Source organism: Cheilinus undulatus, linkage group 20 (assembly GCF_018320785.1).
Source record: "Cheilinus undulatus linkage group 20, ASM1832078v1, whole genome shotgun sequence".
NCBI classification, from domain to species: domain Eukaryota; kingdom Metazoa; phylum Chordata; class Actinopteri; order Labriformes; family Labridae; genus Cheilinus; species Cheilinus undulatus.
The window spans coordinates 12595380-12877543 of NC_054884.1; the positions used below are offsets into that span (position 1 = coordinate 12595380).

Consider the following 282164-nt stretch of genomic DNA (forward strand, 5'->3'; position numbering starts at 1 on the left):
ACAGTAGACCATGAAGCATGTGATCGACTGTACCGTACTTTTTAGTTTCTATTTGACAAGAAGAATTTGTCTGTTTTCATAACTTAATAAAGATAATGGGGTATTTGGAAATCATTTTCACAGTCAAAGTATTTACACCTCAATTTATAAGACCCTGATGAATAAAAGCAAAAGGATTACAGCAGCCAGTAACAGTGTTCCTTTGCTTCTCTGTCTGCTTTGGCTTAAGGTCTGCTTTACCAAGCACATCATGCTAATCTTCAAGCACTTACACTACACTAGAGTTTGGCAGCTTTCCTCTTGAATGTGGAGATGTGATGTCAGCGTCTCCCCTCCATGCAGCATGGAGCATCATTTTCATCTTTAGGAGAGGCAGATCCAGTAGTAATCAGGGCTCACCAGGACCCTTCTGACACCTGATCAGCTGGCCCAAAATCTTTGACAATGGTTAGTTATGTCTTTTGTCAGCCATTGGCATGGCTATTATTTTTCTTGATGCAAATTCAGTTACTAAGCACATCTTAAACTACCGCTACATATGTTTTGTTTTACGGATTTTAACACACAAATGGTGAGGCAAGTCAAAGTGGCCCAGTCATCCGTTTATATTTCTGAATATGACCCCTAAAGTGCATCTCAAGTTGCTCCACAGTGCGAGGTTTCTGTTGTCATAATCTGCATTTATTTTCATACTTCTTTGGGGCTTTTTATGCTTTTATTTAGAGAGGAGGATAGTGGATGGATTCCTGGATTGGGATGAGAGAGTGGGGGTGAGACTTGAACCAGGCCATCTGCGTTCATGGGGTGCAACCCAACCGCTAGGCTATCTGCGCACCCATATTTTGCATTTCACAACAGGCCATACATTCAAGTGGACAAAGGTCTGGCCTCCATTCAGGCCAGCGTAGTGCCTACACTCCTCTTCCGTGAAGCCATGCTGTTGTAACTCACACAGAATGTGACTTGGCATTTGCTTTGCTGAAACAAGCAGGGATGACTCTTTAAAAGACAAAGTCTAGATGACTGGTAGTTGGGACCCAAAAGTGGGTCACAAAGTTCTTTCTAGTAACAAAACTCTATCTACAAAAGCCCTAAGTGGAAGTACAGTAATTTCATACATATAATTTTTTTTAAGGTTTTCCTATGATTACGAGTAAAATTCAGTATTTTTCAGAATATTTTTTTTCCTCTTTATCTCCCTTTTGTTGGGAAATAAAGCTGGTTTACCCAAGATAAGGAAATTCTTTGAGAAATTACCAAACTTCCATGCTGTCTCAGGAAAATGGGAGTATGTGGAAATGATGTCCTTTATAGCATGTTTGTTTTGTGCCTCTGTTTGTTCACTACATGTTTCTATTTAGAGTCCAAACATCAACATTTTTAGTGTTCTTGTGTCTTCATGGTGTAATGGTTGCCAAGAATACTGATTTACGACATTAATGGAATAAATGAAGAATTTTCTTTTAACTTGGGTTGTGATTTCTCTTAGGAGGGAGATGATTGGTCCTGATGCCTGACTAGATGAGAACCACTGGTCTAGATGGAAGCATATGCATATGCATAATCTATGTGTACCGCTTTCCTTCACAGATGTGCATGCCCATGCAATGGACACTAATACACCCCTACAAGATCACAGATGCTGGTTATTGAACATTAAATTGAGAAGGCTTGATGACAATTAATTAAAAAAAAAACCAAAAACCAAAAAAAATTGTAATGTGGAAAGCAGCATACTTTTCCACTTTAGATCAGTCCATCTTAGATGAACTCAGAGAAGTTGGCAGATCCTCTGGATGCTGTTGATACATGGCTTTAATTTTGCATGGTAGAGTCTTTACATACGTAGATTTGCAGATAAAGCAGTGTACTGTGCTGAAGTGTTTCTGAGCTGACATTGTAATATCCATCACAGAATGATGACAGTTTTCAAAGCAGTGCTGCCTGAAGGTTGAAGGGTTCGGTTTTGGTTTCATGCCTTGACCCTTACAAGCAGGAGTTTCTCCAGATTCTCTGAATCTTTTGTTATTATGGACTGTAGATGGTGAAATCTCGAGATTTCTTGCAATTACATGTAAGGAATTTTGTTCAAAAGCCATTGAGCTACAGTATTTGCCTACACAGTCTTATACAAAAGTGGAGAACCTTATTTCATCGTTGATTGTAGACAACTGAGCCTTTCAGGAGTGCTCCTCATGGTACTGTCACCTGGTACTAGTTAACCTGTGGAATGTTCCAGGTATATTTTTGAGCACTCCACAACTTTCCAAGGCTTTTCTTGCCCCTGTCCTTTAAATTGGGAATGTATGTTTATCACAAAAAACATAAAAATAATCAGTTTGAACATCAAATATTTTTGTGTTGTGTTGTATTCAATCACTTGTAGGCTACAAAGGCTTTAGAAATCACAGTATTCTGTTTGTATTTGCATTTTACACATTGTCCCAACCTTTTTGTAATTGGGGTTTTTACATGTCTTTAATAACAGGAGGAGTATAGTTTAGCATCAGACAATAAAGAAATGGTGTAGGAAATTCCCATTGGACAAAGATGGAACAACACAAACACACTCAATTTCATTCACACATATTTCTCAGTTAAGAGGTCAAGCATGGACGCCAAAGATGGTTCATTTTGTGGAGAATAATCTTGGCTGATTAGGCATCAGTTTGTCTCTTTAGTTGCAACCTTTTGCAAGATAAAGGACAGTAAGTTGCTCCAAGATAACTTGGAGATGCTAATCCATGATCGTTGCTTGATGAAGTTCTGTCTCACGTATGGACTTCTATCAGGCTGCTTTAATACTCCCACAGGGCCGAGCTGTTCAGGGTGAGTCCGTCTCCTTTCAGTGTTCCTCCCTGGTCTCCCCGCAGATATTTGCCACTCTTGGCCCTGATGGCGAGGCGACCACGCTCCAGCAGCTCCAGGGAAAAATCTTCAGGGACTTCACCGTCTGAACACACCAGACCAGAACTGTTCACGTACCAGAAGCGACCATCCACACCTGCAGAGGTGTAAACACAACAATTAAGACAGTTTCTTATTTTGTACTTCATGTTTCTGACATTTTTGTCTCATCTGGGAGAAATCTGAGCCAAAAGCACTGTATCAGAGTCTAAATCAAGCTGACCTTTGATATGGTAGGCCCCGTTACTGAACGTCAGGCCGAAAATGTCATAGACTGATCTGCTGGCATCCAGTGTGTTTGAGTTTTTGTGATGGCAGATGAACCCATTCTCTCCTCTCAGGATCAGCATGGGTCTGTTGATCAGTTTCAGAGTGAGCTGTTCATCCTCACCTGATGAGAAGTGATGGATGAATAATGAAAACACATGAGAGGAGATGGAGTCTGATTCACAGAGGAGGGACTCTAGAAAGAAGTAAATGTCTCTCACCTATTGAGTCACTGACAGCGAGCAGCTGGCCATTCTTCTTGGTGCAGATGTATTTTCCATTGTTGGCTTTTATTGCCACCTTGTGGTTGAGCCACTCCACTGCAAACATGGTGCTTGCTGACCTACAGTTGGACAACACAAGAGAGAAAATGAAACTTTTCCTGCTTTAAAGTGCACAGAGAATGATTGTAATTATCTGCAAGACTTTAAAATGTTAAATAGGTAAAGTGACTGGTATAGAAGCCCTGAGAGTATATGCGGCTGTAGATTTTAATTTACTTTGATAGTGTCTAAAATTGCTCCACAAAGTGAATGTGCTATTTTGTAGGCTGCCACCTATTGGACCAACTCTGATTTGTTTTCATGGTGAAATATAAGAGAAAATGTTGGCACTGTGGGAGTGTTAAACCAGCATAAGGGATGAAAAACATCTGTGTCAGCAACGACTGCATTTGCAATTTAAAACATCATTAAAACATCTCTCTTTGAGGAGCAAAAGTTCAACTGGATCATGCATGTATGTTCATTTTAAAAGCACTGAATTCACTCACACTTCTGTGGCCGTACTCTGGATTCCTCCATGAGCCACCAGATCCCAGTAGTTCCCCTGGCTCGTGCGAAACGTGCACTTCTTGGTTTCTTTATCGATCTCCATCTGAAACGTCTCCATGTCTGTCTCATCGTCCTGATTGGCTGCAAGGCTCACTCCTGGGAGAGGTAAAGAAAACATGTCCTATCATCAAAATCACTGCAGGAAAACTTGGAACCTCTCTTCCTTTAGTTTAACATTTGCATTGCAGTCAGTTTGCCTATATGGCACAATGCCTGATCACTATACCACAAAGGGTGAGACTCAAACATGGATCCATGCACAGGGGAGGTTATGGAGTTGGCCGGTATGCCAGCATTGAAATGCAACATCTGAGCGCACAATCATACTGATTGTAATCATGCTGTGTAGTTTCGCTGAGCTTGGCCCAGGATGAAAGAGTAAATAATCACAGCTGATCCTGGCATCTTGTTTTACTTTGAAACTAATCTGTCATGACAAGCTTTAACTGCCCTGAGGGGTAATTGGTCAAAGTAAATAGAAAACAAACTTTGAAATAAAAATCTTACAAAGACACGCTTTAGATTTGACTTACAGCAACATAGTTTATCAACTTTTAGGAGCCTCTCAAATCACAAAGATCTTGTCACTGGCACAAAAATGAAAAAAACAAAAACAAAAACAAAAAAAACTTGCCCCTTTGCAGAAACGTCTTGAGCCAATGTTTAAACACAGCAGGAAAAATCCATTAGGACCAACTGAATGGGGGTAATATTGTTCCTGCAATCTCTGCACAACTTGCATTCTTCATGCACATTTTAAGGCTGTTTTAAATTCTTTTGCTTGTCAGTATTTTTATTTATAAAGTGAAAACATTCATTTGCATGTATCATTAATGCAAAAGCAGAAACTGTCATCCCACAGGTCCATCTAAAAAAATTTCATGAAAAGTAAATTTTTTACTTTCAAGAAGTGAAACTTCCATTTATTTTAGATTCATCTCATAAAAAGTGAAATATTTCAAGGCTTTTTTTATTTAAATGTTGATGATTATTGCTTATAGCTCACTATCTCAAAATAAAATAAAATCATAAAACATTTGTCCAAAAAATAATTTATAATTCAGAAATGTTGAACCTCTGGAAAATTCTGCTCATTCATGCACCCAATAATTGGTTGAAACTCCTTTTGCACAAATTACTACATCAATGAGTAGCATGGAGGCAATCAGTCTGTGGCACTGCAGGGGTGTTATGAAGCCTAGGTTGCTCTGATAGCAGCCTTCAGCTCGTCTGTATTGTTGAGTCTGGTGTCTCTCATCTTCATCTTGTCAGTTCCCCAGAGATTCTCTATGGGGTTCAGGTCAGACCAGTTGATTGGGCAATCAGTCACAGTAATACCACAGTCAGCAAACCAGTTTCTGGTAGTTTTGGCTTCATCGTGGGCAGACGCCAAGTCCAGCTGGAAAAGGAAATCATGCATGGAGGGCTTGAAAATCTACTGAAAGATGGCTGGCAGCATTGGATCTAAACTTGATAAAGCACAGTGAACAACCACCAGCAGATGACATGGTACCTCCATCCTACACTGACTGTGGAAGCTGAAAACACTGGACTTCAACCATCTTGGATTCTGTGTCTTTCTGATCTTCATCAAGACTCTTGGGTCTTGATTTCCAATTGAAATGTAAAATTCATGCTCATGAATTTTAGCCCAGGTGAGACACTTCTGATATTGTCTGTGGTCCAGGAGTGGCTTGACACTTGCAATGCAACATTTGTTGCCCATTTCCTGGACTTGTCTGTGTCTGCTGAGTCTTGAATCCAGCCTCAGTTAACTCTTTATGAAGCTCTCCTAAGTTCTTGAATCTGTTTTATTAGACAATCCTGAGACGGCTGAGCACATCTCGGTTGCTTGTGCACCTTTTTTTTTTTTTTAAACACACTTTTCCATGAATATGCTTTGATACAGTACTCTGAGAACAGCCTGCCCTTTCAGCAGTGGCTTTTGTGGCTTACCCTCTTTGTGGAGGATGGCAATGATCATCCTCTCGACAATAGTCAAGGCAGCAGTCTTCCCCATGATTGCAGTTGTGTGTGCCGAACCAGAGTGAGAGAATGAAGGCTCAGGAAACCTTTGCAAATTGGACTTTACTCCAACATACTCATATTTTTAGATAGAGGATTTCTGTGAGCTGTAATCCGTAACCTGAGATAAAAAGTCAAACTTATGAGTTTAAAAGTAAAAAAACTTGTCAATTAAAGTCAAAATAATGTTTTTAAAAGGCAAAATATGAGATAGAATATTGAAATCATGATTTTTAAAAGTCCAAAACTGAGATATATTTCAAAACCATCATTTTTAACAGTCAAAGTATGAGGTAAACGCTGAAATCATGAGTTTCAAATGTCAAAAAACTGAGATATAATTAAAAAATTCCTGCATTTTTAAGGTAAAAAAAAATAAGATAAAAGTTAAAGTTAAGAGTTGAAAAAGATCAATACGCGACGTAAAATGACTCATGACTTTAAGGGTCTAAAATTATTACTCTTAAAAGTAAAAATATGAGATAAAAAGTCAAAGTTATGTGATGTAAAGGTTAAAATATTAAATAAAAAGTCAAAGCCATAACTTTTGGTCATAACTGTGAGATGCAAAACTGAATATAAACAGAAAACACTATTTCTTCTCCACGTTCCTGACTTTTTATCAAATTATTTTTTACTGTTTACTGTTCTAATTTTTATGACTCAACAAGTATATTATAAATCATCAAGGTTAAGTTTACATTTTTATACTGGAGGAAATCTGCAGACCTCATACTGGTGGGCCAGTTATATTTAAAATATCTTGATCTGGTGGGCCGGGTATAACTTCACCACGGACCGGATTTGACCCCCGGGCCTTGAGTTTGACACCCGTGCACTATCCACTGTCCTATCCTTTCCAAAAAAGGGGAAAAAAGTTAAATTGCAGCCATTTGTGGCTATGCATGCATTTATGAATTTTGTTCGCCGATGACAATGGGAAATAAACCTTAAAAATGTTCTAAACTTTAAAAATACTGGCTTAAGTGTCAGCACGTGTAATAATACTGGTGCTGAAGAACACAACTGCCATCATAACCAAGAGACAGATTGCTGATCGCTTAATCTCAAATCACATCCTTCCCAGAATATCCCTGATACATTTTCTTAATCCGTTAACAAGCCAAACCTATGCACCTCACCCCCTCCTCTCCTCTCCATCCCCCCCACCCCCCCGACCCCCTCCACCCACCCCACCTCTGGCCCTGCCGATCTGCCCTCACAGCAGGCTCTGATATAATCAGCTTTCAAGTGCTGCCCATCCAATCCCTCAATCCTCTCAATAAAAGAATAAAGGCGAAACAGGAAGAGAGCCGAGGATTTTACGGTGCACTCTTAGCAGGATGTTCAGATAATTACCCGCCACACTCAGGCCGCAAGCTAACAAAGCTATAAATGATCAAACATATGGAAAACATGCTGGAAATGTAAATGCATAAACTCTCCATGTAATCTAATGCATCTTAAATGACTCAAGGTACAAAACAAAGTAAACCGTAATAATAATAATAATATAATAACATCAACTTTATTTGTATAGCACCTTTAAAAACAAGGGTTTTCAAAGTGCTTTTACGTGCAGAAAAATAAAGCAACAGAACCCAAACAAGAGCTAAAGACAGCAAAACATCAAGAGAACACTCAAGGTAAGGAGCCTAAACAATATCAAACCCAGCCTACATTAAAAAACACACACAACATTATCACCCAGACAACATGAGACACTATTTGAACTTAAACATCCCCAAGACAACATAAGAGCTCAGATATCCCCTGACATCACCAGAACTGAGACATTGTTAGAACCCATGAGTACCCCGCCAATACAGGAACCAAGCTACAAAACCTGAGACCAAGGAGACCAAAGTTTTAGAGAGCAATTTAAAGGGAAGCAGCAAGAACTAAAAACAAGAAAGAGGTAAAATTATAATGAAAAATAAATTATAAGAATAGGTAAGCGGAAGGAAAAAGCAAGTATCATTAGGGTAAAAGCAAAAACCGATAAGATCAGCCTAAATAAAAACCAAGATCATGGTTAATAGGAAATCAAAAACCGAATAGGTAGGGTACAAGGCATTTAAACAAGCTAAAACTCAGTGGTAGCAATAATAATAATAATAACAATAATAAAAAATAATAATAGCAATAACAGTAATGGTTATGATAAAAATGGAGATACAACGGTAGAAAGATTATTAAAGAAATAGGAAGGAGTAAGAAGATGACATCACATAAAAGCAAGTCTATAAAAATTAGATTTAAGAAGTGATTTAAAAGAAGTCACTGATTCTGTACACCTTATCTTCTCAGGCAGGTCGTTCCAAAGTCCAGAGGCCCTGATGGAGAAAGCCCTGTCCTCTTTAGTTTTAAGTCTCGACTTTGGAACGACCAGAAGGCCCCCACTTGAGGATCTCAGGGTGCAGGCTGGCTCATATGGGGTTAAAAGCTCTGTTACATAGATTGGTGCTAGACCCTTCAGCGCTTTAAAAGTGATGAGTAAAATCTTAAAATTAATTCTAAAACAAACAGGAAGCTGATGTAAAGATGCTAAAATTGGGGTGACGGATGTCGTCTGCTAAAACCTGTTCAAAGCCTAGCTGCTGCATTCTGGACCAGTTGGAGGCGGGAAAGAGCTTTTTGGGTAACACCAGAAAGAAGTGAGTTGCAATAATCAAGACGAGAGAAAATGAGGGTGTGGATGACTTTTTCCATGTCTGTGGAGTCACAGTGATGATACTGGTGTGATTGTCTGTCTACGATTGTCAGGGCTTGTTTGTGGAATAAGATTGTCCTCAAGGATTTTACTATATTTTGCAGCCTTTTTTTTACCCTCTACTTTTACAACCCTAGAAGCATCCCCACAGCATGATGCTGCCACCACTGTGCTTCACAGTGTGGATGGTATGTTTGTGGGAATGTGCAGTGTTTGGTGTCTGCCAAACATAACATCTTGCCTGATGGCCATAAAGCACCATTTTGGTTTCATCAGACCAAAGAACTTTCTCCCACTTGACCATGGAGTCTCCCACAGGCCTTTTGGCAAACAATAGTTAAGAGCTAATATGAGTTTTCTTCAACAAAGGCTGTCTCTTTGCCACTCTCCTACAAAGCTTTGACTGATGATGAACCCAAGCAACAGTTGTATGCAGAGTCTCCACTACCTCAGCTGCTGAAGCTTGTAACTCCTTCAGAGTAATCAAATGTGTCTTTGTGGGCTCTCTCCAGAATTTGTTTGAATTCCCTGACATATACTTTTCAATAACCTTTTCTCTGAGTTGTTTGGAGTGTTCTTTTGTCTTCATGGTGTAATGGTAGCCAGGAATACTGATAAAACAGTGACTGGACCTTCCAGACACAGGTGTCTTTATACTACAATCACTTGGGACACTTTCACTGAGGGGTTTTATGTAAAATATTTTTTGTCAAAAAAGCCAAATTATATTGACCATTACTGATTTATAAGATCAATGAAAGGGTAAAACATCCACGGTGGTGAATACTTTTTATACGCACTGTATTTTCCCTTTCAACACACTTTGGTTAAGCCACTGCAGTGCCTCCCTGCAGCCACAGCGATGTAAATGAGCCCACCACTGCTTTTTAATGTCTCATTTCACATTCAAAACCTCACAGAGAGCTCAGTGGACAGGTCACAAGTTATTTGCATCTTACGTTATCAAACATGTACCTTTTACTGCCTCATTTCCTTCTCAATCCATATCAAGTTCCTTTTTTGTGGTTCTGTTCCTTTTAAAATCTTAAATCTTATAAAAGCAGGTCTTTATTCAAACGAGAAGTCACTTTGTCCAATCCATGGAACAGAAAGGGTTAGAATGGCAAATGGTGGAATTTTAAAATGTGATTAAAAAAAAAATAGATGTAATTAATTGCAAATGACAGGAATTCAGAAATAAAAATTCAATTTCTATTTTAAATTATTTGACAGCCATACTTATATGATGCTTTTGCTAGTTTCTATTGTTTCAATGTTTTGAGTCAACACATCCTGCTTTACTGTACATTTAGGAAATGAGATTGTACTTAGTCTATCACTTCTTTATTTCTCTTTATAAGAAATCTTGTTTATTTTTCATTTCTTTTATGATTATATATGTTATATTTATTGTTGCAATATGACCTTTTGAGAGAACCAATTGGAGTCGAGGGGCGTAGCTAGAGATTTAGGGCCCCCAGAGAGAATATTACATGGGGCTCCCCCAAATGTTGCATCTTTTTTTACAACTATCTATGCATTTCAATGTATTTTCGAACCATAATTTCCCAGTTTATGAGCAATATTTTTTACTATGGTTAAATTGACTTAACTTACATTATTTTGCAGTGCTGGAAATTTTAAGGGAGGAGCAGGGCCCCCCCAGTATTTCACTTTATTCTATTTGCAAAAAGCGTCAGTATATTGACCAATTCATTTAGTCACTTTTGATTCAATAATGACAGTAATCAATAAGAAAAAAATAAGTAAAAAGACCCTTTAATTGCAGGCTTCTCAAGGGCCCCTCCTGACTGTGGGCTCAAGTAATCAGTATCCTTTTTCATAGCTTAAAGTTGTGCTTTGAATGTCTGCAAGAGTGACCTGCATGATACAGCTTTAACTTGCATTTGTTGATAGCATGGTGAACTGTGCTGACAGACATTGCTTTCTTGAAGTGTTCCTGAGACCATGCAGTGATTTCCAATACAGAATCATGCCTGTTTCTGATGCAGTGCTGCCTGAGGCCCTGAAGATCACAAGTGTCTAATATTGACCTTTGGCCTTGTCCCCTGTGCAAAGAGATTTCTCCAGACTCTCTGAATCTTTTGGTGATATTATGGACTGTAGATGGTGGGATATTCAAAGCCTTGCAATTTTATGTTGAGGAACATTTTTCTGAAATTGTTAGATACAGTTTTAGGCAGATTAGTGAAGTGCAAAATGCTCCTCCAGCTGTCTTTCCCAGCCTTTTGTTGCCCTGTCCCTACTTTTTCGAGATGTGTTGCTGCCATCAAGTTCAAAATGAGCTAAGAGTTCTCATTTAATGATAAAATATCTCAGTTTCAACGTCTGATATGCTGATGTTGTTCTATAGTGAATAAAATATGGATTTTTGAGATTTGCAAATCACTGCATTCAGTTTTTATTTACATTTACACAGCACCCCAACTTTTTTGAAATTGGGGTTGTACATTCTAACTTGAGGGGATGCTTCCCTGTTCTGTTGTTTTGCATGTAGCTGCTAATGTCGCTTTAGGCAAGATACTGTCTATGAGTCTTAAACCACTACGATACAGTGAATAAAGTGGTTTCAGGCTAGTGTAATGGTTTTGTACGAGTTTTCAAGATGTACCTCAGAACACATTAAGAATTGAAATCCACATGTTGAAGACTCCCTTCATGCATTTTGCTTTAATATGATATCTCTCCATAGATTAGGACTGGAGGACGGAGAAAGGGGTTGACACATGACAAAGATGTCATGGTTCCTGAGCTGCTGCGACACTTTAATCACATCTTATTCACACCTGATAAACTAGCTACTGTGAAGTCTTACTACTGGTTAAATTATCATTGATCTCGAATGTATTTCAAGCATAAATTTCTGCCCTTCTACTCTGCGACTCCGCCTGGGGGCCCATCACTCTCATTCCCTCTCATCCCGACTCAATGTCATGCTTTGTCTACCTATTCCATGTGTCCATTTCACACTAATTCAACCCAGAAATGATCCAGCGGCAGGGCTCAGCTGGGACCTCGCAGCCGCTAACTGATAGATGAGAGGAGAGGAGGCGGAGGAAGGAAGGATGGAAGGAAACACAGAGGAGGGAGAGAAAGAGAAGCTGAAATCCAAACCAGAAATCTGAGGATATCCATAGCTGCACTGATGACTATCTTTGACACTGCCGTTGATCAAGCATACAAAACAAGATGATGTCATCTGCATGGAAACACAGGCTTAGAAACACTGGTGGCGTTATCAGTGCCCAGTTTGGATCTCCAGATCCAGCTCCACTTTCTGTTGTCCTACCTGCAGCCTGCAAGTGGAGCAGGCCTGACCAATCCATCAGCAATAGATGGCGCTGACATCTATTATTAATGGTAAGCTGATGCCCCAATCCCCCTGTTCCTTATTTTCCCTTTTCTACTGATCCTTTATCCTTCATCACTGCAGTTTTATAGCAGTGCAATCACTTTTATTTCTTAAATTCTTATTTGTTCCTTCGCTGTTGGTGTGTCCCTGCCTCAATGCACGTGTAAGCCTGCATCTGTATGCATGTGTTCATATCACTGTTCATGGAAAGTTTGTGTTTTCATCCTGTCAGCACTCTTTCACTCTCAGAGTTGAGTGGACCACTTAGACCTGAGGAAAACAAGGAGGTGATGAGAGACACGAGGATGGATACATGACATGTGAGGACACACACTTAATGCACACTCACGAACACTGCAACAACTGAGTACAGACATACATGGCTGTCCACCAAACCTCTCTTAAACTCTTTGTTTTTTATCCACGTTCATGCTCTACCTCCTAAGAGCTGACCCTCTTTTAATGCTAACCCATTTACTGCATCTGGACTCACTTTTAAAGATAGCAAACATGACCTCTTTTCACTAAATATAGCATGGATAAAGGTGCAAATCTACATGAGAAGACGGATGACTATAGGAAGGATGAAGAACCCACCTGACTCCAAACCTTCACTTTTATAGTCCTAAAGCAGGGGTGTCCAAACTGTGGCCCAGGGGCCAAATGCAGCCTGCGGTCCAATTTTGAATGGCCTGCAGCAAATTCTAGAAACAAAATGAAATATGGCCCAAATTTGAATATTGACAATCAAAATAACAATATCTTGTTTTTTTTAATTCCCTGATAAGTTTCAGCAACAAATAGCATTGCCAAAAATTTTCCAGGGACTGAGCCAGTGGCAGCTAGGGGCAAATAGTGCCCCCTGAAATCTGCAAGCCTTCATCAGCTGATGGCGAGCTGATTTACTCTAAGCACACTATTGACCAATGGCTTTCATGCTGCTTTATTTAATCTTCTCTTGCCTGGCCACATTCTTGCTGCTCTTGCAACCCTCCTCCACCCCAGCTCCTCCCTTATTCTGCCTCTGACTTAATCAATGTCATATACCTCATCTTGCGGATACTGAAGTGGCCCCAACAACCTTATATATTTCTGTATGTGACCCTCAGTGGAAAAAGTTTGGACACTCCTGTCCTAAAGCTATCTGAGGGTGTACCCTTCCAACATGACTTCCACTTGTAATTCAACTTAAATCATTGTTTCAACCGATGCTAGTAACTAACAGTGTTTACACACCAAACAGGGGCTATGGCTGGTGATATATTTGCTGTTAACTATGTGGACACAGACCCATCATAGCTGCCACACATTTAGTTTTTTTAAGTGTAGTTTTCATCAAACTCATATCTGATGAGGATATTTTGATATAATAACAAAAAACAAACGAACACTCTCATCATATTTTTGACCATTTTATTGCAAACTGGATATGCTCAGTTTTACTTGGCAGAGAAGGCTTTGCTCAAAAGATCCTCTTTGGGTCAGTCAAGCAGCATGCTTTGACTATTCCAGGGAGCTCATGGCTAGAAACCCCTACATTTATGACAATGTGTATTGAATACAATGAAATTAGTTCTAAAACATTTCGTCCATAGTAGCATGAATCTGAAAATGAGGGCGCAACAAGCTTTATGCTATGAAGGAGGAGGCTGGGGTGGAGGAGGTTAAGCTTTGCCAGCAGCTGCAGCATGGTGCACAGGCATTAATGCAAGCAGGAATTAGTGAGAAGTACATCATATTTAAATACACCGCTGTGTCAAGAGAAAGAGCTGTGATTGGCTGTGGGATAATTAGGATCCGCTGGCCATCAGCTGACCATGGCTGGGCATATCACTCATCTAGGCCTGTCCCAGTTCCATGCCCCATCTCTCCATGGATCCTCCTAGCTGCCTCCTTCATGGCGCACACAGACAATCCCCAAGGTCTGGTCCAACCCATCAGGTCATGGGCACCCAGTGTGCTTTGAGCTGGATCAGTCCCAGGATAGCATGCCAGGTGTCCGTAGAAGTGCAGCTGCCGCTCCTGTATCCAGCAGCTGACCCTTCCCATCCTCGCTCTCCTTGAGCATGTCAGCATTGGGCACACAGTGTTGTCAACAATACCCAAAAAAGCGTCAGGATGTCATCACAAAGGAGTCCAGCTGGAGCCACTAGCTATTAGTCAGCATCCAGGCCTCAAAAAATTATAATAAGACCCAAAGGACCAAAAATCGAAAGACTCTAATACCAGGAGTGTCACATCACCTTGCTCAGCAAACCCATCGCCCCAATGCATGACGCAAAGTCTGTGGTCGATCTCAGCCCCCACAAGGACATCTACAGTCTCACAGCCTTCTCAGAAGAGTCCAGATCAGTGATCTGAACATTACCAAATGGCACTGAACAGTTTACTTCCCCTGTACCCCGCCCTGTTATACAATTCCATACAGGTACTGAAGAGCAAAGGGGCTAAAACACATTTGGCTAAAAGTCACCAGTTAACATGGTCCCAATTATACCAATAGACTGTTAGCATTACAAGGAAAACATTGGAGAAATGGAGAGCAGATGGTGGGGATCTGGTCTCTTGACATCAGTCCAATCTGATGTTACTCACAGACCTCTTTACTGTGGGTACACCTGTTGAACGACTTAATAAATCATAGTCAAGATGATGTGTCGAAGTTCAAATCAAGTATCAGTACTGGGATTTTCACTCTCAACCATCTCTAGGGTTTTCAGAGGATTGGTCAAAAAAGGAAAAATATCCATAGAGTAGCAGACCTGTCAGCCAAAATGTCTTGTTGATGGCAAAGGTCAGAGGAGAATGACCAGAAAGACAACAATAACTCATATAACCAGGTTACAACAGAGGTATGCCTCAAGAGTATCTCTGAATGCACAACACGTCAAATCTTGAAGTAGATGGGCTATAGCAGCAGACCCCATTTCTGTCAAATTAGAACAGGAAACTATGGCAACAGCTCACACAGCTTCACCTTAATTGGACGACAGAAGATTGGAGAAGCGTTGCCTGGTCTGATTAGTGTGATTTCTGCAGAGCAGATATGCTGTGAGTGCATGAGATTTACATACCTCTTGTCCTGCAAATAAGTCATGAGTTTCAAAGTCTTGCAAGTTACTTGATGATCTTTGAGGTGCTGCACCTGTTTGCTCATCAGCAGGTCTAGTTCACCCAACTTTAGCCTGATTTAGTATTTACTCTGAGTGTGCTGAATTTTGGCAAGTGTGTGTGGCTTACAGCTCATACAGCAGTAAAATAGCTGTCAAGTTGGGAAAATCAGGTCAGCCTTGCATAGCTACACTATGTAGACAAAAATGTTTGTCTGCCTGATTATTACGCCAAAAGGAACTGTAATGACATTGTATTCTAATACATGTACTTTAATATGGAGTTGGTCCCCTTTTGCAGTTATAGCAGCCTCCACTTTTCTTGAAAGTCTTTCCACAAAATTTTGGAGTGTTTTTGAGGGAATATGTGCCCATTCATTTTGTAGAGCATTTATGAAGTCAATGATGTTGGATTAGAAGGTCTGGCTCGCAGTCTCCCTTCCAGTTCATCCCATAGGTGCCTGATGGGGTTAAGGTCAGGGCTCTGGCCAGTCAAGTTATTCCACACCAAACTCGTCAACCATGTCTTTATAGTCCTTGCTTTAGAAAAGGGCCTTCCCCAAACTGTTGCCACATAGTTGGAAACATAGCATTGCCCATAATGTCTTGTTATGCTGAAACAAGCCCATCTGACCACCAAACAGAGAAGGCTGATTTGTCACTTCACAGAACATGTTTCCACTGTCCACGGTAGAGCAGTGTGCTTTACACCACTCAATCAGATGCTTGGCATTGGACTAGGTGATGTGAGGCTTGCATACAGCTTCTTGCCCATAGAAACCCATTCCATGAAACTCCTGAGGCACAGTTTTTGTGCTTACATTGATGCTAGAAGAAGTTCAGAACTCTTCAGCTGTGGAATCAGTTACACAAAGCGTTATACACCATGCCCCTTAGTAGTCCTTGACTCTGCTCTGTGATTTTACATGGCCTTCTGCTTTGTGGCTGAGTTGCTGTTGTTCCTAAACGTTTCCACTTTCTAAAAATATCACTTACAGTTGCCTGTGGAATATCCAGCAGGGATGAAATTTCGCCAAATGTCTTATTGCAAAGGTGGCATCCATCACAGTACCACGCTTGAAGTCACTAGACTCTTCAGAACGGCCCACTGAATTACAAATGTGTGAAAATAGAGACTGCATGGCTAGATGCTTTGGTTTTGTACACTTGTGGCAACAGGTCTGATTGAAACACCTGATTTCAATTAATAGATTTGGGCAAATACTTTTGTACATATAGTGTATTTATGTAAAAGCCAGTGGTAGGCCATCAAGGCCCAGACACTGTATGATACAAAAATGTATATTTTAAAACTTTATACATTTCTCATCAGTACTGTATATTATGTGAGTTTATTCATAGCCATTATCTGTCAGTTGCGCTGCTTTCAGTGCTTCTCATTTTAATTAAAATTTAAGACAATTGGATTTCCTCCCTGGTTGAACCGTGGAAAAAAAAAAAAAAAACATTTCTAAGCAGTCTTTGGTGTAGATGTAAGCTTACATTTTTGCAAATTTTGAAACATCAGAGTAGCAAAAAAGGAAAAAAAGAAAGTTTTCGTCTTGCGCCGTAAGCCGACCATTCTGCAGAGTCACATTCAGCTACAACGCTGACTGATGTCAGGGTTAGCAGGTTAGATTAGCGAGTCAGAACGAGACTCAGAGGGGCAGAAGCTTTGGCCCCAGGTGAGATCCAGCTTGGGTTTCTGAAAGCAGACTCCCCCCCCCCTTGCCTTCCAGGAACAGGGGCCAACTTCATCAATAATTCAAAACACCACCACCACTCGCCGCAGCAGGACGGTGTGGTTTTGTGTGTGGGCGAGTGTGGCGGAGAAAGATAAGCTTTTGTTGGTGCAGAACAAGAGTAGAAAGAGATAGGAGGAAAAAAAGATGGACACAAAGAGAGAAAATGTGGCATGCTTAGAGTATTTCTGCCCGTGCATCTGTATATAAAGCTCCTCCATCTTCTACCAATCATTTTAAAGTTGTTTTATTCTGCCCAAAGCTCCCTCTGCTAACCAGGAACAATGAGCAGGGAGGGATTCAGTTACAGCACCCAGTGCTGGAGTAACTCAACCCTGCAGACAAGAATCTGCAGGCTGCAGATGGATGTCATGACCAAGTATGCTGACAAGCACTGTTGGTGTGTGCTAATCCATCACAAATCCAGTTTCAAATCAGACCTGCAAACATTTACAACCACCAGCAACCCAACACCTAACAAGCCCTTCTACATGTACAGCACTTTTTAGTTAGATGAAACATATCCGATAGTTTGAATTTCCTTGTTTTTACACTTATCAAAGAAATCTAACAAAGAAAAGTTTGGATCTAATATGGATCAGGTGCAAATCATCAACATTGCAACCTGGATTTATGGTTGCAACACACTCCAGCTTTCCTGTCAAAAGGCTTAAGAGCAAAGACATGATACAGTAATAACACACCACTACTGTATGGCATGTACATATAGCTTACCAGCAGCTGTTACACCAAGCTTTATTTCCTAACAGTGCCTGGAAAAACATTTAGCTTGGACAATTTGGTAATGTTTTGTCTAACTGACCTGTATTTCAGGCGAGAGTATTTGCCATTTCAGCAATACAACACTTAAAGAGTTGATTTTTAACAACACACTACAACTCCTGCATTGCTCATTTTTGTTATGAAATCTATAAATACAGCATTTCCAATGAAAATGTTGGTTCAACCAAAGCTCTTGTTAATACAAGACTTAATACCAAGAGTGGACTGGCCTAAATTAATCAATCGCTGGCCTAAATAGAATGACGTACTCGTCTCAGTTCTCCCAGATGAGCCTGATAGTCTCCAGTATCAGCCTCATCTATCCTGTTTTCCTGGAAAGATTCAACTCTCCCATGTGATATTGATGCATGTTGATGAGCAGACTACATTACCCATAATTACCATGCATCCTTTATCAGTTGTCAATCACTAGATAGCTGCCTATTACCTTGGCTTTGCGTACTCAGCATTTCCCATAGTTAGTGTACCTCCTGTGAATTGTAAGCTCAGTTTCCTGCAGGTGTATCAGTGCACAGTGTGTACTGTATATGGGTTAGTAGTAGTAACTGTAGTGGTGGTAGTATTTATTATGTATGTGTGTAGGTCAGTGTGTGTCAGCTAAAGGCTCATGTGACCACCTTTGGTGGCACGTAAGGTCAACCTCTCTACATTTAATCAGACATTTAGGATTCTGCGGTGGACTTTCGTTTTACAGATGTTGCTAAAATAAATCTGTCTCTGGAGTGCTGGACATTCAGAAAGGCAGTATTTTAGTTTGCTTTTGCAGCCCATTTGCACTGACATAAATACTGGCTAACATTTTGACAATGATTTAAAAAGCTATCTATATGGAAGCGCAGATTCAAACATTTGAGCTTGAGTGACAAATCTGCTTGATGCCAATCAGCGCTGAACTACCTGGAATGCATCAGAAATGATCGATCCATCTGTCCGTCCAAAATCAATTCATATTGAGCTGTTAAAAAAAGTTTTTCTCCTCTTTAGAATACTTTAGGAAACACTGAAGCCTCCATGTAACTTATCAGCTACTGTTAAACCGAGACTCACAGATGAACAGGAGCTTAGGGAAATTTTATCAACCAAGTATGACCAGGTAAACACCACACAGAAAGTGGACTCTTGGCTGAGAGTCTTGGTGAATCTTGACTACAGTAACCTTGCAAAGCAGATGGATTTGCCTGATTCCATGTCTGTCACCTGGCAGATCCATCTTGCAAAGCTACAATCTGGTATGATTGTGCCAGGCCTGACTGGACTAATCAGCGTTTATTAAGGAGAACGAGGCGGTAGCTACAGGCGTGGTTTAGTTGTGCTGAAATCAGGGAGCAATGGCTGCCCCAAGTGTAGCTGTTAGCTTGGAAGTGACTTTAGCAAAGGTTATATCCGAACTGGACCGTATTTCTTTATTTGAAAAAAACCCCACTGAAATCTTAACATGATGGAAAAGTTGTTTTCGCTTGTCTCCCAACCTCCTTTGGCAATAGTTTGCATTAGTTACAGGTGGGGTTTAGTTGCACTGTAAACCAGTATATACAGTGGCTGCTGATAGGGCATTTAGCTTTGGTGTAGCCACAGTGGCAGTATTATCAGAGCTGGGGCACATTTCTTTATAAAAACAAGAGTAAAGAAGTCCACAAAATTGCAGAGAAGGTTTTCATGATAGACAAGATGTTTCGCTTGTCTCCTGCCTTGCTTTGGCATGAGTTTGTGATAGTTTCTGGCAGGGTTTAGTTGTATTGCAAGCCAGTAGCAATGGCTGCCGCTGGTGAAGCTATTAGCTTAGTAGCTAAAGTCACTGTTTTTAATCAGAACTGGACAGCTTTTTCTTTATTAAAAGAGGAACAAAGAACCACAATGAAGAGGGGAAAATGTTTTTGCACTTTTACTGACCAGCCTTAACATGAGTTTTATCCACCAACAAGCTCCACTGTGGGTAGACTATGACAGCCTTTCCCTGCTGAACTCACTTACCAAAGCTGCGTAGGCCTACTACCTCATTTTGTTTTCAGTTGTCCTGCAATGAATGTGTGATTTCAATGTGTGCATGAATGCAATGGCAGACTCACTACTTGAGAAAGTGTCATAGTTTCCCTACCTGTTCTTATGGAGACATATCGACCATTGGCTGCCATCAGAACCACCTGTGGATGACTCTCCTCCAAGTCAAACAGTTCATCTTTCCCTGGCTTGGAGCATCGTCCCGACCTCAGGGTACCTGTAGGCCCCATAGGAGACAAATACTTCCCCTCACAGTCTTTGAAGGCGAGCTTCCCACACTTCAGCTCCAGCGTGTATGCTGTTGCCCTCCCACTCTGCATCAACAGCTTCCCATCATTACTGAGGAAGCGGCTGTCGCAGGTCTTAAGACAGTACTTTCCGTCCTGGTAGACGAGAGTCAAGAGCGCTGCCACGCCCCAGGGAATGTTCACATCCACTGCAATCTCCCCATCCTCCTCTGAAAGGTGGGCATAGCGCCTACGGGCCACAGACAGCAAGTTGGCCTGCGGATGTAACGCCAGATGCATAGCCCACAGCTCTTCATTTGTGATTACCTGGGCAAAGCAGGACAGGTAGTCCCGAGAGCCTCCAAAGAAGCGGAGATGCTGGTCGGACTGCAGCGCCCAGCGTCCATCAGATTGGGCAACGATGAGGAAGCGACAGTCAGAGTTGCGATCATCAGCCTCGCAGGTGACTTTGCCATCCTTGTCAGAGGCGAGGTAGCGTCCCAGGTGGCTTCGCAAGTAGACCACCTGGGTGTCCTGAGAGTCCTGCTCTAGAGTCCATCTTTGCTTCTTCTTCAGACTGGGGGCTGATGCATTTACCTGGAAGAAAAAGAAATGTAGTAACCAAAAACACAAAAGCTTTATCTTTCCAGTCTTTTCTTTAATTAAGAACAACAAAACATGCCAATTTGAGTCTGTAGCAAGAGTGCAATTCTGTCCTGAGTATTCTAATTACTTGTGGACCTCCTTATAAGTACAATATGCAACTTTCATAGATGCCTTGTAGAAATCACACTTTATCCCCAGTCTCTTTGACCAAAACAAAACCTCTCCAAATTACCCACCACATTTTCCAAGCATACCCTTGCATACCATTGTGCTGTTGGCCTAAAAGTCAGAAGAAACTGTGTTTGAATGTGTTCTGATGTTGCCTGTTATGCAGTAATCACTGCTAAGATTCTTTTGCACATGTTCCTTGTATTATGTCACTTTTGTGGTTAGACACTTCTGCACCATGAGTAAAGTTAATCACTCAGTTAGTGACCCTCTGTCTGTGGAATTGGGTGTGACTCACATGACAGGTGTGCCAGACTTAATTGAGTAGCCTTTACTAGTTTGGAGTTAACATGTCTGTCTCTGTCTCAATCCTTACATTCTCAGGCCAGCCACAATACCCTTGGTGGGCCTCATCTGATTGGAAAAAGCATACAAAACTTTATGTATAGGAAACTAGTAAAAAATGCATCAGGTTGAGATTTCCCTTACGCACAAGAAAGAGTAAATAGTTTTCATTTCTGTTATGTAATAAGTTGTAAAATATGATTTGAAATTTTCAGAAAAATGGTATCCAGTTAATTTAAATATACTAGTATATAGTGTACCTGATAAATGTAGGTCCTGCTCAAAATATTTTGTTAAAAAAAAGTAAACCAAGTGCCTGTTGTTACCTCAGTTTTATTTAGTAGATTCTACAGGTTGTTTTATGGTATATATTTTTGTTTAATAAACCAAAGAAAGGCTTTTTTTTGTTTAGGAGTCTTTTGCTTCTTATTACGTTGGTTTCCATTGGGCCACCACCAGCAGGTCCCCTGCTCCACAATGTATAAATTGTATTTGCTGAATTATTGTAAAGTAAGTTACATGCTACACCTAGAAGCTAAGGTGGAAACCCACCCAAGTGAAAGGTGATCAATCTGACCACAATCAGTCATGATCTGGGATGCAAATGTGGATTACTTTGAAGGCTTGCCTCCCCCTCTCAGGGCAGATTTAATGTTGAATGTTGTCCAAATGAATACTTCTTTACACATTCCACAAAAAATTCAGAACCATGCACTTTATTGATCAATCTAAAAGCATTTTATCTTTTAAAATGTAAGAAGGTGAGGTGACAGCTAGACATGGTAGATTGACTGCAGATAAAGACGCTAGCCTGTAGTTTAGCTTAATGATGAACAACAGAACTGTTTAGGAACATGAGAGTTTAAAGAAAATGTGAGATCATGTCAACACTTCCATATCTTTGCTGTTCTGCAATGGAGCTCTTTTAGTTTCTATCTTTGAGTCTCCTCTTTTCTCTCTGCTACAAGTTAGAATCAATGTTGGTTATGAACAGTCACATATGGTGCATTAGAGACTCATGAAAATGCCTGGTATGAGTGGTCATAGTTACAGTACCTAACAAAAGTATTGATCAATATAATTTGACTTTTATTTACCAAAACAAATCTCTTTAATGTAAAAGAGAAAACAGATTTCTACAAATTAATGCCAGTTAAATAAAAATATGGGATGTAACATAAGTGATTGCATAAATATTCACCCCTTTTAAAGTGGCTGACCTAATTTAACAGAGATCCAGCTAATTGGTGCTAACAATTAGTGAAATGGGGATCACCTGAGTACAGTGAATGTGTCTCAAGTGGCTTTAGTTTAAAGAAACATGTGTCTGCAAGGTCCATTAACTGGTAAACCAGTATTCCTGGCTACCATTACATCATGAAGACAAAAGAACACTAAAAGCAGCTCAGAGATAAGATGATTGAAAAGTATAAGTTAAGGGATGGATACAAAAAAATTCCAAGGCACTGAACATCCCCTGGAGTTCACTTAAATCCATCATCAAAGAATGGAAGGAATTTGGTGAGGGTGGAAATCTGCCTAGATCAGGTCGTCCAAACTGAGTGACTGTGCATGAAGGAGACCAGTGAGATCAGCCACAAAGACACCTATGACTACTCTAAAGGAGCTACATGCTTCAGCAGCTGAGATGGGAGAGACGCCGCATACAACAAGTGTTGCCTGGGTTCTTCACCAGTCAAAGCTTTATGGGAGAGTGGCAAAGAGAAGGCCACTGTTGAAAAAATCTCATATTAAATCTTGACTAGAGTTCACCAATAGGCATGTGAGAGACTCCACGGTCAAGTGGGTGAAAGTTCTTTGGTCTGATGAGACCAAAATGGTGCTTTCTGGCCATCAAACAAGACGCTTTGTTTCCACAAACACACCATCACCACTGTGAAGCACTGTGGTGGCAGCATCATGTAGTGGGGATGCTTCTCGCCAGCTGTCCCTGGAGGGCTTATAAAGGTAGAGGGCAAAATGAATAAGGCAACATATAGGAAAATCCTGGAGGATGATCTTATTCAGTGTGAAAAGGGACTACAGCTTGACCCAAAACAGCGACAGCTACACAGAAATGGTTTCAAGACAACAAGGTGAATGTTCTGGAGTGGCAGAGCCAAAGCCAAGACCTTATCCCCATGCAACCTGACAGAAGTTGAGCAGTTTTGCAAGGAAGAATGGAGTAAAATTGCCGTGTCCAGATGGGCAAGCCTGATTGAAACTAGTCGACACAGACTTAGTGCTGTGATTGCAGTCAAATGTGCATCTACAAAATACTGACTTGGGGGGGTATTTATGCAGTCACTTATTTTACATTACATATTTTTGAATTGACAGTACTTTGTAGAAATCTGTCTTTACTTTGACAGTAAAGAGGGTTTCTTAACGTTCTTTTTTGTCAAAAAGGTCAAATTATATTGACCATATATTCATAGGTACCGTATAGGTCTCCACTCATGACTGGTATAAAAAGAGAGTCTTAATCCATGAATCATGAGTCTACCCAGCTCCACTCTGTACTGGATGGCATGTTCTCACCTTGAAGCTGAAGTTCTCAGCGGTCAGGTAGCGTCCCTCATGGTTGATGAGACCAAACTGTAACTTCAAGGGTCGGTTCCCGTTAGCCGGCATCTTCTCCTGTGGATTCATGACAGAGATCAGAAGGGGAACACAAGAAAAAGTCAGGAGTTTGGGAAAAGAAAGGAAAAGAAAAAGCGAAAAGGCGGAAATTATTTTTTTAAGAGGTGAGACATAATGAAGGATATGAAGTCATGGAGAATGATGAAATGAGAAAGTCTCACAGACAGGAAATCAATTCATTAAGGTACAGTATATAAAGCACTCCCAAAAACCACAAATTCTTTCCCCCGCCCATGGCTTCATTATACGTTTTTCCAGCTACAGGCTCCTAATTTACTTACTGTGGTTTTGTGGCTTCCCCTCTGCAGTTTCTGTGGCTCTAATTCCAGCTCCAAGATTTAAGAGGCTTCTTTCACTGAGCGTCCTCTTGTAATTCTTTCTGTCTTCTTCTTCTCTCGCTGGCTCTGTTGATCGGGGTCTCCCTGACTCCCCTCCACCTCCAGCTCCAGCTTCTCTTCACCCTAATCAGGTTAGAGGCAGCAAAGACTTGTGTCAGCCTTGATCTCTCTGTAGTCCGTGCCCTTTCTCTGCTGACTAATTTTGCTCTGCCTTTTTCTGCTCTTTCCTGGTTTTGCTTGACTTTTTATTCACCCTGAAGGCTCAATCACCTGGTCCCCCTTGACTAAACCTCCCTGGGGTTTTGGTCTGTACCCCTCCTTTGGATCATATCCACTTCTCTGACCTCTCCTCTCCCCTCTCCTTGAAGTCCAGGTTCCTCGTTTGTCAGACTAAAGTTTGATCAGTGAAGAAGAACATCCTCCATGGTCCTGCAAATTTTATGGTAGCGCACTGACGGACTCCTTCACTCTTTCCCTAAACATAAGCCGTCCATCACAACCGAACTCGCCAACAAAGAGAGCTGCTCGCCTCTGTAATCTTAAGCCTCTCCCTGTCGCTTTTGCCTCCCATCCTCTCCTTCTCTCTCTCTGCCTTTCTCTAACCTGCCATGTGTATAATCCTGCCTTTCTCTGCCTTGGCGCTTTATTCTGAGCCCTGCACTTCTGTGACACATAAAGACAGGTAAGTAGAAACAATGTGCACACATACACAGCGCCGGGTAACCAGAGCACCCCCCGTGCCTTTGGGGTAGTTGCCTGAGTGCAGCTCCACTTACTTGCCTTTGCCGGGGGTTTAGTTACACACCTTCTCTGATTGCAAGCTCTCTGGGTCAGTCTTAATGGGAAACGGGTCCGAGAGGCCAAGGAAGGTGGACTATACGTCTGAATTTTAGGAGATGAGCAAAGGAAAAGGAGATGACAGGTTACGTAAAGGCAACTATAATAAGCTTATCAACATATGGGGTTTGTGAATGGATGTGTGTGAGCCTGCACGTGTGTTTGTGTGAGTAATCAAGCCATCCAATCAGCCTATTATAAGTCTTCTTTGCAGAGTAAACAGACGTGTCTCTTCCTGAATCCATCTAATCCGCAACCCAATCATCCCAACCTGGATAATCTATCAGCTCTACTCCTCCCCGTTCAATCCCCCAACGCACACACATAAACACACCTAAACACTCGCTCCCCCTTCTACTTGTCAATGACTATAAACATATATATAGACCCACTGACCCACAGCGCGGTACAAATCATCACCACACACACACACAGGGGTCACACAAGGGTCTCAGGGTTCATAGTAAATACCACCCACCCAAAGATTTACTCCCCCTGACCCAGACTTGAACTGCTGCGCTTTTACAAAAAATGTGATAAACAACGTGTCACACACAAGCACGACCTTTTAAAGACACATCACTATTATGATGTCATTTACAACAGCAGACCACACAAGGGCCTCTGCTGACATTAAAGGGATAGTTTGATATTTTTAAAATTGTGTTATACACACACACACACACACAAAAACTAGAAGTTTCTACATTTACAAAATTACGGAAGCGGATTAGGGCTATTTTGGGCAAGTCAAGAATAATGTTGAAATTTCGAGAATAAAGTCGAAATTTCGAGAATAAAGTTGAAACACAATTTTGAGATTAAAGTGGAAATGATAAGAAAAAAAGTTGAAATTTTGAGAATAATGTTGAAACTAACCGTCAGATGGATTCGTTTCACACATCCATCTGGGAAAGCTTCAAAAGGAAACGTTTGAGAAAAGGCAGAGGATTTGAAAAAACTTGGAGTGTGACTGGTTGAAAGTTTTGTCTGTCACATCTCTATGGGCCAATCAGAGCAACAAAACACGTGACATAGCCGCTATCGAGCTGTGCGTGCGCAGCTACTGAGGAATGACGCGAAACATGGTGACTATAGACATGTAAGTACTCGACTTTTGTCGCTTTTGAAAAGAAGACAACTCACTGCTGTTCTTTGTTCTTCTTTTGATGAAGAAATGTTGTCAACTTCTGACAAAACTGGCGCTTTAGCAGCATCCACGCTAATCTCTTCCTCCATAACTGCACCAGCTCTTGCTACTGCTTGTTTACATCATGACTCTGCTGCGCCTGAAAGTACTGCCCCTCGTTGCTGATTGGTCCTGTCACTTTCTAACCGGGCCCAAACGGTTTAGATGGGAGCCTCGCAAGATGGATTCGCTAGTGGAAAAACAAGGAAACGGGCGTATCCATCTGCTTTGCAAGGTTATGTTGAAACACAATTTGGAGATTAAAGCTGAATGACGAGAAAAAAGTCGAAACTTGTTTTTACATACATAGATCATGGACACTGTGTGTTTATGTGGCAAAGAGAGAATCTCTTTGCTGTTAAATCCAACAGTGAGGTATAATTTCACATATTCATTGATATGAAGCATAAGGAAAATAGTAGAGACAGACATGATTCCCTGTTAAGCTTGGAGTACTCGCTGTCAGAAACAGCAGGCTGAGTTGCTACATTAGCTAAATAGCTACATAATCTGTAGCTAAGTTAGCTTTAACAATGTGAGCTTTAGCAAACATAGCTAAAGCTAACTTAGCTATTTCGATAAGGTAGACTAGCTAAAATAGCTGCTTTGTGAGCTGAGCTTTAGCTCAGCTATCTATGTTATTATTAGCTAATGGAGCTACATAATCTATGTTTGTTGTGTTAGAATGTTTCCATGGAGATGAAGCTTTCTCCTGTTAGCATACTGTTTGCTCTGCTTTATTAAACGTTCTGTAATTAGGTTTGGTAGGTCAGGGTTTTTTTTTTTTTAACTTTTCTATTTTGGTTTTCTTACCCTAACCCTAAATGGCAGTTTAAATCAATTTCATCTTACCCCCCAACCCCAATTGGATTGATGCTCTCCATAATTTGATGTTGAGCCAACAAGTCATTTCTTGAGTGTATGCTGTACTTGCTGATAGCAGTGGCGTTAGCCTTCAGAGATTACAGTGTGCATGGCACCTTCAAACAGGACAGGCTAAGAGAAGCTAGGCTATACAGCGCTACAGACAAGTACAGTTGCTCTGTGGAATTTAGCGAATGTAAGGTAAATATGGGCCAACAATGCTGGCTCAATAGAGTGGTGCAGTCGTGACGTAATTTTGTAGACAAACCCAGAAGTTTGCGTAGCATGGGTTCCCTCGTCGTTGAACCTATGGGATTTTTCATGTGGTTTTTTTGATTATTGCTGAAAATAAGCTCTGTGTCCAATAAAAGTTTATGAAACGTACACGTTTTGTTGATAAAGATAATCGTCATAAACTGATAACATAAGCATCGTATCTGGTTTCGTTAATCTAACTGTCAAAAGTAAAAAGCTAACGTCATGCTATATTGAACTACAACACAGTCGACTGAATTTACGTCATCACACGCGGATACAACTGAACGGCTAAATTGCCGCGCTTTGGATGATGACGTATGTAATCCTTGTTAGCTATCTTTTAGCAACCGCCTTTATTAAGACATGAAAAGATACACAATTCAAAGGTGGGGCATGTTTCAGATGTATTGTGTCGTATTTATGTCGTAGGATAAAACGTTAAACTCTCCTGAACTTGTGTTCACCACAGACCTTATTTCAGGCATTTAACCGAAAATGCATTCAAAATTCCCATAGACTTTCAGACAAGGGAACCGGAAGTGCTAAAATGCTAACTTACTTCTGCTATATTGAAAAGCCTGAATGCCTCTGCAAGTTTCAGCTACCAGTCGCATACTCCTCTGCCTCAGAGTATCTGAACATCTTTGAAGTCTGCAGCTTCATCAGAGACAGCAACGAAAAACTAAGATAAAAACAAAACCAAAATGACTTGAGGTGGAAGAGCATGTAGCCGGTAGCAGAAGCTTGCATTGCATAATGCTTTTTTATAGCTCAGATATTTTACGTGGGGAGTATATGTCACTTCATGCCCCGTTTTGTGTGTATGCAACATTTATGCACTAGACCCCAGTCATTCTCCTCTGCCATCAACAAAACATTTTGGCCCATATTGACCTGCTGCACATTGGATATTTCCACTTTTTGAATTTATCTCTGTAAACACTAGGGGTGATTGTGTGGGAAAATCCCAGCAGTTTGTGAAATACTCAGACCAACCTGCCCAGCACCAACAACCGTGGCACGGTCAAAGTCAGTTAAAGCACCTTTCTTCTAGATTCTGATTTTTGAACTGGATTGGTTGCTCATGATTGATGGATAAGATATTTACAATTATTGTATCTTACTGGTACGTACCATAAATATATATATACCGTAGGTGTGCACTGCCCCAGGGAATAAACTCCATGACAGGAGCTCAACAGGCAGCCACTAGCCTTGTTCACTATCAGTAGAGCAGCAGGTAAATTACATGCTGAAGCTGGTCAGGATAAAACATAAACGTAATTTCCTCCAAGAAAAGCTCAATGTGGTTCTTTGCTCTTCGTTGAATAAAGGAATATTCCTAGCTGCATCAAATTTAGTATCTTTAGGGGCAAGCATTTTAGCGTGAAACCCTTCAAGACAGATCCCCCATCTGCTTCTTTAAAAGTATACACATAAATTAACCCCATTTAAAGTACAAACCCTATTTCAAAAACATACACAACTTATGGAAAAATTAAGCTCACTTTGAATTTGATGGCAGCAACACAGTATCTTAAAAAAGGGGGAACATGGCAATGTTTATTTTTGTGTAATATCCCTTCTTCTTTAACAACAGTCTGTAAATGTCTGGAAAGTGAGGGGACCAGTTGCTGGAGTTTTGGGGGAGGAATGTTGTCCCATTCTGGTCTGATGTAGGATTCTAGCTGCTTAACAGTCTAGGGTGTTCTTTGCAGGATTTTTTTGTTTCATGATGCACCATTTTTTTCTGTTGGTGAAAAGCAAGGTCAGCATCCAGACTCTTCTATTGTGAAGCCATGCTGTTGTGATGGGTGCAGTCTGTTGTTTAGCATTGTCTTGTTGAAACATGCAAAGCCTGCCCTGAAAGAGATGTTGTCTTGATGGGAGCATAAGTTCCTCTAAAACATTCAATCTACTTTTCTGCACTGATAACGACTTTCCAGATGTGTAAGCTGCCCCGGGCACCATAGGCACTAAAATGACCAGATACTATCAGAGATGCGGGCTTTTGAGCTGTACCAGGATAACAAGATGAGTGGTCCCTCTCCCCTTTAGTAAGCAGGACATGGTGTTGGCAAAAAGAATTTCAAATTTTTATTCATCTGACCACAGAACTGTTTTCCACAGTTTTGCCTCAGTCCATTTTAAACAGCCCAGAGAAGACGGTGGCATGTCTGGATCATGTTCACATATGGCTTCTTGTTTGCATGATAAAGCTTTAAAGGGGACGTATTATGCAAAAGTCACTTTTTCAGATTTTTTCTAAAAAAAATATTTGCCCCTGGCCTGTGCACAATCCCCCCCTCCACCTTTCAGGAAATGTGTGCTGAAACAAGTTGTTCTCAGACATCCCCTTATGATGTCATGTGGGGAGTTAGCCCCGCCCCCAGGATTGGTAGGCCCTCCCCACTTGAAAAAAGTTCTGCCCTCCTCTCCTGATCTTCCTGTCAGCACATCCATTAAGCATCCATCAAGCCACATCCATTTCCTGAGAGGGGCGGAGTCAGACAGCTCAGTAAGATTTAAAGCCACAGACACAGAAACAGCTCGTTCTGAGCAGGGCTGATCAGAGGCATTTTTAGACATACAAAAATCCAATTCTGGTGTGTTTTTTTTCAGCAACAGACTTCACAGGCATGTTTTGGGGACCTCTGAGATAATATAAACTTGTCTTAAAAGGGTAAAATATGTCCCCTTTAACTTGCATTTATGGATGGCATGGAGATCTTGAGTATATATTTTGAGTATATATATATTTTAGGCAGAATGATTGACCTCTTCCTATCCTTACTTCTGATTGACTCTGCTTATCTAAAATGCTTCTTTTAGCCTGTTGCCAATGAACCAAATTTCTTTTTCATTGGTACTTCTTTCTTTTCCAGCCTTTTGCATCCCTGTCCCTACTTTTTTGAGATGCCAGTTGCAACATCTGGTATCTTGTTAATGTTCTACTGTAAATAAAAGATAGGTTTATGAGATTTCACAGTGCACCAACTTTTTTTGGAATTGGGTTTGCAAAATCAGTGCCATTAGATAAGATGTATGCAAGCAATGTGTAGAAAGAAACAAAGCCTTAAAAGGCCTAATCAGGGTGTAAAAAGTGATGTAACAGATTAACATTCATATGACAAAGATGAATATAAAATCACTGGTGTTCACATTGACTTTAGGATGACTGGCAGGACAAGTACTTTAAATAAAGCCCTAGCCAGCCTCATAATTTTAATCACTTCACTATAAACACTATTCAAAGAATCCATCTGATCTCCTGTTTGTAAGAGGAGCTGCTGTGTTCATGTGTTCATTTTTTTCGTAGAACCTAACACCCCTTATCTGTAAAATAGCACAAATGAATTGGAATCAGATCCTCCTGTGTGCATGGCTGAAATACTCATGGAAACAATCACCCCTTTTCTTTACACTCACACATGCATGCATACTAACACACAGTGCAGATAGGAGAAAAAGGAGGCAGCAGGAGGAGGCAGACACACTGCTCACAAATCAAAAAAGTCATATTGTGTTATTGTTATCAGCTCTATTATTTTCATTACTATCACTATTATCACTATTACTGTACTTCCTCTCATATGTATCCTATCCCACGCATCATTAGCTCGCTCTCTGTGGCCCCCAGGGGCTTCGTCATCGTCTGCTGATGTGCCGCCGTCGGCACAGTGACGCCTGTCGATAGCCAACCAGATGTTTTTCTTTTTTTTTTCCATCTTTTTTTTTCCACCTCTTATTCTGGGACGGAGGCTGTGCCAGGTTCACCGTGGCAACCGTGGGATGGTGCTTTAGAAGCCATTACAGCGGTCCTCTGATGACACTCAAATAGCTATCATTACACCTCCTCCAAGGAGACACAGAGGAGGGAGGATGGGGAGGGAAATATGAGGCTGGGAAAGAGGAAGCAAGGACGGATAGAAGGAGAGGTAAAGAGGGAGGAGAGGAGGAAGTGAGAAGGCGGAAAAGTGGGGTTAGGGTGCAAGGAAAAGGGGGGAGAAATGGTAAATTACACACGCAGACAGGGATGGAGGAGCAAGTTAAAGAAATAGGAGGTGCATGAAGGAGGGATGAGAGGAGAGGGAGTGACGGAGGGAGAGAATGGGGAATTTTAAATGACCGTTTCTGAGTTAACCGCCTCCAGGCTTTTTCTACCCTATTAAGTTCTATTCTGCCATTACTCGGGACTACGGGGTGCTGCCTCATACCCCACAGTGTCCCCCCTCTTTTACACAGACACCCCCTCCCTTTACACACAACACACACTCCTTTTTCCTCCTACAGTCATCCTCTTCCCTCTTTTCCTCCCCCTCTCCCTCATCTTCAGTTCAATTCCAGAGGTTGTGAACTGAATGAGTGACATCAGCCGGATCAATCTTTGGTTGCCCTTGTTGCTGTTGTTGTTGCCAAAACACGCTAGAAAGGGTTTTGTTGCTGTCTTGGTTTTGTTCACTCTTTTGTCTGTTTCCTGCATCACTTCCATTAAACATTATAAATGTGTTTCACTGTTAAGGGACCCATGTTTGCTCTTCAAGTCCACATGTTAGTCAGTCAAAACACGAGGGGTTATCTTAAGACTTTTTCACACATTCCCTGAAAATTCCAAGGAAAATTGAGGAATAAAATCTGGCTTGGCTTAAACATCATAGTTGGGTTACTTGTAGGACAGGAGACAACATAGATGTGGCAAAATGATGGAAATTATGCTGCAATAAAAATGTTTACCTTTATGTCAACCCTGTTTGTAATTGCATGCATACACAGTAAAATAAAATAGTGAAGAACATCCAAGTAACTAGAAAAGAGGAAATATGAACCACTAGAAAAGGACTTTCTTGTTGCATGTATGAAGATCAATGGAATATACAGACTTGAATTTTTCAGGGAAATTTCTGGATAAACTACCCAGAAAATTTCCTGACTTGCTTGTTCATACTTGTCCCTCACATCAGCAAGATTTCCTGCAGTTTGCATGGGGATCAAAGTCAGGGTGAAAAACTCTGAAGTTTGCATTCATAAATGTAGCTCACCCAGGTAAATAAAGGAAATGCTCAGGACTTTCATGCAAGTTTTAAGCCCTTTTCACACGTTCTCCCAAAAATTTTAAGTCAAAAGGTCTGCTGTTTGAATTCACACATGCAGTTCACCTAGGTATGCATGCCTGAAATTTTTAATGAAAAAAAAAAGTTTTATTTTCAGAAAAAAAAAATTCCAAGAAATTTTCTGTGTAGCCTTCCCAGACAATTTCCTGTCTTGCTTGTTCAATTGTCCTTTGCAGCAGGAGATTTTCTTGTATTTGTCTGTTAGTCAGCAGAGGGGTGGAAGAGGGAAGGCAACACATTTTCAGAGTAAAAATAAACTGTATAGTTTTTGTTCACAAATGCAGCTCACCTTGGTAAATTTTCAGGATTTTATTGCAAAATTGAAGCGTTTTTCCCACATGTACACCCTAAAAACTATTAGGAAAATCTCAGGGGTAATGTCCCTGTGAAAAAAATTTGATGTTTGTATTCACACTTGCAGTTCAACCAGCTAAATCCAGGAAGCTGTTAAGTTTTTTTGTACACGTGTAAAGCGCTTTTCACGCCTGAAATGTTCTGGACAATTTCAGGGTTGCTTACTCTGAAAATATTCTGACTTATTTATTCACACATGTCCCTCACTACTGGACATCTTCCTGCAGTTTACCTGTGAGTCAATGAATGGTTGGAAGAAGCAAAACACAATGGGTGAAAGTAGTGAAATTTCAGGGTGAACATTTTTATAGTGCTTTTACACAAGCAGCTCAGTTAGGAAATTTTCAGGACTTTCAAGCAAGAGTTAAGTCCTTTTCACACATGTACTCAAAATTTTTCAGGAACAATGCCAGGAAATTTCAGGGATACGGTTGTAGAGAAAGAAAAAAACTGTTGCATACACACATACAGCTCACCCAGGTTAAATCAGGAACTTATTAGGACTTTTGCACAAGTGTTTAGCCATTTTTGCACATGCATGTCTGAAAATTCTTCGTAAATTTTCAGGAAATTCTTCAAGTAACCTACCCTGATAAATTCCTCTCTTGCTTCTCCACACTTGTCTCTTGCTGCATGAGTAGTTAGTCTGTTAGTCAATAGAGGGGTTGAGGAGGGAAAAACACAAAGGGGAAAACAAAAAAATTCAGGGTAAAGTCAGGGTGAATAACTCTACTGTTTGCATGCCCACATGCAGTTCACCCTCTTAAATTCAGGAACTTATTAGGACTTTGGTGTAAGGGTTAAGCCCTTTTTCCACCAGCATGGAAACTTTCAGAGCGTAACCTGAAAATTTCCTGTCTTGCTAGCAAGGCATTTTCCTGCAGTTTGTCTGTTAGTCAGTAGAGCAGTGAAGGAGGGAAAATCATTAAAGGGAAAGCACAAAGATTTTAGGGTTAAGTCAGGGTGAAAAACTCTTTGTTTACGTTCATGTAGCTCACCGAAGTAAATTCTAAAATTTTTAGGACTTTCATGCAAGATTTAAGGCATTTTCACACACGTACTACTCAAAATGTTTGGAAATTTTTCACAAATTTCAGGAGTAAAGTCACAATAAAAAAAAATCTGTGTTTCGTGTTTACATATGCAGCTCAGCCAGGTAAACTGGGAAACATATTAGGACTTTTGTGCAAGTGTTTAGGCCTTCTTGCACATAAATCTCTGGATAATTTTCAGGACAATGTCAGGGTAAAGCCTAGCTGGAAAATTTCCTGACTTACTCTTTCACACATGTCTCTGTTTCCACCCTGTCAGTCAATGAAGGGTTGCAACATGGAATACCTGGAAGAAAAACAGAGAAAGTTCAGGGTAAAGTCAGGAAGATAAAAATTCTGTAGTTTGCATTTAAACATTGAGCTCACCCAGGAAAATTGAGGAACTTTTCAGGACTCTCGTGCAAGAGGTAATCTCTTCTCACAAATGTACTACAAAAAAATTTAGGAACAATTTCAGAAAAAAATTCATTTGTAAAATTCGAGTGAAAAAATCTGCTGTATGCATTCACACATGCAGCTCTGTTACAGTCCGGAAATTTTTGTGAAAAGGGTTTTAATACAGCTTTTTGGTGCATTTTTACACTACTCCTATAGTTCTTACAATTTACATCTAGGAAGAATTCATCATTATTGCTTTTTTCCCTTTTCCTCTTTTCCAGAAATATCTGCAAAAAAATACACAAGTTTGCCTCAAAATCTGGAAACTGAAATAGAAAGACATGTTAGCTTTTTTCACTCATGCACTGTTGAAAATTTCTCAAAAAAACCAAACAAACTTTAAGACAGGCTGCCCTCTGCATCAACTGTTTTTGTTGCTGCATTCAAAACGACGAGACACCTGATAAACCGATCTAACTCGTCTCTTCGGTGGTAACCTTTCCAGGTCTTCAGCTAATGCTAATGCAAGGACAGGATTCCCTTACATTGTTTTAATGTTCTCTAGGTGATATATCCTTGAATAAAGGACAAATGATGAATACTGAGCAATTTAAAAACAATCTTCAGTTATGAGATCCATAGTCTACCTCAATAGCATTAACAAAAGACCTTTACCAAGAATTCAGTCTTATTTTTTTTAGGAATATCTTCACACACTACTCAAGAAAAGAAAAAACGTTGATATTCTGATGCCCACAAGGGCTGATGAACTAGGAGGAAAAGGATACCAAAGGGTAAAGGGTAGGTCTCATGTGATTAGAGCCCACACAGATAAAATGGCCGCTAATGGGGTAAAGACATAATTCATTAACCCCCAAGGGGAATCTCAGCTTTTACATTCTGTTGTTGAACAGGCATAAACATGATCCTATAGGCATTAATGAAGACATGTGAGTGAGGGGTTTCACATGAAGGCATGCTCATGCAGATTGGGGGCTAGCTTTACACCTTGTTGTCTTCAAACCATTTCTGTGTAGCTTTTGCTGTGTGCTTCGGCTCATTGTCTTGTTGGAAAATAAATCTTCTCCTAAGGTGTAGTTCTCTTGCAGACTGAATAAGATTGTCCTCCAGGAGCTTCCTGTATTTAGCCGCCTTCATTTGACCCTCTACCTTTACAAGCCTTCCAGGTAGATGCCGAGAAACATCCCCACAGCGTGATGCTGCCACAGCCATGCTTCACAGCGAGGATGGTGTGTTTGTGGTGATGTTCAGTGTTGGGTGTCTTGTCTGATGGCCAGAAAGCACCATTTTCATCTCACTATACCAAAGAACTTCCTTTTACATAACCATGGAGTCTCCCACGTGACTTTTGGCAAACTCTAATAGAGATATAATGAGTTTACTTCAACAGAGGCTTTCTCTTTGCCACTCTACCATAAAGCTTTGACTGGTGAAGAACCTTGGCAACAGTTGTGTGCAGAGACTCTCCCATCTCAGCTGCTGAAGCTTGTAACTCCTTCAGAGTAGTCATAGGTGCCTTGGTGGCCTCTCTCACTAGTCTCCTTCTTGCACACTCACTCAGTTTGTGATGATGTCCTGATCTTGGCAGATACACACATGTGCCATTTTCCCTTCATTTCTCGATGATGGATTTACCTGTACTCTGGGGGATGTTTAGAGCCTTGGAATTTTTTGCATCAATCCTGAGTGTTCTTTTGTCTTGGTGGTGTAATGCTAGCCAGGAATACTGTTCCAGGTGTCTTTATTCTATGATCACTTTAGACTCAAAAACTGCACTCAGGTGATCCACATTTCACTAATTGTGAGACTACTAGCCCCAATCAGCTGGACCTCTGTTGAATTAGGTCAGCCACTTTAAAGGGGTGAATTTTTCTGCAGTCACTTATTTTACATTTTATATTTTTATTCAGCTGACATTACTTTGCACAAATCTGTTTTCAAATTGACATTAAAGATTTTTTTTAAATTACTTTGGCCAAAAAAGCCACATTATACTGACCAAGGGGGTAAATACCTTTTACAGGTATTGTATGTGTGCTGGGTGTTGCTTTAGTAGCTATAGGGATTAAAAAACATCCTTAGTACCGCAAATACTTTTACCCTATAAATTTTCTGAATTTATTAATCTTCTGAGGGCCGGATGGAAAGCTGTAGGGGCCTGATGTGGCCCTCGGGCTGCCAGTTGATGATTACTGCTATAGACTTGCTCATGTATAAACAGCCCATGATTTGGTGCAACACTCCAGCATCCACAAGACCCTGAGGGGCCTTTTCCTCCAATTTCTATCTGGTTGGAGTTCAATAAATAATCTTACTAAGCAAAGAAATCAGTAGCTTCTGGAGGTTTTTACATGCAGAACTTTCCGTTTCTTCCCTCAGCCTCAAATTTTCATTGTCCCTCCCTATCCTATTCTCTTTTACCCACTGATTCTTCCTGTTGTACTCTATGTTCTTACAGCTTTGCACTCTTATAACGGAAAGACAGACTGCAGGAAAGATGCTGTCATCTTCTGAAAATACAAACAAACCTACCTTTTTTTCCTTTGAAATGAACTCAAACTCTTTGACGAAGTAAAGCAAGGGCAGCTATGACACATTTCAAGAGATGTAGGAGTTTTAAAAGGCGTAAATGAGCTGCAAAACATCGAAAAGAAACTTGTAACGCTCATTAAAAGCAATTCTGACATTCTTACGGTGCAGAAAGAACTACATGACGCCGGTATTCAAAGAAAGAATACACAGCCACAGAATTATTTCAGGAAATTCAAAACGTTTTAGAGTTCTTCTTTTAAAGTTTTCATGCCAATTCTATCACTCGTATTTCCATTATCCTCACGTATTCACAGCTTTTGTTCTCAAAGCCACCACTAAGGGGCGGTATAAGCCTTCTCCTCTGCCTTCTTCCTCAGCTCCTTGCCTATATATTTTTTGGTGGTTCAAAAAAAGCCAGAGAAGATTGATGCTTGGTTTGTCAGTGTTGGTGCCTGTGTGACTGCATAGCGTGGGAGGGAAGGACTTTAGTGCTATTTAAAATGGCTGCTTTTAATGTCTTTCTCTCTTTTGGGGGGGACTTCTCGGAGCTGGAAGGCGTCAACACGTGTAGCGTTATCAACTGTAAAACATCAGTGCAATTAAAACGAGAGGGATGTAGAGGGGGGGGGGGACGTGTCCCCTTGTTTCAATCACTCCCAGTCTTAGTACCTGAGTCTGTTTCTCCTCCATGTAAAGCAGGCTGAACATGGTACAACAGCAGCAGCTTTGACCTACAATTTTAGAGCCTAAAATGTGTGAATGTGGTTTCTACCTCAGTGCTAAGCATGCATTTCTCATGTGCTTTTAATCTCATTGGTTTTCTCGCATGCTGATTTGATTACGATCAGGGCAACACGCGCTTTAAAGGCTGCTGCGCTGCCCCACTCGCCCCATGTGCTTCCCTATAGTACTCTATATTACCCTCGCTTTTCTTTAAATGTGTCTGAAACGAGGCTTTGAAACAGTCGGGATTAACTGATGTATCGCGTTTCTAAAAACAAACCGCCTCTGAATCATTCATTAATTCACATTTGGCTATTACAGTGCGGGATTGTGTTTTATGGGCAGAGCGGCTCCTTCCTGTGTGGTAGGAAAGAGTTAATAACAACGGGCAGAACGTGATGAGTGAGGGGACTCTGTGGGAAACAGCGAGCCAATCAGCGTCAAGATTAACACCTCGCTTTGCCGCGATTGGCTCATATTCCAGCCGTTGTTGTTTGGAACTCAGAGCCCACGTGGGGGTGAAGACGTTCTTCTAAGCTGTCATTGGCCGAAGGACCAAACCCAAGACCCGCCTACAGAATGTCTCGGTACTTTATTGGTCAAGCAAGCGCGATAAACTCCTCCTCCTCTCTTCCCAGCCTGGCTTTTCCGTCCGAGAGGAAGGGAAATATCCCTCTCGCGAGCTCCATGGGCTCGCGCAGGCAGCCACAGCCGTTCGCTTCACATCTACCGGCAGGCGCGCGAACTCCGACCTGACATTTCTCACCGTTATTCTTAACGGCTCGAAAATAAGACAGAAACACGATTACTAGATATGATTTCTTTGACTCAGCGCCGACGTTTCAGCGCGAGGGGCTTCACGTTGTTTGGTTTTATCGCCAATTTCCCCGAGACGTTTGCACTGTGTCTCTGCTGCTTCATTTTCTTCTCATAGAGCAGCCCGCCGCTCCGCTATCCTCATTTACAGGGAGGTAGATACACAGTGTTGTTCATGTTTAAATGAGCATTTTTGCTATGACAGCCCCATTAAACTTTAATGAAATGATTATGTTACTAATGATTAACAGCAAAGGAGCTTAATCAAATTTAGTGAGTGAAAGTAGCCCCTGGCCCCTATCTATCTATCTATCTATCTATCTATCTATCTATCTATCTATCTATCTATCTAATAAGCTGGTGCCAGCTGTTTTCAGTGGGTCACAGATGTGTGCCTGGATAAAAACAGGCAAAAACTTGATGTATGAACATAAAGCGCTATTTATATTGGCTTTAATCCATTTTGCTGTAAAAGTCTGTTTTGGATGTTTTCTCAATGTTTTCTTATGGCACAACAAAGCTGGCTTTCCAATGATAATGTGTTGTTTAAAAAAAAATGGAAACAACCCATATTTATTCCAGGAATCTGGATGAAATAAATGTAGCAGCATGCTTGTCTACCACTCCTTTCACAAGGAATGTGCTTTCTGTATGTCTATTTGGGCCTGACCTTATGTTCAGCTGTGTGATTTGTCCATTTAAGGTCAACACTTGTCATGAAATAGATTATAGTAGTTACAATTTTTAGTAATCAGGTTGTGATTTCTCATGAAGGAGATGGTGCGGGCCCAATGACCGCTTTAGAACTTTGCACAATGAAAAACAAAGATTCAAAAATAAACATAATTTTTTTATGGTTATTCCTTGTTTTTTTTTTATTATAGCTATCCTTCAAAGAGACACAGGAAAAATGGGAAAAGAGAGAGAGGGCGGGGAAGATGAGCACCAAACAGCGCTGAGATTGGGAATTGATTCCCTGACCAATGCGATGATGACTATAGCCTCTGTATTTGTGCCTTTTTCTTCTTTAAAGTCTGATAAACCCATATTTTATTCACAATAGATGCACAACAGAATACATAACAGACATTGAAGCCGAGACATTTCGCCATTGAGAAATGAAATGGTAAAATATCAAAAAGTAGGGACAGGGTCATGTTTACCATTGTGTAGCATCCCTTACTCTTTTAACGCCAGTCTGTAGATGTCTGGGAAGTTTTGGGAGATTAATGTTGTCCCATTCTTGTCTGATGTAGGAGTCTAACTGCTCAACAGTCCTAGGTCTTCTTTGCCAGATTCTCATGATGTGCCAAATGTTTTATATGGTGAAAGGTCTTGACTGCAGCTATGCTGTTGTGATGGATGCAGTATGTGGTTTAGCATTGTCTTGCTGAAACATGCAAGGCCTTCCCAAAGAGAGATGTCTGGCTGGCAGCATATGCTGGGCTAGCTAGAACACCTTTGTAGTTTTCAGCATTGATAGCACCTCTCCAGATGTGTAAGCTGCCCATGTCATTGGCACTTAGGCGTCCTCACACCATCGAAGATGCAGGCTTTTGAACTGTGCGCCGATAAGAAACTGGATAGTCCCTTTTCCCCTTAGTCCACAGAACACGATGTCCGTGGTTTCTGAGTACACACGTTTATGCATTGATACCATTTGATTTAGCTTTATATTTTGCTTCGTTTAGTCATGCTAAATGTAAGCGCTATAAAGATGGAAATCAATTCTTCACTGCATACACGGGCTACTGTTTTTAGAGCAGCAAAGAAGAAGCAAAGAACCCACAGCAGCGGCAAAAAATGGTGGCTGTGTGACAGTTTTTCTCTGAATGTGAGCGACAGGAAGTGACACAGTTTATCAAAAGTTAAATAACTTTTAAGCCATTAGCCTAGCCGTTGCCTCTTACTTTTCTTCCTCTTGAAGCTAGCCATTGTGCCATGATATTGATGCCTTTGAATCCCTTGATGCAGCATTTTCAGCAAGCCTGGAATTCGTGTGACTTTTGTGGACTTTAATGGTTAAATCAACACCAGTAAGCCCAAAATTGAATGTCTTTTTATCCATTTTAATCGCATTACGATCATTTAATACCATGAGCTTGGATGCTAACTTTAACGCTAACCGCCATATTGTTGACCCTTTGGTTCTGTGAGATTTCCCATAACTGTCAATTTAGATTGTGCCTCCGGAAAGTCTTCATTTGATAGGCCACATTGCCCACGCACTTCACCCTACCCCTGACACCCTGCCTCTAGACACAAACACGCAAAACATGAGATAGATGGCTGGATCAAGGGGTGAGCTGGGATCTAATGAACATACACTGTAAGCATATAGATGTATCATATAAAGCCTATGTGTACCATATAATTGAATTTGAATTAAGTTAAATTCAGTAGGCTTTATTTGCATGACTGTAACAAAACAATACTGCAGAATTATTCAGAAAAGTGAAACAATAACTAGAGTAATAATGAAAGTTACGCTAAGGGAAATTAAGGATATGACGATGATACACACATGCATATATTTGCACTTATGTTAACAAGAAATTCAAGAACAGATGAGAAACAAAGTCACTGACACCCATCAGTCTGGAAAGGGTTACAGAGCCATTTCTAAGGCTTTAAGACTCCAGCGAACCATGGTGAGATCCACAAATGGAGAAAACTTGAAACAGTGGCGAACCTTCCCTGGAGTGGCCGGCCTACCAAATTTACTCCAGGAGTGCACCGATGACTCATCCAGGAAGTCACAGAAGAACCCAAAACAACATCTAAAGACCTGCAGGCCTCACTTGACTCAGTTAAGGACAGTGTTTATGATTCAATGATAAAAAAAAGAGACAGGGTAGAAATAAGAGAGTTTCAAGGCCAAAACCAAAAAGCACAAAGTCTCATCTCACATTTGCCAGAAAACATCTTGATGAACCCCAATTTTTTGGGAAATATTGTTTGGACTGATGAGACAAAAGTTGAAGATTTTGAGAGGTGTGCAGCCTGTTACATCTGGCATAAAACTAACAGCATTTCAAAAAGGATATCATAACAACAGTCAAACATGGTGGTGGTGGTAGTGTGATGGTCTGGGGCTGCTTTGTTGCTTCAGGACCTGGACGACTTTTTGTAATTGATGGAAATGTGATTTCTGATCTCTACCAGGAAATGCTGAAGGAGAATGAGTTTGTGACCTCAGGCTCAAGAGCATTTGGGTTATGCAGCAGGACAATGATCTAAAACACACCAGGAAGTCCACCTCTAAATGGCCCCCCAAAAAACAGACTTACGGTTTTGCAATGGCTGTGTTAAAGACTTCAATCTGATTGGGTAGCATGTGGCATGACGTTCAACAGGACATTTGTGCTCAAAAACCTTCCATTCATCAAAGCAATTCTGCAAAGAAGAGTGGGCGAAAATTCCTCCAACAGCCACCATGAATGGCACAACCAGTTATTAGGTTCAGGGGGTGTTTACTTTTTCACATAAGGCCAGAATGAAATCAATGAAATCATAAGTGTGAGAAATTTGCTAGGGAAAATACTTTTTCACTGCGCTGTCGCCGTGCATGTAAACATACTGGTACACTGATGGATCTTGCCAAATACCCTCTTACTCCTTCAGTCCATTATTTACTTCCTCCTTCAACAGATTGAACACAAGAGCCTGTCTCAAAGTTAAACATGTTCAATTAGGTGGATTTAAGGCTTATTTCTTTTAAGACATGTAAACCCAGTGAGTGTACAAAGAGTAAGGTACATAGTAAGGCCAAAAAAGCTCTGAAATCACTTAAAATTCATTGAATTACAAAATGGTGGTTATCAGTGCCAGAAACATGCAGCTTGTTCACTGCTAACAGTTTAAAAGCTTTGACATTGGCAAGCTGTCAAACCCTAATGTAGCTGTGTGTGGAGTTGTTGAATGCTTCAGTAAAGGTCTTCTAACTTTGTTCACCACTCTGGTTTTATTAAAAGTACAGTCTGCTTTGAGCTATTATGGAATCCTTTTGAATTCTATAATTCAAAATACATTTTTGGAAAGGCCTCAATAATCTTACTTTCTGTGAGGAAATGAAGCCTGCCAGGACTCAGGCAGGGCTTTTTGTCTTTATTGTCTTCTTCTTTTCCAGTCATTGATGATAGGAAACCCAAAACAGAATAAACAACAAAACATGTTCAATGTGTTTTAGCCGTATCTTTGAGTCTACTCTTTTCTAATTTGTACATCAGGAGGGTGAAAATTTGAATTTTGGCTGCATGTTCACAACATTATTTCTAGTTTAAGGTCACTGCTTTTCAGATAGATTCTGTAATTCACGCTGTTTGGTGTGACTGCCAGGAAGTGCACTGTAGGTTTGTCATCGTATTGCTAGAGGGTCTTCCACCAGGAAAAGGCGAGCGCAAACTTGGAGGAAGTATTTGGTCAGCAAAATGCTGAAATATGAAATAAGGGCTACATGGCTGGAAATAGATTTTCCATGTTTGTTTATTACAAATGATTCATCTAAAATGTCATTTCATTTACATTTAGGGCCATGCAAATTCTGAATACTCCGCCATCTACAGTGCGTATTATCATCAGAAGATTCACAGAATCTGGAGAAATCTTTGTGAGCCACAGACAAGGCAATATTGGCAGCTGGTAATTTTCGGGCCTTAGACAGCACCACGTTAAAAACCAGCATGATTTGTACTCAATGTCTTTTAACACAGCCGCCCAGCCATCCACAAATGCAAATTAAAGCTGTATCATGCAAAGAAGATACCATATGTAAGAGAGCTCATTTAGATTCCACATGGACGAAAACACATATTTCTGTTTCGTTTTGAAAAAGTTTTCTGTAAACACGGGATCATTTCAGGAAATGTCAGCATGAGCACAGAATCACTGAAAATGGCTGGTAGTATAAACTCCAAGCCTGTAAGTGGCGCTGTAAGGCTGCCACGGAAATGAACCAAAAGAAAGAAGATTACGGAAAACTGCCCAAAACTTTCTCCTGGTTACCCTTCTGGTTGTTCTCTGCAGTGGATTTAAGAACATCTGGTGTATGCTGCTCTCAGTGGTGGTAAAGGAGTATTAGATTTTGCTGTAAAAGCCATAATAAGCTCAGTAGCTTCTGCAGCACGAACACAACCCTGTAATCCGCCTTTGTTGTTTTGGTTAGACCCATGCATGCGGCTTCAGTCGGCTATTTTATGTGTGACGTAATCATTTCAAGAAAGATGCAATTGGCTTTCCACACAGAGATGAAACGTACACACTTACAGATTTGTTCACTTTGGAACAAAAAACTTTTGCATTTACTCCTGAATTCGTCTCCGTGTGGACAGGGCCTTAAAATGGACTGAGGTAAAATGGAAAACTGTTCTGAGGTCAAATGAATCAAAATCTGAAATTCTTTTTGGAAACCATGGATTGCCGTGTCCTGTGGACTAAAGGGGAGAAGGGGCACCCAGCTTGTTATCAGTGCACAGTTCAAAATGCATCTCTGATGGTATGGGGTTGCATTAGTGCCTATGGCGTGGGCAGCTTACACATCTGAAAAGGCACTGTCAATGCTGAAAAGTATATTGAGGTTTAAGAGCAACATATGCCCATATCTCTATCAGCAACAGACAAGAATGGGACAACATTCTTCTCCCAAAATTCCAGCAACTGGTCTCTTTACTTCCCAGACATTTACTGACTGTTGTTAAAACAGGAGGGGATGCTACACAATGGTAAACATGGCCCTGTCCCTTCTTTTTTGAGATGTGTTGCTTCCATCAAATTCAACATGAGTTAATATTTTTCAAGAAATGTTAACTGTCTCAGTTTCAACATCTGACATGTCGTTTATGTTGTTTTGTGAATAAAATATGGGTTTATGTGATTTTAAAAACATTGTTTTCTGCTTTTATGCAGCATCCTAGCTTTTTTGGGAATCATGGTTTACTAAAACTGCACTCTGTTTAAAATTGAAAAGCCATTCAAGCTGACGCTCCACAGGGAGAAGACGTGAATATGTAGTGTTCCTTATAAGTCCGTAGTTTTTTTAACCCATTTTCTAGAATGATGGCCAATATTTGACACAAGCAAACAGAGGCCCTACTCTTGTTAAAAGCACCATGTTTGTGATTTTTCTTCCATTAATAATTATGTAAAGATACAGAGATGCTGCACATGGTTCAGAGCTCAACATGGGTTTAAAAATGAAGAAAAAGTTGCAAAAAGGTCCACTTTACTGTGAAAAATGACCCCATTCCACTGGGCTGGCCACAGGCCCTAACTGCCTCATATGATTTGCTTTTGTCTGCAGTCTTTGGGCCTTTGTAAATCTTGTTTTTCCTGCAGACTTGCTTTTGGTCAACAAAAGTCAGCTGTTAAGTGTTTTCCTAAATCTGTGTCTTCCTTGCAGGGACACTTCCTGATCTTCACAGTCCGGCTAACGTGACTCTTTTGGGGATTTCTTCCTCCGGAGCATCCCTCGTCCTCCTCCTGCTCTTGAACGGTTGAATAATGCTGCTATAAACTCAGCTCAGATTCAATCTCCTGTCCATTCAGTTCACCTCAGAATCAGGATCAGTCAGCTTTTTCTCGCCTCATCCTCTGCCGGCGCCGTGCTGCGGATTTAGCTCGCTTCTGATCCAGCAGCAGCGGGCGCAGTGGCCCTCGCTGTGCGGCGGCTGCAGGAGGGGAGCTGGGCCAGCGGGGAAGGGGGATACCCCCTGTGTGTGCTGGGCAATTGTTGTCGTGGCAATGGTGGCTGTAGTGGTTGGTTGCCAAGGAGATGGTGGTTGCTTGTCTGACCCGTCCCCCTCGTGCTGTCACCGGCATTATTGATGCACGCCGCTGCTCGGCATTGTGGGAGTGCAGGAGGGAGGGCGGAGAGGACAACGGTTAATGAGTTCAGGAGGAACAGGGACTCTCCTTGCTCTCTCTCTCCCTCTCCTTCTCTTGCTGCTCTACCTCTCTCCTTTCTATCTCCCCCATCTCTTTCCCCATTTCTCTCTCTTTCCATCTTTGCTTTGTCTTTCTCCCTAACTCCTTTTCCCTATCTCACTCTCTCTCCCCTCATTTCCTCATCACCCCCCTCTCTCTGCTCCCTCTCTGTCTCCCCTTCATTTCTCATGGGTGTCTGTCTTGTGCGAGTGTGCATTAAGAATGTGGGTCTCTCATGATCCATCACGGGGAAATGCACTTTCTCTCCTTTACACACCCCTAAACGGCATACAGACGGTGCACTCTCAAAAACGTGTTCTCCCACACCTTTACTCGAACAACGTAACTGACTCATTCGCAGCCACTCCTCTCCTTCTCACTTACACACACACACACAGATGCTGCCCTGCTGCTACGCCCCGAAGCTAGGAGAGCTAGCAAGATTAATAATGACCCCTGACTCCCCATAGACAGACCCAAATATACACAGTTTGGAGAGAGAGAGCCAAAGAGCGAAAGGTAAAGAGAATGAAGGCAGAAAAAGGTGACTAAAAATACACAGTTTAGAGACAAAGAGAGGGAAAATGTATACAGTTTATAAAGTGATGGATATGGGAAAAGTGAGAGAGGACGGAGAAGAAGTGGGAGGCCAAACGTGCATAATTGGGTGAGAGATTTAGTGAGAGGGGACAAGAGAGAGGACGTCAACACTAAGTAGGCTATATTTATAGTTCTCCTCTTTAGCGTTGAAGAAGGGCTCACATTTTGGCTCAGTCTTCACATCTTAGATGAGAACAAGGCAACAGGTGATTTCCCTAACCGGACACGCCTGATAGACTGTTTTACATATCCACTGCATGGGATACGTCCCATATCCAGCTAGGGGAAAGCCCATTGTCTGTATTTGGGAAGGGCAGAACCTGAGTTAAACCTCAGAGGGTGAACTTGACACAGTAGCAATCATTGTCAATTTTTAGTAGAGCCAGTTGGTGAAACAAACAAATGCTGAGGAGCAAAAAGAAGAAGAGAACATCTTTCCCAACAGCTTCTGTTCTAGACTGGGCGTATGAGATGCGAGTCTTGGCTGCAACACAGCTTGATTTTCAGTTCCTTTGCATGTTATCAAATTACTGACAGCCATGTCTCAGCAAACCCTGCTTGATTTTTTTTGGCGTGCATGTTAACAAGTCAGGGCTTCCAGGCTTGTCTGAGTGCTAGGTCATGTGCCAAGATCTAGAGAATAGAAGGATCACCTGTTTTTTTCTGGGAGCCATGCATGTCTCATGACTTTTTAAAAAATTCTCGGATGGTGACTGGACAAACTGTCACAGGCCAATCAGAGTGACAGGACAAAATAAGCTTGTATGCATGCTCAGCTCCAGGAGCAGTGAAGCATGATATGGATAAAACTTATGCCAGGGCTGTTCTGGAGAGCAGAAAAAAACATCTTCTCTTGTATAGTTTAGTTCTTTGCTCTTGTTTTGATAAATAAATGTGTTGGAGGTCTGATTTAACTGCCACATTACTATAGCTACATGCAAGCCAGTTGCTAAAAGCTTTTCCTGTAACCGCAATTTCCACATACGATGACTGCTCCGTGCACCGAAATGCCTCAGGTTTGCTCCGACCAAAGGCGAGCGACCTTGCCCCCTGGAAGCATGTCACTGCTCTGCAGCGCTCACCCCTGATCATCGGGCAGAGATCATGGGAGAACTGTGAGTTAACGCAGGAGTAGTATGTCAACAGCGGACTATTTTACATTTTGGGGTTTATTTATCATCCTTTCCTCTTTAAGTCCACGATATTATTGCTTCTGCCATTGGGTGAGTACATTAGGAAGTTAAAAGGTTATTGTTTGCTTAAAAGATTTGTGGTTTTGTCTTGAATTCTTTGGCTAAATGTCCTCAAAAGTTCACTTTTCCTCATCAGCGGCACCGTTATAGCTCTGTGAGATGCAGCCAGTAACCAGCACGCACGTCTGGCATGAAAGCCATGACAGTGTGAGCCGGAGCTGACAGTGATGTGGCAGCTGCACGCAGCAAACATGCAACCAGTCTGACATAACCTACAATTTCCACATACTCCACCTACTCCACAATCTGATTGCGAAGCGCACTGCAGAGGAATTGTTCCTTTTTCTAGTCGATCTTTGCACCTAATGCACTCAGGTCTGTCTGCGGCATTTCCCAGGAGCACTAACTCAAGATATGTGCTGAGTCTACTTTCAATGTCGCCCGCTGTTAAACTGCATCAATCCACGTAGAGCATATTAATTCAAACAGACAGAAAAACATGCAAAGCATCCTGTAAACTACAAAATACAACACAATGGACAGACTCGTAGAAAATCACCACTATATCAACATTATGTCTCATCCTGTGACACAAGCAACAGGTCACTGGTTGGTCAGAGCTACAGCACACTGATGAATTAAAGTTAACTTTTGAGGTGGAAAACCAAAGAATCTGACATTAATCCACACATCCTTTGTAGTAAATATGAACCTTTTAACTACATAATGTACCCTACCCTTGGCAGAAGAAAAAAATCCGAGAATAATAACAAAATGAGTGACAAATCAAGTCCAGACATGCAAAATAATCTGACGATTACATATGCTTCCAGTGTGAAGTTGTAGTTCTCCTGTGATCTTGAGTCTCCAGCTGCACAGCGCTCCAGTATGCGAGGTTTCTCGCTGTTGGTTGGAGCAAAGCACTGCACACTCTGGAACAAAGCACTGCGTATGTGGATTTAGGGTAAGACTTAATCTAAATATCTGCCAAAATTAATACCATGTGCTATGAATCTCAGGTTATGTCGGATGAAGGAGGTACCAGATCCTTTGTTGGCCAGGGGAAGGAGGACACATTTGAAAATCATGTAGGTGTCCTTTCTGCTGGATTCTGCTTCTTTCCCAATCTTGGATAACTCCTATCCGCAAAGAAAATGATTACAGCACCATTTTAATGTCATGTCCTACCTTTGGAGTAAAAGTTATCTTTAAAAAACAAAGATTACAATATTCCTTGATAAGCTGGGCTGTATGGAGTGATAACATCCACCTTTCTAGTTATGTGGCTCTATAATGTAAAGTTGCCTTAACAACAATAAGATGTCAATCACAAACGAATAAACAAGCATGTAAAAATTATGCACAGTCATTCTAGTCTCACAGTCTTGGACTGCTGTTGTCATTTTTCTCATTGTATGTTGACTTTATCAGACCACGCCAGCATGATCAGAGCATTTATTAGGTTTCTGCTTTAGCAGCAATGTAGAGGGTCGCTTCCTCTGCACATGAACAGCGTCCGTCACATTAGCTTGATGCTAACATAGTCCAAAGACAGAGGACACCAGCAGCAGTGTGCAGGCAAAATGTGCAAACAAGCTTTCACACACACACAAAACAGAGAGTTACACACACACACAGAAGCAGCAGCAGTGTGGATTAATGTGTTTGGCTCTACTATTTCATTTATTATTGTCGGAGGCCTTTTGTGATGAGGGCATTTTTCAGGTAGCTAACCATTATTCCCTCTAGGCCTCAGGCTCATCAAGGACTGTGTGTGTGCATGTATATGTGTGTGTGTTAGGGCGTGAATGTGAGATTTACACAGCATTATGGTTATGGTTATGATCTAACCAGGCAGTCAGACTTTTCCTTTCATTCTTCAGGGGATTCACATTGCCATTTCTGACTGTACTTAATGCTCCCTCCCCATTTGTCAACACCAGCCTAAGCAGCTCCGAGCATGTTTGTTTTGCCGCGGAGGTTTTTTTTTCTTTTTTGCACCTCCATCATAACTTGAAATATTGCTGAGTGTGCTATATCCATCAACACTGAAAGTATCTGAGCGAGAGAGGAGAGAAAGTGAGAGCGGGGAAAAAGGAGCAAGTGTACGCGTCCACGTCACTCATCTCTGTCTTGATGTTCTATCCCCTTGTATATTAAAATGTGTTTACACTTTACTCAGATCACCTATAACATGAATTACACATACATAGAGACATAAAGTCAAACCAGATGGTGTTGCTCCCGCTCTGAATGATTGTCAGTGTTTGGTTCTTGGGCTTAACTCTTCAGTCACTTTAAGAATAAATTAATTAATTGGTTTATTCTCGCTTTGATTGTTTGCAGGGGAACATTTGTCTTCTGTCCAGTGGGCTAATGTGTGGCTGTAACATAATAATTAATTGAAATCTGACCAGGGGTAGAGTGTGAGAGAGGCAGGAAGCCATCATCATTAGAAACTCAAACCCTTTACATCAATCTGCTAAAAATGGCCTCAACTAAAATATGAAATCAGTTCACAGGTGCAAAAGCATTACAAGTGAAAATGAGCACAAAGTGCACTGAGGATGTGGTATGTGCCAATCTTTTGACACATAGCGCTGTTCAAAATGTTGAACTGCTGTCGTCCAAGGTTGTTTTTTCTTTCAGGGTGCTGAGTAATGAAAACGCTGGACTGCATTGGTTTTGAATTGAGCACTGCAAGCGCAGTTATTCTTCGCCGCATAGATTCGACGGTGGGCTGCAAACAGAGAAACAGGAAGCCTCAGTTTCCTATTCTTAGCTGACAGGAGGGGCACCCAGTGTGGTCTTCTGCTGTTGTTGCCCATCTGCTTCAGCATTTCATATGTTATGCAGTCAGTGGTTTGTGCTGTTGTTCACCTGAAGAGATTATCCCATTATAAATCAATCATGGTCAATGTAATATACCTTGTTTGACAAATGAAAAAATACAAAAACCTCTTTAATGTCAAAGGGGAAACTGATTTCTACAAAGTAATGTTCATTAAATAAAGATATATGTAATGTAAAATAAGTGACTGCATAAATATTCAACCCATTTAAAAGGTTCAGTCACTGTTTATTCAGTATCCCTGGCTACCATTACACCATGAAGACAAAAGAACACACAAAGCAACACAGAGAAAAGGTTGTTGAAAAGTATAAGTGGGTGCAAAAAATTCCAAGGCTGTAAACATCACCCAAAGTCCAGTTAAATCCATCATCAAGAAATGGAAGGAATATGGCACATGTGTAAATCTGCGTAGGTCAGGCCATCCTTGCAAACTGAGTGACCGTGCGAGAAGGAGACTAGTGAGAGAGGCCACCAAGACACCTATGACTACTCTGAGTTACAAGCTTCAGCAGCTGAGATTGGAGAGACTCTGTATACAATAACTGTTGTCCTGCTTCCTTCACCAGTCAAAGTTTTATGGTAGAGTGGCAAAGAGAAAGCCACTGTTGAAGAAATCTCAGATTAAATCTCAACTAGAGTTCACCAAAAGGTATGTTGGAGACTTCATGGTCAAGTGGAACAGAGTTGTTTGGTCTGATGTGGCCAAATGATCTTTTTTGCCCTCAGACAAGACGCCAAACACTGCACATCATCACCACAAACACACCAAGCAAAGTGGTGGCAGCATCATCATGCTGTGGGGATGCTTCTTAGCAGCTGGCCCTGGAAGGCTTGTAAAGGGGGTGGATAAAATGAATGCGGCAAAATATAGGAGGATCCTAGAGGATGATCTCATTAGGTCTGCAAGAGAACTACAGCTTGGTAGAAGATTTATTTTCCAGCTATTCAATTGTAGCTTACTCAGATATTTCAGCTACTTATTTGTGCAGATAAACGTTTTTACAAAGTGATAGATATTCAAATTATTTGAATCATAATTGACACTCAGCTTTCATTTTAAATTCCAGTTTTAATGTGTTTGTATTCAAGCATCTTTATCAAAACAAAATATGTATTTTTTTAATCAATATCTTTGTTTTGATTGAACTGAAAAAAATTTAATAAGTCTATGTATGTGTCCTTGAACAATAGTTATGTTGAGCAGCTATAATAAAATGATTTTGATGGTTTTTCTTTTCTTAAATGCTTTATAAATTTCAGTGGGTTAAGAAATTGAGCGTTCGTGTACTGAAAATAAAAATAAGCTGTTCAAAATAAGAAAAGACAGATTTTCATCAAGGAAGTTGATTTTTCTGATGATAGAAGAGTCCCTATCATTATTCATTTCATTTTTCATGAGTTCAAACACAACTGCATCTACAAAAGCTCCTGAAATCATTCAAGTGTTGATTTAATGAATGAAAAGGCCAAAGTTAAAGTGGTTTAAGTCAGAGTTCACCCACAGAGATAGGCAAACATTTACTACAGATAAAACTTCTATAAAAGTGTAGAAATACTGGACCAGGGATTTTAATCAACCTCTCAACCCCTCTGTGCCACAGTGTTAACCAACACAGCACACTGGGAGCATCAAAAAGCCCATTTTCAAGACCGCCATTCACAACTTCCTGTTTCCAAGGCCAACACACAAAGATGCATTTAGTGTAAAGACCACAAAAACCCCACAGGAGGAAGATCTAATGAGCCGTCTATGCTTCTCTTGTAGGTGTCATCAGAGTCCATTGCTTCCTTTGTGCGGCTTCATAACAGCAGAGAAAAATGAGGCCATTTAGTGCATCACTCCGTCGTATCCCTGCATCATGACGTTTGCGTAAACGCTGCTGGAGAAACTGAAGAGAGGTTTTGTGTGAAGTCAAACACCTTCAAACAGGTCGGAGTAGAAATATGTCTTTGTCAAAGCTCAAAAACATATTCAATTTGAAAAATGTCCAAAATCAAATCACACATCATTCAGGCCCTCTTTGACACAACTGGGAGTGAGTGCAGGAGGGAAATCATACAATTTGAATTTCCATTATAGCATTTAGGGAGAGGAGCCTCTTAGCTTTGGACATTTTTCAGCTGCTGCCTCACGAATCATGAACCCCATTCACAATGAATTAAAAACAAAAATGTTGTAAAATATAATTAAAACTTCTCATCCTTGATAGCATCTTTCAATCAAAAGCATTTCTTTCTACTTTGCTCTAAAAGTGTAATTAATTTTTTAGTTTATCTTATCTATCTAAATTGAGTTCCCCAATGTTAATAGGCCTTAAATTTGTCTTTATCATTATACTTTAAGCATTAATTCTTAGGAATTAAATCAAAACGTAGGAAAGAAGTCAATTAAGTTAATTTAATGTACAGAACATCCTTGTGCTAAATCAAACTGCACATCTGTTAAGACATGACAGGGCATCCTGTGTCTGTTTAATACACATTAAGTAATATGCTTATTCTCTGTGTCAAAATAAAACCCTAGTTCCAGAAAAGTTGGAGCGCTATATAATATAAAACATCATGCAATTATTTTTAAATTGTATGAAGACACATTTCATTCACAATGGAACATAAACAACAAATCAAATGTTGAAACTGAGACATTTAAACATTTCATGAAAAATATAAGCTCACAGGGGTACCATTGTGTAGCACCTCCTCTTCCTCTAACAACAGTCTGCTCAATAGACCAGTTGCTGGAGTTGTGGGAGAGGAATGCTGTCCCATTCTTGTCTGATTCTAGCTGCTCAACAGTGCTGGGTCTTCTTTGTTATGATAAGCCTAATGTTTTCTATTAGTAAAAGGCTTGGATCTCCAGCCGGCCAGTTCAGATTCTCGTCGGATTCTTCTACTGTGAAGCCATGCTGTTGTGATGGATGTGGTTGAGCATTGTCTTGCTGAAATATGTGAGGCCTCCCCTGAAAGAGATGTTGTCTGGATGGGAGCATAGTTGCTCTCAGACATCTTTATACTTTTCATCATTGACAGTGCCTTTCCAGATGTGCAAGCTGCCAACTCCGTAGGCAATCCCATACCATCAGAAATGCAGGCTTTTGAACTGTGCACTGATAACAAGCTGGGTGCACCCTTTTCCCTATTTAGCCCCCAGGACACAGAGTCCGTGGTTTCAAATTTTGATTTATCTGACCACAGAACAGTTTTCCATTTTGCCTCAGTCCATTTTAAATGAGTTTTGGCCCAGAGAAGACAATGGTATTTTAGGGTTGTGTTCACATTTGGCTTCTTCCTTGCATGATACAGCTTCAACTTGCATTTGTGAATAGCGTGACAAACTGTGTAGACAGTAGGGGTGGAAAGTAACTAATTACATTTATTCAAATTACTGTAATTGAATGGTGTTTAGTGTACTTGTCTTTTTTTGAGTATATTTTATTATCACTACTTTTACTTCTACTTAAGTTAGTTTTAACCAGAATAACTTTACTTTTACTTGAGTACTTTGCTCTTGTTCTTTTTCCATCTTTGTTGATCACACAGTCTCTTATAGTGATAGAATGATTCCACATCCCAAAACAGCTGATGTACACAGCAAAAACTGGAGTTTATTTCAACTGAGTGAAATGGTCTTCAGTGTTGGAGTTAGTTGACAGTGTTGATCCACCAGTATTGGTTCAAATGGGATTTCAAATCTGGGGGGATATGAGGGCAGAGTTCCCCATCATGCACTTGGGATAGAGACACATTTGCACCATGCGTGAAGTTATCCACTGAGTTAGAGTTCCCACCCATGACTTTGGGTGTTCATAAAAGATGCATAGTGGGTATTCCTCATTAGTATGAAATCCTCATATATGTCATTATCACATTTTTAAGATGACAAAATCTCTTCTGGTCTCATGAACTCAGAGTTTCTCACAGCCCGAGAGAACGCAGCAGAAGTGTGAATGCCATCACATTAACTGGGGATCATTTGACATCCGTGAGCCATTTTGTTCATGCATGCTTGTGTAACAGTGTTAAACAGTGCATTTTACAGAATAATCACTCTGACTCTGTCTCCTACTTTTAAGACATGGTTGCAAACCTCCTAGTGTAGCAGCTCAGCGCTCATTTAAATAATGAATCTCAACTTCAAACTCATAAAATACAATCACATTTGCAATTATTTGATTTAAAAATCAAGACACTGATAAGAATTGTTTCACTTTGTCAGTATAATCTTAAAAAAACAGTTTGAAATGAAAAATAATCACATTTCAAAAATGTGATTAAACTGGAATTGATCATAACTCACAATCAAAGTTCAGAAATTAATCCAGATTAGAAGAATTTCATTGTTTGACAGCCCTGTGCAAAAGCATTACCAGAAGGAGGAAACCCTCCTCCCACTTTAGGGATGAAGAACACATTGATTGTGAATTCACAGCATTTTTAACAAGTGAGTGCACTTCATAGAGAAATCCTGAATGTGCTCTTTAAAAAAGTGTTGATGAACGGTGACTGAGGAAGAGGGTGGGTGGGTATGTGTGAAAGGCACTGTCCACACAGACATCATCAGACATAATTTTCATTACAGCAGCACGGATAACTTAAGGGTAAGTGTCCTATTTCAATCAATGATGATGTTTAAAATATTGCTTTTTCTAATCTGAATTAAGTTTGTGGAAGATTTTTGATCAGTTATTAGAGGGAACAGGTTAAATCTGAATATAATACTATATTTAAACCAACACTTTATCCATAGTTATAAATTTGGAGTATAAATGTGCAGTTTGCTAAAGAAAAGTGTTCATTCATTCTTAAGCTATGTAAATTATACGTTTTAACTAGTACATTTTGACCTTTTGTGCTAAAGTGCTTACATTTTTCACTAATCAGTACCATTTGCAATTTCCAGAAGGCAGATTTAGAATTAATTTGCATGTAATTTAACCTAAAATGTATCAATAGTTCTGAGTACAAGTAAGCATGTTCTTCGTATTTATTTTCTAACTTTTTTTGCAGCACATTTGAAACAAAAATGAGGACAGCTGTAGCAGGAAGTGTATTTTGGGCCCTCCTGTCACTGTTTCCTGTCACAGGTACATCTTGTATAACGTCATCGCTGATTTTTTAGGAAGGCATCACCTCAATGCTACACTAACGCAGATAAATCGAAGTACCTTTACCCCATGAATTCTTTGTTTTATTGCAGTTGAAAACTCATCCAACCAGTGTGTGACCTACAAACATAGAAGAATCTGTGGCCTAAAAGGCTCATGGGTGGATTTTCACTGCAGTTTCCCCCAAAACAATACAGTCATCTCCATGACAGGATGGTCCAAAAAGTACAGTTCTAGCAAGAAACCCAAACCCCTGAAGCAGATTTCAGCGTATTCCTCTCGAATGGAGCTGAGTGAAAGTGGGCGCGGTGATTGCACACTAAAGCTAAGAGACCTAAAGAAGAGCGATGCATCCATGTATTATTTCGTCTACAGCATCAGAAACGCCTCAGGTTATCGCTTCACATGCCATGGTGACCCTGGTGTGCGTCTTCGTGTTTTTGACTCAGCTGTGAGCATCTCCGTGAAGACGCTGGTGTGGGAACAGAACAGCTGGATGGCGATGGAGGGTCAAAGTATAATTCTGACCTGCGTCCCCACCTGTGATACTGATCTGAACTCCAACCCCGGCTACATCTGGTACAAGAACAAACAGCAATTAAATGACAGCAGAGCAAGATCGCACTTCTTGTTTTTGGACCAGGTCGGTAATGAGGATTCAGGCAGCTATGTCTGCACCATGCTAGGCTACGAAGACCTTCCCTCAACTGCCATCCACCTCAGAGTTCAGAGGAGACAAAGCAGCACTGTGGCACCAGCTATAACCCCGACACAGGGTGCTAAACCAACCCTGATGCATCGATGTGCCACTCAGAAATTCACAAATCAAACGTCTAACAGCAACCAAACAGCAGAAAGGAAAGGCATGGGTAGGATTTTTATACTACTGACAGCCAGCATTAGCATTGGATTCATAATTGGAATAATAGTGACTGTACTCCTCTTTAAGAGAAAGCAGAGGATGAAGAGGTTGAAGAGACGGTCAGCTTGTTCAGTCCACAAGCCTTCAGACCCAAACAGTGACATTTACATGTCTCTGGAGATCAGCTCCTTGTCTCCTGAGTATGAGACACTAAATGCAGTGAAATGCAGCTCCACGGCTGACAGTGATTATGAGAACTTATGCAAGCCTGGAAACTTCCAATTACCTGTGTGCACCACAAGTGACTCTGTTTATAACAACTTGAAAACAGAAATTTGTTGAAGTTACTGTAGTATTGAAATGAACTGGACTTGTATCAAAGACAAAAAAAAATTTTTGTTCTTCGCTTTGAGCACTTTCATCTTCTGCTGTACGTTCAGGATAGATCGTGGTCAGAATGCTTATGACAGATCGTGGACCACTGAGTGCAGTGACATACCCACAGGTGTCTTCGAGCCCAGTGCCTCATGTTCCCTCATTTTCCAGACTCTTCTAACCATACAGCAGACAGTCTGGCTGCTAACTAGCTAGCTATAGAGCTAACTTAGCTCTATAGCTAATGTAAGCTATGTTTGCTTCATAGCTACATTAGCTTTAACTTTGTAGCTATATTCCCCATGTAGCCGATGTTGCTTTAGCTATGTTAACCATAGCTCACACTGCTGAAGCTCAAGCTAACATAGCTTCATTGGCTAACGTAATAATGTTAGCTATGTAGCAAGCATACCTATGTTCGTTTTAGCCAAAGCAACAAACTAAAGTGAACTACCATTCAAATAACTACTTTGTAGCTGGATTAGCTTCAGCTATGTTGCTTCAGTACCTAAGTAACTGGTGTTGCTATATGAGCTTTAGCTATGTTTGCTAATGCTCAAAATGCTGAAGCTACCTTTCAAATACCTTTCAAACAACTACTTTGTAGCTACATTAGCTTTAGCTATGTAGCTACAGTACCTATATAGAAAATGTTGCTTAATGGGCTTTAGCTATGTATGCTGAAGCTCACGTTGCTGAAGGTAGAGATAACATAGCTTCATTGGCTTGTGTACTATTGTTAGCTAAGTAGCTAGCATAACTATGTTAGTTGTCTCATTCTCACTCAAACATATATCCAGCCATGTTCAACCCTTTTTGTAAACTTGTTTGTTTTTATGCCATAATTTGTAATTGTAGGGACTCTGTGTAAAATAAAACCTTTAAATATATTAAAGTATCTTTTAATAGTGCATGGGTGTAAACTTGCCTCTTTTAATGTTTTCCTTGACACTAGTTGGTAAATGTAACTCATGGTTTAATCAAATATGAGGTCCGTTTATTATCAATATGCAGTAATCTAATATTTCCTTCAAAGTGGTACATAACACAGCAGACCAGACTTTTTCAGTCAAATGCAGAGGTCTTATAATTTAGGTGTATTAAGTACATTATGGGAGTATTTATCAAACTTCTTGATTGCATTATTTTCAGTGAAAGATTGGACATGTAACACACACAAACATAGCACCTTGGCACCCTGATGTCGATGGTGTGCAAAAAGCACACTGCAGTATTTGTTCTTTGTTCACATTAGCACACAAAGTGACAGCTTTCTCATACAAACAAGTCCACCTCAGAGTGTTTCAGCAAATAAGTGCTGATGGGTACCTCACATTCACGCAGTAGCCACATCACTGTGTCCATGCATGTGTTAATCTGAGAGCAGCCCAATTTATTCTTAAAACTGATGCTGTTAAATGATGGTACCTCATTTTAACACATTTAAATACCTGTGTTAGTTTCTTGTTTTAAATAGGTGTCTAATGAAAAAAGATCTTACCAACATGCTAAATCTTTTTTATGATTTAACATTAAACAGTTACAATCTAAAATACAGTTAAAATTAAAGTTGACATTATTTGAGTTATGCATTTCTAATACTATTTAACATTGCCAGCGGGTGCTTTTTTTTGTGGGAGGGTAGCAGTAACAAAATCCCAATTATATATGCAAAGCATGCCAACAGACATTTCAACACTGTGGGTCAAATTTATTTATCTGGAGCCCTGCCTCCCACCCACTCCCCAATTTCTGACCATTACTAGTCTGCTCCCACAGCGTGCCATCCACTGCTGTCACTACTGGGGGCCCTAGCAATTCCTGACCAGCTGCCACTGCTTTTTAATTATAACAAAGTGCTAAATTGATAGAAGGTTGTGAATTATAATTCAAAACCACACAATATTCCAAATTATTATGCATACTGTTCTGGTCATTTTTTCCCAAATGGTCTATATAATTGGCAGTCAACAGGGTTTTACATTCATAAACAATTATATTTGAATCTGCATTTTATTCTAGAAAATAACCAGTGATGGCAAAGGTTTTTTTTTTTTTTTTAATAACTTAGAATGCAGTGTTCCAATAACCTTGCAAAGCAGATGGATACGCCCATTTACATATTTCTCACTGGCGAATCCATCTTGCAAAGCTCCCATCTGAACTGTTTGGGCCCCATTAGAAGGTGACAGGACCAATCAACATTGAGGGGCAGTACTTTCGGGTGAGGCGGAGTGTTGACGTAAGCAAGCAGCAACAAGAGACCGGTGCAATTATGGCTGAAGACATTAGCGTGGATGCTGCTAAAGCGCCAATTTTTTCAGAACTTGACGACATTTCTTCATTAAAAGAAGAACAAAGAACAGCAGTGAGTTGTTTTCTTTTCAAAAACGACAAAAGTTGTGTACTGACATGTCTACAGTCATTGTCGCCATTGTTCCCGCTATGCAGTTCTCTATGGAGTTTACTCCTCCATAGGAGTGCTGCTCAGTAGTGGCTACATCACATGTTTTGTTGGCCCTAAAGATGTGACAGACAGATTGTTCATCCAATCACCCTCTGAGCTTTTTTTCAAAGGCTCTGCCCTTTCCCAAATGCTGTCTATGAGAAGTTTACCAGATGGATGTGTGAAACAAACAAATCTGACGTGCCAGGTTAGTGTTCCAGTTAATTATGCAGAACAGAGTTTCAAAACACTCAATAGTTTCTAAAGGACTGAAAACAGAAATCTGTTGTAATTTTTTGCATTAGGAGGTCATTTTTCTCAAATCAAAGCCATTTCAATCAAAAATGTGATTATAAATCAGGTTTCGTATTAACATAGGAGCCCTTCTCTGATATCATCTTAACAACTCTCTGATCCATTGAAATTGTTAGTCCATGTATAGTCTCTGCATGTATTTCCTTTGAGGATGCCAGAATTTCCCAGAGCTGCTGTTTTTTTCTGTCTACCTTCGTAGAGCTTCCTTTTAAGGATGCTTCACAGGGTCTCAATAGGGTTGAGATCAGGGGATGATGGTGAGCACACCATGATTTTTTTTTCTCCCTTTATGACCATTGCTAAGGCCTCAGTGGGATTTTTTGCAGCATGGGATTGTGTGTTGTCTTACATAAAATGATTTTACTCCTTAAGGCACGGTTCTTCTTTTTATACCATGGCAGGAAACGGGCAGTAAGGAACTCCACATATTTTGCTGAAGTCATTTTGACACCCTCAGGCAGCTAAAAGGGGCCTACCAACTCACTTCCTATGATTCCAACCCAAAACATCACTTGCAGCCTTATTGGGACACGGTGGCCATCCACCAACCATCCAGAACTCCATCCATCTGGACCATCCAGAGTATCTGGATTGTTTCTCCTTGTGGGCATTTGTTAAGGGTGGCTGAAGTATAGCTTTACCCACCAGTGTTTTCATACCTTTTGCAACTTCTGCAATATTTCACACTTTCTATCTGTGGAAAGATTTTGCTTTTCGTCAATATTGCATGAAACTTGTGACTTGTTTCATAATGTAGAACAACCTTCTTAAGTTTCCCTTTAACAAGGCTCACCATGGCAAACTAATGAACAAACCTGTCTGAGACTGATGTCAGTGATGGAAACTGACAGAAGCAGCGCAACTGAAAAACAAAAAAATAAATGTTTGTTTCATTGGAATCATATTTGCATAATAATTTGGAACACAGCTTATTTTGCATCATGCAAAGTAACGAGATGGTCAACCACAAACTGAACAATGGTTCTCAACTGGCCGGATGGATTTCTGGCATGTGTGTGAGGTTTTGTAGTTATCTGAATAGTGAAAACAAGACAATTGATCTGACTTTAACCCCCGTCTGGAGACTTTTAAAAGAAACTCTCAGGTCAAGTCCTTGCAGTGTGAAATCATGCTCGATGGGTGTGTGTTCGAACAATTCAGCTGTACAGCGTGAGCTGACATTATCACAACTTTTATAGAGTCGGTTGAAAAAATCGTACAGTGTACACCCGGCTTAAAAACAAATGACAGATAAGAAAACTTTGCTGATTGTCACAGTCTTCATAAAAAGTCTGTAAGAGAGTTTTAAGAACAAGTTTCCTCCCAACAACAGTGTGGTGATTGAAGACCAGTGACTGTAACCTATCATATTAACTCATTTGGTTTCAGATTTTCAGGAGGTTGTGCATAATAGAAAACAATTATAATAGTGTGGGTTTGTTTATTGGGACTACACACTGTTATGCACTCTTACCTTTAGAAAGAATAAGGAACTTTCAACATAAACAGGCTGTGTGTTACTCCTAAAACATTTTTACTTCAGGAACAAGTCATTCCTCTCTTCTGCTCCTCTCCCTGTGTGTGTGAGATTGTTATTGTGTGTACCTGCCTCTGCCATCATCTGCTGCATGTGCGTACTCAGTCGCTGCAGCTAATGACATAAGTAAGCAGCCATGTTCAACAACGTATTGGTGCATGTAAACATTGTACGTTACAGCCGCCCTCCCCCCTCTCCTCCTTCTGTTCCTCCATGCTTTTATCTCTCCTCTTATCTCCTGCCCTCTAAATCTACTCATCCATCGCTCTCTGCCTTTTCTGTCTCTACTCGCCTCCATCTTTTTATTTTATCTGTCTCTCCTCAGGCGCCGCTGCATTTTCTTTCTTTCCCTCTTTATTAAAATTTCCCCTCTTTCCTCTCTTCTCCTCCCCTCAAACACCTCCTCCGGCTTTATTTATATCTCTCCACTTCTCCATCTGTCTGACGGTCTGCCCGCCTTTTTCAGATGTTCATCCACCGTCACTCTGCTGCTGATGTGCTGTGATGGAGGAAGTAAATAAACAGAACCGGAGCCAGGAATCCTAAAAGCTCTCGTCTTTGCATGATCGTCAGGAATCCATCACTACCTTGTCTCTACCTGCATGTTTCTTCAGTGTGTAGGAGAGAATTTCTTTCTAATTGTAACAGTGAGTCAGGTGATCCAGGAGGAAGAGGAGGGTTATTAAATGTCAGCAGTAGTTTGAAGTCACCTTGGGTCGAGATGGCATCTGGACTTTTTGCTGCTGGTCAGATAGATGTGTTTGTTTTCTTTGCAGGTATTTTTCATTTTGTTTTAACAACCTATGTGCAACTGAATACTGCACAGAGGCAATTAAGGTTCCTGCCATGCTGTTGAAACATGAAGAATGTGGCTTGGCACTGTCTTTCTAAAATAAAAACATAGTCTGATTTGCTCCAAAACCTCTATGTACATCTCAGCATTAAGGGCCCCTTCACAGATGTGCAAGTTACCGATGCCATGGGCGCTAATACACCCCTGCATTATCACAGATTCCAGCTTTAGGACTTTGCACTGATATAAAACTGAAAGGTCCTTTCTTCTTAGGCTAGAGGACTTAATGGCCATTGTTTAAAATAAATATAAATGGAATGTGGACTCATCAGAACACAGATTATCAGACCAGTCCATCTCAGATGAGTTCAGGCCCAGAGAAGGGCTTCTGGGAGTCTTAACTTTACTGACCATGGTTTTCTGAAGCATTCCTAAGTCCACAATGTGACAAAGCTTAACACAAGTACAGTCCTTTTATTCATTAATAATCACTCACTCACTTGTCTCTGTTTTCTGTTCTGGTAATCAGCTGGTACGGGTGTATACTAACGTAAATTTCTACTGTTTTCTACTGAAGTGGCCTAAAAGTAATTACACCGATAAATATGTTTTGCACCGTTATACTTCATTACGCCTTCATTAGGACTTTTAAATACTTTTAAAAGGTCTTTATTTTCTCTAAATCCATTGATCAACTTTTAATTCCTCTTGAAATCCAGTTGACATCCTAATCCACAAGAAAGGTGCAGTAGTTTGTGATTTCACACATGAAAAACATGACTGGTTATCATGGCAGTTGCTTCAGATACACCTATCAGCAGGTCTGAACTCGGCAGCGCTGATCTAAAAATAGCTTGCACCAACAACTAAAGGTAACGAACCTATTACTAAGAGTATAGGAATTATGGCAATGGGCGAATTTGCCAAAATGTTGAAGTATCCCTTTAAGGCCTGTGCACTCTTGGTTTGCTGTGGACACGTAACTGTAGCAAAACAGTGACAATAACACAGAGGCTTTCTGGGTATAAAATAAGCTTGAAAACATTTTAATCATTCCAACATTTGAGGCAATGTTGTTTCGTGGCCCATTTTTATCAAAAACTCACTAAATTCCATGGAGAAACTGTACCCATCTGTTACCCTGTATAGCCTAGCTTCCTGGTTGGTACAACCAGTGAGTCGCTCTCAAGGGAGCAATGCTCACTGAAATCACTGGAGGTTAACACCACTACTACTGCTAGGTACCTCATAGCAGGTTAAAGTTATAGGTCCAAAATGAATCTTTGATCTGTTCTGCATGTTTTCACTTGTAGGCCACCGTACAACAGAGAGGCTACTGTGATGAAAAACTGAACATTAGGTGGGGAAATACTCTGCACCTCAGAGAAGAAATCCCTGACCAAACCTATGCTTCTCCCTGCTCCTGTTACCCATCTCCACCTCCCTTCGCCTCACCCGCCTCCCCATTACCAATTAGCTCAGAGGCCATAATGGATGTTGTTTGCCATGTTTCCCTGTCAGCCGATTGAATTAGCGCCTCCGTGTGTGCACATGTGTATGTATGCGTGAGTGATCATCTTATCGGCTCTTAGTACAGTAATGAAACACAGTTATAAATGGCTGCAATCCTGTTAACAAAACAGCACCTGAGTGTAGCCCGCTAGATAAATCAGGTCTGGGCCGTCGCCACTCCGACCCCGGCGGCTGTTGCTAAGGTGCGGAATCACAGGGATACAATTGAATCATTTGCTAAGCGTCTGATAAAGCATCTGTCTTTAACAACCGGATCAGTGCTATAAAAAATAACACAGTTTGTTATCAGGGTGTTTGTCCCTTTACTGGGTTCAGGAGGAGCCGGTTGGTGAAGTAATCAGGCTGATTTTACGCTAAAACACCGTCACATTTCCTTGTTTTGTAACGTTTTAAACAAACACAGCTTGCTCCTGGTCTTTCTTCATCAGAGTATGGTGATATGGGCTGTCATGCATGTACTCCTCTCTCTCTCTCTCTCTCTCTCTCACATTCCTCTGTCTTTGTGCTGCAGGACTATTAAGACAGTGTCTAATGCAGCGACATACTCCAGCGCTCACACACTTAATTGTGTTAATGTTTGAGTTCACATAATCTTTCAGGGCTGTCATTCTCTCCGATTATTCAGCCCTGTTTTCAATTACTGAACGCCTTGGCACTGTAGGCCTAAAATCCATGATATACCTGCCTGTTGTGAGTTTTCATACAGTGATTGCGTGTGTGAACTAAACCAGAAAAACAAAGATTGAAGACGAAGTAGCATCAATTATTTTTCATGCTGCCTTTTTATCACCCACTTATTTTGCTACAAGGCTGTATCACTGTGTTGTGTGTCTGAGCCTGCACTGTCACTCGCCTGTGCATGTGTGCATTTCTGTGTTTATACAAGCAGCTCAGGCTTTCAGCGAGCACTCGGTTGAAAAATTGGGCAGCTCCTCCTCTCGCTCGTTTTGAAAGCCTTCTGCAATAGTTCTGGCTACAGTCACCGATCGCGCCACATCATCAGTTATTGTGAATATGAGCAGAGTGAACTCTGTTAGCGTTTCGACACACAGACTCTAAGGCAGCGAGGCATGAGTCAACTGTACGGGAGCTAGAAAAATAAAAAGCACATAGCAGTGTCACTACGTGCTGAACAGAGACCACTGAAGCACATCAGAGGTGTGTGTGAGTGAGAGGTTAGTGCAGAGTGTGTTTTTATGGGAGTTTGTGCTTATGTACACTCATGTCAATCATTCATCCGTCTTGTTGGATGCAGGAATGTCCTCATCACGGTTTACTTACTGTCACACAAAGTTCTGTGTGTAAATGTGCAGTGAGGATTAAAGCTGGATATTTCAGGTTAATCCCCAGGGGTGTAGTGCAGGGTATATGAAGGTATACAGAGTATACCCTCTTAGGGCGCTTGCACATTAGGCCCAGTTGTTTCGAACCGCGCCATGGTGCAATTCCTCCCCCTCCCCCTTCCCCCGCTGGCTTGCTTTCACACTAGCAACATCGAACCGTGCCCAGACCCACTTGCGTATTTACTCAGTCTGAAACAACAGGTGGTGGTATGCACGTAGCTGGTTAACAACCCCGCCAAGGAGGAGAAAGAAGAAGAAGCTAACATGGCAACCACTCGGGTCATGACCTGAGCCAAGATTGTTTTTGTTTTGACCCGGCAAAAAGTCCATCCTGCAGCCATGGATGATTTAAAATCACTTTTTAAGATGCCAGCAACTTTTCTCTTCATATATGCACATGTACGTGCAGTTCAGAGGATTAAATGGGCTTGCACTGCGCAGATACAGAGGTTTTTGAGGTGACAGGAGACTTTTATTGCCTTTGCACCTCCTCTCACTGACTCCAACTTGTGTTCATCTATAAGGTGAGTCACAACAGACCGTTTATTGACTGGCTTCTGAAGATTTCTGCCCTTTATTGAGGAAAAATGTGAACAAACTGCTGCGCTGTGGAAAGAAGTTTAGCTTTTACGATGACGTCATAAAGCTAATACAACGCTCTGTCCTGTATATGGGCGTGATTGTATTCACATCTCTTCTGAACCGAGCCAGAGTCCACTTGAATCGCGCCCGAGACCACCTCCCCAAGTGGGCCCGGGCCCGGTGCCCGGACACGGTTCGTTTACATTAACACTACCAAAACAAACCGGACTTTGGGCTCAAGTGCACTCGGATCCAGGACCGGGCCCCTAATGTGAAAGCACCCTTAGTCTCCACAGAGTACACCACTTCTCAAACCCCTCAGATGTACATCATTCAGCAGAATGCTTCATAATATTAGGGCTGGCAAAGTTAATGTGTTAATAACTCCACTATTCTGGGGACCTCCAGCAGGGTCTGGAGCATTTTATGGCTGAATGCTGGTATGAGAATTAGCACCTCCAAGTCTGAGGCCATGTTTCTCTGCCAGAAAAAGGTGGACTGCTCCCTCCAGGTGGGGACTGAGTTTGCCCCAAGTGAAGGAGTTCAAGTATCTTGGGGTCTTGTTCACGAGTGAGGGTAGATTGGACCATGAGAGTGACAGGTGGATAGGTGCAGTGTCAGCAGTTTTGCCTCACCTACAGTTATGAACTCTGGGTAATGACTGTAAGAATTAGGTCTCGGATACATGCAGTCGAAATGAGATTCCTTTCGATCCATGTCGGATTATCTTTACGTCACTAGATCATACACTTCATGGAGTGCAGTAATGTTTTAAAAGAGTCCTAAATTCAAAAGCACAAGTAAGCAACAGAGGTGGGTGAAGCTGAGTCTCTATATGACTTAGATGTCTAGTGGGGCCACAGTGCTAGTGGGGTCAGGGGTTATGGGCCATAAAGGGAGGGTGAATAACTATGGTACAACAAAAGTAAGCCGAAAAAAAAACTTGAATGAGGTACAGCAACAGAACGGCAACATTTGTTTGCTTATTTATTACAACTCAGAACACATTTAGAAAAAAGTTCCTCTTTCTATTAGGGAGACTTTAAACTTTTTTCAACTACCCTCAATAATGAACACACTGTAGTGTGAAAGTTAGGAAAATGTAGCTTATTTCACATTATATTGTCTGTTCATTTGAGTCCTGTTCTGCTAGGTCATGGTTAAAATGTTTTTCCAACACTTACATGATCTTATATCATCATATCACAAATTTTTACTTGTTTTTTGTTTTAATACAGATCAAAAAACACCGCTACCAGGTTGAAACGTGGTCTTCTTTCTATGAACTTTAACAGGACTCTAGTTAAAACAAAAGGGATTTGCCTTTCTAATCCTGTGGATGACCTGCATGCACAGAGGAGGACAACAAAGGTAGCCGCCGTTTGATGATCGCCTTTAAAAGTGTAAGAGGAGTTGACAAACCTTTAATCATGCAAAGACGTCTCCCTTCACAAACACCCTCTTATCTGTTACCCAAATGTCAGGTGTCCAATGAACCTGCTGTTTTTGCATGCGTGTAAATTACTTGATTTATGACTTATTTTACCATCTGAACTGAGGCAGAACTTCTCTTTCATGTTCGCCGTGTCTGTTTATCTATTGAGGATTATATGATCACCGGCTTTTTTCTGTCTGATAGATATACGGGAGGGAAAAAGAAGTGAGAGAAGGGAGGCGATCACACCTCTGTGACAGTTTTATGATGATTATCTTATCACTGGTTGAGCCACCTGCTCTCAAAGTTTTTGTAGGTTGGTGGAGCACACCGGTTATTTATCAGAGCTTAAATGAAGTACGTTTTTGACTATTGTTATGGCAATTTTTCTCTGTTGCTGGTGAACAAATGAAATAGAGACATCTGCCGGCCAAAAAATAGGTTTTATTCCTTGCAAGGAAGGTCAGTCTCACACACACATGAGCGGTCAGTATGCAGAATGACCCAGAACCTGGGGAGACAAAAGCATTTATGTTTGAGGAACATCCCCATCTAAGGTATGCTTGACACCCCTCTGTCTGGGAAGAATCCACACCAGCACAGGGCTTTGTTACCAGGCAGTCTGGACATCACAATTTAAAATACAAAAGGACCTTTTGATTCAGCCATGGGCTCCAGGTTTAACACCTTTTCAGGAACTAGCACAGTCATCCGTGGTGCTTCGTGTTTACATATGTGGTAAAGTCGACACCTTCCAAGCCCTATCGTTTTCCCATGTCTGTGAGAGGGTGGGCTCCATAGAAAAGAGAACACTGAGGGGTGATGGGGAAAGAGGTAAGAGACAAAGAAGCTAAAATCCAATTACACTATAGATGCTATTTTCTGTTGCTACCACTTTGTGATAACAAAGCGTTTAAAAAAATGATGTAAAATGCCACTGAAAAATGTAAATATATAAACTAGAGGTGTCTGAACTACAGCCTGTTTGAATGGATCTCCTCTACGTGGACTGATGTAGTGTGGAAGCACGTAGCACTAAAAATAGACCTGGCACATATTTCGACTGAAGTGGAGCAGTAAGGCACTTCTGGGACAAGTCTGAGATGGACAGAACTATATGCAGTAAAAACTGCAAAGACTGACTAGAAAGGGAGCGATTTTCTCTGCGGTGTGCTTGGCGAGTGTATCACAGTGCAGGCAGAGTATGTGTAAATTGGAGGTGAGGCTGAGCCTGGCCATCCTCCTGAGGAATCCCACTTTTAACACTTGTTACCTCCGCCAAGGAGGTTATGTGATTGGGTGGGTTGGTTGGTTGGTTGGTTGGTTGGTTGGCAACATGACCAGAAAGTCATGACCAGATTTTCATGAAATTTTCAGGAAATATCAGAAATGGCATAAGGAAGAACTGATTTGATTTTGGGAGTGATCCGGATCACCAAATGGATCCAGGAATTTTTTAAAGGATTCTGTCCTATTGGGAGATAGGGCTAATGGCGGAGGTCTGCGCTCTCTGAGTACTTTTCTAGTTAACCTTGCAAAGCAGATGGACTGGCCAGTCTGGCATCAGGCAAATCCATCTTGAAAAGCCCCATTCCAAACAATTTGAAGCAAACACAGTTTGGACCAGTCAACATCATACGAGGACAACAAAGCAGTAGCAATGGGCGGAGTTTAGTTGTACTGAAAACCAATCACAGTGGCTGCCTCTAGTGTTTAACAGTTAGCTTGGATGTAGCTGCAGTTTTATCAGAACTACACCACATTTCTTCATGAAATAAAGAGCAAAGAACCACACTGAAAGCTCTTTAAGATGGAAAAGGTGTTTTGGCTCTTCTCTCATCCTGCATCGGCATGGCTTTGTAATCATTACAGGGGAATCTGAGTTCTATTGCAAGCTGGTACTGGTGTTTACTATAGCTACTACTGCTGAAGCAATTAGCAGTAGAAAAGCAGCATTTTTATCAGAACCATGCCACATTTCCTTAATAAAGCAAGAGCAAAGAGCTACACTCTAAGCTTTTCTTGGCAGAGATGTTTTCGCTCTTTTCTCTAAACTAATTCTGTCTTGATGCCCTTATTGGTCCTGAATGTAACAGAATGTTTGACCAATCGCATTCTGAGAATTCTTTGAAAAACACTTTGTATGGAAGAATTCCCAGATGAATGTGAAATACATCCATGCAGTGTATACATAAAACAGTTTATTTGGCATGTCAGGCTGTCTGAGCTCAGTTTTTCTTATTTTGACCATAAAGGCCCAGAAAATGTCCTGTGAGTAAGTGCTTTTACCCATGAATACTGAGAACTTTAAATACCTGGCAGTTATTTACAACCATTCCATGTTGTTTTAACAGTTTAATTTTTGATTTGATTTTTACATTTTTGATTTTTAGATTTTAATGAGAAAAGGTAAAGTTACCATAATCACCACATGTTGGCTATAAAGCGTGACTTCTCTGCTTTCTGAAACTGTTTGAATTTTTCTGAAAGCACAAACCATTGCATACTTACGGTTGTGCAAGTTGCTTGCCTCATTCTTTTAATCATTATCAATACCATCAGTGAGGGTAGGAACAAAGACTGATCAGCAAATCAAGAATTTTACCGTCTGGGACGACTTCCTTTTATAACACAATGGTCTGGTATAGCATCTGCAATACTGCTGATGCATCAATTTCACGATCAGTTCTACCCTCACTCATGAATAAGACCCCAGTATACTTGAACTCCTTCACTTGGGCAAAGACTCTCCCCACCCATAGAAAGAAATCCACCATTTTCTGGCAGAGAACCATGGGTTTGACTTGGTGGTGCTGCTAGTCATCTGGAACCAAACTCTTAAGATGTACTTTTTTTTGAGTGGTTGACCAGGTGTACCTAATAAAGTGGCTGGTTAGTGTATTTGCAGCATGTTTGATGTTAATGCTGTAGTTCCACTGTTATAATCATGAGTAATGTCTTGTTTTCTAACCTGACACGCCAGATGGATTTGTTTCACACATCCATCTGGTAAAGCTTCAATAGGAAACATTTGAGAAAAGGCAGAGGCTTTGGAAAAAACTTGAGTGTGATTGGGTGAACGTTCTGTCTGTCACATCTCTATGGGCCAATCAGAGCACAAAACACGTGATGTAGCCACTATCATGCTGCGCATGCGCAGCTGCCGAGGAATAATGCGAAACATGGCGACTATAGGCGTGTAAGTACTCGACTTTTGTCGTTTTTGAAAACAACTCACTGCTGTTCTTTGTTCTTCTTTTAACAAAGAAGTGTTGTCAAGTTCTGACAAAACTGATGCTTTAGCAGCATCCACGCTAATCTCTTCCTCCATAACTGCACTAGCTCTTGCTGCTGCTTGTTAACGTCATGACTCTGCTGTGCCTGAAAGTACTGCCCCCCATCGCTGATTGGTCCTTTCACTTTCTAACGGGCCCAAACAGGTCAGATGGGAGCTTAACAAGATGGATTTGCCAGTGAAAAACAAGAAAACCGGCGTATCCATCTGCTTTGCAAGGTTACTTGTTTTCATATTATACATTAGTTGAACTTCAGGGTCTTTATGGAAGTTATTTAAAAATTATCAGATGACTTCCTTCTAAACCGTTTACCATCATAGATTAAGAACATGCCAAACTAAGATGTTAATCTCAGCAATTAATATCCCCTTTGTAAAAATAAAGACACATCCGTGTTGAAAGAAAACAGAAAAAAGAAAAAGGGCAATATCTCAGTAACTGGAATATTATTCCAATAAACATAACACACCGTAGCATGACTGAGAATGCAAATTAGCTTCCTCAGTTGGTCAGAAATCCAATTTTCCACAGAAGGATTTTGGAAATAAAAAGCTCCCAGCCTTTTTTACCTTCCTGTTTCTACCCTTGGACAAACAGTGTTAAATAACATGTTGGCTCTGACCCTTTGTAAACAGGCTGTGTGTCCAGTCGAGGCTGCAGGAGTCTGTCAGAAGAAGGACGGGGCCGAGCAGACGACTGAGGCTGTTTGCCATCAGGTGTGTGTGAAGATATCTCCAAACATTTGGACCCTGGAGATAACAACATGGCGGAGAGGGGGAGGCAGAGACAGACAGAGATGAGTGTATTTCCCCAGGACCACCTAAGCCGCTTAATCAAGATGTGACTCTGCTGCGTCTGCGAGGGAGAGAGAGAGAGAGAGACAGACAGAGGGAGAGTGTCTGAGATAAAAGGCGGTGAATCAGAGGTTTCCCTCATCCTGATCCCCTGTAGCAGGTGAAGCTAGGTTTGTGTGTTACCAGCCCCCATCACGCCAGCTCGACCATGGAGACCAGACCTGCACAGGAGTAATGAGCAGTGCGCTGTTGTGTCTATGTCACTCACTATATCTGTGTGAGTGTCCATGGGGGCGAGTGACAAACGTTAGCGCTGTGATGTTGCATTAATTGCGTGCAGAGTCTTTGCTTTCCTCTCGCATGGTTAATGAAGACGCGACGCGCTGCTCAGTGCTCTCCGACGCGTCGCTCTGAGTGCCGTCGTGGCCTCGGCTGCATTGGAGCACCGTGATTTGGCTTTTAAATGAAATAAACGAGTTATCTGGGAGATCCTAAGGATTGTGATTATCATTATTTTTCCCCACGGTGACGAATGCCACGCTGTGATTGGTTAATGACTTTCTCGTTGAGTGGCAGCCGTCCTATGGGGTCGTCCGGAGCGAGGAAAATGGAGAGGGAGTGAAAGGTCCCAATCTGCACGACTAATGAGGTGCAATTATAACACCGACTGACTGTTGACGTGACCCTGCCAAAACCCTGAATACACACACACACACAAACACATTAACACACACATTTATGGAATGCCCTTTAGAGACAAGATTTGAGGTTGTTAAATACGCTGATGTAGGAAGAACAGGCATGATCATAACAATAATATGGGTTGTTTATGTCTTAGATATAAGCAATCTTTGATTTGTAGATTTTTCAATGTAATTAGAAAAATAAAAAAATCTCCAAACGTTGGGACATTGTGTAAAATGTGAATGAAAACTATACAGTGATTTCAGGCAAGAAACACACATGATTTACGGTTATAAATATTTCTTTATTAACAGCGTGTGTTCCTATATGCCGATAAGGAAAGCCAAAGGCAGAGAGAAGCAGCACCAGAGCAGAGCAGTGACAACAGAATGACAGTGATTGAGTCAGAAGCATTATAAAGGAGGAGCTGGGGTGGAGGAGGGTTGCAAGAGCAGCTTTCGTAGCGTAGCCAGGCAAAAGCAGTTTGAATAAGGCAGCATGAAAGCGATTAGCCAAAAGCATGCTTAGAGCAAACCAGCTGGCTGTCAGCTGATGAGGACTTGTGTGAGATCAGCTGATCTCAATTAAGGCAGCGCTTGACTCCGTGGCCTGCCTGAGCTAACGCTTTATGCTCGATTTGGGACAAGTTGGGACAGAGGAAAGAAAACATTGTGAAAGTTGTTGAATGCTTAAAAGACACCTAAAACAATCCACTGGTATGTAGGATAATTGGTAACAAGTGATACTGGGTATAAAAGAAGCACTCCTGAAAGGCTCAGCCATTCATGATCAGTGATGGTGTGAGGTATCTACTCTGTGAAAGACTGTGTAGGCAAATAATCCAACAGCTTTTGAACAATGTTCCTCAATGACCAATTGCAAGGAATATAGCATCAAAAGATTGAGAGAATCTGGAGGAATGTATGCACGTAAGACAGGAGGCTAAAATCTAACAATGAATGCCATTGCCGTTGACCCCTTAGGCAATACTTCATTAAATCCATTGATGCATCCAGCTTAATGTATATTTCAATGTGGGCTTGGGACCACTTCAGAACCACTGTTGGTGAACACCTATACCATGCAGAGCAAAAGCTGCTGACTTCTCTGGGCCGGAGCTCTGAGATGGACTGACCTAAAGCGTAAAAGTGTGCTGTGGTCTGATGAGTCCACATTTCAGATTGTCTTTTGAAATAATGGCTGTCGAGTCCTCAGGCTGAACAGGAAAAGGTCCATCCAGATTGTTCAAAAAGTTTGAAAGCCAGCATCTGTGATGGTGTCGGGGTGTATGAGTGCCGTCAGAATGGGTTACTTGCATATCTGTGAAGGTAGTACTGATACTGAGAGGTCCATAAAGCTTATGGAGCATCATATGCTTTCATCTAGTGTTATGACTGTGAGTCATAAAATTTGCACTGCCTTTAAAAAGTATTGGATTTCTTACCCGTTACCGATTTTATGAATCAGTAGTGGTGAAAATCTCTTTAATGTCAAGGTGAAAACTGATTCCTAAAAGTTATGTCAATAAAACAAAAATATGTAATGTAAAATAAGTGTAAATATTCACCCCTTCAAGTTAATATTTAGTAGATACACCTTTGGCTGCAATCACAGCCCTGAGTCTGTGTGGATAGGTCTCAAAAGTACTAACAAAAGTTACCCAATTTGTGATATTGATCCATTTAATTCTCCATAGTGAGAATTAAAGCATAAACAATGTAAGGAGTTTGATGGTGTTCAGCAACAGACAAGCACAAAGTGGATGTTGCAATAGTAAGACAAGTGTAACTATTGTATTTCTTTATTTATGGCCTTGGTTTTCATTGCTGCAGCTGTATCTAAACTCATATCTCTTTGGATGTTCTCTGTGCATACACAAATAAAACAAGGGCATTATTTACTATATGTTCACGTATTAACAGAGAGAAGAAATCTTTATGTGGCCCTGAAAGAAAAAAAATGATCTCCTTGAGCAGACATCGTGGCATTGATGGAGCAGGATTTTTGTTCTCCTGCTCAGTTTGTGGAAAGCCTTCCACTCTTCCCTTTGTCTGTTTCCCTAAGTGTGTCTCTCATTGTCTTCGACTTCTTTCAGATAATCTCATTTAGACTTCCCCTCTTGATTCTCGAGCCTCCTTCTCTCTCTCAGCGGAGCTCGCGGCCTCTCTCCCATGGCTTGTGCTTTCTCTCTCTCTTTTCTCTCACTTCCTCTAAATGCCTACAGTATTGATGTTTTTCTCTCCATCACGGCCCCTGTGATGCCTTTCCTCCTTTTAGCTCTCCCCTTTGTCTCCCACCTTTTATTTGTCAAAGGTTCTCTGCAGTGTTTTCTCCCCAGGTATACGATCTCTGATGCACACGCATGTATAGATATAGCAGGGGTTTCACTCACTTTTTAAAGGCTAAGACCGGCGCTGACTTTTGTTCTGAGACTGCTGATGGAAAATGTACTGTATATGTCCACAAACAATGTCAATATATTCTGCTAGACAAATACACCTAAACAAAAACAGAAAATACTATCTCAACTGAAAGACGAGGTGTGTTAGATATAAAAGAAGACAGGACCGGTGTACAAATAACGCTGAACTGATAAGGGCTGACATCTTCTAATCCAAAATGTTTATTTTAACTAAAATGATTATACATTAAACATTTTTAATGATCAATAAGCAGAGTTTGGCTCATGCCTACTTGTCAAATGGTCACTATCAGCATTAAGGTTTCCATTAAATTAACTGTAATTAACCATATTTTTTTTATTAGTCAGGCCTGATTACTGCCAGACCTGCTGAAACAAGAAATCACTTAAATTGAGCCTGTCTGACAAGAACAGATGAGAAACAGTCTGGAAGGTTTGCAAAGCAATTTCTAAGGATTTGGGACTCCACTGAACCACGGTGAGAGCCATTATCCACAATTGGAGAAAACTTGGAACAGTGGTGAATGTTCCCAGACCAGCATACCAAAATTACTCCAAGGCCCCAACCACACGGAGACCAATTCAGGAGTACATGCAAAAGTTTTTTGTCGTATCGGTGTTTCATCCACACGGAAACAGCATTTTGGTTCCCAGAATGCACAAATCCGTAAACGACTACCATTTCATCTCTGTGTGGATGGCCAACCGTATCTTTCTTGAAACGATTACGTCACACATAGCGTAGCTCTCTTAAGACGCCTGCGCGGGTCCGACCTAAACAACTATGGCGGATTACAGGGTTGTGTTTGTGCTGCAGAAGCTACTGAGCTTTTTATGGCTTTTACAGCAAAATCTGATGCTCCTTTACCACCACCGTGAAACGCATACGCCATATGTTCCTAAATCCAACGTGGAGAACAACCAGAAGGGCAACTAGAAGAAAGTATGTGTTTGTTTTCTGTGATTCTCTTCTCTTGTTTGGTGCATTTCTGTGGCAGCAAATCCAACGCCACACACAGGCTTGGCACACGCACTGCAGCGTTTTCAGTCGTTTTCAGTCGTTTTCAGTGGTTCCATATTTACACAGATATTTCCTGAAAGATCCCATCTTTACAGAAAACTTTTCAAAACAAAACGGCAATATATTGTTTTCATCTCCGTGAGGACAAGGCCCAAGAGCGCATTAATGACTCATCCAGGAGGTTACAAAAGAACCCAGAACAACATCTAAAGACCTGCAGACCTCATTTGACTCAGTTAAGGTCAGTGTTCATGACTCAGCAAGAAAGACACTGGGCAGAAATGGCATCCATGGGAGAGTTTCGACACCAAAACCACTGCTGACGAATATAAACACAAAGGATCGTCTCACATTTGCCAAAAAACATCTGGATGGCTTCCAGGTCTTTTGGGAAAATATTCTGTAGACTGGCTAGACAAAAGTAGAACTTTTTGGAAGGTATGCGTCATCATACCAACAGTCAAGCATGGTGGTGGCAGTGTGTCTGTAGCTGCTTTGCTGCTTCAGGACCTGGATGACTTGCTGTAATTGATGGAACCATGAATCCAGAAGGAAAATGCCCGGCCATCAGTTTGTGACCTCAAGCTCAAGCAGACTTGGGTTCTGCAGCAGGAGAATGATCTGAAACACAACAAGTCCACCTCTGAATGGCTTGAAGAGAATTAGGGTTTTTGTGGGGCCTAATCAAAGTCAGAACCTAAATCCAATCGAGATACTGTGGCATGACGATGAACAGGTCGTTCATGCTGGAAAACTCTCCAATTTAGCTGAATTAAGACAATTCTGTAAGGAAGAGTGGGCCAGATGTCCTCCACAATGTGACAGACTCATTGGCAGACATCGCAAACGCTTTCTTGAGTCATTGCCTTCAAGGACAGCACAAACACTTTTTAGGTTTAACAGAATATTACTTTTACACATGACCAGGTGGGTTTGGATACATTTTCCCCCTTAATAAATGAAGTAATCATTTTGAAACTCCATTTAGTATTTACTCAAGTTATCTTTTGCCTCATATAATCTTTTTGGATACAAATAAAGAAAAATAAGAAATCAAGAAGGTGGCAAATATTTTTTACAGCACTGTACATTTTTATATCAACCCAATTATTTTAAGTATGGAGCATGAGGCAACGTAGATTTATGCTCTAGCAACATAAGCTAACCAAACATAGCTGTAGCTAACTTAGCTACATTAGATAACGTTAGCTTCATCAGTAAGGATGTCCATGAGCTTCATGAGCTTAAGCTTTAGCCACATTTTCAATGCAGCTCTGCCATCTACGTAGCTTATGCAGCTCATGCAGCTACATAAGCTGTCTGATGCCATTCCACAATAACGGTCTGCGAGAGGGGTTTCAAAGAGCTACAGTCTGTCAGCAACGTGAGATTTAACAAATTAGCTAAAGCTAACCTAGATAATGTAGTTTACATAGCTACTTGGTGAGCTTTGCATTAAACTAACTGTCAGTAAATAACTTTTTTTTTTTTTTTTTACCTAGCTTAAAGATCAGGGGCTTTTGAGAAATCATCAGGGGCTCAAGCCCTGTAAGCCACCCCCTGGCTCTGCCTACAACTTAACCCTATACGGAAGTGTCTTAAATGAAGTTTGAATGTGAAATCTCTCACAGATTATGCACTGAAACATGGACTCTGTAAATAGAGATTACAGCCTGATTCATGTGGTTTTCAGGGTGGTAGAATAACTGGAACATAAGACACAGACCCTCGACCCCATGAAAGATGAAACACCTTTACATCAACATGACCAGAATAGCAGAGTATCAGTGATTCATGGATGCAACACAACCCTCACAAGAGGTTTAATTTACAGCCAAACAGTTATTTTGTTGCGCTGATTCAGGCGTAACCTTCATACTTCCTGCAATATTCCATATTTAATAAAGATAATTTCAGCTTGATTTATGGCTTTACCTGCAATAAAACACACACGCACACTAAAATGCACACACAACCTTTGCACCCTCTCTTTCAGCCGTAAAAAGCAGCAGTAATGGAGAGCCTCCCTCGCATCGTGTCGAGCCGTATTTTACATTTACAAGCGTATCGCCCGACCAGCCAATCTGAGGCAGGGAGGCCAGATGAGGCCTGCTGCATCATGGGCCGTCTCGTCAGCGGTGTCTGGCCTTCGGACGCAGCCTGTTTCTGAGCAGAGAGGATATTTAGGGAGAGAAATGAGTGATGGGAGGGAGAGATGTAAAAAGAGAAGGCCCTACAGAGCGGAGAGGTTGGTTTCAGCGTGTTTAAGAGCTTGGCAGAGGAGCGACTTCTGCTACTGTGACTGTGGTTTCTGTTGGGATCTGATGTGTGTCTGTGGATGCGTGTGTGATCGGGGGAAAAGGGATCCAGGGTATTTTCCTGGCATTTGATGGACAGCTTAACGCCCGGCTTGTAAAAACAGCAGAGCAAAATGTTTCACGTGCCAAAGGACGGGGGGAGGTCACACACAAACAGATACACACTCTGACACACAATAAATGTGTAGTGTGGAGTTGTAGTCTTATTTATTAGGGATCCTGTGGTGTGGGTGAACAGTCACTCGGTGGTAGGGCAGCGCAGGATAAAACCAGATGATGTTTTCTTAACATTTCCCCTGATTACACCCAACATCTCCCATCTGTAATCACATTTTCAACATTTCCCTGCAGTCCCTTTAAACCCTCACGCTGGTTACCACATAGCCTCAAATGGCTCTTACCGAAACTCTGTGCAAGACTTCAGGCTGTGTTTTGATTTTTCACAATTCAAGGCAGACTGCACGAAGACTTAATGAGGAAACTCCCAAAGAGGTAGTTTCATGCGCTCCTTTTTCTCTCTAGTTCACTCATGGGAATGTAGACGTGTCCAGCCATCGAATCCTCTATCTGTTACCCCATCACCCTCTTTGCTCCTCTATCCTTTCACCTTCCATCAGTTTAAGAGGATGCTAAGAGACTACGTCATTCTGCTGTGATATGTTGCTCAAGATCTCTATTTCACTGTGCCATTCCTCTTAGTGGCCTTTATCTGTTTCCACTTCGTCATGATAAGTGTTACACTAACCTTGCAAAGCCAATGGATAACCAGATTCCATTCCTGCCATCATGCAGATCCATCTTGCAAACATTCAGTCTAATACTTTTGTGCCCAGTCACAGAAAGGCCGGACCAATCAGCAAAATATGGAGAATGAGGCAATCGCTGTGGGCGGGGTTTAGGTGTACTGCAAGCTGGTAAACAATGGCTGCTGGTGAAGCGATTAGCTTGGATGTTTGCTGTTCTGCTGACTGTCTTGGTCACGAGCTTGACTCATCAGCTGTCTCCAGTGATAGATAACAATGGCTGCCATTTGTTGAGCTCATGTTATCCCTACTACATCAGTGGTTCCCAGCCTGGGGTTCAGGCACCTGCTCTGACCTAACAAAATAAGATAAACTTGTGTTTAAAAAAAAAAAAGAAGATAAATCACGTTTATAAACAAAATGTACAAGGCATATTGGGGCCGCCCTTAAAGATTAAAAAAATCAAAATGACCTTTGAAAAGTGACAGTTTTGGGGGGAGTTAGATTACAAAGTCAGATATTTACGAGACAGCAAACTCAGAATTTCTGAGTTTAAAAAGTAGTAAATTTACAAGAAAAATGTGATATTTTCAAGTTTATAAAGTCTTAAACTTCAACGTAAGAAACTCAAAAATGTCAAGTTTTTAAAATCCTAAATTTAACTTTGTAAAGGCAAAACTTTACAAGAAACTATTTAAGTAAAAAAAATATTTTTTTTTCTTTTTTTCCATGTTCTAATTATTATAATTATTTTTTAGTTTGGTTCTAATGTGCCATAGTAATGATGGATCATTTATACATAGATCTTTTTCAAGAATAGTGTCTGTAGGTATTTTGGGATTTTGTCACTGAAAACAATAAATATTGATGTGTACTTTTTCCAAGTGGGTCCAGGGGGGCTTAGCTTTTCTTAGATATGAGTAGGGGGGTTGGGAACCAATACACTACATCATATGTTGTTGTTTTGATTGGCTGATATTGAATGAGATGGACAGATCATTTTAGATAGATAGACTGGTTGGTGTATCCATTGCATGGATAGATTTCACTTTAATCTGGGACACCTCTTATAAAAGGTGTTTGGGAAGGGCAGGACTTTGTGCTGGACCATTGTGGTGAAGAGGCAGCTGAGCCGAGAGGCAAAGCTCTCAATTCACAAGTCGATCTACCTCCCAACCCTCACCTATGGTCATGAACTCTGGGTAATGACCGAAACAATGAGACCGGGAATACAAGCAGTTAAAATGTATTTTCTCTGAAGGGTGTCTGGGCTCAGCCTTAGAGATAGGGTAAGAAATTCATACATCCAGAGGAAGTAGGTGGTTTGGGCATCTGGTCTCCTGGACACCTCCCCATGGAGGTACTCTGGGCATGACTGGCTCGGAGGAGACTTTGGGGACGACCGAGAATGGAGGGATTACATATCTGTCTGGTCTGGGAACGTCTCAGGATCCTCTAGAGTTGGAAAGTGTTTCTGAGGAAAGGGATGTCTGGGAGGACTTGCTTAGCCTGATAACCCCCATGACCCAGCAGAAGAAGATGGATGGATGGATGGATGGATGGGCTTTTCAATAAATTCTTAGAAGATGATTGAAAGAATATTCTGTCTGTCTCATTCATTATGAGCCAATCAGAGCTAAAAGACAGAATGACATACTAGTAGTAGCCTAGGCTGGTGGGGAGAAGTGCATCAGTGCATACAGTATCCTCTCCGCCAAGAAAAGCTTTCAGTGTGGCTCTTTGCTCTTCTTTAAATGAAGAAATGTGGTCCAGTTGCTGCCATGCTACAGCTACATTCTAGCTAACTGCTAAAACGTTGACAACCAAACAGGCTTACAGTACAACTAAACACCCGTAACAACTCATGCTAAAGTAGGTCGGGGGTGAAGCACATCTTTTCCTGTCATGAAAAGTTTCCAGTGTGGCTTTTTGCTCTTGTTTTGATAAAGAAATGTGATCCTGTTCTGATTATACTGCCGCTGTAGCTACATTCTAGCTAACTGCTTCACAAGCCATTATATACCAAAGTACTTGTAATTAGGTTCTTCCCACCTTTGCTACTGCTATTGATATTGACTTACAGTACAACTAAACACTGCCTGTAGCTACCTCCTCATTCTCTTCAAATGATGCTGATTGGTCTGCTCCGTTTTCAGTCCTGGCTCAAACTATGGAGGATTAGAGCCTTGTATGGTGCATACTCAGCTCAGTGATTTGGGCAAGTGTTCAGTGCATACTCCTTACTGAGCTCAATGGGACCCTTTGAAACTCCATTTTACCTCAACAACAAAAGATGAACAGAGCTTGATAGGACATTGTTTAATGTATAATGAGAATAAACAGTGCAGCTCTAGCTGCTACAGATATCACTCTGGTCCATGGTATGCTCTCACAGTAGAGTGGACATCTACTGCAGCTCTTCAATGATGCTTCCCCTTCTTTGCAGCCTGTCCTTCACCCATCCATTGCTTTCCAGACACAAATACTCTACTTAAGGCTATAACTCTTCAGCACAGTAATGTCTACTTCCAGCATAACATCTTTACCTCTCCACTCCCCTCTAGTCTTTTCTGCTCATCTTGCCAAAGCTTTGGGTCCATGGAATCTCTGTATATCCACTCATACACACGATAACTTGTGTTTGCAGCTCTTAAAGTTGGTTCAAGGATGTCTCGGCCTCATGTTGCCATAGAAAGCGATGTTGCTGAGGGTTGTTCACAAAACCCAGCAGCTATTGAATCTACATAGAAGGTCAGAGTGTCCCTGTTTTTTTGTATACCAATTCTTAGAACTTCTCTGGACCTCTACAGTAGACAACAAATCTTGGCCTGGTAGGGGCCTTCATCCTTTGCTCCACTTTCTTTATAGATGCTTCAAACACTTTAGGATCATCATTGAACTGTTGTCTTACAAACCTGTGGTGAGACTACTTAGCCAGATACAGGCTCAGAGGGACTGGTTGTACTACATGGAGGCTCTGGTGTTTCCAGAGGTCCTGGCCTTTCTTGTTTGCAGACCATGTAGTCTAATACTTGTTTTTATTTATCTTTTGCTGTTTGTTGGCAGTCTTTGGTGCACTGGATTGTAGTCCTTATCCCAAACTTTTCTTGGCCATTGACCAGTTCTTCCCTGATTTTCCCTGATTTTACCGCTCCAATAGCTGTTAAAACACATTCTAAGTTGTGCCCAAACAAATCGTTGGTCATGCATTAACCTCCTTAGATCTCAGCTTTTGTTTGGAATGCAATTTCCTTTAGAATTATTGGAGATTAAAAAAAATTAAAAAGAAAAGTAGCCTCAAATTTCCTAAGACATTACCAAAGATTTCAGTGAAAATCTCTATGAAGAAATACATGTTCCCCCCAAATTCCATGAAAGTTCCTTTTAAAGCGAAACTCCCAAGGGATTTCAAAGCAACTTCCATCTAAAATTTCCAATCAGTTCCACATGTTTTTACTAATAACTTATGGTCAAAGATGGAAAATTTTCAAACAAATTCCACCAAACAGCGATACAAATTCCCTTAAATTTACCATAAAACCTCTGGATATTTAAAAAAAATTCTCCTCACTGTTTTCATACTAGGAGACTGAAATATCTTTAATTGAACAGTTAGATGAATTTGGGGATGTAAGCTGTTGCATCTTGTGGGTGTTGATGGGACACAGAGGGACTCAGCAGGTGTAAAGATCTACATAAGCCATGTCCTGGTCATCATATGTGCAGAATCTGCACTCAAACACAATTAAGATACAGACGGCAGAACAAACAGAGCTTTTATTGTTGAGGAAGTACGTCATGTGATGCGTGCTACAGGGTTTGGAAAATAGAGATTAAGAGGAAGTTTTTAGGTTCCCAGGCAACAATAGCAGTCTATCCTTCTCTCTAAATACACTAATAAGGAGTCTAGTGAAGGAGCCAATGCTGTTTGTGTCACGGGTGCTACTAAGACTAAATATAGCTTGTATAAATACTGAAGATTAAAGACATAAACTCCCTGGTTGGGCTGCTTTGCTGTGCTGTTGGATGAAGTTGCTGCATCTTAGTAGAATTTAAGGAATAATGAAAGCTATTTAATGATACAATATGTAGAATTTCAGCACTGAAATATCCATATTAATTTTAAAAAGTGACCATATGGAAAACATATTTTCAACTGAGGGCTTAGAGCATTTCAAATACTGCATTTAGTTTTCAAAGATAGAGAAGTTCGTAATTATAATAATTGTAACAGGGCGTGTCTTTTCATGGTGCACATGCACATTCTAGGACCATTTCCAGCACAAATGTGGAAGTGACTTTTAAAGCACATTTCTCCTTCATTTTCAGAAATTTATGAATGCAAACAAAACGTTTTTCTGTTTAGTAAATACACCTTATGATGTGTCATTTTTATTGACCAGATTCCAAGAAGAGTTTTACACGCACATCCAACCAAAGTGGGCAGGTGCCGAGTTGTAAATGAGACAAAGGATGAACAAAAAAATGTCTTGCACGCTGCAGGGCTCCAAAAATATAATCATTTATTGCACCCAAATAGTAACATTTCAAGCATTACTGCTCTTCATCAATCTACTTACTACTTGGGTGCAATAAATAATTATATTTTTGGAGCCCTGCAGTGTGTGAGACGTTTTTCTGTTCATCTATTGAACAGAGTCCTCAAAATAAAACAAGAAGTAAACAGTGGAGCTGGGCAGAGCTGGTTTGTACTCGTATTATTGTTGTTGTTTTAGTTGAGACCCCCTGGTGGCAGAATTTTGTATACTGTGCATTTAACTTGCAAACATTTGTTTGAATCACATGTAAAACGCATGTCTTTTAATGTGCGTCCATATTCATGTTGTTATTATTTATTAGTAATAATTGTAAATACTTGAATATGCTGTTATGAGTTTTCTTTGACTTTTTGTCCAAAACCAGAATGCCTGAAATTTTGCTTTTGGACAAAAATTTAAGCACAATGATGAAAAATACTTAACAAGTAATATTTAAGTAAAACTAAAATTATGTTCTATTAATGCAGAAAAAAAGTGGATTTAAAATAGCTGTTTTGGATTTCCAAGTTACCTATTTTTTAACAAGCTTTGACTGTTCAGTCTTACAGTACACCCTAGAGAAAATTTGGCATTGCAAAGTGTGCACCAGAGTCCTTATGCACAGCACCAATACACTCACTGAGAACAGGACTCAGTGTCTGGGATTGGGCCACAGCTCATTTCCCAAGATCCTCTTTAAGAACAGTCCATGCATGAGCAGTCATCTTTTCGATTTACAACTTGACGTTCTTCCAAAACTTTCTGGTAGGCCTTTCAGATTGGGGAGGTTCTGTGCCTGTGCTCAAAAACTGGTCTGCTGAGGTGACAAAATGTTTTGTTGTGATCTGGGCATCAACAGAATTCCAGATGAATCTGGAGAGTAGAACAAGGAAGAGTAAGTTTTGTGCTGAACTTGAGGAAGAGATGGTGAAAGCTAGATTCACCTGAATGCCAGACCAAATAATGAATACACTCAAGAAACGACCTGAATAATGCGGAGTAACGCCCTCACACTTTGGTTCTGATTAAGGTGTGAACCCAGGCTGGCTCGCCAGAAAGCACCAAGGGTTCTGAGGTCACCTGATAGTCCAGGGGTCTCGGTTCAGAGTTCAAATTGCAACATTGTTGCACTTTCCTGTGGTTTGGTTCACGTTCACATTGCCCTTGGGAAAATAAACCAAACCATAAACAATGAATCAACGACAAATTTATGCTGTCTGGGGATTTCTTCTTTTGTTTTTGGAAATCATGAGCTGACAGCGTAACAGTGAGTTGTCCGGCATATCGTCCTTAACATGAAACGACTGAATCTATACCAAAGAAAAAGGCGAGCCAACATGTGAGTGAGAGGCTACAGCATGTTGCTATGGCTACACAGACGCCGAGCAGGGTACTGACATGTATTTGAGTAAATTAAATCACAAATATAAATCTGTAAATTATTACGCTTTGCACCACCTTACGCTGTTGGTTCAGAACTTTGTCAGCTGTGCTTTCACGCCTCAAAAGAACAACAACGGGGTTCATTTAGAAGCAAACCGAGACCCCTGTTTGTAAGCGGTGTAAATGCGCCATGAAACTCTAGAACGGATCCAGAACCAGAATTGTGAGTGTCTGACAGCGCTAAAATAGGTTCTGAGCTGGTGGCTAAGGATCCAAAAATGGGTTTCTAAGTTGTTTTTTTTGTAGGGTGTGCCTGGAAAAATATGTGGCAAGAATCTATGATGTGCTCTGATTTTGAAGGGTTCTCTATCACTTTGTCCTGTTAAATCTTTTGTTCCTTCTTGAGTCCAAACTGTCCCATTTTTCATGAAAATCAGTTGGTTATCATTGCAAAGTTTAAGACATTTGGGGCACCGTTTGTCATCAAAGAGTTGGGTCCTGACACTAAACCAGTTGAGAACCACCGCTTTAGTGGACAGTGCAAATTGTTTTTGTTGTGTTCAGATTTGTGCTTCTGCGGACGGATCTTTTGCCCTAACATGCCGTCTGTTGGTGACTCACAGGAAACGATGGGCTACTCCTCGGCATTAATCACAATCTGAATGTTTGGGGGGGCTCTTCACAATCACGCACAGAACAAACCAATCTGTCCTCTCCCTCCATCCATCCATACCTCTCTGACTCTGTCATAACAACGAGCTGCCACTCAAAGCACTCAGAGCAGCACTTATTGCAACAGCGGCGAGGTTACAGGACGAGCCAGCTCAACTGGGATTAAAGTCTCAGTTGTGTTTGTTGAAACAGAGTTTAGAGCGATACAGTGGGCAAATCTGGAGGAAAGAGTTGAGGAACAAAAGGCTGCCTGTGCTGCAACACTACGGACGAGACGGATGAAATTTAGCTTATGAACTGAAACACATGCATTGTGGGTAATGAGCGGAGGCCAAGGGGAAGGAGAGACAGAGAGGAGACGTCTTGTCATCGCTAAAGGAGAGCGATGGAGAGATGGACAAAGGAGATGTCCCAAGGGACTGTGCACTCATTCTGCATGGCTGCCTATCCGTCACCATGGAAACTGTGTGTATATGTGTGTGTGTGTGCGCAGGCGACCAACGGTGAGCTGGAGGGTGTGTGTGTGTTATGAGGAGGGAATAATGTGTAGGTGCTACGCAGAAGGCATCCCACTGTGTTAGCAAGAAAACCTTCAAAACTCGGCATGATCACATTCCCCGTCATACGTGTGTGCGTGTTTGTGCGTGTGTGTAGAGAGAGATGTTATCATTTAAAAGCAGGAGCCTGAGTTGATGAGTGATCTGCTGGATGTGCGTGTGTGATTGATGAAGGCCGGAGTGATGAACGCCTGATGAGATGAAAGAGTGAAGAGCCATCAGCACGCAAACACACAACCACTGAGCGACGGAGCACATGACTACGGCCTCTGATGTGTGCAGGAAGCACACATGCATGCATATCTGAACAGACAACCATGCAAACACACTGAAACACAACGCTCAGAGGAAGATGAAGGGACGATTAGCGATAAAAAGTTTTCTTTGTGAGAACAAGGACGTGACATGAATAACACAAAGGAGTCTGTTCTACCTAAGCAGGAACCTCCAGAGTGGACGTGCTGAAACCTGCTTTTCTTCTAGTGTCCACTAGAGGCAATGGTGGACAGTAACTAACTACGTTTCCTAAAGTAACTATAATTAAGTAGCTTTGGTTGTACTCATACTTCTTTGAATATTTTTTTCTCTAAGTAATTTGTTTAAGTACACTTGCAGGGAAATGTTTTACTTCAAGTCAAAATTTTGTAGATCTACTTTTGGCTGCAATCACAGCACTGAGTCTGTGTGGATAGGTCTCTATCAGGCGTTTACATCTGGACACTACAAATGTCCTCCTTTCTTTGCAAATTTACTCAAGCTCTGTCAGGTTTCACAGGGATCAGGATTGAACGACCCTTTACAAGTCCTGCCATTAATCCTCTATTGGATTGAGGTCTGAGCTTTGACTTGATTGCCCCAGAACATTCACCTTGTTGTCTTTAAACCATTTCTGTGTATCTGCCACCACCTAACACAAATTTCCTTTAATTTGTGTTCAGTCTACATACTAGCTTACAGTACAACTGAACCACGCTGCTAAATTTACAAACCAAGAATCATCCCTACAGCATGATGCTGCCACTACCGTGCTTGACAGTAGCCTAGCCAGCATGTCCTTGCGGGGCCCACTTGGGTGATATGTGGGCTATAGTATGGGTCCCATGTGGGTTTGTCAGTGGGTTTCATGGTGGTCCATGTGAACTGCAAGTATGGATCAGCCCATATGAGTCCCATATAGGTCCCATCTCTGGTGGTCCAAGATGGAGCCAACTTGTTGTCAACATAGGCAATTGCAAGGATCACTAGATGGGGCCTAAAGTTTCCTCCAAAGGTTTTGGAACAGTGGGCCCAGTTCCTTTATTTTTGCTCTAGACTGAAAACATTTGGGTTTGACATGAAAAGATGAATAAGAGACAAGAGATCAACATTTCAGCTTTTGTTTCCAGGTATTTATGTCTGGATCCAATACACCACCTTGAAGATAGCACCTTTTGTTTGAACCCACCTATTTTTCATGTGAGCTACAGTATTGGAACATGTGACTGACAGGTGTGTTTTGTTGCCAAGGTGTGTCCTATTACATTTTTTATTCAAATGATGAATAACGCTGAATGTCTACACTCAGTTTCAGATTTGGGTTTTGCCTGTGCAGAGGGCATTTATAGTAAGAGATGTAACCAACATGAAAACCAGAGAGCTGTCCATGGGTGAAAAACAAGCAACTGTGATGCTGAGAGAAGATGTAAAATCAATCAGAGCCATTTCACAAACATTGGCCATGGCCAGTACAACCATTAGGAATGTCTTAAAGAAGAAAGAACCACTAGTGTACTCAGTAACAGATGTCGAATGGGTAGACCAAGGAAAACAGCATCAGTTGACAACAGAAACATTGTGAGAGCTGTAAAGAAAGACCCTAAAACAACTGTTAGTGACATCAGCAACAACCTCCAGAGGACAGGAGTGAAGGTATCACCATCAGCTATTCACAGCAGACCTCATGAACAAAAGTACAGAGGCTACACCAGAAGATGCAAACTTATTAGCAAGGGGAACAGGAAGGCCAGGCTGGAATTTACCAAAAAGTACAGAGACGGGCCTCAAAAACTCTGGGACAAAGTTTTATGGACTGATGGGACAAAGATGAACCTTTACCAAAGTGATGGAAAGGCTAAAGTTTGGAGAAAGAAAGGATCTGCTCATGATCCCAAACATACAAGCTCATTTGTGAAACACAGTGGAGGTAATGTCATGGCTTCTTCTGGACAGGCTCATCAATCTTCACTGATGATGTAACACATGATGGCAGCATCAAAGTAAACTCAGAAGTCTACAGAAACATGTCTGCCAATTTAAAGAGAGATGCAACCAAACTGATTGGGAGATCCTTCATCATGAAGTATGATAATGACCCAAAACACACCGCCAAAGCAACAAAGGAGTTCATCAGGGGCAAGAAGTGGAAGGTTTTAGACTGGCCAAGTCAGTCTCCAGACTTAAACTGTATAGATTATGCATTTAATCTGCTAACGAGGAGACTGAAGGGAGTAACCCCCCGAAACAAACAACTGACAGAGGCTGTGGTGAAAGCCTGGAAAAGCATTACAAAAGAAGAATGCAAAAGTTTGATGATGTCAGTGGGTCACAGGCTTGATGCAGTTACTGCAAGAAAAAGATTTCCAACTAAATATTAAATCTTACTCACGTTAATCTGTTTTTAGTCTATCTGTTCCAATACTTTTGCTCACCTAAAAATTTGGTGTTCCGTTACAAATAAAGCCATCTTCTAAGTTGTTGTTATGATTCGATATTATTGCGATTTTTAACATTTTGAAATACGGTGAGTATTGCGATACCATAAATTGCGATAAATTGCGATTTAAACCATTTTTTCCGTTTAGCTGGTTTAGCATTAGTCTTGCCCTCATGTTTGCTGTATTTCTGCAGTATTTTATGTTTATGTAGCACTTTTTGTAAACCTCAGGTGTCATGTCCATCTCATTCCTAATGTCCTCCCCTGATGCTGCCATGTTTGTTGTATCATAGATTATCATAGATTTCAGTTCATATTAGCAATTAATTTGAAAAAAATCAATACTTGGTGGACGATACAATACGATATACAATGAAGTTTTAACACACAGCTTTACCGCTTGTATCTGAATGCTGAACACAACACAATCTGAATCTGTGTCACTGCGAGGTCTAACAGGGTGATAGAGATACTCAGAAACAAACCCAGACTGGTCAACATGGTGACAAACTTGGTCTTAACTTATTTCGCTCTCTGGGTCTTGGTTGTAATTAGTTTTTTTCTGTAACTCCCTCCAGAGAGGAGAGTAATTTGTCTGTGGTCAGGAACACTCATTAGCTCTCTCTCTGCACACACACAAACACACACAGAAGCTGCTGGCACCAGGGAGAGTGCCCTTGCTGTGGCAGACTGTGCCAACATGTGGGTGCAGTTACAGTAAAGAAACACTGCCAAGACCACTCTGGGCAGGAAAACAGCTGCCAGGGGCACGCACACGCTGACACACACACACCGACACACACACACTGACAGTAAACCTGCTACCATGCTCACCTAACACTTCAGTAAAAACATACCTGTAACTTCACTGCACAGCTTCCTCACACTCACAGATTTCTCATAATCCACACCTAATTCTCCTCCTCTTTTTCCCATGAAAACACACTTTCGCGCACACAAACACACTCTCTGCTGAGTCAATGCCGATAACAAAGCAGCGAAATATAAGCAGGATTTCCTCGCCTGTCTTGATTTGTGTTGTGTGATATATATGAAGCTTAACTGTTCCATTGATTGTGAGCTGTGCGTTCCTGATGTGTGTGTTTTCTCGTGTGTGTTCAGCTCTGCTCACTCAGCGCCACTTTCTAATCTCTCAGGATCGCTGTCAGTTGATGAATCGTCACCGGTGCAGACTGAGAGGAGCAGCTTCAGCGGAGAAGTTTACACAGAAAAAATGTAGAAACACACACTAGTCTTTGTGGTAAATCGGTCCTGTATTTCCAATTGGAGCTTTCAAGATGATGAAGCGGCTCTGCGACTGAGGCTACTTTCAGCTCACAGATTGTTAACCAGTTATTCCCCACTCTGTTTATTCATAAATATGCCATTTATTACCATGGTAACTCAGTCCATATTTTCCCTGTTCAAACTGGAGTTGTATCATCAGGGCTTCTTGTAAACACTATCAACCTTATTCCTGGGACCGGTACTGTAAATCTGAATATGGGCGAAACGTCCGGTGCTAAAGTGGAAGTACATTAAATATATGTATTCTAGTACAGCAGCTAACAATAAATGCTAACAATGACAGTTACCTCGGATTTGTAAATATTGATATATTTTGTAATCACATGTTCACATTGTTTGTATTGCAAGCTGTAAGGAAGTAAATAAGGTGGATACCACATTATTCCTGGGGGTCTACTGTAGCTATGAATGTGGGTGGAACGTCCCGTACAGTAACAATAATAGCAAAATGCAATTCTTCCAAGGGCTTATTAAAGTGATTTAGCGTCAACATCGAAATAGATATTTGCTCCAGTGAATACTGCTTCATTTTTGTTCAATTTATATGAGCTGAAAGTTTCAAATAATATTTTCTGTGATGCTCAATACCTGTTGCTTCATTCGTCGTACTAATTATGTGACAAAGTTAAATATGTCTCTCACAACAGTGTTTTAAACATGCTGTTCACTGTCTACGTGCACTGGGGATGTGATTCTTTCAATATTAATTTATCGTTAATTTTTAATACAAAATTTGACATTTACCAAAATGAAGAGCTGGCAACTTGAGTCATGGATAGTTTTGTCAATGTAATTCCCACATTTTAAGAGGGATTAGTTGGTGAAATAAGAATTTTAGCAACCCCACAAACTGGAAATTTATCTGAAGGTGGTGTCCAAACTCCTTTAACAAAACGTGATCGTCTCTTTCTATACTGATATGAAGCTAATAAAGTTAGCTAAATATGCTTGTCTGAGTTATCCAAGGTAATGTCGTCACTTTGTACTCTCAATTAGAGGGCGGAGAAATAATAATGTTATCCTGTTAGAGGTGAAGCAGTCGAAGTTTATATATTTTGGTATCCAAAATTGCTATAATAATTACGTTTAGCGTCTGGTTTCTATGCAAAGTCCCATTTAGAAAGAACCGACCAGAAGTTGCGCCCATGTTTCACGCAAAGACTCATGGGGGCAAGGAATAAGGTGGATAGAGGTTTCAGAAGTTAGAACTCAGAACAAAGCCTAATTAACAAATGAATAATCTAACCTATTACAAACATGCAGTGTGTATGAAAAGTATTCACTGTCGCATGTTTAACCCTTTTATTGATTTTGTTCACCTAAGTGCTGTGAATGGGTCTTGAGTCATTGTAGATTAAAGACACATGTGTCTGGAAGGTCCAGTCACTGCTTAATCAGTATTCCTGGATTTCTATTACACCATGAAGACAAAAGAACACTCCAGCAACTCAGAGAAAAGGTTATTGAAAAGTATAAGTCAGGGGGTGCATACAAAAAACATCGAAGTTACTGAACATCCCCCAGAGTTCAGTTAAATCCATCATCAAGAAATGGAAGGAACATGGCACATGAATAAATCTGCCTAGATCACTCCATCCTCATTATCTTAGTGCCAGAGCAAGCAGGAGTCTAGTGAGAGAGGCCAAAAAGACACCTATGACTACTCTGAGGGAGTTACAAGCTTCAGCAGGCATACAACTGCATAGAACCATTGCCTTCACCAGTCAAAGCTTTATGGGAGAGTGGCAAAGCAAACTCATATTAAATCTCAACTAGACTCCATGGTCAAGTGGAATAAGGTTCATTGGTCTGATGAGTCCAAAATGTCGCTTTTTTGTGGCCATCAGACAGGATTTTTGGCAACCATCAAGCACTGCACATCACCACAAACACACCATTTCACTGTAAAGCGCAGTGGTGGCAGCATCATGCCATGGGGATGCCTCTCAGTTTGAATATCAACCGGCGGGGTTTAGTTGTACTGTAAGCTGGTATGTAAACTTAGCACAGTAAGTAAGGAAATTTGTGTTTGGTAGATTATTTCTTTGTTGTAAAAATGCTTCTTGGCAATAAATCTTATACCGGTGGAAAGCCTGTTTATTCCCCTTTTAAATGGTGCCACATTGGTAAGGAACATGTATTTGTCGGATGAGTAGCAGAGCTGAGTGTGTAGGCTGCACCCATGAAAAATATGCCAAATCTCTGCCAATGCCAAACAGCTTATTCTGTCATTGACTCTTTTCAGATGGATTGGATGATTGAAGTCTGAAGAAACAGGACATATTGGCAATTTAACAAATTATTCATTTAAGAAACAGAAGCCTTGGTAGTGGTAGAACCATACAGAGTCAGAAAAGCCTGGCACCTCCTCTTCATGCTGCCTGGTCACACACCAGTGTGGGATGGCATCCCATTCTTCAAGCAGCATTTGTTACAAGTCAGCCAGCGTGGTTGTGTTGGTCACTGGCATGAACAGCATGCCTGAGTTGATCCACAAGTGTTCAATGGGGTTGAGGCCAGGATTGCTGGCAGGACATTCCATCCTCTCTACTCCCAAATTCTGGAGGTAGTCTCTGATAAACCCTGCTCTGTGGGGGCGAGCTTTGTCATCTTGAAAGGCAGAGTTCGGTCCCAGACTGTGGAGATGTGGGATTGCTACTGGTTGCAGAATCCCAGCAATCAGCATAATGTTCTCTGTGTCTTCTCCAGACTTTGACACTATGATCAAGTTTCTGTAGACAGGATCTGGACTCAGGAGCCAATCAGGCATGCTGTAGCTACAGCAGCAGTTTTACCTGAGTTGGGCCATACTTCTTTATTGAAACAAGAGCAAAGAAACAAACTAAAAACCTTTCTTGACTAACTCAATGTTTTGTAATCCTCCCAACTTCCCTCGCCATGAGTTTGATCTACCAACAAGCTCCACCATTTTTAATCAATGCCTACTACATCATTTTGTTTTGTCACCCTGATTGGCCCGTAACAGATATGATGGACAGAACATTTGTCCAACCACCTTCCAGGAATTTTCTGAAAAGTCCTGCCCTTCCCAAACATTTTGCATGGGAGGTTTCCCAGATGAATGTGAAATATATCAGTCTGTCTGGAGTGTCAGATTAGTGATGTGTCCCTGATAAACTCTCTAGTCCTTGTCGGCTACTTGAGAGCACCCAGCTTTGTAAGACATGAAAAAGCTTCAGAATTCACAAGGCTCTAGGACTGATTACTGAAGCACTTTATTGCTCATACAGGAGAAAAGCACAGATTTAGAGCTTAGGTTGAATTTTAGATCTTTAGTTTTAATTGTGAAAACTCTACTTGTAAAATAAAACTTCACTGAACTTTTGACTGACACAGTTGATGTCAGCTTATCTTTTTATCTCATTCTTTACAAACCATGTATCTTCATAAATCATCCAGTTTCTCCTGCAAACATCAACATTAGAAAACCTCTGCCTTTCTCTCTTGTTTACAGCAGCATTAAGCAGATGTTTCTGCACTCGTATTGCTGTCAGTGTAAAAAAGTTACACCAAGGTTTTAGGAGAGTCGTTGTTTAATGTGGAAAATGTTTGAGAAAATCTGATGAAATGTAAGGAAATGCAACCTGACTGTCTGCTTGTTAACATCACCAATGTTGCATCAATTCACATTTAAAGAAGTGAAATCAGCATGAAGGAGAGAAATCCTCAAACAGGCTCTCACTGTTCAGGTTTCACGTTAATTTATTGTTAATATAAAAAGCACAGGTCTACAATTACAGGTATTTTGATGACCTTCAGCTGATCAAGAGGAAAGAACATACAGGGCTGTTTGAGGCATCTGTGCGAGTGTGTGTTGTTTTATATAAATAAACTGTCCATATCTGTTTCCTGCTGTCACCGGGTAGAGTGGGCAAGCTTGGCGCTCACACACACACACACACACACACACACGTATAAATTCCAGGCAGCATCTCGATCACATCGTAAATATCACGCACACACATTCACACACCGCAGCGATGAGGGGATGGAGTCTCCGGTTGCCGTGTCCACTAAGACTTTACAGCATGTTTGACCTCCTGTGACCGACGGAGAAGTCGTCCTCCAGCCAGACGACACGCCTTCACTATTCCAAATATCAAATACAAGCTAGAGCGAGAAACACCACAACTGCTCTGAGTGATGAGGCGGCTCAAGTGTGTGTATACAGTATGTATAATTTCTGCACTGAAATGTTTACATTAATTAAATTGACGATCTCCCCATCAGTTATTAATGATATTTATTAGCTGAGTATTTTAATTACCTCCAATATTTCCAGAAAGACCAGAGAAGGATGCTGGAGTAGGGCTACTGAGTGAGATTTTCAGCCCTGGACCTTCATGGCTCAGGCCAGACCACTTCAGGTCACAACTTCTTACTGGAGTTATTCAGTTGTAGATTTACTATGTTTATTATAATGCAGTCTAAAATCTGTCTAATTATGAATAACCACGGGATGAAGTTATTTTACTTTATCTTTACAAGCTGGAAAGAAGCCAGGAAAGAGGTGGAAATGTAGATTTAAGTGTTTTCACATATTTACAGAAACCATATTCAAACATATCTAGTGTTTTAAGACACAACTTCTAGATTTCACTTTACAGGGTCTCACACTGGGTGACTCAAATGTCACAAATGTGACCACACCTCACGACTGCCTGTATGATCTTTGGTAGCCCTAAAACCATCCCAGCCCACCAGGAATTCTACTGGTTCTTCGGATTAGCCACTCCAGGCCTGTTTCCTACAGTTTTCAAAGACGAAGAAATTCTTCATTTTAGAGCTGTAATGGTCCATGTCTTGTTATGGTGCTACTGTGACTCGATGTGTCAAAGACTGCTTCAAAAGGAAGTGTGAACTGTTGCTGTATGCTGCTGTTCTGCTGCTGTACCTGATTCATGTTCTGTGCTGCTTCCTTGTGATGGACCGTGTCATCTGCATCATGTTCTGTTGCCCAAGGTTCATACCACCCCCCCCCCCCCCACCCCCGCATGCCGTATGATTTTTGTGGCCCCACTAGACTTTTCCAAGCCTTGTAGAGATGTGCTACTAAGCTCCACCCACCCACGGTACACAACTTATTTTGTATCAAGGGGTATTTCAACAAAACAGTTGTGCATAAGGTGTATTTACAAACCCTAATTTCAAAAAAAGTTGGGACACTCTGCACATGAGTTAAAACAACATATTTATTCAAAAATCCCTTTCAAACTGTATTCAATTGAATACGGCACAAAGATGAGATATTCAATATTCAGACTTATAACTTTAATGTTTAAGCATCTGGGGTCTGAAAACATAACTGGAGATGTAATTATTTCCCATCCGTGCCTGATGTACATCTTGAGTTCTCAACAGTTTCCATAAAGTTTCTTTCTTCTTCTTTTAAAGATTTTTTTCAGGGCTTTTGCCTCCATTGGAGAGATAGGACGGTGGATGGAGTCAGAAACAGGGTTGAGAGAGTGGGGAAAGAGCCACAGGCCTTTCTTGAACACTGGCCGCTTGTGTATGTGGTGTACCTAAATGCTACGCTATGCAGCGTAGCGGTCCAGACCAGTCTGGGACTGGCACTCTTTTGTTGTGAAGCCATGCTGTTGTAACTCAGGATGTGGTTAGGCATTGTTATGCTGAAATAAACATCCCTGAAAAAGACACTGTCTAGATCAGTAGTTCTCAGATGGTGTTTCAAGGCATTGCTAGGTGTGCTGTGGGATACTGTAACACATATTCAAGAGGCTGTTTTTAATGGATAGCAATATGATCTAATATATTATGGTGTGCCTTGAGATTTTAGCTTGATCTTAGGTGTGCCTTGGATGAAAAAGTTTGAAAACCAGTGATGTAGATGGAAGCATGTGGTGCTCCAAATGTATGTACCTCTCAGTATTTATGCCCCTTTCTCAGATGTGAAAATTACCATGCCATGAACACTAATACACCTCCCACACCCTCACCATTCTGCCTTCTGAACTTTGCATTGATATCAATCTGGATGGTCATTTTACTCTTTAGCCTAGAGGACTCAACGGCAATTTTTCCCCCAAAAATATGTAATGTGGACTCGTCTCACCACAGCACACTTTTCCACTTTAGGCCAGTCCATTTCAGACGAGCTCTGGCCCGGACAAAGAAGTCAAAAACATGCTGCAAGAAATCCAAGAGAACTTTGCAAGAAGCCACTTTTAACTGCTTTTCTCCCTTATTATGAGAAATTCGTCTATGAAACAGAAATGATGGCTTACTGTTACAACCTACACAATGCAATGTGTTGGAAATTAGCTATAGAGACTGTTTCCCCACTAAAATTGAAGCTCAAGGAGCTTTTATTTATTAATCATACATAAAATTAAAAAATGGGATTTGCTGAATAACTTTCCCGTGCTGGATCAAGTAGTCAAATACCAAAAATGTCAGAAAATACTACTCTTTATTGGAAGAATATTTTCATATTTGTTGTAAATGCCTGCACTGGTCATTTTTGGGCCACATTTTTCATGAAAATTGACTCAACATTGAAAAAAAAGATTGAGACATCCAGTCATAAAAACAGAGGGAGCAGAGAACAGTGGAGGCTTGTTGGTGTTGTAATGCTGGACATCATGAAGATGATTTCTTCACTAAGAATGCATGATTTATGTGAACTAAGCATCTGTTACCACAGAATCTGTTGCTCAACAGTGAGTCAGATTTACTTTATGGACACTGACAATGTTTCACAAACAGTACGATGGATTCAAGCTCACAGATGCTCATACAAACGATGGATGAGGTGATAGAGAGGACTGTTGATCTCTTCACTCCCACTCAGAGCGACCTGAATATACACTAACACACATACACAAACTATCTATATACACATATCCCACTGCAGCTGACAGCCATTCATCCAGCTCAGTGACAGACTCAGGCTGGATCTAAACAGAGGACTTTCTCTGGACTGGGATCCCCAAAACACAAACACCCCCCCGTAAGGTTGTCACAATTTTTGATACTTTGAAACTTTTTAATACCGCATGTTTTAAAAAATACAGCCTCCATCATTATTAATAATCGACGGTATTGCAAAGTGTTGATGCTTCATCTGTTCCATTAAACAGGTGTGGAGTGGAATGAATGTCTCAGGGTGCGCTCACACTAGGTCCAGTGTCCCCGCTAAGCACAGTTGTCATCCCCCCTCTGGTCTGCGCTTGCAATGCTCCAGGCCCAGCGCCTGAGCATGGTTACCACTTGCCCAATTCCAAAAAAGTTGGGGCACAGTGTGACAAAGTGGGTGAGACCTCTCCTTTATGCACCACACTATCACTTATATCATTAAGTATCACATCACATTCCTCATATTTGTTAATTTAGCTATAATTTACTTTTGCTTTTGTAACATTGCAGCACTTACTATCCCGGGTTTGTTTGCGTCAGCATTTAGTTACAGTTTACACCAAAGCACAAAGTAATTTAAAGCAAACACACAGTTTTGAGTTGATTAAATCACCTTTATTTCGTCGTAGTTTCATTAACTATGATTTTCATGTTTCTTTGTTTAGTGTGCCATGAGGTCTGGCAGTTAAAGAGGGCCGGCCCAGCACTTCCTGCCTATATATAGAGTTGGTGATGTCATCAGAGACATCCCTGGGCCATACTAACTGTGGGGATTTTCCTTTTGATTGATGGTTTCTTTGGGAACTTGTAATGTTTCTTTTAGCAATTAGATTTATATCATTTGTTTATTTATCAGCCATTTAGTTATGTAAATGAGTTAAGGTTAATTTCAGAGTTAGATTCATTTCTTTGTATGAAGAGAAATGTGGGTTTCCACCCTTAGTAAGTAGTTCTCTATCAGCTGCAGCCACTCTTGTAATTGAGCAGCGTATAAAGCCATGAGAGTTTGCATTTGCAGGGGCAGAGACAGGGAGGCCGTGCTGCCTCTGACACGTGCCTTTCTTTAATTTAGTTATGATTTAGTTTAGTTTGACTTGATTTTCCTTCAATTTTTGTTGTTTTTTTAAGTTAACATGTTAATTTTAAACACTGTAAATAAAAAGCCCACTGCTGGGGAAAAGAAGTCTGCTGTCACCTTCCTACCACCTTCCTTGACCCTTTGGCCAAACTACACTACACACAGTTATAATATAAATAAAAACATAATGCAATGATTTGCAAATCTCATAAGCCCTAATTTTATTCAAAAAAGAACAAAAACAACGTATCAGATGTTGAAACTGAGACATTTGACCATTTCAGGAAAAACCCTAGCTTGTTTTGAGTTTGATGGCAGCAGCACTCCTCAAAAACGTATGGGTACAATTGAGGCAAAATGGAAAACTGTTCTGTGGTCAGACCATTCCAAATTTGTAATTCTTTTGGGAACCAGGAATGCCATGTCCTATAGACAAAAAAATTAGAGGGACCATCCAGCTTTTATCAGCACACAGTTTAAAAGCCGGCATCTCTGATGGTATGGGATGTAGTGTCTATGACATTGGCAGCTTACACATCATGAAAGACACTATTAATAATGAAAAGCACACAGATGTTTTAGTGCAACATATTCTCCCATCAAGACAGTGTCTCTTTCAGTGAAGGTCACGCACATTTCAGCAAAGCAATGATAATCACATACCAATCCATCACAGCAGTATGGCTTTGCAGAAGAAGAGTCCAGGTGCTGAACTGGCCTGCCTGCAAAATTAGCCATAGATTTTTGGTGGACACCAAAAATTGCACATCATCACAAACTCACCAGTCCCACTGTGAAGTGGGGCAGCAGTGGTGGCAGCATCATGCTGTGGGGATGCTTCTTGGCAGCCGGCCCTGTAAGCCAGTGGTTCCTCGACTAAATACGGATGTGAAGGAGTTGAATATTTATGCAGTAAGTTAGTTTACCTTACATATTTTCATTAAATTGAAATTACTTTGTAGAGTTCTGTTTTTTATGTTTTTTTAATGTATTGACCTTGACTGATTTATAAAATCCATAAAAGGGTAAAACATCCAAGGGGGTGAATGTTTTTTACACACATAATCAAACCATACAATCAAATGTTAACACACACAGAGTGAAGGCTTTAAAGCCTCTTAATTCTTCTTCTCTTGTGACATTAGTGGAATCTGTGCCCCCTCCACCAAAACCCTCCCAAAACCTAAAAAAACACAATAAAAAACTGCCACACCTCGCTTTGACACCTTGACCCTTAACACACACAAACACACACACACACTAATCAGCTTGCGGCATGTTTGCTCTTAAGACGAGAAAGCCCGCTCTCATTAACCCAGAGGGCACCCCCAGCCTCCCATTGTGCCCCTATCTCCCGCAGCATTCTGGGTAAAGTAGTTTAACAATGTCAGCCTGATAAGCCCAATGCAAACGTGCTGATAAGCTGTCAAAGGGTGCACTTAATGTGTGTGTGTTTTGAAGGCGGTGGTTGATTGAGGAGCCAATGAGGAGGATGTAAAAGACCAACAGTGAGCAGAATGAGTGAGTGTGTGTGGCAAGCGTACCGTTTCATATCTTTGCAATAACATGTTAAACTGCCAAACTTGCTAAAGGGAAGTACAAAAGAAAAGCAAACACTCATATACACCGTGATGCAGCTGAACAAAGGCCCTAATGTGGCTGTGTTCATGTGTGATTTTAAACTATGGATAAGCTCCATTAGCAAAGCAATTCATGAAAAAGGTGAGTCAACTTTTCCTGCATTGACAAGTAAAGCCGGGTGAGATACGCTGGCTGAGGAGAAAAAGAAACGGCAGCAAAGGAGGGCCGACATTAAAAACGATGTAAAATAAAGTTTACAGCTGACATTCAAGGCAACTCTGAGCTCAAGTCATCTTTGCAGACTGCCACGAGGCAGTTTGAGGTCAAAAGGTAACTCCTCAATCGACTTTTATGTTGAATAAGCCGCCTACAAAGGCTCCGGTTGCAGTGCGATAAAAAAGGTGTGAATATTTCACAGGGAGTCTCAGATAAAACGCTGTAAATTTGTGCACTTTGTTCCAGAAAGTACAAACCTTGTTCTGTCAGTGCTCAGCACCTGTATTACACACATAAACAACACACACAGGATAGAGTTTTCTAAACCTGGTTCAGGACCGTAGACCACACCTTAAAAATCATAATTCTGTACCAAACACATTTAAGCACCATGTTTACATTTTTCATTTACAATGTGTTTAGAGCATTAGGATAGGACTATACCAAGGCTGCCCTTCACGGAAGGGGGGGGGCTTTCTGGGGCTTTTCAAAACTTGGGGCCCATGGACGTGACAAAACCATATTTTATTTTTAACCTGAATAATAATCACAATTATCAAAGCAACAAAACATGATTTCATGTATTTTTGATAAAGTAAAATAAAGTCATTTTCAAAAACCCCTTTTATAAAAATAGAAGTACCTTTGGTCCTTATTGGTCTTGCCAACAATGTTGATGGATGAACTGAACTATTAGGAAAGTAATGCCAGACTTTAAACCTAGGCTGTAGTTTGCACAAATGTCAGGATGCCAGAGAACAAGATATAAAAAAAGTGAGGTGGCTTTATTGGAAATATAGAAAATAATTGTGAAAACAGACAAAATATGGGTTAAAAGTAGCATAAATGGCTTAAAATAGTAGAAAAACAAAAGATAACGGTATAAATAGGTCAAAAGTGGCAAAAAAGTGGCATAAATCAGGTAAAGGTGGAAAAAAAAGTGGCAAGAAATGGGCAGAGTGTCAAAAATGAGTTAAATGCAGCAAAACCTGGCAAAATGGACAAAAAGCAGCTAGCCAAGAAGTTGCAAAAAGATGTTGCAGGAATGGGCAATGAAGGGGAAAAAGTGGCTAAAAGAAATGACAGAAATTGGTGAAAAAGGGAAAAAAGTGGCAAAAAAAAGAAAAGAAAAGAAAAAATGGGAGAAAAGTGGCTAAATGGGTTTAAAGTTAGAAAAAAGGGGCATAATTGGGCATAATGGGCCAAAAGTGGCAAAAGAAATGGAAAAGAAGTAGCAAGAAATGGGCAGAGACTGTCAAAAATGGGCCAAAGGTGTCAGAATGGGCAAAAAAAGCATTAAAAAGTGGCAAAATTGAGCAATCAAGGGAGATGGGCCTCAGTAAGAGCGGTTACCAAGAACCTGATGGTCCCTCTGACTGAGCTCCAGAGAGCCTGTGTGGGGATAGGAAAGTTCTAGAAAGACAACCATCACTGCAGCCCTCCACTGATCTGGGCTTTATGGCAGAGTGGCTCGAGGGAAGCATCCCCTAACATCCCTCTAGCCCTTTACTGCTACCTTCATCCCTAAATCTGACAAATCTAGTCTCATTCCTTCATCCCTCAACCACTCAACCTGTTCGTCATACCTTTTCCTTAATTTTTAACTAATATCTGCCCTTCTATAACCAGTTTTCACCACTAATTTCTGCCAATTTTTGCCCCTTAAACTCATTTTTGCCACTTTTTAACTGCTTTTCCCCATTTTTACAGCCCATTTTTGCCACTTTTAGCTAATGTTTATGCCAATTCAAGACAAATTTTGCCACTTTAGACTCCTTTTGGCCACTCTTTGACTTTTTTTCTGCATTTTTAATGCCCATTTTTGCCACTTAAGCCAACTTTTGCCACTTTTTACAGCTTTTCATCATTTTTTTCGGCCATTTTTGCCAGGGTTTTCAATTCTTAACCCATGTTTGCTAAGATCCCTCTTTTTGCCTCTTTTAACCATTTTTTGTCACTCCTTAACCTCTCATTCATTCATCCAACTCATCAATTCTTGCCTATATCCCTACATCCCTTTACTCTCTCATCCCTACATCCCTCTATGCCATGGCCCTTCTCCCTAATCTCTTTATCCAACTTTCTCTTGTATTTGACATGAAACAAATCCTTCCTTTAGTGACGTGATCTTTGTTAACTAAGTAAAAGGCAGCTTGTGGTGGTGATGTGTGTGGATTTATTCAAGTGGCTCACATTGCTTCACCCCTACAGCCCTCGACTCCTGCCCTCATCCCTCCATCCCATGGCCGTTATCCTCATCTTTTCTGTCCAAATGCCTCTCATCACTGATAATAAGCTGTCTAAATCCCTTTCTTTATTGCCATGATCTTTGTTAGAGAAGCCCATGTAGTTTGTGTTCTGAGTTGTTTTATTCAGTTGTCAGGCCTGTTAACTCTATTTTTTCACATACAAACACAAACTGTGCATTTCATATCTTTGCAGGTAAAGGTAGATAGATAGGTAGGTAAAGGCTTTGCTTTGTTCTCATAATGGTCCAGTTCCGTTTTTATTATTTGGAGTACCTGACCAACCTGTACAGCCAGAGGAGACTCTATCCCATTCACCTCCTCCCATGAAAGGTAGTTTGATACAGTTTCCTTTTCTTTCTCTATTCTTCTCCCTCTATCAACTTCAGCTACAGTTTCAAATTGCTTCCTCATCTCTTGTGATTCTTTTTTCTTTTTTCAGCAGTCCATTTTCCTCCAGCAGACAAATGTCTGACAGAAATGAAGACAGGGAGTTGATCCGTTATGTTTTGCTGGCTTGTGCTGGCCCAACCAGGACACTTATCTATGCAGAGGTAGTCTAAAGACATAAATATAATTCCTATGCAATTTGTAATGTTCAAACTGATAAACTTTTAATTTGGGGGGAAAAAAACACATTTGGAGTTTGATGCCTGCAACATCTTCCAAAAAAGTTGGGACAGGGGCAAGGAAAGACTGAGAAAGTTGTGGATTGCTTAAAAAAAAGCCTGGAACATTCCACAGGTAAGTGGGTTCACAAGTTTTAAATTGTTTTTGGAAATTAAAGCTATTGAGTTCTCAGGGGTAAAGGGGAAAAAGACCGTCCAGATCATTATCACAGCAAAGTTCAAAAGCCCATATTAGTTCCCATATCACGGGTAGCATGCACATCTGTGAAAGCACCATGAATACTGAGTTTTGGAGATACATGTGCTTCCATCTAGATGTCTTTTCAGGAACGTTCCTGCGTATTTCAGCAAGGAAATCCCAAGACACATCCTGCATGAGGTACAACTGCATGGCTTCACAGTAAATGATTGTTGGGACTAGACTGGCCTGCATGCAGTCCAGACCTGCCTCCCATTGAAAATGTATGGTGCTTATAAAGGACAAAACACGGAAATGAAGACAAGCAATGAAGGATATACAGTCATATGCAAAAGTCTGAGGCTTACAGGGCGCTAGGATTTCATCAGGAGCCCGATGTGCCATGACCCAGGGCTGGAGAGGAGGGAGAGGTTGGCCAGAGAGAAGCCTGACGCATGCTGACACACGTGTGTTGCTTGACAGCCAAGGTCAAGCCCCATTTCTTCTGTCTGGGCTTTTTCAACCTTAGTAATACCTCCGGAGACCAGCAGTGGTTCTCAGGCCCTTGGGACATCTACAGCCCGACCAGGGGCTTGTGCCAACCCTACAACCTGCCTGGATGGTACCCTAGGCTATGCTTACTCACCACATCTACCTCTTACTCCACCATAAAGGTATGGGCTTTGTTTTTTCAGAACAGATTATTTTCCCATGCCCCTGGTAATATGCAAGGACATCCACAGCACAACTGGGGTTGTGTCAATACTCCTTCCCGCCCAATGTCACCTTCAGGCAGCGTGTTTGCCAAATCTACGCTTTACTTCAGCCTCGATTTTTGACCCAAGCATGCCTAAAAGTTCTGCGCAGTACTTTATATCAAGCAAGAACTGGAGAGAATTCCAGTTTCAATGCTTAGCCTATAGTGTCTTCAGTCGACTGATCCTTACAGTGTCGTTTGAAGAAAAGGTGATGTAACTCAGAGGTCTGCATTCTCCTGTCCCAACTTCTTTGGAATATTCTGTGGGCGTCAAGTCCGAATCTTTGTAGATCTCATCTTTGTGCTGTATTCAAGAGAAAATAATCTGAAAAAGGATCTGCATATCTCTCTATGCTTTTTTGATTTCCCTTTTACAAAGGACCTTAACTTTTTTGGCATTGAGGTTTGTACTTTGGCAAACAGCATCTTTGCAGAGGGTATCACACAGCAGCAGAGAACCTCCAATAGGGGGCAAGAAGGGAATTCTACATAGAGTAAAGTTACCAAAGAGGCCATGTTTTAACTGTTCATGACTATGGCACGTGTTCAAAGTGCAAAAATAAAAACTTTTTTTTTTTAAGATTTATTTTTGGGCATTTTTGTGCCTTTATTAGATAGAGGAGGACAGTGGATAGAGTTGGAAACAGGGTCAAGAGTGGGGAGAGACATGCGGTGAAGGGCCTCGGGCCAGATTGACCCCGGGCCGCCCGCTTACATGGGGAGCGCCTTTAACCACTAGGCCACCTCCTCCCCAAATAAAAACATTTTAAACTCAAAATCCTCCCTCTGAAGCTAGGACGAGCATTGTCACAACACTCATGTTCGGTGTGTTTTCACATAGCAGTCTGGTTTGGTTCAGTACAGTTCTGTTGTGGTTTAGCTCATTAAACTCTGATCTTTCCCATATTTCCTTAGCTGATGTTTGTCCAGTCTCACTCACTGTGACAAGAATTCTGTCCCTTACAGTAAGAGATCCAGAGCCTTTGACTCAGCTCAGTACAGCTGGTTGTTTGGCCCCCCCAATGGCTCTTCATTTGGTACCAGTCTGGCTTTTTAAATGTTGATTAAACAAAGGACGAAGGAAAGGAAACTGGCACTCAAATGGGAGCTAGCTACAGGGGCTCTAATTAAAAGCCATTTTGTAATACAGGCTCATTCGTGAATGACACATCATCACTCGATCGCTTTCCCCATAAGGTTTGCTTGATTGACAGTGACTCCTCAAAACTTGTCTCTCTTCATCTGGAAAGACGACGTTTGGCACTGGTCTGCAGGATTGAGTATTTGTGATATTGATAGGTAAATCGGTCAAAGTGTGCACAAATCTAGACTCTAGAATCTATCTTTAAGAAAATCCAAAAGAAGATCCAAATGGATCCATCTCCCTCTGTGGTGAAGCAATGCCAATTGGTAAAAGATAAAGCCATTGCAAAAGTGCGAAGGCTGCAGTTCTTCAAGCGTCCACTTGAGGCTTGGTCAAAAAGACATGCAGGTCCATTTAACACCCATATTAAAAAATGTCAAGTCAGCCGAAATAAAAATTTGTAACCTGGTTATACAGCTGATCAAGCTAAAAGATGGGTGCACTATATATGTTTTCCAGAAGGCTAAAGCAAGGTTATCATTGTTAACAAAAAATCATTAAATAACTAAAACTAACATGCAAATATTATTTTACTTAACTGAAACTAAATGAAAACGAAACTTTACAAAAATAACAAAAACTCACTGAAACTTAATTCTGTGCAATCAAAGCTAACTAAAATACATTTTATAAGATTTCACACATTGGCAATTGTAGGTCTTGTTGTATAGAAAAATAAATTGAATAAATAAAATAAGAAGTGAAAAGCTCTTTTAGGTGTCTCCCCTGACAAGTTTCCCATTTTGCAGGAAAAGGTAAACTATCACTGAAACTACTAAAAACTAAACTCAATAAAAACTAGTGATAAATCTTGAACTATTACATCCTTCGGCGAAAGCGCTGTTGCTAAGTTGACCAGATGATTGTCTGAGGCAGCATTTCCAATATAGCCACCTTTAAGGGTTTGCTTCATAAGTCAGCGGGTGATGTCACTGAGGCTACGTCCATGTTTTATATTGTCTACATTTGGCATATGCCGCCCTTGGTTCTCCCTGAATCGACCCATGATGAACACAAGGACATCCAGAGAATTCACACTCAGCATGAGAGAGGAAAAAAGAAGCATCTTATTGTAAGAATCTTTTTTTTAATGAAACACAAAAAGGCAATAAAATTAAGATAAATAATTTTTTCCTTTTGTACATGAGGAAATATGGAAGTCATATTTCCAGAAGAGTGACTGAAATTACATAATATATTTTAGTAGGCTATCTCAACCATACAAAGCAGATTTCCAGTGGGTCTAAAAAACACATTGATGTTGCTTCTTTCAAAATGTGATGTCTAGAACTGAATCCAGTGTTTCTTAAAGAAAATACAGCTTTGAAATAAAAAAACATTAAAGACCCATTAAAGTGATATCTTAAAGTTGAGTTTCACATTAGATTCCTTTTAAAGCTTTTGCTTTGCAGTGTAACAGCAACATGGTTGTTAAAAGTCCTAAAAAAAAGAAAAATGACATTTATGTTCTTCCCCCTGTACATCCTATACACTGACAACAAACAGTTGTCACAGGCTTGCATAAACAGTCAGACAATGGTAAAAAGAAGCAAACATAAAACACACAGAGACAGTTTTTTTGGCAAAGCAGGAATAAAAGTGACAAGAAGCATAATTTGTGATTTGATCCTTATCTTTTTGTTTTTGTCTCTCAACATTGTCCCATTGATTGGCTCTGATTGTCCTTCACAGTCACGTGATGCCATTCTGGCTGCCATGGAGACCTCAAGTGCATCAGCTGGGCGGTGTGCAGACAATGTTGCTGCAACGTTTCTCAGAGGCTGTCATAGCAACGCCGGATGAACACGAGCACACAACGAGAAGAAACTCGACTTAAAAATACCTCAGTGATTGCAGGGGTCCCGGATTCAGATTTGATTGAATGAAGTCTTTTTTTTTTTTAATAAAATTGTTTTCTTCTAATGTGATGAAGCGTAAACTTACAGGTGCTTTGGTATTTTTGATGCCAGATAAATATCTACATTTCATATAGGAATACAGGCTAAAGTAGATAAAGATTCTTTTAGGATCATACAACAGCAGAAACTCAGTTTCTTTTCCAGTATTTTGTTAAAAAATGCTCCCAACAGGAGACACACATTCAAACCTAACAGAGAAAATAAAGAGAAAATAAAAGAGTTTGGACATGTTTAAAAAGAGCTTTTTCTGATTTCCTTATAAAAACATCCTTTCTACATATCTACCCTTGGCCTTACGCCGGCTTTAAGTCTTCACATCAGTTTGACCCTTAATCTTCTGATCCTTTTCAGTGCAGTAAGGGAGAATAAAACAAACCCTCCCTCTGTCAGACGCACCCAAACCCACCCACTCTAAAAAAATCTAAATAAAATAAACTCTGCAAAAGAAATCAACAAAAAACAAATATATATGTATACTATTTACACCATGTTATATTACAGGTAATGCTGTACACACACACCAGTCAGACTTTCCCATTCAGACCAACATGCTCGCAGCGCTCATACTCACAATCTTGTACATGTGTCTTCGCACCTACGAGGATACGAGAGCGAGAGGTATTGACGTGTATGGCTTTACAGGAGAATAAGTCCATTTGTGTTTCTGCACGTTAAGCACTGGACAGATTAATACACATGTCGATGGCGTGTCGTGATGTCATCTACGCAGCTGTGCATGAACACACGCACGCTAAAGCACTGGTTACTCAATAAATGCTGAAGAGGGTCATTGTATCTGCAAACACACAAGCATTCACGCATTTACAAAGTTGGAACTACAGTGTTTTTTTTGGTCCTGTTGGGGATCTCCAATCCCAAGCTTCTTCAAACTACCAGTAAAAGAACCATCCAAACCAGTGTGGTTTACATCAAGTCCCTCCTCACCAGTCTGTACTGGGTAAGTCATGCCAAAGTTTCATCCTGCCACGTATCCAAGCGGCTGTACTCCAAAGTGCTCCTGTCCTTGGTTCTTTAGTTGCAGTATCTTGTCACAGATACTCCACGCTGTAGACAGGGAGCCTCATCTGATAAAGAGTCTAAATCTGACATGGATCAGACTTTTTCTCCCAGGATACACCAGACTCCTTTAAGTGCCAGTACTGTCTGGCTTTAACCAGGGGGCTAGCTCCTTCTCTCAAAAGGAACAGATCAATACACAGAGCCCGAACTCTTTGTCTTGTTTCCTTCTGTCCCCTGATCTCTTCTTGTGGACCATCAGTCGACTTCAGATGTCAGGTTAATATTTGGATTTGTCTCTCTAGCTAGAGGTGCTAGGACACAATGGCCATGCCGTCAGCGCTGACCAGCTGGCCCGTCGTTGGTTCGTAGGTTCCGGCCAGGTAGAAAAGATCATTCGCCGTGTTGCCAGGTTTACGTTCGCGCATTAGGTGATCATACTCGACTCTGCTGACCACCTGGCAGCGATGGGAGATGGTCTGCACGTCGTTCTCATCCTCATGGCTTGACTGATACAAGGCATTCTAGGAGAGAAAGAGAAATCAGTGTAAAACTCAAATTGTGTGAGTGATAATTCATTTCCTTTTACGAAAGAAGTGGTGAGTGATAAGATTTTGTTGTTTCCTTTGGCAGCATCTGTGGTGCTGTTTTGGGCTCTTCACTCTGCACACATACCTCTTTGTCATGCTTTAACAGTGGGCTTTGTCATGAAAAGATTTTGAATCTTTTGTTTGCCAAAGCGATGGTGGGTGCTGTTGCTCATTCTTACTATGAAGTTCTTTTTCTATTTATTCCAAATATGCATCTTTTTCTTCTTCTAAATGTGACAAATGCACGACTTTGTGTGAAGAGGTTTTTTTTTCTCTTGGAAATTCCCACCTAATGTTCAATATTCAGAGCTGTAAATGGTAACACTTACATCCACTATGTGGAGATTTAAGCATTCATAACAGATGGGGTTGGGGAATAAAAGGAAGCAAAGTGGTGATAAATTTATATGAAAATGTCACACACTGGCAATTCTCATTTCAGAAATTCCCCTTGCCCTCCCCAGTCTTTACCTTTCCGTCGCGGTGTCGCTTCCCGAGGCGAGTCTCCTCAGGGTGGTAGAACCACTTGACCCTGACCACCATGCTGGAGCTCCACGACTCCCACAGGCTCTCCACTCTGCCCACGTAGGGCAGCTGGGGCCGCCCAGGTGACAGGAACACAGCACAGTCCCCGACACGCACCGTCTCCTTGCCCCGCACGATGGCCTTGTAGAAAAGCTTGCGGGCTTTGCCCTTTAGACCTCTCCTCTGTCGGGGAAAGAGAATAAAAATAACACTCTCAGTCAATTTATTCAAGGTGGAGGATTTACTTCATGACAAGCCCCATTTCAGGGAAATCATTAAGATTTTTGTTTGTTCTGCTTAAACCCTGTCTACCAAAAAAAAAACGTGGGATTTAATATGTCCTCCCAAGACAAAGAACATCCTTTTAACAAAAAAAAAAAAAAACTAGGGAGGGTTCAAATCCTGTTATGATCCTCAGGCTTACACAATTCATTCACTCTTAATTTGATAAAGGCAATACTCCACAACTAATTTAAACACAGGTTAATTTGGCTAACACCTGGGATGGTTGGTATAAATGGGCTTGTAGGGTTAAGCCTTTCCTTCCTTATACAGCCAAGTTAAGAAAATTATTCCTCAAAAACTGACAACCGACTGTTTTAAATTCTAGTGGAAACTAACCAAGGGACCTGATAGTTAAAAAAACACAGGTCATGGATCTCTAACAGCCTATGTCCATAGCAGCACTTATTTTTAATTCAGAACCAGTGTAGTCCAGCGTTCTGCACGCTCAGAAACAGTTCAACTTTTGGAACAGCACTGTGCTCGTCAACATCACTTCTCCCCCACTTGCCAATCAAAATCAAATGAGAAACTGATCTGGTCGACTACCCTTTGTGAAGGGTAGTTTTCAGGTCTGCAGCTGCTGCCTTTGTCAGGACAGGAGTCCTTTACATTGTCGGCATGTCTTCTACGTGAAATTTCCTTGAAATACAGAAATATGAAGCACATAGAGCTATTTCAAAAACAATGCAACAATTTTACAGAGGAAAGCAATATGCACTGGTGAGAAGGTCCTGAGCACTGCCAGTGCAGAAAGCCAGCTACAGATATGTGGCCTAATTGAGCTGGTTTTTTACAGTCTGAGTGCTGTAGCGTTTACTTCTGCTCATTGTTGTAAGAATGCAAGACATTAGATTTCTGCCAATATCCCGATATTTACATATTATTTTTAGCTGATACAAAAACGTAAGTTAGTGGCTTTTTCCGCTGGATGAACAGACCTACGTCAACTGAAATCTTTTAAAGTGTAAGTGAACCCCTGGCTCAAAGCTAACCGTAATTAAAAAAATGCACAGAAAGTGAACAGTTTGGTTCTGGGAGGAGGGAGGGGAAAAGGACGGGGCTTTCCAGTTGAGGTGGGAGTGACAGTGATGTCCCCTTGTCAGAGAGAGACAGACAGAGTCCCACAGCACTGCTGCCTCATAGCGATCTTTTAAAGTGGAGGAGTTTTTCCCTCTTGAGTACCCCTGACGCAGGCTATAGTGTCGTGGTGGACTGTGGTGGTTCTGAGCACTACCTGTCCGGTCCATTGGCTCCAGCATGGTTACTATAGCCAGAACTCTCAGAGCCAAGACAGTGCAGGTGCAGGCAAGAGAGGATGGGGGTGGTCTCTGAATGGTAAAGTCAGTTAGAGGCGGTAACGCTCTACCTCTTATTTAGAGTTTGTGATGTAGAAACCTACCAATGGTTGGTTTCTACGTCACATAAGCCCCGCCTTTTCAGAAAAGATTTTCAAGGCAGATGTCCATTTGAGCTAATTAAAAGCCGTAAAATCCAGACTTATCAGTTTGGTGCAAATTTCAGCTATAACACCAACCCTGATGTGTTTTATCATAGTTCAGTCAGATACCTCAGTGTACCGTTGAAATTTTTTTTTAAAGTGTTCACTACCTCTTTAATTATTCATCATCATTCCTTAAACTATAAATGGTGTTTTAAGGATGGAAACTTGTTAATATTTTCAACCTCATATGTTAAATGGTGTGTTTGAAGGACAGAAGTTTTATGTCTGAACTGAGTTTAAATATATTGATGTTGGCAAAATATTATTTTGCATATATCAGTATATTGGCAAAAATCCAGTATCGTGCATCCCCATGTATAAGTGCTTCAGTAGTGAGTTGAAAAACCTGGAAACGTGTTAGCATTTTAGCATGTCTGTTTCTAAAGACTCAAAGTCTGGGATTTTTTTTAATTTGCTTTCAGTTAGATGTCTAAAACAAGGTCTGTGGTATAAATAATTATGAAGCTTTTTGACATCTTAAAAAGGCTAATAAGTGCTCATACGTGACTACAGAATTCGTTAGGGACTTTAAAGACCATTATGCCGAACATGTAAACTCATTTCCTTGTCCACCTTTCACCTAGTGTGTGTTTTGCTTTAAAACTACTGTGGCTCACACAGGAATTCTTTGTGCCTAGTTGTAGTTATGTTAAAGTCAGCTGATGGTACTTTAATAGTCCATCCATCCATTCATTTTCTGCACCACTTTTCCCATTTGGGGTCTTGGGGGGCTGGAGCCTGTCCCAGCTGTCACAGGTAAGAGGCGGGGTACATCACGGACTGGCCACCTGTCAATCGCACTCACACCTATGACCAATTTAGAGTCACCAGTCAATCTAACAAGCATGTTTTGAATGAATGGGGAGATGCATTACATCTCTGCACAGACAGGCCCTGGCGAACCAGGAACCTTCTTGCTGTGAGGCAACAGTGCTAACCACTGTGCTGCCATGCAGCCCTTTTATAGCCCAACTCTTGTTTTTTTCCTTTTGTCCATTGCATTTCCCCTTTAAAAAGTATGAAAGTAATGTTCATTTGTGAAGATTATACTGATAAACAAAATAAATAACGGCAAAACTCATTAGAAAAAACAATGCATTTTTCTAACGGACGTTTCATGAGACCAACTTCCAGGCCGGCCTATAAAAACATGCCATCACTGCGGCACTCTGTCATAATGTACCTCCTGGTTCATCCGGGAAAAATTGCACCCCTGGAGAATAATGCAATAATTGCGACTGTGTAACACCCCGTATTTTTACTCCATATTTTGATTATTTTTGGACGAGTGCACACCAAAAGGTTAGCTGAGGTTCAGTTTCCCAGCCATCACATGCAGTTGCATGCAGTGTTTATAACACAACTAAAAAGACATTAGCTCAAAGATTCATTCTACAGTCTCAGGATCATGACATGGTTTTATCAAGGATACAAACTTGTGACAACAGCTAGGCCGGATTGTGTTGCAAATGTGTGCACAGTCTGAGGCAGGCCTAGAGAAAATGAGATCGCCTTGTATCATTTTACCAACTTTATGTAATGAAGATATAATACAACAGAAACTGTGACAGCTGCCTGTTTCTTACTTGAGTGAGTTGTGTAACGGGGTAATGATGGTCATGACAAACATGTTGAAACCTAATGCAGTGGTGTTATAAAAAACCACAATCTGATGTAGTGAGGATTTGAATGTCAGGGGGTTTACCTCTGACTAATCCCAGCTGCATTTGTGTTCTGCAGTTAAGTAGCAATTGGCTAAAACCTTTTAAATTAGCCATATCTTTTAATATAGAAAGATGAAAGGCCAACAAGATTTTAATACTTTTTGAGGCATCATATTTTCAGTGATACTATCTTCAATTTTTCACTGTTTGATGGTGTTGAAAGGTACCGATTCTTAAATAATACTTCTGATCATGAGTTTTTTTTTCTTTGCTAGCTGCAAAAAGTAGTTGTGGCCCATTCCAATAAGATGTTGACCAATGCTCATAATGACATTACTCAAGTCATTCAGGTGCTTCATACAGGTATGAAAGTCACATTGATGTCTCTTACTAACAGACAAGGAGCAGAAGAGGTGACATTGTCTAAACTGCACAACTACCTTGTGATGTATTCGTGCATACAGCATGCCAAAGTTCCCTTGCAGTTATTTGTAGTTACAATGACACCACCCATTATTTGGTGACAAGGACTTGTCCTTTTGTTGCCATTATATCAGAACAAGTATTGATCTTGTTCAATATTAACTAGTATCATATTCGAGTTGATGACAGCCCAACAAAGAACATGTGCAGTACAAGAAACCCAAAGTTTTGTACCTGTGTGGGGTTACCGGACCACCTCCAGAGCTGTCGTCCAGGCAGATGGGGAGCGATGTTGGGGAGAGGCTCAGGTGAAGACATCCGCTGCCTCTTAGCTGATGCTGGCTCCTTGGAGGCAGGTTTCGGCTGCTGGCTCACAGGACTGCTTTGTTTCTGATGGTGGCTGTTAGGAATTCCTTCTTTCCTCTTCAGCTGGGTCTTAGCTGTGCTGCTGTTAGCCACCATACTTCCTTTTGACATGAACTCCTTCCTTTCTTCGGCTCTGTCAGCCCTTACTTTGGATGCTGAGACAGCCATGCTGGCTTTAGCCACAAAGCCATGAGGTGGCGCTATGGCGGAGGGAGAAGAGTTGGAGGTGGTGGGATCAGGATTTAGGTGGTCGGAGGTTATGTTCTGTCTGTGCTTATGTTTGTCCTGTTGGAGCAGAGCGCGGCGCAGCAGCACAGACGAGGACTCTTCATCGGAGGAGTAGGATGAATCGTTGTCAGATGAGCAAATGGATGAGGAGGAGATGGAGCCGGAAGAGGATGAAGAGGAGGACGATGAGGAGAAGCAGACTGAGAGACGAGAAAGAAAGCGGCCTCCACGATGGGATGTTGATGGTGCATTTCGTCTACGTGCTTCGGCATCTTGGCCATCATCCTCGTCATCCTCATCCAGCTCAGAATAGGAACTGGGGCAGTCGCTTGGGTAGTCCAAACTATAATCCCCACTTTGGACACCGATACCTGTTGACAGGAGATCCTTTCTCAGAATAGCTTCAGAGCGAGTGGCAGAGTTTTCTCTCTCTGCTACACCCTTCTTCCCATCCTTTGCCAGCAGGCCAGGCTGGATGTATCTTAATGGTGCCCCTGCTGAGTTGAGATACTTGCTCCCTCTTACTCCACTCCCACCAAGCCGGAGAAGGGCTTTTCCATTCTTTGTTTTTGGAGAGGTCACGCCTTCATGGTCAAGCTTAACCAGGAACTGTTTCCTGTCTCGTTCACTCACTGGCTTCCTGCTTCCAGCTGCCATTGGAGCTGCTGATGGGCAACCAGAAGACAGGGAGTCCCTGAGCCCCATAGAGGCCACTGGCGGGACAGGTCGCCCTGCTCCAGGACTTCCAAATGTCGAGTATCCGTTGGCTATGCTGCTGAAAGAATCGCCTTCAAAAGGGGAGCCAAAGATTCCTTTGATAGGCATGGGAGGCGCGAGATGATGGGAAGCAGGACGATGGAAGAATCCTAAGTCCCGCTCTCGTATTCTCCTCTGAGTTTTCCGGGATGTCCCATTGAAGAGGAAGAAGTCAACAGGTGGCCTCTTTCTTGGCGCTGACCAGTTCAATAAGGAAGTGCTGCTTTTGGTTACAGTGTCTGTTGATGTCGATGTGCTGACAGTCTTAGGCACTGAGTGGATTTTCTTCGGTCTGCCGACTGAGAAAAGAAACCAGAGAGATGTTAAAATTAATATCAACTTCCAGGTTGAAAGAGGACAAAGACACTAATTAAGGTACCAAGAATGTCAGAGGAAACACGACACCTTTATCTGTTTGATCTTTATCTACACAGGTAAGTTTCGACATATTCATTACTCAGAGTAAAACAACAAACCTGGTAAACCTGTCTCTGCCGCCAGCTTTATTGTCACTGAGCTTGTGACGACTTACATGTATGGAGCTTTACGACATGCTGACAACACAACATAAATACATGATTAATGTGGTCGTAGAGCAGCTAAATGAAAGGTGTCAAACAGGTAGTTTTAATTTACAAGTCTCAAGGTTTACATACATAAGCTCTGACTCAGGGGCATCTGATTACTGGTTGACAGTTGGGACTGTAAATGAGGATTTGTTTGGGGGATTTTAATATGGCCAGAGGAGCTGTGTGCAAGTCATGCCAATGAAGAGACGACAACATAAAAAAGTCTGGGTGATCTGTGTTATATTCCTCAGGTTGTCTTTTCAAAGAGATAGCCAGTCTTTCTTACGTTTTATTATCTTAAGACAGTTGGATAGACTTCTGGAGTGTGGCATTTTCTGCAGCTAGTGGTTTATGAACCGCAACGTTCATTTTCAATAGTCACAAGAGTCAACTCAGCTGTCCCATCATCAGCCAGCTTCTGTTGTAGAAGCTTGAGACTGCTAGACCCGCCTCCCAGACAACCTGTGAACGTTATGCACAGATGTGAAGAGAGTCATGATGATAGAAAATGATGAATGGTTTGGATCCCACTTGTAGTTTTGCCAGTCAGTCAGCCAAGACAGGACAAAGTTTTTGTTGCATAGTTTGACTTGGTGGCATCACATAGAGATAAACAATCCTGTAGTCTGATCCGGCCATTACACACCTAAATAGAATGGTTGGAGATACTCTTGCATGAATATCCCTCAATCAGTCCCAAACTAGACTAAGCATTCTGTGCATGCTCAGTTCCCATGCTGAACTTTGACCTGGAAGTTGATTCTCCTGCTATGCGTGTAAATTGGTACAAGGACAGTACTCCAGTTAAATGGCATAACTGAGCTATAATCATAGCTCAGCTTAACTTTGCATGCCTTTTCCTGTTTGAAAAGGAGGTGATAGTTACTGTTTCTCTTATTTTCTGTTCTGATTTTAAATGTAAAGCACTTTGAATTGCTCTGTTTATAAATAGTGCTATAATAAACTTGCTTTCCCTTGCCATGCCTTGCCTTAGATGAAAGCCCCATAACAGGCCAAATATCAGATCATAACTACAAGGACAGAGGATAACTTGTCCTGAGCAGACCTCAGCATTTGTTCTCCTCCCCTCACCTGGTCTTTTCTCTTGGGGTCTTCCTGCTGAATCTCCATTGGCTGGTTTCTCAGTAGGCGTTTCTTTCTTCTCCTGGGTGGAGCTCCGACGTCCACGGCGGCCAGGTGAGATGAGAAGTGCTGGTGAGGGTTCAGCGCCTGACAAAGAGGAAAAGTGATTACTGTTATTAATTATTATCATCATTATCATTATTATTTATCTATTTGTTTTCTAGTTTCTCCTTCCACCCATTTTTTCCAAGCCACACTCACAGTGAATTTGATATCCTGGAGGCAGAAGTCTGATGTTTGAGAGGGAAATCCGTCCTCTGTCTCCATCATCAAACTCTACCATCACACTGCCCTCCTTGTCCTCATCCCCTGGACCCCCTGAAGCATAACGCAAAAAATAGAAGATTTAATTAGCTGAGATGAGAGACATAAACAGTGTATGTTTATAAAGTTACATTTTTTGGTGTCTTTCTCACCTCGATGGACATATCCTGGGTATAAACATCTAGAGCGCTCACTCCAGTAGGCACACACTCGAGTCCCTTCGGTCAAGATTGCTTCAGTCTGGGGTCGCACATCCAGCACCTGAAAAATTCACAAAACTCTCTCTGTAACACTTTGAGTTTCACTCAACCAGCTCTGTACAATTACCTACACAAGTGCAAAAAATACAAGATATCATAGAGCCTCAAGACTGAAACTCACTGCTTCTTGTAGTAGTTGTTCCAGTGAGTAGATGCGAGGGCGATTCCCGCGTTCCCCTTCGATTACAACACTGAATCTAAGAAAAAAAGAGAGAAAAAAAAAATGTCATGAATATATTTCTTAGTTGTAGTTTTAGCACATTTTTCCCTTTAACTGAAAAAAACAACCTGAAAGATATTTTTCCCACTGGCATCTGTGTTGGCTGTCACTGCTGTGTGTCTTGGCTTTAAAGCTGTCTAGACTTAATGTATGCCATGTTTCTGACAGCTGCCAGGCATTTACCCAGCACAAAGCTAAGTTTTCAACTTACTTGTAAATCTGGCAAGACTGTTATTGCAGTATGTTTTAAGTACCTAACTCAAGAGTTTCCTCTCAAAATTTGTCTGTCTGAAGTAGTTATAAGCCTGGATTTTTCTACTTTAGGCTTTGGGATTGTTAGATAATGGCCTCAACAGCGGTCAAGGTTTTAACTATGGATTGGACACTTAATACAGAGACAATGTCTCAGTGATGCAACTAGTTAGAGGTCTGAAGTCCAACGACCAAACTTGTTTTGAGATCGTTTTATTAACCAGGCTGTAAACATGTTTGATTCTGCAATCACAATCAACACGTTCACATGGGCGTGGATGGGACTGCTGAGGCTTTTGTAGCTAGCCTCAAGTGGACACTCCAAGAACTGCATTTTTTTGCGCTGCTGCACTCATTTGGGTAAGATACAATACGGTTCGGTGCGGTGCAATATGATACAATATGATACCATAAAGTCAGGTAAAGTCAGGTAAGGTAAGGTACGGTACAGTAAGATACAATATGATAAGGTCCAGCACTGTACTTTACAATACAATGCGATGCAATGCAGTACATTATGTTACCATAAAACACGATGCAATATGGTAAGATACGATGCACTGTGATATGATAAGGAAGGTAAGGTAAAGTACGGTATGGAATGATACAGAATTGTATGGTACAGTACGATACGATATGATAAGGTAGGATATGGTACAGTACTGTACAATACGATACCATACGGAACAATCCGCTACGCTACAGTATGATACAATGCTATATGATATATGGTATTTTATGGTACGGTACTCTGCGATATGATACGATATGGTACAATACGATACGATACAACACGGTAGGGTACCGTACGATACCATACCATACCATACCATACAAATGATACAATACTATATAATAAGGTGCAGTACGGTACTGTACGTTGCGATACAATGTAATATGATGCGATGTAGAATGAAACAATAGTATACAGTACGGTACTGTACAATGCCATTTGTTACAATACATGTGTTCAAAAAGTGAGTAACGGTATCTGATTGTCTTTGCACAATGCACTGCTGATGAATACTGACAAAAAAGCAGAAGCCCCAAAAAACTACACAGAGAAAGACAGGACAGGATGGCCATCTTTACCACCCAAGTAGTGTCATCCTGTGGGAAACACTGGATATGTTACAATACAACACAAAACAAAACTTTAATTTGTGTCCGTGATGGCTCAACAGATCACAAGGTGTATCAATGAATAATAGGTAAAGACCTACAGACAGACAGACAGCCAGACAGATACTTTATTGTCACTCAAAAATACACCACTGTGCAATTCAACAAAATATTGTTGCATCGGCTCCATAAAGCTATTTTCATTGGTGGGCATTGGTGGGCAATGGAAGTTTTAGAAGGTTAGTAAATACTGGAGCCAAAGGATAATAATATATTTTTAAGATTAAAGCATACCTATGACACTTTTATGCACATTTTGTTACATTCAAAGTGCAACTGTTGTTTAATAAATGCATCGCTTTTATACCTCCAAGTCTTCATTAGTTGTTTTTGGGGTATTTTTTGATACCGCAATAAATGCCGTACCCTGGACTTGTTACCCAAGTATTATTGTACCGTGAGATTTTGATACCATTACAACCCTAATTGACATAGTTCTTTGACTTAAATATGAATAAAATTTATGTCTTGCACACTACCCATACTGCTCAAAATGTGCATAAGAACATAACAAGGGAAACGCTAAGGTAACGCTTCTATAACAATTCTGTAAAACTCCAAACTCAGATGTGGGTTTAAGGGAGCAGCGCCTTACATGTCAGGCAGATCCAGAGTCTGGACACAGGCAGCATACAGCAGCTCGTCCTCCTTGGAGATCAGGATCTTCAGCCCATCCACTAACATCTCTTTACTCAGCACACAGTTTGGCAGGGCTGCAGAGGGAGAGGCGTGGTGGAAAGATTGATTGAAGAAGAAGACAAAAGGTGAGATAAACATTATGTGAGTGTGTTGAATAATTGCACTCTAAGTATGTGTATGCACGTCCAAAGTGCTTTGAAAACCTGCTACAGCTATTATAAATGAATTAAATGAAAATAAAAACAATGCCTATACCAACCTGGAATTCTGCAAGGCATGTTGGGAGGGAGGTGCATTAACATTTTTTCCTTTGCCTCCTCCTCTTCCTCCTCCTCCTCTTCCTCGCCCTCAGAGAAGCTGCTCTCCTCATCCAGTCGAAAGCCGTCATTTGCAGCAAAGCTCTGCAAGAGCCGGCTCACTGCGTGGCCTTTTGCCTGGACAGAAAACAGGATGTGACATCAGTGAGCATGAAGCAGGAAATGATATCATGTCATCATAAACTCTGATTAATAAACAGGATCTGTAGGTGACTGAATCAAGTCTTCTGTAGTCTGATGTGGTGAATCCATGGTTGCAGGGGTGAAACACACTCTACTTTAAGACTTTTTAATCCTCAAACAAAGAAAAGTCGAAATTATTGCACCTGTAGTCTAAAAGCTATTTGAATTTAATTTTGAACTCAAAAGCATATACTCCCATTCTTCAGAGTTTTAAAGTTTTAAAGCTTTTTGGCCTTTCCTCTATGATGCCTCTTAATAACTGTACACCAGTCATTCCATGTATTGAAGCTATCTTTCCTCAACCTATCTCCTTCTCTCTTTCATTTGTAGTTTATAAATGCATCAATAACTGTTGTAATTTTTCACTTGAACAACAAATCTACAATAAAAAAAACAAGGGATGTGTGTCCGAATTCTCACAGCTGCCAGGCATTTTCTGAGCACAAAGCCAAGTCTTCCATTTTTCTGGGAATCATATAAGACTTGTAGAGCAATATGTTAAGTTGTAGCTGTCTTGCATATCACCTGGGATTCGATACCTTTGGCGGAATTATTAAATAACCTGAACAGTGGACATACAGCATGAAATGTCAAGTTACAATATCACTGGCAACAAGTAGATAGGAAACATTATATTAAGTTACAACATGTATGAAGATTTGATACGATACATTAGGATATGATAGGGCTAAATGATTTGGGAAAATAATCTATTTGTGATATTTTTTTCCTACCAACATTGCAAATGGGATTTAATATGCAACTATTCTTTAAGTTCCTCATTGTATGTTTTTATCCTCAACAAACATGCAATAAATCATTCTATATTATAACAAATGCAATATTTGGTAGATTTAACTAAGGCTGAACAATAAAAAAAAAAATCTAACTGCATTTTTTTTTATTCTCTATGAATTGCTGTATCAAAGGGAATGATCATTTTGTGTCTCTTTCATTCTCAATGAGACAAACATATACAAAAACATTTTTTGCAAATTATTTTACAAAAAATTAACACTTGAAAGTTTGCATGATGTGTAGAGCATAACATCGCTCAGGTCAGAGTAATATTACATCTTCTGTGATTTGAAAATTGCAGAAAGATATACTGCTTTCAATCTAAATTTAGATTAATTCCCCAGTCCTATGGGGCATAAACAACATAGTATGATACAGTACAATATGATGCGGTGCAATACAGCACAATAAGATATGCTGCGATATGATGCCATGCAATGCCAAACGAAACAATACGATACAGATAAAACTTAATAACATAGTATTAGATATGATATGAAACAATGCGATATGATACAATACAATATGATACGACACCACACAATATGGTATGGAAATGGGAAAATACTGTACAAACTGGTATGCTACAATACACACACACACACACATTCCCTTATACTACAGTAAGATATGAGGCAATGTGGTAACATTAACAAGTACAATATGATATGATACGTCGTAATGGGATGTGATGCCATACATAGAATATTGTACAATAGGTATATGAAAGATTTTTTAAAGACAATTTCTGTTTAAAAAATGATGGATTATGAAGTCACTCTTCTTCATCCCTCACGCATTTTTCCTCAAGTCATTCAAGCCCAAGATATTCATTGCAGAATCAACAAAGAATACATAACTCCTACTGCTGTTGTGTAATAAGCCGCTAAAATTAGATTTAATCAACAGGAATTGTCAATCGAACAACAAATTGCCAAAATGAATGATATAACGCTAACTAGACAGACATGTCTCATTTGTAAATTTAAGATCTCAACTAAAGTAAAACTTTTTAAGACATTGCATAACCTTTAATCTTAAAAAATCTAAAACTTTAAAAAGCTTTTATGATTCCTGTAATGTGATACTTCAGTTCAGCCTTCTCTTTCACTGGAAAGACTTCCTTGTGTTGCCCAAGGACACTTCAGCAGAGTGGACGCCTGCTAATACAGAAGCTTGAACCCTAATTTACATTCTCTCTCACACACTAACTCGAAAACCTCCATCTCCAGACCGGTTTAAGCTAGTCTTGCCAAAGATGACTGATGACTGATGATGGAAAGCCAGCTCGCCCAACAGGTTTCTGCATGTATTTCCAAAGAAAAGGCTGTAATATTGAGGGCATGAGAGATAGTGTGTGTGAGAGTTCTAGTGTGTGTGGGTGTGTGTTGTCTCTTGAAGTTTTCCACATCAGGAGACCATATATTTTAGTGACAGAAGTTTCGTCACCAGAGGGCATGGGTGATTATTTCACTTAAGTGCTTGTGTGGTGTGCCTGCTATGTGTGTGTGCATGCATGCATGGGCGTGTGGGGTTATGGCCAATGATTATCTTTATATGTTTCTGTTAGGTTTGGAGTTATGTGTTTTTGGACATTCCCTCTCAATGACTCAAAGACTGAGACAACCTCAGGGGCTCCTCGATGAATGTGAGTGTCTGCCTGCACAAATACAGTGTTCCGGTAATGTGTTAGCACAACAGGCAGGCATGCAAACACACACTGATAACAACTGCAAATGGTATATTTGACAAAGTGACTGATTTACAGCTGATGCAAAGTATCTCAAAGTTATTGGTACTGTCAGTTATGATCTGCAGGATCTTCAAACTTCCTGCAAGGGTGTGTCTCATTCTGACAAAAAAAAAAGAGAGTACTTGAGGCGAGGGCTTCTCCAAATTACTCCTCCCTTCTCCTTTTCTCAGCCTTTTCTGAGCCAGAGGGCCAAAGGGAGTGACCTTCTCTGAGTCATTTTAACAGCCAGCTGCTGTCTGAACTTAACCCCTGTCCTTCTGACCGCTGCTGTTTGTTACACCACTGAGCAGGGTATCGCTTTTAAGTCATCAACTCATTTCAAGAGTCATGTAATGAATTTTCTTTGAACTTTTGACAGCTGTATTTTATACTGATGCTTATTATACAACCTTCCAGGCACGGCTCTCTAATAACCCTTCTTGATTCCTTTAACAACATACTGCAAAAACTCAACTCTTTACAAGTTAATTTAGCAAACTTCCAATCAACAAATCTTACAAAAAAAAATAGTTGTGAAATCCAGTGTAGAAGGAACACTTTGAATGCTTGTTTTTCCATCTAAAAAGTGGGTTTATCCTAAATACAAGCGCTATTAACAAACCTGTATAAAATTCTGAAGCATGCGCCATCATTACCACTGGGCAGCTGCCAGTTTCTTTCCCTTGTTAGGTCATAATCACACATTCAAAGAAACTGGTGGTATTAAATTACATAAATAAAGAAGAAAAGCCAGCATTAATGCATTAATCACATTGAGATTAAGGTCCAAAATCAATGCTTTTAAATGTTTGAATTGTGGGGTGCAAATTGCCTGGTGATGAGGTCGTGCCCCCATGTATGCAGGCAGCCTGGGTTTAGGCCCAGTCTATGGTTCCCTTCCTCTGTGCCTCACCCCCACTCTCTCATTTCTATTATCAATTCTATCCTCTGTCTTCTTAACAGTAGAGGCATAAAAAGCCCAAATATATTTTAAAAAAAAGGGGGGAATAAAAACAGTCACATTGATCATGTGTTATTTTTGTGCAAGGTTGAGCTAACATTGAGGGTTAACAGCTGGATGTTCCCATCTTTGGCTCTTATTGCTCTCAAAGTGTTGGAAAGGAAGTACACCACTGCTCCTTTGAATCTATGAGCTTCATTGTTTATGAAGATAGTACAAATTACAAATTAAAAGCATAACAAACAAGAGTTTGCTGAGAATATCTATTCCAATTGATGATCTTAACTGGGTTACTCAAACAGAGAAAGCAGCTAAACTAGAACTCCATGAAAGTGATAATGCTGTCGTATTAACTGGGGATTATTGGACTTAAGTGAGTCATTATGTACATGCCCTCTTGCATTTAACACTGTCAAACACTGTATTTGATAAAAAAAAAAACATTATAAACTGCTCCTATGTCATGGTTTCAGACCACACTGTGTAGCAGTGCAGCACTCATTTAAAATAATTCATTTGAAATATGTGCATACATGCTCTATGAACACAGGCACACACGTTGTTTAGCCTTAGCACACTCCTACATATGCCTTGGGCCCCAGTCTGCAGAATTTCTGGATCAGAATCTTCAAATTTTTTAAAGATTATGGGGGCGGAGATTAAATCAGGTCCGCTATTAATTATCCTTGGAGTAGCAAAACAACTGAAAAGTTTGCAACTTGCAAAACAACTCCCCCTATCTTCTGGGCTTCTCAATGCTAAGAAACTTATTCTTCTATTTTGGAAGAGTGCCTACCTGTGTGGAGTGCTGGTTTGATTAAAAAGACTCCTAAATTAAAGTCAACAAGTGACCAACAGAGGTGGGTAAAGCAACTTGCATACTGTGGGTCTGTTTTTCACCATGAGTGTTGGTTGAGAGCTCAACAACTGGCCAGTATCTAGCAGGATTGAAAATGTCAAAAGGCAAAATGGCCAAGAACACTGAAAGAGCTACACAGTGGTGCAAAAACTGTATATAATGGACTTTGCTGGATGCAAATAAAATCATTATGCAGAAAGACCGTTTACACTATTCCATTTCTGGGGGACCCCCCAAAATTGGAATGGTGCAGCTTATATTCAGTCTAGCCCAGTCCAGATAGTTCTTGTCATGATATAAAAAGCAGAAAGATTAATAGAACGAGATCTTACAGAGAAGAATGAGGTGTGACAAGCAGCAATAAACCCAGAGCAGAGCAGGCATCAGTGAAGATGGAATGACATTGATTAAGTCAGATAAAGCATAGAGGAGGAGCTGGGGTGGAGGAAAATTGCAAAAAGCAACTTGCAGAGGGAGCAGCGAAGCATAGCAAGGCTAGAGCAGCTTAAATATGGCAGCACAAATGCAATGAGCCAATTCTTAGAGTGAATCAGTTGGCTGTCAGCCGAGGGCTTGTGTTAGATCAGCGAATCTCAGTTACATGGCGGTACTTGACTCTGTGGCCGGCCTGAACTAACGCTATACGCTTGATTTCTTCAAATCTCTTTAGTTTGGGTTTTTCAGAACTTTTCACTTTATGCAGCATATTTCGTCAATAATCCTTACTGTTTTAATATACTGCTTCATTTCACATTTCCATTTCTTGTATCTATATTTCTTCATTTCCTTTTAAAGTGTTGTGTATTAAGCAACTGTAATAGCAGAATTCCCCCAATTGTGAAAACATCTGCTTGCTGCATTGGCAGATATTTTTACTTACTATGATCAATTCAAGTCTTGTTTTTGGTGGTCAGATCTAGAAAATAAGTTGCTTGTCTGGACTTTTCAAGCAAATGTGTCTTTTTTTATTAAGTGTAATGACATTCTTGATTGGGAATTAGAAAGATACACCTGCTTGGATTGGATTTTCTGCAGGGCACGTGCCTCTGTAGATGACAGCGATGCACACAAATTCTGTCCCTCTTCAATAAATGTTCTTTTGAATGTGCATTTAGTTTAACACCTCGCTGCTCATGATAACACCCAAATATAGCATCACATCAAGTTCAGCTAAAAAACACAGGTTTGGGGCATTTTTCAAAGCCTTGCATTGAAATTTAACATGGAGCAGAGAAACAACTGATAAAAAAGGGCACAAATTTTACTCTGCAAGTTGTGTGTAAAGTATTTAAATGTTCAAAAAGCTGTCAAGGTTGTCAGATAAATGTATTACAATCCTGATCGTTTAAAAGAGAAGAGCACTAGTGACACAGCCAAAGAGGGAAATTCAAGCCTCAAATGCCCCTTTTGAAGGTGTAACATGACGGCGCTGGAGTAGAACCATAACTCACCACTGCCAGCAACTAATTCATGTTGTTGAAAAGTTGTCAGTTGCATTGCTGTGTCACTGTAAGGTTACAAGATAGCACCCGGCCTCCTGAAATGTCTCACCTTTCCCAGAATGCCTGGTCCCACTGAGCTCTTCCTCGCAGCTTCCTTGTTGGCTCTGTTGGCTTCTGACATAGCTACGTGGTTCATACGGCCATCCCCGAAGCTGCAGCCCACTGATGGGGCTCCCCAGCAGGGTAGAAATGCTTTTTTAGTCCCCTGGTGGTCTGGACGCCCCCTCTCTATGCTGGAGAGGCCTGGTCTTCTGGGTGCTTTTCTTTGATCTGGAGTGGGTTTGCTTCCCATGCCTGAAGATGAAGGGAAAATAATGAAATCAAGGTGGGCAGATAGATCACAAGAGTGTTGAAATTGAATATTAATGAAGATATAGTGAGAGCTTTTGTTTGCAAAAGTATGAAATGTAGATTTTTTACCCTTTTGGTATTGCTGGTCCCATTTTACACACTTTTCCAAGCAATATCATAGTTACAGATGAGTTTTATCAGCAAAACCACATCTTTTCCTCAGTTTTCTTGTCCAATTTGCCTTTATTAAACCCGCAAGATACTGGAGACACCTAATCTAAATTATTCCCCTATGTGCAACTGGAAAGTTACATAACCTACCACATGGCCGTCACAGCCCAAAGGCTTCATATATGCAAGCTCCCACTCTGATACTACCTACTCTGGCTCATAGTCTGTAATTGCCACTATTAACAAGACTTGGATAAGCCTTGTTTAAGTTCAGAAGGTCAGAAAAATAATCAAATTTATTCATAAACACCCACAAAACTTCCCAAATAGTACAAATTGTTCCTATTCTGTTGAAAAATTACATCTTCAGTTTGAAATCAGCCTGCAAAACCACACATCTAAAAGTTTCTACTTTAAGATTTCTGATCATTTTCAACACCTACCATGTAAATTTTCTTTGAAGCACAAAAAATCCCAAAGTTCTTATAGGACAGATATATGCACATATGTAAAGACATATGCATGAAGAACCCACCGGGAGGACCTGGTCTCTTACTCCTTGCTCTCTGGTTCTCTTGGAGCTTGGAGGCCTGTGATGAAAAAGGCACAATCCCAGGTGGGTTTGCAGGAGCGTCTTTAGAGGATGAGCCAATCTGGATGTCACCGGTTCCATCTTCACTGTCGTAGCTGGCGTCCTCCTCCTCCTCTTCAACCTCTGTGGAGTCACGACATCAATATGATCAGTAAGGCAGCTTCAGTTGAGCTCAATGTTAAAAATGTTCGGGCTAAAGCCAGAGACTCCCTCAATAACATGTATTGACAGCTTGCTTTCAATATTCTTTGAATGGTACAGCTCACGCTCTCTTAACTAAGTATCATTACCGTAAATGGAAAGGTGAAAAGCACAAAAAATGCACTGATTGCTCCTTAAATGTAATCACAGGAAACACAAACACATGGGTTGTTACTGGCAGCTGTGTGTCGCTGACTGTGGGGGTCGTGTCGGGTGTCGACACATCCCTGACACACTTGACACTTGCACGGCGTTCTCGTCAACACTTTGCCTCGGTCACACACAGACACAAACACAGACGTGCATTCAGCCAGGACTTATAATGCTTTCAAAGCCACAGGGTCAGGGAGACTCTAGCACTCTCCAGAAGTTCTGCTGCATTATTTTTCAGACTGTCCAGTAAAACCTTCATTTCCAGGAGGTTTGAGAGGTGAAGGAGAGAGTTAAAGGACTAGGGTGTGACATTCTGGACAGGACAGGAGCCGGCTCGCGTTACCACGCCGTGGGCCGTACTGGCTGTGTTGCATGCCTGCAGCAAGTCGTTAACGGTTTTAATGGTTTGATAAATGAGCTGGGAAGTGGGAGGGACCCCCCCATCATGACAGCAGACATCTCACTCTTGCACACTTGAAACGCACACACAATCACAGAGACACACAGAGGTGTATGATCAAAGTGAAACCTTACATCCCATTCTCACCAAACATGGTGTAATTCACATTACACCATGTTTGGTGAGACCCATGAACCCATGCGGGTTCTTTGCTTGGCAGGTTGGCCGGACTTTTCAACAGATCAAATACTGAAAAATCCTCATGTCACTCACCATGCTCTGAGCTCACGCTGTCACTCTTCTCTTCCCTCCCTTCCTGTTTCTCTGAGGCCTGGCTGTCCTTCTGGTGAGCTCTGTTTTGGTTGACACCCATCAACACTTTGGGTTTTCGACCCCTCTTCCTCTTTACTGTTGGTCCGGCTTCCCACTCCTGCTGCAGGTCTGATTGGTCACATGGAGAAAGAGGTCAGTTTTGGGACTCTACTTTAAGGACAAGTGTTTGTACTCAGTATAATCAAATGACAGCTATTTACTTCTTGACGGCAAACTCATGTTGGAACCAAAAATTCTGTTACAATGTTGTACTACTTTGTTGTCAGCCACAAGTCCAAAAAATATGGGAATTGTAAAAAATACTGCCATTTTGCCACTTTAAAACTAGAAACAGAAAATTGATGATGAGCCATTTTTTGAAATACAGCAGCATTTTAAGCTAACCTTTTACCTGACATTAGAAAGCAGCTGATGTTTTTCGTTCAGTATCGTAACTGGTGTGGATTTAATCTTTGATGTAGTGGTTGAAAAGTTATTCAACTTTAAATAACCCTTGTCTTTTTTGTCATATACGACAATATCAGTTTCAGAGGGTTTAGTAATTTTCTAGCAGTTTTGGAGCATCCCTCTTTTATTGTGATGTCAGAAAAATGGTCACTATGTAAATGAGGTGCCTAAATTCTCCCCTTGTCCCTACCTTTACTTCCTTGTCTGCTATAACTCTTGGATCCATCCACCACACCAGGGGTCCCTCTGCAGTGCAGCACGCCTGCTGATGGAGCACCACGCTGGGCCGCTGCTTTCTGCTTCAGCTGGGTCACCCGCCTGGCCAGTCTGGAGCTCAGGGCGCTGGGTCGACCCCTGTGCTTACAGCGGGCTTTCATCTGTGGACAGGGAGCGGAACAGCTAATTATTGACTAATTTCTTTCTGCTAATTGAAATATCCTGGAAAGGAGAGAAAACATTAGCAGCAGGAAATGGCTGTCAGTGCCGGAGAGACCAACCTGTGCTGCACTGAGGCTGCCGAAGCCATGGTTGGACATTTTCTTCCTGGCTTTTGCCTCCAGTAAATTTAGTCCAGCCCTAGAAGACATAAAAACACAGTAGCGCCGCACTTACATGAGAATTTATTATACATGAAGCTGCTCACAGAATCAATCTGATCACACTTTCCTCCCTATCAAAGATGACATTCACCATAACTCTCTGCTCTTTCCCTTTTCACTTTCACCTCCCTGTCCTTTCGGCTCTCTCATTGTCTCCCTCTCTCTTCCTGTTCTTTTTCTCTGTCTCATAACTTTGATGAGGTAAGAGACAGGTTCAGCTGCCCGTCTGCACAGTTTGACGGCAAACACAGAAATATTAAGCGCCTGTGCGAATATGAAACTTATCATATGAAAGGATGAGAATTATCTGGTGTGAAGGAAAGTGGAGAGGAGACGATGAGAGGAGGAGGGAGGAGGAGAAGAGTGGAGGGGGAAGGGAGAGAGACAGAGGGAGAGATGAAGCAGTCTCGGGGGAGTCTGTCCGTTGACCGGAGCTTCAGGGCTCGATCGATAAACACTAACCTCTATTGAACACTACTCCTCCCTTCCTCTCTCTCTCCCTCTGTCATTCCTTCATTGTATGTATGCTCTCTCACACCACAGGCAGCAGCCACACACACACTCACACAACGAGCACACACACACTTTGTTAGCAGCTGGTGTCTGAAGCAGGTGAATCCTATATTCCCACAGAGAGAAGCTTTGGCTCTCAGCATCTCCGATCCCGTGAGAGGAGAGGAGAGGGAGAGAGAAGAGAGGAGAGGAGAGGGAGAGAGGAGAGGAGAGGAGAGAAGAGAAGAGAAGAGAAGAGAAGAGAAGAGAAGAGAAGAGAAGAGAAGAGAAGAGAAGAGAAGAGAAGAGAAGAGAAGAGAAGAGAAGAGAAGAGAAGAGAAGAGAAGAGAAGAGAAGAGAAGAGAAGAGAAGAGAAGAGAAGAGAAGAGAAGAGAAGGTAATGGCCAGCATCTCTGAGCGTCTAAGCTCTGAACTAGGCCTGGGCAACATGGCCCAAAAATTCATATCATGGTATTTTCTTGCCCTTCATGTTAACAGTATATTATGGCAATATTACAAACGGGATTATGCATTTAAATGCATATTCTCCCCCTAAAACAACCCTGTGATGGCATGCTCTGTTCTTACTTCTTGTACCTGTAGTTTAAAGTGTCATTTCTATCTTGCTGAGCATTGTTAACTTTGACAGCTATTTTATTTTAGTCTCAGTCTTAGTCTTTAGATTAATGCCTTTTCAGTTTGTCACATTTTAGTCATTTCTACCCTTTATGATTTTAATTTAGTTTTAGTTGACTAAAACTCAAAGACATGTTGGTCTAGTTTTAGTCCATAGAAAGTCCTGACATTTTATTCTTCACTTTTAGTTCAAGCATTTATGCTCTTACCTGAACTGGTACCAAATCATGCTTGTGTTTTCTTTGCACCCTGCAAACCTGGGGTCCCTGCTTTCTCTAGCTTAAAGGCAGAAAGCTACAGATGCATTGTATTCCAACAGATTTACCCACAGTGGAGAAATATCATAGATTTTGAATGTCCGACAAAAACTAAATAACATTTTAGTCTAGTTATAGTCATCTTAACGAAAAACTAAACTGACTTTTAGTCAGTTTAAGTCATCAAATATATATATATTTTTTACCAAGTCTTAGTCTAGTCTCTCATGAAAAAAAAGGCTGTCCATGAACATTTTTAGTCACAGTTTTTATCGACTGCTGCTGAGGTGTGTCAAGCTGCTACTGACTATACCATATTTCCTGATGTTGAGTTCACAATAAAAGCACTCGAGAAAAATAAATTCTATGGACTTTAATTGTGAAGAACTTGACAGTGGAAGTGTATTTATAGTAGGGCTGGGTGATTATGGCAAAAATCAAAATCACGATTAATTGAACTTCTTACCTCGATTACGATTGATGAATGATTATTCCAGCCCCAACTTCCTACTCTGTTTGTTCCAAAAATACTTGTATAATTTTAAAACAAATAACTGAAATGAAAATACATGGATTATCAATTTCTGGTTATTTATTGAAACAATTCAAATCAAAACACACATAAGCTGAAATGAAATTCTTTTTGTGAAAAATCAGATTTTGAATTTGAATTATTTATGTTGTTAGCAAGAAATGACCCTTTCATTTCTCTCTAACAACATAAATTATTTTTATACTGTTTTATAAAAACTAGAAATCAACTTTGCTGTTCACATTGTAAAGTTAGCTCTGTGTCTGAGTTTTAGTGGACTGGATGGGAATGAGCACATGACTAGTACTTCTTCTTCTCTTGGGTTTGCAGCAGGCTATATGCCTTGCAACACATGGTTACCTATTAGTAGAGAGAGAATTCTAAATGTCGGTTTTGATAATTTTTTGATTAAATGCCGAGCTCTAATTTATAGTTTATTTAACCCAGCTTTAGCTGCAGTATTATTAAGTTTACACTGCTAAAGTTTACAGCTGCTTCTCTTGCTCTCTGATCACTTCCTTGACTCATCATGAATTAAAACACGCAAATCATGAGTTAAAACACCTTCAAACTGTTAAAGCTTTTATAAGATGAATCACTGACGTACTAGGCTAAAGATAAACTGAGAAGATCCAATGAAGCATGTTGCTTGTGTTAAAGCCCCAGATTGGCCAACAGAGGCACTGTGCAAAGCAGGCACATTCGCCGCATGTTGCTGTTATTACAGATATCAAAGTTGGACTGGAAAGAGCACACATTTTACCTCTTGACTGTGCTGCATGTTACAACAGCACGAGTGTAACACTTGAACAAAACAAGCTGATGACAAAAACTCAGATTGAGCTGAGGTCTTTCACATATCACTCTACTCTGCTAACAGCATTAGTTATGCCTCTTTTGTGCACTACAACATTACAGTACAATATGATGTAGTAATACAATGTAGTAATCTAGCCCAAGTTTTGTTGACCTTAATATTCCAATGCTCCAATCCACAAAATCCAGAACAAAATAAGTTATTTTCAAATTTTGTTGCTTTGCTGGCCCTCACAGGACCCTGATCTCACTTCCCTTTATCTTTGGAATAAGGTGGAACTAAAAATTACAGTCCCTGCTGCAAACTTTTTTTTTTTACAGTAGCTGAAACCTGCTAAGCTTTTACATGTTTGAATCATACAGGATGCCTTGTACATTTTTGCAACTTTTTGTAAAAAAACAATTGCACATAGCAAGATGAGCAGCAGTTAGAGGCGACAACTTTGTGTGGTGTAACAACAAGACTGCCTTCAATCCCAAGCAATTTCAATTTCTATTGCTGATACAGTTATCCTGAGGCTCAATAGTATCAAGTCATACCTATACCAAAAGGGAAATAATCCCTGCCTCTTATTTATGGCATTTTTTCATTGATGATACTTGGGCGGCAGATATGAGTCCAAAACAAGTTTACCCATGGTAATAATTGTTCTCAGCACAAGTTCTTATGCCTGACATGAACACGAAGGAATTCTTTTTTTGTTTATATTCCACCACAGTTTGTCTGTCATAACTCCTTCAACATTAACCTCCCTTAAAACTTCAAAAAAAACTAAAACATTCACCTCGTTCAACACAATGATGCTATGACTTTTTACATTCACATCATTCAAAGTTTCAGAAATATTCAGTGTTTTATGTGAAATTCTTCTCATTGAAATGAAGGGAAAAAATCTTCAGAATTTCAATTATTTACACATTTTAACCTCACTCCAACCCTTATAACTCAGTCATAAATTCATTTTATTTAATCCCAAAAGAAGTTAATATCTTCATGGATTACTTAAATAATTCATCTTTTTCAAATGCAGCATTTAAGTCACTGTAGAGTGATAAAAATATCTGTATTTCAGATTTGTTTTATGGCAGGTCATAGTGTTATGAACGACCAATCCAAATTTCAGTCACATCTCAAAGTTTATGAAATCAAGCTTCAAATTCATGAAAAGTTAGGTAGTAGTATCTGCTCACGAGAAATCTGATCCTCTGAAATTTAAATAAAAATAGCTTAAAAAAATAAATTGGAGGACTTGTCTATCTACTATGCTGCTATGTAACAATGCATGAAAGCCAAATTGGACTCCAAATGAAAGCCAAATGGGCTTTCATGCCTTTTGCACTGAGGAGATGCTTTCATCTTGCCACTCTGCCACAAAGCCCAGATCGTTGAACGGCTGTAGTAAAGTTGTCTCCGAGGCTCAGTAAAAGTGACCATCAGATTCTTGGTCACCTCTCTAACTTATGCCCTACTCTCCTTAATCACTTTGGTTGGCTGGATGACCTTCTTTTGTAGCCTTCCCCAGATGTTCTGTTTTCCCTCTGACTTGATGGGGTGCTGAGTGTAGATTCATGAGAATAAAGTTTCTTTTCCAGTTGGCATGTTTCTGTGTATGACAATTTGCAGACTGCTCTTACCTAAAGAAATGCATGCCATTGTAGTAATTTAAGTGCTGAATCACATGAGTTTGAAAAGGAACCATGCTCGGTTTGGGAATGTTACTCTTCCTCTCTACCTCTCACTGTCTGTCTGTTTCATCTCGGCACACAGCGCTCACGAGGAGATGAAAGCATAAACAAATCATACATCACTTGTTAATAACAACAGAAATGCTGTTCTGGCACGCAGCGACCAGCACTACTAATTAAACAAGTTTTTGTGTGAGTGTGTACACATACGTGTGCCTGTGTTTCAGCTGCATGTACGAGCGGAGCCTTTCATTGTCATTTTCATTAACGCTTTCTAATCATGGTTACCGTGACAAACCTTGAGTTTCTCTAATCATTTTATCAAGGCGAGGGGAGCACATGCTAACAGAGGTGGGGCAGCATGAGAAAACACATTTATCATTATGAGTCTGGAATAGCGACAGTGTGTGTTTGTGTGTGTGTAGTAATGTGTCAGCATCAAAGTGTGCACATTGGAGGTGTTAAACTGTGTGGTTGTGTGTTGCAGCAGCTTTGGGAGGGGGTGGTGTTGGGTCGTTTATCACTGTAATAACTGTACATCAGGACTTTGTCCGGCTGCATTAATGTATGCTGGAGGTTCACACAGAATCAGGACGTAATCAATGCAAGTGATAAATATGATTAGAAGTGATTAATGATGATTAATGAAGGCCTCATCTCCATTAGCTTCTCTCATTTAAAATCACAACCACCTCACAGCTCCTGTCACATAAATGGGTGGAGTGTGTGCGTGTGAGCGTGTGCGAGCAGCTCCTTCCAGTGCCCAATCAAGCAAATCATCAGCTATAGAGCTTTTGAATCAATTCAGCTGAAGAAGAACTTCTTGAAAATCAGCCGTGCCTTTGACTAAGAACACAAACAGAAATCAGGATGAATGAGCGGGGCCCGCCAATCACACTGATTATACTGACGCAACATCGCAGCACTGACCGGAGTCTTTTGGAGCTCTCCGCAGCAGCTGGGCCGGGGGTGGACTTGCGTTTGCGGGGGCGGCCGGGCCCCCGGCGAGCAGGGCTGCGAGACGTCTCGTCTTTCCTGTAGAAAGGAGGAGAACGAGGAGGAGAGGGGAAAGAAAGAGGGATCAAAAATGAAGTCTGGACAGCAGAAGAAAGCTTGCAGGTCAGACTGCATTAAGAATGAGCGGGCTGCAAGTCCTGATAAATCAGGGGGATGCAGCATCACGGCAGTACGGTGAATGTTGGAATGCACATCTCGATCTAGACAAAAGGAAGTGTGTGCAAATGTGTGTGTGTGCTCACTGGTGGTCGTGTTTCCTCTGTAGCTTGGCCAGTTCCCTCTGTTTCTCTTTGTAGCGGCGCTGTAGCTCAGCCAGCTGGACACGCATGGCCAGCTCCTCCCCACCCATCGTCTCCATGGAGCCCTTCACTGGGCACACCTGACACACACACACAAAAACACACACAAAAACAAAAAGCAAGGGAATTTCAATGCTGAACAGAGACTGGGTACAGCAGTCACTCATATGTGCGGCTGCCAGCTTGTGTTTGGGCAGCTTAATGATTTGATGGATTTTTCTTTAACATGAGGATCACGGGTTTGATCTCTGCAGCTTTTATGTACATCGACCAGTGGCATTCATGCAAAAAGGCAAGGGTTTCTGGGAGATTCTCTATGTGCTGCATATACAAACAGGGCTGTACCAGCGCTGACTGCAGGAAAAATATGTGGTATAAACCTGAAGTGATTTTAATGTGAAACATTGTAATCTGGAAAGTTTATTATTGTACAAGGAAGCTCATTGGGGGAAGGGGGTTCTGGGGCATGTTTTATTTTTTAATTATAATACCATTATTCAGGAAACAGGCTATGTTTTTTAACCCCAACAAACTCCAAAAGATGAGCAGAGCCAAGGAGGCATATGGTTTAAAGACGTCAAGATGTAGGTACTAGTGCTATTGAGCCTGCTCGCTGCGGTTTATTGTAGGACTGTCAGCATTAATGCATTCATCGTAATATGATTAAGTTACATAATTAATGCAGAATGTTTTAAAAATCCCATTAATCCCTTTAAAAAACCCACAGACAGCTCAGTGGAAAAGTCAGAAGTCATCTGCACCTTGTGTTATCAAACATTTACCTTTTAATGTTTCCTTACTTCACTTTCAATCCATAACAGGTTCTTTTTGCATGGTAAATAGGAATTTTCTGGTGAATCGAAGATTTCATTCAAAATAAAAGCTGTTTTGTTTCCAAACTGTACTATCCACAGAATTGTTTAAGATTAATCACTTTTTTAAAAAAATCTGCTGAAGCCAGTTTTCCCCCATATTTTATTTCTCATTTTCACTGGAAAAAGATCAACTGACAGCACTTTTCACATCATATTGTAATAACTGAAATATTTCATTTTATTTACTTTTTTATTCCAAAAGAAAAATAACAAAAGAAGATTCTACTCATGTAAAAGGAAAAGTAATCAAATTTAGATTAAAATTTAGAATAATTTAGATTCTTTAGTTTAGATGCAAGTAATGGGATTTTCAGTGATTAGGATTATTAATTAACATAAACAAACATTCAATAGTGCTCCACATTGGAGAGCTGGGAAGTATTCTAGTTTTAAAGATATATCATTATAAGGGTTGTCAAAAGATCACAAATTTAAACACGATTAATCTCAGGATTTTAAGTTGATCACACTTAATCGCTCCCTATTGAAAAGCATTAAAACATTCCACTATTTTGCAGTTCAAACTGGTTTATGTAATTTTGGATCTACTGTCTCAAACTAAAGGTAGGAGACTTCCAGTTTGGAAAGGGACCTGCTTTTACAGAAAGACTGAACATTTTAACATGAACTTAACCACAGAAGACTAACTTGTTCTGGACTGAAAAGGAGATATGTAACAGTATAATGATAATTGTTTCATAACAAATGATTTAGATGATGTCACTCAGCTGTCTGTGAGTTTTTTAAAAGTGAAATGAGACATTGAGGAGCAGAGGTGGACTTATTTTACAGACCCAAAGCATAAGATGGGCACAAGTGATTTTTCTTTAAATGTGATTTACTCTATTTAATTATAGAGGATATATATTATCAGTTAAAATCAGATTATATTGAAGATAAAACAAAACTGAAGATCATTAGGTTTCTTCATTTTTGATACCAACGATTAAAAGAAACATGACAGAGTTTTAATCATTTTGTAGCACATAGATTTTAAGAGTACACAAATGTACATGTCAACCTCAGTGTATGGAAACTTTACCAGTGTTTTGTACAATTTAAACAATGTATAGCAGAGTTTCTTCAATTTCTGATGATCAAAACAAAACAAAACAAAAAAATACTGTAATAAAATGAAAATTGTGGTCAGTGTTATACCTATGACGTGTACGATACTCTACTTTGGTATCATTAAAGGAGATACTGTGTTCAGACAGAACAAGTATTCTTTAAAAGTCTTGTTAGCAACAAGTAAGAAAGCTACCAGGAGGAGATGGTATACATCTGACCCACTAATACAAGAAAAAAGTTAAATATCGCTGATGAAGTGTTTGTCATGGAGCAGTTGACTCATAATCAGAGGACTCAAAAGGAACAATGCCAAGAAAAATCGGAGGAATTGACGATGACAGGATAAAGACCGAGTTATCGAGTTACAGTATCAAACGTTTCAGAGACAAGGTAGTCCAGAACTCTTGTTGTTCTTTTTTGTTGATACTGTTTTTGAATTGGGCATTTTTTTGTTTGTGTTGTATTGTACGGGTTTCAATATAGTTGGATTTTTACTAGAATTATACCAAAATTCAAAATTCACGTATTGTGACAACCATATTTTTTCCTTTGCAGAAAAAAATGAAGATTATTTTGTGCATCACCATTCAGCAAAAAAATCACAAATACGGTTCAGTTTTTAATATTTTGTACTTTTTCGATTCTATCAATCATTTAAAATAACACAGATTGATTTGCTTTGAAGAACATGGTATCATTCAGTTTGACCTTAGGACAGATGATTAGTGTTGATGCCCAAACTTGTTGCAAGACAGATGCCAAATAGGGTTTTCTGTGCTATTTTCTAAACTGAGAATCAGTCAGAAAAAGACTTCCTTCACCCTGAATCAGGTTTGGGTTTTGACCATATTTTAAGGTTAGTGAAATAAACATATGAGGTTTGTGTCCACTCTACTACTCCACTCCTCATTTTTTACTTGAATGCTTCATGTGCATAAACAGAAAAAACACTCTGAGTCAAGCCTCACCGGCTCATGGCGAGGTGTCCAGCTGCACTTCCTTCGCAGGTTCAGCCTCTTCCTGATTGGACACTGGCGCTCTGCCCCTACATCCATGGCCCCTCCCCCCATCTCCAGGGCGCGGGCGGCCGCCAGCGTCGCCAGACTGTGGAGGTCAAATGTCAGCATGTCTTCACCTGCGCGGGGGAGACGGATTGTTTGGGGTTTAGATTGGTGTGGCTGACATGCTGTTATAAAACATGTTGTGCGCTGAACAGATTTATTTGCGGAGCGATGAAACGGTGCCTTGAAAAGTGGCGATATTTATGATATTAGCTGTGTAGTTTATTTGATGTATACTTGTGTTGCTGCTTAGTCGTACACACAAACACAAACACGCACTCACAGGCGGGGGGGAGCGGGGGAGAACGATCTCTACATCTGTCACTGTCATTAACTCTGTCATTGTCACAGCGGCGGCGGATGAAACAGAATATTCATGAGACAGTCCACACACACCCAAACATCTATGCAAATAAAACATACTGAATACACACATGCAAGTATGATATTTTTGCTGAGCTGCACAGACAGGAGCGAAGTGCATGAGTTTGTGAGCGGGAGAATCGGTGGGAAGGAGAGCAGGAGGGAGGAGGATGAGGTGTGCAATGTGGTGAGAAGAAGGGAGGGGGAGTAAAGGGGAGGAGAAGCAATAAGAGGCAAAGTGTTTATTGAGCTATCTATTTATTCTCCTACATCTCCTCATTATGGACATGGACAGAATCCAATTTCCCCTCTGAGCAGAGGAGAGGAAAGGAGGAGAGGAAAGGAAAGGAGGAGAGGTTTGACTGGATCAGTGTCTCTGTGCACTGGAGCTGCAAGGCCTTCTCTCTGACATCTGACATTATTAAAACCTGTACGTGTGAGGGAGATGGAGTCAGAAAGGCAGCAAAAGGAGGAGAGGAAAAACAGGAAGCATGGAGTTATGGGAAAAATAAAGGAGTGTGAATGAGGAAACGACGTGTCTTTGTCCCATCCCGCCTCACAGAGGTCAAAGCCGTCTCATCTGTCAGACCTCTGAGCCAATGGCACGCTCCGGTTACCCTGACAGGATGACATCACCGCTGACATCACCACGCCTCGTTTAGTATCCTGGAGGATGGCCGAGATCGATAGATACCTTCCGCCTTCTGCACACTCACACACAGTAATAACACGGCATAGGGGGCTGTAATAAGAAGCTGCACTTGGGAATTTAAAGGCGAAAAACAAAAACAGGGAGGAAAATTAAAAACCATTACATTTCATGGGGGTGTCGTCATCATTAGAGGCCATTAAGGAAGTTTATTGAGCTGAAATTTTAATATAAAGGAAACATGAAGGAATAAAAGCAGCTATGACACAAACAGCCCCTCTGTAAATAGAAGTAATGGTGCTAATTTATACAGGACGGGGACGTCTCTCTTGATTCCTTAATCTGTAATTGCAATCTCGAAGGAGCGGCTGAGATATCCTTCCGCGCCAAGGAGCAGCGTAAATGCATCTGTCTGGGATCGGTTTCATCTCCCAAACACATTTAAAAAAAAGGCATCAGTGGTATTAATAACGTTCAATGCAGCAAGATGTTTTTTTCTTGAATAGATGTGTTGTGTTAAAAAAGGTCTCTAAACACCTGAATGTGTGACAGGTGTGTCAGAGGAAAGAAACAGAAACTCAAAAAAGCTGTTGCACACCATCTCAATTTGTGCTGAAATGTAATGAAACAATGTTTCAGTTTAACGGACCTTCATCAGGTTTGATGGCAGAATTCAATGTATATACATTTTTAAAGGAAATGAAAAGAAGGGGTGTTTTTTGGATATTCACCTTGTGCCCTTTGGCTCCCATAGGACTGAAAGATGAATTTTAGCCAAATGCAAAGTTGTACGGTTTTAAATCGTTGCTTAATGCATATATTTCCAAAAGAATGCAAGCATATGGAACATCTGATTTGGTGGACTCCACCCCAGTTAGGGCATTTGGAGATGCATAATAAACCAAAATTAGCCTTTCCTTTCCTGCGAATGCCTTGATAATTTTTTTTTTTTTTCCATTCTGGCTGTCAAACTATTACAATTTTCAATCGTGATTAAACCCTGAATTTCTGTTGTTAATCGTGGATTAATTGCATCCTTTATATCAGGGGTTTCAAAACATCCCAGCCTGTGACCCCCAAAAAACAGCTCCAAAGACCACTTTGGGAGCTACTGCTTTATATCACTTTTTAAAATTCTACTATTTTGCATGAGAAACTGTCTTAAACTGAGAGTAACGGTTTGGACACAGACCTGCTTTTATAGGTAGAAAGTCTTTGACATGAACTTAACCACAGAAAAAAGACCATGATAAATGATAATGAAAAGGAAATAATTCGGCTGTAAAAAGGTACATGTCTGATAAAACAGTGACCAGATGCCTTGTCCACTGAACTGTCTGAGTTTATTTTTGAAGTGATATGAGTGTAACAGGTGTACACAAAATTTTTCTCTGGTACATACCTCGGTTTTTAAGGCAGGTTTGGTGGTTTTCAATATTGTAATTGAAGAAAATGCAACATAAAAATAAATTTAAAAGATATATTTAAATAAATACATTTATAACATCTAAAATAAGAACAATGCTGCAACATCCTATCAAAAGGGTCTTCAATTTATAAAGATAATGAAATAAATTCTGCAAACACTAGTTTATTCCTTTTAATAATATTTTGACATATTGATACCTTTTACTCTAACTTCCAAATTTCCCAGCTGACTTTGAATATATCATAACATAACCATTAGTTAGCTCATTAACTGCACTAATTCCTGTTATCAACATGGACTTCAACACTGGATTGCTTTGATAGCCGATGGGACATACAACAAATTTTTGGAGCCCTTTATATAGTCCATCTGAGCAGATGAAGAGGTTAGAGTCTGTCTGGGGCATGAGTTGCATGAGTGTTATAAGAAAGAGATGCCAAGTCATGGAAAGTTCATAAAGGGCTGGAAGCATATTTTTGTCAAGAGATTAACTTATTTATTTTGGCTAAGTTTACTTAAAAGGGTGATTTCATCCTGTGTTAAAAAAACATATATGATTGTAGACCATTTAGATCGTCATTTAGGCCTAACCACTTTTGTCCTCTCAGAAATTGCCAGAAAGAGGCTGTTAAACTCCCAAATGGAGCTTTTTGTGCTGTTTTTTATTCATATTCACATTAGGGCTGAACAATTTTGAAAAAATTATCTAAATGTGACTTTTTTCACCAACACTGCAATTGCGATTTGATATGTGATTATTCCTTAACTTTCCTCTATTCCTAAACAAGGGTTGAACAATTCTTCAAAAGTGTCTCCTTCTGATGATTTGACTCATATTGCAAATTTGATATGAATTGTTGATTGAAGGGTTTTTGTCATTCTTATATTTAATTAGAAAAAAGTACAAAAATGAAGAAGGTAGGATTTTTTTGTAGACTTTTCTAAAAAATGGCACCTGTATGATTGCATGATATGTCATGCATAACAGCTCTGTTGCAAAATAAAAGTTTCCAACCGGTATTTTGACACAAATTTCAGGTTAAAGAAATGTTGCACCTTTTGCAATTTGAAAATTGCAGCAGGCCATATTGTGATTTAACCTAATTTTGGAGTAATTGCCCAGCCCTAATTCACAGTGACATTTATGTCTGTGTGCTGCCATTCCAAATACTTCAATTGATGCGATGGACGTTCTCAGTAATGTCCAAACTACTTCTGTCTCGACCCTCTCTTTGTCCACTGTTGTATTTGTATGTGCTCTTAAACAGGAGTTATTTAGCTGAGAATATTCAGGCTACTGCTATCATTTGCTGTGGTTGTCAGGTAGGTATGGGTTGCGCTCCTGTTTCCCATCCCTGTATGAGCTTCGCTCTGCATGTTTTATATATGTGTTTAATATGTGGATAAATAAGTAAAATATCTAAATAATGATTTTTATTAATAACACTTTTCTTTAAATATTAGTGGTCTACCCTCGCTACAAAAATACAGAAATAAAGATTCCCTACATATGAGAAAACCCAGGAAAAAAGAACAAGCACATGACATAAGGCCCAATAATCATTTAATCCTGATTATCTTGTTTTCATGATTGTTTGGAGCCAAAATTGTAATTGAAAATTGATGAATCGTCCAGCACTGTAAGGCGTCTCTTTGTTTGTTTATGTATTGAACTGTTTGAATTCTGCCACCATACCTGATGAAGGTCGGTTAAACCGAAACATTGTGTGTTTCAGTAAATATCAGCACAAAGCCAGATGTTGTGCACAAGCTTTTTTTTGTAAATAAATGTGTTGCATTTAGAGAACGTTTTCCACACCATGACAGGACTTATTGATTTCACACCTATTACACATGCCAACCACGTGTGCACACATGTAAACAAATGCACACAGCTGCACAACGACTTATGATTTTTACACTTATTAATTCCGTCAACAAGGCTTGCAGAGGCAGGATTTACACACAAGATTACATTGGTTTAATAACAAAAAAAGAAGAAGCAGGTGAGGGGAAAAATAACAAAGAGGGAGGAGGAAGGGGGAGGCTGCAGAGACACATAGACACTGATGGAGGAGAGCAGCGATTCATCTGGGATTACTTAACAGCTTACACACACTCACCAAGCCACGCACGCGCACGCACGCACAAACGCAGGCAAACGAACACACACAGACGCTGGCATAAATAAAAACACTTTCTCTCTGAGGGACGAGAGGAAAATAGGAGCGCTTACAGGAGAAGTGTTTTAAAGGAAAGGGTCTAATTAGCAAAGCAAGACGCCAGAGCCTGAGGGACATGCTGGGCACGGTGTCTGTGTTTGTGTGTGTCCAGGCTGAAACTCTGTGTGTTCGTCCATCCATGTGTCCCTCTCAACATACAATCACACACCTTTCCCTGAGGTAAAAATGTGGTCTTTTAGCAAAAACAGAGTCGGCGCTAAGGAAGGAAACAGGACAGTTAGTGGGAAATGTGCATGTCAGTGCGTGTGCGCCTCCACATCTGGGCTGCACTCATCTCCCAGACCTTCTTTTTTGTGGTTCATTATAAGTGTGTTTGTTTAGGCAAGAAAGAAGCGAGGATGTTTTTTCATTTTACTTTGATATCATTTTTAGGACATTTTTGTCCTGATTTACTGTAACAAAGGAGTGTTATGAGGGACTACTATGATAATGTTGAAGGAATTTCTAGATTTTTCTTTGGTTCATTTTAAAGCTTTTGATAAATTTTTGATATTTCAGTTAGTCTGTTTAAGGTACTTGGTAATAGTAATTACTAAAAAAATCAGGTGCATAAGCTGCAATTTCAATTCCCTTTTTTTAAATCTAAAAAGTCAGCTGCGGCTTATAGACTGGGGTGACTTGTGTACCAGTATAATGCACAATGTTATTTTTTTAACGATATTTCCAAACTCATTTAGCTGAAACAAAATGATTTTTAGTAAAAAACACCAAGTGTGGCGCGCCGGTAGTCGGGTGGTTAAGGCGCACGCCATATACGCAGGCGACCCAGGTTCGAATCCGGCCCGTGGCACTATTTCCTGCATGTCTCTCTCCGCCCTCATCCCTGTTTCTGACTCTATCCACTGTCCTATCAAATAAAGGCAAAAAGGCCAATAATAAATCTTAAAAAAAAAAAACACACAAAAAAAAAAACACCAAGTGTCTCCAGTGCAAAGAAAGGCTGAGTCAAGCAGAGCTGTGGGAAGAGCAGGGAAGTAGACAGTCTGGCAGTTATCTTATATTTAGGGCTTTTTCAAAGTATTCAGATCTTATAGTGAGCTTCCCTGAATGTGTGGTACCCAAGGCAACCAACTATTCCTGACCTGACATAGACATGGCTGATAGATGATTTATATTGTTGAACTACACATCAGCAGAAATGTTCACATCTTCTGATATGGATATTTAACTTTTGAAGCTACAATCTGACAATACTGATATCATGCCAATAATATCATGAATCCCTAGCATAAAGGGCCAAGACAAGCAGTGTCATTACTGCAAGCTCCCACCTTCACACTGCGCGAGACCTGATGCAATCAAAAATTAATCCCATTCACTGTGTATAGCTTCAGTACTCAGAACGTGCTTGAATACGCAAGGACACAGACCCGCCTGTGTGGTTTGGCGCCACTTTTTAACTGCTTTTCTACCTTGTTAGGTCATAACAGTGCATTTAAAGAAAATGAAAAGTATCGTAAAACCTCGACCATACAACTTCCTGCCATATAAGCCCCAGTGTGTTTTTGAAATCTCCCAAGGATAAAAAGGTTTAAACTATCCTCCCATGTGATGATTTCTGCCACTTCAAGTTTCAGTGCAGCTGTGTCTATCTTTTAGTGCCGCCTGTTTACACTGTATTGGGTTTGCGCATCAACCAAGGTTGCTCCCAGGTGTCTATTTCCTTGGGATTTCAGCCCATGTTTATAAAAAATTATAGGTAATTAGTCTAACCATAAATTTCATGCTGGCTTATTTGATAAACAAATTTAACTGTTTAACCACATGCATCCCTAACATCCACCATCTAGCTATAATACAGTAGCTGAGCTCTTAGACTCCAGTAATTGCTGGGACACAGACACACAGCCCGCTTGTTGCTGTTCCCTCCAAAGCCTGTCATAACACCCCCTACTGGTAGATTTTTTACAGTTTAGCCACAACCTTTTTGTTCGGTTTTCCAGACAGGTGCTCAATTGTATTGAATTATTTCTCAGTCAGTGCCTCCACATTACAATTCTTACCCATTTCTTGGTGGATACAAGCATTGGTTGATTGGTCCCTCTGCCATATAAAGCTAATGTTACATAGCTCAAGATGCCATGCTGCTAGAGTACCATAGCTGGTGTTGCATTGCTCAATTCCTGTGCAGGTTGCAACAAAAATAAGCATACAACCCCTGCAAGTGGGAGCTAAGGTTTCAGAGCCTCTAGTTTTAATTGACCGTGACATGTTGGTCAATCATGGCACTGTATAACCGCCTCATCCCAAACTGGTGTGCCACCACTGACAGTACAGCGTATGGCCAGTGTGATCTCCATGGATGTCAAGGAACTGATCCTATTTCTGTTTACCAGTATGTAATTCTCTGTATTTTTTGTTTTTGATATGGACATGAAGACAAATATTTCCATTATATTGTCATTTGGCAGAGTTTGTTGCTTCATTTGCCACTTGTGCAATGTCATTTGTATGCTACCTCTTGAGACCCTTGTTCAACAGGGATAGTCTTCCACTGTGGGGTGTAAGTGTGAGCTCACCGAGATTTCAGGGGCAGCTGACCAGCCTGACATTTCTAAGATGTGTAGAAGACTTATGAAGCTTTGCTGTAGAGAAAGTGAACAAAGTCTGCATCTAAGGATGCCTGAAATTATCTCGCCTGACACCGACCCAGCAGCAGCGGTTACATGCACCAAGAATAGTTAATAGAATCAAGCAGCCTTTTTTCTGGTAGTCTTGTTTGTTTTGTAGCTCATGAGAGACATCAGTAGGGGTGTGTATTGCCGTCATTCTTAACGGCTCCACGATGGCACAGGTCCTTACAAAAAAACAACATATTGACTGGGTGAGTATGGTTACATGAGTAAAAATCAGCGGTAGCTTCAGCAGGCTTCTTTCATGTTAGCTGTTAGCCGCTAAGCTATTGCTACGATGTCTAGTGCTCGGGTTCGTCGTGTCGTCCAAGTATTTCACTCTGGCATGGCATATCTTACAAATGACTTGCCTCCTGTAGAAGTCTGTGCTGTCTTTGATGTTTTGGAAGCCAAAAAAAGCCCACATATCTGCTACGAATGCAGCAGACACTGCACTGCTGGGTAGGTATGAGCAACTGGCTCGCTTAGACTGGAGGTCTTGCGTGATCTCAGTGTCAAAGCGTAGCAGAAGAGGGAACAGTCAACTGCCTGCAGCCGGCTGGCGGTGCCTGTCGCCAACTAGTGGTCAGGGGTAAAATTACACCACAAACTAGCGCACCAACAAAGTAAATTATTAATTAAAAAAAACAATACTGCATTTAAAAAAATCGATACAGTATTGGGCCATGAAATATCACAATATATCAGTGTATCGATATTTTCTAACACCCCTAGACATCAGTATTAATTTCAGTCTGTTCAAAACTGGTAATAAACTCCTCACAAGAGATTTTACAGTGTACCTGCCTTTGGTTGAGTTTTGGAGTTTTTAACTGATACATTTGACTCATGCAGTGGTATAGGATTCAAAAGGGGCTACTAAAAGCTGGCAAATATGCGTTTCTGTCTTTCCAAGCCAAAGGTTGCAAGATTTTCAAAAGACACTTAAAAGAAAGGATGATGTTTGTTGTCAAACATTGGACTTACACATGTACATGAAGACGTCAGCAAAAACACGTTTTAAAAAACACTCACCCCCAGTGTCTTTCTCTTTCCCCTCCCTGCTCCTCTGCTGGATCTCCAGCTCAGCCAGTTCTCCCAGTATCTCCATACCATGGTGGGGTGGAGGGCTCGGGGCCTGGGCAGCAGGTGCAGGTGGGTACAAGGCATCTCTGGTGGCGCACAAAGACGCAGCGATCAGAAGCTCCAGGCTCCACATGTAGGCGCCCTGGAGCTGAGCGACTGAGCTGGAGGGGGGAGGGAGGGCGAGGTTGGAGGAAGATGGGGAAGGAGCAGGAGAGTTACAGATCAGATTCACTATGTCTCCTGGACTCAACCCTCTGCTGTCCCCCTCCTCGTCATCATCGTCAACCACCTCTACATTCTCTCCATCCTCCTCCACCTCCCTCTTCTCCTCCTCAACAGGCACAGACATTTTACATTCTGGTGGTTCAGACCCCGTTTCCTCCTCCTCGTCCTCTTTTCCATGCTTCCTATCATCCTCCTGCTCTGTGGACACTCCAGGCTCCTCCAGGCCGGCCTGCTGGCCTGGGCAACCTAGACAGAGAGCTTCTGTGCCTGTGGCCAGGACAGGCGAATCTGGAACCACAGTGGGGGAAGGGCATTGTGACAATCCAGAAATCTCGCTCTGAGGCTCAGAGAAGGAGCATCCTTTCCCTTCCTGTGTCCTTTCTTTCTTCTCTTCCTCTGAAACTCCACTCCGGGATTCCACCACTTCACAGTCTCGCCCATCCTGCTCCTTTCTCCTCTCGTCTGTTTTCGGGAGAGGCTGGATGTGGTACGGATGTGGGAGGGACTTGGAGTCAGGCTCTGCTGGCTCTGCCTCCACTGTGGCTTCAGCCAACCGCGCCTCGGGAGGCGAGGGCCCAGCCTTGTAACCCATGGTGATTTGAGGATAGGTGTAAACAGGTGGCAGGTCTGAAGAAAAAGGAGAAAAAAGGTAAATTAACATAAAATATGACACAGCCCCAAAGGGTACACTGGCAGACCAAATAAAAGATTCAGGTATGCGCAGGTGCACAATCTCCTGTGCAGCATAAAGTGTCACAAGAGCACAAGAGAAAGTTTAGCTGATGGCAGATGGCATTATGGGAGCACTTCATGGTATTGTATGAGAGAAAGCTTTTGCCTTTATGTCTGACCTAGATGGTCTATTGCTATTTCAAAGTGTTTCACATTGCCTGTTATCCAACAACTACTGTACGTACTATCTATCTACAATTCAGGAGGAAAATCTATTTCAAGATACAGGATTTATTTTTTGCAGTTGAAATTAGAATATCTAAGCATTTCAAGTGAATGTGACTTATCTAGTCTAATGAGAACTTCTGACTTCAAAATTAGGCAAATACACTTTCTAATGATTGTCTGCAGTGTAAAATCTTGCAAGCATGTAAAACTTTCAGAAGAGCACATAAAATGTTCTTGTGAACACATAAAACTTGTGTGAGAAAAAAAAAAAAGCTTTTGAGTCAGCAAGTTAAACTGTCTTGTGGGTGCCTGTTCAACTCAGCTGATAAAACAGGTGCCCATATCCAGAGGCTAAAGTCCTGAACACATTGGTCACGGGAACAATTTCAAATCCCAATGTTGTTTGATGCATGTCACCGCCCCACTCCCCCCCAGATTTCTCTTTTGCTGTCCTATCATTATAAAGACAAAAAGCCCAAAAAATGGTCTTTAAAGAGTCTCATAAACACAAAAAACCCTCCTCCTCGCATCAGTAAAACTTTCCCTTGATCCAAGAAAAAGGTTTGGTGCGCACTGGATCATGTTTCTGTATGAAATGAAGAATGAAACAACACTAAAAGCTTTTCATGATGTGAAAGATGTTTTGACTCTTCTGCCAACCTGCTTCGGCATGAGTATGCGAAAGTTACAGGGGTAAGAGGTTAGTTGTTGTGTGAGTGGGTGTACTAAATGGCTGCTAGTGCAGGGATTAGCCCGGACTTAGCCACAGCAGCAGTTTATCAGAAATGGACAATATTTCTTTATTAAAACAAGGGCAGAGAGCCACACTGAAAGCTTTTCATGACAGAAAGATGCTTTTGCTCTTCTCTCTGCCTGTTTCGGCATGAGTTTGTTTTCGCTAAGGGTGGGGTTTGCGGGTGTGTCCAATGGCTGCTGCAGTGGTAGCTGTAAGCTTGGATGTAGCTGTACGAAAGCGGCAGTTTAATCTGAACTGGACCAAATTTCTTTTTAAAACAAGAGCATAGAGCCATACCAAAAGCTTGTTTTGTCAGAGGAGATGTATTTGCACGTATCCCAACTGGCCTTGGCATCAATTTTATCAACCAAGAAGCTCCACCATTAACAATCTACGTCAGCCGTAGCCAGTCAGCTCAAGAATAGCGCATGTGCGAAACATCATTTTGTCGTCTCTCTGATTGGGCCGCCATGAATGTGACAAACAGAACACTCCTCTAATCACTTTCTGGGAAATTTTTTAAAAGTCCTGTGAGCTTTCCCAGATGAATGTGAAGTGTATCAATGTAGTGGTAATATGAAACAGTCTTTCTGACATGTCAGGTAACTTTAACTCATAGTGACTACTGCTACGTTAGCTTGTTGAGGGGTGGAAACTGTCAACAGGTGTGTGGGAGGAACTTCAAAATTAAAGTGTAGCTGAAATTTGACGGTGTAGAATGATGTTTTGACTTTCTATTAATGCGATTGGATAATCAATCAACAGATCATTACACCCCTACTCATGAGCATGCAAAACTTTCCTGAAGGGATGTAAAAGTTTGTCTCAGCATGCAAACCTTTTCTGTAAGGACTTAAAACCTTGTCATTAGAACACAAAACTGGCTTAGATTTAAGCAAATTTAACTTTCTTGTGAGCACACAAGTATGGCTAGTATTTTGTGCACACCAGAAGTCTTCTTTTAGTCGATGTCCCTCCAGGGGAACCATAAAATATACTCAAATTATGCACTTTAAAATTGTAATTTTAAGCATCAATAGAAAATAGATGCCTACTCTTTGAATTAGGTGTTTAAAATTCATTGCGGTTCTTGTCAGGCCGACAGGATGAAGCATGTGATTACAGTTGGAATAACACACTGACAGCAGGGTGCATGTGTGTGCGTGTCGGTGCGTCTTTTTGTGCGCATGAGTGTATAGATCTTTGTCCTATATTGATGACTCCCTGCTGTTCTCCTGTGATTGCAGCGTCGGCCCTGTCACCTCCAGCACTCTTATTATTGATGGTATCCCTCCGCCCCCTCCCGACAACACAGCCAGATGAATGCGTATCCTTCCGCCTGTTCTTCTCAAGGACCTTCTGAAGGATAAGGAGGCTCTGTCTGAAGATTTCACCGACCTCCCTCTTGTGATACACACATAAATGCCGGTAGGTCAATGCAAACACACACACTGAGTGCCCATATGCTTTATGTGACCTTAATGGCTGACCTGCCTGCTGTCCCTCTTTAGCTAGTGCAGATAAAAATTGCACACACACATGGGCACACTCAAGGACATACAGAGTAGAGGATCAGCCATGCTTCAAACAATTTCACCAAAATCAAAAGAATACCACGCTTCAAAGAGCAGCAGCAGCCTCCATCTCTCTTCTTCTCTCTGTCCATACATCCATATTTTCGCCTTACACTATCTTCACAGTTTTTTGTCTACATTCTTTAAAGTGTCTATTTAATTTTAGTAAATAACTAGATCTCTCACCTGGTTCTAGAGATTGTGGGTAGTCCTGAGGTGGCTGTCCCTCCCCTCTCTCACTTCCCCTCTCAAGCCCCTTAGCCAGGTGTGATGGAGCAGGGCTAAGCGCCGGAGATCGTGGGGCAGCAGCAGCCGGGCTCGGTGCAGGCGTAAGAGGGTTCGGAGGATGCGATCTCCTGGACGGGGAGTGGTAGCAAGGTGACTGACGGCTGCTAGGACACATCCCGGGTGATGGCGTGGTCGTCTTTGGTGGAGGAGGAGTGTGGGAGAAGGGTTTGGCCACATGAGAGGAGGTGGAGGATGAAGACGAGGACGGAGTTCTGGATGTGGAGGATTCATGAGGAGAGTCTTCTATGGTGATGGCATGCTCATCATGTTTTCTCTGTGGAGGAGGAAAACAGTGGCTTTAGGAGTATCCTTAGTTTCCCACAAAGACTTTCAGCCCTGGTAGAAATGCAGACAATAGTGAGCCACAGGAACCATACATTTCCTTGAAGAGAAGTTCCTGGAACTAAGAGTTCCAGGCAGCTCTTCACATTGCATGTGGAGCAAAAAAAACATCAATTTCACCTGTATTTCAAGAACACCAATCCTACCGGTACAGCAATACTTCGCTTAGTTCGCTTTATTTAATTACCATTCAAGCTGCTGCTGTTAACACTGCATTGCTCTGTTTTCTATCATGTCTCATAGCTGTTACTGCTAAATTTTCATGTACTGCTACCATTATCAACATAGCATAAAGTTATCAAAATAGGTCCATCTAAGCTTGAGAAAGGCTGGGCTAAAGTACTGATTCCCAACACAACTAAAATCACAGTGAAGCACTTATTAAACAGTTTCGACTAGGTCTTTTGGTATGAAAAGTGAATGTAGGTTTATTTTCTTGGGCTTTAACCAATCAATCAAAATAAATGCTGATTTTGATAGCAATGCATTTTTTGTGTAGGCCTTGGGTGGGCTCAGCTTTTCTTAGAGGCTGACTCAAAAGAAAAAGGTTGGGAACCCCTGGACAAGAGGAACATTTTAGCTCTCATGACTTGAAACCTTGGGTACTTTTGTGGTAGTGTCTCTAGTTAAACATTTTTTGACTGCTTCTGAGAGTGCACCACACCATGTCTTTTCATCACAACAACAGTTCACCAGCATAAAGAAGAAGACATCAGCTCCAGGAAAAATGTGCTGAATTTAGTTTAACATGCATGTTCTTTTAGAGTTGAGAAATCTGAATATCTATGATGCATTAAAACATCAGATTATTAGTGCTGTTTTTACTTCTTACAAGCTAAAATGAGGAAGATTCTTTTGCACAAGTTCTCATTTTGCCCACACTTCCTTATCTTTATTTGTCTTTTTCACAATAATATCTTCACAGTATTTCACAAATTAAGGCTCATTCTGAATCCATCTCAGTTTTAATGTAGCAGTTTTACCTGTCCTATTGAGTGCCGCTGCATGTGCTCCATGGCTCGCTGCTGCTGCTGCTGCTGCAGGGCATACAGCTCCTGTTGCCGTAGGAACGAGGAGCGAGAGTAGACAGGGTGATGCTGCAGGTGAGAAGGGCTTCGGCCTCCGTATACAGGGGGCCACAGACCTGACTGCTCCAGAACGTCTGGAGTAAATAAACAGAAAAAAAACACAGATGGGAAATAAGAGACTGATAATTTCAAATTTTGTAACTCAAGAAAAAGTACAATATACAATAGTGTACAAAGTCAGTACAGTTGTATTTTCAATAGCTGAAACTTTGCAGGATATTCATGTAGATACTTTGAATAAGCTGCGGCTTTAAAAATTGGGATTGCAGTGGAGCTTGTACACCTTTTCTGAAAATACTAAAGCATTTATGACAGCATGTGTGTTGGCCTCAAAGACAGACACTGAACCCTCTTGCAAAATGATTCAGATTTCCCCGTCACCTCCAACACTCTTTTCTGTTTTTCTCTGCAAGGAATCACACATTTTCTTCAAGCCCCAAACCCGCCCATATATGACTTTAGATGCACACATGGGTACACACATGCACATCCACACATCCCTCCTTGGCTGCCTTGTCGCTGGGAACCTTTGTTCTGTGAGATTAGCCTGAGTGGGCTAATGTTTCCCAGGGGAAGGGTTCAGTGGATGCACTTCCCCTCTCTGCAGGAACTCCCACGGAGCGAGGCGAGGGAGGCGGGAGATAATTAAATTTCACAGCCTGTTTGCAAAGCAGCGTTGACACACTCACACACACAAACACGCACACACTCTTTTCTCTCTCCCTCTTGAAAAAAATCTGAGATGTACAACACAACCCTAACACTGAGCAATGTCTCAAATTGCTCCAGACGTGTGCACTGCTAACTCAAGATGACCACACACACATAGACACAGAGCGAGTCCAAACACAACAGTGCTCCGCCACAAAAAGATGAACAGCGGTTCAAATGGTTTGCATAATGCTGGGCACATGCAGAGGGGGGCACTGGAATAGCCGCTCCCATTAACGAAGCTATAAAACACGGTCCCACTGACAGAGGGACTTAGTTGAGCATTATATTATGATTAGCCAATGATACTAAAACTCTGAGAGAAATGGCAGCGGCTCTGATGGTACAAATTGAGAGAAGAAGGGGGAGAGATGGGGGGCGGTGAAGAAAGCAATGACTATGTGCTCTGCTGGTCATGTGTGTGTGCTGTTGTTGTAAAAAGCAGTCAGCATACCGAGTGGATGATGAGGCCCGGCTTCTGTAGGAAGAACCACCAGCGGGGAGTTAGGGTCTTGGGTGAGTGACCCCAGGACGGGCTGCAGAGGGCTGGGGAGGCCTGGAGGGAAGCCGGGGGTCATTCCCACATGGCTTAAACCTGGAATAAGGATATGCAGTGAACAGTTATATGAGGGGAACATTTAAATACCGATCTGGCTTCTCCAAGAGATACTGGTGTGCTTCATAGGTAATTGTTGATCGAAGCTTAATGTACAAAATAAGTTGGTACATTTTAGGAGGGGTCGACCAATACAGAGTTTTCAGTACTGTGTTGCTTTTTTGTATCAAACATTTTAGAGTCTGCTCATCTACTAGCTATAATACGGTAGCTGAGCTCTTACTGTTTTTTGTGGGACAGTCAAACCAGAGCTCAACAGTGGCAGTAACACTAACCGTTCATTTGCCAGTCTCCTTAAATACATGATTATGACCTAATGAAGAGGAAAAGCTGTTAAAAAGTGGCAAGAAAAAAAAGGCAGAAAAATGCTGGTCAGGTGGATGACCAATGATGGATGACCCTGGAGAAACCACAAGCATAAACACATCAGTCTAATAAAGCAGCTCTACAAAAGTCGCAGTAGCTTTCTGTTTCCTTCAAGAACTTTAATTCCTCCATGCATCTTTAAGTTGGTGCAATTGTGCCAAAAAAAAACCAAGTTCAGTTTGATAATTCTTGGTTGTAATGACTTTTGTGTATACACAAAGGGATTGCTCATACTTGGTCAACAGGGTTGTAAAGGGTTCATTCAGAGATAAAAATGCTGTTTGGGTTACTTTTACTCAACTGCTGGTTTAACTTTTTTCGTGATTGGCCATTGAAGAACCTCTTGGGTCCTTCTCTTAGGGTGCTTTCACATTAGATTTGACTGATTCAAATCACACTGCTGAGGTTCAGTTTTTCTTACACCCCTCTTGCCCTCTACTCACCATATGAATGCCCCATCCAGAGAGAGGGACTTCCTGTCCTCTGCATCCAGTGGTGGTGAGCTGGATGAGCATGTGCAGCTGGATCCGCCCCCAACTGACTAGCACCTCCAGGGACCAAGAGGTGAGAGGTCAGGTCACCGTGGCAACTACTAGAAGGGTGAATCCTGGCAAACTCCACACGATCCTTATTTTCCCTGTAGTGGCGATAGGCGGGTGAACTTTGTCATTATCTTGATTATCCCTCTTATTGTCATCATCACCATCATTATGATCATTATCTTCATCCTTGTCATCTTCATTACTACCACTACCATTATGATCATCAAGAAAAGGAAATATGACGGCAACAGGAACAGCCATCATCTCAAGCCTGGCCTATGAGTTCTCATTATATGTTTTCTTCCCTTAATATGACTACATAATAAGAGCCAGATACATCAGAGACATCTGTATTAGCGCCTGTAACATTAATGCACCACATCTCGTCTTAGAGAGGAGAGAGAGTGAGGGGGAACAGAAAAACCACATCAAAGAGTGAGGAGAGTAAATGGAGAGAGGGGATGAGAGAAAAGGGAAGCAGAGGCTCAAACCGGGAGAGAGAAGCTGAGAGAATAAAAGAAGTGCAGCTTATCAGATGAGAGGAACAAGAAGAGATGCTACTGTCTATGTGTGTTTCTATGTGTCTGTGTTCATATGCCCTGGGTTGTTTTAGGATTCAAGTGTACCTGATGATCATTTCTCTGTCTCTGTCCAGGTGATGAAGGCTGATTTGCTCCTCTGTCATCCTCTTCCTCTCCTCTGCTTCACGACCAAGAGGATACACAGGGCGGGACACCCCTGAGTTGTAAACACAACCAAGGCAGCAAATGTAAAGCAACTGCCATGCACCAAGTAAAAGTATTATCGTACAACAATTTAGTAATACTTTTAAGACCATATAACACTGACGACATTCTAGATACAACATAATCGAATGAGATACAGTAGGATGTGATACAATAAATCTGTCTTGCACACATATAACTGCAACCCAGTCCGGGTTGCAAGTATGGCAGTACCACCAGAGGCAAGAAATGCCATACCATACTTTACTGTAGAGTCGGATAATATACTCAGGGTTCCCACACACTTTTAAAAAATCAAAATGAAGACTTTTTAAGCATTTTTTAAGCCTGACCTAAAAAAAATAAATCCCACTTTTTGTGCTGCACATAGTCAAAATGCAAGGCATGTGAGATTTCTCTGTAGACTAGATCAGGGCTGAATTTCTAAAATAATGCACAGTTTAAAAATTGTCAAATGATAACAGACAAAGATGTTTTTGGTCAAAAGTACGCACAATTGATGATTTCTGGCATAAATTTGTCTAGTCAAGCAATAAAGTGACATTTATCCCAACACATTTTAGCAGGTTGGCTAGGCTGATTCTGAACAGTTAATACATAAAGGCAAAGTACAGCCTGACTATGGTAAATAATGTTATTTGTAGCACAAACATGCATATAGGCAAGAAAATAAACTGGTTAATAAACAAAGACTGGATAAATAAGTGTCTATTTGCACAGGATTGGTATTACCTAGGGACCTGTGGTAATTGGTAATAATCGCGCAGGACATCTGTGCTTTTAATCCTGTGCGAATCAACCATGTTTCTAATTATCAGAGAAAAAATTACACGGCAAATTACCTACCATATTTGTGGACACCCAGGTCCACAGGTAATACTAATCCCATGCGAAACTAGATCTCTGTAATCAAGGGTGTAGATTGTATTTTTTAATGATCTGTGCAGCTTTTTCTGATTAAAATATATATATATATATATATATATATATATATATATATATATATATATATATCACTCAGTTAATTCCAGCTTATTGTCAAAAATTGACTTTATTTTACTTATTTTTTATTTATTCATTTAAACTCTACTGTCCAAATGTACATGGGTACAATGCTGTTCTCTTATGTGCGGGGCATCTGCTTTTTCTCCTTCACTAACACAAGTACCTGATCTTATGATGGTGTTATTTAGCCATTTCTATGCATAACAGAATTTACAGTTTGAAATGTGTCACTCAACATTCAGTGCCTAGACTTTCAACAACTAATCTGTACCAGAAGGGCTGTTGTTGGTGCAAAACATTACAAAATTAGCAGAGTAATATCCATACCATCAACTGTATAAAAACCGTTAAAATGACAGGATAGGTTCTCGCTCCCTCACCGAAAAATGTGAGGGATGCTCAACTTCCTTCCTCTTCTGCTTTGTCTGAGCAGCTACGGATACGCACACTCACATGGGTATTTATCAGTCAGGGGTGGGACTATTGTCCTGACAAATTTAATTGGGTCTTATTGCACCTTTTCTTTTGCTGGTAATTTATAATTTGACTTTTGGCAGTACATCCTCTATATGTGTTGTAAATCTAAACATTCACTTAAGGTGCAAATGGCTGAAAAATACCTACAAATGGTTTGGAAATTTAGGTCTAAGGATCTGACATATTGACAATACTTCTCTGGTTGTTTGTCAATCAGTTACAGAGGTAATATCCCAGTAATGTCTGAGAGTACAACTAGTGTATGATACTGTACTGAACCAAAGCTGTTCTCCAGTGTTAAATCTTTTTTGCCCTTAATACAGCATAGTGAACAGAAATAGCATTAATTGACTCAGTGCAAGGAGCATAAATGATGTCTGACCTTTCATGCTGGGCAGCACCCTGCCCTGTCTGCTGTGTCCAGGGGTGTTGTCTGGGGAACGATGAGGGGGCCTGGCTACTGCAACAGCAATACCCACAGGAGGCTGTCGCACCTCCCCCTCGCCAGCCTCCCCTGCCTCCTTCCCACCTCTGTCACCCCTTTCTCCTTCATTAGTTGAACCTCGACGAGGAGGGAGCGACTGTTTGGGAGGATCTTGCTGGGAGGTGTTGCTTTTGGCCCCGCCTCTATCCCCCTTCTCTGATCTTTCTCCACCCTGCTTGAGGCAGCCCAGGCCTCCAAAAGGGCCCCGCTGTGGCAGAAGCAAAGGCTGCTGGGAGCTGTAGTTCATTAGGTTCTTCATGGCACTGCCCTCACCCTCAGTGGTGAGCGATGAGGAGCGGGACTGAAGAGGAGGGGGTTGAGAATGAGGCTGGTTATGGTCACTAGCAGAAGATCTGTTGCTGACACTTCTTACTTCATCGCTATCTGATGCATGATGGGAGCTTTTCCTCTGTTCCTCTTGGTAGCCTTGAGACATCCATGTAGGTGCTGGTGGACCTCCATCTCTTCCCCTCTCCTCGGTACTTGCTCCGTGACTGCTATGCTGCTGATGTCGTATCCTTGCTACCTTCTGCCCCTCTCTTTGGGCTGATCCCCCTGACCCAATCCTCCCATCAGGAAGAGGACCTGATAGGGAACAGTCCCTGAAAGGAGGGGTGCTTGTGTCTGGGCCATTCTTGGCTGTACCCTGTCCAGCACCAGTGTGTGCTCCTTGCGCATCAAGTGGAAGTGAAGGCCGGTACACATCTTCCACAGGCTCTACATCTCTGAAGGATGAAGATGTGTCCCGGCTGCAGGACCGCAGTTCTGTGGTTGAAATGGGGTTAAGGCTGGATTTGTGTTGGTTCTGCATCTGTTGGCTCCAGTCAGGAGGTTTATCTGCTTTGCCATATCCCAGCTGCTGCTGCTGCTGTGTGTGGGATTTGTCTTTCTTTTGGCAACTACTGAGTCTGCTGAGATGACTTGAGGGACTTTCGTAAGATCCTTCTCCACTCTTGTCATCCACCTTTCCCCCACCTCCTCCTGCTCCACGACAGTCAGTTCCTGCCAGGTCTCCCAGTGGCCCCACCGAAGGTACATAAGTTGGGCCGATGACTTTTGCCTCCCGGCTGGACCCTCCAAGTGGTGGGTCTTTTGAGGGCGTTAGTGAAAGAGGGGCTGGAGGACAGTAAAAGTCAGGGTGGGGATGGTGATGTGCAGGGTGTAGCCACCCTCCTGTGACTGTAGAGCCCATGTGCAAGGCATGAGGAGGAGGTGGTGGAGGGGGAGGAGGAGGCATGGAGTACGACGGCACAGAGTGTGTTGATGGAGGTGCCAGAATGGCTGTAACTGCCGCTGCACCTCTTCTCATACATTCATTAGAAGAAGCTGAGGATTCGCTGATCCTCATCTCCCCATTTATGGGTCCATCCTTGGAGCACCGCCTGCCACCTCCTGAAGGAGGTCTCCCTACTCCTCCAACACTACAGCTGCTCAGTGCTCCCCCTTTTCCTCCAGAACCAGCCTCTGCAACTGAACCACCGGACAGTTTGCAGGAACTTAAATGTTTTGTCTCCTGATTGCCTGAGTCATTGTCTCTGTAATCCTTATGACGCTCCAAAGAATGTCTGTGCTCCTCTTCTCTGCCCTGTGGTGTGAGGTGAGGAAGGAGAGCATGGTGGGGGTGAGAGTAGGCTTGGTGACTGTGGCCGGATGTAGTGGTGGCAGGATTTGTCTGATGAAGATGGTGATGGTGGAGCTGATGTTGTTTGTCTTTGCTCTCCTGATGCCGCTCCTTGCTGCTCGATCGCTCCTTAATTTTTGACATGGTTGGTGCTCCTTTGTCAACCACATCCTTGGTGCTCTTCCCGCCTCCTCCCCCATTGTCTGTCTCTCGGCTGCAGGAGCCAAGTGGGTGGCCTGGGGCAGCCCTTGACAGTGTAGGAAGGCTGTGACTTGTGGAGAGAAGAGGGGGCTGGGGAGGAAGGCCGCGCAGGTAAAAGTGATCTAGAAGGAGAGGAGAAGACTTATGTAGGCAAATCTTCACCGTATAAGACCTTTTCTCACTACACAGTCGTCCTAAGCTTATATGGACGCAATAATTTTTTTTTTGTCATATACTATTTGACAACCTGGTCACATACAACGGCAAGTACGATAAAACCCATCATATCTCTCTTCTAGACGATCTAAACAGGAACCAACAGGAAACGATTTAATTTCAACTGCTGTATCATTAGTAAGAAAATATCTTAATCTTTGACAGTCACCAAACATATTCTGATGTCTGTCTATTTTACCCCAGGTTTGTAAAGATCTGTGAAATGTTGCTGCAGAGAGGAGGGAAAACCTTACTTTTCAAACAGTTATGCTCTCATTACTAAACTCAATTTTGTTTCTGTGATATGCAGAGGAAAAGAAACAAGAAGTTGCCAACTTGGAAAACTAGATCTCGAGCTACCAGCTGTTCTTAGTCCTGTGGTGAGTGCTGATGAAGCAGTTTAGAGAATATATGAAGCTTTTTCACACACCAACACCTACCTTTTTGAGTTTCATAGAAGCGGTGCTGTCCATAGAGACTGTTGCTGTGGTGATCCAAGGGACTCATGGGGAGAAAAGGAGAAGCAAGACTTCCTGAATAGCCAGGGTACCCTGTCAGAGGGAGGGAGAGAGAGGAAGAATTGATGTTTCTCCGCAGTGCTGACATTCAGCAGCCCTCTAAACAAACAGTTTATCTCAAACAATCTATCATGAAGCGGGGCCATTTTAGGGAAAACACGGCAAAAATATGGCCAGTTTGTGCTCCTTTCACCATAAATGCGCTTTTGCACAAACACGCCACATGAGTTGACATTATTTACAGTGGACAAAGTGGTGACAAAAACCACAGCCGACAGCCACTGCCAAGTGTTTGCAGCTTTTAACCTGATGGAATTTGCTCTTCTACTAAACACATTTTCCCAAACCCAAGACAAATAGTATGAAGCATCGCTAACCCCCCCCCCCCAAAACACACATTGAGTCCTCCCAGGAGGTCAGCAGGAGGTGAATGGTTGTTCCACTCTGTTCCTCGTCTTCAAGGACATTGAACTGCATCGTGGGATAGAGGAGGTTTTGGTGGTTGTGTCGAAGGGGGCGGATTGATGTAGGAACGGGTGAGGGTCAGTGTGAATGTGTGTGGGGTTGTGGTGATGGTGGAGAGGGGAACAGAACAGCAAAACCACGACAGGCTGACGCACTTCCAAACACACAACACAGGAGGCACACAAGTCCACATTATGGGGCTAAAAGGTTTGGATTGTGTGTGTGCTTGTTTGTGTGTGAGTGTCGGTTCTCCAGCAGCTGGTTTCATGCCCCACAGAGTGTCCTTGCCGGCCCGTTAATTGGCAGCCGTTAAAAGTTTAACGGTGGTGGCCAAAGTAAACAGCACTCCATAAAAACTCATCCTACGCATTCCACAGTCGCACTGCAAAACCACCAACACCCCCTCACTGCTCCCAGCATGTGTGTGTGCGTGGGCTTTAGTGTGTCTGCATGTTCATGCTGTAATGTAAATGCATAAATGTGTGTGAGAGTGTGTGATTACTATGACTGGTTAACAACCAGTGAATCTAAATGGCGACAATTAGCCAAAAGGCTCTATCAGCCATCTAAAGCCAATCCCCCGGGTAATGATGAGTGATAAAACTCATGGGGGAGGGAGGAGGGTGAGAGTGAATGAGAGGGAAACAAAGATGTCAAAGGAGGGAAGGAAAGGTAACTTGACACACCAGATAGACTGTTTCACATCTCCATTGTATGAAATATGTGTTATGGTAGAGCCCATAGTCTGTGTTTGGGAAGGGAAAAACTTGGATGAATGCTTGGTCTGTCTCATTCACTATCAGTCAATCAGAGCAATGAAACATATGACGTAGTGGGCATGCCCAGCTCTTGAGAGTGAACTCAACAGAGCACCTATCATGGGAGAAGACCAAAAACCTCCTTTATGCAAAGGAAAACTTTTAGTGTGGTTCCATGGCTTTCTTTTAATAATAAAATGTTGTCCAGTTCTGATGAACTGCTGACACAGCTACAACCACGCCAATCATTCCACTGGCAGCTAACGCTGTCAAAATTTTAGAAACTCAGACACCTTTTCAATTCCATATGCTTTAAACAATATCCATCCATCCATCCATTTTCTACACCGCTTATCTCGTTGGGGGTCGTGGAAGGGCTGGAGCCTATCCCAGCTGTCATTGGGTGAGAGGCAGTGTACACCCCTGTTGTCCATTTTTGATAAAATCTGTTGCTATACTATAGCTCCATCTGAGCTAATTGCTTCGCCAGCAGCTCTTGCTTACTGGCTTGTATATAACTAAACCACACCTGAAGCTACTGCCTCCTTCACCTCAAATGGTGCTAACTGGGCTGCCCGTTCTAGGGAAATGGACGGATTGATGGTTTGATAATCAACTTTGTCATCAGCACTAGAATTACCAGTCACTTAAACTTATTATACACATTTTTTAACAGCTTGTAGGACCCTATGATTTCTGCGTTAACTGAATCGCGGAATTGACCAATAAAGATGGAATCTACTATTTAACGCGGAAATCGCAGAAATTGAATGAATTTGACTCAAATGCTGTTTTTTTGTTTTGTTTTGTTTTGTTTTGTTTTTTTCAGAAAGAGGAACGTATATCTGGGAATATGGAATATGTTCTAGTATGGTCATTAGTCCGATAAAAGCAACCAATCTGGATGTCTGGCCGTGCAATTGCGTAATTGCAAAAAAGGCTGCAATTTTTTTTCAAAGAGATCTGGCTGCAGACCTCTATGGTGGGGTGTTTTGCTCATCTGTTGTAAACTTCTACAATGGGGCGACCTCAACCGTGAGGTGGAAAGTGACGTACATTACCCAAGCCGGAACTAGAATGACGTACTGAATGACATATATTTTTTGCTCGCTGTCAGAGGTTATAGTAAGTGGCTTTTTTTCACAGCAGCAGAATTTTATGGATTAAAATCAAATATTTACTGAGGGGGATAAATTCTAATTTAACACACCACAAATTAAGAAAGAGGGTTAGGATTAGGCACCCCAACCCTAAAAGTCAGGGATAGGATAGGGGAAATAAAATTAGAAATAACACACCACAAACTAAGGAAAAACCCAACAAGGGTTAGTATGTCACTTCCTGCCCCACAGTCAATGTCCGCCCATTGCAGAGGTCAGCAGAAGATGAGCCAAAAACGCCAGCCCACAGAGGTTTGCAGCCAGATGCCTCTTGTTTTGTTGCAATAAAAAGTACTTGAAAGGTTTACAAAAATACCTTTATGTATATTTAGTACCTTTATGTTCTTTTAGTTTATAACAATATATACTTGCATGATAATATACACTTCAAAACTAGCATTATTCTCAGCATTTTCCTTACCTTTATAAGTAGACTCTTGATACCATTTTTGTATTATACCATAATAGCAATCGCAAATTGCATTATTTTCTGGTATAATCGCGATTATCAAATCGTGCAGCACTATTTACAGAATGTATTTGTACCGCTAGGGGCATTAATAGTCCATTCTCAGACTGGGCATAATCACTTCAGAATAGAGGTTTGACAGACATGAAATCTGGCCAATCCATCAGCTCTGCAAGGTTAAAGGAAAGGTGGGAAGGAAAGGAAGAAAGGGAAGAGGAGGTTGAGCAGAAGATGTGAAAATAAAGAAGACACCAGAAGAACAGGGCTGTCAATATGAAAAGCCCCCAATCTGGAGCTGCAACGAGTCGTATGGCGAGGGGAGAAGGGAGTGTGTGTGAGGACGGGAGGGGTGTAAGATGAAGGAGGAAGTGAAAGGGAAGTGGAGAGCTTTGAGATGGATGAGATGAGAGGGAAGAGGAAAAGGGAGGTAAGGAGAGGAGCGAGAGCACATGAGAGGGGGGACAAAAACAAGGACAGGTGCGGACGAGGGAGAGTGAGCGGGTGAGTGATGGGATAGGTGTATGTGAGAAAGAGAGAGAGAGAGAGAAAGGGAAAGAGAAAGAGGAAAAGAAAGAAGACTTTTGTGCGTGCACGAGGGAATATGTGCTGCTTTTCAAACAACTGTGCATTTCCTGGTGAATATGTCTCATCTGTGACAATGAGCCAGGTTTTCTTCTCTCTGTTGCTGGCTACGCTCCACTCTCTGGACCGTAGCCAGCTGGCAGGCCGCCTACCGGAGCTCCCTGGCTTGAATTCTTAAAAACAATCATTTGTAGTGTGTGTGCGTGTGTGCGTGCATGTGAGCGTATGTGTGTGTGCGCTCAGACATCAAAGCTAAGACACACAGACGCAGAATCTGTCTGATAGGCACACACACGTTCCCTCCACACACACTTTTGCTCTCTTTTTCACTGATGCTGCTCGCTCTGGCGTTCACACTGAAGTCCTGCCCCCAACTCTTTCTATGAATCTGATTTAAGACAGTCACTCCAGGCGACATTAGTGCTCACTTTCAGAGCTTAACTGTTGCTATTTATCGCTGGATGAGCTGTAAACGAGGCAGTCGTACAGACAAAACGCTTGTCTTATTTTAGGCTTTAAAACTACATCAAGAGAGATTTGTAATAAAAAAGAAGATCCCAAAATCACTAATTTGGACCAGTATGTAGAAGCCTCTCCCCTTATACAAGACACATACAAATAGTAAACTTTTACATCGTATAGATTTTGACTAATTAAAGCTAAAGGAGGAGAATAAGCACTAACTTCTTCCAGAGAAAGCTGCACCAAACAGCTCAGCTCTCTCTTGTGTTTCTGGAAGAAAAATGATTAAACAATGACTCCCAATTTACAGGAATTAAAGGATTCAATTTTCTTTACTTTGTCTAAAATGTTGCATCTGCAAACTGCTGCAATAATTCACATCATATATGATTTGTTAGTAGATTGTTTCATGACAGACTTTTCTTATTATATGTTTTAGGCTTGAATGATATATCTTTCACAACTCCAATGTTAATGTGTAAGTGTACAATAGTCACATCACAGGACAATGTTAGTCACATGACATGAAGTTCCTTGACATCAAAATCCTCTCTGATACTGAAATGAGCAGTCAGAGAACTGAGCACTATACAGGTAGAGTCTTAAATGAACATTTAAACTACAGGTGACACTGCTGTTGTCACAGATACACTGGCATGACATTCAAGGCAGCCACCACATTACAAAAGGCCAGTCTTATGTGAGTATATTTCCTAACAGCAGCACTTCGTTAATACTGGTTAAAACTGATTATATAAAATTTAAGTGTTCAAAAGAGGCACTTAATATATCTAGTTTGATTTCCATTATGTTTTTTAAATCACAATCTTTATTGCAGAAAGAAAAACAATCACAATGGATATTCGGACTGCAAGCAGGGCAAGATTGAGATGGACATGACACATGAGATTTGCAAGAAGTGTCTCATAAACATAAAATACTGTGGAAATACGACAAGCATAGGGGCAAGGCTAAAGCTAAATCAGCTGAACAGTTGAAAAAAATGGTATGGATTGCTATATGGTATAGATTGCTATATATCGCAATACTCACTGTATTGCAAAATATTTAAAATCACAATATTTAAAATCACAATAATATCAAATTGTATCGTGATAATATCGTTTCGTGGGGCCACTTGTGATTCCCACCCTTAGGTAGCAGCAAAATCAGCCAATTGGTAATACTCACTATGATGTATAATATACATGATGGAGAAGCAGGCAGCACACACCATGACTCTAATTTTTTCCTGTTTACCCAACACTGAAGGGCTAGTTGTCTTTCTGTGTATCTGAGAGATTCTCCTCATTTTAACATTCTATAGCATGACGTATTTTACCAAACAGTTTGTCATTTTAATGAGAGTGTTAACCCCTTAAATTCCAAATGGCAAGAATACAGGCGGTGTAGGAGAGAGGGTTAAGTTCACTAAGCCACATCATTATTGATTCCCAGGTTTTGAAAAATACATAACTGGGTTTTTACATACCCAAGTTGTGATATACATCCTTACTCATTTCTCATTTCATTCGATGGACACGATGTATCATTCCCTGTCACGTTGTTGTGAAAAAAAAACCTGTGAAACATGACATTCTGTTTCTGACCGTTTTCAGTTGGTTGAGAAACAGAGCCTGTGGCGGAAGCTGTGTCTGTATTTTTGAAGGTTATCGCTTTAGACGCCCACTGTCAAACAAGAAATCCTCTTACACACACACACACACTCACACATACGTAATTGAAGGCACACACCTACCTGAAAGGGACAGATAACTAAGTCAAGCTCTCATTTTTTTACCACAAACGGTTAACAGTCGAAAGAGGACATGATGCGTTTGGATGAGCACATTTTTGTGTGCGTGTGTGTCTGATCAGGAAGGGGGCCGTTGGAGGTCGGTTAGCCCAGAAGGGGCCCTGAGGGTGGGGCTGCGGTCAGAGGGGGAGGTGGCTGTGAGGGGGAGAGGATGGTGGAAATGGGGCTAAGTTTCAGTCTGTGTGCATGTGTATTTGTGTGGTGTAAGAGCTAATGAAACTTAAAACTCACCCTAAGAAGAGAGCAGGGGTCTGACAGATGATGGAGTGAATAGAGGGAAACACATACTGTGCATGCAAAGGCCTTGAAGAGTACTGCTAAATTACTGTCATGCATGATGCTGCTTCACTATGGAGCAATTATGGTTGCAAAACTCAAGAGCACATTTTGATGTTTAAAGAGCATGAATTATTGATTTTGGGCCCTGATTTTTTCCAAACTTTCCATTAAAACATGCTTTTGTGCTCAAAACTGCCTACTTGTTCTTAGATATTCTTTGTTTGTGCTGGAAATGTCTGCTTGCTCTAAAAATCTTTAGTTGCTTGCTCAGATTTCCTGCTACCATACTCAAACCAATGTCCTTTCATTCAGGTTGCTCCTGCTTGTTTGTGAAACTGCAACTCTCTCATTTTTCTCTATGAGCGCTTAGGAAACTTTTTCTGCCCACGTACAAACCTTTCCATACATGCTCAAATCATATTTGTACTCTAATTTTTCAAGAAGCAAACAACAGAGCTCACAGTGCCTACCCACTTTTTTTGGTGTCTCTGCTTCTGGAAGTAAAATTGGCCATTCAAATCCCCCATACACATTTTGCAAAATCTTTGTTACAACACTTTTAATGTGTGAACCAAACTAACAAGCTACCTGAACACTCATTGTGAATGAAATGTTTTATTCAGAGCAGAAATGATATTCAAAAACAGAGAAAAGGGCAAAGGTTAATAATATTCTTTGTTAGGATGAAAGAACTACATATACTACAGTCCACTGCGATTCATGTTATTTGTTGCTAAGGATAGCTTCAAGCTTTCAAACCTACTTTTTTCTACATGCATCTTTATTGTCGTGTTTAAATTTTAAACAAAAATGCTGTAATTGAATGTCAAAAGATTAAAAAAATGAATAGTGATTAATTTCAGAATTTATGTAGTTAATTGCAATTAATTACATCCTTTGTTTAACATTTTAAAATTCCACCATTTTGCATTTAAAACTGTTTTTATGTCACTGTTGTAAACTAATACCAGACCTACTTTTAACATGAACCTAATCATGGAAAAAGGAACTTGATATGGACTGGAAAGGAAATAAGGGAACCGCAAAAAGGAAAAATGTTTGATAACACATGGTGCAAATGACTTTTGACGTGACTGAGCTTTTTAAAGTGAAATGAGACATGAAGGAGCAGTGGTGGACTTATTATACATCACTGTGGCAACAGGGAGATGCTGACATGGCTTAACCCACGTGTGTTGTAAGGGAGGCAAGGCAAGGCAAGGCAAGGCAAGTTTAGCACATTTCAGCAACAAGGCAATTCAAGGGACAATAAATCATTCAATTAATCAGTTGGAGACCCAACCAATCAGAGCCATTGCTGTGACACTCTAGGATTGAGGGTACTGTAGTACTTTTGGATGAGATCAGTGTTGCCAACTTAGCGACAATGTTGATATATTAAAGTGGGGGTATTATGCCTTTTTTCAAAGCTTTACGCCATCTCTCTGATACCCATGTAGTAGCTTCACATGGTTTACAGTTCAAAAAAACTCCTCATGTTTCTCACACTGGCATCCTGAAAAACCCTTATTTTAACCTACGTCTGAAACGCTTTGTTTTCACTGCTGTCTGTTTAAAACACACACACACACACACACACCTGGACCTGCTTTCCTCCGATTAGCCGATTTTCCGGAGGCTGGCCGGCAGCGGGACTCAATGTTTTGTACCCATCCCCTCCAATGTGGCTATGTTGCTATCTAGCTATGCTAGTACTTGCAAACTTTGAATGAACCGGTCCGACTGAGTAAAATATGGCTAATTTTGATATACGTCCATACATGTTAGACCCGGAGTCTGACCCTGATAGTTTGGAGAGAGAAACCAGCAGCAGCGAAGGATAGAAGGCGTATCTGTTTGGTAAGTGTTTAATTACTGTGTTACTAAATGGCTTTGATAATGGTGGACTGATCCCTTGCCACATTTAGCGGTGTATTTATTCATCTCTGTTCATCTTGTGGGGGTGGTCTGTTCCGCTTTGCTGGCAGCACAGACGAACCAGTCAGGAGAGCCTATTGCGATGACCTCATCAGTTTGCTCCATCGAAATCTCATCTCGGGAGAATCTCAGAGAGATTCCCAATGAACCGTTTCCATCAGTTTACAGTCTAATTCCAAGATTACTGCCACATACGTTTATCTTGTGGTTTGAAAATTTGCATACGTGAAGTATGGACACCCAACATTGTGACTTTATATTTATGTTTTAAAAATTGGAAAAGTATAATACCCCCTCTTTAAGCAAGTTTTCAGACTCCTGTAGCGACTCTTTCAAAACAAGTGACTAGCGACAAATCTAGCGACTTATCCTGTTTTTAATGGAAAGTTTTGGAGACTCTGACGTGAAAGCACGTATTGTTCTTACTCTTCTCAACAAGCAGCAGGTGCTGCCGTGGACCCCTCCCTTGTCCCAGAGCACTCACAGGCAGCCCAGTCCTTGCAAAACAGTCCCTCTCAGCTGCAGTCAGAGCAGGAGATGTTCACCCCTCCAGGTCTAGACTGCAAATGAATGGCACTGTGAAGCGGCCTTGACAGTCTCTCCTTTTGGTCCATTTAGATTTTTAATGTAGATAGTATACAAAAAAGTTTAAAATGTTATGGTTAAAAAAATATATATTTTTTTTTACTCACTTTCTGTCTCGCCCATGATGTTATTTATTTCTCCTAGAGCATCCATCATAATTAAATGAATGTGGCAAATTATGCTAATTAGGTGATGATGTCAATTGGTGTATTCTGTGACTTTTAGGACAGCCAATAGCTACTCTCCTTAGTGAGGAGTCAGCAACACTGGCTGAGATTTCAATTAAACTGTGTTCTTCTTGAAAAAGGTTAATATCTTACAACATTTGTCTTCGACAGGAGCACATACCATCATTTCACGTACAGGAAGCTAATGGCAAGTCTAAATTGACATTTTTGACATTATGGCTAATAATCAAATAGGCTATGGAGAAAATGTATGGGAATTTTTATTCCTGGAACCATTCCCTTGAGCTCTATACGTTTCAAGCAAGCAAGCAAGTTTTCAGAGCTTGCAGTTAAGTTTCGTACTTGGGCAGAGAAAGTTTCCTATGAGCACGTAGAAAAATCAGAGAGTGGCAGTTTCACAAACAAGCAGAAGAGGAGAATGGTTTGAGAACAAGCGACGGAAATCTGAGTAAGCAACTAAAGATTTGCAAGCAAGCAGACATCTTTAGCACAGCTAAAACTAAGCACAAAGAGTCTGTTTTGAGTGCAAAGGTGGGTTTTAATGAAAAGTTTGAAGAAAAATCTGAGCCCTAAATCAACATCATTCTCTCAAAATGTCAAGATTTGCTCTTAAGTTTTGCAACAATAGTGTCTACATACTTTTCCACTGCATCAAACACGTGTTTGTTTGCGTGTTTATGGGTTAAATCAAAAGGAAGAGGATGTACAAGGTTTCTGTCATGAACCAGCTTTAAAAAGCGACACATAACTCACGCTCTGAACTAGAAAACAGCCACAAACACGCAGCCACATGCTCGCTGACATACAGAGGCAGGGGAGAGTTGTGTGTGTACGAGTGTGTGTGTGTGTTTCTATAAGTAGCATCATCTGAGGCATCACTGCTGCGTGTGTTTGGCCTCAGCTCAGTGATGGTTAAACCACTTAATGGCTCCATCTCGGTCTAATCCCAAACCAAGACCCTGGATTAACCAGAGACCCCGGCACTCTGCGCTGCATCCTGCATGTGTGTCAGTGTGTGTTTTTACCTTCATGTGAATGTGGAAACCAGATAGGGGAAGCCCTCGAATGGGGTCCAGCCCTGTAGGAGGGGGAGGATGGGGAGGCAGCGGGTCCCGAGGGGTGAGGAGGGTGGGAGGGCGGGGACCCCAGGCTGCTGGCCAGGAAGGAACCCATGAAGGAAGCACCTGAGGGAGACAGAGGCCTGGTTAGAGGGGGGTCACTCATAAATTTTACCCTAAGGGAGCTGGTGTCTAGTAGGGTGTAAATACGCAAGCAACACCACAGAAGAAGTGAGGAGCTCTGAAATATTAAAAAAAAAACATAGAAGGACATGTGTGACATCAAACTTTCTCAAATGTGTAAAAGGAAATGCTTATGCCAGTCTAGGTAACATCCTTGACAACGTCCATAATTTTTGCAGACAACAGTGTTAGGGATGCATAATTTTACCGGTATGATATTGGTAGCAGATAAAAGCTTAAGATGTTAACTGTTGGTAACTGCAGATTTAAAAATGTCTTCTGTTATTTACAACTGAGATATTGGTTGTGAATGTCGGCCATGTCTTCGAATAAGTTTGTGGAGTTTTAGACTGAACCACCAGATCTCCGTCAACTTAAGTCTTTTTCTTTTTTCAGCCTCATTCCTCAAGTGAGTTTTAAGGACTGAAAATTTAAGTCTGAACTACATTAGTATATCTGTATTGATACTGGTATTGGCTACAATAAATCTAGAAATATTGGCATATTGGATATCAGCAAAAACCTTATATTGTGCATCCCTAATTTGGGTCAGTTTTTGCATGCAAACACTCCATTGAGTAAAAACCCTAAAACAAACATGAAAGGCTATTTTCAGCTCCAAAATATTACACAAATTAGTGGTGAATCAGGTTTTTCCTACACAATATGAAAGAGTGCATATATTGGTTTATTATTCCCCGTGCTAAAAAGTTGGATATGCTGGATCTATGTTTTCACCACTGAACAGAGCTGTGAAAAAAATCAAATTTTATCAATGGCCTGCTCTTGAGAAATTAATCCCTTCAAACTTTATTCACCCTGCAGCTGAAAGCATCCCAATTTTTAGCAAAAATTGTCCTACTGAGTACATATCTGATTTTCTCTTCACATAAAATCACAATCAAGAAAAAAATTCAAAGAGATCAGATTATGTATACATTTTGGCAATTCATGTCTTCATGTCAGAGACAGCTGACATTTTTTGTGTTGGTGGTAGTGGGCAATGCAGTTTGTTCCAAGTTATAGGTAGACAGTTTAGGGCCTATCTCTACAGTGGCCGTTTTTTGTGCTGTTAGTGCTCATTTTTCATTCAGAGCCAGTGTAGTCTAGTGTTTTAAAAATGCCACTGATGCCTGTTGTTTTTTGTCACAACGCTAACAGCACTCACAGTTGAACATCTGGAACAGTGATGCACTTGTCAATATAACTTCCCCCTAACTGGCCAATCAAAATCAAGAAGGGGTGGGACTTCTGACATCAGCTTTGTCAACAGCAGTGGTGGAGGAGAAATCTACTTAAATTATCCTTTCAAAATCCAGGTCTAGGACAGGACTCTTTTACATCGTTTTTACTTTTTTCTTTGTGGTATTTACAAAAGGAAAATATTAAACCCACAGAGCTATTTAAAATGACCCCATGGACTACTAAGGGAATCAGAAGTCAACTTTCATAATCTAATAACAACAAGTGCAAGTAAGAGGAGCTTTGACCAAAGAAATTACATTCAATATCACAATCATAACGATGGAAGACAAAACTAGTTCAGTCACGATACTTTTAAAAGTTGGAACTCAATACACAGGGCATCTTGAAAGCATTCAGTCATACTTCTATCGATCCCACAAAACTTTGTTGATTGTGTCCTAGCACAGGACTGTTCTGGTATAAATGCCAGCCTTCAAACTTGTCCACTGTAATTGCTGCTCACACTGGACTTTCACTTCCACTGAAAATAAATGTAAATGTCAGTGCTGCTTGCTTCATATGAAAAAGCCACATGGGAAATGCATTGTTTTGCAGCATTAAATACCCACAAATTGCACTTTGTGCATAGCACAGAGTTTTAGGCACTGCCCACTGGCAGCCTTTATAAGCCCCTTCATACATCAGTAGCCCCTTTTACATTGAAAGTTCAAGGCAGGAATTTTACCATCCTGCAATGCTTCTTCTGCAATGTAAATGTTGCAGAGGTGTAATGGTAGGATCAAGTCCCTCTCATGCTTGCACAACTCAGTTGCACAATATGACTTGTGGACTAAATGTACACGTACATGGACATAATGACAGAAGAGCTTCAATACAATGCTTTTCAGACTCGAGATGTTAAAAGAACTTATGGCTACTCATTCTTGATGTTTATGGGCCTTTCTATCCAAGGGCCTTGTGTTCATGTCTTTTCTTAGACAACAGGAAAGATGATCAATCGATTGCTCTCCAACGGAAATGTACAAAAACACACTGACACCCAAACGCCACTTGAGGGCTCTTTTCATATATGTACTCCTGACAATTTCAGGAGAGGCCTTGGAATCTTTAAAGGAACTTGCCTTTCACATCTCATAGCAGGAGATTATAGGTGTGCAAGGCTTAAACTCACAGCTCGAAATAGTTATCATGATGGTGAATGTTTCCATGTTAATATGACTAAGTACACAGACATTTTAGCCAGCCAAACCAAAGTGGAAAACAGTATCTCAAGGGACATCAGCAGCATAACCTTTACACTTTGTTTCACGCAAATGTCTTCATCAAGCTGTCCAAACACTCACAGTGAATTTTTTCAGACCTTTCCAAGCTATGTTCACATGTTGGCTTACCCTGATTTCTTGCAAACATTTCACCAAGAAGTTGGAAGGAAAGTCTGAATAAAGTTGGCCCCAAAAGGGTTAAACATTCACACATGCAGTCCAGAAGACAATTTTCAGGGATGCAATGCATGTGTGAAAGGAGTTTTGAAAATTCCAAATTTATTCTAAATTTCTTGTCTAAATTCAGACTCTGCTTTGAACTTTACCGATAACAACATCCTTCATTTGAGGTTTTCTGTCAGTCAAAAGAGAAGATCATATACCAAGAGCAACATCTTTTTCTGAGTTCCAGCACACTTTTGCCCTGTAAGACTTAAAGTTACATCTTCTTTCAAATTAAGATAAAAAATGACACAAACATAGAGTATGGAATCAAAATAAAAATCACTGTTCCACCTCTTCAACAAGAGCGAGCTAAGATGTTCAGCAGTGTCACCCCACACACTCTGCTCAGTTTGGCTCTGCTCAAATGTTTCTCCACTTATCAGCGTGCTCTCATTTAGCAGAACAACCCGAACAGTTGTAGGGGAAGGAGGAAACAAATCCACGGGGAGCCAGGTAATTAGTCACTGGATGGATAGAAAGGGAGAGAGAGAGAGGTGGTGGGTTGAGTCGTTCCCCATAAATGCCGCCTCACATCAGAGACAATTACCACAACCACAACAGTCCGTATTTGACTTGAACACTCATATGTACAGTACCCTCACCTCAACCACGACCCGACGCCCTAACAACCACAACCACAAGTACCTTCAACCGTCTGCCAATCTGTCTCTCACACTCACACAAAAGAAAGAGATGGAGCGCGGGGGGGGGGGTATTAAAAGACGAATCAGAAAGAGAGTGTGTGTTTATACAGCTGCATCAAAAAGACGAGATCTCTCAATCTTCTGCTTTTGATATTTTCACTCTCGGCAGTCATAATAAATTTCAAGGAAGTAGAAAAAATGGCCCAGAACGTTCCCTTCTAGACATTTATTTTTTCTCTTTCCTTCTCTTCTCTCAGACAGGATATTTTTACAGCATTTTTTTCTTCATGTCTTTTTTTTTCCTACTCTAAATCCTCTCCTCTTGTACGACGGTGGATCAGTGGCCTTTCAGCCAGTCATAATAAAACACAGCTCATATAAGACTCAGGCTGGTTTCACAAGCCCCCCCTGGCAGCGCAGACTCTCACACACGTCAAATAGAGACTGACACACACATGCACAGCTCACTGTACCAGCCAATAGAAAAAGAAGTCAGTTTTCAGCTGAGCAGTCATGCATTTTTCAAATTACTCCAGCATCTAAAAGTGTCTGAAATAGGCAGAAAAATCAACCACTCTTAAAAGAAAGTTAGTTACAGTGATATCAAGGAGGATTGATATTGACAGGTGTGTTAAGTGATCTGATTCCTCAGAATTCCTTGTTGATTTTTGTCCCGCAGCAGCTTTTAAATACTCACCCTTCCCCCTCTTTTCCCATCTTTTTTCCATTTACTCATTCCTCTCCTGTTCTCCTCTTTCCTGTCACCTCCTCTCCCGCCCCTCTCTGTCTGTTTTCTGTTGGCGATTCGAGAAGAAAATCATATTTCGTCCCTCGCTCCCTCTGGCCGGCTGATATGGAAAATCATCTTGGAGGCCAGCCGCTAACGTAAACCTTATTTCAGTTCCTCCGATTTTTTCACTTCTTCCTCTTTTTTTTTCTGTTTCCGCTTTGTTTTATCCCGATACTCACATTCCCTTCCCATCTGTCCCCGCTGCATCCTCTTGTAGTTTCTCAGAAAAGATTAATGCAAACACACTAAATTATCAACATTTGATGAGATGTATCAGAGAGAAGTTGAGAAAACACAAGAAGAACTGCCTCTGATCATCAGTGGTTGATTTTCTGCACAATCTTTGTCAAATTTCACCCCTGACCCAGCTGACATCATGATTATACAGCTTATTTCTACACATGCATATTTTATTTACCATCAATACAGGCTGCTGACAGAGAAAACAGCCCCATTCAGTCTCCGTAGTGGTAATTAAAGTAGAAAATGTGCTCGTATGCCTCCCATTTTTCCCAGTTGGCATCAGGACTTGGAAAAGTGTGTCAACACACAGGCAGCGAATCCTCCAATGTTGACAATCCAAGGTAATAAAAATCCAAATTATGACTTTCTATTCACACTAATACAGTCAGCTGTACTGACAGTGAGCAAAATCTGCTTTAGTTTATTCATGATTGACTGTAATGTGATTTGCTGAGAGGGAAATCCACTCAAAAACACTTAAACACTCTTTTTTTTTAAAAAGAAAGTGAGTACTGGAAACGTGCCTCGCTTTTCTGGGCAGGTTTTGCTACTTGGCATATTTTTGGTATTCTCATGGATAACGGGGCCAAACATACATTTTGGGATGTCGTCGTGTTTCCAGAGTGGGAGTTTGATAGCAGCAAATCTGGAGATTCAACAGTATAAACGTCAGGATTTGGTGTCAGAGCTTCAGAGTTTACCAGCCGGAGCTTCAGAGACGCCATTTTACAGTGATGTTAAACAATCAAAGAGGCAGGAATCATTCAACAAAAGACTAAAAATGTTACACTATCAACATAATTGCTTTTGAGAAGGGAAAAGTTATGTTTTTTCAACTGAAAAGGGTTGACTGAAGTAACACCAATAAAAGAGAGGGAATGTTTCAGTGGGAAATGTACTTGTTTGAGCCCAAATTATACAAGTTGGTCTACAAAGTATAAAATCACAGTCCTCTGCAACATGAATAGAAAATTTCAACAATTCAATAACACTATGAAATGCAGTGAACAAAAAAAAAAAAAAATACAAGTAAATAGTAGCTGTCATTTATGCTTTTTATGTCTATCTGCTAGCCCCCCCCCCCAACTCCTATGTAAGAAAAGCTAAGCTCATGACTCACTTGGAAAAATTACACATCAATTCTAATTGTTTTCATTGACAAAATCCCAACATAATAGCCCCACATACAGATGTTTATACACTCTAGAAATAATAAAGAGGATCTGTTAATTTTCAAGAAAAAAAACCCTTAAAATTCTAACGTTTAAAAAGTAGTTAATTTAAGAAAAAAAAAACATTTTGCTTTAAAATTTGTAAATTCACGTGAGCAAAAACGTAGAATTTTTGAGACGATAACATCAAAAATCCAAACACTTTCTCAGTTTTGTTTCTAAAAATGTTTTTCTTTATACTGTTATGAATTTATGATTTTAAAAACTTTTTTGAGTTTCTAGTGTCAAACTTTAAGACTTTATAAACTTGGAAATTTCAAGTTTTTCTCTGGAAATTCTCAGAAATTCTGAGTTTTTCTTATAATTTCTTGTAAATGTAAGACTTCATAATCATTAAAAAAAATCCAACTTTTTGGGTTTTTTTTGCACAAAAATTAACGGATTTATCTCAAAAAATACATGTACATATAATTTTGACGTCAGAGCAGATAGGGTCCCACACCCTGTGAGATCTATGGCAACCCCCCCAGGGGTGCCCTTACCCAAGGTTGGGAACCACTGTGCTAGTCCACTTTAAAAATAGATGAAAAATAAAAACATGTATTTGCAGAATGTTTGCTCAGAACTCTTAATGAATATAAGAAGCATTTTGTTTTCACCAACAAACTGGGACTAATTAATCTGATGGAAGCTGAAAGAGAGCTTTAGCCTTACGTGACTGCATCAAGAGGGCGCGAAAGTATGACCGTTATCTGGCCTCCATGCAAAAGCTAAAACGTAGCCCATTTATGCTGAGAGAAAAAGCTTTGCTTACTTATAGAAAATCCTTTCTTATTTATTGCAATATATTCAGACCTTTGCAATATTTTTACTGTGAAAGCTCATTTAAGGATAATTGTGCAGCTCTTCAAAAAGTGCTTCATTTTCAGTTTTCAACTTTGACTCTTTTAATTCAAGATAAATAAGTCAGGTCTGCTTTAAATAATTTGTATTCATGTTTAGACACTGTGAGCACTCTTACACTAAAGCTAAAATCTCTCCCAACAGAAGGGGAAAAAATCAAGGTTGTCTTTTTTAATATTTGACAGCTATGCTTGTGTATGTCTCAAACCATGTGTGAAAATGAGCGAAAATATAACCCTGCACCTTTTTTCGTGTGATTTTGCCAGCAGAAATCTAAAGTAACATAAAACAGAGACAGAGCAGATAACAAGCAAGACCATCCCAAGGTTTTCTGGCTATTATAAAGAGAGAGAGAGGAGGAGGAAGAGGAGGAAAACGGGCGTAAGTAAAAGGAAAGCAATAAGGGGAGGAACAGCAGAGGTGATATGAAGAAAGTCAAAGGGAAAAGAAAAAGTAATAGAGAGATATCCTTCACGGCAGCCGTTTCAATGGACCGTTGTGATCAATACACACACACTAACACACACACACACACACACACACACACACACCTGGAAGGATGACGAGTTCAATCGATCTGCATCCGATTGAAGATCAATATCCTCTCGTGTTCCATTGTCACATTTGCCAATTAACAAAAGCCTCTGTCCACACACTGATATACTGAACTCAGTCTGACACAGACTCAGGCCCGCCGAACTTATCAACACAGAAACATCATTCTATGCTGAATAAATGTGGACGGCTGTTTCCAGTAAGGATGGGCCATACAGAAAAAATATCTCATTTTTAACTATTTTAATTTAATCGCAATGCGTTTTCTAGTCAGATATTTCAGACTGATATGTGAGTTACTGACCAACAACAAGCTTATCTACTTTCATTTTCAAGAACAAATACCATTTCAAGTTAAGTCTTTCCCTTCTTCTTCTGCAACAACCCGATGGCCAGTGCTTGGAATATCTGCCATTTCCTAGTCAGCGCAATCCAGTGGGGGTTTGGAGGTTAATTTCCCTGCATTTTGATCTATTTCTTGAAATTAATTTGAGCATTTTCTGCACCACTTTTCAAATCTATTTTAGATTTCATCGGGTACATTTTTACACAGTGATATTGGTTTTAAAACTTGTGGAAAATAAGCAGAAATCCATCAACTGCAGCTTTATACAAGTAGCCTGTTGTTCTTATATAGCTGTATAGAACAGCTTTGTTTATAGACTGGGAAGGATGACAGAAAGAGCACATTAAAACACAAGTTACCTCATTTCATTTTTAATATAATCTTGACTTTTATGGCATCATCATAAATTGGTCCAGAAATGAACGCAGAGCAGTGACAGCAACACTCTTACATCTGCCTGCTGAACACTGAAGGAGAGGAAATAAGAGAGCTGCAGATTGAGATGACTTTAACCAGCATGTGTGTAAATAAGGGCTGCCAAAGCTTACATTTTTTTCATAACAATTGATCTCAGAATTTCTACAGCTTTAAGCGATAAATCTCCCTCTTTGTTGCACTATGAAGTCCACTATTTTGAATTTTAAATGGTTTTATTTAGCATTTTTGTACCAGGGTATATGCAGGAATCTTGGAGTTAATTTTAATACCTTTTTAAGACTTTTTAAAGACCTTCTCAATATTGTTTAATACCTCACCGCCACTTCAAGCTGTAACCATTTACATCAGTGACATTTTTAACTTAACAGTTTTAGTTTGTGATAAAGACTATAGACCACTATGATACAACAAAATTCAGATAGGCTAGGATAGTAAATCTTTGTGCTTCTGAATTTCCGCCTGCCCTGGCGCTCTCAGAGACAATTTACGAATGCACCCACAATAGCCTAGCTTTTTATGTACCTGTTCATCTTTGTTTTTTAATAAAAATGAATAAATTCACACACTTTTACGATGTTCTTGGGACTCAAACTCTTGGACAGCTAATTCAGAAAAAATATTTTCAAAATTTAAGACTTTTTAAAGTCGTGATAAGACTTTTAAATACTTTTTAAGGGTCTCAATTTTCCCAAAATTAATTTATCACCTTTTAATACTTTTAAAGACCCTACCGATACCCTGGGTACAGTCTCAAACTCACTGTAATTGACTTCCTGTTTGGATACAGACCTGCTTTTATTTTGAAAGAATATTAGATACTTTCAGTAGATTAAAGATGATGAATTAACCACAGAAAAAAAGAACTTGTTATGGATTGAAAGGAAATAAGCAAATTATAAAAAAGATAAATATCTGATTTCATAAGCTGCAAGTGACTTTTGACCTGTCCACTGAGCTGTGTGTGTTTTTTTGAGTAAAGTGAGACATTAAGGAGCAGTGGTGGACTAATTTTACATCACTGTGTTACAGGGGCGTATTGTGCTTAAAGGAAAAATAAAACATTTCACTTCATTCGCAATTAAAAGAAATTACTGTTCTTATCACTGACCTTATTTCTGATTAATGCGTTTATGCTGACAGCCCTTAAATAAATGCGTTGAAATCATTGATTATACCGTCTAAGACCTTATGTTTTAATAATGATCAATGGGCTAGCAGTATCTCCCTCCATAAAAAAAGACTGGCATCATAAAGTATGGCTCATGATTCAATCATCACAACAGGGAGGTTAGGCTTCACATTGAAAAGTCTGTTAATAACACTGAAAGAGCAGAGTAATATCAGCTGTCACAATTTTAACTAAGGATTAGATCTGCCTCTGTCACACTCCACTCCAATGATGGCTGCATGTCTGATCCCCTGTTCAACTCTTCTAAGACCATTTAGGATACTGCCTCAAAATCTTTTCAAACTTTGTGCAGGTTGTGCACATAACTTTTTTGCCCCCTGATGGTTTAGAACAGGGACGCTCAACCTTTTCAGCCCCAAAATACAGGGGTCAGAGACCAGGGACCCCCACTGTACCTGAAGCTGGTTGAACACAGTCATGCACATTCAAGAATAGTCATGTGGAGACAAGGCCGTCCATAAGGGGGTATAAAAGGGGAGAGCCTTCTGCAGCCCAGCCAAACTGGGGGCCCATGAAAGTCAGCAAAATCATATACTTTTGTAAAGTTAAGCTGTGATATCTATATCTTTTATTTAACCTGAAAAAAATAACCACTGTTATCATTGAAACAAATCTTTTTAAATCGTTTGTGTAGTATATAGCCTTCTTAAAAATGTAAATCTATTTTGTTAAAAAAAAAAGAATTTACATTGGTTAAAATTAGGAAAAAAATGGGTAAATAATGGCAAAAAATGGGAGAAAAGGTGGTGAAATTGGATCTTAAAAGTAGCAGAAATGGGTTAGAAGTGGCAAAAATAATATAAGAACGGCAAAAAATAGCTAACTTAAAAAGGGCAAAAATGGGTTACATTGGCAAAAATGGGCATAAATAGTGGTAAAAGGGAATTAAAAAAATGGCTCAAATGCTTTAAATTGGCAAAAATGGGTGGAAATCTGGTTAAATGGGAAGAATAATCGATATAAACTGGCAAAATAGGGTTAACTGAGAAAGAAAAAATAGGCAGATATTGGCAGAAATTGGTCAAACTGGCAAAAATGGGCATACCAGACAGTGAAATGTGGTTAAAATGGGAAAAATTGGGCATAAAAAGTGGTAAAATGGTGTTAATAGTGGCATTAATGGGTCAACAGAGGCAATATTGGGCTTATGTTGCAAGAGTTGCAAAAGCAGGCAGCAATAATGGTGGAAATGGTTAAAAATGGTAAAAATAGGTGTTAAAAAGCAATGTGTTAAAATTTGTAGGAAAAAATGATAAAAACCAAAGTTGGTGTAAAGTGGCAACAGTGGAATGAAAAAAATATTCGTAGGTTTTTAAGGGAACCTGGAGACCCCCTCTTTGTGTCTCGCGACCCCCAAGGTTGGGAACCACTGGTTTAGAAAACCATGGTGCCGTTCCATATAGGTCAGTTAAGAGTTCTTTTCAAGGACAAAACCTTAATTTTTTTTACTTTCTAAGCCATGAAGCTCTGCTTTGTTGGGAAGCAGAAGAGGAAGGGTCAGTGACAATAGATATGCATTACTTTCAATGCAATTCTAAGATTCTTCAGCTTTGGCAGATCATTTATACATTTGATTTATTCACAATGTAGGATTGTCCTTAGTTTTTAGACATTTTAGAAATAAAGCAGTAACACACAAACTTACTCTAAGGTCTTATCTATTGCATTGTTTCATCAGAGGGTTTTAGATGTGATCTATGATCATTTAAATAATATTTACAGGCATTCAGAAATGTCCCATATGCCTGCTTGTCCTCTGTTGGTGACTCTATTACTACACTGAAATCCCCTGTTAGGTAGGTATGCAAATGCTCACACATACACACACTGAACCCCACATTTTCTCTCTCAGGGCTCTACGGCTGGTGTGGACGACACACACACAGACTGACACTAGAGTCTCAGGGTGTCTGTGTCTGTGTGTGTCAGAGGTTCTGACTCTCGTTAGCTTGGCTGTTACGCTTATTGCCGTACACTTGGCAACCTCTCGTCAGTCCGACCCTTTCATAAGCCTCCAACCACCGAGGGCCCTGGCACCGAGCCTTCAGTCTGTGTGTGCGAGCGTAAGTGTGTGTACTCCTGTGTGTGCGTTTGTGTCGGGGCAGGAGTCAAGCCAGACCTTTCTGATCTGTTTTGACACCACGGAATTGCACAAGTGACAGGGCTACTCAAACAAGGCGGTGGTGGAAGGCGCTTAGACACACACCCCAAACACACACACACACAAAGGTCCGTAAAAGCATTATGGCACTAGGGACACAAACACATTGAATGTGTGAGTAAGCGGCCGAGCGGTGCTTACAAAGAAAACGTTCAAGGGGGAGAAAAGGAGTTCTTTTGCTCGACTAGATCCAGATAGCATTTTCCTTCTGCTCTATCTTATTATTCATCAATTGACTCATTCATGTTAGAGAGAGCAGGGTGTGCGAGCAAAGCATGGCATGTCGCCTGGGATGAGCGGCTGCACTGAATCACATTACGGTGGGAAGAAGAGAGAGGACGGAGAGAGAGAGAGAGGGGGAAAAATGAGATGAAAGAGCTACAAATGAGAGATTTCCCTGTGAGCCGCATAAATCAGCAGAGTATGAACAGCACAGCTCAAAGCCTGACTCCCAGGCTGCGGACCAGAGCCTCAACCATCCACACATACACTCTTTAACCATCCTTCAGCATGCAGGGAGCTACTGTAGTTACATGCCGATCTTACTCCACTTACATGTGTGCCTTTATACGAGCAAAAGCCTAGAAAGATGCTTAACACAACCTATCTGCCCATTTCAAATGAAAGCAGGCAGAGAGCAAGCAAATTAAGGACAGAGAAGAAAACGTGCAACATTGCACCTTGTGTCAACCGAGCCTTAAGAAAAATCTGTTGTAGTTTTCCGTCATTGGCACAAAAATGACACCCGTAAACTCCAAGTGAAAAGGAAAAAGTTCCTGCATTCAACCACCGACTTCTTGGATGCAACACACCCACCCACCCAAGGCAGCAGGAAAGGCCATATATGGTTGTAGAGAGCAGAAACTCACAACATATGCGGGATTCTTAGGAAGTAGGAAGGAGGGATGGGGGGAGGCTGTCGGAGTAAGTTTTTCCATGTTTTACTAAAGAAAACAGGAGGAATTTGGGGAAAAGAGGTCAGATGAGAGCGGTGCTGCTGCCTGGGTCAGAATGAGACACAAATGCTTACGTGCACACACACCCACACACAAGAAGTCAGGATAATTAAAAGCATAAGGTTGCTGATATTTCAGGAAAGCCTGCGGTGAGAGGCAATAATACAATTCTGTGTAGCATATGTGTGGGTGTGTGGGGATGTGTGGCAGCCACATCTAGATACAACAGGTAGGCGTGTTTCTTTCCAAATCGTATGATTATAACGTAAAATTTACTTCTTTTTGGTAAAATATTACAACCTAGTGTATATTAGCACACAATTGCTATGAAACACATGTTCAGATGTGGCGCATTATGCAGCTCTGTTACTTATTAGCGTGTATTCCTGATAATAATTATGACTCAAACCATGACAGTAAACATTTACAATGTGTGCAGACCATGTGATTCAGCACTTCAATATTGGACCAAAATACTGATGTCTAATAGTTAATACCAACAGAGGAAGTATGAGGTGTGGCTGGTTTACAAAATTCATTTTATGATCATTCTTAGAACTATTTTCTCCTGCTATACGCTGGACATTTTAAAGAAAGCCTCTTAGAATATGGGACATTTTGTCCAGATCTTAAACCACATGAGTTTTAAGTACATGAAGAACATAAACAGCCACGGGAAATTCCCTTTTCTGTAATAAACGGTCAATGATATGACTTTAAGAATAGCCAGTTCATACAAGTTATAGTGATGCTGTGACTCTAGTTTCTAGTAAATAATAATTGGTGTGTCAATGTGAATCATCTCCCTTATCTAAAACAGATCAAATCAGAATCTCAGTATGTAAAAGGGATCATGTTCTAACAAGTTAAATGTGGAACAGGTCGCCACTGGTTCTGTTACGTAAATTTGATGGCATTATTTCTGCCTGATTTAATTTTTGAGTTGTTATTCGTGGCGAAATGAATGCCCAAAGAGGACTGTCAAACACGTGCTGACAAGCAAGCACAGGTAATGGCTAGCTTGTTAGCATATTTGAATATTTAGCAGCTATCCAGCCCACATTTGACTTTGCCAGTGGGAAGAGAGCTACAAAGAAAGTAAACCTTAGCCTGAAAATTGGAGTTTGCATTTGTCAAAATGTACCTCCTTAACGAATATATTTATAAACTGACAACTTCACGAAGTCGACGACAGTTTTTTTCTTTTCGTATTTAACAGTTTTGCTCATTAACGTGTCATTCAAATTAGCCAATAGGCTGCTTTGTTAACACGTCAGGCTTAGCATAGCTACATTAGCAGGCAAGATGGCAGCGCTTACGGTTATGGAGTTGTGTCGTAGGAGAAAATTCGTGGTTGTGCCATCTCTCTGGGTTTTCGTTTACCGTTGTGAAGGTAGCAGACATAAGAATTCACCATGAGAATCTCCAAAAAGGCATTATCCTGTGTCGCACCGATAAAAGAGGTAACTATCTAACGTCTGCGGAGTTTTCCCCTCTCTCCAGAGACGTTTGATACGGGGAGATGTCTCACTCCATATATTTTAGCGTAAACAAAACTGTGTTTGAAAGAGTCTGGTTCACTCTGTGTGAAATTTGTAGAACTGGGCTGAAGTGCTGCTTGTGTCGTTTGAGCTGAAATGAACAGGGTTATGTCTCCTTATTCTGATTTTGAACTGTAATGCTATTTAAGAGGGCATGTTTTATGTGTTTGTTTAGCCCGCCTTTACATTTTTGGTTTATTTGGGCATTCATTGCCTGCTTGATTTTCTGTCTTGTGGTTCGGGTCAATTTTTGCTCAATTTTGACACCTTTCACCCATTTTTACCACTTTTTCACTGCTTTTCACTTTTTTTCTGCTCACCTTTGACACCCTTTCCCTTTCTTGACACAGTTTTGCCACTTATGTCTAATTTTTGAATCTTTGGGTCCAATTTTGCCTCTGATTACCCATTTTTGTCCCTCTGTAACAACTCTTTACCACTTTTTTCTCCAAATTTATTTAATTTTTGAACTTATTTTTGCCATTTTATGCCACTTTTTGCCCATCTTTTACACCTTTAACTCATTTCACTAATTCTTCACAGCTTTTCACAATTTTCAGCCCCTTTTTTTAACCTTTTTGACTGTATTTACTCAGATTTGCCAATTTTATCCTATGTTTGAGCATCTTTGAGCCCATGTTTGCCCTCGTAACCACTTTCAGCAATTTTTCTTAGCCAGTTTTTGACACTTTTGACTCATATTTGTCCATTTTCACCTTTTTTTACAGTTAGTTAGTTATGTTTCCCTGTAGTTATTTCAGTTTCTTATCCTCTGGCAACATGATGTTTGTGCACATCGAGGCGTATCTATGAAGTCTGATGTTACTTTCTAAATGCCAATTCACATTAGCTATGTTTGCATGGACCACAAGTAATCGTTCTGATCTGAATAAAAATGCCTCATATAAACACTTCAAATCCTCTGATTAGGCTCATTCAGAACAAAATTTCATTCCTATCGAGAGGGGGTGGTTTATGTTGATAGTCATTCGGATCAGCTGTTATGAAAACACTTGACCATCGCTCCCTGTTAGGGGTGAGTTTTGTCTAACTGTGCATGTCTGGCTTCCGGACGGACCAGACAGAAACATGGCGGGAGCAAAATAAATCTGGTCTATTGCCGAGAAAGCCTTTTTACTCAAAACTTTAAAAGAGCACCAAATTGCTGATCAGATAAGATAAAGATACGAAAAAGTAGAACAATCCAATAATTTGCACGAGTAGGAGTTGAAAAAACGATATAGTGCCGGCAGTTTATTTACAACAAAGGTGAAGAAGAATTTCTTCTTTGATGGCAAATTTTGGGTAGATTTGATGATGTTGTGCATGTCAGAACAGTTGTAATCGAATTAAATGTATGATACATGAGCACACACATCTGGATCGAATCATATCTTTTAGCACCCATGGGAACAGAGGAGTGTAAATCCCTGATCAGAATAAATTCAATCAGAGTGTGAGAAAAATGCCCATGTAACTGCAGCTATTGTAAACATTACCAAAAAAGGTTGTTCTGTTTAAAGAAAAGGGAGCCACATTTAGGAAAAAAGACTAGTCTGTTTCACTACAGCATGATAAGATAAACTTTACAATGGACCATGATTTTCCTCACCTCCATGGGTGCCCCCATCCCATTTGGCTGGGCCACAGAAAGATCTCCCTTTATCCCCCCTTGTAGGTGGCCTTGAGGGGATACAACCACTGGGTTACCTGTAAAGGTTGGGTCACAGTGCATGAACAGAGGCTATATTTATCAACTCCAACCCGTGGCTCCTTTCCTGCCTGTTATTACCCACTCGCTTTTTCCTATTTCCAACTCTGTCAGCTGTCCTGTCCTGTTAAATCGAGCAATAAAATGCCTTAAAAAAAAGTCATTTTGTGTAACAGCTAGCAAACTGGGATGATACGGTGTTGTTTACACTGCCCCCAAGTGGCAGATAAAAACAGCTCATTTAAAATAAAATTAGATAAGTTTAGGTCTGTAGCTTTCCTGTCAAAGTATCCTGCATGCATGTTAGTGCAAAAGATGTTTGATAACCCAGGCAGGAATTAAATTACTTGGACATGTCGTCAGTTAACTTTTATCAAAGACTGTGGAGGCTTCATGTCGCTGCCTCAGATTTGGAGCAGCGCTGCAGCTAAAGCTAAAGTTAGCTCAAACTCCAGTGGAAACAAACACACCTACGCAGCAGAAGCAGAGCAGGCGGGCGGTTATTGCAAAGAACATATCCGTGTTCAGCTGCATCCCTGTCACCCAGCATCCAACCTGCTGAAGTGCCCTTTAGCAATGCACTAAATCCTCCCAGCAACCCATAACTCCATGAAAAAGTAGCATCTCCCGACATTTTCCTGCTTCGCCTGAGCCGTCTCCAGCGCTTCATTCAATCCCACATGGTGCAGAGTCACATCTCAGTATGACTGGAGAGGAATGTGTGTGCGTCTTTGTATAACTGTGTGTTTGTGTGTGTGTGTTCAACCACGCCGCTGCGTATCACCCTCCATCATCGTGAGCTGAGGGGTTGTGGTTCCTAGAGAAGCACTTTACTTAAATTAGACCCTCAACGGCTCGACATGCAGGTGTCAGCGTGTGTAAATGTGTGCGTACTGCATGTGTGCGCGCGTGTGTGGGCGTCAGACAGCCAGTGTGTGTGCGTGAGGGAGAAGAGACTGAACAAGAGAGAAGAGCGGGATCAGCAGACAGCGAACACGAGAGAGCGAGCGGAGGAGGAGAGAGAGAGAGGGGAGGGAGAAACAGAGGGAGCGAGGGAGAGACGCACTTATAGAGAGAGAAAGCAGGTGAGAATAACCCAGTGTGACCTTATTTCAGCATGGCTTTTCCATTCTTTATATTCCCTCATTGCTGTAATATTTACACAGGAATAAAAGATTATTGGAGAGATCCACAGAGAGGAAATAAAGAGGAGGGAGAGGGGGAGAAAAGGAAAATAAACCAAATAAAGAATGGGCTCATGCAGGGGAGGATTTTAGGGCTGCAACAAGCAATTATTTTCTCTATGAATGTACTTATTAGTTCCTCAATTCTGTTATTGATTTATAAATAAAATGTCAAAGAAGAAAAGAAAATGTCCATCAAAATTTTTCTTCAGCGAGCCTGATGTGGACATTTACTTAACTCCATTCTCACATGATAACCAGGAATCTGAAGAGGTTTTCACAAGCCTTCACCTTAATTATGTTTTTATCTTGAAATACCACACTGGTTTTCCTGAGATCTGGGTCCCAAAACTTTTCAGCCTGCAGCCCCCAAAATAATAATGCCAGAGACTGGAGACCCCCACTGTACCTTAAGGTGGTTGAAGCATGGTTGAACACAGCAATGCACATTCAAGAATAATCATGTGTAGACTTACATTTTAGTGTTTTTATTCCTAAACATTTAAATTCAGTATCAATCTTAACAAACTGCTATGTTGTAGTTGTCATTTAACAAATCATATGCATATATTTTAAAAAAAGTAAAATATAAAATTTGTAATTATTAAAAATATCCTTTGTTTTTTAGGCAGCATCTGGCAACCCCTCTCAGTGTCCTGCAACCCCCTAGAGGGTCCAGACCCCAACTTTGGGAACCACTGCCCTCGTGCAGTGTCCACCACCACGCCTGACTCTATGCTTCCTGATTGGTGAGAAACATGCAGGAAACAGGTATGCTGTTTTGACTCTCAGGCAGGAAAACCGCCCTCTCATAGAGCCTGAAGTGGAAAGTCGGTACAGAAAACTGCAGATAATGCCTGACGTAGCCTATGTGCTGCACTACAGCGTTTCAGCGCAGCGTGGGTTGGCGCATGCATTATCTACAGGTTCTCCGGCTTCCTTCCACCACCAAAGACATGCTCGTTAGGTTAACTGGTGACTCTAAATTGCCCATAGGTGTGAGTATGCCTGGTTGTTAATCTCTGTATGTCAGCCCTGCTGATTGACTGGCCTGACTTTTACAATTAACTACAGAACAGTGCAATTAATTTAATGTCTGTTGTTTATTTTAGCTCTACATTCTAATATGAAAGGAATAAGATGCTTTTTTTTTTTCAAATATTTACTTTTGGGTGTTTTATGCCTTTTATTGATAGAGGAGGACAGTGGATAGAATCGAAAACAGGGATTGGAGAGTGGAGGAGAGACATGCAGGCAAAGAGCCACAGGCCAGACTTGAACCCGGGCCACCTGTGTACATGGACTTAACCACCAGGCCATCTGCGACCAATAGCATGGAAGTTTTAATCAAATTTAGTAAAATCCTTTACCATAAACAAAGACAAGATTGTCGTTGACTTAAGGATTTGGGGGGAAAACAAGAAAGATTATGCACCTTATGTGCATATCATTTAAAATAACGCTGGCGTCAGGCCAAAATCTTGTATATCCTAAATCACCACTTTTCAGGTAATGAAAGAAAAATATATTTCAAGAAATTTAACAGTGAATGGATATAGTCAGCTTCTATTTGACATTTTAATTGCTTTAAAAATTCCTAAAACCCACCGGAAAATGTAAAGTGTGACCAATAGCACTGATTTATATATTTAAAAAAAATAATTTAACCTGGAGATACAAGGTTTTGGCCCCACACCAATGATAAGCCAAATTTACATTATAAAAGATGTATTATAATCTATAATAACCATATCAATGTGGTAACGAGACATGGCTACCAAGAAAAAAATTGGTGTTTTTGTGCTGTAAACTACAACCTTTTTTCCACAAATAAATGCACCTATTATAGAGCATTTCTTACGCAAGGCAGACATCATAAGAAGTCAAAAAAGTCAAGAAATCTCAGTTAAGAATCTACATATTTTGTTTCAGAGCAGCATTACAGCTCTCTGTGCTGCATAATATGAATCTGTATGCCATCTTCTTTATGCTTAGGCTTGTACTGTTTAAGAGATTTGACATAGTTTCCTGTTTATTCTCATGCTAATTATCATATTCTGTAATTTTCTTAATAATTTAGCTTAAGTAATAACATTAACATCCATACAACTAAAGCGCTTTTGATTTAAAGCAGCAAGACAAAATGAAACAAATGCAAGAGCTGATAAAACAAGAACAACACTACAAGGTTTTAATGAAGCAAGGCTCACACATAGGCAGGAGTAAACACACACACGCAAAAGCAGAGATAACCTCACACTCACACACACATAATAACACCCCTATATTATGCATGCACACATGCTTCCAAACATTACAAAAACACACATCAAAACGAGAGGGAAAGACAGTAGGCGGTTATTAAAGAGACAAAAGAGGAAGGTAGAGAGACGGAGAAGAGACACTTTAGCAGCAATCAAAGACTCAAGAAAAGAAGAGAAAAAGAGAAAGAAATGGAAGTAAAGAGACATATGCAAAGAAAAGAGAGTTAGCTTCTAATCAGCCAGGATGCAAAATTTAGACAGGCACACACAGAGGCACAACAGTCCCAGTAGGATTAGGACCTCAGAGCAGCGTGCACGAATTTGTGTTTGAGTGTGTTTATGTGGTATGCAGGTCCCAAGAGACTGATTAGCCATGAATGACTGATGACGGATCTTTGTTTTTTTTTTTTTTGTTTTGTTTTGCTCTTCCTTCTTTCTCTCTCGTGCTCTCTTTCCTTGTCTTTTTTTCTTTCTCACCACTCTCGGCTCGAGCGGGAGCATGGGAGGGGATACTCACACAAACACAAACATATAAAGCTGCACACGGCTCCATGTATATTCAACGAAGGCTCCTGAATATACTTAAAGCTTTCATGTGTGTCACTGTGTAACGATCCATGCTGTTCCACACAGCTGCTTCGCTCTTTCTCGCACGCCCTCTCCGTCACACACACACTGATATGAACCCATTTCCTATTTAAGAGCACATTAGCTTTCTTTCACACCAAATACTCCATCAGCCCCGTCAGTCCGACAGCAGCAGCGCGACTCTGAAGTCGACTCAAATGGTGGAGGCTTCAGGAGGCCGTCCGACCACTCCGCCTCCTTTAACCTCACCTCCACATGAACCTGCGTCCCCCCTCCATCCATCTGAGCCCCATGACAGCAAAACAAACTGGACATAGACCCGCCTGAAAGGACGCCATTACAATATGAAAGAGGCAAACAGAGCCGAAATGAATCGGATAGAGAACTTAAAAAACACAACAGCCGAGGGAGAAAGAAGAAACGTCCCCTCAGCTTGAGTGACGATGAGTCAGGCGTGAATGTGACCCAGGGTTCTGTCTCAGGTGTCGGTTACCTCGGCGATAAAGGTTGCTGTGGTTTTTTTTTATTAGACCTGTGGATGTGGCGAGACTGTGACATCATGTCTGCCCCCCCTTATTCTGCTAAGTGATGTCACCTCTCTGTCACAGTGCGTAAACATGGGATCACCTCGACCCCTCTGAAGAAGTGGAAGGCCATAAAGAAGCAGGGAATTACGGAGACTGCAAACACATTTGTGCACTCATTTATGAACATATGAAAACCTGCCAAAAATCCCATCCAAAGCAGCAACACTATCATGAAAACCTTGTTTTGTATTTTTGAATGCAGACATCCATGTATTAGAGATGCTCATTTCACAGAAATTAAATACATGCCCGTCACTGGTGATTACTGAAGGAAATTTCAAAGATGCTAAAAGACGGATCAGGGAATACATTTGCAACTTGAGCTGGATTCTAACATTAACTCACTGAGTGCCAGCCCTATATGTATATATATGTCAATGGCACTCAACGAGTTAAAGATGCCAATATCAGATTTTTGCTGATATGACCATTTTTACATATTAATTAATGCAGATATCAGTATCAATATTTAAATGTAGTTCAGACCTATATCTTCAGTCATTAAAACACTTTAAAGTATAAGAAATGATGATGAATAAAACAAAAAAAGGATTTTTGCTGACGTAGCTCTGTTGGTCCAGCCCAATCTCTGCTAACTTACTTGTTTACATGGCTACTATTTAAAGCTGATACAGGTGCAGCCTATAAGGCCAGTAAATACAGGCAGAATTTTTTATATCTGGAAATATCGATATCAAATTGATGATATCGTGCATCCCTAGCCAAAATCTGATGGAAATTGCCCTAAACATGCTAACAGATATAGCATTGCTTTGTGTCAAAACGTAGCACAAAAAGTAAGGAAATTTGTGTTTGGTAGATCATTTCTTTATTGTAACAATGCTTATGGCATTAAATCTTACACTTTTGTAAAGCCTGTTTATCTCCATTTAAATGGTGCCACATTTGAAAGAAACATTCATTTGTAGGATGAGCAGCAGAGCTGAGTATGTTGTGGGTTGCGCCCATGAAAAATTTGTCAAATTTTCACTGCAAGTGCCAAATAGCTTATTTTGCTGTTGCTACTGACTCTTGTTTTGAGCCTCTCGTAGCCCCAGCTGACAATCAGGTGGCTGATATCAAGATGAGATTCTGCAACCATTTGCAATCCCATATCTTCTCAGGCTTTGACCGAACTCTATCTTCCAAGATGGCAACTCCACAGAGCAAGATTTATCAGAGACTACCTCCAGAATTTCGGAGTGGAGAGGATAGAATGGCCTGCCAGCAGTCCTGACCTCAACCCCATTTAACACTTGTGGGATCAGCTTGGGTGTGCTGTTGGTGCCAGAGTGACCAACACAACCACATTGGCTGACTTGTGACAAATGCTGGTTAAAGAATGAGATACCATCGCACAGCAGTGTGTGAGCCAGGCTGTTGTGGCTGTGTATGGTTCTTCCACACACTGCTGAGGCTCCTGTTTATTACATAAATAATCAAATTGCCAATATTTCTTGTTTCTTCAGACTTCAATCATCCAATCCACCAAACAAGAGTCAATGGCAGAATAAGCTGTTTGGTATTGGCAGAGAAGATTTGGCAACCCACACACTCAGCTCTGCTGCTCATCCCACAAATGTATGTTCCTTACAAATGTGGCACAATTTAGCATGGAAATAAACAGGCTACGGTATCAGAATTTTTGCTGCATTTCCTTACTTTGTATGCTTAGTTTATTTACCTTGACAATACCAAGTTATAAAGATTATTTAGCTTTCCCTTTACAAACATATGTGCAATGAAATGTATGGTTTCCTAAGTTAAGAGAAGCTAAATTAGCTTTGTAGCACCTATGTAGTAGTTGTGTCACCTGACATCTCGGCTTTCTTTGTTATTTGATAGCGATTAGCAAATATGTTTAAGATGTGCCACAGCCACTGTCCTACAGTAGCACCCCCTTGCAACTAGGTGACAGTAGAATAATGGGATAGGTTATCTTTTTAAATTGAGATGATTAATGCATAAAATCTTACATTTGAAAAAAGGGATGCATGATATTAGATTTCTGCTGATATCCAATATGCTAATATTTACATCTAAATTTTAGCTGATATATTGATATTTAAATGGAGTGCAGTCCTAGAATTTCAATCCTTAAAACACAAATTTGAGTGTGAACAAATTAACAAATTTTCGGTCCTTTAAACACTTTAAAGTGCGCAGAATGATGATGATGAATAAAGACTTGAGCTGATGTAGGCCTGTCTCTAAAATACCAAAAAACGTATTTGTTCTTATGGCCAATATTTACAGCTGGTATGGGCTGATTTATGTAAACATCGGCAGAATTTTTTTTTATCTGCTAATACCAATATCACCTTGATGACATTCTGCACTCCTAGGAAATCAAGTAATGACTGAATATTCAAAAAACAGCGACAATCATCAGCATATGTTTTCACACCACAATTGTTCATGCACACCAAAATACTTTTCATAGACCCGGTCACTTTAAGGGGTTAATATCATTAACCTTAACATCAGCCACATGAATAAAATCATAGATGTACATGCAAAAAACACCTGCTTTACTGTCACTTAACTTACCTTTTATCATGCACGTATAAAGTGAATTTCAGGCTGTTCTGCTACCTTTACATTAAAGTTGCAGCCCTTACTGGATACATGATATGCTGATATTTACAAATTTATTGAAGCCAGTATGTAAATGTAGTTCAGACGTAAAACAACAGCCCTTAAACACATGTAAAAATTTAAGTTGACGTCAGTGTGTTGGTCCTGCCTTAAACTCTGCAAACGTATTTGTACATACAGCAGATATTTACTGCCAATATATCTGTTGTATTGGCAACAATGTAATTTCTGCCACTTATTCATTTTTAAGCAACAACCTGCCAATACTGATACCATACCAATGATATTGTGTATTACTGGAACCTGAAGTTTCTTAAATGAACACACACAACTGTCCACAAACATATATTTGCACACACGCATTCCTGCTTTCTTCTTTCATATCTTGTGCCTTTTTCATGCACCTAATCATTTCAACCACAACTGTCATGGTACTGCATTAAAAACCTCATATTGCTTCTGTAAATTAGCACACATACGAGTAAAGACATAAATTCATATGCTCATGATGTTTCCTTTTCAAATGTTTTACATGCATTTGTTTAAATTATTTCAAACCAGGAGTCACATGCAATAAATGATGGCCTTCTTGTCACATATTTTGCATCCTTCATGCATTTGTATGATGTTGGTAGCAATGGCAGTAAAATTTATTATCGACTAAGAGCTTAGATTTCTCCCTTGAATCAACACACAAACCCACTCACAAATTTGTGCACACGCACCCTTATGCATGAAGGGATTTCCTAATTATTTTCGAATTTTCTCCTTTACATTCATTTTGATAATCAATCCAAGATATTAGCATAGTAAACTTGATTTTGAAGTCATCAATGAGTTATACACAGAGATGCACATGCACTCAGTTGTCTGCTTTATTTTCAAATATGCTGTTTTTTTAATGCAGTCATAATATTAATTTGAGCTGCAGCCGTAATATGTATATAAAAAAATAATAACATATATAGTCAAACTTGAGCCCTCCCAGTTGTCATTCATTTGTAAATAAAATCTCGAATGTAAGTCACATATTTACATGACACCTCTGATGTTAACTCCTCAAATGAACACACATGCACAGCTGTGAACACAGACACACCTTGGTGCACATACATTGTCATTAATCCAACATGCAGGAGACACACACGGACATAACGCAGCCATTACCGACTCCTTAACTGAAGACACACACACAAAATCACCATCACACATACACTTATTTTTTTTTAAATCTCTTTCTCTCTTCTTGTAGGGATGCACGACATCACTGGCAAATCAACATGGGACGGAAAATGCAGAGAATAATGATAACTCTGAAGTGTGTATTTGTCATCTTAAAACATACAGCTGAAGATTTTACAGTACTGCTTCCAATTAATTTTCAAATAAAATAAAGGCCCTTTTACGAAGTTCAGTAGCAGCACTATGGTAAACTTAAAGGCCTTTCTGCATGCATTTTTCTTAACTTTTGAAGTACTAGTGAATATAAAAATAATCACAGCCTTTATGCAATTATGTAATTGCATATCTTGACATTGCAATTGTGGCTGCAATTGTATTAATTGTGCATTTTTTTAACGACTTAATTTGTTCATCATTAAACTTTAAACTGTATTGAAGGACTGAAGTTATATGTCTGAGCTACATTTAAATATCAGTATTGATATTGGTATTGACTAAAATTAATTTGTTAACATCGGCATATCGGATGTCAGCAAAAATCCACTGTCGTTCGTCCCTTTCTTCTTACAAATGTATGACCCTTAAACAGCCATAAAAACATGTCCCTACATACATTTTTGGGCAACAACAGTTTTCTATGTGTAAAGGTCTTTACACACTGGGGCTGCTACTTTCAGATGCATTGTTTCAGTTCCATAATCTGCAGATCCGTCATGCATTCGAACCTTGCACCCTCAGTCCAATGTGTTTGATTTGTATAAACTGCAGGAAATTTGTAAAATGTGACAAATTGTTTCGTACTGTAACAAAATTAAGCAGTGATGATGAGCTTGTTCTTTTAAAATTACACTGGATCCATCCATCCTGACAGATCTTCATACTAGGGCTGTGCTTGGTTTAATATATTTATCAAATTTGCCAGCACAAGATTTACAGTTGGTTGGACTAATTTCCTATAATTTTTTTTATAAACATGGGGTGGAAATCCTGGTCTATAATGCTCTTTTAAACTGTGATGAACCTCCTGCCACTAGAGGCCACTAGCTTAAGTGAATGGAAGAGAAGCATAGCAGTTAGCATGTCGTAGGAACAGAGCGGTATAACACTTTTTTTAAAGTAGAAAATGGAAATAAAGCTGTATGTAGGCTGTTGAGGGTTGAACTCACATATAACTACTCAGCCAATGTGAAAAGGCCATATATCAAAGCACGATATTAATATGCAAAGAGGAAAAAAGGCTGGCGGAGCTAGCTGCTAATGTTAGCGGGTGTGGTGTGAGCCTGTAATACTCTGAACAACGTAGCTAACACAGTAGCTGCCTTTCCATTACCCTAAGAAATGTACAAAATGTAAGTAGCGCAATAAAAAAATTGGTAATGGAAACAACTGAATTTCTGAAAAACCTCAAATATCACTAAAAGGATTTTATCATGATAAGGTTTTTCAGCCATTTGGATATAGAAATATATCGCACAAGTGCAATGGAAACACTTTTCCACATTTACAAGTGACAGGACAAAATGTATGGTGTCACACGACCAGTTCACTCCGAGACAACATGGTGTGGTGCGTGTGGACAGAAGAGGAGACAGAGACTTTTCTTAACATCATATTTATACCCTTATAGGTGGCTTTGGCCATACATACAGACTTTGCCTCCGGACTATCATCCGTTGCCTTTCTCTTTTGTTCAAAATTGTCAAGGCAGCCTCTGTAGATGTAATCATAACCATATCAACACACAACAGGTTTTGAGCGTCAAGCTTCCTTGCAGTTGAGTCTCACAAGATGAGATTTTACAAGAATTGCGAGGCTCATGCCCAAAACTCACTTCAGTGGAAACACATTCAAAGCGCAATTGTACTTAGTCAAATTTTTAGAAATATTGCTTATTCTGCCAAAAAAAAAAGCTGTAAATGAAACACAGCTAGTGGCCCTGTGATGAATTTGACTGTTTTATAGACATTTTCTTCTCTTTAGATTTGTTGGCTAAACACAATTTAAATGAGCGTTTAGCCAAAGGGGGAAACAGACTCACAGGAATGATGGAGATCAACTTTTCAATTCATTCCCTTTAAGTGGCTATGAGAACAAACTTATGCCTTTATCTGTTATACACTATGGTTGATATCCACATAATACACAGACAAATTATGGTATTTAAAGTGCAGGTTTAGTGCGAAAGGGAGCGAGTGAGCAAGAAGAGAGCAGCAGGTGCAGCTCTGAGTAATCAATCACCCATCTAAATGACTGGGACTGATATGAAAAACACAAAATCAAACCTGTTCTGAAAAAATAATGATGGATAGAAGTTTTAGCGTCAGTATGTAAACATGATTTGCACAACATAACTGGGTTTGCTTTTTTAATGGGCGAAAATTTATATGAAAAAAAAATTAAATAAAAGACTCAATGTGCAAGGGCAAGACTAGTCATCAGACATTCAAAGTCCAGGATATTTGTTCACTGTGGGTAAATTTGTCAAAACACAATGCAGCTGTGGCTCTTCTGCCTCGCAGTTGTAGAAAGCAAGGATTCCCAGGTTAGGCAGGGAGCAGACTAGCATGTTAGGCACCAGATTTAGGCAAAAAAGATAAATGTAATCACTTTTTATGGACTAAAAACTGGACTAAAATGTTCTTGATTTTTCGTCAACTAAAGCTAACTAAAACTATAAAGAGTAGAAATGACAAAATGAGACCAAAACAAATAAACATTTTAATCTAAAGACTAAAATTAAAAATGGCTGTCAAAATTAACACATAATAATACAATGTGTTTGTCTTTCTTATGCATTTATTTAATGACTTCTATGCAGTCATGCACAGATAAAACACCAGATACCATACAGTACAGATGAAATACCTTGTATTCAATTGCTACATCATCATACACACAAATTGACAGATTCGCATACACAAAACATGCTTTCCTCCCACGTTTTGTCTTTTTCATGCAATTCTATCATGAGAAGAAAGAAGAAAAGTCACACTTTATCATAAAAATACTGTATACAGAACGAATACATACTTGTGCACCAAAAGATATCTTCTTCATACCCAAATCTTGTCACTTTTCCTGCATTTTTACCATGAATATCAGCAGCAGCAGCCACATATTCACATAAAACACCTTAAATTGAATCCTTAAGTGAACACATACACAGGCGCACACACCCAGCAACCCCCACCCCCCCACTCCCACCCCCTCCTCCTCCTGCACAGAGTAAGAAGCTGTTTTAGCCTTGTGTTTTGCGGGCTGTTTAAAATGTCATTTTTCTCTCGTTTCTCTGACTTCAAAAGGCGCCGCGCTGAGCTCTCACTCCCTCTTGCCAAATCCTCCAATCGTTTCTGATTTAGTGAGTTGGCCGTGGGCCGAGCAGCACCGGGACGGGCCCGTTAACAACCGGCCGGGTGGAGGGAGGGGGAGAAGTGGGGGGAGGCAAGAAAAGAGAGAGGACTCTATGGGGGGAGAAACAAATGAGGCAATGTAGGAAAAAGGAGAGGAAGCAGGCTGAAATTGAGACAGAAATAGGAGGAGTGTTGAGAGAGGCAAGGAGGAGACGGGCGCATGGGGAGTTAGAGAGAGATGGGAGCTGGATATAAGAGGTGGGGGGAATCGATTGAGGAGAGGGTGGGTGGAAGAACATGGCTGCAAGGAGGAAGGAGGGCCACTCGAAAAGGCGAGAGGAACAGAGGAAGCGAAAGAGGAAAGCAGAAGGAGAGGAGGAAAAGGGAGGGCGAGCATGTGGTCAGAGGGGAAGACAAGCCGGGTGGAGAGGAGGCCTGGCCTGTGACGGACAGCAGAAGAAGAAGAAAAAGAGAGAAAGAAAAGAGAGCACATGGACACAGGAAGTCTGGCGCTCTCCATTCACATGCCAAGTCATCAGATGGTGGTGTGTGTTCACACCCCGGAGATGTCGCAACCAAACGCACTCGGCTCCCTTCAAATCACCGCTACCGACAATAAGCAGCTGTTCACATGTTGGACGAGAGCTGGAGACGAGACAAAAGTCTTCTGTCAGTGCAGAAAATGTGCTTCAGAACAAACGCACACTTCACTCCAAACTCCAACATCAAAAGAGTTTCACTTAATGGATTCATTTTCTTTTTTTCTCATGTTTGACCTTTTAGACGTTTCGGTCACAGTTACTGCAAGGTCAATTTGATTAGATACATTCATATATTTAAATGATGTGCCATCGTTTGCTGGAAATATCAAAGAATACACAAGAGTCTAATTTGTAATGGAAATGAATTTAATGACTTTGCTTAATGACTTAATGACTTAATGCCTTAAATGCGTCAACAATTTCCTGCAGTCTGACTCATTTAACGGGTCTCTCTGGCCGTGCTGCATATTTTATTTTAAGTTTAGATAAGTACAGTTCTGATGTGGGTGTTAAACCACATTTTAAAAGGTAGACAGCCTTGATTTGTGCAGAATTTGCACTGAGTGTGCGTGCTTTTGCATACTTTTGAATAAAAATTATTCCTAATGCATGCCACAAAACACTACTGAACATTCTCTACTTAGAAATAATAGAACAAATAATATTTAAATGTTATCTATTACCAGTATGCTAAGTGTGCAGTATATGTGTTGTGGAAAAAATTACAAATCAGAAAATGTTAGCTTACATTTCCAAAATCTTAGGGCAGGCCAGGTTTTAAAACAAATTTGAGCACCAGGTTATGATTTCATTTTATTCTAGCTTGTGAGGTTTTGTAACCTAAATTAACAAAAATATGGTTAGATTTCAACAAGGGCTGGATTAAAAAAGACAAAAAAATGCACTTTTTGGGTAGGAGCTATGTCAGAAGAGCCACCATATAAAAGCTGCTGTTTTACTGCGATGTACCACTCATACCATGATCAGTCGAAGTTGTATTATTATTATTATTATTATTGGCCCCTTAGGGCTGCCTGCATTAATGCATTTATTGCATTAATTAAGATCGATAATTAGTGAACTCATTTTTAAATGGCATTTAATGTTCTGTTTAGTGCACTTTGTTTCAGCCACTGCAGCATCTCCCTGCAGTCACAGTGTAAAATACACTCACTGGCCACTTTATTAGGTACACCTGTTCAATTGCTTGTAAATACAAATAGCTCATCAGCCAATCACATGGCAGCAACTCAATGCATTTAGGCGTGTAGACGTGGTAAAGATGACTTGCTGAAGTTCAAACTGAGCATCAGAATAGGAAAGAAAGCAGATTTAAGTGACTTTGAATGTTGCATAGTTGTTGGCTAGACGGGCTGGTCTGAGTACTTCAGAAACTGCTGATCTACTGGGATTTTCACGCACAACCATCTTTAGGGTTTACAGAGAACGTTCCAAAAAAGGGAAAATATCGAGTTAGCAGCAGTTGTGTGGATGAAAATGCTTTATTGATGTCAGAGGAGAATGGAGAGACTGCTGAGGAGGATACAAAGGCATAAGTAACTCAAATGGTCTGAACACAAAATACGGTAAACCTTGAAGCAGTTGGGCTACAGCAGCAGAAGACCACAAGGGGTGCCACTCCTGTCAGCTAAGAACAGGAAACTGAGGCTACAATTCACACAGGCCAGACTCACCAGACTTGGACAGTAGAAGGTTGGAAAAACGTCACCTGGTCTCAATTTCAGCTGCGTCATTTGGATGATAAGGTCAGAATTTGGCGTTAAAAACATGAAAGCATGGCTCCATCTTGCCTTGTATCAACAGTTCAGGCTAGTGGTGGTGTAATGGTGTAGGGGATACTTTCTTGGCACTCTTTTGGCCCCTTAGTACCACTTGAGCATCGTTTAAACGTCACAGCCTACCTGAGTATTGTTGCTGACCGTGTCCATCCCTTTATGACCACAGTGTACCCATCTTCGGATGGCTACTTCCAGCAGGATAAAGCTCCATGTCACAAAGCTCAAATCAGCTTAAACTTGTTTCTTGAACATGACAATGAGTTCACTGTACTCTGATGGCATCATCAGATCTCAATCCTATAGAGCACCTTTGGGATGTGGTGGAACCGGAGATATTCATCATGGATATGCAGCCGACAAATCTGCAGCAAGTGCGTGATGCTATCATGTCAATATGGAGCAAAATCTTTGAGGATTGTTTTCAACCCCTTGTTGAAACTATGCCACCAAGCATTAAGGCAGTTCCGAAGGCAACAGGGGGTCTAACCTGGTTCTAGCGAGGTGTACCTTAAAAAGTGGCAGGTAAGTGTACATGATATGAAAAAACTTAAGAAATAATCACATATTAAATTGTAATTGCAATATACGGGGAAAATGGGCAATTAGATTATTTTCCCAAATCGTTCAGCCCGTATTTGGAGTTTGTCATTTTTAACTTTTGTGTTATTTCACTGAACCAATCTGAAGCATTTTTTGTTTTACAAAGTGTAAGACAAAAATGAAGACGTTTTTCACAGCCATACTATAAAAATAGTTTGACCTGAAAACATATAGTGCTACCAATATCAAAAAAACAAAATTATTACCCTAAAACATGTTGCAACATACCAGAATTTACATTGATACTTGTTCCAACCATACCATAAAACAGTTTTATTAAAATAATTGTAGCAATCAGACCATAAAAAAACTCAATTTCTACCCTGAGACTTGCAGCATCAATACCACAGAAAGCCGAAATTTTGTCTTTGTACTCGTACCAACCATACGATAAACGCCACTGTGTTATCTTAATCCTCCTAGCAACAATTCCACAAAAAGCCGAAGTTTGACCTAGATAGTTCTAGCAATCACACAATAAAAGGCCAGAGTTTTACCCTGTTGCTTGTACCTACGAAACATAAAAATGCAGTTGTGTTATATCAATACTTCTAGCAACAATTCCACATAACGTTAAAGTTTGACCTCAACACTTGTAGTAATCATACTATATACTATAAAAAGGCCTAAGTTTTACTCTCATTTGTAACAGCCAAACCATAAAAACCTCAGGTTTTACCTTATTGGTAATTGCATCACTACAATAAAAATGACCTTTTATTCTTACAGTTGTATTAGTTAACACATAAGAAGCCAAATGGCCGAAGCATTCTTACCATAAAATATGTAATATCTGTTGCAACCAAATCTTAAGAAACCAAATTTTTATCCCTAAACTTGTACCAAACTTTATTCAAGTGTGGGATTTATAAAAAACCTCAATAATGTAAGTCAATATGACTAAGAAACAACAACAGAATGTCTTGTGCTGTTTTTTTCCAATGGGCATGAGTTCAGACTAACCCAGAGCTGCAGTAGCACAGTATTGAACTATAACTCAGTAAATTGGACAAATATATTTATGGCTTTGTAAATTGAATTAAATTGACAGTGTATTTTTTTCCTCCTTCCCCCTGCGTCCAATCCCTCTGTCCTCAGCCTTCACCAGCTGCCTCCTCCTCACAGGGGGTCGTCTTGCATGCCGCACCCGAGGATGTGCCCCCTGTACCCTGGGTACAGTGCTGCTGAGGTGGGGGGGGGGTTTGTGTTTGTCTGAGGTTCATCCACTGCTGACTCATCTCACACAAACACACACACACACACATCTCCCCCTCCTCTCTCGCTTGCTCTCACTCTCTCGCACTCTTGAGAGGCAGCAGAGGCGGCAGGCTGAGGAGTCGGGGATGGCGGCCAGTGGGTGCCGTCAGGCGGTGGTAATCTGACCGGATTACCAACCAGGTGGAAACATTCAGCCTCTCTACTCCCACTACTCCTCCTACTCATCCTCCTCCTCCTCCCTCTCCTCCATCCATCTATCATTTACATGCTCATACTCTCGTCCTCTATCTACTTTAATTTCTCTTCTATAGCCATTCTTTACTAATCCACTAATCCAATCCATCATAAAGTAGCATGTACACTTACACAACACGCCTGCCTCTAATTTAAACATGCATCTAATAAATAATATTGTGACACATATTCTATATTCCCAACACAAAATATTCAAGCCTTTTTGTTTTAATATTGATAATTACAGCTCATGAGAACCAAAACTGAACATCTCACAATATTGAAATACTAGCTACATAATACCAATCAACCTTTTGAGAAAGATATGTTCATTGAAACATTCAGTACTTGGTCTGGGCTTGCACAAATTACTGCATGAATACAGTGGGGCATGGAGGCAACCAGCCTGTGGCACTGCTGGGGTGTTATAAAGCCCACGTTACTTAGATAGCGGCCTTCAATTCGTCCGTATTGTTGAATCTGGTGCCCCTACCTTCCTCTGACAATACCCCATAGGCTTTCTGTGGGGTTCGGGCAGGCCAGTTGGCAGGCCAATCAAGCACAGTAATACCATGGTCAGAAAACCAGTTACTAGTAGTTTTGGCATTGTGGGCAGGTGCAAAGTCCTGCTGGTAAAGGAAGTCAGCATCTCCATAAAGCTAGTCAGCAGATGGAAGCATGAAGCGCTCTATTCCTGGTAGGCATCTGTGCTGATTCTGGACTTGATGAAGAGGACGTTGGACCACCAAGTAATGGTCCACCACTCTGTGGTCCAAAATAAAATAAAACTAAATGAAGAATTTCATTTGGACATCAAGGTCCCAGAGTGTGGAGGAAGATCAGAGAGGCCCAGAATCCAAGGTGCTTGATTTTCTAGTGTTTTCAGTTTGCACTGTCAGTGATAGTTTGGAGTACCATGTCATCTGCTGGTGTTGGTCCAGTGTTTTAACAAGTACAGAGTCAACCAGGAGATTTTGGAGCACTTCATGCTTCCATCTGCTACCAAGCTCCATGGAGATACCGATTTCTTTTCAGCAGGAAATCTTTTTCAGCAAAAGCAGTAATGTGGTTTTTGATGTAAAAGGAGCCCAGGCTAAATATGTCAATAGACACAATTCCAGAAGGTTGACATTTCTGTATTGTATATTCTGTTTTTTTTTTCTTGGTCTTTTGTTATATTCTGGTATTTGGGGGTACTGGTTTTCATGAGCTGTAACGCAGATTAAAAGCAGATTGAAACCAACAAACAAAATACTTTTTTGAAATACTTGTAAATAAATCTAGAGCAGTGTTGATTTCTTTGACTAAAACTATGACTAGAAATGTGGGTTTACAACTTCTTTCTCATGAAAAGATTACACTAACTAAAAATAGATCTTTAAGGACAAAAACTGACAAAAGCTATGTTAAGTGTTTATCTATGAGGTTGAAATGAAATGTAGTTTTTGTTGGACATTTAGAATTCATGACAAATCTGTCAGAAGACAATGTAACTGTCGCTGTAGAAAGCAGGGATCCAATCTGGCACCACATTCAGGCAAAGAGGTTTTGACTGAAAGTAAAGGCTAAAATCAAATCACTTTTTTTGGACTAAAACTGTGCTTAAATGTTTTTTGTTGACTGAAATAGCTGTCAAAATTAACGCTGATCTGGAGCGCGGGTTCCTGAACTTTTCAGATCGGGGAGCCCACAGTCCCTGGAGGTGGTTACAGCATATGTTGCTCCACGAAGCATCATTTGGAAATGTAAGTTTTTAAGGAATTTTTGTGCACATTGTATTAATTTAAGCACAAATCTTACCTACTAGATATGGTTTTATTTTAATCCGAACTCATTTAAAGGAAAACTTTTACAATAGTGGATAGAATATACCAATTTTAGCCATTGTAATTTCTCTTTGTCTTTTTGGAAAGCATCTGCCAACTCCCCTTAGTGTCTCAGGAAGCCCCTAGGGGTCATGCACACTTTGGGAACCACTTTTTTAAATTTGCATGAAAAAACATTTTCCCATAGTAGTCTAATTCTTGAAATGTGCCTGTACACACTAGTACAAGGAAACGTACAAACATATCATCAGCCTCATAGCATAATTGCCCAAGTCGTTTTTTTAGGCTAAATTGTGATTCGTTGCGCCTTATTGCTTATATCCTCAGCCAATCAGAGTGCTTGTTTCGGTCCATAATCATTATATGCCTTAGCCATCTATTAATTATCTATGAAGTCATTGTTATTTGTTCTGTAGTCCTTGTTGTGGCTTTCTTTTTTAAGAAATTTGTTCACACATCTGGTAGAATTTACTGTTAAAGTATAAATAAATAAAATCCTACATGTTTGCCAAAATGTTTTTTTTTCTTCTTTTTTCAGAAAACTTTAAAATATGATTTAGGCAATTATGCTGTGAGGCTAACGATATAATCATCATCTTTGATCTCTACATCTTGCTACTCATTTGTGTTTGAAGGTGTGTGTGCAGGTAGGAGTGTGAAGGGGGTGTGTCTGATCTCCGATCAAAGCTGAAGCCGAAAAACTTCCAAGAGAAGAGACAGACAGCATTATGATGAATGGATGAAGCGGCTGCATGCAACACACCTAACACACACCTTTGTAGGTGCACACATGATCTGCAAAGAAACATAGAATCTGACTAAAGGATCTTGTTCCTTACCAACAAGACTGAACGGGAAGAAGGAGAGGAGTTAAAGGAGAGGAGTTAATGGAGGGAAAGAAGAGAAAAGCTGTAGATAAAGGTCAGGAAGGGAGGCCAGAAAGAGGAGTAGGAGAGAGTTCATCCAAAACAGTCAGATTTTTTTTCTACCTTGAAAAAGCACTAAAATGCACACTGCGAAATAGAAAACCCATTAAGGCTCGTGTGTTTGTGTGCAGCTGTGAATTTGTGCACACATGTAGGCCCATCCGTCTGCATTACTAGGTCATGCACAAACACAATCTCACACACATACACGGCCGTGTAAACAAAAACCGTCTGCTGTCTGGGAAGTAACACACCTGTTCAATGACAAGCTCTGCCACGCCCTCCATAATACTGCACACCTGTGCTACTGCAGGCTAAACCTTACCTTAATCACACACTCACAACTACACACTGACTTGCACAACTGCTGCCCAGGGGCTAACATCACAGAAAAAGGGGAAGAAAGAGGGAGAGAGTGTAATGAAAGCAAAGGGAGGGGAAAGAGAGACAAAGGCTTTCCCAGTGCTCCTATCAGTAATCTAAACGCCTGTGTAATATCATTGTGGGGTTTTATCAAATGGGGGCTGCGTCTTATGGCGTCGGTATGTGCCTGTCATTCCATCACCTTGTCAAGCGCGACCATAGTCAAGCAGACACCATGCTGATCTAAATAAGAGGCTTCGGCAAATTGATGGATTGCACATTTTCAGGGAAATGAAGAAACAGACAGATTTTTTTTTTACTTTGAATTTCTGTAAGTGATACGCTCAGTTCTGTCTAGTGAGAAGGTGAAAAAATGTGTGTCTTTGTGTGTGCGTCTCCCCTCAAAGATCTGAAACATACCCCCCGTCGCAACCCCCCTTCCTGCCCTGGTATGGCCAACCCCACATCATATCTACCCCCTGTGCTGAGGCCTAGGGCCAGGCATACAGCTTTCTGAATCTCTAAGGGGGGCAAGCACAAAGGTAACCCCCATCCTAACCTCCCAGCAAACACACACTCAAATGTATCCCAACCCCCCATCCCAAAACAACAATCCTCTATGCCCATCATGTCAGTCAAAACCCCATCAGGGACATGCATGGAGAGTCTGGATATCTGGAATCTCAATACAGTGTCATGCACCTTGAGACCCAGTGAGAGGCCCTCTTGAATATATTTCAATAGCATTATCACCCTGCATTACTACGCTTTTTTCCCTTTCAACGTTACAGAATCATTTTAAAATTGGAGCATAATACCTGTCAGCGTGGAGCAGTATCAGTCAAAGTGGAGGATAATCTGTTTAAATTCTTACGCAAAATACATGTTTTTGTTCCATTATCTTAAGAAATCACGTTATTTGGCAAATCTTTTCAACCATATTCAAACAGGACATGACAAATACAAAATGTTTTATTAATGAGGAATAAATTGCACATTTTGAATCAGTTTATGATTAATTAAAATATAGTGTTTTATAGAGCTAGAATTATGTTAATTATTTAATATGTAACGCACTATCATAGATGGATGTGTAATATATTGTGTTTCCATAACACGTACAGAAACGTATTTATCTTGTTGATTAAAAATAAAATATGTAGATTGACAATACATATTTTTAAAAAATCGTAAATAATTAGAAAACGACTGTATAAATCATGTATGTTTGTATCATTCGTTTTAAAGTGTATTTTTCGAAATTAATCGTTCACAAGACTCAAATGACGTGACGAAAGACAAAAAATATATTAAATAAGGTATACAATTAAAGTATTTCTAGAAACCTGCTTAAAATAGCATATGAAGCTTGAAAGTGGGGTCATGTGAAATGTGAAAACATTTTTAAGTCAAAAACTTTCAAAAAAGCCTATTTTTAATCCAGCTCGTTTCCAAAACGGAACCGGAACTTCAAGCACAGGACAGAGGAGTTTAACGTCCTCACCGGAAATGGTTTATTTTGCTAAGCTGTTCAGTTAAAATGCTTTAAACGGACGTCTTGGTCGGTTTTGCTTTTGTGTAAAACTTATGAATATGCAGATAAGTACAGACAGAGGATGTGTGGGTCCTACACGCAGCAGACGATATCATTCATAGACCAGAGTATTAGCTTCTATTTAAAGAAACCGCCGCATTAGCAAACGATAATTAATGAGATTTCTCATCGGGCACGTTTACATACATTCATCCGGTTAGTCCAGTATATAGACACTGTATGAATACGAGCAAAGGCTTTCTTTCTCTCTCATTTCTCTTTCCACACACACACACACCTTCCACACACCCCCACCAGCCCCCCCTCCTATTGAGACAGGATACCAAAGCTACTTGTTAAATCTAATGCATGCACTGTCAACCCATTCGCACCCCGTCACGTCCCCGCTCGATATAGAAACCGGATTTTCTGGTATTACCCCCACCTCCATTAGCCAGAGCTCCCCGTCCTCTCTTCAATACGTCCCCCAGTTTGGGACCAGTACGAACCAGCACAAACATTGACTACTGGAGCCTCAGAGATACTTTGGAAACAAGGGACGTGCTCAGATAATAGCCTTAATGTATTGTTGAATGGGAAATGTAAGCAGTGGAATTACCCAATTCTAATTAATTACATCAAAATGGTAATGATTAGTACTTTACTAATTGATGAAACCATATAAATCTATGACAAGATTACGCCAATGGAAATAATCCCAGAGTTGTGAAGGAGAATATTGCTAAATATTTTCAACATTATGGCAGCTTCAATAAAACCTTACATTTATTTTTATCCAATTTGTTTTAGATGTAAACCCAGTCAAGTTTTGCTGTTACGCCAGAGTGAAAACCAAGCTGGTAAATTGTATTAATTTTTATGTTACATAAAGACAGCAGCCAAAACAATAACAGACCGTTAAATTAAGTAAATCATAAACCACACTGATTTCTTAATGTCTACAAAGTCAGAGCGGCCCGTCCCAAAGAGCTTCTCCAAGTTTTTAATATGCAGAACGTATGCTTCAAACAAAAGAGGTTGTTTTTGAACACACACTTGTCATTCACTCGCATGAAAAGGGCTGCACTGAAAACTGACCTGAGTGCGGAGCCATGGAGAGGTGGGATGAGAAGTACTTCCCGGGCTGGAAGTGAGCGGGGTGCTGCACGGAGCCGTGTCCGCTTGGCGCCATCCGAGACGCGGCGCTGTGAACCAACGCGCTCCGCTCCGTCAGGAGGTGGTGCGGAGGAGCGAAATCTCGGCTTTCCATCCCGGTTTCAGAAGCGATAAATCCCAAATCCCAGAGTAAAATCCGGAGGCACCGAAGGTCTCAGGCACCCAGATGCAAAATAATCCCTTTTATGAACTTCGGGCTCCCCTCGCATTGAGCGGAGTTTTGGCTTTGCAGGGTAGAAACTGAGTCCCCGTCATGTCCTACAAAAGAGAGAGCAGGAGACGCGTCAAAGCGCTGACAATAATGAGTCAGGCAGGGATGTAGAGCTGAAGAAAAGGCTGGAGTGAGAGACAGTCGCCGTTCATGTTTGGACAAACAAAAGCAATTTCATTAAAATACGCTTTGTAGGGAACAAAATCTGCGCGTAATTCTGACCACTTCGGTATCTAACCACGACTTCTCCCAGCACAGGAAGGCTGTCCTGAAGGAAAAAGGTGGTTGAGCTGACTTTCTGTGGATTTACCTTCACTAGCCTACATATCACTGCCCCTAACAGAGAAGCCTTTTGCAACCCTCTTCCTCCTCCTCCTCCTCTTCTTCATCCTGTGGCCAAACCCAATGCAAATAATGCACACGGGAGCTTTTTCTTTATCAGCGCAGAGAATGGAGAGGAAAGGGGAAGATTTGGTTCAGGTACAAACAAATGGTGCATATACAGCACAAGAGTTCACATGGTAAAGGGGGAAAAGCCTCTCCCGATGAAGGACGAGTTGTTAGGTCTTTAGAGAGAACAAGAGTTGGTCATAAACAAGCTGGACCTCGGGGGCTCCCGTACTAAAATATGAAGGTAAGCGAGTGTGCAAGGGGGCATTTTTACGCAAAATATCCCAGCTTTAAAACAGAAGCAGACAGAAAGAACACCACTGGAACCGTGTTTTATGTAAACAGATACTTCTTTTGCTGTACATTACTGTGCATGTTGCACGCTTTGTCGTTGTAGATTTTATTTATTTCCACAATTCAAGAAATACATGGGACATAAAAAGCCAGCAGCCTTGCGCACACAAACACATTCCTGCTTTGGATCAATAGTGTTTGATTTATGGCGTAAATAAATTAAATCTGACTTTACAGATCCCTGTTTTTATTTATCCCCCAAACTCGTTTCACCTTTAATTTCTGCTGTTTTGTTCTTTGCACCTTTTGTCATGATTCTCATTCATGTGGTTGTGTTATTTTTAATGGAAACGGCTAAAAACAGCCATTTCCATCAACTCCTCGCCCCCCTCGCCTCCTGGCAATGGCAAAACACCATGCATCTCTGCTACATTTACAGTATATGTAGGCTACACTGTAATCACAAACACAAATCACATCACCTTTCTGCTCCAGAGCGAAAGAGCGAGGCAATAAACAGTGAAATAGACTCGGAAATCATCGACTTTATATGTATGCCTTATAGCCCAGGTCATTTACTTAAATAGGGCTCCATGTGACGCTCAGATAGGGAGAGAGAGAGGCAAACGCATACATGCACACCTCGGCAGTCCATCTATGAGGCCTTTCGATGCATGGCACGTCCATCTAGCGCTGTGTAGATGCTGATAGCACCTCCCAGGAATCAACGATAAAGGAACAAAGAAAATATCAAATGCTCTGGTGGACCAGGGGGCTTATGAAGTGCAGGAGAATGTAGGACTGCATGAGCTTGGGGATTCAGGTCTCCTTTACGCACACATACTCAAGGACTCCAACTTTCAGGAATTGTATTTGGAGGGGGGATCTCGAAAGTTCAGCAGCTCAGGCAGGGACTGCAAATGTGAGTGTATGCGTGCGTCATGCGTAAAACCACTAAAATATCAAACGTATCCAAATATCCAAAAGCAATCCGTTATTTTTTGCCTTTACGCACGAGTGCATGGTAATAATTTAATTTCTCCAGTGAGTGTGGGGAACACTTTATATTTTTTTATACATGTAGGATTGAAAATAAAGATAAAAGGAGAGAAACAGGCTGCTGCACGCGCACTGGGAAGGCAAAATGGACTCTCTCCTGTCCCCTCGGCTGTGAGAAACAATGGCCCTTCTCTACGGGACATCAATCATGCACCACTCTCGGCTGACATTTGTCTATACATTTTTAAATTTCCAGCCTGTAAACACACGTCCCTCCGTGTTTACATTCCACGTCAACAGAGAGCCACTCAGGCTACATTTAACAACCTGAATCTAAATCCTGTGTTATCTCGCGCCACGCAAACAAAACGACGTGAGCTGATCGTGCGTAACAGTTTGAGAGAAAAATGGTCATTTGTGGATATGCTGTTGTGCGTGCGCGTGTTGAGTGGCCTGCTCCTTTTGCACCCCCCCCCCCCCCCCAAACTGTCACGCACACGCCTCCCTTTACGCACACACACCTTCGCCATCACTCCCCCGCAAAGGGTCAAACTACCTCCACATGAAATCCTCCAACAAAAGTGTCCAATACTGCTCAAAATGACACAACATGAACCGAACACAAAAGGCAGAAAATCCGGAAAGAACAGGGTTTTTTTTTCTTTTTTGTTCTTGAGCAATTGAAGTTTCTATTCAAAAACGCGTTTGGAGCTTTTTGACCTAAAACTATTGAATCTTTAATGTGCACATTTGGACAAAAGGGAATTAAAAGGCATTCATTTTCAAAGTGGCTCGGGCTCAGAGGCCACTTTATTGCCTTCAACAATTTAGCAATAAAGTAAAGTCACAAAGAATAACCAGGACTGTAAATCCGGACGTTCAGAGGCCGGTTAAGCAGGAGAGACAAGCCGAGCTGAGCTGAAGACAGCCCGGCGTCTGCACAGCCGTCATACCGAGAGAAAGAGGGGGGAGACAGAGGGGAGGGAGCACTGCAGTTTGCAATAAAACTGCCTCAGTCTACCTCCCTCTCTAACATACACATAAAAGCCTTAACACACCAGGAAACAAACAAAGAATTATCTATAATTTATAATGCATAAGACTATAGGCAAACGATGAAAAGCAAGAATGGGGAATGCATTAGAAACACACAAGTAATTTGGCTGTGAAGGGAGGTCAAATCAGAAAGTGACACACACACTCACACACACACACACACATCGCCGAACAGCTCGGAGCTTCACACTGGACGAAGCAGTGGGAATAAAGCCTTTAAAAATACCGTAATACTTAGATAAATGCTTCCTTAAAGGGTGAAAAACATTCACCGGATGAAGTTTATCCAAATATGATTGCTTGGTAAGGCAAAGAGCAGTCATGGCAGCCTTATTATACTATTTAATTCTCTTAATGTATGACAGTTAATAAAACTGGGGTATATTGTGAAATAGGTGCACCCCTTCAAAATAAAAGGAAAAATATGGATCAAATTCCCTGCGTGCAGCCGTAACTATAAAAAATCGACATTCAGCACATTTGCGAAAGATTATAAAAACAAAGCTGTAACATCATGTGTTACTTACTGGTGAGTTATATCCATTTCTGGGTGAGTAGTGTAGAATGAAAGAGAAAGTAGAAAAATATTCAAAGTGAAAATCCCCGAGTCGCAAAGGTGAAACATGTGGGATTGATTACATCCTATGCTGCTGCAGACTGAGCCGTGCACTCAGTTGAGGTATGGGAGAGACGCATCGTAGAAGTTCAGGCTTGTAGTGAATCGAGGCTCGTTCATGCAGCCGGAGACTCAGACACGCCGGGAGGAGGAGGTGGAGGATGGAGGGGTGTGTGCGCGAGGGAGGGGTGAACGCGCAGGCCTATTGGTTTGAGAACGACAATACGAAAGCGTGCCCGTGAGGCGCCCTCCCCCTCCACCACCATCGCCACCCCACCCTTCCTACACACACCCTACCTCCTCCACCACCACCACCACCCCCTTCGACGGTAAACACGCGCTCCGATTGGCTGACACCCCGAGCCAATCCGGAAGCAGCCGGAGACGCGGAGGAAAAATCGGCGGGCGTTTGATTTGCAGCCCTTCGGCGCGCTGCGTGCACAAGCAAATGCGAGGAGACAGGCGGCACTGCTCGGCGGAGAGGAGCCGGAGTCGTGCGGAGCTGCCTCCACTTTCTGATCACTGGTGGAGAGCAAACAGCATCTAGTCTATTCTGTGTGATCCCACCGCAGCTCGGTTCAAATGTGCGCAGAGTGAGGCGTTATTTTGCTCAGTGACAGAGATGATGTGATGGTTTTATTGATGCTCCTTTAGGGAAAATTCGCCCCACTGCATGTGTTTTACTAAATAAATCCCCTTTTTTCCAAAATCTGTAAGTCATTTATTGGACCATGCAGGCTCTGTGTGAATGCAAGGCATTTTTGCAGAGTAAGATAAGGGAAGTTTATGGCTTATAAATGTGTTAGGCTTAAAGTTTAGTGTAAATTTGATATAAGATAATAGGTCCACTGGGATACTGGGAGTAAATCTAAAGCAGGGTTTTATAAAATCCAGTGCTCTGCTACATTGGCAAAGCCAGAAAAATGTTTAATAGTGCAGGTTATGCTCTAAATAAAAGAGGGAGTTTATCTTTAAACAGCTAGGAACAAGTGACATAGGTTACTGTAGTGAAAGGGTTATGAATAGGGGATGTTGTGCATTTGTGGGCTCTTTCCAAACATTTATTTTAAGAAAATAAAATATCAGTTAATTCAAGATTTTTAATTTCTTGTCCGTATGTCTGTTTACCTGTCTTTGTGTGTCACACACACAGAAACATTCACACACACGAGCAAATTGAATCACTGCGTAATTTGAAAGCATTACTGTCCCCGGGGTTAGCCTCGCGCACGGTTCACTAATTTAGCCAATTAAAAGTGGAAGGATATGGGCTTGTGTGTTTCCATGTCGAAATATATGAGCTGCTATAGGCTAATATTCCCGTCCAGGTTTGTTTATATGAGGAGGCAAAGGGTTAAAACCAGGGGCTTTGGCTCCGCGAGCCTCCCGATTGGCTGGCACGTTGCCAGAGCGCTGTCAATCACCGAGTGTAAACAAGGCTCTGATTGGCTGCTGGCCAGTCCGCACTGGGCTGCCTGAAAAAAGCAATTACTGCCCCTGCGGTTTCAAGGCGGCCCCGCGCTGAACGATGAAAGGAGATAAGGAGGGGCGGTTTCAAGGCGCCCCCCACGGCGAACCCCGTTGGCCCCAGAGCAAAAGGAGAGTCAAGAGTGACTAAATCAAAGGGAATACGGTAAAAGGGGGGAAATTACACGTTGTATTAAACGCAGAGGCTAGATCCACGGAATGGTGCAATAACAACTTTGTGTTTAGAAAATGGAGGAGAGAAACGGCAACACGAACCGGAAAACAGACACAGCGCTGCTTCGAGGGAGCTCCTTTCACACGGAGAAGAAAAGTTTTTGTCGACAATAGACGGTGAAAAGAGATCTGTTTAGATTCAAATTATGATATTTCATAACCCACATAGTAAAACATCGAAGACACTGACAGCAGGACTCGGCTCTTATTTTCTGATATGCCTAAATGGTGACTCTAACTTTTTACTGCCAACTGTTCAATAATTAAGTGGACATTTCCGCTTTGACGTAGCAGCTGCAACGATGGGTCAACTATGATGGTAAAATAGGTGATTTATTGTGTCAGAAATGCAAAACTAGACGTCATTACATACATATTTCTGTTTTATTTGTTCTACAAATGGAAACAGTAAATGGCTTAAAATATACACAACCAGCAACTTATCAAAAGTCATCAAAATCATATATAGAGGAAATTTAAATATTACAGCAATTAAACAATCAGAAGCAAGGTGTTTCTGACAACGCTGTAGATGTTAGTGGCCTATGATACAGCTCTATACTCCAGCTTTTACAGATTTATACTCAGTTGAAAAGATTGCACAAGTTCCAATCTCGTTGGACGGAGACAAGAGGAGAGACTAAGGGCAGATTAATCAATCTCAGATAGTGTTGATCTAAGGGATGGATTATGTCTAAAAATTCAGAGCACTTGGGATTTTTGTCACGTGCTGACAGATATATATATATATATATATATATATATATATATATATATATATATATATTAGCAGCATTATTTCAGAATGTCGATTACTGTTATTAAGTTTTATATATATGTGTGTGTGTGTTTATATACATACACATATATAAATGTACACACACACACACATATGTATTTACAATCTGAACTAAGGCGCCTTTGAAACGTTGGAAATTGTAATAGCCTCTGATACAGCTGATACATGTACAGTATATATGTAGGCTATTTGTGTGTGTGTGTGTGTGTATTAGTGTAGAAATGCTGCAGCTTTGCACCTGAAAACTTAAAAACGGTTCCCTCGCTGCTTTGCTTTGGTCCAGCCCCTAACAAAACCCACAGTGGACAAAGGAGACTCAGGTTGGTCTGCAGAAACACACAGAGGCTTATGAACAGGAAGCAGGACAGATCCATGCAGTAGATCGACAAATTTATAATCCACACCAAGTTAACACTGAAGAGAGCAGATTCATCACGTTTGATAATCGTTACTCTCTTTCACTCCTTCCACAGCAGCCTGCATTCCTGAACCCTGCAGAGCTCTGCAATGGGCTTCAGCCACCACGTGCCCCCCCCCAACACACACACACACACACACACACGCAGACAGCCATATGAACAAGAACAAATTCACTAAAAATCAGCAGACGCACAAATGTTCAAAATCAATCTTTAAAAAGTCAAAGTGTGCATGAAACAAACCAATAGGTAACTAAATCTTTCTAGCGCTGACTCTGTTTAGATAACTAAACGATTTTAAAACTCAGCCTGGTAGAGAGACGTTAAAATGTGTATGCTTAATCTTTATTTGCATTATGAATCAGATCGAAAAATAATAAATAAATAAATCAGTTTTAGCATGATTATCATGCATCTAAAAATGTAGTCTAAATACTGACCCCACCATGAAATAATAATTACCAACAGTTAACATTTATAATGTAGTTTTCACCAAAACTGTAAAATATTTTTTTAGGATGTTGATGAAATTGTCCACAAAATAACCAATCTTGCATTTTTAGGGTTTTGCGCCAACGATAAATTGGATCAAATTGCCGTCATTTTTAACGATTCCACCTGCTCGGGATACGTTGGACATTGTTCATTAACTGTCACTAAATGTTGATTTAGTGTAAATAGTGCAGCATGAATAAACATATATATCCATACTCCCTCAGTAATGCCTGAATGTCCCCGTTCTCTGCCCAAACAGTGGTGCCCTCAGCACTAATGACAGAGGGACAATAAAGAGTCCTGTTCCGCAGCTCACAAAAGGGCTCCGCCACTTAAAACAGAAATCTGCATTTAATTTATTTAGTGACAAGGAAAAGCCTTTTATAGCCTGATTTTTATTGGTTCTTTTTCACTTAAAAGGTGGGGGCTGGGTGTGTGAGTGTGTGTGCAGAGAGAGAAAGCATAACACACACACCCCTGCCTCCCTTTGGTCCGTGTGCCAGCGCGAGCTCCACTGTACGACGGGGGGGGGGGGGCGCGCGGATAATTAATGCGGATTGACTGATTGCTCTTGAAACAGACCGGTCCTGCGCGAGGATTGTCCTCGAGCAATGAAGCGTTCCTGACTGACACTTTCCACCTTCCCTTCTTCGCTCCCTTCTTCCCTTTCTTTTCTCCCTCCCCCCCCTTTTTCTTCGCTCACACTACACCGGTGCGCGAGACTCTTCCTCCTCTGCCGCGCGAGGACACAGAGCCCGGCCGTTTTTTGTGCTGGGTAGCCAGCCTCTCATCTGCTCTGCAGAGAAGCAACGAGAATGAAGACTTAGATAACCGCTACACATAAATTAAGACGCTCGGCAGTCGTTATTTGCAGTCTTCGGTTTGCTTTTTTTCAACTTCACTTCCGTTGTAAAGTTTTAGAGTTAGCTATGTGTCCTTTAAGACGAACTGTTGGTTCGTGTCAGGGTTGCTTCCCCATGTAGGGAAAATTCTCGTGTTTATCTGCGGATTCATTTGTTACGGATAATGTTTGATTTGAAAACTGTATTTTTTTAAAAGGAGTTTTTGTAGCGTGCTGATGGCTAATTGTGTCATCTGACACCTATAGCCTAAAACAACATGGCTACTTCTATGCAGGGAAAGTAGCATTATTGTTAGTCCAGCCAAAACTGGAGTTTTAAAACGTATGTGAACATGTTGGTCTGGCTGAAATTATTTTATTTTCTCATAGCTGGGCAAATCATTGGTTCCCAACCTGGGGTCCTGGACCCCATGGAGAGCCTAAGATCTCAGGAGAGGTGCTCTGAGGCTGTCAAAACTAAATCTGTACATGTTCACTAAAATAATGATTAAGATACTTAATAGTTTATACAAAGGTTACTTGGTGAGAAGAACATGTGTAGGTCTGTTTTCTATCAATGAAACTATTAAAATAGATGCTTTTGACAGCAGTGTGTCACCTTTTTTTAGGGTCTTTGGGGTTCTGAGCTTTTCTCAGGTGAGTAAAAGTAGTGGGTGCTCCAAGCAAAAAAAAAAAAAAAAAAAGGTGGGGAACCGCTGACCCACAATGATTTTCTCCTCAACCTGACCCAAACTGGACTTAGGTGTTCTGCACAGCTCAGCTGCTTCCACACTAGTTTTTGACCCTGAAGTCAAACAGCACTAATGTTAAGCATAGCAGGAGTCTGCCTTCAGATTTGGCCACAGGGAGATCATGTGCATTGCATATATGCCAAAAGTGAAGCGTATAGGACACAGGCAGAGCAAAGGGTGGCTGACAGGGCTTGAGCCCTAAATGCTTTCTGAAAAGCCTTCAAAACGTGTGTTGCTGTTGAGTGTTATAATCAATAATAATAAAAGAATGGACCCTGCTGATCACGGCATAGAAATATCGTTCTTGTAGATGAATCAATAAAGAATCAAACTCTTTTTATTATTTAAGAGCTTATACACACCCTGTGTTATAAAAGATGCTTTTAACATTTTTCTGAATTTTCATAGTTAAATATGTCTAGAGTCCCCACATTTGTGCCCCACAAGATTAGCGCTAATTATGAACTGAAATTTCTACTGTTTCCATCTTATCGTTGATGTCGGGCCAAAACCTTGTATCTCCATTTTTCATAACTTTATTATATTTTTTAAGTTAGTGATATAGGTCACCCTTCATATCTGTCAGTCAGTTTTAACCAATTTTAAACCATAAAAAGTGTCAAAAGGATGCTGACTATGACCATTCTGTACTGAATTATTTGAAAAGCATAGTAGTTTTTTCAGTCCCTGAAAAGTGGTGGTTTTGGATATACAAGTTTTTAGCCCAATGCCAGCGGGATGCCACTTTAAAAATGAACAGCTGATAGTTCCGGCCATTTGTTTAGGCAGCAGAAGAGAAAATTATTGATCTTTTAGAAGGGTTTTGGGAAGATGAAGACACTTAGAGAACAACAATAATATTCATAATGATGATGTTGGCTGTGAAGGATCCTTATTAAGGGTGGAACTGCATTATGTAGGCCCAAATAATGTGTTGATTTTCAGGCATATTCAATATGAACTTGAGTTAAAATAGCTTGAAAATAGTATGTTTTGACCGTCTTGAGCAAAATAAATTCTAGGAAAGAATGCCTCTGGACCCTCCTAATTTTAGACTAAACCCTGGATGTCCCACACTCCTGGCTTCGCCCCAGTACAGGATATGTTAGAGCTGTAAGATTTGTTATGTCTCTGCCATTTGATAGGCTATATAGCAGCTAATTTATGAGCATTAACAAATGGAAATAGATTTCTGAGTTATCAGTACATTTATGTTGGGTTCACTAGACTTTTATAAGTTCAACTGCACAGTGGAAACTTTCCTCTACCTAAAAACTTATGTTCAAATCCACTCAGAACAACATGTTTAAGTACTTTTCCCAAAGCTACATGGTCTTCATCTACTGTAAATTTTCCCCTATTTCTATCACAAACTTTAATCTTAAACATTTATGCCACCCAAGGTGGTTCAACATCAGTGACAATAAGTGAAAAATGCACCAGAAATTCCTTATCCATCATGTTCACTATACCATCCATTGTATGTTGTAGTTGATCCCCACAGGCAGGACTCTGCTAACTGAGTCAGTAACTTCACTCATGGTGCAAAAGTGTTCAATGTCCCAAGACATTCTGGGAAAACTCTGCACATTAAGGGATTATTAGAGATAATCTGAGTACAGTTGCAAAAAAAAACACTTAAAATCATTGAGTACTGTTAACTTAAAACTCAAAATGTGTTAAATCAACTCAGAAAATGTGAACTACTTTTTCTTTCACCATACCAAACTATGCTCTATTAACAAACTGAACCACCTGTTGGAAATGCAGCTAAACTGTCCACCACCTTTTCATGCTTGTGGCACCCATGCTATAACCTTTTAACATGACTTAACCGTGTACGTAAACATACAGACTGTTTATAAGCACTGGAAACGACCACATGGACATGATCAGTTTTGTCACTGATGGCATCTTTTATTTATATCAATTAGTGGTTCTCAACTGATGGGTCAAGACCAGACGATGGGTCACAGTTGTTCGCCTGAGAAAAAAAGCTGTGGAAAAGTCAATGAAGCTCTTCTTAAACATGTTTGTTACCTCCGCCAAGGAGGTTATGTGATTGGGTGGGTTTGTTTGTTTGTTTGTTTGTTTGTTAGCAACATAACTCAAAAAGTTGTGGATGGATTTTCATGAAATTTTCAGGAAATGTCAGAAATGGCATAAGAAGGAACTGATTAGATTTTGGGACTAATCCGGATCACAGTCTGGATTCAGGAATTTTTTAAGGATTCTGTTCTATTGGGAGATAGGGCTAATGGCGGCGGTCTGCGCTGTTACCACTTTACACCAGGAGATGGCGGATATGAGTAACTTCAATCCCAGCAGCATTTTGGGTGTGTTTCTATTCAAAGTTTTGGAGTTTATAGAGTTTGAAAGACGTACGTCCGGTGGAGGAGACGAGTCAGAGAGTAACAGAGAGAAAGACAGCAAATTGTAGCGAGAATACTCACAATGCTGGGAGGAATAAAGGAATATTCACCCTTCGCCATGACTTCCAGTTGTCCAGTGAGACCATGGGTGAGACTGTCAGTGCATCTGTTGGCACTGGCAGGCAATGCTTCCACCATGACAATCCACCCGTAGCGAAGCCAATGCTTTGCCTCACCGTGTTTCCACCCCACCAGGGAGGGAGTAATCAGTGAATGCCATGGTGGGGGGCACATGGGGACGGATCCAGGAAGTTTTTTTAAAGGATTCTTTACTATTAGGAGATAGGGCTAATGGTGGAGGTCTGCACTCTCCGAGTGCTTTTCTGGTTTTGTTCTGTGTCTTTGTTCTGACAAATGTTTGGTTTTGTCCAAACTGAACTGATTTTCTTCAAATGATTTGGGTCAGTTAAAAAATATTGTGAATAGGGGGTGTAGATGGCCACATTCGCGGGCGCCCCAGTTCAAGTCCGGCCTGCAGCTCCTTTCCTGCATGTCTCTACCCCACTCTCTCATCCCTGTTTCCGATTCTATCAACTGTCATCCTCTCTAAAAAAAGGCATAAAAAGCCCAAAAATATATCTTGATAAACAAGAAATAATATTGGGAAATGGGGTCTGATTTCTCATGACTGGGGTTATGCTGAGTCCTGAGGCCAGACCAGTTAATAAACACTCCTATAAATGAATTTCACTGTTTCATAACCAGATAAAAACTCCTCACAGAAGCTCTAAAAAGGTGTATAAGCCATTTTCCGCACATTAAAAAGTGCATTTAAAGTGGGCGCCGTCCTTTCTTCTGCATCCCTAACATTAATTGAATAAACTTTTGAACGTCTAAGCAGGACCACATGAAAAAAACATAATTCACAGTGAACGGGAAACACATTGGTGGGGCTGTTTTTAAATGAGCTCCAAATGGAGAGCTGTCTCCACAGGAGGCCCTCCATACAGGGGCACAACCGTCCTATTCTCACCAGATATTTCTGATGGCAATTTAATGATGCGAATTTCCAAACAGGGGGGAGAGAGAGACGCCCTGGTTATAAAGGTGGTGCAAGCCCACGAGACAATAGGCCTATATTAGTGTATGAGATGTATGGTGCTGTGTGAAAACAGGACTGTGCGCGCGCGCGCTGGGCGTGCAACAGCAGAGACGCTGGAGCAGTTTTGGGCCAAAACACTGTAAATATGGACCTCAACAAACAACTATGGCACGTCTAACCGCTTAGGAGGAGAAGAAAGAGACATGATGGAGTCAGGAGTCCGACTGGACACGCAAACAACGTGACCTTTTCCTGTGTGAGCGCAGCTTTGTGATCACCCTGACAGATTCTCTGCAGAGGTCACAACATGTAAAAGGGTCGACGTAAAAAATAAAACAATTCTCTCGATTTAAAGGCTTTTAAAAGAAGCTGTTTGAAGGCTGCAGACACCTTTGGATGAAGAGGATGATGATGGTGAAGGAGCACTGAAATGAGTACCTGTCACAGCGCCATATTTCCGGCTGTAACCACCAGCAGGCCTGTTTGGATGACATGAAAGCGCCACCATCTATTTATACGCCATCTACGTGCGCAGGTGGAGGCTTTAATTATCATTACCATTTGGACGTAAACAGCCGTAGCGTGCCGTCCTCGCGCTGCTCGCACCGTGAGCTTTATGTGTGGTTTATATTCAGGCAGGGAGGAGGATGTGATGTTAACAACCAGCGAGCTGAGCAGCACGTGAAATGTTGATATTATACACGCAAATAATGGGATTAGGTGTATCGTGTGCCTGGTGTGTGACGACGTTTTGTGTCGCCCAAAATGTCCACGTCTGCCAGAATGCGTGGCTCCATAACACACATACACACACAGAGGGAAATAAAAAGGCAGCATGTTGAGTTTTCTGATCTTTTCAAGCAGCAAACATCGCATTACGTTGTGAAATTAGAAATCTATTTTAAAAACAGTGACAACAGTGTAGTTCTTGGTTTCTCCACTGCGGTCCTGGGGGTCAAAAGGTCAGCTGACCCTCTCTGACTCGACTCTAGAAATTCAAGAAGAACTTGTTCTTTACAAAAACAGTCTCATTTGGTGACAAAGCTTGTTGTGTGACTCATAACTTTAACTGTAGACTAACCAATAGCGTGCGTAAAAGACGCACCAGGAACAAAACAAGTTGGAAAAGGTCTTTATAAAGACATTTTTAAACGGTAACAGTCCTTTCCCCTTTAAAGCTGGTTCAGTTTACTGGTAGACGTTTTTTCCTCCAAAAGGGTGGTCAACAATCATTTTATCTGGATTCACGTGTGCGTCTGGAAGAAACCAACAATAGTTCCAGTTTTAGTTGAGACTAAGTATCAGACACATAAGTGTGAGCTGCTGCAGGAGGCACAAGGTTGATATAAAACTTAAACTATCTGCATACTTTTATACCCTGCTAAAAGAAACTGTCAGCAAAATTAATTAGCATTTTCTGGGTTAATGTAAAACTTCCAACATTTGAGACTGTAACTTCACAGTATTTCTAAGAAACTACTTCAACTGTCATGGAGCTGAAGTTCTGTTCTGCATTTCATTCATTCACTAGCAAAATTCTGCAAACCTTTACTGTACTGGATGTAACCTTAATATTTTACCTCACAATGTACCGTGATTAAACTTTAACGAATGCAGTTTTGCCTTCGCTACTTGGGAGAATAATAGCAGCTCCATACTGTGAGACATTCAACCAAGACTTCCTATAACTTTCTAAATCAAATACGTCACTTCTGTCTTTTGTGGCCTCTTCTCAAACTTCGCCAAAAAATAGGGAAAAAAGTGGCCGTGCGTAATCTCTCACCAGCGTGTATAAGGCCATGGTGCTGTCATTAATGTACGTGTTTGGGCGCTTGAGAGAGATCAGCAGCAACCGAGTATCCTCATCCAGTGTCACCGTGTAACTTAATATAACACAAGAAAGCCTGACACACTGTAACACCCAACAGTAGATCCAGTCAACTGAAGGGAGCTACGCTTTACATGCTTCAATCACCGCGTGTGGATGTGCTGTGTGTATGTAAATGTGCGTGAGTGCGCGCTGCTAAATTGGCACAAGTCTCCAGGAAAGGCCCGATACATAAACAATTATTTATTTTTATAAATCAAATGTATTATTGTATCAGTTTTATCGTGAGGTATTTGGAATTTTACGCAAAAACACTAAGATTAATTCTAAGTGAATATTTTGGATTAAATATAAACAGCTTTACGCATTTAAAGTTTCTGGAAGCGTAAAAGCGATTACGCAAACTTTTTACTAGTTGTCCTTGGATATCAAAACTATCCTTCATGTGCGCTATCAACCCTTTCTGGAGATCTATTTGAAATATAAATCATAATAAACCGCTCTAATTTTCCATGGCACACACTGGATCAAATTTACGCACCTAAACAAATAATTCATCTTATTCCAAAGTAGCCAAAAAGTGACAATTTAAAAGTGTCATAGCTCTTAAAAATGTTGCAAACGCACTGATTTAAGTCCTTGGTGGATAAATAAAAGTAATCGTAAATAAATATAGCAAAATCCAGCACCTACCTACAACACAAACGTGTCCATCAGCACAAAATTGCAATCAAGGATTTAACGGACAGAATAAAAAAAAAAAAAAAAATTCCTTCCTCCTTCAACAAACTCGTCAACTCAGGAGGTAAAAAATCCCTCTTCTACACGCTGTATCCGGACCTTTCACATGTAAAGACTTAAATAGCTCTCCGCTTCCTCACACGTTAGCTCTCTGCTGGATTTATCCACTGAGGGGGTTTTCCCGACTCCAAGCTCCGGATCCTGTAGATGCGAGTCTCCATGAGGCTGTATAACTGCAAATTTATGTCTGGATGACGCGTCTCTTCTCCCTCTCTCCCTCTACGTCTCTCTCTTTCTCTCTCTCCCACAATGCAGCTGACAGTAAACTGGAAATTGATGCAGAAATTCTCCTTCTCTCTCTCTCTCTCCCTCTCTTTACTCTCCCCCTCTTTCAAAGTCAGAAGTAGAAGGGAGCTTTCTTGTATTTTCATTTTCCCCCCTCAATCAGGGGAGGGGGCAAAGGGACATCACCAAGCAAGCTACACACACACTTACACACACACACACACCCACTCCAATCACCAACAACAAACAAACCTGAAAGTTGGATTTTTACGCACAAAGACGCACGCAGGTACGCAGCTCTTTCTGCACAGTTTTGTTTTATTTTATTTTTGCATATGTGATTGTGCTGAACTGAATCCATGCATGGAGGAGGAAGAAGAGGAGGGTAAGAAGAGGCCTAAATCATTACTTTCACGTGCATCTTTTCTGATGATAACGTTTGCGACAAACTGCCAATCCTTTTTGGAGGAGATTCTGGGAAATCATTCTTGTTTCTGAATACTGTAACCATGCTGTGGTGGAAATAGAAACTAAAAAACCAACATTTTTTAAATTTTGCTTAAATAATAAGAAAGCAGCCAGCGTGTTCTCTCCACAATCCAACCAGTTTGGTTTATAGTTGTGGTTTTTGCGCCATAATAACCACCCGGACAGCAGTTTACCCACCTTTGAAAATTTCACCAGTAGCAGCATTTATGCCTGCTATGTTTGGCTGCTCTAGCGAGTTTCTGGGGTGTTTTGTTCTGTGGAAGACCGGCCAGCCGACACACGGGTTCAATTGTAAGAGAGCACCATAAAGATTTAGCACAGGCGTTAAAGAGTCCACAGCTTTTTTTCTGCGCGTTCTGCCCCGCAGCCTCTGATCAAGTCCAAACGATCCGGACAAGTTTGTGCGTAAAAGTGAATTTATCTCCCGTTCTCGCTCCGCGGTGAGAGGAGCTTGGCGTGCTTCGATCTGAAATAAAAGACGTCAGAGAAGTTAAAACACACAAACGCACCTTTCATTCGCGTTCTACTGAAGGTGCGTAAAAGATGGAGCCGCAGGACGACGCTGGAAGTTTGGAAATAATTACGAAAACGCGCCGGAGTCTTCTTCCCTCCTTCCTTCTCAAGCCTCGGCTTTCTCCTCTCCTCTCCCCCCTTTCAGCCCCCACTGGCTGCCCCCGTGGGTCACCGCTTCAGGAGCACCACGTCACCACGTTAACCCCTGCATCGCCGCGTCCAGGCGCTGGAGCGGGGGGGGGGCAGGAGCCCTGTGGGGTTCAGATGAGGAGGAGGGGCAGAAGGGGGGATTCCCAAATGGGGGTGCAGGGACCTCAGGGCGCCCCTTAGAGGCGGGTCCAGGGGGTCTGGGGGAAAATGAGGAACAGGTTTCTGTCAATTTATTTCAATTCAGTGGAAATGCAGCCGGCTGCAGCTTCTATTAGAGTAACTGCTGTAATTAGTCTGCTGGGGTTTTAGTCATTCTTAAAGCTTCTACAAAAACAAGATATTTCAAACAGTCGTTTTAAATCTTAATGAAATTAGGAACAAAACATGCAAAAAGTCCAAACTCCACATTTGTTTCATTTGAATTAATAAAAATGTTGAATTAATTTATTTGTCATAACATGAAAATTCCCATCAGCCCTCCAGATGTTGTCAATGATTCATTCCCCTGATTTAATTTTTAAACAAAACACCATGTGAATTATTTTTCTTTCAGCTCCCAAAATCTTTCCCTGGATCTGTTATTTATATTTAGAGGGTCAGCGGACATTTCCATCTAACAACAAGAATTATGCTTTAGCAGCCCCAGCAGACAAATCCACTTAAACAAACTCACAAAGTTCAAACTGAGTGATTCTGCTCGGGCTTTCCCCCTCAAACCAGCGCTGCCCCTCATCGCCCTGTTGAAAAATAGAAACTGTTCTCAAGAACCAAAAGCAACAATACACACATAAATCCTTCCATTTTGGTTTTGGCTTTGCCTTTGAAAGGATTTATGGGAAGGGGAAGTGGGACGGTCACAGCAGACCGCGCCCACTCAGGAACGTGACCTTTATTTGTCTCTCAAATGGCCTTTACTGATGCATTGTGGGTTTTGCAGTTAGTCAGACCCTAAATTACATTGTCAGTCATGCCTGTCTGGGACATAATTTCATGTTATTGCAATAAATATGACTGAGACTATTAACACATGATATTCTCTGCATATCACAGCGGCTCTCACTGACATTCAGACACATCTACATGCACCTTTAACAATGTTTGGGCTGAATAACACTTGTCAGATCAACCTATTTCAGATATTACCATGGCATCACAAATACAAAAACTAATAATTTTCCAATGAATCTTAAGATTTTTTTTTTTAAACCCTTTATTAATGATCATTTTCTGTTTGAACTGTATAATGTCTAGCAGCAGCAGGAAACCAAAAGCTCCTGTTGATTTTGTTGCCCATGTTAGAAAAAACTGATCTTCTTTTGGCTACATTTTTCCAAATTAACTTAAACATTGTCAATATCACTAGCCTTGGCTCAAAACCTCTTATCTCCATATTTCTTAATTTTCATACATCTGTGCTAGTGGTCATCTGTTACATTTTTTCAGCTGTTTTTAAACATTTTAAACCAATGAAAAGTGTTTAAAAGATGCAAGTATAAGCATTCAGTGTTAAAATCAACTGAATAACTGGTCAACTTTTTTTTTTCATTCCCTGATAAAGTAGGATTATGGAGATAGGAGGTTTTCCCTAGTGCCAGTGATATATAAAATGGTTATTTCTGTGTCATTTTTCTTGAGACTGTACTTCAGGATGATCCAAAGGTGTTTCTGCACTTTATTAGCTTTAAATAAAAAGATATACATATTTTTAAAGTTACTATATGCTTTGATTTTGGAGTTTGTGTGCATCTTTGGAAATCTCTTAGCTTAATTCATATTGTTATTTGTCTTTAACAAAAAAAAAAAAAAAAAAAAAAAACCTCTGGTTACTTTGGTACTTTACTATTTCCCTTTTATCAAACAAAATCAAAAACAATCAAATTTAATCACATTTAGTTTGATTTAATTTAGTTTTATTCTTTTAAATCAAGCAAAAGTGCAATGAGAGTGCTACATGTAAGACAAGAAACAGTAGAAGGTTAAATAAACTGAGTCATGTTAACTTAAAAATCCAAAACAGCTCTTTGAGCTCTATTTTTCTGAGTTGATTGAAGACATTTTTAGTTTTAAGTAAGCAGCTCTCAATCATTCTAAGAATGTTTTTTTCATTGTACTCAAATTATTTGACAGTCATCCATTAATCTGCAGAGTTTTCCCACAATGCCTTTGGGCATTAGACACTTTGCACCATGAGTGAAGTTGCTCTCTCAGTTAGAAGGGATTAACTAAAAGAAACAATCTCTTGGTGGCAGCAGTGTAGCCAGGGATTCCTGGGCCCCCAGAAAAAACATCACACAGGGTCCTCCTCAAATGGCAAGCCAGGCATCAAACCTTGTGTAATCTTTACAAATATCTATGCATTTAAAAGTATTTTTGAGCCAGAATTTCCCCATTTATGAGCAACATTTTTATTCTGATATAAATTAAATTTACTTGCATTATTTCACAGCACTGGACTACACCATCTAGACATTTTCTAAAGGTGGACCAGCCCCTCCAGTACTGTATTTATTCTATGTGATACAAATTTCAGTCTGTTGACTGATTCATTCAGTCACTTTTGATTCAATGATGACACTAATTACTAAGACAAAACAAATAAAAACACACTTTATAGTGCAGGCCCTCCCTACTGTTGGCCCCGGGTAATCAGTACCCTTTTGCCCCCTGTGCTACGCCCATGATTAGTGGTATACTGAGTCTGATGAAGGAGGACTTCTGGTTCTGGTCTGCATTTTCAGTTATTGTCACTTATGGTCCTGTAGGTCGGCCCAGCTTGGGTAACATACATGTTAAAGACTAAGGTATGTCATTTATGAAAAATATTTTGATATGTAAACGTTTGATTTAAACTGAATTTTTAGGTCTAGGAAAGGTTCTTACAGAACAGTTTCACTTATAAAAGTCAAGTTAAATGTACGAGTAATCATTACTCAAAAAAATCTGTTTCCACTGCTTAAAAACTTTGACGTAATCATTTTCAACAAAAAGCAGTGCTTTCTGAGGAAAAAACACAGAAAAATAAACATCCTGCCACGTATTGATCAGTTTCACCATGTTGATTTTGAACATGTTAGTTTTTTGCAGCCTGCTGCACTGCAAAACCTGAAAAGTTAAAAATACTCAAAATATTTGTCATAACTGATTATATGAAAGTTTTAAGTAGTGGAAATGGATTTTTGTGTATGACTCAAGTAAAAAATATTTCATTTCAGTTTAAGAATAGTTTCTAAATATTCTTTTAACTTTTAGGTTTGATCAACTCTGATGTATTTCTTACAGTTTTTAATATACTAAGTTCCACACTCTAGATAAAATGGATCAGATGATTCTCTTTATATTTAAACCCGGTCTGAAAGGTGCACTTTGACCCAGAATGTGGTCTCCTTCTGTATTCAGTGCATCAGCCTTGCTACAGTGAAGTTGGTTCCCACAAGCAGGACTTGTCTAACCGAGAGAGTAACTTCACTCATGGTGCAAAGTGTCTAATACCCAAAGGTATTGTGGGAAAACTATTCAGGTTAAGGGATAAATAATTTGAGTTCAATGAGAAAAAACTCCTTTAGGGATTGAGCAATATTTATTTAAAACTAAAAATGTGTACTAAAAAATAGGAAAATAGAGCTGAAATACCTTTTTTGGATTTTGAAGTTATTACAGATAATTTTGACAGCTACCCAACTACAGCAACATTTTAAGGCCATTGTTTTTAAAAACAAAGAAGACTAAAGCTTTATGCTAAAACTCATTTGATTTGGTCACAGAGGGACATCAGTATTAAAAATATCTCACAGGGGCTCTAAAACACTTTAACAAAGTTAAATCTGTACTCTATACCTTACATCACAGCGTCAGTCTGTAAAACTGTGATTTTTTTTAGCTATCCTTCTGGAAACCCTCTGGTTTACTTTCTGTCGTAGCTCTAACACCCCTGGTCCTCGTCTTTCAACTGAAGCCTCGCCTGCACACAAACTCGGCCTTCCACGGACCAGTTAAAGACATGCCATCCACGCACTCACTCATCCATCTACTTCAGACTCGATGAAGGACGGTTCTGCTGCATTCAGACCGTCGCCTGCAGCCTGAAACATGACCCTCCTCTCCCCTCATTAGAAGTGTCCCAAACAAGGCCGGGTACTGGCTAAAATCCTCTCTCCTCCCCTCTCTACTTGTGTTGACTAAACACACCTTGATGAGATACTATCAGAGGTGTCAGGTGCTTTAGATTCCTTAGAACTGAGTGGATTAGAAACATACAGCACCTGTTGGAACACAGTTGTGTCTCTGTGCCCTGTTTCCAGGGAATTTCTGGGCCTCATAAAAAGATTTGGCAACTCAACCACAGCCTCGATCAGTCCTAATGAATGACAACGATATGAAATCAAAGTTGTTAAAATTTGACTCGTTCAGTAGTTTTTGTCTAAATGGACAGCTATGCTGGCAATAAACATCACCAAAACATGTTCTGCCTGAAAATGTTGGTGATTCAAACCAATAAATTACCAATATTACATCTGTTAAATCATATTGTGTTATAGCACTGTAAGACTGCGAGAGAGCATGTAGCAATAAGAGTACCTAGGCACAGAACACTTTCCTGACCCTGGCATGAAAGGACAAGGTGGGCCAAAGCACAGCACAAATACAAATAAAGGAGCACCAGCACAGGAATGTTTGCAGTGTTTACAAATTAAAATATCTCTAATACACATTTGTGCCATCTTTTATTAACTATTTGTAATTAAAGCAAAGGAGAAGGTTAATATGATGGGATTTAATTTAATTTAGACACATTTAACAATCTTCACAGCAAAGAGTAATATCGTTAGAAAGATGCTAACAATATTACTGTTTAGCATCATTATATAATTTATAATATAAATAGTATATGTTCAAAGCATATGTGAGATATTTTGCTAACAGTTTTACTCTTTAAAAGACACAGCTCTACTACGACCTCTCATCCTAATGGAGCCCAGTCCTGTCCATATTTCTGTCTAGTTTCTGTCATGTTGGGTCATGACGAATGTGGGAGGTTTTCGCGTTGTGTAAAAAGCTTCTTCCCCTGAGTGAGCAACAAACAGCTGCTCTCCAGATTAAGAAACACACTCTCTTTCTTCCTGCGTAAGGTAAATTTTGCCACATATGCAGACAAGTGTGTGCCGGGGTTAATCTCCCGACCTATTTAACCAGCCATTATTACCAAATTGTGAAACTAATATCAAATGATTTTGTGACACTCTGGTGAGGGAAAAATCTCCACAGTGGACCCGTCTCCTCACTAGACTCTGTGTTAACGCACTGATCCCAGGCCAGGTGAAATAAACCGTGTGTAAGATCAGATATCTTATAAACTGGTTGCCATTTTACAGCCTTGAACAACAGTCATAATGTAAACTTACAGTATGGTGGGTAATCAAGACTTATAAATTCATCAGTGGATTCTCAGTGTGATGACGTTGGCATGTGGCGTATCCGTGCTCAGGCCTGGATGTGTCGAGCAGTGTGAGTGCAGGCCAAAGGGGGGGACGGGGGAGGAGGGTCAAATGGCTTTGGCACATACGGATTGCCTAGTGTGAGTGTGCCCTTGAGGGAGGAATCACTTCATCCATCCATCACACCTCTACAATGTTCACAGTGAAGGTGCTTTGAAACTGTTAATAAGTCAATGTGCATTTGTTGACACGGGACAGTAATATTACAGTGCCTACCATCCACAGCCTGCTGTTTACTGTCTGAATGAATGCTACTCACCCATCCTACAGCAACACAGTCAGCTCTGTGCTGTACTTGCTTGCTTGGTTGGTCATTATTTTCTCTTTTCTCGGCTTTATCAGTGACCTCGTCCTCTATGTTTTCAGACTGGGTGTATGTTTGCTGCATGAGTTTCATCGCATAGTCTGACATAGTGCCATTTGACTCAAAAAATCATGTAGTCTGAGCCGGCCTTTAGTGAGCTGGGAAAACTTGGGGGAAAAAGTATTCTCTACGTTTTGTGATGTCAAGTTCAGCTTCTTAGATTTCTCTGTAGTATCATTTCCTGTTTAATTTTTATGTTACTTACCTTTGCTCTCATATCAGGTCCTCTACTTCCTGTCCTCATGTGTTCCCTGATTGTTTCCACCTGTGACAAATTGTCTCGCTGTCACCTGAGTATTTAGTCTGTCTATCCCTCCTTCCATGCCTGTTTGTCCTTGTCCCTAGTGTCAAGTGTACCAGCTTTTGTTGCTGGTGAAAGATTATTTTTTAACCTAGCCGTGTGTGTGTGTTTGTTTTTTTTTTACTTGCCTGTGTGTTTCCATGATTGAATTTGTTTGCCTGAACTTTTAAAAGAGTAATGACTATCATCCGTCATCATGTGTTTTTTTGTGGAGTGCTTGTGACTCCAGTCACCTGTGGTTTTGAGGTCATCAAACGTTTATCCACAGAAATGCTAAACTGGGCTTTTACTTTGAAGAGCACAAATTGCAAGTGTACCCATGCCAAATTACAGAAATGCTAGTGTGCTTCTTGTCTGATAAGCTGCTAGGTTTAGCGTTTTCATTAGACTTCAAGAAAAAAGTTAAACTATAGCATGCTATATTTTTGCCCTCTCAAATTTTCTGAATTCAATAATCCTCTAGGGGCCAGATAGGAAGCTGTGGGGGGCCTGATGTGGTCCCCGGGCCTCCAGTTGATTATCACTGCTGTAGATTATTAAAGGGGACATATTTTACCCTCTTAAGAAAAGTTTATACTGGTCTCAGAGGTCCCCAAAACAGTCTTTTGCAGAATAAACACTAAACACTACTGGACTTGTATGTCTGAAAACCCCTCTGTTTCAGCCCTGCTTTGAAAGAGCTGCTTCTGTGTCTATGGCTTTAAATGTCACTGAGCTGTCTGACTCCGCCCCTGACCACGCCCCTCTCCAGCAATGGATGTACCTTAGTGGATGTGGCTCTCTTGATCCTCTTAGCCTCAGGAGGGCAGAACTTTCTTCCACTTTTCTGTGTGGACTAGTGCTGTGAAGCCATCATGGCCTGTTTCTAGAGTTACATAGTGCTTAAATTGGATGGATGCTACTTTCCTTATTATAAGCTATTGTAAAATCAGATCAGCTTTGAAACAACTATAACAAGGTAGAGAAGTTACATGTTGCTGTCTCCTTCCTCTCCCAACAACAACACCTATGCTTGCTGCTTCCTCAGAACAGCCTTCTTTTTCTTTTGAAGAGCAGAAACATCAAATAATCTGATTTTCTAAGTAGTGTGTGATTATGCAGTAAACACATTTACACAGGAAACATCTGTAAGAGTCATTACAAAACCCAACAGCTGCAGAAAAAGACAATACTCATCCTGTGGAACATTTGGCGTTTGTGTTTCAGACAAGCTTTTTAAGCCTAGCACGTATGGCGGTTATTGATAAACGTGGACAAATGTTGGAGATTTACTCTCCTGGATGCGATGCTTCTCATTTGCTGCAGTGTAATACAGTTGTTCAGGGGTGTGTGTGGACCCCTGATATGTGTGTGACACAGCTGCACTAGGTTAAGAATCACACGTTAAACCTGTTTCTGGTTCCAATTTGTGTATCAGCTCCTCTTTTGGGCAAATGGAAAACACTTCAAGGTGCCACCGGACTTGAAGACGGTGCCGCTTTTCAGCAGTTTGCGTGGTCTTGTGACTTTTGGAGAATGGACGTTGTTTGCCCCGGAGGCTGCACACACACATTAAGAAGCCTGCATGGAAACACGCACACACATGTTTATAGAGGCCCAGTGACCTCGTAGGTGAACATAGCTGCATAACTGAGACAGCCACAAAGGGGTGAGCTCAGAGAGCAAAGCATGCTGGGATATGGCACTAAATTCTTTCATCTCCGCTGTCATACTGTAATGCATATCAGTCATAAAAGGGTGTTACATCAGTGGACACACAGTGGTTTCTTTATCTTGAATCTGCCATGTAGGTCTTCATCCGTCTGTGAGTATGTGCATGTTTTACGAAGCAGCATTAAACCACCAGCGTACTGAAGCCCCAAACAGAGACATCTCTTAAAAGTCGTGCCCCTCCACGCCACCGTGCATCCATCCTCTCCTCTCTTAGCCTCTTTTTATTGCAGCTGCTAATTCTGAAGCCAGAGCTAAAACAAAGCTAGCTTTGTGACCCCCCTCGCTCCCCTCCTTGCTGTCTGCTGACGTGTTTGCTTGTTCTCCATGTCACCCCCCCAGCTCTTGTTCCCCGTCCAATCTTTCATTAAAAACTTCTTTTCTTCCTTTTATAATTTTGCCTCTCTCCTTCCACATCTGCAGCGGCATCACGCGGCCCTGGCATGGATGACCGAGGAGTCATGTGATCTCCTCATCGAGAAGAAAAGGGAAGTGTGTATGGGAGAAGTTTTTAGGCCTCATTCTAAGGTCAAACATCAAGTCTGCACTGATACAATCACACCACTAAACTTTTACACTCCTTTTTTCTTTATATGCTTCCTTTCTTTCCAGAGCATTCAGTCTGACCCAAATGTCTCACTTCAAAACACAAGCCTAAACATCAGCCGTGTATCAGGCGCTTCACCAGATGGAGGCCTGGAGCAAGAGGCTGACTGTCTGAGCTGGACGGTTCTCGCATTTACTCTAAAGATAGAGCTAAACTGTGAGGTTCAGGGAGTAAAATCCCCATCTATTTTCTCCATAGTGGATTTAAATATTAGCCAGATTTTCAGAAGCATCCAAGTTAAACTTACCACGAGCTACCTAGGTGGGAAACAATGAGATAAGCTCCTATAGGAGATGGGTTCTTAAAATATCAACCTCCTTTAAGAATAACATGGTTTATTTGCAATCTCCACAAAAAGTAGAAGACTTCATTACCTGCAATCCTAAAGTGAGACATTTCTCATTGGTGGGGTACCAGTAAAAATGTCTTCCAGTTTAGAATTTAAACACTATAATAAAGTTGAGTGACAAAAGTGGAACATATGTGGTCTTAAAGCTTGGAAAACAATGCTTAACAATGTATAAACTGAATTGCAATGGATTGTGAGATATGTAGTTTCCTCATCCTTGTAAAGAAATATTTACCTTTGCCTTTATTATTGAATGGTGTTTTTACACCAAATTAAAGGTTTTATAGCTGCTTAGCTTGGTTCATGCATTAAAAGTGCTGTAATATGCAAAATGTCCATTGGGCATTTGAATGGAAATTTTACTTCCAGAACCAGAGCCCCTGAAAAAGTGGGCACACACTTTTGAGCTCTGTGTCTAAAAGAAAGGTGTCACACTGTGTAAGGTTGCACCACTAGGCCCACACTAGTCCCAGTCAGCCCGCACCATGCTGAAGCATAGTTGTCCCCCTCCCCAGTCTACTGCTGGCCTGCACTCACATTGCTCTAGGCCCAAACAGGCCTGAGCAAGGTAACCTCCTGTGCATACATCCTCATATCAATATTACACACGCATGGCTTTGTTAATATGAAGCACAGTCTCTGATACCTGTTTTATACAATTCAAACTGTTTAGGAGTTTAAGGCATGTTTGGGCCAAAAATTGAAAATAAGTTGAGGCGTAGAGGTGGCCAGTACGCTGTCTGAGGGCGCCATCAGACGGGACAGTCGACACAACCTCAGTCGTGCTCTGGATTATATTACCATTGGCATGGGAAAGTAATCTGTTGAAAGAATTACAAAGTCTTTAGGGCAGAGTGAGGGATGAATGTGGTGACTAACACAGCCAAGGTCATCGTATGGCCGGGTAATAGGGTTGACATGAGCCCCTGGTTTTGCTGTGGATGTCCCAAGGGTCTAGAATTCACCAGCGGTCTCAGGGCGTATTACCAGGGGTGAAAAGGCCCAGACAAAAGACATGCCGCCAGGATTGACTTTGGATGCCACTGAGCTTGACTCCAGCATCCCTCCCGCTCCTCTGCCACCCTGGGTTATGGCACATCAGGTCCTGCAATGAATCCATAGCATCCAAAATGTCTCAAACTTATGCACATGACAGTATGCATATTGGACCAAAGGATATCAAGTGGTAATCCTTAAAGACCCTGTAAAGTGAAATCCAAAATTTGTATCTTGACACACTAGGTGTGTTGGAATATGGTCGCTGTAAACATGTGTAAACACTGAGATCTACATGTGACTGAATTTTGGACTTAGACCGTTAGAAAGTTTGTCACCCCTTTCCTGGATGAGTTTAATGTGGGCGGGCCACATGGGGAATAACCCCGCCCCCCAATGATATAAAACAACAGAGCAGTCCATCTCAGTACATCTCAGTACTGCCTTTATTGAAAGTTAACAGTCAGCTAAATGCTGTTTTTTCGTTAACTGTGCGGTTAATTTACCAAATCTATCAGCTACAGTGGTCCATGGATCATTAAAGCATCATAACAGTTACGTTTTCATGAAGGACACCAAAATGGGATTAAAATGTTAGGGCTGGACTGCTGGATGTTCAAAATCAAGGATATTTCTCCATATCATTTGCAAACGTGAGCAAAGAGGGTTGTGGAGAGACAGCAAGAGGGAATCGACAGACATCTTTGTTTGTTTGTGTTTTCTGAAGTCACATGACCCCCCCCCTGGACCAACATGAAAAAAAATAGTAGTTTGTGGCCAAAATAAACGTAGATTTTCTTTTCTTGTGTGTGTGTAAATCCAAAGAAAGTAGCCCTAAACACTTTTTTTTTTTACCCAACAGCTATTGTATGACATATTTGTAAGTGCTATACCATGTTTTTTGTTCATATTTGTAAATCTAATTAGGGCCTCACTCCCTCCCTGAGATCCCTGGTGCCCCCTAGGGGGTCCCAGACCCCTGGTTGGGAACCAAGGGTCTAGTGTGAGCTTTTAGAGGATTAGAGATGAAAAAAATCGTTTGAAGTTGTCCTGATGTCTGTTGTCTTCCACAATTAAAAAATCGTTTCAGATTTAAAAATCAGTTAGTGTGTTGCCAGGACTGGCAAGGACTGGAACTACATTTGTAAATAACTGCTAAAATTATCACTGCTGGGATGCCTTGATCCAGACTGGACTTGTGCTACATTAGAGACAGCCCCACCAAATAGATGGGATCTACCGTATTCTGCTTCTAAACAAAAAGCAAAGCTTTATCCATGTCCGTCCAGCCTTACATGGAGCTATTTTTAGAGATCTAGATTATTCGGCTCAGCTCAGTAAGAAGAGCCAATCTTTTGGTCCCCAAACAGCTCATCATTGGCTCCATTTTGCCTCTTTAAAAACATCTACAAAGCAACAACCACAACTGATCTTTTTTAGGTAATATGTTTTGGCATTTAAATTTCATATCCTGTTTCTGGAAACTGGTGTAGTCCTTATCCTGATTTTGAGAAACCAGATATTGCTACCAGGAGATCTCAGAAAGCATGCCTCACTTTGGTTTCTGAGCGCTGCCAACACCTGCTTCAGCCAAGTGACGCATCAGCAAACCAAGCATGGAGGCAACAAGAGGGTGTCATGCAGCGAAGAACTGCCTTTCAGAAATGAAAGTATTAAATTCAGTTGCAACATTAGATGGGAGAGGAAGGATCAACATACTGATCTATTCAAGAATGTGATGAATGCCAGTTTCTCAACACAAACAAGCAGTGGAGCAAGTCAGGTCATGTTGGAAGGTACTTAAGAAACATTTCTCTTCATCTTCACTCATTGCTCCCTTGTTTTATGTGGTGGCAGTGACAGGCTGACACCTGTCAGAGGTGAAGACATGTTCAATATTTGCTGTTCTTGCTTCTCCTGTTGCTGGTAATGGAGTGGATATGCTGTATGTGTAACGCAGTGCTGGCATCTGATAATGCTAAGCCCACAATAAACCACAGTGGTTTCACTTTTTTATGTTTCAAAATAATTAGGATAGTCATGGCCATGTAAATGCTCACAATGGGAATAAGATACCAGCTTCTCAGTGCTTTTGAAACAGACTCCTGTAGGAGGGTAAGTAAGCTGTTTCAGTCCATGTGCAACTAGGTCTGAGAAAGTGCCCTGATATTATTTTCTTATGAATTTTTACCATAAAAGTCATGAAAGTCAGCTGGAAAATACCAAGTAAAAGAAGTAAAATCTCAAACTTTTACCCTACTTCTGCATGGGCTGTAATGTAACTGTATACATTACTGATTGTCAAAGCTCTTTAATTCACTTCAGCTATTTTCCCAACAACCATAGTTTGTGCATCGGCTGCTGTTGTTGATCACAGGTCTGGAGTTGAAAAGTTCAGAAAGTTTAATGACCTGGTGAAAGGAGGCTGAGTAACATTGAGGATAGTTTATGGGTTTATAGATTTTAGAATCAGTATTGCTCTGTGTTTGGTTTTATTTCAACCAAATATGCTTGTAAAAAAAAAAACCTAAATTGCTGTTTGGTTTCAAAGGCCCAGGGCTGATCCATCCAGCAGATAATATCTTTTGATTGGTTTTGATCGCTGAAAGCAGTACCAAAGGAAGAAATTATTGACTTGTGCAAGAGTAGAAACCGTTGACTGCAGATATACTAAAATAGGTCGCACTCTTGGTTTCCTTCTGGTCAAACAAAAGTGATGCCAAAATGCCCACGCAGCAGGCACTGACATGTTGCACTGGTGAAGCAAGACATGTATATAAAGGAGCTGGCTCATCAAACCAAGGTGGTGACACTAGGCCTCTTCCACCAACCAAAGCAAACATTTAACTTATAGTTGAATCCACAGCAGAACAGATTCACTCCCCAAACAGCAGCATTGACCAAAACACACAAAACTGCCCATATTTTTATAGACTTTCACTCTGGCGGCGGTGTATGGGTTTCTCAACTACTATAGATATACCAGTATATAAATGCAACGGAAGCTACATTCTGGCTGGTAGCTTCTGAGGTTGGCTATTCAAATTGTGTCTTGTGCTGTGAAAGGGTCCAACATGACTAAACACTAAGTTTAAATTAACATGTCCATTCTCTGCTGTTGAAAAATTATGATAGTATGTGCTGATTTGGAGAGATGGAGAATAAAAGTCCCAGTGCTGCAGCTCCACATGGTGGTCAATGGTAGCTGCCACTGATCTGAACTCTTTTTGCCCTTCAGGCCATTGCACAGATCACAAAACTGAAAGCTACGAATTGTTAAATATAGGTTAGAAAAAAGATTCCTGACAAGACGTGTTGAAAGTGCTTGCAATTGGCGGCTCTGCAGTGTTCTGAGACCAGTTCGAAGAAACAGTATGGTTTCCATTGTGACAAATATCTGTGCTTCAGTTTCCACTTCTGTTTTTTATGCCTTTTTTTATTGCTGCTTATGACTTGCAGTGTAAAATACATGGAAAAAGAAAGTTAGCTCTTAAAAGCTCCAATTGGACCTCTGTGCTGCAATTATAATCAGAAAATTTCCAGATGTATTAAGAACATTCCCTAGACTTTACAAAAAAAGTGATTTATTTTCCCCACAGAATTTTACTGATTATGCTGTGTGGAGGCGATCACTATCACACATTGCTCAGTCCTGTCATTTCCCACTACAATGTGTGAGATTTTTAAAAAACTTTAAGAAAGTCTAACAGTTAAATTCAAGAAATATCCACACTGCAAGCACAACAGACTAAGCAACATTTTATAAATAAAGCAGAGAAAAAGATCAGAGGTCTAATCTGGGATTAAATTATGTAAAGACCTGTCTAAAAATGTAGATTTGACTCGCTTTAGCTTCTTTAGCTAAAGCTAGCATAGCTATACTAGCTACATAACAATACTGCATAAGCCATTGTAGCTAAGTTGTACCTTGGGCAAACGTAAAGCTATAGATAAGGTAGCTATGTAGCATACGTAGCCGCTATGTGATTTTAGCTTTAGCTAGGTTATCTACGTAGTTTACACAGCTGACGGGGCTACATAAGCTATGTTTGCATCCTCTTACTGCTCAAGTCACAAAGCTGCAAACATCCCCTGCAGCAATCTTGAATAGTTTAGATGCATCACAGGTTTTAGTTTTAAGGTTTTCTCTTGGCTTTCTTCTGCTGCTCTGCTTATCTGGTTGAGATTGCTTCAAGAAGCCACATTTTCCAACAGAGCTATCAATCATGAATCTAAACCCGCTCATTTTTTAATACAATGAGTAAATAAAACAAATAACAGAAAAATGAGCACTTGTCCCATCTGTTAACATGGAGGAAATGGGGCTTTTGACCTACACTACAGGCAATCAGGAGGGGTAGAGCTAGATATTTTGGCTTCACTCCCAGGCAGCTGTGCTTTGTCCATCTTAATATACAGTCTGTTAGAGAAGTGTACCTTTATGTGCTTTATATCTGCATATGCAGTAATTGTCTCAGGCACATACATACTGTAACAACATACGCGACCTTCCTCCACCATCAACCATAAAGACAGTTATGTTTATGTAGCATGATGTGAAGGACTTTACATGAAGCAAATATATTAAAACATCCATCTTACTTGAATAAAATGATTCTACCTCCTCCTACTCCTCCTCTAGCTGGCTATCGTCATCCTCCAGCAACAAGTAGCCTCTTCCCCAGATTAATTTTTTACATCTAAAGCAGTCTGCTCCTGACATGCAGCAACCAGAGGAGGGGTGTGTGTTTCCTTGATGGTGCTCATGGGTGACAGTTACACAGAGAAGAAGCAAGTTTATTGTTCACCAAAATAAAACAAGTGCATGCACAACAGACTCTCTTTGAGGCTTTTTCTCTTCTTCTTCTCCCTCCTCCTTCTCCCCTTGATCAACCTGAGCGAGCGGGCTGCTCAAATAAAATTTTAGTGCCGTGGTAATGTTGCGGAGCAGCATGGCGCCACAGCTAATGGGGGATCATATCTACATCCATGTTAAACCCCAGCGTCTGTCATCATGTTGTGCGCACTCTGCACAGGGAAACGACAAGCCCTGGAAAGTTCAAATGTCTGCACATAAATAGAATTACAACAATGAGATATTTTGGCATTATGGAGGTTATAAAGGGAGGTGGGGGAAAAGGCGGTGAGTGTGCATGGAGGGTTTTATCTACTGTTGGCCACAGTCGTTGTGGGCTTGATTTAATTTAAGGAGAACTTCAAAGAAAGACTTCAAATATAAAGGCCCTTTTCTATAGTGCTTTCACACATGCACAAAACCCCAAAGACAATTTAAGAAAATTTTCAGGGTGAGCTGCATGTGTGAATGCAAACGGACACATTTTTCAGCCTGACTTTACCTGGAAATGTTTCTTTGAATTTACATGCAACTTTCAATAGTGCTGTCACACATGCCCACTACTCATGAAAAATTCCTGAATCCATTGGCGTGAGCCGCATGTGTGAATGCACAGAAACTTTTTTTGTACTCTGACTTAGAAGTTTTACTTTAGTAGAGGACCCTTTTAATTGTGCATTCACACATACCTTATCTCTTAAAAAATTATTTCATGACAAGCTGCATGTGTGAATACTAATGCATATTTTTCACGCTGACTTTACCCAGATATTCTACTTAAAATGTGTAAGCAATTTTTTCAGTACTTGAACGCCCACAAAAGTATTGGAAAATTTCAGAAATTTTGGGGCTTGCCTGCATGTGTGAAATCAAAGAGGTGATTTTTAGCATTGACTTTTATCTGAACTTTTTTTTTTTTACTTTGAAAGACCCTTTTTAGATACATTCATACATCCATGAAACCCAGAATAAATTCAAAAATTTCAGAGTGATCTGCATGAAAGAACACAAGTAGCCTAATTATTCACCCTGACAATTCGTGGAAAATTTTGTTTAAACATAAATTTTTCTGTAGTGCTTTCACACGTTTAAGACTTGTGTAAAAATCCAGGAAATTTTCAGGATGAGCTGCATGTGTGAACGCAAACAGAATATTTTTTCACCCTGATATTACTTGAAAATGCCCCTTTAAATTTAAAAAGCAACTTTCTGTAGTGCTGTCTCACATGCACAAACCACCTAAAAAATTCCAGAATCTATTGGTGTAAGTTGCATGTCTAAATGCAAACAAGCAAAATTTTAACCCTGACTTTTTTGCAGTTTTACTTTATAGTGTATCCACATAGACACAAAACTCTAGAAAAATTCCAGGTAGTCTTTTATGAGGAAATGTATGTGTAAACATAGTCACATATTTTTCCCACTGACTTAACCTGAAAATGTTACCCTAAATGTGTAAGCAAATTTTTATAGTGATTTTAAACAGCCACAAAACTATTGGAAAATTTTGGATATTTTTGGAGCAGGCTGCATGTGCGAATGCAGAAAGACTTTATCTGAAAATCCTTCATTACCAAAAAATACAAGACCTTTTATAGCGCATTCACACATTCATAAAAATTAAAAAAAAAAAGGTATGAAATTTTAGAGTGAGATGCATGAGTGAACACAATCGTCTAAATCATTCACCCTGAATTTACCTTGAAAGCCTCCTGTAAACATAGTGCTAGCTCCTTTTCTGTAGCGCTTTCACACTTGTACAAAACTCTTGAAAAATCCAGGAAATTTTCAGGATGAGCTGCATATGTGAATGCAAATTTTTCGACCTGACTTTAGTTGGAAATGTTCCTTTAAATTAGTGCTGTCAAACAATTAAAATTGCAACTTTATCTATTGACGGGATAGCCCCCTGAGATGGATCATCTCATTTTCAAGGGGGTTCCAAAATTTTTTTAAATCAGATTAATCACAGTGTTGCTGTGGATTAATTTCAATTAATCATGATTAAATATCATTCATTTTTAATCTATATTCGTGTTTCGTTTTGCATAAGCAAGCAGACTCAAGAAAGAAGGGAATATATATATATATATATATATATGCCAAGGCGATTCAATGACAAATTCAACTGGGCCGAGTTTTTAAATAAAGAAATGTAGCCTGGCCAGACATGTTTGGCACCCAGTAAGCAGCTGGTAATGTCAAATTTCGAAACAATACAGATCAATTTGATGAAAAATATTCACTTTTATTCATAGTCTCCCTTTTAAATTTGGCATTTCGTGAGGGTGGTTTGTCACAAGTTTAATGTGGTATTTTAAGCTGGAAGTGCTTTGGTGAAAAGAAAACTCTTTCCTTCAGAATATGCGTAATACTTTGTCGGTCGACTGTTCCGTCTTGGTGTTTTTCGTACTCAAATTTCCCATCAAGAGGGCCAACATGCTGATTAGCATCTTCCATATTGAGTTGGTTGGTCACTACCGGATCAACAGGCCATTTGCGCATGCGCGGCGGCATGCTTGACGGTAACCCTATTTAGACAAACTGCCCGAAATGCGTTGCCAGAGACGTTTCAGGGATTTTGACTCAGTCTGTGTTGCAGATGGGTCACTTGTGGTAAAATTTTTAATCAGATTAATCATGATGGATTAATCTGCATTAACACGTCAATTTTGACAGCCCTACTTTAAATATAAAAGCAACTATAAAGTACTGTCACACATGCCATAAGATATCAGCTAAGCTGCATGTGTGAATGTAAACACGTATTCTCTTTTTACACTGACTTTCCCTGGAAATGCTACTTTGAATGTTCAAGCGATTTTTATCATGATTTTAAACATCCACAAGACTACTTGAAAATTCCACAAATTTGGAGGTTGGGCTGCATGTGTGAAATCAAAGAGATACATTTTTTCACCCTGACTTTATTTGAAATGTTTCTTTACTACAGTAAGACCCTTTTAAAGTGCATTCGCGCATGTAAAAATTTGAGAAAAAAACCTTCCAGAAACATGTGAACACAAAAATTTTAATACCATACCTTTACCCAGAAATGTAACACTACAGTACAGGCATTCACACATGCACAAAACTCCTGAAAAATTCCATCATTTTTTGGGGATGAGCAGCATGTGTGAATACAAAGAGATACATTTTCCCTCAGACTTTACCAGGAATTTTCCCTCCCAGCCCCATAACATGTTTTTTAGGTTAGGGATAAGTTGATTGGAGCATACAGCAGGAAATATTCTCTGCTCATTTGCTGACACCAAGGATATACTGAACATGTAACATTGACATAAAGACAAAAACAGCCTTAGACTTAGTTGCTTAGTTCGCCACTTCTGCCAATTTTTATGCCATGTCTTACCTCATTTGATTCTTCCCCAATTCTCACAAATACTATATAGTCACTCGCTGCAAAGTGCATTTGTTAATAAACAACTGCATTCACACATGCACAAAACTCTTGGAAATTTTGGTGTAAGCTGCATGTCAACAGACATTTTTTACCCTGACTTTATCCAGGATTTTTCCTGTCATTTGAGGTGAGCCAAATCTTTGACTGGAGATCTCAATGTTTTCTGTATTTGTCATCTTTTGACTTTTCGGAGACTTTTTTTTAATCATATGATATTTTCTTAAATTTTCAGGAGTGCATGTGTGAAATGGGGGTCAGTCTGCTCCTGTTTAGATGCATTGCCAGTATATAAGTTCATAAGATAAAGTATCCATATGGTTAATCAAACCAGAGCCTGGCAGTGGAAGTGTCAGTGTGTATTTATATATGTGTATGTGTGCATCATGTGAGCGCAGCATTATTAGGCCTTTCTGGGGAGTTATCCATTAATTCGGGGTTAAAGTCCATTTGCATCGAGACAAAAGGGACATGGGCCATCCATCTCCACGCTGAGGGGAAGGGGGTAACAGAGGGAGGAAGAAAGGGGGGAGGGGGATATGTGTGCGTGTTAGTGTGTGAGGGAGGTGAAGCGTCCTCTTGCAGATAAATCTGTTGCCCTCAGGGGTGCGTTTACATAGGTGAGGACTGACTGTTCTGCAAGCCGAGAGTGATTTATCTGAAAATACCACCAGTAACACACAACCACACACTCCTATAGCTCTGCTCTCAATCAATTCCATCACTATGGATGAAGTGGCCTCTCACTTCCACTGCATGCACGTGCAGAATAACTCACAGCTGCACTCTGGCACATATGCATGCATGTGCAGAGTGCATGCATGCAACACTAATGTGCAAAAATTGAGGATCATACCCCACACGTCTTACACGCACTCATACCTTAACAATGTATGTTATAAAAGTAAGGCTGAAATGTGTTTGAAAGAGAATAAAAGTTCATGTTTTGGCTGGGGATTTTCTTAAACTGCAGCTGCGAACTCATCCTGCTGGTAGATCCTCCTCCCTCACACAGCCACAGAAAGGATTTCCTAGCAACGATTATAATGCGCGCGAGCACAACACACACGCACAATCACACACAAATACGCAGACGCACACACAAGCTCAACGCGCTGGGGCTCCCTCCAGCTATCAGCGTGGGCTTCCCCCTCCTTCTCCCTCCTCCTCTTCTTCTCCCTCGCTGCTGCTCCGCCGTGAAAGAGAGAGAGAGAGAAAGAGAGAGAGATCCCCTCTCCGCTGCTCTCCCCTGGAAGCCCCAGCTGCTGGCTACACAGCGCGGTTACACGGACCGGAATGGCGCGGTTTGCATGTGGAGATGGTCCGTTTTTGCGCTAAATCAGCTGCAGAACGAAAGACTGGACGCAGACGTGAAAGCGAGGAGAAAGAGAGCGCCTGATTGCGGGTTCTTCCCACGCAAAACTCGCAACAAGAAACGTGATCGAGCTCCGTGTTTTCGCTGGGATCGGCACCGAGCAGAAGCATGGGGGATGGGGAAGCTTGAAGAGCCACGGACTCCCGAGCAGTGCGCTTTTTATTCGGTGCGTAATGACACGGCGCGTCTCTCCGATGGTTGTACCGACGTGCTGTTGACGAGAACGAGAGGGGAGGGGATGGTGGGGGGTGTCTACGTGTGAGGCTATACCGGCGAATACCGAGCACGGTTTTATATCCAGATACTACAACCGACACGGGAGCAGAGGCTACAGCCCCATTGCGCGTAACACGACGCACATGGCACGCCCCCCTCTGCCCCCTAGCTCCCACCTCCTCCTCCTCCCCCTCCTCTTTCGCGCTGGCAGGGAGGCGTTTGCTGCAGGGCGCCATTTTCAAAAGCCTTCTTTGCATATGAGATTTATTTTGCTGCAGGAGGGCTGCAGCCGCGCTGCCGTCTCATGTTTCACAGAAGAAGATGGACTGAAGAGGAGGAAAATGGACCAAACTTAAACTTGTTTTTCTTTATTATTTTTTGTTCTAAAGGTGAGACACATTTTTTTAATTATTATTTTAAATTTTATTACAAAACAGGCATGTACAGTAGCAGGATAGTCCCACAAATACTATTTTTTTCTTTATTTACATATGATTTACATGTTAGTTGTATAGAAAAAGAAACCCAGTTATTAATCTGATGCGCAAAAACACAATAAATGTTAGAACGTATTTCATCATCGATCACCTTAGAATTAGTCTGCTTTTAGTTTACAAATAAACTGATTTATGATGGACTAAAAACTCCAGCGATACATCATACATAAATAAATGACAATAAACTGGTTGCAGTACCTGACATTTAATTCATATTAATAAATTAATTAATAATAAATTTCATACAAAACTCAACTTAATTAAATCAGGTTTTCCGGATTTAAATCATCCTCAAATTACGTTTATCTTGAATTTTAAAAAATCGACAAAAACACAGTCGAACATTTAAGACATAAAAAAACCCAAACATAACATTTTCAATTCTTTTCTTTCGAGCTCTTTTGAGGCAGGAGGCACGATCGCCATGTTGAGATCATTGTGTGTTTGTGTGTGAGGGTGTGTGTGTGTGTCCAGAGATCTAACAATTTGACCTTTGTCCCTTTTTCCTTTTTTTTTCCAAAATAAAACTAAAAGGTCAGATAAGTTGCCGTCCTACTATTTTTTTATATTTAATACATGCCACTATAATAAAACAAAATGCATTATATTTGAAAACACATTTTCAAAATAAAATTTACACAAGCTGATTTAATTTACACAAGCTTGAGAACACCTAAGAGAATTTAGATTTAATGTTTTTAATTTTTTTTAATTCAACTATTCAAAATTGATTTTATATTTCAATTTATTTTAAATTTTATTTCAAAGTGGACATGCTTTAGACAGTGTAAATCTCTGTTGTGGCTTGTTTTACATAATGACACATGTCTGCTCACTTTGAAGAACACGCTTTTAGATTTCCTCGTGATCTCAGCTTCAACAACAGCAGCTCAGAAAAACACAAACATATTATCATTATTAATTTATTCATGCTTTTTCCGTTTCCGGTTCAACATTTTCCACAATATGCAGATTTGTGTTTTTTCTTTGTCTGAGTGGCTTTAATCGTCTCAGTTAATTCATTCCCGCCAAATATTGTTTAATAATTGAAAACGACTTTAAATAAGCTACGTGTTGACGTTTAGGTGCTGAGACACAAACGTCGTGCTTTTATTTTTAATAACACACTGAAAAGTGTGTTTGTGTGTATGGAGGGGGGTCTGAAGTGTGTGTGACTGTGTGAGGTTAATTCAAAGTGACTGCAGCAGGACGGAGGGGTTGTCTGTGGTAGCACTATGAAGTGATTTAACAACAACAACACAACAAATCAACAAATTTTAACCGTTATTGTTAACTGTGAGCGCGAGCTCAAACTAGCGATGTTTTTTTCGTGTCTTTTAAACCTAAAACCTGCATTGTATGTCGCTTTTAAATCCCAATTAATGGCCTACTGATAGACTAATACATTTTCATTTTCATTTTAACACGGTAAAAATTTAGAAATTAATAGGTTAACACAAATATTTCCAATTAAAGGCAATCGTCAGTATTATACATTATAATGGTAACTAGCTATTTATGATGTGACGCATTTAGGCCTTATAAAACTTGGGGCAAATACATGGACAAAACACCGTTTTCTGGAAAAATTTTAAGGAATTAAACAAAAATGTTTATAATTTTATTTTGGCTGTATAGAATGTAAGAAAACAAAAATACCGAGTTCTTTCAACTTAAGAAGATAAACATACACAATAAATGGCACGTTAGCATAATTTAACCGGAAGTTAGCAAACATGTCGCGATGAATTTATTTTACAGGCCATAATTAGATGTTTTATTTATTTTATTTCTATTTTTGCCTGTTAGTATGGCTTCTTTTGCTTCAGTTTTCCTGACTTGCTTGTATGCTGGTAAAATGTTGACATAAAACAATATCGAATTATAGGTCACCTTGTTTGTTTCTCTACTTTGTTCGTTTGTTACTAATTTGCACATAATGTAGTTTTCCTTTAGTATTTTAGCTGAACGTATAGAAAGCGTGTGTGCGCCATGGTGGGGATTTAGTGCTCATGTTTGTCTCATGCTGTTTATTTATTAAATAAATAATTAAAAGGGGTTTTTAAAATTTCAGTTGTAGCTTATTTGCCTGTGAAACGATTCTTTTGCACGCATGTGTGTCTTGTGTGCACGTCTAATTGTTTGAGATCTACCTGAATTATAGAAATTTGCAAGACAAACAAGCCATGCGCGTGTGTGAGCCTGTGTGAGAGAGAGAGAGTGCACGCGAGAGAGGGCAGAGCGAGAGCTCTTGCGTGTCCACGTGCGTTATCTATGCAAAGCTTAAAGAAAACTGCAGCTGTACACTTCTGAATTCTCCCAACTTCGATGTAAAATTATTTATGAATTTGAAAAATAATAATACACATTTTAAAAATGTAACTGTTAGCAGAGTTGAGGGCTTTGTGACTGGCTGGAGCAGCAGGGCATGCTGGGAAGTGTCCACGGAGATCTGAGTTTTGAAACACAAACAGCAAAAAGTTTTATTTCGTCTGATTCAAACCCGGAATTCGGTGACGTCAGAGGCTTTGGCCTGCTTGGTCCTCGTGCAGCTCGGATGGGCGTCATGCAGACCATCCATATCTCCATAATTACATCGCACACAATTAAGACGCAAATTAACAAAGTGGTGGGCACGAGGAGTGGAATATTAGAGAGTGCAGTGTGTCCGATAATTCACACAGGCATTTCTGAGGACAATCACGCACACACGCACATGGAGGTAAACATTGTTTATTCAACTTAATTGATTTTAACTCCAAATCAGGCTTTCTAAATGTCGATACAGCCATAGTTAATGGCTTATTTTAACATTTTCTAAACATTTTATCAACCATTATTTACAGCCAATAATTTGAATAAAAATAGAAGTTGTTTGTTTATTTACCTGTCATTCTCATAAAAAAGCCCAGAAAATGCTTTGACATCCAAAAACAGCCACTTAGAGAGCACAATACGTGAATCTGCAGCTATGAAAAATACCTGTTTTTCTCTACCAGTTGATTGTTTAGTTAAAGACAGAGGCGAAGGAAAGAGAAGGAGGGCGAGGTGGTGGACAGGGGTCCCCTCTCCACCCCCATCTGCACTGGGATGGCCTGAGAGAGACCCCCCACCCCCTACCCCACCCTATAGCAAGAAAGGCACCCAGCTACGAAGCACAATACAAACTCAATTAAATGCAGTCTCCGCTGCGATTTGCTGCAATGAATGATAAATTGCTCGTCGTTCTCACACTGTAGGATCTCTGAAATTGCAATAATGGGCAGAATCGTTATGTAAAATATGCATAGGCGCCCCCACATTTACCGAATTTAGTGCAGGAGGGGCAACTGTCTGTCTATCTGTCCATGCCTTTTGTTAGTGAAATTCCTGCTTAAATAACCAGGTTTGGCTCCAAAAGCGTGTGTTTAAGGTCAAACGGCTACACGAGCTAAATTGGCACATTGTTACCGCCATGCAAAATAAAAATGAATCTACGACTTTCACATATTGCGAGAATGCTGAATAATTTTGCGGCTGTCTAGCGTGAAATTAGTACACGGAGAAAGATGGTTTAGCAGTAAACAGTGTAAACAGTAATTACAAACAGAGAGAGGAAGGAGGAAGAGGAGGGAGGAGGAAGAGTCTTTACCTGCTGCCTAGTGAGAACAACACATATTTCTATGAACACATTTCTAATCAGTCACATAGTGCAGGCTTTGAAGAGGAGAGTTTAGTGGTGGGATTTCAAACAAGTCAGCGATCCATCAAACCACCTCAACACCTTTGTGTCACATTCAAACACCACAGAAATAGAAGATTCAAAGATTCTATGGAAAGTTCAAGGTGGCAAAAACATGAAAACAAAATCAATGAAATAAGTTGTGTTTTTTCTAGTCATTGGATTTTTCCCTAGTTCTCTGCACAGAGTGAAATTAAATGCACCTTTTTAACAGTATGGCCAATTTGAAGGAAATCAAGTGATTAAAAAAGTTTCACTGATTAAAAACACTGAAATCCTCACCCTTAAAGCAGACATGGATTAAAATAATGCAAAGCATTTATAATGCAAATAAGTCAGCAAGCAATTAACCAGTTCAAAAGTCTTTTGTGCTTGATTCAAATACCACTGCAAGTATACGGTTCAAATTATTTCTTTGCTAGAAATTTCTAAAAAAATTCTAGGAATACTAATGAAATATCCCGAGGAGTCCTCTTGTGTAACTGACAAGTCTATACGCGTTATCAGAGCAAAGGAGATTTATGCCACTCTTAGTCAAGTCTAACCGTACACCATTGTACAAAGTTTAATTTTCAGCCAATTAATTGATCAAAATAGCTAATAAATGAAGAAAAAAACAAAGTCAACACTTCCCACCAGATTGGAAATGCACTGATTGTTTAAACTGATGAAACAATGGAAGACAAAGGCGTGCATTTATCCAGGGAACGTTAAATATGTCTTTAAAATATTACAAAAAACAATCTCTTTATAGAGGATAAAAAGAATCAGTTAGTATGCTGATGTAAAGTTGACCAGCAATTTCCAATCCACAGAATCTAATAGGCATGAGTGTCAGTGTGTCAGAACGCTACCTCTGAATTCTTTCTCTGATTGAGTAAAAACACACAGATGAAAATATCAACTTTACCACCACTAATAAGAAAAAATACATATTACCCTGCTATCACCAAAACATTGTTTCTCAGTTTTTCACTTTTTTTTTTCTAATCAGTGCTGTTGGTCACCCTTTTCACCTGCCAGTGTTTTATAAACACATTTTAAACCAAAAAGAGGTGCCAAAAAGATGCTGACTATCACCATCCAGTACTGAATTATTTGAAAAATACATTTACATTCTCTGAACACAGTGATTTTGTAGATAAGCAGTTTTGGCCTTGTTTTGGTATTTATAATTTGAGTACTTTGTAGGGTTTAAATTGATAAATTCCTATCAATCCCACATATATGGATTATGTAAGAAGGACTGATCTAAAGATGATAGCAATGGAATAATCTGAAATTATACACTTCTGAAAACTGAAACTTTTTAAAAGCCACAGAAACAGCAACAGATTTATATTAGATGGTAAAAATGGCTCATGCGCTTATCATGGTCGATGCAGACCGTTACAGGAAGAGAGATCGCAAGCAGATTGTCAACTGATTAATCAATTTAAGATTGGCATTTATGAAATGGATAAAATACTGAAAGTAGGAGCAAAGGGAAATTTTTGGCATGGGCTCTCATCAAATCTACAAACCTACTGTGGACACACACACCCACACACAGATAGACAGATAGATAGACAGATAGATAGATAGATAGATACCCTGTCAAAATTGTTGATTTCTTCTATGATTTCTTCTATGAATTAATCACAGGCGAAAATGTGATTAAAAATGCAAGCTGATTAATCGCATTCTGATGCTATCACACAACTGGCAAAAGTAGCTGAGTAACCTTGATTTGAACACATTCAAAAACACCTTTGAGCCCTTTATTTAATATTTTTATGGGGAAAATCTATATTCTACAGATTAACATAATCCTGATTGACTAGTTAGTGGACAGTCTTTCCTCAATCTCCACTTCTTCTCTTTCAAAAGCTAGTGAAAAGCTTTGATACCATTCAGAGAAATGTTTGCACTATTATCTTTAAATCTATGTAATCCTAGTGGCGATTAATTAATTACAAAGCGTGTGTGTGTGTGTGTGTGTGGGTGTGTGTGTGTGTGTGTATACTGTATATGAGAGAGAGAGAGATGCATATAAATTTCCATTAGCAGTCTGAGTTTTTTTAGTTTTTTAAATACTGCAGCCAAACCCTCCCATCTCCAAAGTCATCACTCTTCAGAAGATGAAAAGAAGTAGAAAGAGAAATTTCAGTGAATATTTACACTGAATAGTCATAGTCAGAAACTTTTTGACACTTTTAATCAGTTTAAAACCCACTGACAGACGTAAAGGGTGACCAATAGCACTGATTTGTAAAGAATATATATAAAAAAATCATTTGGCCTGAATCCAGCTTTATAAAGAATAATTTAAAAATTATTTTAAAAATGGGAATGACAGAGTAACAAATCAGTATTTTAAAATGAAACTTCGGTCAATGCTAGCGAAATACCTGCACTCATATAAAAGCTAAACACCAATGCCCGTTATGTTTCAAATGTGTCCTCTTTCATTTGCATGTGTTTTCAAACCTTCCAGTATGGACACTCCTTTTATAGCGATTCTTAAATATCGTCTTTTTAGGGCTGTCAAGATTTATCACATCAAGCGCACTTAATTAGTGTGCTTATAAAAAAACTGCGATTAATCGCTTTGTCAACGTCCTTTAAGCACACTTTGGTGAGGCCGCTTCAGCGTCTCCCTGCAGCCTCAGTGATGTGAAGTAAGTACACCACTGCTCCTTAATGTTTCATCTCACTCTAACAAAAGCTACAGAAAGCTCAGTGGATGAATCATAGGTCATCTGAACCTTGCAAGATCAAATATTTACCTTTACAGTCACCTTATTTCCTTTAAGATCCAGAAAAAGTTCCTATTTATCTGTCAATAACCTTTAATCTAACTTTAAAGGGTCTTTTTCCAAACAGGAAGTCAGGGAAGACGGTAGAAAAATCCAAAATGACACTAAAAAAGTTGTAAAAACAAAACGTGGAATTTCAAATTGCAATTAAGGGTGCACCTAAAATCAAATTGTATCAGCAATCACATTTACATTTTATGATACCATACAACACCGAATTATTAGACTGTTATTGTCATTTACACAGGCAAGGACAGCACAGGTACACTGGATTTCATGTGTGACTCCTCGACTCGGGGTATAAAATATAGAAGAGTGAATGCAGCAAATTAGGTAAAATTCTGACGAAAGATATCAAAAATCAAAGTCAATTTCCAAGTCAAGTCATTAGATTAAATAATTTTATTCACAGTTGACTTCTCTCAAGGATAAAGTCCATCATATGTAAGATGGAAATATGTATGTAATTTAAGTCCTAATTTCTTTTCATAATGTTGCCTTTTTTAGCATATATTTCAAATTTTCAGCTTTTTTAAAGACTCTCCTGGCGAGCTTTGTGAACGCTGATGGCCAAACCACTGAAGGTCTTTCATGACTCACAATCACACACTGATGTGGATCACACTGCTGATATATGAGCTCCTGAAGGCGTATTTAGAAATCCTTAATATCAGTTATTTCTGTTTATCTCAGCCCAGCTTCAGAGTTGATCCATTCTTGAAGACTTGCAGATCCGAAAGCAGAGACTTCATGTTGTGTGTTCCCCCTCCCATCATGCTCTGCTCCCTTTGACACACTCGACGCATAGTTCAATTCTCTCCTGACTGACTGAGGGCATAATACAACAAGCCCACTATTCATTTGTGAACAGATCTGCACATTCCTCTTTTTCCTTCCATCTCTCTCTCCTTCTCTCTACAAGCGCCCCTCTGAGCTGAAACACTCACTTAACAGAAGAGAGATAAATGTGGAATAATCCTCATTTTGCTTCTTTTCGTTTTATTTTTTAAAAAGGGAAACACAACGGGTGCAAACATGTTGGAACAGGGCGTGAAAAGTGAGGAAAGACGAGCCACTTACACCCTGCAGGAATGTGTAAAATAAGCTACTTAGAGCTGACGTTAGTTGGGTTTTATTTTGAAAATTTCAAACCTCAGGAGGAGATTCACAAACAAATCAAATACTACAATTCCAAATAAACGTTTATGATTAACTCAGACGGCAGATTGCATCTCAGGACGGCTCATATTTAGCGTTTTGATCAGGATTTCTGCACGGCCAACACTGAGAGCTGTGTATCATGGAGAAATATTGATTTTGCAGCGTTGGCTTGAGAAAGACACACACTCCCTCTCTCTCCTCCTCCTCCTCCCCCTTTCTTTCTCTCCTCTTTATTCCATTAATCTGTGGGAGCGGTGTAAGATACTGCAGGGTTAGTGTAACATTGTGCAGCTTTAATATATTCCAGGCCTCACTTTGCCTGTGGCATCCATATGTTTAATTCCACTACAAATGTTTTGACAGCGAATGAAACTCGCTTCTTTTTCTTCTTTTTTTTTTTATTTTGGAAAGGAAAGTCTGCATCTAGAGGGCTTCTTTCTCTTTCTGTCTTGTGTGAGTGCATGTGTGTGTTTCAGTGATGCTTTATTTAATTGGTTGTGGACCACCTGGAGTTTCAACAGTTCCCGTGGCTGATTTCAGACTCCCTCAGGTCAAATATAACGTGTGATGTCGGAAGCTGAAAAATAGCAAATGAAAAGTGTCATTTGAGAAGCTGAAGTGAAATAATTTTGCATGGGTTTTGTTTCAAACATGCGTTTTAATTTATCTACAAAGTCTGTTTTTGTAATGCTTCAGATGTGCAATAAAGATTTCCTTAAAAATATCTGAATTGTTGTGGTTTTGTTGTGTTTTCCTCACATAAAATGACTCTAAAATAAGACTTAGATGTGAAAGTGCAACAGAAGCTTCCTTCCATGACACCACAGGTGAAGGTAGGGGATGGCTTACAGGGCTTTAACCCAAAATGTTTATTCAGAAGTCTTGAATCTTTATGTTTACTACTGCTAAGACAAAAGACAAAAGAAATAGATGTACAATTGGACCCTACTGGTGACATATGGACATTTCATAAGTAAGCAGAACACACACACAAAAAAAATACAGGAATCTGATGATGTTAGAAATTTGAAGTAATGCAAAAAAAAAGGATTTGTTAAGTAGCACACATGAGACATTTTAAGCTAGAAAAACTCGATTTTACTTGCACAATTGTATTAAGATAACTCTGATCAGCCAGCGTGTTAAAGCAGTGGTTCTCAACTGGTGGGTTGGGACCCAAAAGTGGGTCGCAAAGCTTTTTCTAGTGGGTTGCAAATGTGTGCCAGGGAATAAAACAACAACAAAAAACTCCATCTGCAGAAGCCCTAAGTGGACATACAGTAATTTTATCCTTTTCAATCAATCAAACTTTATTTATAAAGCGCTTTTCATACATAACATGTAACTCAAAGTGTTTTACATAGACAAATAAAAACATTCCCTCAAACCCTCCCACCCACACACCCCCACCTTTTGCTTAACATAGACAATTAAAGTCATTCCCTTCCCTCACACCCACACACCCACAACCACCCTATCCCACTATCAACCACCCCACAGACAACAGTTACATGTACACCCACTCACACACACACACACACACCCACCTACACACACACACACACACACAAAAAGTAGACATTAGGCTGAGTACAGATAAACCAGTTGAGAAAGCGCCAGGGTTTCCTATGATTACGAGTAAAATTTAGTATTTCTCTCAAGATTTCAACGTCTTTATCTCCGTTTCATTGGGAAATAAAGCTGGTTCACCAAAGATAACAAGGAAATTCTTAGAGAAATTACCAAACTTCAGTGCTTTATATGCTATACAAAGTGTTTCTATTTAGAGTTCAAGTATCAACATTTTTGGAGAGTTCTTTTGTCTTCATGGTATTATGGTAGCCAGGAATACTGATTAACCAATATTCATGAAATAAATGAAGATTTCTTTTTTAATATTTGGGTGGTGATTTCTCTTAAGGAGGAGGTGGTGGGTCCTGATGCCTGACCAGTTGAGAACCACTGTGTTAAGGTATGTACAGTATTTCTTACAGCTACACGTTTCTCGTGTACTGCAATCGCCACTCTTTGGTATCACACCCTGAACTATAAAAATGCTCTGCAATATCAAATATGACCCCCACAGGCATGTCCTGTCTAAATCAGTGGGTAACTTCACTCATGGTGCAAAACCACAAAACCAACTCCAATAGAAAGAAAATCTGCAAAAGAATCTAGACAGAGTTTACTGTTATATAAGAGGTAACGTCAGAAAACATTTAAACATGGTTTCCTCGATTCTCAGCTGGTAGGTCTCAATAGTGGCTCATAAAGCCATTTTCAGACAGAAAGGAATATTTTACCAACAGTCGATGAAGGGGTTTAAATTAAAGGACATGTTTTATTCCATCTCAAGCCCAAACTGTCCCACACTGTAAAAAGTTGTTTAAAAAAACTGCTCTGTGGGCACCAGTTTGCTCTATTTGGCCTGCCAAATTTAGCAATGTCATGAAATATGGTTAATATTTGTGCTGATATCTCACTCCAACTATCTCAATTTAAAAAACAAATAGTTGAAAATGTCATGCTACTATTTTTTCAAAATATACCCTCTCCCCAAAACAGGGTTAGGGTTACGCTTATTTAAATCAGCTCACTGGTTGGGCTTTGCAGCACACCTGATATAAAATATTAATGTTACACCATCTAGTATGAGCCCTAAACACATGATGTGTATGTGGTAGAGTAATGTGGAGAAAAATCACCCTTACTAATGAATCACATAACACACAGACTCAAACAGCATATGTAAGCATAGTAATAGTACTAATGATATATAATGGTGCTCAGGCAGGATCTGGATGTTATTGTGCTCATAAAAGAGCCGGCTCTTTGAACCAGCTTGTTCATGAAGACTCATCACTACTTTACACAATGGATGGTTAACTGAACACGATAAAAGAGGACTTTCTGGTTCAGTGTGTGTCTTTAAGCTATCGTACATAAGATGGCCAACTTTGAGTGGCATAAATGTCCAAGCTTAAAGTACGTGAGAGAGTAACCCTCACATAAACATTTGAATTGAAATGGTTAATTTTAAACCAGTAAAGCACACTTAAAATAATAAAATTAGTATCAGTATTTATTACTCAGAAATGTTGTGAGGGTAATTGTAGCACACTTAAAATTAGCAAGGTATTTAAACTCACAAAAGTCTGGTTTAGTTTACTTGGTATATATGAGTCAACATGTTTCCACGTTTTTCCCAAATAAGTTCAACTCATTTTATTTAACGGTGCAATTTTCAGTAAAAACATGGTTGTGGTACAAAAATTAAAAAAAGAAAGTTTGTTATTAATAGAGTAAGGCTATTTCAGTTGAGAAGCAAAGCTCTAAAGGCGTGTCTAGCTTCATAGTAAAGGTGCAGTGCGTAAAATTGGGAATATTTTATTAACATCTAACAGTAGAATTTTACTTTGTGATGCTCCTTTCCAGTGTTAACTGTTGCAAACAGTGAATTTCAAAAGTGTGTAATAGTTATTCGGTCCCTCACTGTGGTAGTGTAGAAACATGCAAGATGCAGGAATGCAAAGTGGAGTCTGAGAAGGTGAGGTGACCAACCTTATGTATGAATAAAAGAATTATTCTACACAGTTTTAATTTTGACTGCTGTTTTTAATTTTAACCTCAGTCTTAGTCTTTAGATTAAATGCCTTTTAGTTTCAGTCATATTTTCATCATTTCTACCCTTTATAGTTTTAGTTGACAAAACTCCTAAACATTTTAGTCTAGTTTAAGTCCATGAAAAGTTTTTATTTAGTCTTTATTGTATTATTTAATTTATTGTATTTTTTATTCTCTTACCTGAATCAAACATCTATTTTTGGTTAGTTGAGTCTCATCTTTCTCATGGAAAAAGGGAGTCAATTCACATTTTTAGTTACAGCTAAAGTCGGCGAAATAAACACTGATTGTAAGTTGATAAAAATAAAACAATTTAATTTATTCAGGTATTTAAACACTGATCAAGACAGGCCTATTAATAAATTCTGTGTTTCATTTTTACCAAGTTTGTTCTGCTAAATGCTACCAGGCTAATTATTACACACTGCACCTTTAATAGGGGCTTAAACATTCTGGCAGTCTTTGACATTTCCTAAAAGTTTGTTAACACTTGGTGCTGTTAAAACTTTTTTGGAATAAATCCACATTTTTAAAATGCCTTTTTATTCCTAGAACTGCCATGCAGGTAAAATTTACCCCATAAGGAAGCATCTGTTTTATTCCACCCCGTAGATGAACAATAGATATTGCAATGGAAACACCTTCTGTTTGTTGCTGCACGGCTTCATCAGAAGCCATAGACAACACTGATACCAGTGGTTAAAACAGACATTCATTTTTGTCAGTATCAATAGATTTGCCCAATGCTTTGGTGGTGAAGTTTCAGGACTGCGCCAGCTGTCCTGAGGTGGTTTGGGATGTGACGGACCATCCTCTGACAGTGATCCTGTTTTCTCTGATTGGTTTGACAGTATTTCAATATCCCAGACCATTGTTGCATGCTCTTTATGAAATCACGACACTCAAATAGCAGGTAAATGTACCTGCTGGCTGTTTAAGGTATCCACAGATCCCTGGCGGTTCTAGTGTTAAATGTTTTCCTCACACAAAATGACAGAAAAAATGTAAAATACGACTTGCAGGTGTGTATCCAACAATAGAGTCCATCCTTAACACTGTATTTATCTCACACAACCACACATTCGCACATGTGTGTTTAAGGAGGTTAGATGTGTCGACCAGGAAGGAAGGAGGCTTATGAGGTCACCAGGACAGAGAGAGAGAGAGAGAGAGAGAGAGAGAGAGAGAGAGGAGAGACGATCGTGGACGAGCAAGGCTGAGAGAGAGCAAGTGTGTGTGTTTAATGTGTGTGTGTGGTGGCGGGGGGCTTCTAACGTGAGCTTCCGGTGCAGGACGGCCCATTCATCATTCTCACATGGTGGGTTTACTTTACCAGTGATAGAGAGAGGGCTGAGCTGAATTAATGTGTGTGTGTGTTGGAGGAGGGGCACGTCGACCGAAAACAGGACGGATGACCAAACCAGATGTGAAGGTGTGAGCGTTTCTCTGTACAGTGCAGTGAAAAAGTGTGTGCCCCCTTCCCAATTTCTTAGTTTTTGCATATTTGTCACACTCAAATGTTTCTGATCATCAAACTATTTTTGATGTTAGACAAAGATGACCAGAGTAAATAAAAAAATGCCATTTTGGAAAGATGATTTCATTTATTAAGGGAAAAAAAGTCATCCAAACCCACCTAGGCCTTTGCAGGAAAGAAATTGCCTCCTAAACCTGACACCTGGTTGTGCCACCCTTGGCTGCAACAACTGCCAGCGAGCTTTTGCTTCATTGGGGTGTCTTCAAGTATGACCGGCCTGTTTAAGGTCATGGATTATAGTCTGGGTCACTCCAAAACCTTTATTTTAATGTGGATGTGCTGGTGTGTTTTGAGTAATTTTCTTGCTGCATAGCCTGAGTGAGCTTGAGCTCGAGGTCCTGAACTGATGGCCGGATATTCTGCTTCAGGATTTTCTGGCAGAGAGCAGAATTCATGGCTCCAACAATTATGGCAAGTCGTAAAGCAGCCCAGACCACCACACTGCCACCACCATGATTGACTGTTGGCGTGATGATCTTTTTATGAAACGCTGTTATTTTTACTCCAGATGTAACAGGACACACACCTTCAGAAAAATTCAACTTTTGTCCCGTCAGACCACAGAATATGTTCCCAGAAGTCTTTGGGATCAACAAGATGTATTTTGGCAAATGTGAGACAAGTCTTTATGTACTTTTTAGTCAGCAGCATAGGCGGAGCGAGGGGTGGCCTACGGGGCTTAGCCCTGAATCTTTCAGGTTGATTAAAGAAAGCTTTCCAAAAATGTGTTTATGTTGCTTATAGATGTAATAATAGACAAATGCAAATTAAAAGAAGTGACAAACAATTGATGTTGTTGATCACGGATGGAAATTTAATTCTTAAAGTCAAAATGATCATTTTTACCATTAAGAAGTTATGCATTCACTGCAGTATAAACAGTACTTTTAACATTCTTCTAAAAATACAGTTTTAAGAATTTTTGTGAATAAATTAATAGCTGTATTCCAGTGTTTTGCTTTTGAAAAAAAGCAGACATTTTTTAGGAGGCAAAGGTGAAAATTATTCATGGCATATCATGATTTTAAAATGATAACTCTTTTAACACAGAGTGAAAAAGAATAATGCAAGCACTGAAGGACCTTCTGGGTTGAACTGCCGATACAACTGCCGATAAAGCAAAACATTTCTGAAGAGACGGCCCTCTGCACTTTTCTTCGTTTGGGCTTAGCCCCTGATGTTTAACACGTCTGGCTCCGCCCGTAGTCAGCAGTGGTTTTGGCCTTGAAACTGCCATTGAAGCCATTTTTGCCCAGTCTTTCTCATTGCTGAATCATAAACACTGACCTTAACAGAGTCAAGTGAGGCCTGCAGTTCTTTAGATGTTGTTCTGGGTTCTTATGTGACCTCCTGGAGGAGTCATTGATGTACTCTTGGAGTCATTTTGGTAGGTCGGCCACTCCTGGGAAGGTTCACCACTAGTCCAGGTTTTCTCCATTTGTGGGTAATGGCTCTCACCATGGTTTGCTGGAGACCCAAACCTTAGAAATGGCTCTGTAACCTTTTCCATACTGATAGATGTCGATGTTTCTTTTCTCTTTAGATTGTAGCATGATGTGTTACTTTTTGAGACCTTTTGGCTTACTTCATTTTGTCAGACAGGCCCTATTATAGGCCCTATTACAGGTCTGGAAGTATTCAGACCTGAGTGTGGCTACTGAAATTGAATTCAGCTTTCCAAAAAATGTGTTTAATCACAGTTAATTCATGATTTAACGAGGGGAGCAATCGATTTTTTCCACAGAGGGCCAGTCAAGTTTGGATGTTTTTTCCCTTAATAAATGAAATCCTCATTTAAAACTGTATTTTGTATTTATTCAGGTTATATTTGTATAGTATTAAGATTTGGTTAAACATTTAAGTGTGATAAATATGCAAAAAAAATAAAGAAATCAGGAAAAGGGGCAAATACTTTATTACCTAGCCCTGTGTGTGTGTGTGTGGGTATGTGTGAAGGCGTGTTTATGTGTCGGGGTGTGTGTCATTGGGTCAGCTTTTACCCTCCCTCCTTTCTCCTCCTGCTGCCTTCCTCGTAGCTGACATACATGTCATACGCCACCTCCCTCCTCTCCTTCCTCATCCTCCCCTACATACAATCACACACACTAACGCATATACACATACCCACCGCTGACATTCCTACATGGCTGTGGTTCTCAAGTGGTGGGGCAAGGCCCAAAACAGGGTCATGTGTACTGATTTCAGTGGGTTTCAAATGTGTGCCTTGAAAGAAAAATAACTGTAAAATTGATATAGGGAGTCCCTAATTGAATACATACATATGTTCTAAAGCGTACTCAGTTTTGCGTCATAAAGAGCAGTAATTGGTTGGTGTGTTGTATGATGTATGGAAACGCAAGTCTACATACATTGATTTATTTTATTTTCCCCATTATGCCATGATGAAGACTTAAATTTGATTGTTTTCATAAAATCTCAACCAATTAATCTCAAGATGTATGGAAGCGCTAAGCAGACATCATCCATATATTTTATTCTACTCCATTTTTCCATTGTAATGAGTACATTTTGGTTGTTTTCTTGAGATCTCACCCTAGTTATCATAATTTAAGGAAGCACAAAGTTGGCATATACCTGTACTTTTTATTTTCCTAAATCTAGCTGTGAAAATAAGGAGGTTGTTTTCTTAAGATCTTTAATCATTCATATCAAGATGTATGGGGGCTCTATTAAAGCAGATGTACATTCATTTATTTACATTTAGTCAGTATTTCCATCATAATTAGTATCATTTTGCTGCATATTGAGATATAAAGTGATTTATCTCATGATACAGTGCCTTTAAAAATATTCACCCCCATTACATGTTTGACCCTTTTACTGATTTTAAGATTGTCCGCCAGGATTTTCCTCTACTTTGCCTCATTCATCTTATCCTCTTCCTTTACCAGCCCTCTAGGGCCGGCTGCCAAGAAGCATCCCCACAGCATGATGCTGCCACCACCGCATTTCACAGTGGCCAAAAAGTACAGTTTTGGTCCTATCAGGCCAAAGAACTTTCTTCCACTTGACCATGAAGTCTCCCACATGCCTTTTGGTGAACTCTAGTGGAGATTTAATGTGATTTTTCTTCAACACTGGCTTTCTCTTTGCCACTCTCCCATAAAGCTTTGACTGGTGAAGAACCCGGCATCAGTTTTTGTAGAGTCTCTCCCATCTCTTTTGCTGAAGCTTGTAACTCCTTCAGAGTGTCTTGGTGGCCTCTCTCACAAGTCTCCTTCTTGCATGCTCACTCAGTTTGTGAGGGTCTAGGCAGATTTACACATGTGCCACATTCATTCCAACTATTGAAGATGAATTTTACTGAACTCCGAGGGATGTTCAGTGCCTTGGAATTTTTTTGTATCCTTCCCCTGACTTGTACTTTTAAATAACCTTTTCTCTGAGTTGCTTGGAGTGTTCTTTTGTCTTCATGGTCTAATGGTAGCCAGGAATACTGATTAACCAGTGACTGGACCTTCCAGACACAGGTGTCTTTACATGACAATCACTAAAGACACATTCACTGCACTCAAGTGATCCTCATTTCACTATCTGTGAGACTACTAGCACTAATTAGCTGGACCTCTGTTGAATTAGGTCAGCCACTTGAAAGGAGATGTATACTTACGCAATCACTTCTTTTATATTACATATTTTATTTAATCGACATTACTTTGTAGAAACCTGTTTTCACTTCGACATTAAAGAACCTTTTTTCTATTTTTGTTTTGTCAAAAAGCCAAATTGTATTGGTCATGATTAATTTATGAAATTAATAAAAGAGTAAAACATCCAAGGGGGTGAAAACTTGTACATCCTCCAATGATAAGTAAGGATAAGCATGCTTTTTGGGCCTGTCTCTTTGTTTAATCGTATTTTTTGGCCCCATCAAAATTCCAAACTGAAACATTCTCATTAAATAATTCAAGTGCTTGAAAAATGAGTTGGGATTTCTTGTTCTGAGGCTAGACCAGTTGATCAAGCCTGATCTACAGCAGACAAACTCACACTCATCCTTAAGTGCACACACTTGTGCAGAAGATGGAGCGTCACTCTCGGTTAAAGGTGTCTTGTTTTGGATGATGTCACACTGCAGTTGTGTGTCTGTGTGCGTGTGAAGGTTCAGCTTGAGGTTAGGTGACACAACAAATGATCCCGTCATGCTTTCAAACAAACACTTGCTGCCATGACAACATCAAAATATGCAACGGGAGGCGGACGAAGTGTCAAATCTGCCTTCAAAATAAGACTTTCTCAGGATTTTCTCATCTGTTATGTGCTGAACTTTTCGCCTGAAGCTTTTACTTTGGAAAGCTGATCTTTGACCTGCTCCATCAGCTGGTTTTGGGTTGTGGGGAGTGACAGCAGGAGTCTGGAAGGATGATCCACAGCCTCCCCTACTGGCCACATACCAAAAGACACCCACGCAGGATCGTCTGAATCTGATTTCCTGAGCCAATTAAAGGATCCGTTTGATTAAAAGTCAGCAGATGAGGTGAGAATTGATGGAAGGTGGGGTTTTTTTAATACTCTTAAGGTTGGAACAGTGAAGGGTGAGAGAGGGGACAGCAAGGGAATTGGGAACACCTGTGGGATTCTGGGATATGTCATGTTATAGACATGCATGAATAATACCCTCGTGCATGCAGGTTCTCTCTCCTCCTACAAACACAGACTTTCCTCTGACCTTGTTTGGGGTCACACAGAGGGGGACTGAAATGAGTTTCAAATGTTCACATTATTTATTATTGGGTATCATCTCACTGTACAAATCCCTTACAGATGTTAGCCTCTGGTGCGTGTGTGCAAGTGCATGAGCGTGTTGTTGTGAGGTATGTGCGTGGCTTGGACAGGCTACATGTAATACTTTTTAAAGGAGGCTGGTATGTTAGTGATTGTGGAGGTCAGTGTAGACGCTGAGTGATGGTGCATATGTGGGTTGTGGGGGGAGTGGGAGGAGGCTCTGAGTGACTGCAGAAGAAATGAAGGATGATCTTTATGTGGCAGCTTATTTGTTTTTAAATGCAGGAGGCTCAGAGGCCCCAAACTTAAGGCATCAAAGCATGGGGGCAAGAGGGGCGTCCGTCACTGTACTGTCAGCCTGCACAGAGAGAGAGAGAGTCACACTGACGATGGTAGAAGCTGTCCCATCTTGTGACCGGCCTCCTTGTGAGGTTTATATGAGACAAACGTTTACAGTTCTGCAAGAGTCTGATCCTAAATACTGTCTAACAGTTGCATCAGTGGTTCCCAAGGTCATTTCTATAACTAAAAATATGACATAACTAAACAAGGAGCAATTTTAGAATCAGAACTTCACTGAATAAGCCACATTTTTCAACAAACAGCATTTTGTTCATTAATTTAGCAACAATAAAACTTAATAATGTGAGTTTTACACCACAAAATAAGTTTCTAGCATTTTGCATTTCTAGCATGTCATCGTTATCATCATACATAGGATTATATCATATTACAATAACATTAGGATATTAATACCGTGACAGTCTGGCTGCAGACCGTTCATATATGTTGGAATGGAAATACATGCTTAAACTTCCAAAATAAAATCAGATTAAACTTCCATATAGGGTTAGGGTAAGGATACCAAAACTTAAAGGTAAAAAACCTGATTACAAAACACTGAACAAGCCAAGTAAACAGTCTGCTAACAGGAAGGAAGAAAATCTCATCCTCCATGAAAACTCTATAACCTTGCAAGCGTAGCTTACGTAACTCCATTAGCTGCATAGCTACGTAGCTAACACAACTAAAACCAAGATTACAAAGCAGCAACGCATCTATGTTATCTACGTAGCTGAGTTAGCTTGGTATGCTTTTACTAAGGCTCACATTGCTAAAGTTGCTAAAGCTAAATAAGCTATAGATAAGGGAGCCAGGGTTCAAAGTTCACTTCATTATCCCAGTGGAGGGATATTCGTTTTGCAGCCAGCAGTCAAACATACATCCAGACCAATCATAAATACAGCGAACAAAAAAAACAATGAATAGAAGCTCAAAGACACAGTATGTAATACAACAATAAACATGCATAGTAAGAAATAACACAGGCACACAACTAATCATTTAAAATAGTCAATGGCAGTAAAGACAACAGAGCATTTTTAGCCTTTTTGTCCCACATGCTGGCTAGATGAAACTGCGACCGGCTGGTAGCAGCTTAAAATCTTATTGCTGTGATCAGCAAGGGTCGACTGGGCCTTTTTGAGGGACCTAACTTTGTGCAGCTGAGTTAGATCATTAAGGGTCGGACCTGAAATTTTGCCACACATTCTTAGATTGAACCGCAATCTGTTGTGATTTTTCATACAGAAAGACCTGTACCCAATGATAAGAGAAATAGTAAGAACCAGTTTAATCCAACAAGACTGAAGTGTCTTCATAAAAGTATTATCAACATTAAAATTCCTCAGCTTACTTAAAAATGACAAACATTGATGTTTTCTTTACAGACAGCATCCACTTGTGTAGCTACGTAGCTATGTGGCCAAAGTACCTAAAGTTAAACTCACAAAGCAGATATGTAAACTACGTAGATATATTTTCTACGTAGCTAATGTTTTAGTTACATTTACCAAAGCTCATGTTTCTAAAGCTAACTTAGCTACATTGGCTTATGCAGTAATGCTAATTACATGTCTAGTGTAGCTGTGTTAGCTAACAAAGCTAAAGCTACTTCTTAGATGGGTCTATACATAATTTAATCCCAGATTTGACCTCTGACCTTTTTTATTATTAAATTTATGAAATATTTCATAGTCTGTACTGTTTGCAGTGTGGTTATTTCATAAATGTCACTTCTAGACTTTGTTTGGAATAAAGTTGAAATTTAAAAAAAATCTAAAACTGGAAATACATTGAACCAGATAATTATGGCACTTCTTTTCTAAGATATACAGCATCTCAGATATGAGTTGCCGTCAGACCCCTTTCTAGGATTCTGTATAGATATAGATTCTACTCATTATTTTGATGTAGTTTATGCTTATATTGGTATATTATTATATCACTAGGTTTTGAAAGCACTACTTAAAACTAAAAAGTGATGTTAAATTGTCTAGGCTGCTATGAGCCCACTCTTACGTAAATTCTATGAGTCGTTTTTGTCTCATCTACTCTTTACTGTCATTTTTTAAGGAAGGGAGAGATTTTCTCTACTCCCTGAAATGAAATGCCATTAAGAACTTAAAAATAAAGGGAACACATAATCATTATAATTTAACTCCAAACCAATCACACTTCTGGGATATCACAGTTAGGAGGCAACGCTGATTGTGAAACAATTTCACCTGCTGTTGTGCAAATGGGACAGACAACAGGTGGAAAGGAGAGGCAATTAGCAAGACAACCCCTATAAAGGAATGGTTTTACAGTTGGTGGCCACTCTCCTCATCCTTTCTGGCTGATCTTTGGTTGCTTTTGTATTTTTCTAGTGCCCTCACCACTAGTGATATAGCATGAGGCGGTATCTGCAACCTCCAGAAGTTGCTCAGATAGTGCAATTCATTCGTAATGGCACATCCATGCACACCCCAGCAAGAAGGTTTGCTGTGTCTCCCAGCACACTGTCAAGTAGCGTGGGGGAGATACCAGGAGACAAGCCAGTATAGGAGACGTGGAGGGGGCCACTAATGTCCACGTTTCTGCTCAAAATGTCAGAAACAGACTCCATGAGGGTGGCATGAGGGCCCATCTTCCACAAGTGGGGTCTGTGCTCATAGCCCAGCACTGTGCAGCCTGATTGGCGTCTGCCAGAGAACACCAGAGTTGGCAGATTTGTCATTGGCGCTGCGCCTCTGACAGATGAGAGCAGGTCACACTGAGCACATGTGACGGATGTGAGAGGGTCTGGAGATGCCCTGGAGAATGTTCTGCTGCCTCAGTGTCCTCCAGCATGACCGGTTTGGTGGTGGGCACATCCTTGGAGGGCTGCACAGACCTCCATGTGGTAGCCAGATGTACCCTGACTGCCATTAGGTACTGGGATGGACCCATTGTCAGACTGTATGCTGGTGCAGTGGGCCCTGGGTTTCTTCTGATGCACGACAATGCTTGGCCTCATGTGGCTGGAGTGTGTGGGCAGTTCCTCCATGATGAAGGCACTGAAGCTATGGACTGGCCTGCCCATCCCCTTGACCTGAATCCAGTCGAGCACCTCTGGGACATCATGTCTTATTCCATCCACCACCGCCACGTGGCGCCACAGATTGTCCAGGAGCTAACTGATGCCCTGATCCAGATCTTGGAAGAGATCCCTCAGGAGACCATCCGTCGCCTCATCAGGAGCACGCCCAGATGTTGTAGGGGGTGCATACACACATGTGGAGGCCATACACACCACTGAGCCCAATTTTGAGTTGTCTTGAGGAATTTCTCAGAAGTTACAAACTAAAATCTCCCATCAGAAAATACATCTATTAATCATTGAATATATTCAATATAAAAACATTTTATTGTCCTTGTGAGGATTTTTCTGGACTCTAATACAAGTCAAATCAATTAAACTTTTTATAAGCAGATACAAACAACCAAGTTTGATGGCTGTAGAGGAGATGTCTCAGTGAACAGTCAACTGAACTGTGACCCCCCCCCAAAAAAAAAGAAAATCAAAGCTTAGGCATTCTTTAGTGAGTCTGCAACAAGCCAAGGGAATGTTCAAAACCGCTGAATTAATTTCCATGCACATACTTTAGTCCACATGCTAGAGCGGCACACATACAGTACAAGTATGAATAATACTATATTAATATTATGATCGCCTTATAATACACACAGAGGTAACACTTCTATAATGTCAAATGCTGTGATGTCATAAAAACAATTAAAAACATTATGGATCGTTTTGGGTGTTGTGTCAGACTGTGGTTTTTCCTCTCAGTGTTTCTCTAATCCTTTCTTCTGTCTTCATTACGTCACTAACATGCTGAGCATATTTCTTTTTGCACTGAAAGATTAAAGGGTTAGAGAAATTCTTTAACTTATTTAGCCAATAAAACCCATTTAATCTGTCAGATTATGTCAAGAAGACTTTATCAAAAAGAACAAGGCCATTTTTCTTAGTTGAACGTCCACATGACACTTTGGTTTTTTGACTAACAGTTCACATTAAAGGCAACACAAACGGAAACTTTTCAATTCAGGATGAGGCCGTGATCCTTAGTGGATAAAACGTGTGATTTAAGGTGTGTTTTTTGACCAATGATTTATTAGTTCTGTGTCTTTTTTTTTTTTTAACAGTGTTTTGCCTTCATTTGATGCTTCTTTATGTTATGGTTTTGATGGTTTAGTTTTGTCATCCTCCTGTCGTTTTGTCACTGTTTGTTTGTTTTTGTCTGTTGTGGTTTTGTTTTTGAAATTTATTTATTGTTGTTGGTTCTGTCTGTTGTGTTTCTGTTGCTGTTGTTTGCTTTGTGTTTCTTTTTTCATTTTGTGTAGGTTGTTTGTTTTAATGTTTTTATTTAGTTTTTTTATGTTTTTGTCAGTTGTGTTAGTTTTTCCTTTTTTTAGTTTTAGTTTTGTTTTGTTTGTCATGTTATCCTGCTGTCAGTTTGTTTTTGTTTGTTTGCTTTGGTGAGTTGTGGTTTTGGTTCTTATGGGGGTTTTTTTTGTTGTTTTGCTTTGATTTTCATTTATAGATGTATTTTAAATGTTTTTTTAGATTCTGTTTGAGATTATACTCTTATTTGATTTTTGTGTGTTTTTTTCTATTATAGTTTTTATTAACTTATTTTTTTGTTTCCTTTCTGGGTGTTTTTGTATTTTATTCCCTTTATTGTTTTATTTTGTTTAATTCTATTTATTCATTTACCGTATTTCATTTATTTTCTGGTGTGGTTTTGATTTTGTTTTTGTTTTTTTTGGGGGGGGGGGGTGTTCACATTTTTTTTCTTGTTTTTTTGTCATTGTTTCTTTTCTAAATTTTTTCCACTGGTCTTTGCCTTTTGTAGTTTTGTTTGCCTGTTTTGTTGTCTTTATTTGTATGTTTTTGTACATTGTGTTTGTTTACTTTTATTTTTTTTATTTATTTTTTTCTTTGACCATTTTAATTCTTGTTTCTTTTTTGGCCATGGCTTTGTTTTATTATATTTTATGTTCTGTGTTTTGTTTTGTGTCATTTAATATATCTGGTTTTATTATGTTTTGTTTTGGGGTTTTTTTGTTTGTTTGATTAATTGTCTGGTATGATTTTGATTGTTTTGGAGCTTATTGTTGTTTTTCTTGTTTTTTGTCTTTGCTCCTTTTCTTAAGTTTTATTCTCTATCTTTGCCTTTTGTAGTTTTGTTTGTTTTAGCTTTTATTTATTTGTGTGTGTGTGTTTTGGTTTATTTTTTTTTCCAACTTTTGGTGTTTTTCTGTTTTCTGTTGTGTGTTTTTGGTTTATATTGTTTGGTTTATTTGTAATTGTTTCTGTCATTGAAGAGCTTTTGTCTGTATAACAAAATTTTTGTTTTTCTACTACGTAGTTTTTCTTTTTAGCATTTTTGTTTGGTGTTGAATGCTGAAGTCTGAATTTGACTATTTTTAAGATAAGAAATTAAGAGTAAAATTTAAAAGAATCAGATATTTTTCTGTGATTATTATTTTTCTCTATTATAGGTGATTATTCTTATTATTGTGATTACTGGGATTTGACGGGGCTTTCTGAAAATCTTTAAAAATTGACGAATCATTCCCAAAACTCATCTTCAAACAACGTTTGAGCCTTGAGCATTAGTCAGATTTGGGGCATATAACCCTAAAGGACATACAAATAAAAGCACATTTCATACTTGTGGAGATTTAAAGATGAGAAGAAAAGAGTCCTTAAAGACGTCCTGGTGTGAGTCCAAGGTCTGGATCTGATGAAGCTCCCTGTAAAGGTCAGCGCTGAGGAGGACGAGGGGACGCCCGGCTCGCCTCTGGACAGAGGGTCAGCTTGATCGCCGGGTGCACGGAACTGCTGACCTTTCTGATGTCAGAGCAGGGGTCTGATCCGTGTGGGTGTGAGCGTGGCCTGGGGGAGGACTGAAGGCAGGTCAGATATAAATGTGACCACATGTTGAGATGGAGACACAAATCTCTCATTACATTTGGGTTTTTACTTTAGATTTCTATGAATAACCTCAGAACACACACATCCAGGGTAGGAAGAAGAGGAGGGTGGGTGTGGGGGGCTTTGGTAGTTTGTAAAACACCTCGGGTTTCTGTTTTTGGCCCACACACTGGAGAGTCCTTGGCAGAAGCTAAATGGAGCAAAGTAAATAAAAGTGGCCATTATGTGTGGGCTCCAGTAAATAGCTGCTCTCTTGTCTCTCCGTGCTTCAAAAAGAGGGGCAGAAGATGCGATCACGAGGGAAGCCCGTGTCTTTTCTTCTCCAGCCACTATAGAGAGAGAAGGGGGGTAGCTGGCTCTCCACCTCTGCCTCCCCCTTTTCTTCTTTACCCTCTCTCTCTCTTTCTCTCCCTGCTTCCTCCTCTTCGCCCTCAAACATGCAGGAAGGGAGAGATCAATGGTGTCCTCCGAGAGAGAGAGAGAAGGAGGGAATTACACAGCTGAATTTCGATGAGAGCAGAAGAAAGGAAGAGGAAGGGAGAGAACAAGTAGAGGCGGGGAAGGCATGTGAAAAGAGAGAGGGAAGAGGGATAGTATGTCCTGCAGAGGGGGGAGAGAGAGAAATGGGAGGAATGTGGAAAAGTATGTCGAAGAATGGACGAGTCTGAGTGCAAGAAAGTGGCAAAAAAGCATTAAAATCAGTGGAAATTAATCTTCACAAGTTTGGTTTGTGAGGTGAGAGTGCAGCAGGACTGAGATAACATCCCCGTCTGTGAGCATCGGCCTGTAATTTGTGCTGACAAGTGTGTGTGTGTCTTATTTGCTGGGATTGAAGAGATATTTCCTGTTTATTAGGAGGGAGTCTGCTGTGTTTGCATCAACACACACACACACTGACAGCATGCTGAAGAAGGACGGATGAGAAAGTGAAAACAGACAGGGGGGAGAGAAAAACAGCAGCTGTTTGTGGAGTTTTTCTATCATGAGTCAACTTTTTTATACGCTGCTGTGATGTTTAAACTTGTGCAACACTGAAGGCAGAGAACATTCAGGACATTTCCAAGGTGTCAGTGCATTTTATTTACCTCTTTATAATGGATTAAAAAAGTGATTCTTTGATATGTACATTTATTGGGATCTACATGTGTTCGTTGACACTGATTACTTCAGCTCAAGCTGTAACACATTTTAAATAGGAGTACATGTTTGGTTAAAAATGCTTGGATCTTTTTCTTGCTATGTTGAGTGTAAAGGAACAAAACTACCTGATTAAAAATCAAATTAAAAACATTTTATTTTTTTGATTGAGGATGACCCTGAAAAAATCAGTGGGTTAATTTTAAGTAAGTACAGATTATACTTTATGGAGGGCGTTTTTTTATTGTATTTTGAACAAGAAGTAGTCTATGATGTAGCCTTTATTCAAAACAAGAAGTAGTTTCATTCAGTAAAATAAGTAGCCTTTACTCAACACAATAATCTTATGACGTAGCCTTAATTCAAAATAACAGTCTCATGCCTCAAAGCCTCATTCTGTACAAGAAGCAGCCTAAGATATAACCTTAGTTCAAAACAAGAAGTAGTCTCTAAAGTAACCTTAATTCAATACAAGAAGTAGCCTTATTTAAAAAACGAAGAAGCCTAAGAAATAGCCTTAATTCAAAACAAGAAGTATCAAAAGTAACCTTAAATCAAAAGTAACCTTACATCAATACAAAAAAGTAGCCTAATTTTAAACAAGAAGTAACATAAGAAATAGCCAAAACAAGTAGTTCAATTCAAAGTATGTACTTTAAAAGTAGCATTTACTCAATAAAAGAAGTAGCCTTTATACAGTAAAAGGATCCTAAGAAGAAGTCTTAATTCAAAATAAGAAAGTCTCAAAAGAAACCTTAATTCTTTACAAATAGCCTTAATTCAAAACAGGAAGTAGTCTTAAAAGTAACCTGAATTTGATTAAAAAAAAAAAAAAAAAAATTATTTAATACAACTGTCCTAAAAAGTAGCCTTAATTTGAAAGAAATAGTCTTAAAGAAAGCCTCAAGAAGTAGCCTTGACTCACAACAGAAATGCCCTTTACTATTTACAAGAAGTAGTCAGTTCAAATCTTAATTTAAAGCAAGAAGTAGTTTTCAAAGTAGCTTTAACTGAGTCAAAGAAGTAGCCTTAATTCAATATAAGTACCCTGAGAAGTAGCCTAAATTCAAAAGAAAAAGCTGTCTCAAAAGAAGTCTTCATTATTTTCAAATAGAGTTAAATCAAACAGGAAGTAGCCTTAACTCTTAACAAGAAGTAGCCACAGTAATAGTCCCATTACAAACAGGTAGTATCAAAAGTCACCTTAATTCATACAAGAAGTAGCCTATGAATGAGTAGATTCAGACTTAGACTTGATTCAAAACAAGTAGTCCAAATCCAAAGCAAAAAGTGGTCTTAATTCAAAACAAGAAGTCACCTTAATGCAAAACTGAAAGTAGCCTGAAATTAAAACAAGAAGTTGTCCCAAAAGTAGTCTTTTGTGTTTGCACCACATATTTTTACCTCCGCCAAGGAGGTTGTGTGATCAGGTGGGTTAGTTTGTTTGTTCGTTTGTTTGTTAGTTTGTTAGTTTGTTAGCAACATAACTCAAAAAATTGTGGACAGATATTGATGAAATTTTCAGGAAATGTCAGAAATGGCATAAGGAAGAACTGATTAGATTTTGGGAGTGATCCGAATCACCGCCTGGATCCAGGAATTTTTTTTAAGGATTCTGTACTATTTGGAGATAGGGCTAATGGTGGAGCTCTGCGCTGTTACTACTTTACACCAGGAGATGGCAGACATGAGTAACTTCAATCCCAGCTGCATTTTGGCTGTGTTTCCACTCAAAGTTCTGGAGTTTATAGAGTTTTTCATACGCACGTCCGGTCGAGGAGATGAGTCGAAGCGTAACGGAGGGAAAGAGAGCGAACTGTGGCAAGAACACTCACAATGCTGTGATGGATCCAGGAATTTTTTAAAGGATTCTTCACCGATGGGAGAAAGGGCTAATGGCAGAGGTCTGCACTCTCTGAGTGCTTTTCTAGTTAGTATCTGCTTCTGGTGCTAGATATTTAAATTGTCCTTATTTAGTTTCAATTGGAGCAGCACTATATCAAAAGAGCTATCTTGTTTTTTCTCAGGCCTGTAAGCTTTCTGTGTTTGCACACAGCTCTGCAGTCCCATGCCCTTTTATGGCATAAAAAGGGCATTTCTACATGCTACTTAGAAAAAAACATACATGAATTTCTAGTTTAAACTTTCTACATTATCGTCTTTTAAATCCGTTCTGAAAAGGAATCTTTATCAGAAGGCCTTCATGACAATTTTAATGTATGTACATGGTGCTTTATTTAATTACCCATTGTTTTTTTCTTGTTTTTTTATCTTGCATTATTCTATTCACCTAATATATTAAGCTGTTCATCTTTTATGCCCCTCTTTACCATTATCTATTGTGTGGTTGGGCTTTAATGCATTATAAAGCACTAAGAAGTATACATAAATCAGATTCATCTTTAATCTGTACACAAGTTAATGAACAAATCTGAAAGAGGAGTTATTCCTCGTTGGATCAACTCTGAACATATGTAAAGCGTTCTGCGCCTCCATGTGGCGAGATCCAAAAAGAGACTGGGCTGCTTGGAGCAGCTTGACTGCCCTAAAAGAGACGAGAACCTAAGTATTTCAGTCTGGGCTGTGCCACACATGGACGGGACTCTTTACTGGACTTGGAGGGGGCGTTCAGGCTGCTGTCTCTTCCTTCTCTGTCTATAATAAATCAGCAGAGCTATAAAAAAGCAGGAATAATCTTAATATAAGTTGTGCAAGGACCTGGCTGTTCATGTGATAAGTGCCCCTCCTAAAATCCTAATGATGCTGCTGGCACCAGAGGGCCGTTTAAAGCAGCTCTCTAATGAAAGGCCTGTTTTCAGGGTGAGAGAGAGGAGCTGTGAAGGAGACCTGAGGAGAACCTGGAAGAAAAAAAATCCTCTCCTGGCTCTGAACTTGGAGCATTACTTTGACGCCGTCAATTACAGAGAGATATACGGGCCAGCCCCGTTTCCACCACTTTACTGAGTCCCCTTCAGTCGCAGCTGTAAATTATCACTCCCCCAGGCTCAGGTTTGGAGTCACCGCTGAGACCCTCCTCTGTATGAGCCCAAAACTGAAGGAATTCCCTCCATCTGTGAGCCAACCCCCCCCCCCCAAAACCATGCAAACCTGGGCCTTGGAGCACGCTGCTGCACCCCCATGTGGATACGCTCACTCGCAAACAGAGATTTAAACACACACAAATGCACACAAATGTTGGCATACGGTGTATAAATGATCCCTGGAGCTGTAGATCATTGAGAACAGGTAAAGACACACACGCACTTCTGCAGGCCGTATATCACGGAGGTGGGCAGGGATGTCAGCACTCCCGTACACAGTGAGCCTTATTGCAGAGTTTAATAGAGGAAAGCCAGCATGAATCCCTACAGTCATTCTGTTCCAGTCAAACACACCATTCACTACACACCCTGAGTATGTGCTTCATTATGCTCTCTGTGCGGTTAAATGTGTATATGATATGCAAAAATACATCTATCTGAGCGTTTCTGTGATGTATTCAGTGTTTGTGTGGTCATGCATGAATACTTTATCTGTGACATCAGTGGGAGAGAAAGTGTGTGAGGATGGGGGCCATATTGACCCATCAGTGCTGCTCTGTCACCTCTTCACTTTATGAGTCTGGCCTTTTAAAAACACATTGGATTTATGGTCAGTTTGGGCGCTATCTTAGACGCCATGTGTGTTAATGTGTGTAAGTTAGGGGGAGAGAGAAAGTGTGTTGATAGATTTTTTCCCTGAACACCAGCCCTAATGCGGAGAATAAGTCTCGTACTGCTGTCAAAGGAGGAACTAAATAAAAGTAAAGCCGTGAAGGGATCAAAGTTTTTTTGGTGCACTAAACCAAAACTACACTATCTAAACAACCAGTCATTCTATACGGCATTAATTTTGTCAATTAAACAATGTTAGTCTATTTTTTTCCCATGAGGAAGATGAGACTACAAATACCTAAAAATAGATCTTAGGTCATACAAATAAAAATTAAGTGTAGTTTTTATCACAGAGACTAAAAGTGTTATTGCTGGACTGTCCCCAGACATTCTAGCTGCAGACCCCCTCTCTCAGATGCCTACTCTACAGACCTATGCTGTCAGACAACATTACTGTCAGGCAGTGTTGGGCAGCGTTACCAGAGGCATAACTAGGGGTTTTGGGGTCCCAGAAATAAAATAACACAGGGCCCCCCTTAGCCAGAGAGCTAAGCAAAAAAAATGTAGCGTTGTTTTAAGAATATTTATTTAATTTTTAAATTTATTTTGACAATCATTTCCCTATATTAATGAGCAATGATTTTACGATGGTTAAACTAAATTCACTTATGTCTTTAATTAACCTCATCTTTCTCTCTGTCCTCGCTTTCTCCTCCTCCGTCCGCACCAGTGTCAATTTCGTTGACTAAAACTATTCGTCGACAGCCTTTTTTTTCAGTGACAAAAACTAAACTAAGACGAACAAAAATGGATCTGTGATGACTGAAACTGACAAAAAGTAAGTTTAGTTTTCATTAAGATGACTAAAACTAGACTAAAATGTAATTTAGTTTTCATTGGGCATTCAAAATCTGTGATATTTCTCTGCTGTGGGTAAATCTGTCAAAAAACAATGCAGCTGTAGCTCTTCTGCCTCTCAGCTGTAGAAAGCAGAGACCCCAGGTTTGGCAGAGTACAAAAAACACAATACCATGACTTAGGCAGGAAAAAATAAATGTTTGGACTAAAAGTAAAGACCAAAAATGTGTGGACTTTTTATGGACTAAAACTAGACTAAAATGTTTTTGAGTTTTCATCAACTAAAACTAAAATTGAAAAGGGTAGAATGACTAAAATGTGACTAAAACTAAAAGACATTTCATCTAAAGACTAAGATTAAAATTAAAAATAGCTGCCAAAATTAACACTGGTCCATACCTAACCTTGCAAAGCAGATGGATACACCCGTTTCCTTGTTTCTCACTGGGAATCCATCTTGCAAAGCTCCCGTCTGAACCATTTAGGCCCGATTAGAAGGTGACAGGACCAATCAGTGATGAGGGCAGTACTTTCAGGCGAGGCGGAGTCGTGATGGCGGGAGAGCTTAGCGTGGATGCTGCTAAAGCACCAGTTTTATCAGAACTTGACGACATTTCTTCATTAAAAAAGAACGAAGAACAGCAGAGAGTTGTTTTCTTTTCAAAAACGACAAAAGTCGTGTACTACAGTCGCCATGGTTCGCATTATTCCTCGGTAGCTGCACACGCACACCTCAGTCGCGGCTACGACACATGTTTTGTTGCTCTGATTGGCCCATAAAGATGTGACTGACAGAACATTCATCCAATCATGCTCCGAGTTTTTTCAAAGACTCTGCTTAGTATTGAAGGTTTCCCAGATACATCCATCTGGCGTGTCAGGTTAGTCCGTACCCCTTGTGTGTCAAACAAGGAAAACTTCCATACATGCACAGTGGGAGAATCCATTAATTGAAGGTTTAACATCTGTCTCTGTGAATCTAAGTGGCAACATGCCTCCTTTCGGGGAGTTACTGTAAACTGTCTTCTTGTTGAATTTGCTAACAAGCAGCTAAAGGCCGGCTCAGACTGTTTGGTCATTCACGATGGCACCATGTCAGACTATGTGACCAAAATCTTGTCCTGTCTTGGCCGACAGCCTGGCCACTCTGCAAGAGTGATCCGGACTGCTCACCACCTCATTGTCTCCGCGACTGAGTGCGAGTTCACAGGTTGTCGGGGAGGGGCGACAAGAGTGTCAATCACTCTACAACAGAAGCGCTGTGTGTGATTGTAGCGGTCTTTTGCTCAAAAAAAGGAAAATAAGAAACAATTATGGACTGGATTAAGGATAATAAGTATGGATGTATCAAGAGGAGGACAATATGGACTGGCTCTCCTTCAGCTAGAACTTAAGGTATGCATGTGATAACGTGAATAAAATAAAATTCACATAGTTTTAGAAAATAAAGGGATAAAAAGTGGTAAATGTTGTACACTCCTGTAGATGTCAGGATTTGCGTCTTTGACATCAGGTCAGGGTGTCAAACTAGACGACGGTGTAAAAAAAAAATTGACATGCTGGTCTTCTTGAAATGTGGTCATGGGGCGTCTTGGAAGTGTTGTTAATTATGTCACTCTACAAGACCATTTGTGGTTCCCGACGCTCAAAATCCGGCCCGAGTTTTGACGATGAGCTTTGACGTTGCAGTAGGGTTTAAATCTGGGTAAATCTGTGTGGTCTGAGCCAGCCTTAACCAGTTGTATGTTAGCTTGTTAGCTATTCCTACACACTCTATGCTTTACTTTTATTACAAATGAAGTGAATGTCTTACCTTTATTTTGCAGGGATAGCTGAACACAAACAACAGCCCCGGTAACGCTTAACACTTGTGCTGTTTGACTTCCTGGTCAAAGCCCTTTTTGGAGACTGTGGAGCATGTGTAGAATGCCTAGTCTGGTCTTGTCCAATGGAGGTGTACACATGGAGGAGAAAAATCTATCTCCCACCGTGTGTTGAAGTTTTGAGAAATTTGATTATATATGATGTGATGTGGACTAACGTGTTCACATACATTTAAAGTCCAGTTTTCCTCTTTGTTCCTGCTTATGTGTGGTTACCAGGGGAGTAAACCAGGAGTCCATTCATTCCTCCGGGGATCTCTGCAATATCTATATTGTCAGTGGATAGACTTGGAAACAGGGAAGAGAGTGGGGAGAGACATGCAGTAAAGGACCATAGGCTGGATTCACGTACAGAATGCACGCCTTAAACCACTCGACCATCTGCGCACCCCGATCTCTGCGATATTTGACCTACTTGGGAAACTCCTCCATTCTGTAGATAAGATATTCGTCCAGGATGTGCAGTGTTGCAAATGTTAAAAAAAAAAAAATTGAATATGTGCTGTGGATTTTAGAGAGACAGTGAGCAGTGTGTTAGCTAAGTGAACCTTAACTCAATTTGACCCTTTAAATTCACAAAAGAATGCATTACAAAACAACATCTAATGGATTTATCATTAACAGACAAATAACTATGTCATAACAAAGACCAATCACGGACTAAATTTAAAAAAAAACACACAAAAGCACACATAAATCACCGAAGCTACATACAGCAGTCTTCACCACAACGCCTCTGGCTTCTGAGGTTCCATGTTCTTTGACCAGGTGCACCTTGTTGACAATCAGTGGCTTCACCTGGGCAGAGCAGAGAAAACAGGAGGGGAGAAGGGACACACAACAAGGGACGACATACAGCTGTAACATGACGTTTTCTGTGGCTGTGGATGTCTTTATTTACATAAAAATAAACCATCCCCTTTTTTAAGGATACCATTCTTACTGTAAAATATGATTAATACTTATGAAAAAATAGAAATTAGCCCAGTCACAGTGCTGTTTAAAGCAGTAACATTCACACCCCTATGATTTGCTATGAAGAGAACGAAGTGATCCCTTCTCTCTGCTGTCTTCGAAGGTAGTAACAGAGGCGTAAGAGAGGCGAGAAAGGGACCAGCAGAACCAGCAGGGAGAGCAGCGCTATGTGTGGATGTGGAACTCCCACTGTACCGTCATTCTCACTTTTCCACAAAGACAAAGCACACTGCGAATTAACCAGTAGGATTTAATATCACATCATTGCTATAATAGTTTAAATGTCTAAGATGGCGAAGCTACATAACAGCACTGTCCAGTGCACAGTGAAAACAACTGTTGTAAGTTATGAAATTAGCAAATCTGCAGCATGGAAAGTAATAAAGTCATTCACAGTGTGCCAGTACAGCTTTTTGTGAGTTTTTGTTTGTATCATTTATAATTACTTAAAACAGTGGGGTGAAAAATGGTGATTAGATTGCACCCCATGAATTTGGGCAGCCCAGGTTCAGGTAGTCTGTGGCATGTCATTCCTCACTCTTTTATCCTCAGTAAATAAAGGCCTAAACAGTTTAAATTGGATTTTAAAAAAGGTTCCTGTGAGGAAGTTTAAGTATGTGTGAGTTTTGGCGCCCCCAGTGGTCAAAGTTAAAGCATTATTGCTTTAGCCCTGTTCACACAGGATTAGTATTACCTCTGATAATTTGTGAATTACCCTCTGTCAGTGTTTGGTGTGGTGGATTTGTACGTAAAGTCTGTAATGTGCTCAAATTCACTGACTTTTCTAAAGGAAAATACACATATATTTAATTTTTTTAGAGCTGTAGCAAGCTGTCCATGACTGATAAACTAGTGTACAATTGCCCCTAATTTCCCTTACTCATTGTGGTTAAGTGAGTCAACCTTTCGCATCTACACGCACATTTGCCATTTTTACCAAAAGCTGAAATTTACTGAGAGAAACACCATTTAAAAAAAAAACTGTCTCGCCTAAGAGGCCTTTATCAGAAAAAAAGGAGCAGAAAAAGCAAAATGGGCTGTAAGAACATAGAATTACCACCCTAAACTACAGAGATGCTGATTCGTACGAGATTAGTATTACCTGCGGACCTCTCTGTGCGCTAAAATATAGTGAGTGATTTCCCCTGGAAGTTTTAATCTGCAAATAACAGACATGGGGAATTCATGGTGAATTGAAAAAAATGTTTCTGTTTTGTTTGGGTTTTTGTTGTTTTTTTTTTTTTGCACATGTAAAAATGACCCCCCCCCAGCAACAGTTTTATTTATTAATTATAAAATCAACATAGATTAATTGGTCTTGGTTGTAATGAGCTTGTTTGCGTTGCTTATCCTGTGAGAATACACTGCACCAAACACTGACGTCAGGGGGTAAAACAGAAATTACAAGAGGTCCATAAGTAAGACTAATCCTGTGTGAATAGGACCTTAGTGTGCATTGTCATAGCTGAAATTTACTGAGAGAGAACTATAGATAACCTTTAATCGAAATACAATCTCCTATGCAGCCTCAATCAGAAAAAGGAGCAGAAAAAGCCAAATGGACAGTAAAAAAATAAGATTACCGCCCTAAATTACAGAGATGCCAATTCGTACAAGATTAGTATTACCTGTGGACTTCTCTGTGCACTAAATTACGGTGGATGACTTGCCCTGGAATTTTAACTCTGCAAATAGTAGACATGGTCAATTCATACAGGATTAAAAACAGAATTGCCCCTTGTTATTATTACAAATAACCAGAAGTCTCTAGGTAATACTAATCACGTATGAATAAGCCACATGTCTGTAATTTGTATGAAATAAAAATTCGGTGTTTTAATTGCTCCAGCCCTGCAGGATATTTTTTTTTTAATTTAGAAATCTCTGTAAATTTGAGAAAATTATTATTGAGTAAATATCAGTCTAAATGACCAGTTAAAAACTCGTCACAGGAGCTTTATGTTACCTTATTCTTGAAGATACATGTTTACATCAGGCTCTATACAATCATACTCTGGATTTTATGTGACGTTTTGCCTAAACCTGCTTATGTGTGTAAGACTTGTATTCTTTCTGCATGTAAACCCAATGATTCCTGTGTAATATTAACACGTAAAACACATTACACACGTGTTCACTCAGGCCTGAGCGTTGCAGACGGTAATTTGACGTCTCTCTTTCTGAAACTCAAAATCCCACGTCATCTTTAAAATTGATTTTCCAGAGCGAGAAGCCCCCCTGGAGATTAACAAAATAAATTCTTCACTCTTAAAGAAACACCCACAATTTTTCCCCTTAAATAAGCAGACATGGGGGATTTTCTTAAGACTGCTTTATCTGTGATTGTAGGTGCTGTGTGATTGTGGATGGAGTCTAATGTGTGGTCCATTTGCTTCATTAATGGGGCAGACGCAAGCCGCTCAGCCAAGAAAACGCCTATTGTTCCCTTTTACCATCCTGTTTTTAATGTGTAGCATTAGTCCAGCAGTTGTTAGTGCTTTGCTGATGGTCAAATGACAAAGTCTTAATAGAATATAGTGGGACCAGCAGGACAAAGGTGGGCAATGTTCAGCTGGATGCAGCCAATTTCTGTGTGAGAGGCCTGCCTAAAAACCCCATTCATAGGCTGTCTAATGCTGCTGCCGTAATTAAATGTGATTACTGGAGCAGAGGGCTCCTCTCTCTCGCTCTCTGAGGGCCACACACAGGCCTGCAGGCAGCGTGCATGCGCTCATTAAGGAGGCGCTAACAGATGTACACAAGCAGCGACCACAGGCGTACCTACGACTCAGGGCTTCATCTCAACAGACAAACATAAACAGAACGGAAAATATATCTCAGAAGTGTCAACTTTTTAGGCACTGTGAAAATTTGAATTTGATTTTAAAGCTGAAAAGTGGAGGAGGGGGACTTAAAGCTCCTGAAAGGAATTTTTTGTTTGGCCATGAGACCGACTGAAATCAAAGTGATGCTTCTATATGACCCACTAAAGAAAACAATACCATTAGCGATGAGGCTGATTATTTCTGTAGTGTTATTATCAGTAGCTGAAACTTCTGCTGCTGGAGGATAGGTGTCAGACTAGCCAATTTTTTAAAAGAAAAAATTCTTAATAAGTGATGCATTCAACTGTTTTTGTTAAAAGTGTTTAACACATTTTAGGTATTATAGTTATATGATATATTTGAGCCGTTTTCTAATATTTCCAAACTTAAACTATTTATCTCAGGAAACCAACCTTTCAGTCAGAAACACTCGTCATACATTTAACCATTTAATCTCAAAATGGATGTACAGTTTTACTTGGTGGGGAAGGCTCTGCTCAGAAGATTGCCCTGGATTGGAAAAGCAGCATGCCTTGACTTTCCAGGGAGCACATGGCTAGAAACCCCCATATGGATAGATACATTTACGACAATGCGATTGAATACAATAAAAATAGTTTAAAAGCAATAAATCCATAGTAGCATGAAACTGAATGTGAGGGGGCAACAAACTTTATGCTATAAAGGAGGAGGCTGGGGTGGAGGAGGTTAAGCTTTGCTAGCAGCAGCAGCACCGTGGTGCATCAGCATTAATGCAAGCAGGGATTAGTGAGAAGTACGTCATATTTAAATACACTGCTGTGTTGAGAGAAAGAGGTTAGCTTTGGGATCTGCTAAGGAGCAGCTTGCCATCACAGCCGGGTGTATGACGACTGCATGAACTAATGCTAGGCTTTATTTATTATCACAGGATAATGAGATAAATGAGTCCAGATTGCTTGAGAAAAAGTGGAGTAAAACTGAGGGTACAGTGTATTCCAGACACAAATTTTGAGTCTCACAACCCACTTGCATGTTGGGCCGACATGACAGCAGACCTTGGCTCAATCAGCTGCAAAATGGATTTCTGGCATATTTCATATTTTGGTCTTTTGCACTGTTGGAGAACTATGAGCAGAATCCTCAACTTTAGGGCCTTTTTACCCTTTTTTTCTTTGCCTTAATGATGTGCCTTCCCTGACTCTAACCAATGCAATTGTAAAAAAAAACTTTAATGTATTCAGGCAAACCTAGAAGATTAAAGAATGAAGAGAATTCTCTTTTGTGCAAAAATTCAAAGTCTAAATTTTTAGGGGAAAAAATCTTTTTTTTTTTTTTTTTTTTTTGAGATTATATAGTTGTAGTAATAATATCAAACTCAGAATTTACAAGTTTCAAAATTCAGAAATTTTCAAGAAAAAAAATAAATTTTAGAGTTGTAAAAAAGTCTCTTGTTTTACATTAAAAACTCAAAAATTTCAAGTTTCTAAAATCTGAAATTTACAACAGAGTAAAGTAAAAAATGGATGGAAAATGGATTTTCAATTAATTCATGCAAAGACATTTTTTCAACAAGTGTATGTAGGTTTGTTATTTGAGGATTTTGTCAATGAAAACAGTAAAAATTGATGTGTACTTTTCCCAAGTGGGCCCCGAGGGATACAACTCTGAATATTTGTTATTATTTTGCTGCTAGTTGTGTTTGCTGCTGAAGCTGTTTATGTGTGTGCGAGATACTGGGATGGCGATGGCCTTTTTGTTACTTTTTGTAGCTATTTGAAGCATAAAAATGAGACAAAATATCTGATTTCAACCTCTGTGTGTGAGACTTTTTCAAACAAACTTCAGTGACATTTGTTACGATCTGTCTTATCTTCGCTTGTACAGTGTGAGCATTCAGGTTGTGCACTATGATCATGTGTCATGAACAATCCATTTACACAGTGTTAGCTTACATCCCATCTCAGCTCTTAAATAGATGGCCTGAGATTGCACAGTGTACACCTGGCTTAAGCTGGAAAATATGGTAGAATGTTGTCTCTGGGCTTCCATAAAAAACGATTAGTATAAAGAATAAAAAAATACAAAACAACTATAATAAAAATGTAGAGACAATATCATATACATATAAAAAACAACACACAGACCTCAATGAACAAATGATAATAAATGGTGGGTTTGCGGGACTGCACAAACAAAGAGTATGACATATCACTTTGTCCACAGGGGGTGCCAAAATCATCCAAAGATTTAAGTTCCTCCAGGAGCTTTAAATTAAGATTCAAAGGGGAGTTGCAAAGGTTTTTGGAGACCTTTTTATGTTCCCAAAGTCTAAGTCAAGCACAAAAAACAAAGAAATTCCAAGCACTGAGCCGTAAATAAAAATCAGGTTAAACTATGACCTTCAATGAGCGATAATCATAAAGCTAACAGAAATATAAACAAAAATCAATTACGCTTCCCTTCAACACACATACACACACTCCTCTTCTGGCTTTGCTCTCCGGTCCAGTTTCCTGGGCAGACAGAGTCCCCCTGGTGCTCATGGGAAATAGTGAGCATGCCAGGCCCCACAAAGGCGTCCTTTCAGTTGCCCGCATGCTTGACCTGTACAGGGTCAGTGCTCTGCTTTGTGCCCCAAGACCCCCGAGTGACCCCAGGTCACAGCGAGGGCCCGGGGGTCAAATCCAGATGCCTGCGTCTAATTTCGCCCCGACTGGGTTATCCGAGCAAATCTCCCCTAAAATTTACCCCCCCCACCCCACCTTAAAACCCACTACACATGACTGAGCCCCATAGAAACACACAGGTACTCTGCCGTCTAATTGGACTACTGTGGAGGAGTGCTGGCCTGACCCCCTGTAACTGCACTAATACCCCGTCCCATGGCCTTTGGTCTATCTTGAGGGATTAGGTGCAGAAAGACACACATACACAAGCAGGGATACATTCACACACACACTACACACTCTCTGAGCGCAGCAGGCCTGGCTGAGGGTCTACCTTGAGGGATTAGGTGCAGAGAGACAGGACCCTCCAGCCAATCAACCGCTCTGTCACATTGATTTTGAGGGGTCACTGGTGCACAATGACCAGGGTTTTCCTGTCTTAACCTCTCTGATCACACACATATGCACACGCACACTCACACATGCACACATGATAACAATGAACTTTATTTATATCGTTTACGTAAAAGGCAAAGCTAAATAGGAGCCCTATGACTGGGTCAAATGCAAGAAGTCTAAACAATTAGAGGCAAAAATAGACAGGAACAAAAACATTGATTGATAGAGTAAAAATAAAGACATTAAAGCTCCTGTGCTGAGTTTTAAAAGCTTGTGAAAGAGACTAAAACATATGATGACGTTCATATATTACTGACAAAAGCAAACGGTGTCATCTGCATAATGAATGATTATTTCTGTAGGGTTATCTTTCATTATATAAAGCTGCTGCCACGGGGTAGGTGTCAGACAAAGTTTTAACAGCACAATACAGAAGCAGTCTTTTAAATACACAGAATTAAAAATTCCACCACCACCAGGGGGCTCTCAGCTGAGTACGGGCCAGCCTTTTCCACTGTTTACTTCTTGTTTTGAATTGAGGACTCTCTAGTGCCTCTTCCAGTACACATCTGTACCTTGGGACAGCTGTCAGCGTGAACATGGAAGTGAACTTTTAAGAGCATTTCTCCCATATTATGAGAAATGATTGACTGAAAACAAAACATTGGATTTCTGTTTGATCTTATGAGGGGCCTATATGTTGAACGGAGTCCTCTCCAAAACAAGAAGGAGGCTGTGGAGGTGGGTGCCACTGAGGAAATATCTGTGATACTGAAGACCTAATTTAAAAAATGTATAATAGAGGTATGGTCACTTTTTAACTTAGCATAGATCGACTTAGACTTGTATGCTGTTTGCAAGACATACTGGGATTCACAAGGAAAACCCAAGAAGGCCACATTTAACCGCTTTTCTCCGTCATTATAAAGAACAATAGTCATTCAAACAGTAATCCTAAACCTCATTATAAACTTCTATATACTTTTCAGCATTGATAGCCTTTCCAGATTTGTAAGCTGCCCATGCCATAGGCACTAATGCAACCCCATACTATCAGAGAGGTGGGCTTTAGAACTGTTCACTGACCAGCTGGAGAGAGCGTCCCTGATTTCTACAAAGAATTTTTTTTTATTCATCTGACCAAAGAAAAGTTTTCCATTTCACCAATGTTCATTTTAAATGAGCTTTGGCCCAGAGAATATGGTGGTATTTTTGGATCTTGCCTCCATACAGCTTCTTCTTTGCATGGTACAGCTTTAACTTGTATTTGTGGATGGCGAGGTGAACTGTGTCGACAGACGAAGTGTTTTTGGAGCTGTCCCTGAGCCTATGCAGTGATTTCCAGTACAGAATCATGCCTGTTTTTAATGCAGGACCACTTGAGGGCCCAAAGATCCCTCTCCTCTTTAATCTGCAGAACATGGCATCCTTGGTTTCTAAAAAAAAAATCAAAACTGGATTCATCTGACCACAGAACAGTTTTCCGTTTTGCTTCAGTCCATTTTAAATTAGCTTTGGACAGAAAAGATGGCGGTGAAAAGATGGCGATGTTCCTAGCTGATGTTCACATATGGCTTCTTCTTTGCAAAAACAGCTTTAACTTACATTTATGGATGGCAAAACCACCTGTGCTAACAGACGATGTTTGAAAGTGTTCCTGTGCCCATGAAGTAATTTCTAGCACTGACTCATGCCTATCTTTGATGCAGTGCTGCCTGGGGGCCTTGAAATTATGAGCATCCAATACTGACCTTTGACCTTACCCCTTGTGCACAGATTTCTCCAGATTCTCTGAATCTTTTGATGATATCATGTCCAGTCAGTGATGGAGACTGAAAGTCTTTGCAATTTTACCTTCAGGAACATGTTTTTAAATCGTTTCACAATTTTTCGAGGGAGTTTTCTGCAGATTGGTGAACCTTTGCCCATCAATACTTCTGAGAGACTCTGCCTCTCTAAAATGCTCCTTTTATACCCAGTCATGTTACTGACCTGCTGCCAATTAACCCCACTAGTTGGGAAATTATCCTCCAGCTGTTTTTCACTAGTACACTTACTTTTCCAGCCTTTTCTTGCCCTGTTCCTACTTTTTTGAGATGTGTTGCTGCCATCGATTTCCAAATGAGCTCCTGTTTTTCATGAAATGGTGAAATGTCTCTGTTTCAACATCTGATATGTTGTTCATGTTCTCCTGTGATAAAGTTTCTGAGATTTGTTCATAACTGCATTCAGTTCTTTTTTACATTTTACACAGTGTCCCAAATTTATTGAAATTGAGGTTGTATATAAAACGTAGGAATAGCACTTTTTAAATCAATATAGACAGTTCAGTGTAAAGATTCTACCTAATGTAGTTTAAAGAACTCACATTGTACAGGATAAAAATGGATCGTATTAAGGTCTGCTAAGTGTAGTTTCAGAGAATTTTGTTTTAAAGTGATGTTTTAAAAGAGTTAAAATAAAAAATCTCTGAAAAACCTAAACAAAGGCGCACACACATGTCGATACAATCCCAAATTCCTCCTCCCAAATCTCCATCACATCCCTGCTTCTCAATATCCTCCATCCCCATGGGGATAGCACACCCGGCTGGGGGAAATCTCCCACATCTCTCCCCCTCCCACCTTCCAGCCCATCGCTCCTTCTCCTCTTTCCTGGTCAAACAACACAATAGTTGTCTATCACAGAGGGCAGCGGGCAGGAGGTTTTCATGACGGAAACAAACCCCGCTGATACTGCCAGCAACATTTTCAGGTGCTGGGGTTGTCTACTCTCTCTGACGTCATCATGCACCGCTCTGTTTTAGTCTTTGTTGTTCCCCTCTCACACCTTTAGCCTTCGCATCCCTCTGTCGCCTGTTTCCCTTTCCTGGAGGGAATCTCTGAGGCATCTGGAAAAACAGGATCAAGCATAACGGTGGGTGTTGTTAAAACAGAGCAGGTCAGTGGAAGAGCCAGTCTGGGCCTAAAGGACAGTTAGAATAGCCACAGAGCAACAAATCCTCTAAAAAAACAAGCAAATGCATGACCAATTATTAGTAATGATTTAACTAGGGGAGTCAAAAATAAAAAAAGAAATGTTGCATAAGAATGGCTGACATGATAGTTTTTATTATAGTTTTTCATTGTTACCACTTACTTTTCCAGCCTTTTGTTGCCCCTTCTCTACTTTTTGAGGTGTGTTACTGATATTTTTCATGAAATGGTAAAAGTCTCAGTTACAACAGCCGATTGTATTATTTATCATGACGTGTGCTGCTGACCTCTAGGCCAGGTCACCCTTGTGAAAGAGATCTCAGCTCAGTGGGTTTTATCTGGTTAAATAAAGGTTGAATAAAAAATAAAAGATGTTGTTTATGTTCCATGTGAATAAAATATTGATTTGCAAATCATTCCATTTTGTTAATTTAAATTTTATGGAAAAAGTGGTGAAAAGCAGTTAAAAACAGCCAAAAAATGGTTAAATAGTGGCAAAAATGTGACAAATAGGCAAAGATGGGCTGGAAATGTAGCACTGTTAAAAATGGAACAAAATTAGTAAAAAAAAATTGAAAAGAGGTTAGCGAAGACAAGAAAGGTAGCGTAAATGGTTAAAAAACTGGAAAATATGGGAAAACGTGGTGGAAAGAGGTTAGATGATGCAAATATGGGAAACAAAGTGGGAAAGGGGCAAAAAAGGATGGCTAAAATGGCGAAAAGCCATTAAAAAGAGCCAAAAAATGATTAAAACGTGGCAAAATGGGACAAAGGGGAATAAAATGGACAAGAAAAGTGGCATAAATAGTTAAAAAGTGGGAAAAAAATAGGGGAAAATCTGGTGAAAAGAGGTTAGATGAGGCAAAAATGGGTTACAAAGTGGATGGCAAAAGCAGTCATTGGTTAAAGTGGCAAAGAGGGGTCAAAGAGACAAAAATTGTTAAAAAAAAAAGTGGTAAAAAATTGGTTGAAAGTGGCCACAAAAGATGCAAAAACGGTCAGATAGTGTACTCAACAG

At 40.4% G+C, this 282164-nt stretch overlaps 2 protein-coding genes and 1 long non-coding RNA gene across 5 annotated transcripts; 1 reads left to right on the forward strand and 2 right to left on the reverse strand.

Moving 5' to 3' along the window:
- Positions 1 to 2782: 2782 nt before the first annotated feature.
- On the reverse strand, positions 2783 to 23752 carry fscn2b (fascin actin-bundling protein 2b, retinal). Its single transcript, XM_041816429.1, has 6 exons — positions 23660 to 23752; positions 19870 to 20596; positions 3947 to 4103; positions 3396 to 3517; positions 3131 to 3298; positions 2783 to 3004 (listed from the first exon to the last, which is right to left on the reverse strand). The coding sequence occupies exons 1-6, from the start codon at positions 23750 to 23752 to the stop codon at positions 2799 to 2801; spliced, it is 1473 nt and encodes a 490-aa protein (XP_041672363.1). The 3' UTR covers positions 2783 to 2798.
- An 80621-nt stretch (positions 23753 to 104373) lies between these two features.
- Positions 104374 to 207307, reverse strand: bahcc1b (BAH domain and coiled-coil containing 1b). Of its 2 annotated transcripts, XM_041815493.1 has the most exons (28): positions 207138 to 207307; positions 203583 to 203918; positions 166132 to 166290; positions 156327 to 156437; positions 153747 to 155792; positions 151763 to 151874; positions 151038 to 151231; positions 150067 to 150207; positions 148797 to 148975; positions 147370 to 147745; positions 143698 to 144600; positions 135274 to 135440; positions 132303 to 132439; positions 131974 to 132078; positions 126523 to 126601; positions 126216 to 126402; positions 125519 to 125686; positions 124435 to 124614; positions 123487 to 123731; positions 117345 to 117519; positions 117042 to 117159; positions 114914 to 114989; positions 114685 to 114793; positions 114470 to 114586; positions 114218 to 114355; positions 111441 to 112855; positions 107280 to 107516; positions 104374 to 106742 (listed from the first exon to the last, which is right to left on the reverse strand). In XM_041815493.1, exons 2-28 carry the CDS (start codon positions 203752 to 203754, stop codon positions 106533 to 106535), a joined length of 8256 nt encoding a protein of 2751 aa, XP_041671427.1. In that variant the 5' UTR covers positions 203755 to 203918; positions 207138 to 207307; the 3' UTR covers positions 104374 to 106532. The 2 variants fall into 2 exon arrangements, with proteins under 2 accessions (XP_041671427.1, XP_041671428.1); XM_041815494.1 differs by lacking the exons at positions 203583 to 203918; positions 207138 to 207307 and adding an exon at positions 179757 to 179841.
- On the forward strand, positions 179771 to 190349 carry LOC121528200. 2 transcript variants are annotated; one of them, XR_005993475.1, is made up of 3 exons: positions 179771 to 179900; positions 183502 to 183644; positions 190163 to 190349. It is a non-coding gene; the product is annotated as an uncharacterized LOC121528200 (long non-coding RNA). The 2 variants fall into 2 exon arrangements; XR_005993476.1 differs by lacking the exon at positions 190163 to 190349 and adding an exon at positions 184070 to 184119.
- Positions 207308 to 282164: the final 74857 nt, after the last annotated feature.

Bases quoted from the DNA above. Each gene is read 5' to 3' on its own strand.
- bahcc1b (XM_041815493.1), bottom strand. From the start codon at position 203,754: ATGGAAAGCCGAGATTTCGCTCCTCCGCACCACCTCCTGACGGAGCGG. The intron at 156,438-166,131 runs GTAAAAACACAC...TCCCTCTGACAG, and splicing joins GTTTCCACATTCACATGAAG to GGTACCCTGGCTATTCAGGA. The intron at 117,520-123,486 runs GTGAGACATTTC...TTTTCTGTCCAG, and splicing joins GACCAGGCATTCTGGGAAAG to GCAAAAGGCCACGCAGTGAG.
- fscn2b (XM_041816429.1), bottom strand. From the start codon at position 23,752: ATGCCGGCTAACGGGAACCGACCCTTGAAGTTACAGTTTGGTCTCATC. The intron at 3,518-3,946 runs GTGAGTGAATTC...GTCCAACTGTAG, and splicing joins CAGAGTACGGCCACAGAAGT to GTCAGCAAGCACCATGTTTG. The intron at 3,005-3,130 runs GTCAGCTTGATT...ACACCTCTGCAG, and splicing joins CGGGGCCTACCATATCAAAG to GTGTGGATGGTCGCTTCTGG.